Below are 288358 nucleotides of genomic sequence, written 5' to 3'. Positions count from 1 at the left end.
AGATCTCCATTCCCTACCTACTTTGGGGCCAGCCAGAGGTAGTATTTGCCATTTCTCTGAACTACTCAAAATTTATTTATTTATTTATTTATTTATTTATTTATTTATTTATTTATTTATTTATTTATTTATTTATTTATTTATTTATTTATTTGGTTATTTAGTTAGTTAGTTAGTTAGTTAGTTAGTTAGTTAGTTAGTTAGTTAGTTAGTTAGTCCAATATACAATGAGGGTTTTAGTGGGTATATATCTATATACACATAGTAAAATACATGATGAAGGTTATAGAGGAGATACTCATAGTAAAATATATCTAAGAAAGAATAGAAAAGAAGGTATAGTAATAGAACATATCAATGAAAGAATAGAAGAAGAGATATAGGAATAGAAGAGAGGTATAGGAGATATAGGAGAGCAATAGGACAGGGGACAGAAGGCACTCTAGTGCACTTGTACTCGCCCCTTACTGACCTCTTAGGAATCTGGATAGGTCAACCGTAGATAATCTAAGGGTAAAGTGTTGGGGGTTTGGGGATGACACTATGGAGTCCGGTAATGAGTTCCATGCTTCAACAACTCGGTTACTGTTTCTCCAGAACCTGTCAGAACCTGCTGGATTTACCCCGCCTTAAATAATATTTTTTTGTTTTAAAACGTGACAAGGTTTAGGTAGAGTTGCCCAAGGAAAACCATCAGAGGTGAAAATATAGGTCTCCTGCAACCAACCTGCAAGACTCAGCTAACGGCTTCAATTAAAAGCTGGTTGGTAAATCGGAGTCTTGAGGGCCCCTTTAAAACAGACAGCCAGAGCTGCGAATTCCTATCACAGTTGTGCCCACAGTCTCTCGGGAATTTCTGACGGTGTGAGTTTTCATAGATAACAGGGCTCTGAAATGCAATGTGCTGTAGATTTCCATGGTAGCGACGTGATGCAATCTGCTAAAACAGATCAAGGCATGAAATACATCAATCGACTTGAACCGAGGTAAAAAGTAAGACTGTCAGTTTGCAAAGCAGAGATAAACTAATATGTCAACTCTGATTTTGCTTCGATTCTCCTTTCCCAAGTCCTCAGTTGGGCTGATCTCCTTTCTAAGTTATGCTCAGAGCAATTCCTGAAACGTCCCCATGAAAAATGTGTGGGTTCGCGTCACGCACTGTTCTGTTGGGCTCTCTGGTAGCATCCTCCCAAAAATTCACAGGTACAAATTTCAGACACACACACGTTTGAAAATTCAAAACAATGTTCTTTATAATGAAAATTCACTTAACCTAAGCCCTCTTTTTGTATAGCAAAGAGCACTCGTCTCCAAACAAACTGGTAATTTGTACAAGTCCCTTATCAGTTCTGTGATACTTAGCTTGCAGCTGTGAGGCAATTCACAGTCCTTCTTCTTTCACAAAGTGACACACACTTTGCTCTGGTTTAGTTTCAAAGCGGGGGGAAATCAGCACACAAAAGTCAAAGTCAGTAAAGCAGTCACGAAACACAACGATCAGATAATCCTCCAAAATGGCCAAACCCACAGGCTGCTATTTACAGCAGCTTCACTAATGACCACAGCCCCATCCAACCACAGGTGGCCTCATTTTCTTTGATAATAATCTCTCAGTTGTTGCTGCCTATGCATCGCTCTCCGCATGCGTGGCTGTATCATTAACTCTTGTTCTGAATCCAAGGAGGAGCTAGATAATTGATCTCCTTCTGAGCTGTCTGCCACACTCTCCTCCTCCCTGTCACTCATGTCTTCTTGGTCAGAGGAGCCTTCATCAGCAGATTCCACCGGGCGCAAAACAGGCCTGCAGCATGTGGATGTCTCCCCCACACCCACAGTCCTTGGGGCAGGAGCTGGGCCAGAGCTAACCACAACACGCGCCTTCGCCCCACCCTTCTCATTTTTATGTAACAGCTTCTCTAATGTATGCGTTTGGCACAGAATTCATCCCACCTAATAGAGTTGACATTTTGTTTTCAGCATTACAATATATTTTTTTTCTTCCTTTCCCCAATGTGCCCATTAAGATGCACATTCCTGGTTTGCTAAATTCAAAAGCAGGCACATTTTCAAAGGACAAAGGTGTCATTGTCTGTGCATTGGTTCCAAAGTGCAATTCAAGTGCATTAAAATGTAAACTGAATCACATCCATCTCTATCGTGCAGAACGCAGCCGCAAGAGCCATCGTGGGGCTTCTAAGATTCGCCCACGTTTCTTCAACACTCCGTGGCTGCCGATCAGTTTCTGGTCACAATTCAAAGTGTTGGTCATGACCTTTAAAGCCCTACATGGCATCGGACCAGAGTACCTCCGGAACCGCCTGCTACCGCACGAATCCCAGCAACTGATAAGGTCCCACAGAGTTGGCCTTCTCCGGGTCCCGTCGACTAAACAATGTCGTTTGGCGGGCCCCAGGGGAAGAGCCTTCTCTGTGGCAGCCCCGGCCCTCTGGAACCAACTCCCCCCGGAGATTAGAACGGCCCCCACCCTCCCTGTCTTTCGTAAACTACTCAAGACTCATTTATACCGCCAGGCATGGGGGAGTTGAGATATTCCTTCCCCCTAGGCCATTACAAGTTATGCATGGTATGTCTGTGTGTATGTTTGGTTTTATAATAGGGGTTTTAGTTGTTTTTTATTATTGGATTGTACATGTTGTTTTTATTATTGTTCTTAGCCGCCCCGAGTCTCTGGAGAGGGGCGGCATACAAATCCAATAAATTATTATTATTATTATTATTATTATTATTATTATTATTATTATTAAATGCAACTTGTTCACTTTTGTCATTTTTAAAAAAAATCAGCTCATAACTACCAGAAGGGCAGCGTGGTGGCTCAGTGGTTAAGATACTGGGCTTGTTGGCTGGAAAGCCCAGGTTTGAGACCCAAATCCCACATAATGGGGTGAGCTCCTGTCCTCCCTCCAATTCCTGTGTGTTGTGCCCTCCAGTGGCCAGCGGAGATGATGGCAGACTCGGAGAGTGAAGAGGTTGGGGAGGAACATGGGCCAGTCCTGGAGTTTGGGGAAGGCTTTGATGAATGCTCTGCATTGGAGGCAGAGATGGGGCCAGGGCCATCTGACAGTTATCAGCTACCTTCGGAGTCGGAGATAAGTGTTGCACAAGAACAGCTGGAGCCTGTTCCCCATGTGCTCATGTGCAGAGCTGTCAGGAGAAGGAATGGAGGTTTATTTTATTTATTTATTATTTAGATTTGTATGCCGCATCTCTCCGCAGACTCGGGGCGGCTCACAACAAAGTGAAACAATTTTCAACAAATCTAAATTACAGTTTAAAAATATTTTAAAAACCCCATTTTCTAAACAAACATACATACAGACATACCATTCATAAATTGTATATGCCCGGGGGAGATGTCTCAATTCCCCCATGCCTGATGACAAAGGTGGGTTTTAAGGAGCTTACGAAAGGCAAGGAGAGTAGGGGCAGTTCTAATCTCCGGTGGGAGTTGGTTCCAGAGGGCCGGGGCTGCCACAGAGAAGGCTCTTCCCCTGGGGCCCGCCAACCGACATTGTTTAGTTGACGGGACCCGGAGAAGGCCCACTCTGTGGGACCTAATCAGTCGCTGGGATTCATGCGGCAGCAGGCGGTCTCGGAGATATTCTGGTCCAGTGCCATGAAGGGCTTTAAAGGTCATAACCAACACTTTGAATTGTGACCGGAAATTGATCGGCAACCAATGCAGACTGCGGAGTGTTGGTGAAACATGGGCATACCTAGGTAAGCCCATGACTGCTCTTGCAGCTGCATTCTGCACGATCTGGAGTTTCTGAACACTTTTCAAAGGTAGCCCCATGTAGAGAGGTTGACTCAGGTGTAAAGGCACAAGGCAATGCTGAATGGCCACTCCCACAGGGAATAAATAGGAGCAAAAGCGAAGTGGTGTTTGCAGGAGACCATTAGTTCATGTATTAGTGTGAAGATTTGCTTATCTCAATTGTGCCTCACAGAGACTCTTTGCCAAGTATTTCAGGGTTGTACCTGGAAGCTATTGGACTGGCAACTCTCGAAGGACTGACAAAGTCTATGGGTGCAACTCACCCTTGAAAGACTGTTTGCCGGGTCTTTGCTGGATATGAATGCTAGGAATTGACCTTAACCAAATAAAAAAGGGGCTTTGCTGGGACAAGGAGTCTGTTTTGTTATTTTGTGAAGCCTAGGTCAGAATACTGAGAACTTAGCAATTCATAAGCATGCAAATGCAAGTAGATAAATAGTTACCACTCCGGTGCTCCATGATGTCATGCTGGCTGCCTGACTGTGGAAATATCTTCAGACAGTGGGGGCTAAATGGTCTTGAAACAGTGATGAGACATACCCTTATAGTCGGCAACAACTAGCCAAGTAAAATCTGCAGGGACTCCTTTACTTACAAACTTAATTCATTCCGTGACCTGGTTCTTAAGAAGAAAAGTTTGTAATAAGAAGTAATTTTTCCCAAAGGAATCAATGTCAAAGCAAATAATGCATGAGATTGGTTAAACCGCAGGGAGGGTGGAGGCCATAGTTCCCTCTAAGCTGAGCAGTGAGCAATCGCTCACTTAAAAATCATCATCAACTCAGAGTTTTTCAAACCTGCCCAGAAGCCGAGAGGGAAAGAGTGAGAGGGAAGGAGAGAGAGAGGAAGAGAGAGAAACAGATAGAAAAAAGAGAGGAAGGAAAAGAGAAAGAAAAAGAATGGGAGTAAGGAAGAGAGAAATAAAATCAAAATCTAGTTTGAAACTAGCTCAACTATTTAAGTGGCATTTTGATATTGATAGAGTTGCCCTGTTATGAGCTCACTGTTATAGACACACAGTATTTATTTATTTATTTATTTATTATTTCTGTGCCGCCCAGTCCCAAAGGGACTGCCGTTCAGACACTATACTTTTCCACCCACCCCAAAAAAAATTTAGAGGGAACACTGGTGGAGGCCCTGTTTCCTCCCAGGAGATTCCTAGAGAGGTCCCATGGAGGCTTCTCCCTGCCTTTTCTGGTTACAGTTTTGGAGGCTCAGGTTTGTAAGTGGAAAATGGTTCTTGAGAAGAGGCAAACAAATCTTGAACACTCGGTTCTTATCTAGAAAAGCTCGTAAGTAGAGGCATTCTTAGGCAGAGGTACCACTGTACCAGGATTCTGGCAAGATGTACAAAGACATTCATTCATCATTTAACTATGCATTTGATTTAAACATATTAAATGGCGAACATTTAGAAAATCGCCATTTTAGATTTATTAGATTAGATTTATTGGATTTATATGCCGCCCCTCTCCGAAAACTCGGGGCGGCTTACAACAAGATAAAAACAATACATAATAACAAATCCAATACCCACCAATCCAATTACAATTTTAAGCTAAAAATTCATAAAAACAACCCCAGAATATAAAAACACGCATACAATCAATCGAACACCAAAACAACATGGGCAAGGGGGAGATGTTTCAGTTCCCCCATGCCTGACAGCAGAGGTGGGTTTTAAGGAGTTTGCGAAAGGCAAGGAGGGTGGGGGCAATCCTAATCTCAGGGGGGAGCTGGTTCCAGAGGGTCGGAGCCGCCACAGAGAAGACTCTTCCCCTGGGTCCCGCCAGACGACATTGTTTAGTCGACGGGACCCGAAGAAGGCCAACTCTGTGGGACCGAACCGGTCGCTGGGATTCGTGCGGCAGGAGGCGGTCCCGGAGATATTCTGGTTCGGTGCCATGAAGGGCTTTATAGGTCATAACCAACACTTTGGATTGTGACCGGAAACTGATCGGCAACCAATGCAGACTGCGGAGTGTTGGAGTGATATGGGCATACTTAGAGAAGCCCATGATTGCTCTCGCAGCTGCATTCTGCACGATCTGAAGTTTCCGAACACTTTTCAAAGGTAGCCCCATGTAGAGAGCGTTACAGTAGTCGAGCCTCGAGGTGACCTATGATAGTTTTCACATTCAAACCTGATATATGCCCATTATTGGCAAGGATCAGAATAATGATTAAGAGGGGTTGGAAATAGAGTGGGCTGGAGAAAGAGAGAGAGATAATATCCTTCTACATCTGAGATTATGTCCTTTTATATCATTCCTGGGCTTAACAATGCTTAAGCCTTCATAGTCCAAGCAAAACGTCATGTACCACATCCTCAGGATCTTCTTATCCTTGAATTTCTCTATAAGGGTAAAGCTCCCATTATCCAGGATATGGACAGTCTGCTGTTCGGAGCAGGAGATTAAAACAGAGATAGCTTGAAATGACCATTGGTCGGCAGGAAAGGAGTCTATGAATTATAATGGACACAAACGTTCTTATTTTCCTCTTTCTCCTTTCATTCTTTTCCTGAAATAAATTTATAGTCGGCACTGGAATTTTCCCCCCCTACTTGTTCTGTCTGGGTCCCCCCAGACGCCAACACCAACCAAAAAGAGTAGCCAGAGACACTGGTAAAAAGCAAAGGCAGTTTATATAATTCAAAGCAAACACAGGTAACAAAAACTGTTCTTACAGACAGGAACACTATGAAGCTTCACAGAGGTTTCACGAAGGCCAGGCAATAAAACAGGATTCTTGCTGGCAAAAACAACGCTGGAGATAATAAAACCCACGCCTCCCCCAAGTCTTCCAGACTTCTAGGCCACAAGCCAAGATCAGAGACGCCAAGAATCGAAGCAAGGTCACAGGACTCCCAGTTGATAACTCTCCACAAGACTGTAAGGGCGGGCCTGCCTTTTCAACCCTGCTGAGGAGAACCACACCCAAACCCAGCTGTTGCCAATTCAGGGATGGAAATACCTTTCTAATTGGCCCCTTCTTTGAGCTGCACGTTGCTCCCTCATGTCTATTATAGCCTGTGCGTCTTCATCCAATGAATCCAGGCTACTAGCTGGGGAGAGCCCCCCCCGGGGGTCTCAGGCTGCTCTCCCTCCTCCTCTTCCTGACGTTCCTCTCCCCCGTCTGCCTGGTCCTCCCCCTCCTGTTCACTGTCCTCCTCCTCTGGGCATGGATCCAGCAGAGCTCCAGCCGGTCCCTGAGGAGCCTCAGGCTGAACCACAACACTACTTATATTTTATTTTGTGATCAGTGTGAATTGGGTCACACCGTATAAAATGTCTTGGAGCTTATGTTTGGAAAAACTACTTCTAAAACAGGAATCCTCCATCCAGCAATAGATTTCAGTGCTGCGTTAAGAAGATTATTATCCCACCATTTGAAAAATAGAGAATGAGGTTTAAACTCATACATAGACCTACCACAGTCCATACGCTCGAGCCTACTCTTCCGCCCCAAATGTATTGGTGTAAATCAGTTACGATATGTCAGCAGTCTGGGAAAAAAATGTTTCTCCTCTTTTGTGTTACTGACTTTATTCCCTTCTGTTTTCTTTTGCGTTTCCTTGTGTGTTCACCTTGAGGTTAATCTGCGAATCTGATGCATTGCGGACTAGAGTCTGAAAGATTTGATATAAGCAGGGGAAAACAGGTATTCCCGGTACTAAAATTTCCAAAAGGGCACGTTGGACAAGGAAGCATAGGTAGAGGACAAGAAGCAGTGGATGGAAGTGAATTAAGGAGAGACCCAACCTAGAGCTATGGAGAAATTTCCCTACAGTGAGAGCAATTAAGCAGCTTTGCCTCTTGAAGTCCTGGATGCTTCTCCATCACTGCAGGTTTTAAAGAAAAGCTTCAACAACCATTTGCCTGAAATTATATAACGTTTGCTGCTTGAGCAGAGGGTTGGACTAGAAGACCTCCAGGTCCCTTTCAGTCCTCCTCCTCTTCTTCTTCCTCTCCTCTTTCTTCTTCTTCTTCTTCTTCTTCTTCTTCTTCTTCTTCTTCTTCTTCTTCTTCTTCTTCTTCCTCTTCTTCTTTTTCTTCTTCTCCTCCTCCTCCACCTCCTCCTCCTTCTTCTCCTCCTCCTCTCCTCCTCCTTCCTTCCTTCTTCTTCTTCATCATCATCATCTTCTTCTTCTTCTCCTTCTTCTTCCTCTTCTTTTTCTTCTCCTCCACCTCCTCCTCTCCTCCTCCTCCTTCTTCTCCTCCAACTCCTCCTCCTCCTTCCTTCCTTCTTCTTCTTCTTCTTCTTCTTCTTCTCCTTCTTCTTCCTCTTCTTTTTCTTCTCCTCCACCTCCTCCTCTCCTCCTCCTTCTTCTCCTCCAACTCCTCCTTCTCCTCCTTCCTTCCTTCCTTGCTTCCTTTCTTCTTCTTCTTCTTCTTCTTCTTCTTCTTCTTCTTCTTCTTCTCCTTCTTCTTTTTCTTCTCCTCCTCCTCTTTCCCCTTCTTCTTCCCCTTCTTTCTCCTCCTCCTCCTCCTTATTCCCAAAACAGCGGGAAGTGCTGGCTGATGATTTTATCCTTTGACCATTGAACAGATGGACACAGAAATTGGAGAATCTCTACCTGGGCAGTTTGTAAGCAGTGATGGTTGGCTGTTAAACCAGAGCTGCTCTTGGGGTCAAATTCTTGAAATTAAATGTGCAGGACATCTGAAAACCTTTCTAATTCTCTGGTCGCATGAGTCTCCCTGGCTATCTTCAGTCCCGCTTTAACTTGATCCACTGATTGGCATCCAGCTAAGTGTTAAAAGTGCAGGGCAAATGTTTTCAGAAAGTTAAGCTGGATCTGCGACAACTTCTTACAATTCTTGGCAGAAAATGAATAAGATTGAAGCTTGGGGAGATGAATCACCTCTTTGTGTGCACTTCTGCTATGCAGAGCCAAACCAAGGTTGAAAGGGCAACTAACCTGTGAATGTAATGCCATTTTCAAACTACTATGTGCCCTCCATCATTGTAACTGTGCTCAGAACGTGTCTTGGAGACTTCCAGATCTTGAAAGCTTCTCTTTCTGCAGTTTACCCTTCTCTGTTGTGCCCCTCATATTATGGGATGCTTTGTCTCCAGAGGTGTGTCTGTAGTCCTCTGGAAGCTGATGAAGACCGATGTGCCTAAGCAGACACATTTAGATGTTGGTGTCCTTGGAGGCCTGTTGTTTTACATTTATCTGTAAACTCTCAATGGTCAATTTGAAGGAGGGAGGGAGGAAAAGAAAGAAAGAAGGGAAGGAGGAAGGAAAGAAGGAAGGGAGAGAGAGTAGAAGGGATGAAAGGAAGAGAAAGCAAGCAAGTGAGTGAATGAGTGAGTGAGTGAGTGAGTGAAGGGAGGGAGGGAGAAAATGAAGGAAAGGGAGGACGGAGGGAAGGAAGGAAGGAAGGAAGGAATGAAGGAAGAAAGGAAGGGAGGAAGGAAGGAAGGAAGGGAGGAAGGAAGGAAGGAAGGAAGGAAGGAAGAAAGAAAGGAAGGAAGGAAGGAAGGAAGAAATGAAGAAAGGAAGGAAGGAAGGAAGAAAGAAAGGAAGGAAGGGCGTTATTATGCCATTACTACTGATCTGACTTCATTGCTACTGTTTTTGAAGCTCTCAGAACAAGCAAATTCTTCTGTCAAACACATTTTCATTTGTATTAGTGTGAAATATATTGGCAGTGCAGAACCTTGATCCAAAGTGCTATTGTGCCACTCAAGTTTGTTTTGACAAACCAAAGCCTGTCGGAGATATTGCACTGGGTTAAGATTCAAGCTTAACCCTAATTTATCCTCACTGCAATAATGAAGATAAAATTGTTTTCAGACTGTCCCAATTGATTAATGGAAAGCCAGTCAATGAACAATGTATTTCCCCATGGTGGGTAGAAAAATCGTGTACTGACAAAAGTTTTTAAAACAGGCTGATTATACTATAAAGATTTTTCGGCTGCAATCCGGAAAGATTTTTTTTTAAAAAAAGTCCACCCAACAGGTCTGACAACCCGCTAGAAAAACAGCTAATTTAATGCCTGCCATAAAAACTGCATTAAAAGTGCATTAAAATTCCATAAAAATTAATAAGAGCATCAAAATATGACAAAGTAATAAACACAAAAGGAGCAAAAATTAGCGCGTGATAACAAAGCACTGTCCAAAACCAAGGAAAAAAACAACTTTGGGACATCTCCTAGGAGAAAGAGTCACATAGAGGGAGTTAGTCTTCTTCTCTAAACTTCAGTGGGCAGGGAGGTTTAGCATATTTAATCACCTGCAATCTGTAATGTTACAATCCAGTTCCCTTCCCCCCGCCCTTTTCTTGATTGACAGGCCTCTATTGGAAGGCATTTTTCATTCAGTTTAGTCTACTTTAAACTTCAAGGAGAGTCATTAAAAAAAGATTAAGCAGGTATTTCTGTCCCTTTGCAATGCTAATTTGCATAGTTTCTAGTCCCTGAATTAGATAAGTCATATATATGCGTGTGTGTGCGTGTGTGTTTATATTTGTCTTGCTGTATTTGGGTCTTTTCCCATGTAAGATTGATAGAATCTTGGTGACATTTCAACGAGGTCCCACTCATCATCTTCAGGCTGGTGTTTTCGGCTTCATGCTTGGGTGAACAAACCATGGTTTGAGCTGCCATCTCTCTATAAATACTGGTGGGGGTATGTAGAGTGCTGTCTCAGCTCCTGGAAGTCGGTTGGTTGGCTGCATTGTAACATCCTGATTAGTTGGTGGGGTGAGCAGTGTGGTCGGGCAGTAGGAAAAGCAAGTAGGATGCTTGGCTGCATAGCTAGAGGTATAACAAGCAGGAAGAGGGAGATTGTGATCCCCTTATATAGAGCTCTGGTGAGACCACATTTGGAATACTGTGTTCAGTTCTGGAGACCTCACCTACAAAAAGATATTGACAAAATTGAACGGGTCCAAAGATGGGCTACAAGAATGGTGGAAGGTCTTAAGCATAAAACGTATCAGGAAAGACTTAATGAACTCCATCTGTATAGTCTGGAGGACAGAAGGAAAAGGGGGGACATGATCGAAACATTTAAATATGTTAAAGGGTTAAATAAGGTTCAAGAGGGAAGTGTTTTTAATAGGAAAGTGAACACAAGAACAAGGGGACACAATCTGAAGTTAGTTGGGGGAAAGATCAAAAGCAACGTGAGAAAATATTATTTCACTGAAAGAGTAGTAGATCCTTGGAACAAACGTCCAGCAAACGTGGTTGGTAAATCCACAGTAACTGAATTTAAACATGCCTGGGATAAACATATATCCATCCTAAGATAAACTACAGGAAATAGTATAAGGGCAGACTAGATGGACCATGAGGTCTTTTTCTGCCGTCAGTTTTCTATGTTTCTATGTTTCTAAAACCTTGAGTAGTTGATGCAGTTGATGTATGCAGATTAGTTGATGTTTGCAGATTAGGTGTGACATCCTGAGTAGTTGTTGCAGTTGATGCCTGCAGACTAGTCAGATGTTTTGTAATGTATATCTGTGGTGTAACTTCCCAGGTTTTAGTTTGGCTCTGAGTTTATGGTCTGGCTATGTGTTTATGGCATGTGTCAGTTTGCTTTATGTGTGTGTCGGAGGGAGGTGCAGCAGTTGGATGTGCTGCCGTAGTTTGGCTTCTGGATGGTGTTTGTATTTTGTCTGTGGGATGGGTATGTGTTTGGATCTGGTGAGGGTGATAGATGGTGGCATCTTGTGTTGTTCTGGGCCTTGTGTCAGTTTTCGTGGCTGGGATTCAATTATTGATTAGGACTAGTTTCCAGATGTCTGGTAGGCAGGAGGGACTGTCACATTTATTCATGTTGTGAGGGTGTTTCTCTATTTCAATGGCTTCCATGATGGAAAGCCATGGTGGGACCTCATCGAAACATCACCAACATTCTATCAATATTACATGGGAAAAGACCTGAATATGCCAAATCCTACACACACACATTCATACACACACACAGTTACATAAATAGATAGATAGATTATTATCTTCCTCCTGAAGAAGTATGGAACACTCATCCATCCAGTTTTTCTGCCCACAAACCTGGTGAAGAATGTCCAAAGACTACAAATCCCTATGTTTTCATTACAAAATTCATTCATTTGACTCATTATTGATGATAGTTACACACCTAGACTCAAGGACAGCCTCTGATATACACATCTATTGGAAGAGTTTTAACGAGTTGACTTTTATCCCCCGATGTGTTCATACTCAGAAAATCTAATTTTCTCCTGTAGTTAATAACTGATATTTTCTTCTGGGAAGTCCTTTATCGACTGCTGCTTGAATTCATCACTCAATATTTTGCTTCTTTTTCAAAACTTTGTATATGTATGTGAAAACTGGAGGGAGAGAAAGAGAGGGGGAGATGGGGAGGGAGGGAGAGAAGGAGAGGGAGAGATGGGGGACAGAGGGAGGGAGAGAAATATATACAAATAAAATAATAAACTTGATTGTGAATACATGAAATATATAAACATGATTATGAATTCATGAGATGGTTACAAATAAAAGGAAATATTAGGACAGGAATGATAGGCACATTGGTGGGCTTATGCACACCCCTCAAAGACTTCTTAGGAATGGGGTGAGTTCAATAGTAGATAGTCTAAGGTTAAAGTTAAGGTTGTATTTTCTGCAATCAAGTTTGGAGTGGTTTACCTTACATTTGTATCTATTGTGTACTTGTGTATTGTTGTGGTTGAAGCTGAAGTAGTCATTAACAGGTAGGACATTGCAGCAGATAATTTTATGTACTACATTGAGGTCAGACGGAAGGCGGCGTAGTTCTAAGTTTTCCAAGCCCAAAATTCCAAGCCTGGTGCCCCAGGTATTCTGTTGCAAAGAGAGGAATGGAGGATTCTTCTCGTGAAATATCTCTGGACACGTTCAGTTGTATTAATGTCCGATATGCAGTGCGGCTTCCAGACAGATGAGCTGTACTGTATTCCTTTATTTGTTTATATCCATTGTTTCTTGTCCTGCCTTCAGGTGCTTCTTTGTGGTAGCCCCTCAAATATTGGAACGCCGCTGTTTGCACGAGAATGCAGAGAGTGTAAATTGTGGGGACAAACTTTTCTTTCCTCATATTCTTCAGGGTTTTGTTGTTTTTTTAAAAGACTGATTATTACAATTATGGGTTTGACTTTAGAAATGGAGGTAACACCATTTTTAAACACCATGCCCATGTTACACCAACACTCCGCAGTCTGCATTGGTTGCCGATCAATTTCCGGTCACAATTCAAAGTGTTGGTTATGACCTATAAAGCCCTCCATGGCATCGGACCAGAATATCTCCGAGACCGCCTCCTGCCGCACGAATCCCAGCGACCGATTAGGTCCCACAGAGTCAGCCTTCTCCGGGTCCCGTCAACTAAACAATGTCATTTGGCAGGCCCCAGGGGAAGAGCCTTCTCTGTGGTGGCCCAGACTCTCTGGAACCAGCTCCCCCCAGAGATTAGAACTGCCCCTACCCTCCTTGCCTTTCGGAAACTCCTCAAAACCCACCTTTGTCGTCAGGCATGGGGGAATTGAGATATCTCCCCCGGGCCTATATAATTTATGTATAGTATGGTTGTAGGTATGTCTGTTTAAAAATGGGGTTTTCTTAACTATTTTAAATTGTAAATTATTAGATTTGTCATGAATTGTTTTATTGTGTTGTGAGCCGCCCCGAGTCTACGGAAAGGGGCGGCTTACAAATCTAATTAAAAAAATAAATAAATAAAGTAAAAAGCTTGCTACGGATTTATTTTGTATCAAAACGTGTATGCTTTCCTCAAAATGGGTTCCAATAAGTCACGGATAAATTTACTGCAGTCTTTTGTCTTCCAGTGGAAAGCATTCATAAAAAAAGCCAGCATGCCTTTAGGAAGGTTATGTAAAATTCAACATATATTTTGGAAAGCCGCTTATAAAAATAGGGGAAAAAGACCAAGAAAAAGCATATTAAGGCGGAATTGTGTTTAAACACAGCAAGAATTAAGAAAGTCATTAGAGAAAAGCCTATATTGGAGGTAACTGCAGAGCCAAAATATGTGCTGTATTGGGACTGTCACATAAATTGTAAAGAAAAGTATGTAAATTGGGGAATAAATGCATAGAAAATGCGCACAAAAGCAGCTGCAGATTTACATAGTTGTTAGGAGAATAAACAATTGGTAGCAGAAACCTGGAAGCAAAGAAATAAAACTAAAAATGTAGACCACCCTAACTGGGACATTTGCATGGTAGAAAAACAAAGCTAATGATGAGGGACCCATCCTGTCTCTGATAACTTGAACCAAAGGCAGAAATCCATAATCTGCTGCAATGTTACAACTTCTCCATAAATTGCTCCTGAATTGTAATTTTAATTCTGCAGCAAGGTGCAGTGATTATCATTTTTTTTGTCCTGGTTCTACCCATTTTATTTTTAGAAACATAGAAGACTGACGGCAGAAAAAGACCTCATGGTCCATCTAGTCTGCCCTTATATTTTATCTTACAATGGATATATGTTTATCCCAAGCATGTTTAAATTCAGTTACTGTGGATTTACCAACCACGTCTGCTGGAAGTTTGTTCCAAGGATCTACTACTCTTTCAGTGAAATAATGTTTTCTCATTTTGCTTTTGATCTTTCCCCCAACTAACTTCAGATTGTGTCCCCTTGTTCTTGTGTTCACTTTCCTATTAAAAACACTTCCCTCCTGAACCTTATTTAACCCTTTAACCTATTTAAATGTTTCGATCATGTCCCCCCTTTTCCTTCTGTCCTCCAGACTATACAGATGGAGTTCATTAAGTCTTTCCTGATACGTTTTATGCTTAAGACCTTCCACCATTCTTGTAGCCCGTCTTTGGACCCGTTCAATTGTGTCAATATCTTTTTGTAGGTGAGGTCTCCGGAACTGAACACAGGATTCCAAATTTTCTTCACATTTTGTCACCTGGGGGAAAAGTTAAGGCCCAGAGTTCCATTCCAAGCACAGATGCAACCTCTGCACCAAAATATCTTACCTCCTCACTTCTAATCTCAAGCATCTGGATGATGTAAAGAACAGCCCAAAATAAACCACGTGTGAAATCTTGGGAACACTCTCAAAATATGGATGGATCATAATTTCCTAGCTTGATGTTCCTAAGAGAGCTTCGACCTTCTAAATCCTCAGCAAAAAAAATCCCCGATGCAGAAAATTATTTGATGGCACTGGTCCTCCAGGTGTTTACAGCCAACGGGTGATGGCCCTGAGCTGGGAGGTTGTAAGTTGTGAAGTCCACATATTTTATGTAGAGAGCCTCCAGGTGAGAGAAAGCTTTGTCAGGCCTTGATGTATTTGATTGAAAAGTCTGCATTTTGGAAAGCCAGTCGTAAAAGGAATGCACTATTAAAAGAGGATGTTGGTAGGTTGGGGTTGGACTGTGTGGTTCTCGGTGCTCCCTGATCTTGGTTATTGGCTTGCAGACATTTCATTATCCAACTGGAAAACATCATCAGGCCTAGAAAGGAATGGCGTTTGTGGAATGATGGAGGAGGAGGAGAAGGAGGACGAGGAGGAAGAGGAAGAGGACAATGACTGTGAGGTCTTTGGTGCTCTCTGATTTTTCCTGTTGACTTACAGATGTTTCATTACCCAATTAGATAACATCATCAGTGGGGTTGGAAGGAAGGAGGAAGGGAGGGAGGGAGAGAGGGAGGGAGGAGAAAGACTATGGGGTCCTTGGTGCTCTCTGATCTTTGCTTTGAAGATGTTTCAATACCTAACTAGATAATATCATCAATCCTATAAGGGAGAAGCATTTGAAGAAAGAAAGAAGGAAGGAGGGAGGGAGAAAGAAAGAAAGAAAAAGAAAGAAAGACAGGGAGAAAGAAAGAAAGACAGGGAGAAAGAAAGAAAGAAAGACAGAAAGAAAGAAAAAGAAAGAAGTAAGAAAGGAAGGAGGGAGGGAGGGAGAAAGAAAAAGAAAGAAAGACAGGGAGAAAGAAAGAAAGAAAGAAAGAAAGAAAGAGGAGGACTATGGGGTCCTTGGTACTCTCTGATCTTGGCTGTTGACGTGCTAACATTTCATTACCCAACTAGATAACATCATCAGTGCTAGGATAGCTTCATTGAGTAAAAAAAAAACATCTGCAAGAAAACAACCAAACTCTGAGGACAAGAAAAACACCATGGATAGGAATGTGTAGACTTGCAGAGAGGTGAACTGCCAATATTGGACCACATCTGGACCCTCGTTTGCTATTACACAATCCGTTGTTCTAGATTTCGGGGCACTCCAGCCTGGGAAACCCTGCTTCCGATCCCTACTTCTGTAACGTTTTTACTTTTGGATGGAATCCCGCGAGCCTGAAACTTTTCTAACACCAAATGCTTTTATCTGTTGCTCGGCAGACTCTTCGCTTTAGAAGCCCAGCACGTAGCCGGGGGACTCCATCTTGCCAAGACTTTGCAATCTTATCAAAACAGAGGGAAGTGGGGGCTCTTCGACTTTCTTCTTTACCTCTCACGTCGGCACCATGCCTTGCCTACCCGAGCCAAAACCTGGCATACAAAATATCTCTAGCTCAGGGAGGTCCAAATTATGACAAATGCGCTTGTCTGCCTAGTCCACCACCCGGGAGAGAGGAGAGTTTGGAAGATGGTCATTAAAATAGCATCGGAAGGGCCGAGCCGATGAGATGCAGACGATGTATTAAGATAAGGTGCCTGATCGCTAAGATCATTTGGCATTTCAGGGGGAGGGAAAATAAAATAAATGCACGGATAAAGCTCGCCAGCCACTTTCTCTGAGATAAAGTTCATAATCAGCAAATGCAGGCCCTGGCATTTTTTAAGCATCCCTAAGAAGCAAAGCCATCAGGAAGGATGATGGAAACACATTCTGGAGTGTCGTGAGGTTTCCTATCCCGGTTTTAGGTTTCATTCTCACGTTCTAAACGTAGATCTGGACTCAATCTAGGATTTGCATTATATCATTATAGTGGTGGGGAGGTCTCCCCCCCACCAGGGAAAATACAAAGCATGGAACTAGGAAGATATCAACAACTGCAAAAAATCCAATTAATATGACTATGGGACCGCCTTCTGCTGCACGAATCCCAGCGGCCGATTAGGTCCCATAGAGTTGGCCTTCTCCAGGTCCCATTGATTAAACAATGCCGTCTGGTGGGACCCAGGGGAAGAGCCTTCTCTGTGGTGGCCCCACCCCTCTGGAATCAACTCCCCCTGGAGATTCGAATTGCCCACACCCTGCTCGCCTTCCGCAAGACCTTGAAGACTTATCTATGTCGCCGGGCATGGGACATAGATTCTATTGTATTCTATTCTATTCTATTCTATTCTATTCTATTCTATTCTATTTCTCATTTTCCTTCATTTTTTTCTTTTTTCTTTCTCCCTCCTTTCCCTTCTCTTTTTCTTTCTCATCTTTCTTCCTTCGTTCCTCTTTCTCATCTTGCTTCCTTCTTTCCCTTCCTTTTTCTCTTTCTCACCTCCCTCCCTCCTTTCCTTCCTTCCACCGCAAACACACAGAGATAATCAAAGTGCTCTTACAGTATTTGATTAGCATTTTGAGGTGTGGGGTTTGCACAGTTAAGGGGCTACAGGTTGACCACTCCTGGTATAACAGGCCCAACATCATCCAATATCAGGTAAATTCTGACACCCTTCCACCTGGAAAAGTGAAAAAAGAAGCTATTTTGGCTTGTTTTCATGGCAACTTTGTTGTTAAAACAAAAATAGAGAGCTTAGCGTAATTAAAGACTGAACAAAGGTGTTTGCTAAGGAACTGCTGAGCTGCTGAATCCACATGGGGCACAATTAACTGATAAGCGTAAACTAATTGTTATTCATATTAAATTAGAACACAGGTGATTTGGAAAAATCTATAGACCCTCCCATATGTTGGGAGTTTTTTTGTTCTTGTTTTTGCTTTGCTTTGTTTAACTTTTATCTTTTTTCTTTTTCCCATGGCAGATTACACCTTTCCAAGACTGTTCCAGAATTCAGATTATAAAACCGGGCACGTATGGGAAGACGCTCTTTTCCTTGAATAATGGTGTTAAAAAAAACAATCATTAAGTAAAAGTAAGAGGATTTAATCTCTCATTATTACATATAAGTTGTCTGATTATTAATTGCTGGGAACAGTTGGAGTGTATTTATTTATTTTATTTATTTATTTATTAGGTTTGTATGCCGCCCCTCTCCATAGACTCGGGGCGCTCACAACAAAATAAAACAGTTCATGACAAATATAATAATTATAATTTAAAATATTTTTAAAAACCCATTTACTAAGCAAACATACATACAAACATACCATGCATAAATTGTATATGCCCAGGGGAGATGTCTCAGTTCCCCCATGCCTGACGACAAAGGTGGGTTTTAAGGAGCTTACGAAAGGCAAGGAGAGTAGGGGCAGTTCTAATCTCTGGGGGGAGCTGGTTCCAGAGAGTCAGGGCCACCACAGAGAAGGCTCTTCCCCTGGGGCCCACCAACCGACATTGTTTAGTTGACAGGACCCGGAGTTATGGGGAAAGTTGCTTACATTAACATCAGTTAGAGCAACGGTTTTCAAACTTGGCAACTTTAAAACTTGTGGACTTCAACTCCCAGAATTCTTAAAGCTTGTGGACTTCAACTCCCAGAATTCTTAAAGCTTGTGGACTTCAACTCCCAGAATCTTGTGGACTCAACTCCCCAGAATTGTGGACATCAACTCCCAGAACATGTGGGCTTCAACTGGTGGACTTCAACTCCCAGAATTCTCTTGTTGACTTCAACTCCCAGAAACCTTTGGACTCACAAAACACCCAGAATTGTGGACTTCAACTCCCAGAATTCTTAAAACTTGTAGACTTTAACTCCCACAATTCTCTTGTTGACTCCAACTCCCAGGAACTTGTGAATTTAACTCCCCAGAATTGTGGGTTTCAACTCCCAGAATTCTCTTGTCGACTTCAACTCCCAGAAACTTGTGGACTTCAACTTGTGGACTTCAACTCCCAGAATTTTCTTGTTGACTCCAACTCCCAGAACTTGTGGACTTTGACTTGTGGATTTCAACTCCCAGAATTTTCTAGTTGACTCCAACTCCCAGAACTTGTGGACTTTGACTTGTGGACTTCAACTCCCAGAATTTTCTTGTTGACTCCAACTCCCAGAACTTGTGGACTTTGACTTGTGGACTTCAACTCCCAGAATTTTCTTGTTGACTCCAACTCCCAGAACTTGTGGACTTTGACTTGTGGACTTCAACTCCCAGAATTTTCTAGTTGACTCCAACTCCCAGAACTTGTGGACTTTGACTTGTGGACTTCAACTCCCAGAATTTTCTAGTTGACTCCAACTCCCAGAACTTGTGGACTTTGACTTGTGGACTTCAACTCCCAGAATTTTCTTGTTGACTCCAACTCCCAGAACTTGTGGACTTTGACTTGTGGACTTCAACTCCCAGAATTTTCTTGTTGACTCCAACTCCCAGAACTTGTGGACTTTGACTTGTGGATTTCAACTCCCAGAATTCTGGGGGTTGAAGTCCACGAGTCTTAAAATTACCAGGTTTGGGGATCCTTGCGTTAGAGAGATGCAGTTAAAGGGGGAGTATTTTATGTGCAAAAGTACCAGGTTCACTTTCAAGGAAATGCAGGAAACCTTCTGAGGATGTGGAGATACTAAAGGAAGAACTGGGACACTTCCTTTTCTATCAGGCAGGGAAGGGCTAGAGATCAGCATTTGAGTAGTTCTGCTCCTATTCCAACTCTCTAACCCTCCCTAACATTAAACCATACTCTACTCTCTGCAGCTAATTGACTCTTCCTGGACTTCTGAATGTCAAAGAATGTCAGCACGTTCTAAGGATTTTGTCTGTGATGAGAAGCAACAGTAAACAAATAGTCCAATGTGGAACTGGCAAAAGAAAATATGAAGAGCTTTGGTGAGTTGTTCTATTTAATCCTCTGTAGTTCTTCATCGAATCTTGTTTATCCCAGGCATGTTTAAATTCAGTTACTGTGGATTTATCTACCATGTCTTCTGGAAGTTTGTTCCAAGGATCTACTACTCTTTCAGTAAAATAATATTTTCTCATGTTGCTTTTGATCTTTCCCCCAACTAACTTCAGATTGTGTCCCATAAATAAATAAATATATATATATATATATATATATATATATATATATATATATATGTATATGTATATGTATATGTATATGTATATGTATATGTATATGTATATGTATATGTATATGTATATGTATATGTATATGTATATGTCACATGTTTTTTTGCTGAATTTGTAAATTAAGGGAGGCTAGGATAGATCTATTTCGGCCTTATTTTGGCCTCATCAGCTAGCCATACCCACTGGGACTTGAACCTGCAACCTTTGCCTTGTTAAGGCAGAGAATTATCCTCTAGGCTATAGTATCCAATCCCTTCAGCTCTGCACCAGGGAAGGGTTACATATTTTTGTGTCGAATCACCCTGGTGTATTGAAGGAACATCACAGCTCCTTATTTGCCTCTCGGCCCAACCCAGGGCCATTTCCAAGGCAGTTAATTTTATTGATAGCCGACAATTCTATCTGTATGTGTCACATATTTTTTTGCTGAATTTGAAAATTAAGGGAGACTAGGATAGATCTATTTCGGCCTTATTTTGGCCTCATCAGCTAGCCATACCCACTGGGACTATATGTATATGTTTGTTTGTTTGTTTTCATAGACTTTCACGGGTACAGGTATGATGGTCTTGGTATATTCGGGTTTCTTCCCGTGTAGGATTTGGAAATTTCTGGCGACGTTTCGACGAGGTCCCACTCGTCATCTTCAGGCTGGTGTTTCTGTCCTTGTTCTAGGGCAAACACAGCGAGATCTGAGCTGCCTTCCTTCTATAAATACTTTTTCTATCTCGATGGAAGCCATCGAGATAGAAAAACATCCCCAAAATATGAACAAGCGGGATGATACCTCCCGCCTACCAGACATCTGGAAACCAGCCCTCAAACGTATCCCAGCCATAGAAACTGAAACCAGACTCAGAACACACATTGCAAAACAATCAAGTAGTCTGCAAGCTCCAACTACTCAGGATATCATGCCTAATCTACAACCATTAACTAATCAGCATACCTCAGTTTCATCAATGGCCCCAGGTGTTACCCCACTGACTCACCAGGAAGTTTCTACACAGCAGGCAATTGCTTAGCCATCAAACCATACCCAGCCACCAGTATTTATAGAAGGAAGGCAGCTCAGGTCTTGCTGTGTTCACCCTAGAACAAGGACAGAAACACCAGCCTGAAGATGACGAGTGGGACCTCGTCGAAACGTCGCCAGAAATTTCCAAATCCTAAACGGGAAGAAACCCAAATATACCAAGACCGTCATACCTGTACCCGTGAAAATCTACAAATATATATATAAATCCCAGTTAGGAAGGGTGTGGCTAGCTGATGAGGCCAGAACAAGGCCGAAATGGGACCATCCTAGTCTCCCTTAATTTTAAAATTCCAGCTAAAAAAACATTTGACATATATATATATGTATGTATGTATGTATGTATGTATGTATGTATGTATGTATGTATGTATATGTATATGTATATGCACACATACATACACACACACACACACACACATACATACATACTCAAGGCCACTTTAAAGCAGTGTTGAAAAGCCATAGCAACAATCGATGCGGCAATCAATAATTTCTACAATCGATGGGAGAGCTCTGCTCACAATTCTTCATGCCCTTAACACCTCTTGTATGGGCTATACTAGTGTGCTCTACATGGGGCTGCCCTTGAAGAGTATCCAGAAGCAGCAACTGGTGCAAAATAGCAATAGCAGTAGCATTTAGACATATACCACTTCATAGTACATTTACAGCCCTCTCTAAGCGGTTATAGAATCGTGCATATCACCCCCAACAATCCTCATTTTACCCACCTCAGAAGGATGGAAGGCTGAGTCAACCTTGAGCCGGTGGTGAGATTTGAACTGCTGAACGGCAGCTAGCAGTTAGCTGAAGAAGCCTGCAGTGCTGCGCTCTAACCACTGTTCCTGAGTAGGGCAGTGAGATTCGGCTACTGCACATGCGTAGAAGCCGAATCTCATGTTCACGCCTTTTCACACCCGGGCACCGCCGCCTTTCCACTGGTGGAACAGCGTTCCACGCCGTCCCCCTTGCTGCCCAACCCTGGCGTAGACCCAAGCCACGTGGCACCTTTTTTCCTGGACAGCTGGAAATGTTGTCAGTGCACAGATTTTCTAAGTGCCATTGAAGATAACTTTTTTAAGATAATCCAGTGCGCAGATAACATTATGATTATTATTGTTGTTGTTCTTGCTTTGAGAGTTGGGCTGTTTCTACTTGTGGTTCCCCTCTTGTGATATTCCTGCTGATAGGTGGGAGACCTTCAGTAGGATGTCTTCCTTTTGCAAATCAAGCCCATTACTTTTCCTAGCCGCCCATCCTGAATTCCTGCCGTTTTTTGTACATGCTGATTGAATCACAGGTGGAGTTCTGCGCAGAGAAAAACAACCCCACATCCCATAAGCCTGTAAGAAGAATCCATCTGAGTTAAGCCACTAATCTAGGCAAACTGTTATATGTTCATGTATTTTTATTTCTATTTTTTTTGTTGAGTATGTATCGGTGGTATACAAAGATATAGCAATGTTTATATACATGATACTAGTAAGAGAGAAACATAAGGACAGGGGGCGGAAGGCACGCTGGTGCACTTATGCACGCCCCTTACTGACCTCTTAGGAATCGGGAGAGGTCAACAGCGGATAAAGTTAAAGGGTAAAGTTTTGGGGGTTAGGTGATTATACTACAGAGTGTTCTGTCGGGCTCTCTGGTAGACTCCTCCCAAAAATTCACAGGTACAAATTTCAGACACACACATGTTTGAAAATACAAAACAATGTTCTTTATAATGAAAATTCACTTAACCTAAGCACTCTTTTTGTATAGCAAAGAGCACTGGTCTCCAAACAAACTGGTAATTTGTACAAGTCCCTTATCAGTTCTGTGATTCTTAGCTTGCAGCTGTGAGGCAATTCACAGTCCTTCTTCTTTCACAAAGTGAAACACACTTTGCTCTGGTTTAGTTTCAAAGCAGGGAAAAATCAGCACACAAAAGGTCAAAGTCAGTAAAGCAGTCACGAAACACAACAATCAGATAATCCTCCACAATGGCCAAACCCACAGGCTGCTATTTATAGTAGCCTCACTAATTACCACAGCCCCACCCAACTACAGGTGGCCTCATTTTCTTTGATAATAATCTCTCAGTTGTTGTTGCCTATGCATCACTCTCCGCATGCGTGGCTGTATCATTAACTCTTGTTCTTAATCCAAGGAGGAGCTAGATAATTGATCTCCTTCTGAGCTGTCTGCCACACTCTCCTCCTCCCTGTCACTCATGTTTTCTTGGTCAGAGGAGCCTTCATCATCAGATTCCACCAGGGGCAAAACAGGCCTGCAGCATGTGGATGTCTCCCCCACATCCACAGTCCTTGGGGCAGGAGCTGGGCCATAGCTAACCACAACACAGAGTAAGGTAGTAAGTTCCATGCATCAACTATTTGGTTGCTAAAGTTGTATTTCCTGCAGTAGGGGTTTGGATCGGTTTACTTTAAGTTTGTATCTGTGGTGTGCTCGTGTGTTGTTGTGGTTGAAGCTGAAGTAGTCATTGACAGGAAGGACATTGTAGCGGATGATTTTATGGGCTATGCTTAGGTCGTGTTTAAGGCGATGTAGCTCTAAGCTTTCTAAACCTAAGATTGTAAGTCGCAAATGTGTGGCTTCATCATAGCGAGATATGTACATCTTTGGTATATTTACAATGGGTCAATTTTGGTTGGTCAGCCAAAAGTCACGAATTTTGTAAGTCATTTGTCTCCAGATGTCCAAGAACCTCAACACCTAGCATGTCTTTGTTGACTTGGGTGATAACCAACTTTGGATGGTCAACAAACTGCTGTAAGTCAAAAAGTATATTTATATGCTACTAGGATCAAAGAGATACTAAAATGTCTAGATTCTAAGAATCTGAAAAGGTTCTTGAATGTTCTGTTTTCTGGGTTTTTAAAAAATTATTATTATTATTATTATTATTATTATTATTATTATTATTATTATATTGATGATCTTTGACTGTAATTAAGGTTTATTTATCTTTATCTAAGATAAGTCTAGTTGCATAGGGTATTCTATAGCAAGTAGAGGAGTGGAGGGCTCTTCTAGTAAAGTAACTCTGGATGCTTGGTGTTGTGGTTCAACCTGAGGGTGCTCAGGGACCGGCTGTGTCTCTGCTGGCTCCATGCCCGGAGGAGGATGACAGCGAAGAGGAGGGGGCTGAACAGTCGGACGGGGGAGAGGAAAGTCAGGAATGGGATGAAGGAGAACAGCATGAGAGCCCCGGGGAGGGGGGGGCAGGCTCTCCCCAGCCAGTAGCTTGGAGTCATTAGGTGATGAAGCACAAACCGTCATTGACATGGGACAGAGATCAGAGAAAGGAGCAATTAAAGAAGTATTATCAGCACTGAATTAGGAACAGCTGGGCTTGGGTGTGGTCCTCCTTAGCAGGGTTTAAAAGGCAGGCAAGCCCTTGAAGCCATGTGGAGTGTTATCAGTTTGGAGTTACGGTGTCCTGCTTTGTTCTCGGCGTCTCTGTTCCTGGCTTGTGGCCCAGCAGTTTGGAAGACCTGTGGGAGGTGTAGGTCTGCTATCTACAGCCTCGTCTTGGCAGCAAGAATCCTGTATTGCTGCATGGACTTTTGCCTTCGTGGATATATCTGAAGATACAGCGTTTTCCTGTTTGTAAGGACATTTTCTGTTACCTGTGTTTTTTCTTGACTTTTATAAACTGCCTTTGCCTTTTATTGGTGTGTCTGGCTTCTCTTTTTGGGTTGGTATTGGCTTCCGGAGTGACCCAGACAGAACACTTTCTAAAGTGTTTATGTCCGAAATGCGGTGCGGGTTCCTGACAGATGTGCTGTATTCAAGGATTGGTCTGGCAATCTCTCTGCCAAGATTTATTTATTTATTTATTTATTAGATTTGTATGCCGCCCCTCTCCGTAGACTCGGGGCGGCTCACAACACAATAAAACAGTTCATGACAAATCTAATAATTTACCATTTAAAATATTTAAAAAACCCCATTATTAAGCAGACATACAATACAAACATACCATACATAAATTGTTTAGGCTGGGGGGGGGAGATATCTCAGTTCCCCCATGCCTGACGACAAAGGTGGGTTTTGAGGAGTTTAGGAAAGGCAAGGAGGGTAGGGGCAGTTTTAATCTCTGGGGGGAGCTGGTTCCAGAGAGTCAGGGCTGCCACAGAGAAGGCTCTTCCCCAGTCTTGTTTCACAGAAGAAGGAAACTACGGACAAACCACATCGCAAATTTGATACTCAGCCTTGCTATCTATCCATTACAACCCAGATAATCCTTCTTCTTCTTCTCCACTTTTTTTTTCTTTCTAAAATAAGATCGGTTGCCTTGGTCCATCAACAAGATTGTGGCTCAAAAATCTTTGAATGTGGCCTCGGGAAAAAAAGCATCGATTCGGGCTAAACTACTTAATGCATTTATTATGCATGGAAGGATACCGGCTCAGAGTTACCTTTTATCCATTAGGGGCTCATGATCTATGGCTACCTGAGCCAATTCTGGCAAACGTTTGCAAACAAGGAGTTTACTAAGCCACAGAAAGCCAGCGGGAGTGATTCAGTAACCGTCAGACGCGTCACCCACCGCCATCGCTTCTCTCCGATCACTACCTTGGCTAAAGGCCAGGACGGAGATTGTTTGGGGACTAATGTCTTCTGGTGAGCAGTAAATCACACGCCTTTATAAAGTGTCCTCAGTAAGATTTTAATTCAGTGCCAAGCCAGAATCCCCAAATAAACCCACAAGCAAAAAAGAGAGAGAGAGAGAAAGAAAAAAGAAAACAATACTCTATCTTGCTCCTTGGTGTGCTCTAGCAAAAAAAATAAAAATTAAATGTGTAACCTACGGGTATGTCATTTCTTGGACTGAAGGGCTGCAGGCATGTTATACTAATCAAGTGTCAAGCAGAGAGAGAATAACGAGGCTGTTGACGCTGAAAATTGGAATGTCAGAAGGAAATAACAAAATAACAAAATAATACGAGCTTCCTATCAAACTAGGACACCTGTTTTGTGCAGAGTAGTGGCTTCCACAGAGCTATTCCCAGGACCTCTGGCGTCCTCCTCGATCCACAGCTGAGCTTAGATTGCCACCTCTCAGCTGTGGCAAGGGGGACATTTGCCCAGGTTTGCCTGGTCCATCACTTTCAATCAGTGATGGGCTGCCAAAGTTTTTACTGCCACACTGTGGATGTGGCTTACTTTGTGGGTGTGGCTCGGTGGTCATGTGCCTGGGTAGGAGTGGCTCGACAGTCATGTGACCAGGTGGGAGTGGCTTAACAATCATGTGACTGGGTGGCGTAAAGGTCATGTGACTGGGTGGGAGTGGCTTACCGAACAAGATAAATTTTCAAATAGGTGCTTGGACTCTTTTTTCTGTTGATTAAGTCGCATTATTTGAATAGCCACAAGAAGGACAAATGATAGACAGCATTATTGGTTGAGGAGCACAGTGACATTTGAATGTTTTGTACTGAACCCACAAGGTTCAGTATGATAACAGATTAGGCAAGTAGCTCAATTTTTTTGAATTGCTATAAAAATCAGTTCTAGATAAGGATTAAAATGATTAAAGTGTTTATGGGTAAAAACATACTATTTCATTACTTCCTATTTTAAAAGTAATTAAGGATCATACTAAGGTACTAGAGAAGGAAGGACAATTTTTAAAAGTAGATAGATAGATAGATAGATAGATAGATAGATAGATAGATAGATAGATAGATAGATAGATTTTATTGGCCAAGTGTGATTGGACACACAAGGAATTTGTCTTGGTGCATATGCTCTCAGTGTACATAAAATAAAATATACATTTGTCAAGAATCATGTGGTACGACACTTAATGATTGTCATAAGGGTCAAATAAGCAATGAAGAAGCAATATTAATAAAAATCTTAGGATCTAAGCAACAAGTTACAGTCATACAGTCAACATGGGAGGAAATGGGTGATAGGAATGATGAGAAAAACTAGTAGAATAGAAGTGCAGATTTAGTAGAAAGTCTGACAGTGTGGAGGGAATTATTTGTTTAGTAGAGTGATGGCGTTCGGGAAAAAACTGTTCTTGTGTCTAGTTGTCTTGGTGTGCAGTGCTCTGTAGCGACGTTTTGAGGGTAGGAGTTGAAACAATTTGTGTCCTGGATGTGAGGGGTCAGTAAATATTTTCCCCGCCCTCTTTTTAACTCGTGCAGTATACAGGTCCTCAATGGAAGGCAGGTTGGCAGCAATTGTTTTTTCTGCAGTTCTGATTATTTATTATTATTATTATTATTATTATTATTATTATTATTATTATTATTATTATGTATTAAGTATTCAAGTATGGTCTAATGCCATGTAGAGCTTTATAGGTAATAACCAACATCTTTTATACCAGTAGAATCATAGAGCTGGAAGGGGCCTCAAGGGTCATCGGGTCCAGCCCCCTGCTCAAGGCAGGATACATTAAACCATCCCAGAAAGACTGTCCAGTCTCTGTTTGAAGACCTCCAGTGAAGGCGAACCCACCACCTCCTGTGGCAAACAGTTCCACTGGTTTATCACCCTTACTGCTAGAAAGTTTTTTTTCTGATATCTAATCTAAATCTCCTCCCTTGCGGTTTCATGCCATGGTTTCTCGTTCTTCCCTGTGCTAATGAGAACAATGCTGACCCCTCTGCTCTGTGACAGCCCTTCAGATATTTGTAGACAGCTATCAAGTCTCCTCTCGGTCTTCTCCTTTGCAGACTAAACATCCCTAGATCCTTTAACCGTTCCTCATAGCCCATTCACCATCCACTTCTTGCCAAAAACGACAAAAAATGAAGCACTGACTTGCTTCGGAGCTTCTAAAAAAAAGTCTGAAGCATTAACCGTGCCAGCCTGGAGACCATGTGCCAGCCCTGAACTTGGCTAGCCACGGGGTGGGAGGGGGAGTTTTCCAAGCTGGCCTCTAACCTCATGCTCCCCCCCTGCTCCCAAGCCCAGGGTTTCCCTCCCTCCCTCCCCCTTCCTCTCTTTTGCTCCTAGTTGCCACTGCTGTCCTTATTCCTGGGGATTCGGTGTTAGCATCTCCTCCCGACTCCGAGCAGCAATAAGGTCAGCGGGAGACGCTATGACAAATCGTCCAGCAGAAACCAATTTGGCGAGGGGATCTCGGGGAGGCTGGCGGTGGCTTTGCCTCCTTCCCATCCCTAGGAGCGATGCCCCCCCTGCTGAAGTGCAATAAATTGGTACAGGCCATTATCAGCATCAGGAGCCCTCTTATTCTCCCAAGGGGTGGGGGCCGGGGCTTAAGAAGAGCGAAAGCCCATCAGACACAAATGGGGAGCCAGGCTCTGCCTCTTTGGCTCTCCCCCACCTCCCTGCTCCCTCCCACCGCCCTTCCCCTCCCCTTCCTCGCTCTCTCTCTCTTCCTCTCCTCCTCAAGGCGCTCTTCCTCGTTCCTTCCTTTCCTTTCTCTTCGAAAGCGGCTCTTATTATTTATTTGATTTTTCTCCCCTCTCCATCCCTCCCTCCCTCCCTTCCGAGGCAAGCCAGCACCAAGCCAGGGGTCTCCACAAGAAGACAGCAAAGCATGCAGAAGAGAGAAAGTCTTCTGCTCTGATATATAGATACCGTCGTTTTAATCCTCCTCCTGATTACTGCTCGGAGGTGGAGAAGGGAAACGGAAGGCAGATTGCTTGGGAATTTTTTATTTATTTTTTAAAAAAGAACCAACCCCAACCAAGCCACCCCAAAAGGCAAGCAAGCAAGCAATGGGAAGGAGCTGTTTGGAAGAACCTCGTGCGAGGCGATGTTTTGAATTGTGCCTCTGTTTTCCCGGATTAAAGGATGAATAGGCACGGCTGCGATGAAGAGAGAAGGCGATTCAGGCTCCCCGGATAAGGTACCTCTCTCTTTCCCTCCTCTCTCCCACTCCCCCCCAACCTCCCCCCTCCTCTATTTCTTTTGCAGAAGTAGACACAGATCCTTTATGCTCTGGGAATACATCTCTGGGGTTGGGGGGGGGGTTGAGGGTGGCGAAGAGAGGCAGGAGGGGAGCATAGGTTGGTCTTAGATTTCAAAGATGGGATGGGTACCCATTGACCCAGGTTTTTAGGGAAGGGGGCAGGAGATTTGCTGCTGTTGAGCCCTCGGAGCTATTGAGGAGTTGCTAGGGAAGGTGGCGATGAAGCCAACGGTCTCCTCATTGTTGAGTTAAGACCCCCTTCCCCTGCTGTGCCCGCCACCCTCCCACCCTTCACCCCTTTGGAACCAGACCAAATGCTCACCCACCCCCCTTCTCTCCATCCTTTTCTGCCTGCCTTTTGATCAGACCACGTTGCTAGTCTTTCCTTCTCTCCCCACCCTACCCCAAATGGTCTCATGGTGGGCGACCGTTACAGACGTGTCATGGACAAAGCACTGCAGCCTTCTGACACGCTGCCCCCCCCACCCCGCCAAGCACCCGTGCGTTACACACAAACACACAGGTCAATACTGGCATGGCATTCTGGATGGCGAGGGACAAAAGAAGATAGGGTTTGCCCACCTCCACCCTCTTTGGTTTGTTCCTTGGGGTAGCTGGGTGGTCTTGCATTTCTTCTTGGTCTTCTTGCCACCTTCCTTCCTTCCTTCCTTCCTTCCATCCTTCCATCCTTCCTTCCTTCCTTCCTTCCTTCCTTCCTTCCTTCCTTCCTTCCTTCCTGGTTTCTCCCCCCCAACTCCTGGACTAATTGAAAGGGGAGAATGGGAGGCAGAAAGTCTTAATTTTGGGGAATGGAAAGAGACATCTTTCTCACGCTGCAAATCATAGTTTTTTGTGGTTGGGTCTCTGTTAGGGATGGGTTTTCTCCTGGAATCGGGGTCTCAGAAAGAACGGATAACGGAGAGATTAATGGGGAGCATTGGATTCCGAGCCAAATTTGGAGGAATGAATGAATCCAGTCTTGTTTATCCATGGCGCTTTGACCATCCAGGTCCTGTAGTCGGCCAATGTTGTCTGTGGTCTCTCAAATCAGTGGAATAGCCAAGTTACACTGTTGTGTGTTCATGTGTTGGGATGCAAAACTCAACCCTTTGGACTTTTGGAAGAATAAAAAAGGTTTAATTTCTCAGTCCAAGCGAAGCAGCAACTGCAATTATCACCTTGGGGGACAAATCCCCAAGTGGCAGAATCCACCCTGGTAATGAACAGAGAAGGTCTTTTTTGCCTCTGGATCCTATTTACTTGTGCTTTCCTAAGCTGTCAATCATGGGAAGATATTCAAACAATTAAATCCAAGGCACTCACTGTGTTTTGGGAGGAACTTCCATATCATTTGGTTAGTCTGGTCAGGGAAAATGCAGCGAAACTCTACATGGACATCTAGGCTGTGATGGAATTTGGCAGGATTATTAATGTTAACACATGTTTGGAGCTATTCATGCCAAAGGATGCTAGTTCAATGTTCAGCATTTTCAGAGGGAGCCCTTAAAAAAAAAGGTAAATTGATTGGAACACAAGTAGAGAAGAACATCTTGAGTTAGAGAACCTACGTTCTGATTTAATCCTTAATATAGAATAGAATAGAATTTTTATTGGCCAAGTGTGATTGGACACACAAGGAATTTGTCTTGGTGCATATGCTCTCAGCGTACATAAAATAAAATATACATTTGTCAAGAATCATGTGGTACAACACTTAATGATTGTCATAGGGGTCAAATAAGCAATGAAGAAGCAATATTAATAAAAATCTTAGGATATACGCAACAAGTTACAGTCATACAGTCAACATGGGAGGAAATGGGTGATAGGAATGATGAGAAACACTAATAGAATAGAAGTGCAGATTTAGTAGAAAGTCTGACAGTGTTGAGGGAATTATTTGTTTAGTAGAGTGATGGCGTTCGGGAAAAAACTGTTCTTGTGTCTAGTTGTCTTGGTGTGCAGTGCTCTGTAGCGACGTTTTGAGGGTAGGAGTTGAAACAATTTGTGTCCAGGATGTGAGGGGTCAGTAAATATTTTCCCCGCCCTCTTTTTGACCCGTGCAGTATACAGGTCCTCAATGGAAGGCAGGTTGGCAGCCATTGTTTTTTCTGCAGTTCTGATTCTCCTCTGAAGTCTGTGTCGGTCCTGTTGGGTTGCAGCACCAAACCAGACAGTTATATTGTTTCTTTGCTTTCAAAGAATGAGTGGCTTGGTTGTTGGTGTTTTTTTTTCTCAGAATCAAATCCATCCAATAAGTAACATCTTAATCGCATTGCTCTCTAAAGACAGATAGATATAAAATCAATCAATGTTACTGACTTTTATAGAACCGGCTTGTACAAGGAATGGAGAAGAGAAGTTTGTTCATTGCCCAAGGTATTCATTAGATGGAATCTTGGTCGCTTGCAGTGAAGACAATGAAAAATGTGGATTTCTGGAAACCAGAGATGATGTAGATAAATGAGCCAATGATGGAGGTACAAAGGGCATATAGGGATCTGGAAATCTAAGCAACCAATCTTGCAAAATATCTATTGTTCTTCCAAGGCCCGGCACCTAGATAATAGCACCAACATCCCCCACTATGTTTGGGGTATTTTCAAACCTTAAATCTAGGTTCTTAAAAATGACACATAGAGATTTTGGACTTCGTTATCACTGCCCAAGTTCAAAATCCCTGGAACGAACCAATTCAGTGTGACTTTGATTGGCAAGATTTCGCAATGCAAGCAAAGACAACAGCTACACAATCGTTCTGATGGGATTGCATGGCTTGCTTGCTTTTTTTTTGGGTGGGTAGGACAGGATTTCTGAATTGAAAGTGGAGGAAAATGCTTGAAAATGAGAGGAAGGATGGAGATAGGTGTGCTAGTGAAATCTCTCGCCATGGCTGCAAGCTTTGGATCACGGCCAAATTACAGCATCTCCTAAAAATAGGAATTCTTCTAATTAAATGCCTCCATCCTGTCCAGCATAATAACCAAGAAGTTTTTCAAAGATCGCAGATTTCTGATCCGGAAATTTCTGGAGGACAATTGGGATGGGTCAATCAGTCTGTGATCTCTAGGTACCCTGTCTCAACCATTAACTTTTGGGTTGGGACCTACCACCTTTTGTAGATAAAACCATTTGTGAAGCAATTTTATTTATTTATTTATTTATTTATTTATTATTTGGATTTGTATGCCGCCCCTCTCCGAAGACTCGGGGCGGCTCACAACAAATAGTACAAATCATAAATTACAAAACACCAGCCTTCAACCGTTTACTGGCTTAGTGTGACTGGGTTTTGCTGATGGAACGTGAGAGGCAACAGTTTTCTCCTATTGTCCTTCAAATGGGTTGGGTTGTAGATGTTCAACCTTCATGGCCTTTGGCTACCTTGGGTTAGAATCTGAGGGCTTTGGGATAGGGAGCCCGCTAGAACTCAACGTTAATATATGAGATTGCGTAACATAGCAAGATATCCCTATTTCGTTCTTTGCCATCGTTCAGTGTCCCAGCTGGACATCTTTGATCTGAAATGTATCCTGCTTTATATAAATTCTGCCACTTGACCCACATACACCCCTCCTCCTCATCTGTCACAACTCTGAAGGTTCCTTGTGGACTGTTTTGGGAGGGAATCAATGTTGTAAAATTCAACTTCCCTCTGTAAGACTTAAAGATTTGTCTTGAGATTTGGTAAAAAATCAAGCTGAACAGGACAGTTCCCATCTAGGGTGAAACTTCAGATCCTGCAGAATGCAGCTGCGAGAGCAGTCATGGGCTTACCTAGGTATGCCCATGTTTCACCATCACTCCGCAGTCTGCATTGGCTGCCGATCAGTTTCCGGTCACAATTCAAAGTGTTGGTTATGACCTTTAAAGCCCTTCATGGCATTGGACCAGAATATCTCCGAGACCGCCTCCTGCCGCACGAATCCCAGCGACCGATTAGGTCCCACAGAGTGGGCCTTCTCCGGGTTCCGTCAACTAAACAATGTTAGTTGGCGGGCCCCAGGGGAAGAGCCTTCTCTGTGGCGGCACCGGCCCTCTGGAACCAACTCCCCCCGGAGATTAGAACTGCCCCTACTCTTCCTGCCTTCCGTAAACTCCTTAAAACCCACCTTTGCCGTCAGGCATGGGGGAACTGAAACATCTTCCCCTGGGCATGTTTAATTTATATATGGTATGCCTGTGTGTATGTCTGTTAGTATATGGGGTCTTTTTAAATCTTTAAAATTTTAAATTTAGATTATTTATGATTTGTTTCCGCGTGTTGTGAGCCGCCCCGAGTCTTCGGAGAGGGGCGGCATACAAATCTAAGTAATAAAAAAATAATAATAATAATAATAATAATGTGGAGATATTGAGGGGAAGCAAAGCTTTCATTAAAAAGAAAAGGTGGAATTAACTTATCATAGAGTGGCTCTGGATATTGCGTAAGTCGCAAAAACATTACCACACAATGGTTTATTATTATTATTTATTTATTAATCAGATTTGTATGCCGCCCCTCTCCGCAGACTCGGGGTGGCTCACAGCAATAATAATACAATGTAAACAAATCTAATATTTAAGTTAATTTTTAAAAAACCCAATTTAGAAACCAATCATACATACTAGCATACCATGCATAAATTCTATAAGCCTAGGGGGAGGGAAAATGTCAATTCCCCCATGCCTGACGATAGAGGTGGGTTTTAAGGAGTTTACGAAAGGCTAGGAGGGTGGGGGCAACTCTGATATCTGGGGGGAGTTGGTTCCAAAGGGTCGGGGCCGCCACAGAGAGGGCTCTTCCCCTGGGTCCCGCCAAATGACATTGTTTAGTAGACGGGACCCTGAGAAGGCCAACTCTGTGGGACCACGCTGGGATTCGTGCGGCAGAAGGCGGTCCCGGAGATATTCTGGTCCGGTGCCATGAAGGACTTTATAGGTCATAACCAACACTTTGAATTGTGACTGGAAACTGATCGGCAACCAATGCAGACTGTGGAGTGTTGGTGTGACATGGGCATATGCATGGGTTGCAAAATCTTACTCAGGAAATACTGTAGAATTCCTAGGGAAGATAATAGCTTTTTGCATGGGATTTAAAAACACTTTTTTTCACATCATAGTGAATTTGAAGGGAATGGAAGGGAATGGGGGAATGGAAAAATGGGGGAATGGAAGAAAACCTGTTGATTTTTTAAAATGAAAATAGACTTTAAACAAGGGAGGGACTTTGATGGTTTTCCTATTAATCTTCAGCAGCTAACATATAAAGTTCAGTTCTTCCCTTGGGTGGCGGTCCAAAATACATTTCTGGAAGGTCTGAACCCGAAAGTGATCTGTTGGTTCCCAAATCTTGAACATTTCCCACAACCCTGTAAAGAAAGATGTTGACTTGTCGTTGTTTAATGGTGCCTGCCAACCGAACATCTCAGGTAACCATCTCTGTTTAGCGGAGAGCAAGCTCATCCTTGTGGAAGAGTTGAGTGATTGGTCAAGAGCTCAAGAAAATATGCTTCCTTTTGAGGAGCAAGGATTCTGGTCCTCTAAAGCAGTGTTTCCCAACCTTGGCAAATTGAAGATATTTGGACTTCAACTCCCAGAATTCCCCAGCCAGCATCCGCTGGCTGGGGAATTCTGGGAGTTGAAGTCCAAATATCTTCAAGTTGCCAAGGTTGGGAAACACTGCTCTAAAGAGCCCATAAGCAGTTAAACCTACAGAATCAATTTACCATTTCAATTCACACGGGGGGGGGGGCTATTATTTTAACTAGCGGGTGGTAATCCTAGTGAAGCCATCCAAGCAAAATGCAAGGTTATTGGGAAAGGGGGCTGACCAGAACTGTCACTTTTGTTGTGGTTTTATATTTATTTATTTTTATTTATTTATTTTGTCAAGGTATGTAAAGATATAATAATATTCACATACATACTAGTAAAAGGAAAAAAATAAGAAGAAACATTAGATATAATAATATTCAGTACATAATACTAGTAAAAAAACAAAAAGAAACATTAGGACAGGGGTTAAGTCGTGTCCGATTCTTTGCAACCCTATGGACCACAGCTCATCAGCCCTCATCCCCCACTGCCTCTCAGAGTTTGCCCAAATTCATGTTAATTGCATCAATGACACTATTTGGCCATCTATTTCTCTGCTACCCCCTTCTCCTTTTACCTTCCGTCTTTCCCCAACATCAGATGATGGACAGACAGACATAGACAGACACAAACACAGACAGATGATAAAGAGAGAGGGAGGTAGAGAGAGAGAGAGAGAGAGACATAGACAGACAGACAGACAGACAGAGACAAATGATAAAAATAGCAGGAAGGTGGGAGAGAGAAAGAGAGAGGGAGAGTAAATAGAAAAATAGAGAGACAGAAAGACAGACAGACATTAAAATTGATGGGGGAGAAAGAGAGAAGTAATGAAGTAGATAGATAGATAGATAGATAGATAGATAGATAGATAGATAGATAGATAGATAGATAGATAGATAGATAGATTGATTCACCAGTAGATAGATAGATAGATAGATAGATAGATAGATAGATAGATAGATACACAGACAGACAGACAGAAGACAATCATACACACACAAACAAATATTCCCCAGTTTCTTTCAAGTTCATGTTCACTAGATCTAAGCTCCAACAGTTTTCCGAAGAGATTCCCAACCAGATTAAGGGCGAGATAGTCTTCTTCCCTGCTATTCTATGGTAGACTGCCTCTGCAATTAGTCTGGTTAACCAATCGATCTTCCCTAATGTATTTCATCTCCTTTAAAAAATCTTTTAAACCAATCGGTACTCCTACCCAATTTAATATTGTTCAGGCCCAGCGGCATCTTGCCGACTTAAAGAAAACCAACTCTTAGGAGAGGCCAGTCTTTTAGGAACTCCGCAACCACGTGTCCTGATTACGGACATTTTCCTCCAGAAAGTAGAAGAAAGAGAAACAGGATTTTGGAGCAGAGGGAAGAGTCGAGACTTCTGTTCCAAGGCCCTGGTTTGCCTTTAATTCTGCCCTCGGTGATTTGTGACTTTCTACCCAGAAGCCCAGAATGGCTTCATCTCTGCCTTCAATTGAGTTTCAAGGAAATGAACCATAACCTGTTGTAGAGCAGGAAAGAGCAATTAATCCTAAATGGATAAGAATCACATATTTCTCCTTAAGCCAATAGTAAGGGGGTGAACAGTCTACTCCGAGAGTCGGTTAAATGTTCATTTCTTGATACTGTAAACCAGGGGACACACCCGCTGGCTGGGGAATTCTGGGAGCTGATGTCCACAAGTCTTAAAGTTGCCAAGGTTGGACATTCCAGTTGATTGATTGATTTGATTTGATTTGATTTGATTTGACTCGACTCGACTCGAGTTGATTTGATTTCTATGCTGCCCTCTTCCTCAGATTCAGGGCGGCTCACAACAAGAATAAATACAAAACTATTTGGCAATCTAAATCTAAAATACACTCTAAAATCCCAACTTCTTAAAACCCAATCACTCACATTCCACCCTATCATGCATATAAATTCATTCATCAGCCGGGGGCTTGATGTTAAACTTAATGGCCCCAAGCCTGTTGGCAAAGATGGGTCTTTAAGGCCTTACGGAAAATGGAGAGGGTGAGAGCTGTATGAATCTCTGGAGGGAATTGATTCCATAGGGCTGGGGCCACCACTGAGAAGGCTCTTCCCCTAGGCCAGGGGTAGGCAAAGTTGCCTCTTCTATGACTTGTGGACTTCAACTCCCAGAATTCCTGAGCCAGTTATGCCAGCCCAGGAATTCTGGGACTTGAAGTCCACATGTCAAACAAGAGCCAACTTTGCCTACCCCTGCCCTAGGCCCTGCCAGGTGGCATTGTCTGGCTGATGGGATCTGGAGAAGGCAGAAGATGTTTACCAGCTAAAGTCTTCATGGTCATGGAGAATGCTGCTTGCTGATGGAAAGTCTAGCTCTGTGATGGTGAATCTATGGCACGTGTACCACAGCTGGCACATGGGGTTCTCTCAGCGGGCACATGACCGGTCATCCAGCTCAGCTCCACTGCCCCTCCACAGGGGCAGAGCAGAAATGGGAGATTTGTGTGCATGCGCAAGGGTTTGCACATGCATATGAGGGGCAAGGGTCATGTTCAAGGAATGGAAAAGGCAGGGAGAAGCTTCCGTGGGGCCTCTCTAGGAATCTCCTGGGAGGAAACAGGTCTGGAAAAGGCAGGGAGAAGCCTCCGTGGGGCCTCTCTAGGAATCTCCTGGGAGGAAACAGGTCCGGAAAAGGCAGGGAGAAGCCTCCGTGGGGCCTCTCTAGGAATCTCCTGGGAGGAAACAGGTCCGGAAAAGGCAGGGAGAAGCCTCCGTGGGGCCTCTCTAAGAATCAGGGAGGAAACAGGGCCTCCACCCTCCTTACTTGCTTTTACATTGATTCCTATGGGAAAAATTGCTTCTTCTTACAAACTTTTCTACTTAAGGACCTGATCATGGAACAAATTAGGTTCGTAAGTAGAGGTACCACTGTAGTTAATATCCTACATACACCTACATTGGAACGAAGCCCGCAACAAGCTGTGTTGGCAATAGCCTGCATCCCTTTCTCTCTCAGTGATCAATAATCCGTGCAAATTTCCCACTTTTGCACACCGAAGGAAAGGAGTCAAATGCCTGTCAAATCTCCTCTCTGATTGTCGGAGGCAAACACAGGTGACTGAAATGAAGGTAGCCCAGGGAACTTTAAAGCAAACCCAGCATTTGTCACGGAATGGAAAGGATTAAACCAAAACAAAAAAATGAAAACCGCAAGCCGCAGCAGATGTTCGTGGAAATCTGGCAACGCTCCCGAGTCTTCCTGAACGATAGATTCTGATAATGCAATTTGCATGGGCCGTTGATATCTAATGACTGGGCACCTGGAAATAGCTGGCATGGATTTCCCTGGATGCTTGGAACGAGGAGGGAAAAGGCGTCGGGTCATTTCAGGTTACCGAGAGAAAGGGATCTTGGAAGGGGGAAAAAAAAAGAACCAGAAGCAGCAGGCGACTGAAAATAGAATCTCACAACTTTGGACTCCGGTGCCAGCTGGGGTTGCATCATCAATCTTCCGGGAGATGCATGCAAAACTCGTGGAATCTAACAACCGAACTCCTGCAAAGCGAGGATGAAAACACACAGTCCTCCTCCAGTTTTTGATGCGGTCCTCAGGTCTCTCCTTGAAAGCTACGGCCAAACAGCGTGTTTTCAAAAGAGAGAAAGGCTACATTATGAAGGACACGGGGGAATTCATTTAATCCTGTGTCCTTTGGTTTGGTTGAATCAAGAAGGGGGTTAAGTCGGCCTTCTCCGGGTCCCGTCAACTAAACAATGTTGGTTGGCGGGCCCCAGGGGAAGAGCCTTCTCTGTGGCGGCCCCGGCTCTCTGGAACCAGCTCCCCCCAGAGATTAGAACTGCCCCTACCCTCCTTGCCTTTGGTAAACTCCTCAAAACCCACCTTTGTCGTCAGGCATGGGGGAACTGAGATATCTCCCCCGGGCCTATATAATTTATGTATGGTATGTTTGTAGGTATGTCTGCTTAAAAATGGGGGTTTCTTAACTATTTTAAATTTTAAATTGTAAATGATTAGATTTGTCATGAATTGTTTTATTGTGTTGTGAGCCGCCCCGAGTCTACGGAAAGGGGCGGCTTACAAATCTAATTAAAAAAATAAATAAACCCCATTCGGTTTCATCCTCATCCCACCTGGTTTTTGAGGATGGAGACCTACGGCAAAGTCAAGTCTTTACCTGGAAAAGAATCCAAAGATCTTCAATACAGGGAGAAAGTACAATATTATTATTATTATTATTATTATTATTATTATTATTATTATTATTATTATTGTTGTTGTTGTTGTTGTTGTTGTTGTTTAGATTTGTATGCCGCCCCTCTCCGAAGACCCGGAGCGGCTCGCAACAAGAATACAAAATACAAATCCAATGATTAAAACAGCAAAGCAGTTAAAAACCCTTGGTTAAGAAACACTCATACAACCCAAACAGACCATACATAAAACGGAGCGGCCAAGGGGAATCAATTTCCCCATGCCTGGTGGCAAAGGTGGGATTTTAGGAGTTTGGGGGGGGGGAAGGAGTTTGTGAAAGGCAAGGAGGGTGGGGGCAGTCCTAATCTCCAGGGGGGAATTGATTCCAGAGGGCCGGGGCCGCCACAGAGAAGGCTCTTCCCCTGGGTCCGAACATCGTCATCTTCATAATAACAATAACAATAACACAGAATTGGAAGGGACCTTGGTCCTTCTTTTCCTTAAACTAGCCATGCCCTTCTATCTCCAGCCGATTAAAATTGAGGTTCTAAAGGAGGGGTCATCAAACTTTTTAAACAGGGGGCCAATTCACTGTCCCTCAGACTGTTGGGGGGGCCACACTGGGTGGTCGGGTGTGGCTAGGTGGACATATGACTGGGTGGGTGTGGCCAATTTAGCAGTCCGTTAAACAATATACACAAATTACACTTTAATTTTCTTGGGGATGGAAAGCAGGTTGTGGTAGCCTTGGGGCGTGTGTAAGTCAATCGTGGATAGTCTAAGGGAGAAATGTTGGGGGTTACGGGTTGACACTACTGAGTCAGGTAACGAGTTCCACGCTTCGACAACTCGGTTGCTGAAGTCATATTTTTTACAGTCAAGTTTGGAGCGGTTAATATTAAGTTTGAATCTGTTGCGTGCTCTTGTGTTGTTGCGGTTGAAGCTGAAGTAGTCATTGACAGGTAGAACGTTGCAGGAGAAATCCTATCCTTGAATGGGCTTCAGTAAGACTGGATAAGGCCAGAATGTGGTTCTAAGTGCCTTGTGTAATATTTTAGGGCCCATTCATCAGCCAAACTGGTACATTGATAAAGAGGGTTGCATGAACTCTGAAATCAAAATGGCCTGGCTTTTGTTTATATCTCTCTGATTGCTTCCTCCAAAGCATTGTATGCACAATCAAGAAAGTCAAATGATGCACTCAGGTGGCATTGTTCAAATCTCATTTTGGTCTGCAATTTGGTATTAATTCTAGTTGTTTTTTTTCAGTCATAACAATCTAATACGGTATATGTAGAAACTGGGCTGGGATTGGTTAGCTTCATGCCAGAAAGGAGATGGTTAAATTAATAATAATAATAATAATAATAATAATAATAATAATAATAATAATAATTATTGGATTTGTATGCCGCCCCTCTCGGTAGAGTCGGGGAGGCTAACAACAATAATAAACACAACATGTACAATCCAATAATAACTAAATAAAAACAACAACAACTAAAAACCCCTATTATAAAACCAAACATACACACAAACATACCATGCATAACTTGTAATGGCCTAGGGGGAAGAGCTATCTCAACTCCCCCATGCCTGGCGGTATAAATGAGTCTTGAGTTGTTTACAAAAGGCAGGGAGGGTGGGGGCAGTTCTAATCTCCGGGGGGAGTTGGTTCCAGAGGGCCGGGGCCGCCACAGAGAAGGCTCTTCCCCTGGGGCCCGCCAAACGACATTGTTTAGTCGACGGGACCCGGAAAAGGCCAAGTCTGTGGGACCTTATCGGTCGCTGGGATTCGTGTGGTAGCTGATTACCACCCGAAGTTGGAATTGTGATAGCCCCACCCCCAAAAGCTATGCGCATGATTTTCTTGTTCCACTGTACAATGCAGCTCACATTCGTGGTGTTTTACAGCTATTGGATTAGAGCAGTGCTTCTCAAAGAGTGAGGCGGGCTCCCCTGGAGGAGGCGCAAAGCAATGCCGGGTGTGTGTGTGTGACCCCAGGGAATGTGCTTTTTCTTGCCGCAGGGAGTAAGGGATTTTTGCACCGAACAATAGCACACAGCACAGAGCAGGAGCTATGAAGTGCAAATAACAAACCCTTAAGAGACACCATGGAAAAAATATTTAACAAGAATGAAAAGAAAGGAGGAGAGAGATGGAGATAATGAGACAAATGTAAGCTAAAATGAGGAAATATGATGGATATCCATCCTAAGATAAAATACAGAAAATAGTATAAGGGCAGACTAGATGGACCAGGAGGTCTTTTTCTGCCGTCAGACTTCTATGTTTCTATGTTTCTATGTGTGTATGTAGCGCTTGGCTTCACTGTGACTATGGTGGGAGGCAAGGAAAAATCGGTATGTTTACTTTGTCTAAAAATGTTGGCAGCGGACAGCATGAAGCCAAATAAATTAAGGCATCACTTAAACACATGACACTCCAATCACGCTGATAAGCTGCTTTAGTTTTTCAGCAAAAACGTGCAAAATATTGCAAATAATTGTCTTGGCGGAGAGTTGGGGGGAGGCACGAAATGTTTACTACTTCCTCGGGTGGGGGGCATAACAGAAAATAATTGAGAAGCACTGGTTTAGAGGCACCTTTGCTCTATTAGTGTCAGATTAGATCATTCAGAACTTAGCAACAAGATGAAGTTTTTGTGCCTAAGGTGGGACTAGAACTCATCATCTCCTGGTGATTGGCCCAAAGGCATCCAGCCATCTTTCATGTTTAAGGCAGGACTAGAATTCACCATCTGCTCAGGATTGGCCCAAAATCATCCAGCCATCTTTTGTGCTTAAAATTGGACTAGAATTCATCAATCTTCTATGTTTCTATTAGATTTAGATTTATTGGATTTATATGCCGCCCCTCTCCGCAAACTCTATGTTTCTATGTTTCTATGTTTCTATGTTTCTATGTTTCTATGTTTCTATGTTTCTATGTTTCTATGTTTCTATGTTTCTGTTTCTATGTTTCCATGTTTCCATGTTTCCATGTTTCTATGTTTCTGTTTCTATGTTTCTATGTTTCTGTTTCTATGTTTCTATGTTTCTATGTTTCTATGTTTCTATGTTTCTATGTTTCCATGTTTCTATGTTTCTATGTTTCTTGCGGGACTAGAATTCACCATCTCCTTATGATTGGCCCAAAATCATCCAGCCATCCTTTAAGTTTAAGGCGGGACTAGAATTCATCATATCCTGGTGGTTGGCGCAAAGTCATCCAACCATCTTTCATGCTTACGGTGAGACTGGAATTCACCATCTCTTCATGATTGGCCCAAAATCATCCGGCCATCTTTTATGCTTAAGGCGGGACTACAATTTATCATATCCTGGTGATTGGCGCAGTCACCCAGCCATCTTTCATGCTTAGGGCAGGACTAGAACTCACTGTCTCCTGGGGATCGGCCCAAAGTTAACCAGCTGATTTTCATATCTGAGGCCGGACTAATACTCACAGTCCCCTGCTTTTTAGACTGATGCCTTAACCCAGCGGTCCCCAAACTACGGCCCACGGGCCGCATGCGGCCCACTGAGGCCATTTATCCGGCCCACAGGTGAGTGACAGGAGCACAGGTACATACTTTTCTTTTAATTAAATTCGCTCCTTAATGTTCCTTCAAAAAGTACAACACCAATTATATTTCTAACTTATTAATCATTATGCCAAAGTGCTTCCTTCTTTCTTTATACATTTTTCTATAAACCAAGAAAACCTTGTATAGCCAATCAGATGTTAACAAAAGAAAATTAAAAACAAAACATAAACATATATGAATTTCAGATTTCTTTCTCCCCCCTCTAAATAGTATGTTCCCATTTTGTTTTTTTACTTTAAAATAAGGTATGTGCAGTGTGCATAGGGATTTGTTCAGTTTTTTTTTATAGTCCGGCCCTACAACAGTCCGAGGGACAATGAACTGGCCCCCTGTGTAAAAAGTTTGGGGACCCCTGCCTTAACCCCTGAACCAACCTGGTTGCTCCCCTCTCATCCATAGGTGTAGGAATTGAAGACAGAGATAGCATAACTTCTACAAAGTGTGACCTGTTCTCATCTACATTCCCTTCATTGAAGGGCTACCAAAATTTTGACTACCACACTGTGGGCGTGGCTTATTTATTTATTTATTTATTTATTGGATTTGTATGCCGCCCCTCTTCAGAGACTCGGGGCGGCTAACAGCGACAATAAAACAGTGTACAATAGTAATTTGGTATTGATGATTAAAAATCAATTAATATAAAAACCAAACATACATTCAGACATACCATGCATAGAATTGTAAAGGCCTAGGGGGAAAGAGGATCTCAATTCCCCCATGCCTGGCGGCAGAGGTGGGTTTTAAGTTGTTTACGAAAGGCAAGGAGGGTGGGGGCAGTTCTAATCTCTGGGGGGAGTTGGTTCCAGAGGGCTGGGGCCTTATGCAGATGTTCTTTCAACATCTTTCAGTGCAAATTGGGTGCTCTGGGGTGGAGCTCTCTTTTCGCTACCCCACTGCGTTCTCCCCCCATTCGGACAGTAACCCACCCTCGATTCCCTTCCTAAAAGTGACCGCCAGTTTTGACAAGCTGGTGTGGCCTTCCCTCATTCTGGAAACTTCTCTCCTGTCCTTATAATCCATCAGCAGTGCAGGCAGGTATTTCCAGACGTGATTAATAAAAGTCTCTTACCAGCGCCTGATTAATTCAATAATTCATTTGATATATCTGTGAGAGGATTAGCAATTCCGACGGGCTGTTGTTCGCCATCCAGGCTGATAATCTCAGAAAGTGAAGTCTTTTATCCTCCTCCGCTTGTCAGGTAAAACAACTGGAATTTCGCTCGACGTGCCTGCCTGCAGTTGTCCATTTAATGATCCATGAAAACGTACAGAAAAACCCGAGAGCCTACGCTTGTAATTGAACGCAAGGGCAACGGAAAAACATCTTGCAAAACCCGTTGCGGTGCCACACATTTGTAATTCAAGGCCCGTTTGCGCAATTGGCACAACGGCAGGGGCGACGTTTTCTTTTTGATTGCAAAAGAAAAGGTGACAGCTCCGAGCTGGAAAGTTCAAATATTGCTTCTCCTTCTACCAATGCAATAAAATGTACCCAAACACAATATTAATTCCAAGATATTTTTTTTCCCTCTCCTCCTGATGGACACGAGTTGTTTCTTATTTGGAAAAACACCGAGAGGGTAATAGAGTTACAATGCAGGAGAAGAGCTGGAGAGGAGCTGAGGGGGCAGAGTTAAGTGACTCATCAGACCAGAATTGTTATGTTCCCACAAACGATCTCTGAGCTCAACTGCTCTTGAATTCTGGCACCAATTTAGTACTGAACTTGATCCGGTTAGATTCTTGTATATAGGCTCTAGCAGTTAGTCTTCTTAACTGCCATTTCCCGCATCGTCCTCCTCCTCATCTCTTAAAGATCATAATCCCTTGCGGGGTGGAGTTTTGGGCAACTGAATGGAGACATTGATTGATTGATTGATTGATTGATTGATTGATTGGACTTATATGCCACCTTCTCTGAAGACTCAAGGCGCCATACAGCATATAAAAGGAAATACAAAACAGTTCAAAACTCCAATATTAAAATTAATCTAAAAAACTTGCATTATAAAACCATGCAACCACATTCTTTCTTTTTTAAAAAATGGTTTATATACACTGCTCAAAAAAAATTAAGGGATCACTTAAACAACAGAATATAACTCCAAGTAAATCAAACTTCTGTGAAATCAAACTGTCCACTTAGGAAGCGACGCTGGTAGACAATCACCTGCTGTTGTGCACGTTCAACTTTGTACAGAGCAAAGTAATCGATGAGAATATTTCATTCATTCAGATCTAGGAGGTGTTCTTTGAGTGTTCCCTTTATTTTTTTGAGCGGTACACATTTTAAAAAAGACATTTTTTCAATCATCACATCATTACATTTGATCATTATTCTGTCTATATTTAAGGACAGAGGCAAGAAAGAAAGGAAAAAGAGGGGGGGGGGAGACCAAAAAGGAAGCAAAAAAGGAAAACATAGACACAAGAAAAACAAACTATACGTAACCCCCTGTCCCCCTGCGGAACCACATTCATTCATACCACAATCATACTAACGGCAAGGATTTAGAGCTCAACAGCCCGAAACCTGCCGGAAAAGATAGGTTTTCTGGAAGGCCAGGAGAGTCGGGGCAGTGCGAATCTCCAGGGGGAGTTGGTTCCAGAGAGCAGGGGCTGCCACAGAGAAGGCCCTTCCCCTAGGGTCTGCCAGCCAGAATTGCTTGGCTGACGGGACCTGGAGAAGGTCGACTCTATGGGGCCAAAGCAGGATAGAAACATAGAAACATAGAAGACTGACCGCAGAAAAAGACCTCATGATCCATCTAGTCTGCCCTTATACTATTTCCTGTATTTTATCTTACAATGGATATATCTTTATCCCAGGCATGTTTAAATTCAGTTACTGTGGATTTACCAACCACGTCTGCTGGAAGTTTGTTCCAAGGATCTACTACTCTTTCAGTAAAATAATATCTTCTCACGTTGCCTTTGATCTTTCCCCCCACTAACTTCAGATTGTGTCCCCTTGTTCTTGTGTTCACTTTCCTATTAAAAACACTTCCCTCCTGAACCTTATTTAACCCTTTAATATATTTAAATGTTTCGACCATATCCCCCCTTTTCCTTCTGTCCTCCAGACTCTACAGATTGAGTTCATGAAGTCTTTCCTGATATGTTTTATGCTTAAGACCTTCCACCATTCTTGTAGCCCGTCTTTGGACCCGTTCAATTTTGTCAATATCTTTTTGTAGGTGGGGTCTCCAGAACTGAACACAGTATTGCAAATGTGGTCTCACCAGCGCTCTATATAAGGGGATCACAATCTCCCTCTTCCTGCTTGTTATACCTCTAGCTATGCAGCCAAGCATCCTACTTGCTTTTCCTACTGCCTGATCACACTGCTCACCCATTTTGAGACTGTCAGAAATCACTACCCCTAAATCCTTCTCTTCTGAAGGTTTTGCTAACACAGAACTGCCAATGAAATACTCAGATTTAGGATTCCTTTTCCCCAAGTGCATTATTTTACATTTGGAAACATTAAACTGCAGTTTCCATTGCTTTGACCATTTATCTAGTAAAGCAAAAACAAACTATATGTAACCCCATTCCCCTGCTGAACCACATTCATTCATACCACAATCATACTAACGGCAAGGATTTAGAGCTCAACAGCCCAAAACCTGCCGGAAAAGATAAGTTTCCTGGAAGGCCAGGAGAGTCGGGGCAGTGCGAATCTCCAGGGGGAGTTGGTTCCAGAGAGCCGGGGCTGTCACAGAGAAGGCCCTTCCCCTAGGGTCTGCCAGCCAGAATTGCTTGGCTGACGGGACCTGGAGAAGGGGGCCAAAATAGGATGTGAAGCCTTCGTTGTAATGGATGGTCTCCATAAATGTTTAACAGCCTTGGCCTCTGGCAGTGTTAAAATAGAATTCACAGCTTCAGATATATATATATATATTTAATTGGGGAACTTTCTCCATTATAGGTCAAGCATCCTTGCAGAGAGAGGTGGCTTTGCAAAGGCTAAGCTCTCTGTTCAAATAAGCACGTTTGAGACTTTTTAGCTTTTCTCTGGAAAACCGGATGTTGTAGCTGCTCGGGCCCCAGGTGGTTTCGCCCAGGGCTGGGCTAAAAATATCAGGCCGACGCTCGAGCACCAGAGCTGAAATCTTTGACGAGTTCCTCGTTGCCCTCCCTTTCCGGCTTAAGCTTTTCTCCCTCAAACCCTGAAGGAGAAGGAAAGTCCACCGAAGGCGTAAGTGACGCCAGTTGAGAAAGTCAAGCTGGCAGTCGAATCTCCTTCACAGATTTTGCTCTTGGGGGGGAGAGGGAAATGGAATTTTAGGAGTCGTCTGTGGTTTTTGTACCATCTTTGGCTCAAACCAGCAACCTTTATACAATGAAGAAGAGGACCATTTCCCTCTATTCGGGTTAAAAAGAAACCCCAACAATGCATGAAGGCTAAAATTATGGCTTACAGAGGCGAGTAGAAGAAACACACAATATGTATTTTGAGTATGTGACGTTGAACTTACTGTCATTTTCCAATGAGGAGAAAATATAGCAAAATGCTAGTTTCCTGATAAGCACAACAACTACTACTTCTCCTTCTCTTTTTCCCTTTATCCTTCCTCTTCCTCTCCTCCTCTTCTTCTTCTTCCTCTTCCTCTTCTTCTTCTCTTCCTCTTCTTCCTCCTCCTCCTCTACTTCTTCTCCTTCCTCCTCCTCCTTCTCCTTCATCTTCTTCCTCCCCTTCCTCTTCCTTCTTTATCTTGCCATGTGAGGCTGGAGGGGAGTCAGGCAGGAGAGAGCGAAGCTCATCGAGGGACAAGAAGGAGGAAAGAGGAAAAAAGCAAGGAGCAGGGGGGGAAAAGGAGAGCCAAGCCGAGACCAGGAAGTGACAGCTGCCAATCAGCTGGAGGTGCACACACATCTTCATTTCCGCCGGTGGAACTGTGTTCCACCCTGTCTTGCCTGCTGCCCACCCCTGGGTGTGGGAACTCGCACATACGTAAAAGAATGCACCCATGTTCTTTCGGCACCCAAGGAAAGTGACAGCCGCCAATCAGCTGGAGGTGCACACACATCTTCATTTCCGCCGGTGGAACTGTGTTCCACCCTGTCCTGCCTGCTGCCCACCCCTGGGTGTGGGCACTCGCACATGCGTAAAAGAATGCACCCATGCTCTTTCGGCACCCAAGGAAAGAAAAGCTTCACCATAACTAGTGAAGGGTCTCGTGCTTGGGTGATGGTTGGACTAGAAAGGCCCCTTCCAACTCTTCATCTGTATGCTAATCTGTACGCCTGGCCTTTTCTGCCTACTCACATCTGTATGACAGTTGTTCTCCCGTGACCTTTCATCTTTCATTTCTCAAAGTGAGAAAACATGAATAGCTAGAACTAAGTGAAAACCAAATGAGGATGCACGATTTTGGGAGGGGAGCGGGGGGCTTGTGAGTAACCAGCGGAAGCTTCAATGCAAACTATGATTCAAGCACATTAACGAGATGATAAGGTTGAGATTTGCAGGGGTTATTAATTCACATCCATCATCATAACGGAGCTTTAAAATGAGCCATTAATATTGGAACCTCAGTGAAGGGAATGCCACCAAGTGATCAGCAAAAAGACGAGCAGGATTTGGGGATCTACCTGAAGGAAAAGAAGCAACTGAGGGTTTCAGTGGTTTGCATGTGTGTGTGTGTTTACAATAACACCATTTGCCAAGTTAAAGATTTACTGTAGAGATGCTACGTGCTAAATCTGGCTAAGAATAGCTTGATCCAAGCTATCAATTAGTCTGCGCTTCGGTGCGTTATGCAAACTCTGAAAACAGACAAATCAATGATCCATCAAATAAATTGAGGGAAGACAGCCATGATATATGGAGAAGGCTCCAGGAGTTGGGTTTGGCAAGTCTAGAGAAGAGAAAGATCAGCGGGGACATGATAGCAGCATTCCCCTATTTGAGGGGCAGCTACAAGGAAGAGTGGTGTCAACCTCTTCTCCAAAGCATGGAAGTGATGTGCCGGTGCCTGGAGGCTGTTGGGGCCTGGATGGGTGTCAACAGACTCAAACTCAACCCTGATAAGACGGAGTGGCTGTGGGTTCTGCCTCCCAAGGACAATTCCATCTGTCCGTCCATCACCCTGGGGGGGGGGGAATTATTGACCCCCTCAGAGAGGGTCCGCAACTTGGGCGTCCTCCTCGATCCACAGCTCACATTAGAGAAACACCTTTCAGCTGTAGCGAGGGGGGCGTTTGCCCAGGTTCGCCTGGTGCACCAGTTGCGGCCCTATTTGGACCGGGACTCACTGCTCACAGTCACTCATGCTCTCATCACCTCGAGGTTCGACTACTGTAACGCTCTCTACATGGGGCTACCTTTGAAAAGTGTTCGGAAACTTCAGATCGTGCAGAATGCAGCTGCGAGAGCAATCATGGGCTTCCCCAAATATGCCCATGTTACACCAACACTCCGCAGTCTGCATTGGTTGCCAATCAATTTCCGGTCACAATTCAAAGTGTTGGTTATGACCTTTAAAGCCCTTCATGGCATCGGACCAGATTATCTCCGAGACCGCCTTCTGCCGCACGAATCCCAGCGACCGATTAGGTCCCACAGAGTCGGCCTTCTCCGGGTCCCGTCAACTAAACAATGTCGGTTGGCGGGCCGCAGGGGAAGAGCCTTCTCTGTGGCAGCCCCGACTCTCTGGAACCAGCTCCCCCCAGAGATTAGAACTGCCCCTGCCCTCCTCGCCTTTCGCAAACTCCTTAAAACCCACCTTTGTCGTCAGGCATGGGGGAACTGAGATATCTCCTCCGGGCCTATACAATTTATGTATGGTATGCTTGTGTGTATGTTTGCTTTTAATAATGGGGTTATTTAATATTTTATATTGTAAATTATTAGATTTGTTATAAACTGTTTTTATTGTGTTGTGAGCCACCCCGAGTCTAAGGAAAGGGGCGGCATACAAATCTAATAAATAAATTAAAAAATATATAAAAGCACCTGAAGGCAAGACAAGAAATAATGGACGGAAATTAATCAAGGAGAGAAGCAAGAAGGAACTAAGGAGAAATTTCCCAAGTTAGAACAACTAACCAGTGGAACTGCTTGCCTTCAGAAGTTGTGGGTGGAAAATCACTGGAAGTTTTAAAGACCAGCCATTTATTCAGAATGTATAGGTTCCTCCATTTGCGCAGGGGGTTGGACTAGAAGACCTCTAAGGTCCCTTTCATATTCTATTCTATTCTATTCTATTCTATTCTATTCTATTCTATTCTACTCTACTCTACTCTACTCTACTTGTGCAGCACCAAAAGTTATTTGGAAACTCTTCTCGCTTCCCAGTACCAGAATTTTATGTACCTCTTTATATGGATAAATCCATATTTTTTTCAGTTCCTTCAGTTCTTTCTATTACAGCTTTGCGTTGTTCCATTTCTGCATCTATGGCTAAAGTTCCTTTTGAAAATCCAAATGCAAACTCACAGGCATTTTACACATTTTTTTATACAAGCAAGTTTTTGCAACACAAAGCCCCTTTTAATGCAATTCTCCCTGAGTTATGTTTTTTTATGTAACATTTCCCTAATGGATATATTTTTCTATGCCCAATTTATTGGAAGAACTGCACTACAAAATTAGGAGAGCTGTGAACCTCAGAATGCTTAGTTTATTTGTAAATTGTATTATCCCTTTTTTAAAAAAACTTTGAACTTGGGGATTGCAAATAGATTAGCATTCATTAAAATGCAAAATGGATCCATTTTAATTCAGGAAGTGCTTGCTTTGTCGTGAAATTTCAAAACATTTGGGCATTCACAATGGCTTGAACTAAGCATCTGATAAACCTACCCCTTTCAGGAGACTAATGATAATCGTTTATTCAAACTCGCCTCAAAATCCCTCAAGTCTAGTCTTTTATGATTCTTACATTCTGGGAGCAAAGCTGAGAAAAATCTGTAGTGGAGGTTCCTGGAAAGCCATTTTCAGCCACAGAAAATAAATCTGTCAGGCATGAAAGATTAGGTTCACACGTGAAGGCCCAATTAAACTTCTTTATTGCTAAAGATTTAGGAATGGAATGGAGTGGAGTTTTATTATTATTATTATTATTATTATTATTATTATTATTATTATTATTATCAGTACAACACAGCAAACGAGATCACTATGCTGGATTTCGTATTTCATCACCAGTCGGGCGCTTCCCAAGCACCTAGGACTGCGTGATGTAGCGGCGAATTATGTTTGCCGATCCCAGTAAAGTGGCCTTTTGCAATTGACAGATGGAGATTTTGTCAATTCCGATGGTTTTCAAATGTCCGCTGAGATCCTTTGGCACTGCGGCCAGTGTGCCAAGTACCACTGGGACCACTTTCACGGGCTTATGCCAGAGTCGTTGCAGCTCGATTTTTAGATCTTCGCATTTCACTAATTTCTCTAGCTGCTTCTCCTCAATTCTGCTGTCTCCTGGGATTGCGATGTCGATGATCCATACTTTCTTTTTCTCCATGATCACAATGTCTGGTGTGTTGTTGTTGTTGTTGTTGTTGTTGTTGTTATTATTATTATTATTATTATTATTATTATTAATTAGATTTGTCTTCCGCCCCTCTCTGCAGATTCGGGGCCGAGTGGAGTGGATTAGAATAGAATAGAATAGAATAGAATAGTTGTAAGGGACCTTGGAGGTCTTCTATATAACTTCAGACAAACAGTCTCTTCTTTAAAATTTCCAGTGTTGGAGCATTCACTTCTGGAGGCAAGCTGTTCCACGGGTTAATTATTCTCACTGTCAGGAAATTTCTCCTTAGTTCTAAGTTGCTTCTCTCCTTGATTAGTTTCCACCCATTGCTTCTTGTCCTGCCCTTGGGTGCTTTGGAGAATCTACTCAACTAATAGTTAGAGTTTGCTTGGAGTTGGAGACAAGTTGGAGACAAATTCAAAGGATAATTCAAAGGAGGTTGGATTTAGTTTGCTTGTGGCTACATGTGAATTCTAGGCTAATCCCTCTTTTAACCCCACCTCCAGGTTCTGTCACTGCAGTACTTTCCCTACAAAATCTGAATTCAGACAAACATGGTTAACTAGGTCAGTTGCAAAACCGGAAGCTTCATTCACTCAACATGATTGGCCAACAATAAAACTTGTTTAATTGTGTGTCCCTTTGTGCATAAACCTAACATGTTAGTTTCTGATGTCATGTACTTTGCAAATTCAAATTTTAGTGTTGATTGATTGATTGATTGATTGATTGGATTTGTATGCCGCCCCTCTCCACAGACTCGGGGCGGCTAACAACAGCAGTAAAACAGTACAACAAAATCCAATACTAAGAAACAGTTAAAAATCCATTATATAAAAACCAGTCATACATATAAATATACCATGCATAAAATTGTAAAGGCCTAGGGGAAAAGTGTATCTTAGTTCCCCCATGCCTGGCGGCAGAAGTGGGTTTTAAGCAGCTTACGAAAGGCAAGGAGGGTGGGGGCAATCCTAATCTCTGGGGGGAGTTGGTTCCAGAGGGTCGAGGCCGCCACAGAGAAGGCTCTACCCCTGGGCCCCGCCAACCGACATTGTTTGGTTGACGGGACCCAGAGAAGACCCACTCTGTGAGACCTAACTGGTCGCTGGGATTCGTGCAGCAGAAGGTGATCCCTGAGATATTCTGGTCCGATGCCATGAAGAGCTTTATAGGTCATAACCAACACTTTGAATTGTGACCGGAAACTGATCGGCAACCAATGCAGACTGCGGAGTGTTGGAGTAACATGGGCATATTTGGGAAAGCCCATGACTGCTCTCGCAGCTGCATTCTGCACGATCTGAAGTTTCCGAACACTCTTCAAAGGTAGCCCCATGTAGAGAGCGTTACAGTATTCGAGCCTCGAGGTGATGAGGGCATGAGTGACTGTGAGCAGTGACTACTGGTCCAAATAGGGTCGCAACTGGTGCACCAGGCGAACCTGGGCAAATGCCCCCCTCGCCACAGCTGAAAGGTGTTTCTCTAATGTGAGCTGTGGATCGAGGAGGACGCCCAAGTTGCGGACCCTCTCCGAGGGGGTCAATGATTCTCCCCCCAGGGTAATGGATGGACAGTGTGCTTATAAACTCAGCCAACATATATTTGCTTAAGGAAAATCTGGATATTATTCATCTGTGATGGAAAGGTCTTTGATTTCTCACCAAAGTCATAGGTTTTGTTTCTTGCCCTGTTGTTACATCCTTCCTCTGACTTGAACTGCCAACTACAGAGCCTTGGCTGAGCCTGGATCTGTTACAACATTCCCAAGCCTTCAACCCATTTAACCTCAACAATTTATCTTTTTTAATAACCCTGCCAACATTATTTCTCATCTCTGCTTCCTGCAGCGGTCTCAGCTCACACTTCTCTCATCAATCCCTTTCTTTGTCTCACCACCTTATTCTCATGACAACACCATAATAGAAGGAGACACCCTACGTGGCAATTATTGAGCTGATGGTGGAGGATGGAAGGATCCTTGATTTATGTAAAGGTACAAAACATTTGGCAAACTCAGTTCCATCCCAAGAGCCTGAATTAAAGAGGTGCTCGGTCTCCCCAGTGAACCCTAAAAGGTAGAATAGAATAGAATTACAATATAGAATAGAATTACAAAATAGAATAGAATAGAGTAGAATAGAATAGAATAGAATAGAATGGAATGGAATGGAATGGAATGGAATAGCAGAGTTGGGGGGAACCTCGGAGGTCTTCCTGCCTAATCCCCCAAGAAACCCTATACTTTTCAAATAAATAGATCCAATCTCTTCTTAAAAACTTCAGTGTTGGAGCATTCACAACTTCTGGAGGCAAGTTGTTCCAATAATTAATTGTTCTGCCAGGAAATCTCTCCTTAGTCCTAAATTGCTTCTCTCCTTGATTAGTTTCCACCCATTAATTCTTTTTTTATGCTCAGCTGCTTTGTAGAATGGCTTCTTTGGGGCAGCCCCTGAGATACCGGAACATTGCTATGTCTCCTCTAGTCCTTCTTTTCACTAAACTAGACCTACCCAATTCCTGCAACCATACTTCATATGTTTTACCCTCCAGTCCCCTCATCATCTTTGTTTATTTATTTATTTATTTATTTATTGGATTTGTATGCCGTCCCTCTCCGCAGACTCGGGGCGGCTAACAACAATGATAAAAACAGCATGTAGAAATCCAATTAATAAAACAACTAAAAACCCTTATAATAAAACCAAACATACACACAAACATACCATGCATAACTTGTAATGGCCTAGGGGGAAGGAATATCTCAACTACCCCATGCCTGGCGGCATAAATGAGTCTTGAGTAGTTTACGAAAGACAGGGAGGTTGGGGGCAGTTCTAATCTCCGGGGGGAGTTGGTTCCAGAGGCCCGGGGCCGCCACAGAGAAGGCTCTTCCCCTGGGGCCCGCCAAATGACATTGTTTAGTCGACGGGACCCGGAGAAGGCCAACTCTGTGGGACCTTATCGGTCGCTGGGATTCGTGTGGTAGCTTTTGTATGCGCTCTCTAGAATCTCCACATCTTTTTTACATTGTGGCAACCAAAATTGGATGCAATATTCCAGGTGTGGCCCCACCAAGGCCTTACGAAGTGGTATTAACACTTCACATGACCTTGATTCTAATTCCTATGTGCATGAAAGCTAGAACTGTGTTGGCTTTTTTTGGCAGCTGCAGCCCACTACTGGCTCATATTGAAGTGACTATTCATTAAGATCCAAGGTCCCTCTCACAGTTACTACTGTTGAGGAAGGTACCACATACACTGTCCATTTTGTTTTTCTTGCCTAAACGTAGACCCTTACTTCCCCCCCCCCCCACCATTGAATTTCATGTTGTTAGATATTTGTTAGGTAGCGGAGGGGGTTTTCCAGAACCTCTTTTGGTTCTAACAACATCATGAAGTTACTCTTTTAAAGTTCAACCAATGTCAACCTTCAATCTGGGGAAGACTTGAACACTTTTGCAGACGACCGACCGCTTGCCAACTTTGAGATTTTGCAGTATCCTTTCGCTGGAGTAGGGTAGGGAATGGGAATTTTGCAGTATCCTTCCCACGGAGTGTTGTGATTCAGCCTGAGGCTCCTCAGGGACCGGCTGGATCTCTGCTGGATCCATGCCCAGAGGAGGAGGACAGTGAATAGGAGGGGGAGGACCAGGCAGACGGGGGAGAGGAACGTCAGGAAGAGGAGGAGGGAGAGCAGCCTGAGACCCCCGGGGGGGGGGGCTCTCCCCAGCTAGTAGCCTGGAGTCATTGGATGAAGACGCACAGGCTATAATAGACATGAGGCAACGACGTGCAGCTCAAAGACGGGGCCAATTAGAAAGGTATTTCCATTCCTGAATTGGCAACAGCTGGGTTTGGGTGTGGTTCTCCTCAGCAGGGTTGAAAAGGCAGGCCCGCCCTTGTGGAGAGTTATCAACTGGGAGTCCTGTGACCTTGCTTCGAGTCTCGGCATCTCTGATCTTGGCTTGTGGCCTAGAAGTCTGGAAGACTTGGGGGAGGCGTGGGTTTTATTATCTCCAGCGTTGTTTTTGCCAGCAAGAATCCTGTTTTATTGCCTGGCCTTCGTGAAACCTCTGTGAAGCTTCATCGCGTTCCTGTCTGTAAGAACAGTTTTTGTTACCTGTGTTTGCTTTGAATTATATAAACTGCCTTTGCTTTTTACCAGTGTGTCTGGATACTCTTTTTGGTTGGTGTTGGCGTCTAGGGGGACCCAGACAGAACACGGAGTGGGGAGGGAATGGGGATTTTGCAATATCCTTTCCCCTGTAGTGGGGAGGAAATGGGAATTTTGCAGTATCTTTCCCCTGTAGTGGGGAGGGAATAGGAATTTTGCAGTATCCTTCTCCTGGAGTGGGGAGGGAATGGGGATTTTGCAATATCTTTCCCATGCAATGGCCGCCATGCCACGCCCACCAAGCCACGCCCACAGAACTGGTAATGAAAAAAATGGATTTCACCACTCATTTGAGATGATGAACGGGCTGGAGACCCAGGCAAGTGGACTCAAGTAGGCTGAAGAGCAGAGGGAGGGACAGGTGAAAGATTGAATTTCCACTGAAAGCATTTGGCCTGCCCAGCTTTAGAAGAACCTGATACATGTTCATTGGACTGTGAAATTAGTTAACTTTCTTCGGGTGATGGATTCAGTTGACAATTGGAAGGATCGTACTACAGTTTAAAGATAATGTGTGGCTAGGTAATTGAAGATCTGGAGCACTGGTGGGACAATAAGAGACACGGGATCTAATCTTTGGAAAAGCACATCAGGACTTTGCTCAACATCCCAAAACCAGGCCTGTGAGATGCGGATCGCTGAGGATAGCTACAGAATAGAATAGAATAGAATTAGAAGATAGAATAGAATAGAATAGAATATTGGAAGGGACCTTGGAGGTCTTCTAGTCCAACCCCCCTGCTTAGGCAGGAAATACTACACCACTTCAGACAAATGGTTATCCAACCTCTTCTTAAAAGCATCCAGTGTTGGGGCATTCACAACTTCTAGAGAGGAAAGCTGTTCCACTGATTATTTGTTTTCACTGTCAGGAAATTTCTCCTTAGTTCTACGTTGCTTCTCTCCTTGATTAGTTTCCACCCATTGCTTCTCGTTCTACCCTCAGGTGCTTTGGAGAATAATAATAATTAATAATAATAATGATTTATTAGATTTGTATGCCGCCCCTCTCCGAAGACTCGGGGTGGCTCACAACAATACTAAAACAATGTTATAGTGGAAAAAAAATCTAATATTAAAAGAGAAAAAGACATATAAAACCCTATCATTTAAAACCAAACTACACATACATACCAAACATAAAGTATAAAAGCCTGGGGAAGGTGTCTCAGTTCCCCCATGCCTGGCAGTATAGGTGGGTCTTGAGTAGCTTACGAAAGACAAGGAGGGTGGGGGCAGTTCTAATCTCCGGGGGGGAGTCAATTCCAGAGGGCCGGGGCCGCCACAGAGAAGGCTCTTCCCCTGGGGCCCACCAAACGACATTGTTTAGTCGATGGGACCTGGAGAAGACCAACTCTGTGGGACCTTATCGGTCACTGGGATTCGTGCGGTAGCAGGCGGTTCCGGAGGTACTCTGGTCCAGTGCCATGTAGGGCTTTAAAGGTCATAACCAACACTTTGAATTGTGAACGGAAACTGGTCGGCAACCAGTGAAACACAGAGTGTTGTAGACCCCCTCCTCTCTGTGGCAGTCCCTCAGATATTGGAACACTGCTATCATGTCTCCCCTGGTCCTTCTCTTCACTAGACCAGCCATGGCCAGTTCCTGCAACCGTTCATCGTATGTTTTAGACTCCAGTCCCCTAATCATCTTTTTTGCTCTTCTCTGCACTCTTTCCAGAGTCTCAACATCCTTAGACACAGCTTGACTCAGGAATCTCTAGTGTGTTTTGAATGGCTACATGGTTGGGATGCCCAAAACTGCCCTGGGCAAAAAATGCCCTGATGGCTGATCTAGCTGTTCCAAGCTACCTTCCTTCGACCCTCATAGAAAACCACAGTCTGTTTCCTCCAAAGCATGTTTCTTAGAATTGATCTTTGGGGTTATGACATCATTCTTGCTTCACAACCAGAGAGTCTGTGAGTTCGATCCTTGGGAGGCAGATATTTTTATCTCCCTGGGCACAATGATACTACATCTGCTGAACAAAACTCCACATTGGCGACAGGCAGGGCACCCACCGTTAAATACTCTGCTAGCTCCATTTAGTTGCTCAGATTCCACCCTACAAGAGCTTATGGAGTCATTAAACAAAGATGTAGTGTCAACCCCTAACCCCAAACATTTTCCCCTTAGACTATAGAAACATAGAAGACTGACGGCAGAAAAAGACCTCATGGTCCATCTAGTCTGCCCTTATACTATTTCCTGTATTTTATCTTAGGATGGATATATGTTTATCCCAGGCATGTTTAAATTCAGTTACTGTGGATTTACCAACCATGTCTGCTGGAAGTTTGTTCCAAGGATCTACTACTCTTTCAGTGAAATAATATTTTCTCACGTTGCTTTTGATCTTTCCCCCAACTAACTTCAGATTGTGTCCCCTTGTTCTTGTGTTCACTTTCCTATTAAAAACACTTCCCTCCTGAACCTTATTTAACCCTTTAACATATTGAAATGTTTCGATCATGTCCCCCCTTTTCCTTCTGTCCTGCAGACTATACAGATTGAGTTCATTAAGTCTTTCCTGATACGTTTTATGCTTAAGACCTTCCACCATCTATCCACGATTGACCTCTCCAGGTTCCTTAGAGGTCAGTAAGGGGCGTGCATAAGTGCACCAGTGTGCCTTCCGTCCCCTGTCCAATTGTCTCTCCTTATCTCATTTATCTTTTCTTCCTTTCTAATATGTTCACCTATACTTTTATATCTTTTCTTCTATTATTTTCTTTACTTATATTATTACATATCTATTCTCTTCAATGTGTATTATGTATTGGACTAAATAAATAAATAAATAAATAAGTAAATAAGTAAATAAGTAAGTAAGTAAGTAAATAAATAAATAAATAAATAAATAAGACGGGCTACAAGAATGGTGGAAGGTCTGAAGTATAAAACGTATCAGGAAAGACTTAATGAACTCAATCTGTATAGTCTGGAAGACAGAAGGAAAAGGGGGGACATGATCGAAACATTTAAATATGTTAAAGGGTTAAATAGGGTTCAGGAGGGAAGTGTTTTTAACAGGAAAGTGAACACAAGAACAAGGGGACACAATCTGAAGTTAGTTGGGGGAAAGATCAAAGGCAACATGAGAAAGTATTATTTTACTGAAAGAGTAGTAGATCCTTGGAACAAACTTCCAGCAGACGTGGTTGGTAAATCCACAGTAACCGAATTTAAACATGCCTGGGATAAACATATATCCATTGTAAGATAAAATACAGGAAATAGTAAAAGGGCAGACTAGATGGACCATGAGGTCTTTTTCTGCCGTCAGTCTTCTATGTTTCTATAAATAAATAAATAAATAAATAAATAAATTTATTATTATTTGTTTATTATTTAGATTTGTATGCCGCCCCTCTCCGCGGACTCGGGGCGGCTCACAGCAAAATATAACAAATCGTAACAAATCCAAATAAATTTAAAATATTTTAAAAAGTTTAAAAAGAACCCCATTTACTAACAAGCACACACACAAACATACCATGCATAAATTGTACATACCCGGGGGGAGGTGTTTCAGTTCCCCCATGCCTGACGGCAAAGGTGGGTTTTAAGGAGTTTACGGAAGGCAGGGAGAGTAGGGGCAGTTCTAATCTCTGGGGGGAGTTGGTTCCAGAGAGTCGGGGCCGCCACAGAGAAGGCTCTTCCCCTGGGGCCTGCCAACCGACATTGTTTAGTTGATGGGACCCAGAGAAGATCCATTCTGTGGGACCTAATCGGTCGCTGGGATTCGTGCGGCAGAAGGCGGTCTCGGAGACATTCTGGTCCAGTGCCATGAAGGGCTTTAAAGGTCATAACCAACACTAATAAATAAATAAATAAATAAATAAATAAGTAAACAAACAAACAAACAAACAAACAAACAAACATCATTTGTATTCCCACAAACCCACCCATAAGGATCTGGAGACCCCAAGAGGGGAGGAGGAATCCAGGAAAGATTTCTGATTTTCATTTCAGAGCAGTAAACTGGGCATGTGTGCAACTAAGAATAAATATCCTTTGGGGATGCGATGTTTCGGAGGCACACCACTTTTGGAGAAAAAAAATTAAAGCACTTAATGCTCGCTGTGCAATTACTGGAAAGACGCAGGGGGTGGCAAGAATGGTGTTTATGTACCTGTCTGAAATAATGATGACTTGCTATTCCTTCAAAGACTTGGTTAAGTGCCTTTACCAAGCAGGAAAAAACCCCACAATATTTCATTTCTCTCTCCGGAGAGTGAGATAATGGAATGAGGGTTGGGCAGGGCTGCTGAAGGTCGAGGAATCCAAGTGTATAGGAATCCTAACACAGACATCTGTGACAGAAAGCTCCCCTGCGTGGGTTGGAAAACTTTGAAGGAAAAGCTGCTCACCATTGGTTCCGCTGTGAAGTCATTGGTTGGGTCATTGGTTCCGATGTGAAGCACTCAGGAGGATGGAAGGCTGGATCAACCTAGTCAGGATTGAACTTCTGGATGTGGGCAGAGTTAGCCTATAATACTTGCATTCTGACTACAGAGAAGGAAGGAAGGAAGGAAGGAAGGAAGGAAGGAAGGAAGGAAGGAATAAGGGAGAGAGGGAGAGAGGAAGGAAGGATGGAAAGAAGGATGAAATAAGGGAGGGAGGGAGAGAGAGGAAGGAAAGGAAGGAAGCAAGGAAGGAAGATAACAATGGCACTTAGAAATTATAATGATAGTAAAAAAGTAAAGTAAATAAGTAAATAAACATAAAGTAATAGTGGACACATGTATCGTAAAATAACCTTAAAGGTATTAATAGATGTATAAATGTTTTGCTTGTGTTTTTGCTTTGTTTTTCTAGAATGTCTATTTTGTTGGTGTTTTCCTTTTTTTGTATGTTTTTAAAGTTTATATACTAATACTAGGGGGTCACCATCAGTGAACTGCTGGACAATACTACTTGGTCTGTTGCGTGGATGTTGGATGGTTCAGGTGGGAAATTTTGGTGGGTTGCGCATGTTCTTTAGGATTGTTATGTATGTTGAGATTGGCCTTTGGCATCATATGGATTTCGTTGCATGGGTAAACTGAGTACAGTGGTCCCTCTACTTACGAACTTAATTCGTTCCATGACTTGTAAGAAGAACCGATTTTTCCCATAGAAACCACAGGGAGGGGCGTCTTGTTTCCTCCCAGGAGATTCCTAGAAAGGCCCCACGGAGGATTCTTCCTGCCTTTTCCAGCCCTGTTTCCTCCCAGGAGATTCTTAGAGAGGCCCCACAGAGGCTTCTCCCCACCTTTTCCGGTCCTGTTTCCTCCCAGGAGATTCCTAGAGAGGCCCCACGGAGGCTTCTCCCCACCTTTTCCGGCCCTGTTTCCTCCCAGGAGATTCCTAGAAAGGCCCCACGGAGGCTTCTCCTCACCTTTTCCGGCCCTGTTTCCTCCCAGGAGATTCCTAGAGAGGCCCCATGGAGACTTCTCCCCACCTTTTCCGGCCCTGTTTCCTCCCAGGAGATTCCTAGAGCGGCCCCACGGAGGCTTCTCCCCACCTTTTCCGGCCCTGTTTCCTCCCAGGAGATTCCTAGAGAGGCCCCACGGAGGATTCTCCCCGCCTTTTCCGGCCCTGTTTCCTCCCAGGAGATTCCTAGAGAGGCCCCACGGAGGATTCTCCCTGCCTTTTCCAGCCCTGTTTCCTCCCAGGAGATTCCTAGAGAGGCCCCACGGAGGAGTCTCCCTGCCTTTTCCAGCCCTGTTTCCTCCCAGGAGATTCCTAGAGAGGCCCCACGGAGGAGTCTCCCTGCCTTTTCCAGCCCTGTTTCCTCCCAGGAGATTCCTAGAGAGGCCCCACGGAGGAGTCTCCCTGCCTTTTCTTGAACACCTGGTTCTTATCTAGAAAAGTTTGTAAGTAGAGGCGTTCTTAGGTAGAGGTGCCACTGTATATACAAACAATGACAATAAAGTATGTATTATTTATTTAATAAAAATATTTTTAAAAGAGAGAGAGAGGGGAGAGAGAGAGAGAGAAAGAGAAAGAGGGAGAGAGAAAAGAGATAAATAGAGAGAGAGAAATAAAGAGGGAGAGAGGGAGAGAGAAAAGAGAGAGAGAAAGAGTTCTTTTCTCAACTGAGATACTTGCTCTCCAATAGAGATGGATCCAAGCAAACCAAATTGGGGGAAGTTTAAAATGTTTTGAGACCCTCCTCTCCCCTTGATAATAAATGCATCTAACACGGAAGATGTCGCCCCTCGCATTGGGAGTAGATGCCGAACCCTTTCTGCAGATTGTCTGTCTTGATGCTTATGTAATGACCCGTCTCCTTTTGGTGCCAGAACGGTAGTGACAGCTGTAATAATAGCAATAAAATTTGCCGGGTTGATTTGAGATGCGCTGTAATTACTGCATGATTACCGTATTCTTACCGCAAGCCCCTACCAAAAAAAGCAACGACGACAATTCCTCCGCCGTCATTGGCAGCTCGCTTGCAAGGGTTCGTCTCGTGCGTGCTCTGTGCCCTCTTCAGGACCTCGCCTGCATCGGCACTGGCTCGCTCTCAGCTGCCGAGGAAGCCCATCAAGACACAGAGTCAGAACTGCTTCTGGGTGCCACAGAATGTGACTCGTGGCTTCGGCGCATGCACAGCAGATTGTTTTTTTAAAAAAAGACCTTGAGACTCTAGAAAAAATGGAGAGAAGGGCAGGAGAAATTTTCTGACGGTGAGAGCAATCAACCAGTGCAGGGGTAGGCAAAGTTGGCTCTTCTACGACATGTGGACTTCAACTCCCAGAATTCCCGAGCCAATAATGCTACCTTAGGAATTCTGGGAGTTGAAGTCCACAAGTCATAGAAGAGCCAACTTTGCCTACCCCTGAACCAGTGGAACAGAAGCTGCTTTTGGAAGTTGTGGGAGCTTCATCCCTGGAGGCTTTCAAGAAGAGACTGGGCTGTCATCAGTCAGAGATGATGTAGGGCAGTGATGGCGAATCTATGGCATGCGTGGCACAAGTGGCATGTGGAGCCATATAAGTGGATATGTGAGCTCAAGTCCAGTGTACACCAGCTGATTTTGTTGCGAGTTGGGAAACAACCTGTTTTTAGCCTCCAGAGTGGGTGGGGAAGGCCTATTTTTTCTCTCCCCAAGCTCCAGAGCCTTTCTGGGAGTCTGCGGAGGGCAAAAAAGACCTTTCCCCACTGCCCCCAGAAGCCCTCCTGAAGCCAGAATTGACCCATTTTCAAACTTCTTCAAGTTGAAAACGGGCCACTTCTTGCCTTCGGAGGGTCTCCGGAGGATGGGGGTGGGGGAGGCCCATTTTTCTCTCCCCGAGCTCCAGAGTCTTTCTTTCTAGGAGAAACGGCCTTCCCCACCAGCCCCAGAGGGCCTCTGGAGGCCAGAATTGGCCCATTTGCCAATTTCTTCAAGTTGAAAATGGGTCATTTCTGGCTTCCAGAGGACCTCCAGGGACTGTGGGCGGGAAAGGCCATTTTTGCCCTTCCCAGGCTCCTAGAAAGCCTAGTGGGAGCGAAAAATGGGCATGCCATCATGTGCGATGTGCATGCATGTGGAGGCATGTGGAATTATAGGTGTGGGCACACGCAAGTGACCTACACACACTCCCTCCCTTCTTTTGACATGCGAACCACAAAAGGTGGACCATCACTAGTGTAGGGTCTCCTGCTTGGGCGAGGGTCAGGGGTCAGGCTAGAGGCCCCATCCAACTCTGTGACTCTGTTAAAGAATCTTGGTCCAGGTATTATTATTATTATTATTATTATTATTATTATTATTATTATTATGATTATTAATTATATTTGTATGCCGCCCCTCTCCGTAGACTCGGGATGGCTCACAACACAATAAAACAGTTCATAACAAATCTAATAATTTACAATTTAAAGTATTTAAAAACCCCCATTATTAAGCAGACATACATACATTTTTTTAAAAAAAAATTGACGCTACTTCCGTTTAACAAATCAAATATAGAAATGAAGATATCTACTGCCTGTAGCGTGCCACGCACACAGCGTTCCCAGTTGGAAAGTATTTGCTTTATGAATAAGCAATTTACCTTCATCGTTCATTATGTCAGAGTACAATTAACAACGAGAGCTCTGCCATGTTCTCAAATACTTGACAACCGATATTAATTTTTGGTGGTTTCCAAAGATACTCGGTGAAATCTGCAAAATTCCAATTACAGGCCAGTTGTTCAACACCAGCTGAGAGCTTATTAAACAGAGGAAATGTACATTTACAGTGATAATATAAAGCCATTTGGATCTGCTTAGTTGATTTCACAAAGCCAACATATTCCTTTGTTCAAATGATTTGAAAGTGTCGCTCGCTTACAAGGGAACAGTTCAATCCAATACGTGTTAGAGAAAGCCGAAGGAATTTGGTGGTCATTAAGCTCAGGTGGTTTCTAACTTACCTTGCTGTCGGTTCGCTTCCTGCTGAGCCCCATGGCCACACCTTATTGGCGCATGCATGCATAACAGTGATGGGTTGCCAAAATGTTTACTGCCACACTATGGGTGTGGCTTATTTTGTGGGTGTGGCTTGATGGCCATGTGACCAGGTAGGAGTGGCTTGCCAGTCATGTGACCAGGCGGGAGTGGCTTGACAATCATGTGACCAGGGGGTGGCTTAAAGGTCATGTGACTGGGTGGGAGTGGCTTACTGACCAAGATAAGTTTTCAAATAGGTGCTTGGACTCTTTTAAAGTGGATTAAGTCGCATTATATGAATAGCCCCCAAAAGGACAAAGGATAGACAGCAGTTATTTGTTGAAGAGCACAGTAACCTTTTAAGATTTTGTACTGAACCCACAAGGCTGGGTATTATAACAGATTAGGCAAGTAGCTCAATTTTCTTGAATTGCTATGTAAGTTCAGTTCTAGATAATGATTAAAATGATTAAAGTATTTATGGGTAAAAACATACTATTTAATTATTTCCTATTTTCAAAGTAATTAAGGATCATGCTAAGGTATTAGAGAAGGAAGGACAATAAAAAAAACTATTAAGTATTCAACAAATAGGGCATAAACTTACTACTTACTACACCCACTGCATAACTCACTCACCTAGTCACATAAAAATATACATTATCTACCATCTAAACCAGTGTTTCCCAACCTTGGCGACTTGAAGATATCTGGACTTCAACTCCCAGAATTCCTCAGCCAGCAAATGCTGGCTGGGGAATTCTGGGAGTTGAAGTCCAGATATCTTCAAGTGGCCAAGGTTGGGAAACACTGATCTAAACTATATATGTATGTACAAACACATGCACACACGCACAGCTCTTCTAAAATTATACACATTCAACCTCATTTACTGCAATGGGAAAAACATACCCAGAACCCAGAAGGAGAAAAAAGAAAGAAAATAATTCAAATTTTTTCTACCGGTTCTGCATACCTGATCGTACCCGTAGGAGCCCATCACTGGGCTAAACAAAGGTTAATCACAAACCCCCATTTGTGCCGCCGTCCGCTGAGCACATTGAGCAGAGAGAATGAGGCACGTCCAAAATATCTCTGCCTTTCCCTCCCCCTCTCTCGGAGATATTAAAGGAAATGTCAAAATCGCGGAATTAAAAAAGAACTTCGGGCTATTATTCCTGGCAGTTCTCTTTTTAGACTTTCCACGCGCCGTCAGCTCTCTCTCGGCAGTATTCTGGGAACATCGCCCTACATTATGTTGTTTTTTATTGACTTATTTATTTATTTTAATTTCGGGACTGGAATTTTGCAGGCTCTTCTTAAAAGGCTTTAAGTCTCTCCCCCTGCAACTCCAATTTCTCTTTTTTGCAATTTCTCCGGCTCCTGGTCTGCCTCGAGGAATCCGCCTGATGTATTAAATCGCAGTAGCCACCCTATTAGAAATGCTGATTGCCATTTAACGGGGAATGGAGTTCTGCCAGTTACTGGAATTGGCTGAAGGGTTTTTTAAGAATATATTCAGCTGCGGTGTTTTTTTCTCTTAAAAGAAAACAAAAACTCTTTTTTCCTTCCCTCCCGCCCCAGCCCCTCTCAAAGAGCCTGAGAGAGGCATAAGACTGAAACCCACCAGGAACATATGGTCGTAAACTACATTTCACCAAGCCAAAATGCAAGTCGCTCGCTCTTGGCTTCATGTGTTGTGTGAAGCTAATTATTTCAGTATATAAAGTATGGTTTGAGGCTTAGCGCGAAGCACGAATCGGGACACTGTAATTAGCTCAACAAATCATGGCTGAAACCCATCCATGGCTGAGCACAAAATAGGCTAGTTTGGTCTAGCGCATTGATGGCGAACCTTTTTAACCTCAGGTGCCGAAAAACCGTGCGGGTGTGCTATCACACATGCACGAGCACCCACAGTCATAATTCAATGCCTGGGGAGGGCAAAAATAGCTTCCCACACCCCCGAGAGGTCCCCTGGAGGTCGGAAACAACTTGTTTCCCAATTTCTGATGGGCCCAGTAGGCTCATGTTTTGCCCTCCCCAAGCTACAAAGGCTTCCCTGGAGCCAGGGAGAGTAAAAACACCTTCCCCATCTGTTCTGTCTGGGTCCCCCCAGACGCCAACACCAACTAAAAAGAGTATCCAGACACACTGGTAAAAAGCAAAGGCAGTTTATATAATTCAAAGCAAACACAGGTAACAAAAACTGTTCTTACAGACAGGAACACTATGAAGCTTCACAGAGGTTTCACGAAGGCCAGGCAATAAAACAGGATTCTTGCTGGCAAAAACAACGCTGGAGATAATAAACCCCACGCCTCCCCCAAGTCTTCCAGACTTCTAGGCCACAAGCCAAGATCAGAGACGCCGAGAATCGAAGCAAGGTCACAGGACTCCCAATTGATAATTCTCCACAAGACTGTAAGGGCGGGCCTGCCTTTTCAACCCTGCTGAGGAGAACCACACCCAAACCCAGCTGTTGCCAATTCAGGGATGGAAATACCTTTCTAATTGGCCCCGTCTTTGAGCTGCTCGTCGCTGCCTCATGTCTATTATAACCTGTGCTTCTTCATCCAATGAATCCAGGCTACTAGCTGGGGAGAGCCCCCCCCCCCGGGGGTCTCAGGCTGCTCTCCCTCCTCCTCTTCCTGACGTTCCTCTCCCCCGTCTGCCTGGTCCTCCCCCTCCTGTTCACTGTCCTCCTCCTCTGGGCATGGATCCGGCAGAGATCCAGCCGGTCCCTGAGGAGCCTCAGGCTGAATCACAACACCGTCCCCCTGGAGGCTTTCTGGAAGCCAAAAACACCTTCCCAGAGCCTCTGTGCGAGCCCAAAATCAGATGGCCAGTGCACACATGCACGTTGGAGTTGAGCTAGGGCAACAGCTCATGTGCCAGTAGATATGGCTCCATGTGCCAGCTGTGGCACCCATGCCATAGATTCACCATCACTGGTTTAGAGCGTAAGGCACGGGGTTATAAACCTGGAGATGGTGAATTCTAGTCCTACCTTAGGCATGGAAGCCAGGTCATCGACTTTGGGCCAGTCACCAAGCGATGGTGAGTTCAAGTCCCACCTTAAGAACGAAAGCCCTCTTAGATGACTTTGTGCCAAATGCCAGGCAGCTGTGAATTCTAGTTCCATCTTAGACATGGAAGCCAGATCGGTTATCAGTTATCAGTTACCACTCACACTTTGGTTCAAAAGCACCCATAAGCAAAGTCTCTTGATAAAACAAAATTCTGCAATACAGGGGTTAACGCAAGGAAAGTGATGTTGGCGGCGTTTCTCTCATTAGCAGAAGATAACGAGTGACCAGGATGCCAGCCAGAACAGAGTCATAAATCTCTGCTAGAGATGTGTCTTCTTTAATTAATTACTCACACAGTCGGGAGGAATATTACAGCTCAAGCCAAAAGCAGGAATCAAAATCCATAGAAACAGAAAAGTCTCTTTCTCATCAGTCTCATCAGTCTGTCTTTATATACTGTCAAGGTGTGGCCAAATGTCCCATAGATCTAATCAACACCAAGAACCCCTTCTAGAGAGATATTCATGCCTGGATCTCATCCTCCTTACTCTTGCATCTAACAGGGGGTCCTGATCCTCAAAGTCCCCATCGTCCTCTGACTCAGACAATACCCTAACTGGGTACAGTCTCTGGTGGTTCCTCAGTCCCTAACTCTTCCTCACTCTCAGACTCAGATGGCAAGAACACTGCCCTGCGACGTCAGTACTCCCCTATCTCCTGGTCCTCAAAATCCATGATCAGCTGACCACTCACAACAGAAGCTAGCTGGGGATGACTTTGAGATGGTCACTCTCTCTCTCTCGGCCCAACCAAACCAAACTCAAATGGCTGTTGTGGGGAAAAATAGGAGGAGGAAACAGGTACGATTGCCTTCTTCAATTATTTATTATTAATAAGCAGAATGTAAATTATCATCTTTTAATGACCCCATAATCCCTTGCGAGGTGGAGTCAGAGCAATTGAATGGCCAGATGCCTTTCCTGTCACCAACACAGAGTTTTGTTCAGCAGATATATTCTCAAATGTGCCCAGAGAGAAAAAAATATCTCCCTCTACCTAAGATCAAACTCCTGATTGTGAGGCAAGAGCTTCACCACTGTACCATCCTAAAAGCAAAATAGAAATAAAATCAACAGAATATGGGTCAATCTAGATAGAATCAGTCCCATTGAGATCAACAAGATATCCATTCAGATTGGCATTTTGGCTTAGACCAATGCACAAAGTCACCCAAAGCCAGTTCATTCAATAAGATTTAAAAAAATAGTTCCTTCAAGATAAAAAAATAGTAAATAAGCATAAAACGGCAGTCGATCTATGCACCGCAGAATAACCTTAATGGTATAAATGTAGGCACAAATGTTTTGTTTTGGGGTCATTTGGTATAATGTCTTATTTGTTTTGTTTTTTTATTTTCTTTTATGTATTTTTTAAAGTTTATAAATGAATAAAAATTATTTAAAAAAAAAAAAAGTCATTCCTTTAGTAAAGCTAAGGTAGCCTAATAATGATTTAAGGTTACAGTGTTCCCTCGATTTTCGCGGGTTCGAACTTTGCAGAAAGTCTATACCACGGTTTTTCAAAAATATTAATTAAAAAATATTTTGCGGGGTTTTTCCCCTATACCACGTTTTTTCCCATCCGATGACATCATATGTCATCACTAAACTTTCATCTGCCTTTAATAAATATTTTTTTTTTAATAAACTTTAATAAATAAACATGGTGAGTAATAATCTGAATGGTTGCTAAAGGAATGGAAAATTGCAATTTAGGGGTTTAAAGTCTTAAGGGAAGGCTTGTGATTCATAGCCAAAAATAGTGTATTTACTTCCGCATCTCTACTTCGCGGAAATTCAACTTTCGCGGGCGGTCTCGGAACGCATCCCCTGCGAAAAGTGAGAGAACTCTGTACACGCAGAAGACGTCACCGACTCAGGCAGCCCAATCGTTGCTTCCAACCATTCTTAGCTGCTTTCTCTGAGTTACAGGTAGCAAAATACAGGCAAGCAAACGCAATCCCAGCTTGACACTCGCTCCTTGTTTTCGCATTAAGTAAACCTACGTTTGTTATTACCTGGAGTTATTAATAAACATTTAAAAGGCACCAAGATAGATGGTGCAGGTTCCTTCTCCCCCCCCCCCCCTCCCGGCGGATTTGTGAAGTTTCCATAATTAAAAATAAATCCTGATGGCTAGGAATAGCACGCTGCATGCAGGGGGATGTGAAAATGTTTGGATAAGGCAAAGAAGCCTCTTTTGCGGAGGGGAGGCCGTAGGAAGGATTTTCCAGTGGAGAAAAATTCAGAGGCTGCGAGTTCTAATCCTGCCTGTTGTGTGAGTTTGGACCGATCACCAAGAGATGGCAAGTTCCAGTTCTGTGTTAGTCATGAATGCTGGGTGGGGAACATTGAACCAATAACCAGGAGACGGACTGTCTCCTGCCATAGATCTCCCAGAGACCAATTAGATCACAAGGCCTCTTCCAGGTCTCGTCGACTAAATAATGCAGGTTGATGGGCCCGCAGGGAAGGGCCTTCTCTGTGGCTGCCCGACCATATGGAACTGACTTCCCCCCGATGTCTGTACTGCTCCCACCCTACCGTCTTTCCAAAAGGCTGTGAAGAGCTGGCTTTGCCGGGAATCCTGGGGGCCATGAATCTAACATCTTATTGCGTCTGATTTGTAACTGATTCTGTACGTATGTGGATTCGATAGGATAATTCATTAGGGTTTATTATGGATTTTACTGTTCTTATTACTAATTATTTGACTTTGTTTATTGTATGTACTATTTACTGTTATAAGCTGCCCTGAGTCCCATTGGGAGGGGGCGGCATAGAAATCAATTTAACTTAACTTAACTTAACTTAACTTAATTTTTGCATCTCTTAAGATTTTCCCCCCATTTCTCCTTTACAGGAAATATTCTATCCAGCCTTTTAAAAAAAGTGTTCGGAAACTTCAGATCGTGCAGAATGCAGCTGCGAGAGCAATTATGGGCTTCTCTAAGTATACCCATATTACTCCAACACTCCGCAGTCTGCATTGGTTGCCGATCAGTTTCCGGTCACAATTCAAAGTGTTGGTTATGACCTATAAAGCCCTTCATGGCACCGGACCAGAATATCTTCGGGACCGCCTTCTGCCGCACGAATCCCAGCGACCGGTTAGGTCCCACACAGTCGGCCTTCTTCGGGTCCCGTCGACTAAACAATGTCGCCTGCTGGGACCCAGGGGAAGAGCCTTCTCTGTGGTGGCTCCGACCCTCTGGAACCAGCTCTCCCCTGAGATTAGGATTGCCCCCACCCTCCTTGCCTTTCGTAAACTCCTTAAAACCCACCTCTGCCGTCAGGCATGGGGGAACTGAAACATCTCCCCCTTGCCCATGTTGTTTTGGTGTTTGATTGATTGCGTGCTTGTTTTTTTAATATATATTGGGATTGTTTTATGAATTTCTTAACTTAAAATTGTAATTGGATTGGTGGGTATTGGATTTGTCACTATGTACTGTTTTTGCCATTGTTGTGAGCCGCCCCCAGTCTGCGGAGAGGGGCGGCATATAAATCCAATAAATCTATAATCTATAATCTATTTCCCAAAATATTTCATTCTTCTGAGGTGGAGGCTTCCCACAGGTCATTGGGAGAGGATTTTAAAAATAACTCACATAGATAGTGGTCAGGATTGCAGAATGGACGCCTTAAAAAAGAGAGAAGTGTCAGAAATAAGTTTAATTATTGAGATAATATTATAATGCGAGAAAATGATCTGTAACCATAGAAAAGGCTGATGTAAGCCACAATAAATATGTAATCATGGGTTTGCTAAATGTGCTGCAACCTGATTGGCTGTAACCTATATATAAAGAGTAACACCCTTGCATGGGTGTGGTTTGTTATAGTGTTTTGTGCTAGTGGTTTGTTATAGAGTGGTTTGTGATTTGGTGACTTAGTGCTTAGTGGTTTGTGGGTGGTTGCAGTGGTGGGTGTAATAGTGGTATATATATATTTATTTATTGGTTTATTTATTTATTTATTGATTGATTGATTGGATTTGTATGCCTCCCCTCTCCGAAGACTTGGGGCGGCTAACAGCAATAACAAGACAGCATACAATAATAATCCAATACTGAAAACAATTAAAAACCCATTATTATAAAAACCAAACATACACACAGACATACCATGCATAAAATTGTAAGGGCCTAGGGGGAAAGAGTATCTCAATTCCCCCATTCCTGGTGGCAGAGGTGAGTTTTAAGTAGCTTACAAAAGGCAAGGAGGGTGGGGGCAATTCTAATCTCTGGGAGAAGTTGGTTCCAGAGGGCCGGGGCCACCACAGAGAAGGCTCTTCCCTTGGGTCCCGCCAAGCGGCATTGTTTGGTTGACGGGACCCGGAGAAGACCCACTCTGTGGGACCTAACCGGTCGCTGGGATAGTATTGTGATAGTTTATTTAGAGAAACGTTTTGCTAAGAAGAAAAAGTAAAATATATTTTTACAAGGGCAGTGTGTTTCACTGGAGACTTCAATTGGGTATAGTTGTGAACTGTGGCTGGTTGGTGGGGTTACCTTCCACGTGTGCAAAACTCTCCCCCAACAAGAAAGATTTGGGGTTTCATAGAAACATAGAAACATAGAAGTCTGACGGCAGAAAAAGACCTCATGTGGTCCATCTAGTCTGCCCTTATACTATTTTCTGTATTTTATCTTAGGATGGATATATGTTTATCCCAGGCATGTTTAAATTCAGCGACTGTGGATTTATCTACCACGTCTGCTGGAAGTTTGTTCCAAGGATCTACTGCTCTTTCAGTAAAATAATATTTTCTCACGTTGCTTTTGATCATTCCCCCAACTAACTTCAGATTGTGTCCCCTTGTTCTTGTGTTCACTTTCCTAAAAACACTTCCCTCCTGGACCTTATTTAACCCTTTAATATATTTAAATGTTTCGATCATGTCCCCCCTTTTCCTTCTGTCCTCCAGACTATACAGATTGAGTTCATGAAGTCTTTCCTGATACGTTTTATGCTTAAGACCTTCCACCCTTCTTGTAGCCCGTCTTTGGACCCGTTCAATTTTGTCAATATATTTTTGTAGGTGAGGTCTCCAGAACTGAACACAGTATTCCAAATATGGTCTCACCAGTGCTCTATACAGCGGGATCACAATCTCCCTCTTCCTGCTTGTTATACCTCTAGCTATGCAGCCAAGCATCCTACTTGCTTTCCCTACTGCCATCTTAACTTTTTTTCACCCCAACCTCTCCTGATGCTCTCCTTACCTCTGACAGCCCTCGGATGCTGAGTTAAGTAGAAATGATGCGGGCTGGAGTGGAATTGTATGATTTTCTGCACTTTTAGCTCTTCTTAGCATTTATAGCCAAGCTGGAGGCGAAAACTATGGATAGACTCCATCCTAACCCACTAAGTGATTTGTTTGGGCTTTGCCAGTCGTCGTGCATTTTAAATCATGGTTCTCGGTTAGCAGAGTTTTATGAATCCAGCCCGTTATAGTTTATTCAATAACTCATGCTTATGGGAGCCATTTAGCAGAGGCTGTGAAGGAAATCCATACTTTTGAACGGAATGGAGTCGAAATGGAGGGCGATGCATTGAAGGCAGGAAATGGGCTTTTTGAAAAGGGCTCCAGCCAAGAAATAAAATAGAAACCCAGGGTTGAAATGTTCCAAATTAGTTCTTTGCTTGTACTGCTAGTTATCTATTAGCAGGGAATTGCGTGTACAAGACTGTGAGTTCTAATTTTGGCTTAGTCAAAAAAGTGGGTAACGGTGGGCCAATCAGCAGGAGACAGTGAGTTCTGGTCCCGCCTTAGGCATGAAAGCTGGTTGGGTAACTGTGGGCCAATCATCAGGAGACGGTGACTTTCATGCCTTAATCATGAAAGCTGACTGGGTGACTTTGGGCCACTCCTTGTCCCTCAGCCCCGCCTACCTCACAGGACTGTTGTTGTGGGGAATATAGGAAAGGATATTATGTATGCTTGCTACCTTGAGTTGCTTTTTTAAAAAGTGGGATATTAACTAATTAACTAGCTAACAAAGTAACTAACTATCACAGTTCTGCAACATTTTCAAATGCTTTAGTCCTCTAACACTTGATTTTGGTGGAAGGCAGACCAACCACTATGAAGGAGGGGAGGGGGAGATGTGAGAATACCATCTAAAGTTGGATTTGGAGGGAGGGGCCTTCACTGGACGGAACAGCAGCGACGGAGGAGTCCCAGGAGACCTGAAGGAAAGCTCTGTGGTTGAGCGAGAGCAGAATTCAGCCAGACAGAAAATAATTACTGGAGGCGGGCGGGAGGAGAGATATTGGGTGCCCCCACCCACCCACTTTCTTCTCTATAATAACTGCACAGCAATTAGTTTCACAATTTTGCTGCTATACTTTATAATAGCCTCCATTAAAGTTATGGGTTTTTTTTTAAGGCAGTAATGGTTTACAGAGTAATTAATGAGGATGAACTTTATTGCTGATTTTATTGGGGGGGATTTGCCTATTCTTCTCTCTTCATCTCTATCTATCATTTATCTATCGTATCTATCTATCTATCTATCTATCTATCTATCTATCTATCTATCTATCTATCTATCTATCATTTATCTATCATTTATCTATCATCTATCTATCTATCTATCTATCTATCTATCTATCATTTATCTATCATTTATCTATCATCTATCTATCTATCTATCTATCTATCTATCTATCTATCTATCTATCATTTATCTATCATCTATCTATCATCTATCTATCTATCTATCTATCTATCTATCTATCTATCTATCTATCAAATAAATTAGGAGAGGTCAACAGTGGATAATCTGAGAGTATTATTTATCTGTTTGTTTGTTTGTTTGTTTGATTGATTGATTGATTGATTGATTGATTGGTTTGGTTTGGTTTGGTTTGGTTTGGTTTGGTTTGGTTTGGTTTGGGTTGGGTTGGGTTGATTTGATATGATTTGATTTGATTTGATTTGTATGCCGCCCCTCTCCGGAGACTCGGAGCGGCTCACAACAAAAACAACAATGTGACCAATCCAATATAATAAAAGACATCTAGGAATCCATTATTAAAACCATGCAACACAATCATACCGTACATAAACAATATAAGCCCAGGGGTATTTTAATTTCCCCATGCCTGATAACATAGGTGGGTCTTCAATAGCTTCCGAGAATGGACACTGGACACGTTCATCGTTTGGTGCTCTACCCCTGTTTTTTTTTTTGCTTTGCTTTGCAGGCGTCCTTCCAGAAGGGATCCTGAAGTCCTGGCCCGTGACATCACCCAAGAAGCATCTTCCCTGCTGCGGACAACCTGGCCTCTCCTTGGCGGCAACTCCTGCCTCTGCGAACCTGCTTGTGCAATGGGTGGGTTGTGAGTGCTGGTAAGACTTGTGAGCCTCCTGGCCTTTGAACTGCCTCCTGATCCCTTCTTGCTTTGATCTCCATGTGGTCTCCTATTCTGTCTCTGGGGTTTCTGCTGTCAGGTAATGAGGAGCTGTGGGTCCCGTCAGCCTTGGAGATGCCGAAGCGACGAGACATCTTGGCGATTGTGCTGATTGTGCTTCCCTGGACGCTGCTGATCACCGTCTGGCATCAGAGCGCCATTGGTCCCCTGCTTGCAGTGCATAAGGGTGAGGAGAAAGCCCCAGGCCAGCTCTGACCATCCCTGGCCCCATCGTCCACCACCCACCACCGCCATCACCACAACTCATCGTCAACCTTTCCACTGTTGTATTCATTTCACCACTCGGTCTCCCATATGCTCCTTCCTAGAGTCTCAACCCAAAACACCTTGAGCCTTGTTTCTTCTTTAGTTTACACCCTAGGAAAATCCATTCTCAAGTTTCCTTATTGGCCATGAACAAAAATCCACCTTGCCCACCAGTCTGTAACTGATGAAGATAGTTCAGTACAAGCTCAGTAAGAATTCTCAGATTCTCAACCCAAAACACCTTGAGCCTTGTTTCTTCTTTAGTTTACACCCTAGGAAAATCCACAGGGAATTAATTAATTAATTAATTAATTAATTAATTAATGGATTTGTATGCTGCCCCTCTCCGGAGACTAATAACAATAATAATAATAATGAAAATGAGCAAGCAAAACTACTGTGGGACTTCCGACTTCAGACTGACCGAATTCTGAAGCATAACACACCAGACATTGTGATCGTGGAGAAAAAGAAAGCACAGATCATCGACATCGCAATCCCAGGAGACAGCAGAATTGAGGAGAAGCAGCTAGAGAAATTAGTGAAATACGAAGATCTGAAAATCGAGCTGCAACGACTCTGGCTTAAGCCAGTGAAAGTGGTCCCAGTGGTACTTGTCACGCTGGGCGCAGTGCCAAAGGATCTCAGCGGACATTTGAAAACCATCGGAATTGACAAAATCTCCACCTGTCAACTGCAAAAGGCCGCTTTACTGGGATCGGCAAACATAATTCGCCGCTACGTCACGCAGTCCTAGGTGCTTGGGAAGCGCCTGACTGGTGATGAAATACGAAATCCAGCATAGTGATCTCATTTGCTGTGTTGTACTGACATAATAATAATAATAATAATAATAATAATAATAATAATAATAATAATAATTTCCCATAAAGAACAACAGGGTTGACTTTGTTCTCCCAATTCCTGAGCCAACACCATACCAAGCCCAACACACTAGAAAGGAAGAAGGTATATCAGTTATCTCTCAAAAAACCTTTAAATCCGTTCCTTGCAGTATGGAAAAATTTGCACAGGAGTAGGTGAAGCTTGGCCGATAAACCCCAAGGAAGCAATACTGTTTAAGTGTAAAATTGTTTTTCTGGAACCCCGAGGAGTCATACCTTGGTCCTTCTTGACTTTGTTGAATGGGTAGGTTGACTGACATTCACATCTAAAGTGTCTCATGAATCATTTCATCCTGTTCTGTTACGTACATGAGTAGGAATAAACGGATTGTCTGCGTGTGCTTTTTAAAACTCCTTTTGACCTTTAAAAATGGACGGTTTTATTTATACATGGGTCTTTATTTTGAGGTACGTGTGTGACACGTTAGCTAATTCTTTGCAACTGCAGGTCTGTTCCAATTTGATCCATCTTTCATTTCTTCCTTAGAGAATTATAAATGATGATGACAATATCAATACTGTATTTATTAAATAAGTAAAGGCAAATTTCCACACATAGGACATTGCTGTCCATGGTTCTGAAGTTAAAATCTCTTGGCAATAGAACATTTTTTAAAAAAATTCATTTCTCCTAGGCCTGTTTCAAGTAGCTCTTCTTTTTAATCTTCTTTTTAATCTGGTTCTTTTAAATCATTTTATATAGAGAGAAGCACCTTCTTCCCCCTCCTATTAAAAATGGTTTTATTTATGGGTTTTTTTCTTTAACATATGACGACTTATGCCTTGGTCAATTTAGTTTATGCAGAATACTAATAAGAATAATAATACTATTTAGATATACGCAATATTTTTCCAATCCATATCAGATGGCTATCAATGCCATCAGATGACTCCTCTACTCACAGCTGTTTCTTCAGCCTTCATTATTTTCCATTCTTTCAGTTCACTAGGCAGCCAGTTTGCAAATTGTTGGTTTCCTGTTGCAGTAGATCGGTAGATTTTTATGCAATTAAAGGATAGGAGAATCAGTTGGCTGGGAGAAATGAGATGATCACAGTAAGAAAAAAAAGCCAATGTTTCTTTTGCAGACACAGGTCAGGTTTTTGAGTCCATATAATACTTAGGGAGTACCTCTCTGGGCTGTGTTTCTGATAGCTCTGGATTATTCTCACCTCCCTAAAGAATTGTGAAAAGTATAATAATAATGGAGACGCTCTTCAACTGACTCTACCTAGATCCTTGTCAAACGGCAGTCACCGAGATTTCCCTGGTAGGAAAGACAGCTCTGTTTCTTGAGTTTTATTGTCTTGGTCCGCCCCTTGGCAGATTTTTAAGAGCAGGCCGCAAGACAGAAGAAGGAGCAGAGTGAGATTTCCATTCAATTCATTAGCTTTAATTAGAATTGTGTTTGATTGCTAAAATACACTTAATATGATTATTCCCTTGCTGTGCATGACTTGCTTATGGAATTAACAAGTTTTCGACAATACTCTGACTCATAAACTAATCAGGCTACATATACAACAATAGGCTGAACCACCCCAAAATTAAATCTAATCAGCTTTAGCAATATTAGATGAATGAAGTCACTAAACCTTGATCTAATTGGGTGATGTTTGCTATGCGAATGCAATTCCCACGGATGCCGTCACCACCTCATTCCATCATACAGACAGTCCTTGACTTAGGACCACGAAGGTGGCAAAAGGGGATCACGTGATTCTGAGATAGCGCAACTGTCATAGAGATGAGTCAGTTGCCAAGCATCCAAATTTTGATCACATGACCACGGCGGAAGCTGGAACAGTCATTAAGTGGAAAAAACCGACAGTGTCCCCTTTTATAGTGCTGTGTTGTTGTTGTTGTTGTTATTATTGTTATTATTATTATTAATTAGATTTGGAGCGGCTCACAGGATACAATGTAAAATAGTGAATACAAAGACAAATCTAATTAATTAAAAAACTATGTAAGCTAAAAAAAAACCACCTATATATTAAAATCAATCAAACTAATTCAATCGTAGCCATACATCCCATTTATTGGCCAGGGGGTCCTAGATCTAATCACCCCAAGCCTGGTGACATAAGTGAGTCTTGAGACTCTTGAGGAAGGCGAGGAGGGTGGGGGCAGTGTGAATCTCCAGGGGGAGCTGATTCCAGAGGGCCGGGGCCCCCACAGAGAAGGCTCTTCCCCTAGGCCCCACCACATGATATTGTCTGGTTGACAGAACCCGGAGAAGGCCGACTCTGTGGGATCTAACCGGTCGCTGGGGTTCATATGGCAAGAGGCGGTCCCACAAGTAATCTGGCCTGATGCCATGTAGGTAACTTTGAATGGCCACTAAATCAACTGTTGTAAGTTGAAAACCACCTCTATTAAATATTGTTAGAAACTCCCAGGGCCATATTGTAATCTTGGAAGTTCCACTTCTCATTCAGCAGACCATCAAAAGCAATGGGAATCTAATGCCACTGTTCATCTAATGCCACGGTTCAGGAGGGAAGTGTTTTTAATAGGAAAGTGAACACAAGAACAAGGGGACACAATCTGAAGTTAGTTGGGGGAAAGATCAAAAGCAACATGAGAAAATATTATTTTACTGAAAGAGTAGTAGATCCTTGGAACAAACTTCCAGCAGACGTGGTAGATAAATCCACAGTAACTGAATTTAAACATGCCTGGGATAAACATATATCCATCCTAAGATAAAATACAGAAAATAGTATAAGGGCAGACTAGATGGACCATGAGGTCTTTTTCTGCCGTCAGACTTCTATGTTTCTATGTTTCTATCTTTATTTCTTTTTACGACCCTGTAAATCCCTTGATTCGGGGGTGGAGTCAAGTGACTGAATAAACCCAAGACTTTACTGGCTGGATGCCCTTCCTGACGCCTACACAGAGTTCACAGCAGATATTTTCTCTTTGCACTTTAATAGAGAAACATCTGCCACTGCCTAGGATTGAACTATTAACTTTCCGAGTGGGAGGTGAGAGTTTTCACCTCTAGGCCACCACGTCGCTCTAATGCCACTGTTCATTAAGCCCCTTTAGATACTGAATTCTATTCTAGTACATTTGTATTTTCCCTGTTCTTCATTCACCTAGGATGAATATGCCAATATCCCAAATATGCCCATGTCACACCAACACTCCGCAGTCTGCATTGGTTGCCGATCAGTTTCCGATCACAATTCAAAGTGTTGGTTATGACCTATAAAGCCCTTCATGGCACCGGGCCAGATTATCTCAGGGACCGCCTTCTGCTGCACGAATCCCAGCGACCAGTTAGGTCCCACAGAGTGGATCTTCTCCGGGTCCCGTCAACTAAAGAATGTCGCTTGGCGGGACCCAGAGGAAGAGCCTTCTCTGTGGTGGCCCCGGCTCTCCGGAACCAACTCCCCCCAGATTTTAGAATTACCCCCACCCTCCTTGCCTTTTGTAAGCTGCTTAAAACCCACCTCTGTTGTCAGGCATGGGGGAACTGAGATACTCTTCCCCCTAGGCCTTTACAATTCTATGCATGGTATGTATGTATGTATGTATGTTTGGGTTTTTTTAATATTAATGGGCTTTTAATTATTTCTAACATCAGACTACTATTGTACACTGCTTTATTGTTGCTGTTAGCCACCCCGAGTCTCCGGAGAGGGGCGGAATACAAATCCAATAAATAAATAAATAAATGAATGAATGAACCTATGGCACAGACGCCACAGGTGGCACATGGAGCCATATCTACTGGCATGTGAGCTGTTGCCCTAGTTCGGCTCCTATGTGCATGTGTGAGCCGACCAGCTGGTTTTTGGCTCACACAGAGGCTCTGGTAGGGTATTTTTGGCTTCCAGAGAATCTCTTGGGGATTGGGGAGGGCATTTTTACGCTCCCCCAGCTCCAAGGAAACCTTTTGAACCTCGGGATGGTGAAACACAAGCCTACTGGGTCCACCAGAAGTTGAGAAACAGGCCGTTTCTGGCCTCCATTGGGCCTCCAGGAGGTAGGAGAAGCTGTTTTCACCCTCGCCAGGCATAGAATTATGGGTGTGGGCACTCACACATGCGTGATAGTATATTCGCATGCTCTTTCGGCACCAGAGGGGAAAAGGTTTCTCCATCACTGACTTAGGTGCTACTGTCAAATTGCTACCCTTCGTTCAAGACGAACTGTGCTTTCTTTATAAAAACACAAGTAGGACAAAAGGGGGTGTTAGCTGAAACAAATTATGTTGGTGGAGTTGTGTTGCTTCTTTCCAAACGCAGCATTCCAATCTGATGAAGTATCGGGTGAAATAATTATATTTTGCACCCCCACACTCAAAGCTTGATTATTTTCAAATAGACTCAAAAAGTAACTTACGGTGTATTTTTTCAGGCATTTGTGAAGGAGGGGAGGGGGAGAGAGATGTGAGTCGGAGAAGAACACCGACTTGAAGTATAAAATGTACGCTTATATAACCTGATGTAATCCCAGTCACGTTCGGGATTTCAAGTAAACAAGCTGGAGAATCAATAAAACGAATCAATGAAACAAAATAAGGGTAGAGCGATTTCACAAACTGCTTTCTCCTGAAATTACTTTGTCAGTTTTACAGAACTGGGGTTGAATTACTCACAATGGCAATCCATGCGCTGGCTGCACCCCCATTTTGGGCTGTGCCTAGCTGGGACTTCTAGTACCTTTTGATCTTTCAAAGCTATCTTTACTGACCCAAAGCACCTCCCTTCAAATACAGTGGTACCTCTACTTAACAACGCCTCTACTTAAGAACTTTTCTAGATAAGAACCGGGTGTTCAAGATTTTTTTTGCCTCTTCTTAAGAACCATTTTCTACTTAAGAACCCGAGCCTGGGAAAAAATTTCCCATTGAATTTGAGAGCAGTACGAAGGCCCAGCAGTTTCTTGCCATGCCCCCGGCCATCTCGGGCTTTTTCTGGGCTGCCAGAGGATCCTTTCAGTGGTGCTTAAGGAGGCTTTGGCAGTCCAGAGTGAACAAAGCATTTTCCATTCTATGGAAGCTTGGAGAGGGAATAAACCTCTGCCAGTGCCCAGAGAAAAGAAACGCTCCCTTCGCTCTAGGCAGCCCAGAGCAAACAGAGTGTAGTAAATAATAAGTAAAAGACTAGACTAGACTAGCATAGGATGGAATGGAATAAACAGATTTAAACTTAATATTAACCGCTCCAAACTTGACTGTAAAAAATATGACTTCATTAACCGAGTTGTTGAAGCGTGGAACTCATTACCGGACTCCATAGTGTCATCCCCAAACCCCCAACACTTTACCCTTAGATTATCTACGGTTGACCTATCCAGATTCCTAAGAGGTCAGTAAGGGGCGAGTACAAGTGCACTAGAGTGCCTTCCGTCCCCTGTCCTATTGCTCTTCTATATCTCCTATACCTTTCTTCTATTCCTATATCTCTTCTTCTATTCTTTCATTGATATGTTCTATTACTATATTTTCCTTTCTATTATTTCTTAGATATATTTTACTATGAGTATCTCCTCTATAACCTTCATCAGGTATTTTACTATGTGTATATAGATATATACCCACTAAAACTCACTTTGTGTATTGGACAAAATAAATAAATAAATGAATAAATAAATAAAATAAATAAAATTGATCAAAGTCATCCACTGAGCTTCTGTGGCTGAGGAGGACTTGTGAACCTTCTCATCCAGAACTTGTGAACCTTCTCAAGTCATAATCTGGAGGAAAGATTCAAATTAGATGAAGATGTTGGAGCCTAATTTAGAACCCAACGCGTGTCCATTGTGTATTGGACAAAATAAATAAATAAAATAGAATAGAATAAAATAGAATACTTTATTGGCCAAATGTGGACACACAAGGAATTTGTCATTGGTGCATATACTCTCAGTGTGCATAAAAGAAAATATACATTTGTCAATAATCATGATGTGTACAACACTTAATGATTGTCATACAATCATTACATAAAACATGGTTGTTATCGTATTTATTACCCTATGCAGAAACAACCAACCAGTATCTTTCTAATTCAATTTGGTGTCCCTTCAAATGTTTTCAACTTCAACTCTCACCAGCTTCAGTTTTCGAGGCCAACCATTCCATATTCAAAGCATTCAGAATGGCACCAAAAGGTTCTTCATCCTTGGCAGTGACCATTTCACCCCTATTCATTTGATTCCATTCAACCTCACCATTCTTTCATCAACCAGTTGACTTGAATGTTATAGTTTTCTCCCACAATGTAACATTTTGGTTGTTGCTCCAAATACAAATTATGGATGATGATGACAACGACGACGATGATTTATAGAGATGCATCAGCATCTATAGCTTTTGCGGGAAAGTCAGGAGGCAGATTGATCTTATCCCAAATAACTAATAGTTGATACAAGGAAACCAAGGAGAACCAAGGAGCCTCGGGATTAAAAGATGCTTTGAGTCCTATTATCAAATGCAGAATTGAGAGTGATTTAGGACTTAGGACAGTGAGGGCGAACCTATGGCACGGGTGCTAAAGATGGCATGCGGAGCCATATCTGCTGGCACGCAAGCCATTGCCCTAGCTCAGCTCCAACGTGCATGTGTGTACCAGTTATCTGATTTTTGGCTCGCACAGAGGCTCTGGGAGGACATTTTTGGCTTCCAGAGAGCCTCCAAGGAGATGGGGGAGGGTGTTTTTACTCTCTCCCAGCTCCAGGGAAGCCCTTGGGGCCTGGAGAGGATGAAACATGAGCCTACTAGGCCTACAGAAGTCGGGAAACAAGCCATTTTCAGCCTCCAGGGGCTGAAGGAAGCTGTTTTCACCCTCCCCAGGCATTGAATTATGGGTGTGGGCACTCACGCATACACGATAGAACACGCACACAGTCTTTTGGCACCCAGGGGAAAAAAAGTTTGCCATCATGTTTTTAATAGGAAAGTGAACACAAGAACAAGGGGACACAATCTGAAGTTAGTTGGGGGAAACATCAAAAGCAACATGAGAAAATATTATTTTACTGAAATAGTAGTAGATCCTTGGAACAAACTTCCAGCAGACGTGGTTGGTAAATCCACAGTGACTGAATGTAAACATGCCTGGGATAAACATAGGTCCATCCTAAGATAAAATACAGGAAATAGTATAAGGGCAGACTAGATGGACCAAGAGGTCTTTTTCTGCCGTCAGACTTCTATGTTTCTATGTTTCTATCACTGACATAGGGGAAGACTGTGTGCAATCAACTATGATCTGTCTGCTTTCCATCCGGTGTGCCAAATGGCTTCTGCTCTTCGGCTTGCTTGCTTTCCCTCCTTGCCAAGAGGGAGATGTTTATCTGTCTTATTGCTTCATCTATTCTTCTCTTGTTCCTTCTCTACTACAGAGGATGGTGGGGACCCCCGTCGCGACTTCTCTCAAGGCTCGGACTCTAAGGAGTATTGCTTATCTGACCGAGACATTGTGGAGGTGGTTAGGACAGAATATGTCTACACCCGCCCACCTCCTTGGTCGGACGCCTTGCCCACCATCCACGTGGTCACTCCTACTTACAGCCGGCCGGTCCAAAAGGCGGAGCTGACGCGGTTGTCCAATACTTTTTTGCACGTCCCAAACTTGCACTGGATCTTGGTGGAAGATTCTCAACGTCGGACTGCTCTGGTCACTCGGCTTTTGCGAGACACCGGGCTGAACTACACCCACCTCAACGTGGAGACCCCACGCAACTACAAGCTGAGAGGGGACATGCGGGACCCCCGGATTCCTCGGGGGACCATGCAAAGGAACCTGGCCCTACGGTGGCTGCGGGAGACCTTTAATAGAAACAACAGCCAACCAGGGATTGTTTACTTTGCGGATGATGATAACACCTATAGCCTGGAACTTTTTGAGGAGGTAAGATGCTCATGGGCCACTCAGCCAACTAGGTTACGTTGCTAATGCTGGCCTGCGACGGATCATGTCCCTCTGTTAGGAAGCCTTGGTGGACCTTCTCCGCCAATATGAGATGGTGCAGAAGAGATTGAAGGTAAGTGAAAACACCACACTCAGTTCCGGGTCTTTAGTTTTACATACTGTATTTTTTGGCGTATAACATGCACCTTTTTCCTCCCTAAAAAAGGCTGAAGGTGTGTCTTATACTTTGAAGGTGTGTCTTATACTTTGAATGTAGCTTTTTTTTGAAGCTTTTTCCCCCCAGCCCTAACTAAGTGCTAACGATCTCCCCAGCTCTTATCTTGCAGGTTCTTTCATTGTTACTCTTTGCAAAGAATGTTTTCCAAGCCCTAAGTTTTTGCAGGGTTTTTTTTCCCATTGCTCTAACTTGCTCTAAATGTTTCTTTCCAGTCCTACCAGGTGCTAATGATTTTCCCAGCTCTTACTGGCTTGCAAGCTCTTTCATTGTTATTCCATTCCATTCTATTCTATTCTATTCTATTCCCATATTCTGTTCTGTTCTGTTCAATTCCATTCTATTCTTCCCTTAAACCAAGACGGTTTGGAAATAGATGTTGATAATGCAGGGAATCAAAGACAGGCGGAAATAATAATAATAATAATAATAATAATAATAATAATAATAATAATAATAATTTATTAGATTTATATGCCGCCCCTCTCCAAAGACTCGGGCAGCTCACAACAACGATAAAAACAATATTATACTGGCACAAATCTAATATTAAAAAAACCTAAAAACCCTATCATAATTAAAAACCAAACAGCACATACATACCAAACATAAATTATAATAAGCCTGGGGGAAAGGTGTCTCAAATCCCCCATGCCTGGCGGTATAGGTGGGTCTTAAGTAGTTTACGGAAGACGAGGGTGGGAGCAGTTCTAATCTCCGGGGGGAGTTGATTCCAGAGCCTTGGGCCGCCACAGAGAAGGCTCTTCCCCTGGGGCCCGCCAGATGACATTGTTTAATCGACGGGACCCGGAGAAGGCCAACTCTGTGGGACCTTATCGGCCGCTGGGATTTGTGCGGTAGCAGGCAGTTCCGGAGGTACTCTGCTCCAATGCCATGTAGGGCATTTTTTAAAAGGAAGAACTCACAGCTGTCACTGAGAAAACAGTCCAAGCATCAGAGGCAGTAAAGGAGAGGGGAAAATGTGAGTTATGGGATTGGGGTATTCCACATGTAAGATTTGAAAGAACCTTTAACAGGTTTCAATCTCTGGTAAGGATGTGTCCACTGTTTTTTTTTAAAAAACCCTCCATTTTGCTGTCTGCAACAGTTGGATGGAATTCATTTCTGGTGTTTTTTTCCCCTATAGATAATAATTTCCTAAGTGTCTTTATTTACAATGCCTCATTACATATCGTGCTTTCTCTGTTATCATTTCCTAATTGACAAACTGTTCCTATATAAATTGTCCACAGATATTTTTTTTTAAAAATTGCAAATCACCCGACTTTCCTTCATTTAAAGGATTGAATTGTGAATTCCCGTGATGTAGACTGTTTTTAAAAAAAATACAACTGTCATTACTAATGCAGATTTTCTAGGACGGTGATGGCGAACCTATGGCACGGGTGCCACAGGTGGCACATGGAGCCATATTTACTGGCATGCAAGTGATGTGCCGGTGCCTGGAGGCTGTTGGGGTCTGGATGGGTGTCAACAAGCTCAAACTCAATCCAGACAAGACGGAGTGGCTGTGGGTTTTGACTCCCAAGGACAATTCCATCTGTCAGTCCATTACCCGGGGAATTATTGACCCCCTCAGAGAGGGTTCGCAACTTGGGTGTCCTCCTCGATCCACAGCTAACATTGGAACACCATCTTTCGGCTGTGGCGAGGAGGGCGTTTGCCCAGGTTCGCCTGGTGTACCAGTTGTGGCCCTATTTGGACAGGGAGTCATTGCTCACAGTCGCTCATGCCTTTATCACCTCGAGGTCCGATTACTGCAATGCTCTCTACATGGGGCTACCTTTGAAAAGTGTTCGGAAACTTCAGATCGTGCAGAATGCAGCCGCGAGAGCTATCGTGGGGCCCACGTTTCTACAACACTCCATGGCCTGCACTGGCTGCCGATCGGTTTCCGGTCACAATTCAAAGTGTTGGTAATGACCTTTAAAGCATGGCATTGGACCAGAATACCTCCGGAACCACCTTCTACCGCACGAATCCCAGCGGCCGATAAGGTTCCACAGAGTTGGCCTTTTCCGGGTCCCGTCGACCAAACAATGTCATTTGGCGGGCCCCAGGGGAAGAGCCTTCTCTGTGGCAGCACCAGCTCTCTGGAATCAACTCCCCCCGGAGATTAGAACGGCCCCCACCCTCCTTATCTTTCGCAAGTTACTCAAGACCCACCTATATCACCAGGCATGGGGGAATTAAGACATCTCCCCCAGGCTTCCTTATATTTTATGTTTGGTATGTATGTGTTGTATGGTTTTTAAATTGTTGGGGTTTTTTAAATGTAATTTTATTATTAGATTTGTTCCATTGTTATACTGTTTTTATTGTTGTTGTGAGCCGCCCTGAGTCTTCGGAGAGGGGCGGCATACAAATCTAATAAATTGAATTGAATTGTTGCACTAGCTCAGCTCCAATGTGCATGTGTGTGCATGCTTTCTTCAAGAGGGCTTCTTAGGGAAAAGATTTGAGATAAGAGTGGGGAGACGGGAATAGAACTAAAGGAATCTTTTATCGATACTCGGAATTCAAGTACTGCACCGTGCGGCCTCAAAAATTGCCTGAATGTGATTTTGTGTTACTTCTTTGAGCTTTTTTTTAAAAAGTCTTCTGGGAGGCCCACAAAACGGCAACCCCCCTCCCTTCCAATAAGAGCTCATTTGCATATTACTGCTATTAAAGAACACTAACTCTGATTCACGGCCAGCAGCGTGCAGGGGTTTTTATAGACCAGAGCGCATGACGCATTCCTTTCCCTCGGGATTTTTATAAATTAAGTCATTTTCATCCACGCTGTAAAGTTAATTAATTTAAATGCAGGCAAATGAAATGTTGCCTGTTGTCAAAAGTGTGGAGGTCCAGGGCTGAATCGTTTCCCTTTTATATTATTATTATTTTTTTCCAAAAAAGATTTGCCCCAAAACAGCAGTCTGAAAAATGAGGGGGGTTGGGGGAAGAGCCGAGAGGAAGAGAGCAATTTGAAATTGGCAAAGAAACAAGGCCAGGTTTAACGGCTCAAAATAAGACTACAGTGATCCCCCGGGTATTGCGACCCCGATCATTGCGAAATGGCTACATGGCGATTTTTAAACCCGGAAGTAAAAACACCATCTGCGCATGCGCGCCCTGTTTTCTATGGGCACGCATGCGTAGATGGCGCCGGGCAGATCAGCTGCTGGGCGGCTTCCCTGGGTCTTCCCCCTCTTGCTGGCGGGAGGGCGAGCGGCGGGCATCAGCGAGGAGTTTCCCCACCGCCCACGCAAACTCCTCGCTGCCGCTCGCCCGCCCTTCGCCCGCCCACGCCGTTCGCTTCAGGACTCAGCTGGGAAGCGGTGCGAGCGAACGGCGTGGGCGGGCGAAGGGCCGGCGCGCGGGCAGGCAGGCGGCGGACAAGCGGCGGGCGCGGCAGCAGCGAGGAGTGGGCAGCCGGTAAGACCCCCAGCGCCGCTTCCCAGCTGGGAAGCGGCGCGAGCGAACGGCGGGCGGCGGGGAAACCCCAATCTTCGGCTCCTCGCTGCTGCGGCGATAGTAAAAACACCATCTGCACATGCGCAGATGGTGTTTTTACTTCCGCAGCGCTACTTCGCGAAAAACCGGTCATTGCGTGGGGTCCTGGAATGGAACCCTCGCAATGATCGGGGGATCACTGTATTTTTTTTAATGGTATGGGCACGTTCACGCCAAAAATGAAAGAGATAAAAATACAAAATATAAATTTAAAAATCTAAAATATCATGGGTATGGTTATGATTTATCTTTAATGTAATCAGGGGTTTTAGACCAGTTTACATAATTTTAATTAATTGGGTTTAGCTTTTATTTATTTATTTATTTATTAATCAGATTTGTATGCCGCCCCTCTCTGCAGACTCAGGGCAGCTAACAACAGTAATAAAACAATATAAACAAATCTAATATTTAAGTTAATTTTAAAAAGAAACCCCAATTTAAGAGACCAATCATACATACAGACATACCATGCATACATTTTTTATAAGCCATGGGGAAGGGAATATCTCAATTCCCCCATGCCTGACGACAGAGGTGGGTTTTAAGGAGCTTATGAAAGGCAAGGAGGGTGGGGGCAACTCTGATATCTGGGGGGAGTTGGTTCTAGAGGGCCGGGGCCGCCACAGAGAAGGCTCTTCCCCTGGGTCCCGCCAAACGACATTGTTTAGTTGACAGGACCCGAAGAAGGCCGACTCTGTGGGACCTAACCGGTCGCTGGGATTCGTGCGGCAGAAGGCGGTCCCGGAGATATTCTGGTCCGGTGCCATGAAGGGCTTTATAGGTCATAATCAACACTTTGAATTGTGACCGGAAACTGATCGGCAACCAATGCAGACTGCGGAGTGTTGGAGTAATAGGGGTATACTTAGAGAAGCCCATAATTGTTCTCGCAGCTGCATTCTGCACGATCTGAAGTTTCCGAACACTTTTCAAAGGTGGCCCCATGTAGAGAGCATTACAGTAATCGAACTTCGAGGTGATGAGGGCATGAGTGACTGTGAGCAGTGACTCCCGGTCCAAATAGGGCCGCAACTGGCGCACCAGGCGATTTTTAATATAATCAGAGGTTTTAGACCAGTTTACGTAATTTTAATTAATTGGGTTTAGTTTGTATACTATTCTTTCTTTTATATGTTTTATATTCTTTTATACATGTTGTAAGCCTACCTGAGCCACGCAGAAAGGTGGCATCTAAACCAATCAATCAGCATATGTCTCTGGTTTTTATGTATCTTGAGTTTTTTCAGCAAAAATGTGCCAAATATTGCAAACAATCGTCCCGCCGGAGAGTTGAGGGACGTGAAATGTTTCCTTCTGCCTGGGGTGGGGGGGCGTAACAGGAAATAATTGAAAAGCACTGAATTGGGGATTCTGAATGAGAGATTCTGTTGAAGGGGTTTAGAGTAGCTGGGTGCTGTCCCTGATACAAACGCCTGGAGCCTTTCTTTCTTTGTAGATGTTTAGGATTCAGTTCTGAGTAGCTTTCTCTCTCCTTCCTTCCTTCCTTCCTTTTCTTCCTTCCTTCCTTTTCTTCCTTCCTTCTCTTCCTTTCTTCCTTCCTTTTCTTCCTTCCTTCCTTTTCTTCCTTCCTTCCTTCTTTCCTTTTCTTCCTTCCTTTTCTTCCTTCCTTCCTTTTCTTCCTTCCTTCCTTTCCTTCCTTCCTTTCCTTCCTTCCTTTTCTTCCTTCCTTCTCTTCCTTTCTTCCTTCCTTTTCTTCCTTCCTTCTTTCCTTTTCTTCCTTCCTTCTTTCCTTTTCTTCCTTCCTTTTCTTCCTTCCTTCCTTCCTTTTCTTCCTTCCTTCCTTTTCTTCCTTCTTTCCTTTTCTTCCTTCCTTCCTTTTCTTCCTTCCTTTCTTTTATTCCTTCCTTCCTTTCCTTCGTTCCTTCCTTTTCTTCCTTCCTTTTCCTCCTTTGTTCCTTCCTTTTCTTCCTTCCTTCCTTTTCTTCCTTCCTTCTCTTCCTTTCTTCCTTCCTTTTCTTCCTTCCTTCCTTTTCTTCCTTCCTTTTCTTCCTTCCTTCCTTTTCTTCCTTCCTTTTCTTCCTTCCTTTTCTTCCTTCCTTCCTTCTCTTCCTTTCTTCCTTCCTTTTCTTCCTTCCTTCCTTCTTTCCTTTTCTTCCTTCCTTCCTTCCTTTTTTTCCTTCCTTCCTTCCTTTTCTTCCTTCCTTCCTTCCCTTCCTTCCTTCCCTCCCTCCCTTCTGTTGGAAGAAATATCCACCCTGTTCAGTTCGAAGCTTGGAGGAAGACACTACTAGAAACATGGCAGCTGATTGGAAAAATGGTTTAATGATGAAGCCAAGCCACCAAACACATGATTCTCTGGTGCAGCTGACCACATGGGATTGAGAGTGAGGGGTATTTATGCCTTCTCTTGGGCTTTCCACTTGAACAGCTTCCTGTTCCTGTGCAAGAACATGTATCCTATTCACTGTTGTCAGACTCCCATGGGGTCGTGTAGGGATCATGTTTGACTGAGTCAAGTTTGGTTGAAGTTTGTCGGGTGGTGCAATGTCCTTAGGGGTTTGTGTAATGCAGTGAGCTCTGCTGCTAGATAATCCCATTATGTCTTGGAGGGTCAAGCCTTAATCCCATTGCTCTGCAGTCGAAGGTCTTTTGTCTTGTAGATAGGCTGACCCAGTCCTGCTGAGGCAATTAAGAAAGACTTGAGGGCTGCTTTCTGTCTTTAAACATGTTTCTCCTTTAGGGAAATACAATATTATGGCTTTTTAAAATATTTCTCAAAATATTTCATTTTTCTAGGATGTAGGTTTCCTTTCCTTTCCTTCTCTCCTTTCCTTCTCTCCTTTCCTTATTTCCTTTCCTTCTCTCCTTTCCTTCTTTCCTTTCCTTCCTTCCTTCCTGTTTCAGCAAGGGATCTAATTCAAGGAGTTATTGGGCTGACACCCTTGCCTTTCATTTAAATGTAATTAAATAAATGTGAAAGTGGCTTTCATTATGCCAGGTTATTCAGCTCTTGGGCATTACCACCACATTATCATGAGATAGCCGGACTGCAAGAAATTGATGGGCCAAAAAGGAGATTTTGTGGCTGAAGGTCGATTAGAGCGTGGGTTCTCCCACGCTGACTCAGAAATGACACTTTTGTATAGAACAGAGAGAAAAAAGACTTTCTCTACAGATAAACAAATATCCTCCCCTTGAGATCTGCAAGAAGGTTGATCGGTCACCCATCAGAGATACTTGAATAGATCTTGCCTTGGGCAGAGGTTGCCCTTAGATCAGCAATTCTCAAACATTTTATAATCTTGGGACCCTTTTATGTTCTTAAAAAGTGATTGAAGATTTGGGTTCTTGTGAGTTAAAATTAACCTTATTTGCTGTATTAAAAATTAAAGCCAAGATTTTTTAAGCTAAAGATTTGACATCGCAGATTCCCCCAAGAGAGTCTCAGGGATCCTCAGACACACCTTTTGAACCACTACACAACTCTACTTCCAACTCTAGGTTTCTGGGGCAGGAAACTCAAGGGATGTGACTGTTCTTCTTACTCAAGGCATGTGCAAGCATCTCAGGTGGCTTCCGCTAAGTTTCCCCCACCCTGGTGCCCAGCAACCCCAACTATGAGGGTCGCCCAGAAAGTAATGCAGCACACTTTTTTTCTCAGCCTCTACTAATGGTAGAAATGCGAAACTTTAGATATACACTATTTGAATTGTCAGGAGTGCATGTGCAAAGTTTGCATTTTTTCAGACAGATAGTGTAGCTGCAGCAGTGTTTTGAAATGGCGTCTGTAAGTGATGTACGTTACAAGCATCGTGTCGTCATTGAATTCCTCACTGCGGAGAAAGAAACTGTTGGGAACATTCACAAACGTTTGTCTACAGTTGATGGAGAATCTGCAGTTGACAGAAATACGGTCAGTCGCTGGGCACTGAGGGGGAGGCCATTAGAGGTGATTGGTGATTGGCAGAGTGCAGAAATGGTTTAGTGACCAGAACACGGAGTGGTACCAACAGGGCATACACGCCCTTGTGTCTCGTTGGAGGAAGGCCATAGAACGGGATGGAGATTACGTGGGGGAAAAGAGGGAGTGTAGAAGAAGCATCATTCTTTCTTGTGTGTAAGTTTCATTGTGTTCAATAAATTGAGGGGGGGGAGAAATGTGGTGCATTACTTTCTGGGCGATCCTCGTATTGTGTTGTCTGGGGATGATGAGACTTAGAACCCTCTTGAGAAATATTTATTTATTTATTTATTTATTTATTTATTTATTTATTAATCAGACTTGTATGCCGCCCCTCTCCGCAGACTCGGGGCGGCTCACAGCAATAATAATACAATGTAAACAAATGTAATATTTAAGTCAATTTAGAAACCAATCATACATACTAGCATACCATGCATAAATTTTATAATCCTAGGGGTAGGGAAAATGTCAATTCCCCCATGCCTGACGACAGAGGTGGGTTTTAAGGAGCTTACGAAAGGCTAGGAGGGTGGGGGCAACTCTGATATCTGGGGGGAGTTGGTTCCAAAGGGTCGGGGCCGCCACAGAGAAGGCTCTTCCCCTGGGTCCCGCCAAACGACATATCCCCTTGGAGAAGAGCTTGTGCTCAGGGGTCGGGGCCGCCACAGAGAAGGCTCTTCCCCTGGGTCCCGCCAAACGAAATATCCCCTTGGAGAAGAGCTTGTGCTCAGCGGTCAGAAAGACCGGAGAGATAGAGATGCTCTTTAGTTGCCCAACCATGTGTTCTGTCCGACCCAATTAATAAGCAGTCCAAATTAAAACTCAGAAACAAGGTTATGATGTAGAATCTTCTATTTACAAAATAAACTTGCTTGAAGCAGCAATTAAGGCCAAGGAATGTCCGTTGACTGCCAAAGTCCAGTGTTATCTGCAGAGCTGATAAGAAAGGGGCAAAAACCAAGTTGTAAATTACAGTCAGTAATTCAACTATAGCAGATACTCACAAATGCCTTCTCAGAGACTAGGTCTACAAGGCTGCATAAAGGTTTTTAAGAGAGAGAGAAGTCTTGAGCTACTTTTTCCCTTGTGTATGCAAACACATTGTTCTTCTGCAAGGAACTTCCCCTTTTAATAGTAATAATAATAACAACAGAGTTGGAAGGGACCTTGGGGGTCTTCTAGTCCAACCCTCTGCTTAGGCAGGAAACCCTACACTATTTCAGACAGATAGTTATCCAACATCTGCTTAAAAACATCCAGTGCAAGGCTTTCACAACTTCTGGAGGCAAGCTGTTCCACTGATTAACTCTTCTGACTGTCAGGGAATTTCTCCTTAGTTCTAAGTTACTTCTCTCCTTGTTTAGTTTCCACCTATTCTTGTTTTATCCTCTACCCTTTTCCTCCCCTTTTATACTCTCTGTGATTACACACTACACGTAACAGTATTCGAGGCGCTCAATCTGCGTTGTCGTAACTGCTCTTGTCTCCCACGCATTCTTCTCACCCTTGCATCCAATATGGGATCCACAATCTGCCCTTCCTCATCGGACCCAGACAAGGCCCCAGCTGGGTGCTCTTTAGTCTCAGAAGGTTCCCCAATTTCTACCTCCCCCTCACTTTCACTGTCAGACTCCTGGGTGATATTTCATTGTATTACCATATAAGGTAAAAAGTAGAATGTAAGCATGTTGATGCTGAGTCATAGGATGTGAGCTGCAATTTGATTGGGCCAGAGGATTATAAGATGCAAATCAACTTTACCATCCTTTCTGTCCGCTGTTGTTGCTGTTGATGATGGTGGTTTTTAGTTGGCTGGCTGGAGCAGTTTGAGCGTGAGTTAAATATTGAGTAGAGTAGTAGCAGTGATAGGAAGAAACCTGGATTGGTTTAGTATCTACTAGAAACCTGGATTGTTTGAATATCTACTTGTAAATAAGCTGAATATAGCTGATGTAAAGTTCCTGTATATAGAAGACTGAAATATATTTTGCACTGAAGAGTAAAACTATTGTTTTCTACAATATGTCTTCAACATTTATCTGGTTTATTAATTGCCACATTATATTCTGGTATCTTATCTAGTCCTCCTGCGTTACTCTGCATATATATCCAGACACACTGTCATCCTCGCTGTGTTTCATCCTTCAACTGCGCTTCAGCTGTCATAAGAAATGGGGGGGGGAGGTATTTGGGTTTTGCTTGGGGTGGAAGTTTGCTGGAGAGGCCCAAGTAAGTTTTGTTTCCTCTGGTGAAGGCCAGGGGAGTTTTGTTTTTTCTGAGAAGAGGTGTTAAGGGGGTCCATTGGTGGCGTGCATTCCAAAAGCATGACGCAACAGTAAATATGCATCTATCTGACGAAGATGGACAATGGGGATTGGTTGTCTTGCCAAGGGGGGCAAGTGGGGTCATTTTGGAAACTGCAGTTTAATGTTTCTAAATGTAAAATAATGCACTTGGGGAAAAGGAATCCTCAATCTGAGTATTGCATTGGCAGTTCTGTGTTAGCAAAAACTTCAGAAGAGAAGGATTTAGGGGTAGTGATTTCTGACAGTCTCAAAATGGGTGAGCAGTGTGGTCGGGCGGTAGGAAAAGCAAGTAGGATGCTTGGCTGCATAGCTAGAGATATAACAAGCAGGAAGAGGGAGATTGTGATCCCCTTATATAGAGCGCTGGTGAGACCACATTTGGAGTACTGTGTTCAGTTCTGGAGACCTCACCTACAAAAAGATATTGACAAAATTGAACGGGTCCAAAGACGGGCTACAAGAATGGTGGAAGGTCTTAAGTATAAAACGTATCAGGAAAGACTTAATGAACTCAATCTGTATAGTCTGGAGGACAGAAGGAAAAGGGGGGACATGATCGAAACATTTAAATATGTTAAAGGGTTAAATAGGGTTCAGGAGGGAAGTGTTTTTAATAGGAAAGTGAACACAAGAACAAGGGGACACAATCTGAAGTTAGTTGGGGGAAAGATCAAAGGCAACATGAGAAAATATTATTTTACTGAAAGAGTAGTAGATCCTTGGAACAAACTTCCAGCAGACGTAGATAAATCCACAGTAACCGAATTTAAACATGCCTGGGATAAACATAGATCCATTGTAAGATAAAATACAGGAAATAGTATAAGGGCAGACTAGATGGACCATGAGGTCTTTTTCTGCCGTCAGTCTTCTATGTTTCTAGGTTTTTACTTTTCTTAAATACTGAGTAGGGGGGCATATGACACGCTATCATATGCCCTCCCAGATGGGACCCTGTTCATCCTCCCCAGAATCCATGACCACAGAGGCTGGACGTGAGCCAATCACAACACCACGGTCATAATGGCACCCTCTTCCGTCGAGCCGATCCAAGGGACGTTCGGTCACTGTGTGGTTCTTCTCCTCTTTGTTTTCCAGATGCGGACCACTCGCAGAGTATCCGTGTGGCCGGTGGCCTTCGTGGGAGGCTTGCGGTACGAGTCCCCCAAAGTCAACGCTGCTGGGAAGGTGTACGGATGGAAAACCGTCTTCGACCCCCACCGGCCCTTTGCAATCGACATGGCAGGGTTTGCCGTCAACCTCAGGCTAATCCTTCAACGACCTCAAGCTTACTTCAAACTGCGAGGGGTCAAGGGGGGCTATCAGGAGAGCAGCCTGCTCCGGGAGCTGGTGACCTTGAACGACCTCGAGCCCAAAGCTGCCAATTGCACTAAGGTACGGCTGACTTTGACATTCCTAAGCAGATGGGTGGTTTATATTGATGCTGGTTTGTCTGGAGAATACCCATGTGAGAACCTGTTGAGGGTAAATATGCTGAGTCTTTAAACATCTTAGAAAGGGATGTCAAGCATTGTGAAGGGATATATAATCCTAAATGCTATTGTTATCTTCCTTCCTTCCTTCCCTTTCTCCCTCCCTCCCTCCCTCCCTCCATAGTTAGAATACAATACAGGTTAACTCTGCCCACAGCCAGAAGTTCGATCCTGACCATCTCAAGGTTGACTCAGCCTCCCATCCTTCCGAGGTCACTAAAATAAAGACCCAGATGGTTGGGTGCAAATATGCTGACTCTATAAACTGCTTAGAAAGGGCTATGAAGCATTGTGAAGGGGTATATAATCCTACATGCATTTGTTCTCTTCCTTCCTTCCTTCCTTCCTCCTTCCTTCCTTCCTTCCTCCTTCCTTCCTTCCTCCCTTCCTTCGATCCATCCATCCATTTGATAATTAAAATTCAATATTACAGGCTAGCCCTGCCTACAGCCAGAAGTTCGATCCTGACTAGCTCAAAGTTGATTCAGCCTCCCATCCTTCCGAGGTCGCTAAAATGAGGACCCCCAGATGGTTGGGGGGCAAATACGCTGACTCTGTAAACCGCTTAGGGAGAGCTGTAGCATCACTGCGAATAAGTTCAAGCGCCATTGCTCGTGCTATTCTTATTTTCAAGGGCCAAAGATATTCTAAGACTCCCGCGAACAGGGAGGGCAACTCCCAAAGATTTCTCCCTAGCTGGTATCTCGCTTCTCCATAAAGCGAGACGCCTGCCTGCCCTTCTACGGCTGCCTGGGCGCCTCTAATCCTCTTATAGATTAATTCCTTGGGTTGCCACTTGGAACCGGAGGAGATGATGGGGGGTGGTGGGGGGAAGGAACCAAAGCTCAAATGCTGAAAATTGAGGAACAGCGGGACTCTTGCTTGAGAGGCTAATGAGAAGAAGCCTCCGCGCTGCTTTTGATGCTTTGTAAGCAGAAAAGATTTCTTCCAACCGGGCGAAAACCCCAACCCATAAAACAAGGGTCTCGACAGCATGCTGTTCGTTGCTGTGGCAACCAGACCCATGGCAGGGTAAGGGGATGCACAAGGAAGGACTAAAAAAAGGTGTCCTAGATGTTTGGTGGAAGGACCCCGCCGTCCATCCGCCTGTCCAGCAACAGCGGCCAAGAGTCCTGGGGAAAAGCCCTTTAATCTAAGGGTACAGGCAGTCCTTGATTTACAACCAGCCATTTGTTTAAGGACCGAAGTTACAACAGGACTGGGGAAAAAAGAAAGACTTTATGACCGTTGCAGCATCCATAGTCACGTCTTCAAAATTTGGTTGCTTAAAAACCGCCGTAACGGAACCCAAACTCTATGTTGCTAAAGTGAGAAATGTGTTAACAGCAATATTTATTTATTTATTTTGTCCAATACACAATGAGGGTTTTAGTGGGTATATATCTATATACACATAGTAAAATACATGATGAAGGTTATAGAGGAGATACTCATAGTAAAATATGTCTATGAAAGAATAGAAAAGAAGATAAAGTAATAGAACGTATCAATGAAAGAATAGAAGAAGAGATATAGGAATAGAGCCGGGGTGGCGCAGCAGGTAGAATCCCAGCGACCGATTAGGTCCCACAGAGTGGGCCTTCTCCGGGTCCCGTCAACTAAACAATGTCGGTTGGCGGGCCCCAGGGGAACAGCCTTCTCTGTGGCGGCACCGGCCCTCTGGAACCAACTCCCCCCGGAGATTAGAACTGCCCCTACTCTTCCTGCCTTCCGTAAACTCCTTAAAACCCACCTTTGCCGTCAGGCATGGGGGAACTGAAACATCTCCCCCTGGGCATGTTTAATTTATATATGGTATGCCTGTGTGTATGTCTGTTAGTATATGGGGTCTTTTTTAAATCTTTAAATATTTTAAATTTGTCAGATTATTTATGATTTGTTCCACGTGTTGTGAGCCGCCCCGAGTCTTCGGAGAGGGGCGGCATACAAATCTAAGTAATAAATAAATAAAATAAATAGAGTGCTGTACTGCAGGCCACTGAAGCTGACTTGTAGATCTAAAGGTCAGCGGTTCAAATCTCATCACCGACTCAAGGTTGACTCAGCCTTCCATCCTTCCGAGGTGGGTAAAATGAGGACCCGGATTGTGGGGGCAATAGCCTAGCTCTGTTACAAAAGTGCTATTGCTAACATGTTGTAAGCCGCCCTGAGTCTAAGGAGAAGGGCAGCATAAAAATTGAATAAATAAATAAATAAAATAAATAGAAGAAAGGAATAGGAGATATAGGAGAGCAATAGGACAGGGGACAAAGGTCACTCTAGTGCAGTGTTTTTCAACCAGTGTGCCGCGGCACACTAGTGTGTCGTGAGACATGGTCAGGTGTGCCGCGAAGCTCAGAGAGAGAAAGAAAATGGGAGAGAGAGAGAGAAAGAAAGAAAGCAAGAGAGAGAGAAAGAAAACAAGAGAGAGAGAAAGAAAGCAAGAGAGAGAGAGAAAGAAAGCAAGAGAGAAAGCAAGAGAGAGAGAAAGAGAACAAGAGAGAGAAAGAAAGCAAGGGAGAGCAAGAGAGAGAGAAAGAAAGAGAAAGAAAGAAAGAGAGAAAGAGGGAGGGAGGGAAGGTGGGAGAGAGAAAGACATAGAGGGAGGAAGGGAGAAAGAGCAAAAAGGAGAGGAAGGGAGAAAGAAAGAGGGATGGAGAAAGAAAAAAGAAGGGAGAGAAAGGAGGGAGAGAAATAGAGCGAAAGGGAGGAAGAGAGAAATTATTTTTGTCCAAACTTTTTTTAGCCCCCCCTCCCCCCACTCAATGTGCCCCAGGGTTTTGTAAATGTAAAAAATGTGCCGTGGCTCAAAAAAGGTTGAAAATCACTGCTCTAGTGCACTTGTACTCGCCCCTTACTGACCTCATAGGAATCTGGAGAGGTCAACCGTGGATAGTCTAAGGGTAAAGTGTTGGGGGTTTGGGGATGATACTATGGAGTCCGGTAATGAGTTCCACGCTTCGACAACTCGGTTACTGAAGTCATATTTTTTACAGTCATATTTGGAGCGGTTAAAATTAAGTTTAAATCTGTTGTGTGCTCTTGTGTTGTTTTGGTTGAAGCTGAAGTAGTCGCCGACTGGCAGGACGTTGCAGCATATGATCTTGTGGGCAATACTTAGATCTTGTTTAAAGCGTCTTAGTTCTAGGCTTTCTAGGCCCAGGATTGAAAGTCTAGTCTCATAGGGTCTTCTGTTTCGAGTGGAGGAGTGAAGGGCTCTTAGACTTACCAGTATATTACCGCTTCACAGGGCTTTATAGCCCTCTCTAAGCAATTCACAGTCAACCGATTGTCTTCTCCTTCCTTCTTCCTTCTCCCTTTCCTTATCTTTCCCTCCTTGTGCTCTTCCCTTCTTTTTCTTTCCTCTTTCTCCTTCCCTGTCCCTTCTTCCATGCCCAAATGCAAAAGGGGAAAACATTTCTCCTTTTTTCTGTTTTGGTTTTAGCTGCCGCACAAAAATCCCAGCGACCGATTAGGTTCCACCGAGTGGGCCTTCTCCGGGTCCCGTCGACAAAACAATGTTGTCTGGCAGGACCCAGGGGAAGAGCCTTTTCTGTGGCGGCCCCGGCCCTCTGGAATCAACCACCCCCCAGAGATTAGGATTGCCCTCACCCGCCTTGCCTTTTGCAAACTCTTGAAAAACCATCTATATCACCAGAAATTAGTGTACCCTTAGCTGTTTCGTTTTATGTATGGTTTGCATGGGTTCTATAGTTGTTTTTTAATAGGGGTTTTAAAAACTGTTTTAATACTGGATCTGCATATGTTTTGCTTGTTGTGATCGGCACCGAGTCCTCGGAGAGGGGCGGCATACAAATCTAATAAATTATTTATTTATTTATTTATTTATTTATTTATTATTAGATTTGTATGCCGCCCCTCTCCGTAGACTTGGGGCGGCTCACAATATTATTATTATTATTATTATTATTATTATTATTATTATTATTTATTTTTTAAAAAATATTTTGCCGTGGCCGACAGGTGAAGCTCTTGCCTCCCAATCAGGAGGTTGCAAGTTTGATCCTAGGTAGAGGCAGATGTAGGGTCTCCTGCTTAGGCAGGGGGTTGGACTAGATGACCTGCAAGGTCCCTTCCAACTCTGTTGATCTGATAGTCCCCTGCCAGTGAAAAGGGAGCCCTCCCGCTCCGGCCCTCTTTTTCGCTGGCAGAGGCACCATGGCTGGTCCCATATTCCAGATCTAAGCACCCAGTGGGCTTTGTGTGTATGTGTGTGTTTTTTTAAAATAAATTATTTTTATTAATTTTTAACAAGTTTAATATACACACAACATAAAACAGTGCATAGTGAAATGTGCCCACCACGCAGACACACACACATTCCCCACCACCAAATCGGGGATGTTTCTTGTATAGTCCACTTGACTCAAGAGCAATATATCTATTTACATATTATAGAGTGATTCCAATTTATTTCTTGTAGCTTGGTCTCGGATTCTGCTCGTCATATATCGTCTTACCTTGTCCCACTGTCCCATCAGTTGTCCCAATTCAGTTTCATTATCCGAATTTATCCTTTTATCCATCATTTCAAATTGAATATGGTCCACCATGTACCTATACCAATTTTGCATTGTCCATTTTGTCGCATCCTTCCAACCCAAGACTATTACCGCCTGAGCGCTTTCTATTGCTGCTTTTTTTATTTCTCTAAATTCTCCCATCGCATTGCTTTTAACTAGTACTGCCATTTCCTTAGTGATTGTCCATTGTATATTGAGCATTCTATTGATATCCTCTTTCACTTTTTGCCAAAATTCCTGCACTATCAGGCATTCCCAAAACATATGCATAAACACTCCTTTTATCTTGACACCCATGCCAACAATTCCCCCTGACATTCTGCTGAACGTGTGCGAGTTGAACTGGAGTAAAATACCACTTATGTAACATTTTCCTTCTCATTTCCCTGATTCTTGTATTTTTAATTTTCCTTATATTTTCTACTATATTTTCCATCTCTTCTACCTCTACTTGTATCTCATTTTGCCACCATTTAGTCAATCCTTCAGTCGTGTCCCCGTCTTACTGCACTAGCAATTTATATATATTGGTTGCTTGCGTCTTTATACATTTCATGTTGAAACTTCCATGTTGGAATAGATGTGTTTCCTGCGAGTTTTTTAAGCAAATGTACAAGAAACGCAGAATAGCTTGGTCTGTTGTGACCACTAGTACTGCCATTTCCTTAGTGATTGTCCATTGTACAGTAGTCCCTCACCTATCGCTGGTGTTACGTTCCAGACCCGGCCGCGATAGGTGAAATCCGCGATGGGGAATTTATCGACTGATAGTACTTATTTAAGTATTTATATTGTAATTGTTTGGTAAGTTTTCATTGTTTTAAGTGTTTATAAACCCTTCCCACACAGTATTTATTTTAGATACAGTATTTAAATACAGTATTTACAATTTTAGATATTTTTTTTTGAAAAACCTGCCGATCGAGTTCGGCGGGCTGTTTAAATCTGCCGATCGGCTTCCTCAGAAACCCGCGAACCAGCGAAGATCCGCGAATGATTTTTCTCATTAATATTTCTTGAAAACCCACGATGAAGTGAAGCCGCAGTAGGTGAAGCGCGGTATAGCGAGGGACTACTGTATATTTAGCATTCTATTGATATCCTCTTTCACTTTTTGCCAAAATTCCTGCACTATCGGGCATTCCCAAAACATATGGTCCTTGTGTTTGACACCCCTACCCTCCATCATTTCTGATAAAGGGCGATCCAGTCTCTTGAAATCCTCCAGCTATTTTGATTCACCTCTCCCTTTCTTTGGAAAAAAAAAATCAAGCTCAATTTGGGTCCTGGGCCCCCCGATTTCGGCAGCCCGAAACAAATATAGACGTGACAGCCCGCTGGAGAGCTGACAATTATCCCCCTTCTGTTTTAATAACTAAGGTAATGATTCTGACGGTTCCCGTAATTGGAGAGGCAGCGTGTGCGATGCCGGAGACTCGTAGGTGTGAGCGTAATTAAAATAGCAGCGGGGATTAATCAGCTTGGTGTGATCTGCCAAACTGCAAGTGCTTCAGGTGCAAGAGACGTTGGCTTGACTTGGCGTGGTCCTTTTTCTCCCCCCTGGCCTTTTCGTAGCTGGGGTTGCATTGGCAGCTGGGGCATTCTGGGAGTTGAAGTTCCGCTTGTAAGCAGCCAGGAATGGGAGAGAATTCCGCGTAGGAGATGCATCGGCTTTGTTGGTTCAGAAGTTACAAATCATTTTCTATCCAATTCTGAGCTGCGCACATATTCACTTCTACGAGGGTCGCCCAGAAAGTAATGCACCGCATTTTCCCCCCCAGCCTACCGTTATGGTACGAATGTGAAACTTTAGATATACATTATTTCAATTGTCAGGAGTGCGTGTGTAAATTTTGCGTTTCTCCAGACAGATAGCGTAGCTGCAGCAGTGTTTCAAAATGACATCTGTAAGTGATGTACGTTATAATTCGTGTCATCACTGAAATTTCTCACTGCGGAGAAAGAAACTGTTGGGAACATTCACAAACGTTTGTGTGCAGTTTATGGAGAATCGGCAGTCGACAGAAGTACGGTTAGTCGCTGGGCACAGAGGGTGAAGCCATTAGAGGTGATTCACACAGTGCAGAATTGGCTTCGGAAGCAGAACAAGGAGTGGTACCGACAGGGCACACACAACCTTGTGTCTCGTTGGAGAAAGGCCATAGAACGGGATGGAGATTATGTGGAAAAATAGGGAGTGTGAAAGAAACATCATTCTTTCTTGTAAGTTTCATTGTGTTCAATAAATAATTGTTGAAGAAAACAATGTGGTGCATTACTTTCTGGGCGACACTCTTATCAGGATGAAAGCTAACCAGGAATAGAATAACAGAGTTGGAAGGGACCTTGGAGGTCTTCTAGTCCAACCCCCTGCTTAGACAGGAAACCCTACACCAGTGGTTCTCAACCTTGGGGTCGGGACCGCTTTGGGGATCGAATGGACGTTTCACTGGGGTTGCCTAAGACCCTAGGAAAAGGCAAATTTTCCATGGTGTTAGGAACTGAAGCTTCTATTCTGGTACCTTGGAACATATTTTTACCATCCGACCAATCAGGTGTTTACAGAGGGGCTGTCCCTCTGACCTTCCTGCCAATCGGCTTAAAGCTCTGTTGGGAGAATTGGCACTAGATTTATGGTTGGGGGTCATTACAACACGAGGAACTGTATTAAGGGGTCGCGGTGTTAGAAAGGTTGAGACCACTAGGGCCTACACCATTTCAGACAAAGGGTTATCCGACATCCAGTGTTGGGGCATTCACAACTTCTGGTGGTAAGCTATTCCACTGATTAATTGTTCTGTCAGGAAATTTCTCCTTATTGTTGTGTTTGGGCCTGGGCCAGCCGTTGCTCCCACAGATGGGAGAGACGCGGCACAAAGTGAATGTGAAAGCCTGGCTGACAGCCAGGAAGATGTGGCAAACAGCCAGGACGACGTGGCAGACAGCCAGGACGACGAGGCCACTGGGACGCAGGATTCAGCAGACAGCCCAGGGGATTTGGCCTGCAGTCCCTCAGACAGTCTTTCGTCCCTGGGTTCTTCTGCAGATCAATATATCGATCTGCGTAGCCGAAGAGCTATGCAAAGAAGGGATCGCTTTAATGAGTATTACAAGTCATTATAGGAGCACCTGGGCTGGGTGTGGTTCTTATACTGAGGGCTGGGTGTGGTTCCCTTAATGAGGGCTAAAGGGATAAAAGGGAACAAAGGCCAAGGCAAACTGTGGCTGTTTATCTGTGTTATTTTGTGGTTCCTGCTCTGAAGTTTCTGTGCCGTTGGAGTTTTCAACCCAGCTTTTTCAGACAAGTGGGTTGTGAAAACTCTGGGACTTGCTGTTTGCTCCAAAGATTCAAAAGGACTCCTGAAACATCTTTGCTCATTCCAGGTTGTCTTTGTTTGTTTTTTCCTGTGTTTTTGTATGCGGCTGAAGTAAGCCTTGCATTGTTTTTGGACACTAAGAACTGTTTTTTGAGTAAACCTTTTTTGTTTATCTAGTACAAGTTTGCTGATTAGCAGAGCACGTGTGTGTTTGATTTCTTTTCCTTGGACTGTTATGCATTGCCTGAGCCAGTCAGGCAGAACACTTATGAATGAAGAAAGGAAGCTCCCGCATCACTGTTTACAGAAATGTATAGTCACAATTAGTAAATATAAACTCAGGAGATACGTTGAAGGAAACAAGGGTAGTGAAGTCCTTTTCTTGAGATGCGTTTGGGACGTGGTTTGGAAACGACGTTTGAAGGACGGCAGAATGGGGCTGAAGAAGCCAATGAGAAAATTTGCTAGTCTCCTGGCGATGGGAGTATATATTTGTATGGGATAATGGGAGCTTAGATTCAATTTCCCCAGAAGAATAAAATGTGATTGGTACCGTTCTTTAGGCAATGCATCGTTTAATTGGGTCCTTGTGAACAAGACTGCTGTTGAGTCATGGCTTTCAAAGAGCCATCTTCTGGTTTCCACCACACCCTATGCTGAATGGCCACACTGTTGGCTTATTAGGATGCGTGTAACAATGAACCCTCCAGATAATTATGGATTGCTTGGCCTCATATAGATACCTTCCTTTAGAACTGAAAACAAAGGGCTTGTTTTATTCAGTTACGAGAGTATTAGAAAGTCCGGGCAGGATGAAATGCAACTTTATAGAGTCCTTGGTGCTATCGGAGCTTGGTGGCTTTCTTGCAGATATTTCATTACCAAACTAGGTATCATCAACAGCGCTAAACTACTTCTGGAGGTCCACACCGCCCCCACCTTCCTGGCCTTCCAGTTTTTAAAAAACTGGCTCTGCCGGCAGACTTGGGGGCCGTGAACAATAACATCTAGCTCCAGCCCAGAAGTACAAATGTTTTTATTAAGGGGATTTTATACTGTTTTTATATTATTTTTATTGATTGTACGCCACCCAGAGTCCTAAAGGAATTGGGCGGCTCACAAATCTAATAAATTAAATTAAAAGGGAGTGAGATTCAATCTCTCTCTTTTTTTTTTTACCAACCCTGAGCTACAATTTTTTTCTCTTGTCAGGATGAAAGCAAACCAGGGAATTACGGAGCTCAGGTTAAAAAGCATTATTAAACCCTTAGTTTAATAATGTAACGTAGAAGTCTTCAAACTTGGCGACTTTAAGACTTGTGGACTTCAACTCCCAGTATTCTGGGAGTTGAGGTCCACAAGTCTTAAAGTTACCAAGTTTGAAGACCTCTGATGTATTGTACAGATGAACTTTGAAAAAATTAAGAATATCATGCAAACATTCATTTATTTCAGTAATGCAACTTAAAAGGTGAAATGTAATATATGAGACTCATTACATGCAAGGCAAGATGGTTCAAGCCGTGATTTGTCATAATGCTGATGATTATGGGGTACAGCTCATGAAAACCCCAAATCCACCATATCAGAAAATTAGAATATGATATGCAATCAATAAAACAAGGATTGTACAGAGAACAATATCGGACCTCTGAAAAATATAAGCATGAATCTTGGCTTGCATGCTATGAGTCACTCTCATATATTACGTTTCACCTTTTAAGTTGCATTACTGAAATAAATGAACGTTTGCACAATATTCTAATTTTTTGAGGTTCACCTATATGTTGCATGTCAGAAGACCGAGGAATTGACAACTTAATCCTTTTTTATTGATCCAGATTCTCGTCTGGCACACAAGGACGGAGAAACCCGTGCTGGTGAACGAGGGCAAAAAAGGCTTCACAGACCCCAACGTGGAAATCTGACGTCATGCCGCAAAGCCAGGAACGATGCGCGCAGGTACAGCAGTCTCCATGCATGAGTGAATTACAGTGCTTTGGTCATGTTGGCATTTGATACTACGGAGGTCCCACTTCAAGTGGGACGGAAGGAGAATGTGAATCCGAGCCAAATTTGTGGCATCAGTCCTCAAAAGAGTAATTTTATTTTAACAGTCTTTCATTCTGAAGGCTTGATTGAGCATGGTGCCAACATGTAAGAGATGCTATTTGGGACTAAGAGGAATGCTGTCTTTGGCTATTTGCTAAGGCACGCGAAGGCCCGAGAAGGAATAATGGATGGAAACTGAACAAGGAGAGATTCAACCTACAAACTCAACCCAGACAAGACGGAGTGGCTGTGGGTCTTGCCTCCCAAGGACAATTCCATCTGTCTGTCCATTACCCTGGGGGGGAGGGGAACTACTGACCCCCTCAGAGAGGGTCCGCAACTTGGGAGTCCTCCTCGATCCACAGCTGACATTGGAACATCATCTTTCGGCTGTGACGAGGAGGGCGTTTGCCCAGGTTCGCCTGGTGCACCAGTTGTGGCCCTATTTGGACAGGGAGTCATTGCTCACAGTCGCTCATGCCCTCATCACCTCAAGGTTCGATTACTGCAACGCTCTCTACGTGGGGCTACCTTTGAAAAGTGTTCGGAAACTTCAGATCGTGCAGAATGCGGCCGCGAGAGCCACCGTGGGGCTTCCTAGATTCGCCCACGTTTCTGCAACACTCCGTGGCCTGCACTGGCTGCCGATCGATTTCCGGTCACAATTCAAAGTGTTGGTCATGACCTTTAAAGCCCTACATGGCATTGGGCCAGAATACATCCGGAACCGCCTTTTACCGCACGAATCCCAGCGGCCGATAAGGTCCCACAGAGTTGGCCTTCTCCGGGTCCCGTCAACTAAACAATGTCGTTTGGCGGGCCCCAGGGGAAGAGCCTTCTCTGTGGCAGCCCTGGCCCTCTGGAACCAACTCCCCCCAAAGATTAGAACGGCCCCCACCCTCCTTGTCTTTCGCAAACTACTCAAGACCCACCTTTGTCGCCAGGCATGGGGGAGTTAAGATATTCCTTCCCCTAGGCCATTACAAGTTATGCATGGTATGTTTGTGTGTATGTTTGGTTTTTATAATAAGGGTTTTTAGTTGTTTTATTAAATTGGATTGTTACATGTTGTTTTTAATCATTGTTATTAGCCGCCCCGAGTCTGCGGACAGGGGCAGCATACAAATCCAATAAATAAATAAAATAAATAAATAAGGAGGAACTTTCTGACAGTGAGAACAATCAATGCATGGAACAAAAGTTGCCTTTGGAAGCCGTGGGTGCTTCATCACTGGAGGCTTTCAAGAAGAGACTGGACTCCCAGCTTGGGTGGTGCGGGTTGGGGTAGATCAGGGTTAGGCAACGTTGGCTCTTCTATGACATGTGGACTTCAACTCCCAGAATTCCTGAGCTAGCATGATTGACTCAGGAATTCTGGGAATTGAAGTACACAAATGATGGAAGATCCAACTTTTCCTACCCCTGGGCTAGATGACCTGCAAGGTCATGAGCCGGGGTGGCGCAGCAGGTAGAGTGCTGTACTGCAGACCACTGAAGCTGACTGTAGATCTGAAGGTCAGCAGTTCAAATCTCATCACCGGCTCAAGGTTGACTCAGCCTTCCCCTCCTTCCGAGGTGGGTCAAATGAGGACCCAGATTGTGGGGGCAATAGGCTGGCTCTGTTAAAAAGTGCTATTGCTAACATGTTGTAAGCCGCCCTGATTCTAAGGAGAAGGGAGGCATAAAAATAGAATAAATAAATAAATAAAATAAAGGTCCCTTCCGACTCTTATTAATCAAATCGAATAGAATCGAATCTAATGTCACGTTAAAACTATCTTGTACTAAACATAACAGCAGGACAGGAGAGAGTAAGGCAGCTGGGAACGATTTGCAGGAGCTGTCACATCTTTCATTTAACAAATAACACTGGCTGGAGACATAGACAGGTAAGAGAATAACAGTGTTGGGAAAGACCCTGAAGATATTCTAGTCTAACCCCCTGCTTACGAAGGAAATACTACAGCCCTTCAGACACATGGTTATCCAATCTCTTGTTTAAAACTCCCAGTGTTGGAGAATTCACAACTTCTGGAGGCAAGCTGTTCCATGGATTAATTGTTTTAATTATCGGGAAATTTCTCCTTAGTTCTAAGTTGCTTCTCTCCTTGTTTAGTTTTCACCCACTGCTTCTTGTCCTATCCTTAGATGCTTTGGAGAATAGGTTGACTCCTTCTTTATGGCAACCCCTGAGATATTGGAACATCGCTATCATTTCTCCCCTGGCCCTTCTTTTCATTAAACTGGACATACACAGTTCCTGCAGCTGTTCTTCATGTTTTAGCCACCAGCAGGGTCTGACTTAGATTATTGGGTTTTGCAAGGCAGCTTCGGTCTGCTTTGCAAAGATAATCTACGGCAAAGGAGGCCTCATGTCTTCTACTACAAGGCCAAAGGTTCATTTTGTAATTTTCAAACTATTTGCTTTGGAAGAGCAGGGAGATCTCTCTGCTTTTGAAAGAAAGCTCAGGGATCTCTTTCTCAAGGGATCCGTGTTTGAGAATGGGACGAAACCGGTGAGTCTCACCCCTATTCTATGGATGAATCCCAATTAAAACAGCCCTGATGGATGGCTGTCCAACCTTCGCATGTCTTAAAAAGAAAAAGAGTTGGAAGGGACCTTGGAGGTCTTCTAGTCCAACCCCCTGCTTAGGAAACCCTTACACCACTTCAAAGAAATGGTTATCCAACATCTTCTTTAAAACTTCCAGTGTTGGAGCATTCACAACTTCTGTAGGCAAGCTGTTCCATGGATTAATTGTTCTAATTATCAGGAAATTTCTCCTTAGTTCTAAGTTGCTTCTCTCCAGGATTAATTTCCATCCTGTTTTTTGTTCTGTCTTGGGGTGCTTTGGTGAGTAGCATGACCCCCTTCTCTTTGTGGTGGGCAACAAATTAAATGTAAAATCAGGGTTTGCTTTGGGGGGGAAAAACTAAGCATTCTACTGCTTAACGGCAACTAAAGCGAGACACTAAAACCCATTTTTCACCCCCTATTTGCAGTTTGTTCCTACTCCAGACACCAATCACCCCGATTCCAGACCCAAATTGGGCCCTCGGTCAACCAGAAGAAAACCACCAAGTCGAGTTGCTCCATAAACCACAGACCAGCTTGGGTTCTTGAGCAGAGGAAGAAGAAAAAAAAACCATCAATAAATTAATAAATCAGTATTTTAAAAAACCAACAACAGCTCACTTATGCCTGACCTCCTGGAAACGATCCAATACAATAAAAATGAAAAACAACAGATTAAAAAAGCAGAGTGATGGAGATGCGGGATTCCCCCAGGGCCATTGGTGAAACGTGAGCAACAAGAGGGCAAAAGTCACTTTTATTGATTAGTCCAGTGTTTTTCAACCAGTGTGCCGTGGCACACTAGTGTGCCGCGAGACATGGTCAGGTGTGCCGCGAAGCTCAGAGAGAAAGAAAGAGAGAGAGAAAGCAAGAGAGAAAGAAAGCAAGAGAGAAAGAGAACAAGAGAAAGAGAGAGAACAAGAGAAAGAGAGAGAGAGCAAGAGAGAGAAAGAGAGGGAGGGAAGGAGAGAGAGAGAAAGACATAGAGGGACGTAGGGAGGGAGAGAAAGAGAGCAAAAAAGAGAGGAAGGAAGGAAGGAAGAGAAAGGGAGAGAGAGAGAAAGAGGAAGGAAGGGAGAGAAAGAGGGAGGGAGAAAGAAATAGAGTGAAGGGGAGGAAGAGAGAGAGAGAGAATTTTTTTGTCCAAACTTTTTTTAGCTCCCCCCCCCCCCCCCAAATGATTCAGGGTTTCGTAAATGTAAAAAATGTGCTGCGGCTCAAAAAAGGTTGAAAATCACTGGATTAGTCGGATTCCTCAATTATCGGCCCTAGGTATTAGAACAGGAAAATTGGAAGGGAAATTGATACAGGCTATAAATAGGTCTAATCTTTCTGAAGCATGCTGGCTGGGAAATTCTGGGAATTGAAGTTCCTAAAAGTATCTAGCATAATGTTTCTCAACTTTACGTTATGTGGACTTCAACTCCCAGAATTCCCCAGGGAGCTGGGAAATTATTGGAGTTGTCGTCCATGCAGCTCAAAATTGCCAAAGTTGAGAAGCAATGCCCTAGACTGAATGAGGTGTTTGGAATACTGTGTATTTGGAAGACTGTGTTCAGTTCTGGAGACCTCACCTACAAAAAGATATTGACAAAATTGAACGGGTCCAAAGACGGGCTACAAGAATGGTGGAAGGTCTCAAGCATAAAACGTATCAGGAAAGACTTCATGAACTCAATCTGTATAGTCTGGAGGACAGAAGGGAAAGGGGGGACATGATCGAAACATTTAAATATGTTAAAGGGTTAAATAAGGTCCAGGAGGGAAGTGTTTTTAATAGGAAAGTGAACACAAGAACAAGGGGACACAATCTGAAGTTAGTTGGGGGAAAGATCAAAAGCAACGTGAGAAAATATTATTTCACTGAAAGAGTAGTAGATCCTTGGAACAAACTTCCAGCAGACGTGGTTGGTAAATCCACAGTAACTGAATGGGATAAACATATATCCATTGTAAGATAAAATACAGGAAATAGTATAAGGGCAGACTAGATGGACCATGAGGTCTTTTTCTGCCGTCAGTCTTCTATGTTTCTAGGTGTCAAATCTGGATCATTTAAAATGTATTTAAAACTACTAAAAATTACTAAGCTTTAGTCGGTCCCTACTGGCTTCATCAGAGTATAAAATCCCATTGAAGAGATGTGTGCTTTTAAGTAATGCCGCGCAATTTAGTCATTGCACGTGTAATAAGTCCACATCCTTTCTTCCCTCCTGTAATTAGCTTTGTGGTTTCTGCCTTAGTGATGCTGAGAGATGGCAATGGAATTTCTGTTGCCTCTTCTCCCCCGTTGTGTATTCCCTCTTTCTTTCCCTATCAGGGCTATCAGGCATTGCTTTGAAGGTACTTCTTGCAAGCATCTCTTCGATGGGATTTTATATTCTGACGAAGTCAGTAAGGTCTGACGAAAGCTTAATAATGTTTAGTAGTTTTAAATAAATTTTAAACACGCCGGAGATTGTGATGGCTATTGCCTCTTCATTTATATACAGTGTTCCCTCGATTTTCGCGGGTTCAAACTTCGCGGAACATCTATACCACGGTTTTTCAAAAATATTAATTAAAAAATACTTCACTGTTTTTTTCCCTATACCACGTTTTGTCCCGCCCGATGACATCATATGTCATTGCCAAACTTTCGTCTGCCTTTAAAAAACATTTTTTAAATAAACTTTAATAAATAAACATGGTGAGTAATAATCTAAATGGTTACTAAGGGAATGGGAAATTGTAAATTTAGGGGTTTAAAGTGTTAAGGGAAGGCTTGTGATACTTTCCATAGACAAAAATAGTGTATTTACTTCCGCATCTCTACTTTGTGGAAATTCGACTTTCGCGGGCGGTCTCGGAACGCATCCCCCTCGAAAATTGAGGGAACACTGTATACACATACACACTCAATCAATCTCCTACAGGTAAAGATAGTCTGTAACCAGAGCTTCTTTCTGGGCTTAAAATGCCCTGTACCCCAGGAAGATGCATTTAAAAGTATATCAGCTTATATTTGAAAAGTGGGCTTGAAATTTAAGAGAATTCCTGCTCCACCCACACTGATTCTGAGCAAAAGGCAAAGTGAAAAGCATGGAAAAGGGGATACAGAAGAGGGGGAATAGCACAACAGGATGCCCTGCTACAAACTCTGGGCTATAAACAAGGTTTATTTTTCCTGGTCCATGCTGAAAATATGTGGATATAAAAATCTGGTGGGTGGGTGGGTGGGGTTGCATAATGAGGGACGTGCGTAAGCTTGCTGGTAAGAATGGCGGTAACCACCTTTGGATTTTATCCTGTTGCAGAAGAATGGTCAAAACTTCAGCAGCACAAAAATTGAATCAAATTACCGTATTTTTTGGACTATAATCCACACTGGTGTATAAGATGCACCGAGATTTCAAAGAGGTAAGTAAGGGGGGGGGGAGGGTTTGCCTTCCTCTAGCCCCCAGCAGCAGTCTACAAGCCTCCCAAATCATCTGTGCACTCCATTTTTTGCAAAAACGGATCTGTTTTTCATCCAGTTTTGCAAAAAAACGGGGAACATGGAGGGTTTGGGAAGCTTGAAGCATGCTCCTGGGGACTGCAGGAAGGCAAAAACACCCTTGTTTTTGCAAAAAAATTACCCCCCCCCTTTTTTTTTGGCAAAATAGGAGAAATTTTGACTTCCTCCAACTCCCAAGATCAGGCAAGCAGAAGTCTACTGGTTCAAATCCCGGTAAGGTTATGTCTAACTGAAGAGAGGAAAAGAGCTCGAAATAGTTCCATACTAGTCTCCCTTCCTTTTCAATTATCAGCAAAAATATGTTACATATACACACACACATACACACACACACACATATTAAAAAAATGCAAAGCACAATTGTATCTTCATGCTGAAAGGAAAGTCAGGTACAGCAAAAAAGAAAGAAAAAATAGGCTTATTTTTTTTTAAAAAAAACTTTTAACCTGAGTGAATAAAATGCTTAAGGCGGCGTGGACTCAAATTCGTGCTTGGGACCAATGGGAACGTTCTTGTGATATGAGAAAACGACCACGGTACCAATAAATAATAAGACAAATTTCCTTTCCCCCCCTTCATTTATTACAAATATCTAGCAAACCAGTCACAGGGAAGGGGAAAAAAAACCGAACCAACAATCCAAACTAGGCCTTTCATACGACTTTATGGGGAAAAAAATTCAAAACCTCGGTCACTTGTAGGTAGGGAAAAAACAGCATTTGAGTCAAATACACATCCAACGATACGGAATTTAATCCACAGGCTTTCAAAACAAACCAGCTCAAACCTTTGATCAAAAGGGGGAAACTGGAGGCAACTCTTTCTTTTTAGAAAGGGAAATACGTTTTTTTTTCTTAGCGAAGCACATTTTTCCAATCACCGTTCTTTCTGCTGGTGCGTACGTGTGTGTTTGTGTTTTTCCTTCAGCCTTCCACTCCATTTTATGAGTATAACTCTGCCAGGCTGTAGCAAAATCGCAGACTCAAAAAGAAAATCGCAATGATTCATCCCAATTTTCCTCCTGTCTTTTTTTTTTCCCAAGAAGCACATGGTGGATGAAGGGTGGAAATATGCTCTGGAAAACCTCCAAAGATTCAAATCTTTGTTATCAGTGTGAGTTGCGGAAAGAGGTGCTGCTGCTATTCTACCCAACTTCTGTTTTTTTTTTTTACAGGGGTGCCTTTTTAAAGTTTTCAACTTAACTGTAGTTAAATTTCATAAATACAAGGAAAAATATGGATTTTGAACAGTCAGGAAAGGCCTCAACGTAACTTGGGGCCTGCAAATCGCTAGAGAACAGGTGCCCCAATTTGATAACCTGTGGACTTCAACTCCCAGAATTCCCCAGCCAGCATGGCTGGCTGGGGAATTTTGGGAGTTGAAGTCCACGAGTCTTGAATTTGCCAAGGTTGGACACTTCCTGTCTCCAACCCCTTAACTTGTAAAGGCCAGAATCACAATTCAACCGCCTGGTGACAATCAACTTGAACAATCGATGGGAAAAAAACCAAGTGCCGAATTTATTCGGGGTGGGGTATGTGTCTAGGCAGGTGCCTGCAACACACAGCCAAAGGCAGGCCAGCAAGAGGGCGACAACACACACTAATGGTGCCCACGGTTATTGCAATGCTTGGCTCCCCCGGGGAAACTGAGGTCTTGGTTAATGATGGAAGGAGGGAGAGACAGACGGATATAGAGACTGGGCGCTTATGGCTTAAAGCGGCTTTTACCAACCAATGTTTGGTAAATACAAGATCCATCATCCACTGGTCTTCTGGGCTGAAAGGTTGTGCCTCAAAGCACTTGGACGGCATCGTAGTAGGGGAAGCGTACTAGGGGAATGTAGTAGCCATGTTGACTTTCCTTTTTTTAATTTAAAAAAAAGCACAAAAAAAGATAATTTTTTAAAAAAACTGATCCAATTCCGCCTCTGACTAATTATTCAAAAATGCCCTCAAAAGCATCTTTTCGGGGCCAACTCGCCAATTTTTCAAACCTTCCCTCGGAAGCAGGAGGACAGCTTCCAAGGGAAGCCTTCACAATCCGAGGATCGTCTCCAAAGCGGAGCTGCGTTCGAATTTTGAGACTTCGGATGCCCCTTTAAAGGAGATCCAGTACAGAACGCTAAAATGGCAGTGGGTATATATATCATCGAGAGTTGCAAGTCCCGTTTTCTTGAGGGAGGGACACCTGTTGTAAATGGCGGGCTGCACAGAATTGCAACCTAGTTACTGGAGGGGGGAAGACATTGTGTGACATATTGCCAGACGGAAATGCCAAGGTTTTGGGCTAATCTTTGGAGGCTGGAGGGCCTCTCTCTAGGTTGGAGCTTCCTCCTGGCTCAAGGGAGCGCTCCGAGAGTTTAGCACAGGTTGAATACATGTGTTGTCTTGATGCCAAGGTACGTCCCAATCCCACCCATCCATCCCTGGCCCATCTCCCACCCTGTGTGATCTCCAAAACCTGTGGCCGAGCTGTGGAAGAGTCAGATGTTACAGGCGTTCTGTGTAGCTTGGATGAAGCCCGATTCCTATCTGCCCCCCCCCCCAAAAAAAATGCCGTTAACATGTCAACTGAAATCCAATTCCTATTGACTTGGCGTGGAAGTCCCTATCGACGTCTGGCCTTTTATATGCTGGAACACGGCGTCCCTTCCTTTTAAGACCTGGCTTGGAACAACCGAACGAACGCAAACTGTTAAAAATGTTAACGTTCCTTCACGGCCCGCCTAAGGACCAACTTGGGTGCCCGAGACTGGCGGCTTCAACTGTCTGAAAAAGGCTCAACGTGGTCTACTGAGAGATGCAAAGAAAATATTCCTTTTTCCAGACGTAACCTTAAAGGTCGATCAAAGTCAAACTGGTGCCAGATACGGCTGTATCAATTCGTCGGATCTCTCGTGCGAACGCTCTTCCTTTCGTCAGGTCCTTAGCATCTAGCGTAGAGAACTTGTAGCAAAGTTTGAGTTCCTTTTAGGAGAACGTTCCTAACTATCCGGGCACCTTTCTTTCTTCAAGGACTCTTAAATCAACCTCCTAAATTAACTCCCTGGGCGGGTTTTTCCTTTGGCCAAACTCCACCCATAACTAGAAAATATAAGGATACGGGATGTGGTTTTCACAATGGGAGGGAGGAAGGTCCTGCGTGCAGGCTCTCTTACCTCCCACCATCAGTGAAGAAGCGGAACCTGAACCATTACTACCAGTAGAGGGTGGAGCAGTCAAGGAAGAGCTCAGGTCACGTACTGAACCCTTCCCAAGAACGCCAGGTCTGTGGAATGGATGATGCGGCCTCCGAGACGCTCCTCAAATATAACGATCTGGAGGAGGAACAAGAAGAAGAGGGAGGGGACAACCTAGCTCAGATAAAAGAGTGCTTTTCTTTTGAGTAATTCTGCACATATGCCTTCTTCCCATTTTCCCCATAACATCAGCCCTAAGAGTTGAGAAAGAGGGACTGGCCGAAAATCACCCAACAATGCCTAGGGCTGGACTATAATTCTCAGTCTCCTGGTGATTGGGCTCAAACTCACCCAGTTGGCTTTCATGTCTAAGGTGGGGCTAGAACTCTCACTCTCCTGGTTATTAGCTCAGACTCACCCAGTTGGCTTTCATGTCTAAGGTGGGGCTAGAACTCTCAGTCTCCTGGTTATTGGCTCAAACTCACCCAGTTGGCTTTCATGTCTAAGGTGGGACTAGAACTCTCAGTCTCCTGGTTATTAGCTCAAACTCACCCAGTTGGCTTTCATGTCTAAGGTGGGACTAGAACTCTCAGTCTCCTGGTTATTAGCTCAAACTCACCCAGTTGGCTTTCATGTCTAAGGTGGGACTAGAACTCTCAGCCTCCTGGTTATTAGCTCAGACTCACCCAATTGGCTTTCATGTCTAAGGTGGGACTAGAACTTCCAGTCTCCTGGCAATTGGCTCAAACTCACCCAGTTGGCTTTCATGTCTAAAGTGGGACTAGAACTCACAATCTCCTGGTGATTGGCCCAAAATCACCCAACTAGCTTTCATGCCTAAAGTTGGACTAGAATTCCCAATCTCCTGGGGATTGGCTCAAACTCATCCAGTCAGCTTTCGTGCCTAAGGTCAAACTAGAACTCCCAATCTCCTGGTGACTGGTTGAAAATCATCCAGCCAGCATTCATGCCTAACGGCAGGACTAGAATGTCCAGTCTCCAGAATTCTAACCCGGTTCCATTACCACTAGTCAGAAATGGTCCTGAGTCTATTGACAGAGATGAAAAGAAAGGGAACAAGATTCAAATCACGCAACTCACTTCGTTGTACCCTTGTTGGAGCCAGGTTCCCGGGAGGTAGAGTGTTTCCTGAGGACCAATGTTCCAGTAGCGACCAAGGTTCTGGCCATTGACAAACACAACGCCCTTTTCCCAGCCCTGCAAATACAAAAGAGGATCCCACTGTAAATGGATCGAGATGCCACAATGCTCTGATGGACCTGGTGCCACTACAGGCGACAAGGGTCACCCTCAATAATGAAACGCTCTAAGCATCACACCCGATAGGCCACGTTGGGCCTATCCCCATGGGGGACATGATCGAAACATTTAAATAAGTGAAAGGGTTAAATAAGGTTCAGGAGGGAAGTGAGTCGAATGCTTGGCTGCATAGCTAGAGGTATAACAAGCAGGAAGAGGGAGATTGTGATCCTGCTGTATAGAGCGCTGGTGTGACCAAATTTGAAATAATACTGTGTCCAGTTCTGGAGACCTCACCTACAAAAGGATATTGATAAAATTGAACGGGGCCAAAGACGGGCTACAAAAATGGTGGAAGGTCTTAAGCATCAAACTTATCAGGAAAGACTTAATGAACTCCATCTGTACAGTCTGGAGGACAGAAGGGAAAGTGGGGGACATGATCACAACGTTTAAATATGTGAAAGGTTAAATAAGGTTCAGGAGGGAAGTGTTTTTAATAGGAAAGTGAACACAGGAACAAGGGGCACAATCTGAGGTTAGTTGGGGGAAAGATCAGAAGCAATGTGAGATATTATTTGGCTGAAAGAGTAGCAGATGCTTGGACCAAACGTCCAGCAGACGTGGTTGGTAAATCCATAGTCACTGAATTTAAACATGCCTGGGATAAACATATATCCATCCTAAGAGAAAATACAGGAAATAGTATAAGGGCAGACTAGATGGACCATGAGGTCTTTTTCTGCCGTCAATCTTGTGTTTCTATTGTTTAAGAAACTACTGCTGTGGTACTAGAAGCCCTACACCTATTTTTCTAGTTCCTGCTGCAAAAACGAAGATTTTTTTTTTAAAAGAAGGCAAATGCATATTCATCATTACAAATCAAGTATTCTGAGCCACGTCCATGTTTTAAACCATCATCAACCATTGCATCTAACAAAATAACAGGTCAATCCCTACTGCGTGGAAAGAATACTAACTGAAAATATACAGGTGAAACTCAAAAAATTAAAATATTGTACCAACGTTCATTTATTTCAGTAGTGTAACTTAAAAGGTAAAACTTAATATACGAGCGATACTCATTACAGTACATGCAAGGCAAGACAGTTCAAGCCGTGATTTGTCATAATTGTCTTCGGAGAGGGGCAGCATACAAATCAAATCGATCAATCAATAAACAAACAAACAAACAATCAAATAAATAAATAAATAAATAATTGTGATGATTATCAGGTACAGCTCATGAAAACCCCAAATCCCCCATCTCAGAAAATTCGAATATTACATGTAATTAATAAAAAAAGGATTGTACATAAAAACAATATCAGACTTCTTGCGGCTCTGATAAATATATCAACAACTTACCTCCAACTTTAGGAAAGTATCCTGGGGCATATATTGGACTTGGAGGGTTCCTCGGAAGAAGGCGGGTCCCACCGCACTGTCAGGGATGGCACTCCAAGGAGTTGCTCCTCGTAGGCTAGGGAAGAAGGGCAGCCCATAAATTCAAAAAATAAATAAATTAAATAAATGAAGGAGAAAGAAAATGAGGAGGAGGGGGGAGGAATCTCCAGGAGAAAAACTCCATTAGTATCCACAGTCACTTTTGATGTAGCTAGGTCTTGCTTGAATGATTCTGGGTGCTCTCTAAGTTTGGTGGTTGTCCTGCAGATGCTTCGTTACCTGTCATCTGCACCACTATCACTGTCTGGTTTGGCTCTGCAACCCAACAAGACCGACGCAGACTTCAGAGGAGAATCAGAACTGCAGAAAAAACAATGGCTGCCAACCTGCCTTCTATTGAGGAACGGTATACTGCACAAGTCAAAAAGAGGGCGGTGAAAATATTGACTGACCCCTCGCATCCTGGACATAAACTGTTTCAACTCCTACCCTCAAAATGTCGCTACAGAACACTGCACACCAAGACAACTAGACACAAGAACAGTGTTTTCCGGAACACCATCACTCTGCTAAACAAATAATTCCCTCAACACTGTCAAACTTTTTACTAAGTCTGCACTTCTATTTCTACTAGTTTTTTCTCATCAGTCCTATGACCCATTTCCTCCCACTTAGGACTGTATGACTGTAACTTGTTGCTTGTATCCTAAGATTTTTATTAATATTGATTGTTTCTTCATTGCTTATTTGACCCTTATGAAAATCATTAAGTGTTGTATCTGATGATTCTTGACAAACCTATATTTTCTTTTATGTACCCTGAGAGCATCTGCACCAAAGACAAATTCTTTGTGTCCAGTCACACTTGGCCAATAAGGAATTCTATTCTATTCTATTCTATTCTATTCTATTCTAATCCATTCCAATCCATTCCAATCCATTCCCTTCCCTTCCATTCTATTCTATTCTTCACTTTAGTATCTATTCTATTCTATTCCATTCCATTCCATTCCATGGTAAGATCATCAGTGTTAGTCCAAGGACCAAGGACCCCTCAATTCAACCCTGAGCTACAAATATTTTCTTTTTGTAAGTCTTGCTTATTGGCTAACGCATGCATTCCCCCCACCTTCTAACAACTTTCTCTTGAGTGTAATTTCACAGAATATCTTGCCCATAGTTCATCATCCCTCGGGTCACACTCTACTTCAAAAATTGAGATTCCTTCACCTGGGCGTTGGAAAACCTGGCTAGATATGCTATAAACCAGTGACCCGCAGAGAATAGCGGGCTCCTCTTGAGAGAGACCTTCAAGGTGAGTTTAGGCAGCCATCTGGAAGGTGCGTTTTGGGTCTCTGGGCTAAGCAGGCGGGCTGTGTTTAATTGCCGCACGGCTCCTTTCTAACTTTGGCCGTGTTTTGCAATCCTTGCGAACCTCGTCGGCATCTGTCCCGATCTGCGAATTGGCGCTCAAACCGTCATCCCTGCTGACAACACATTTCAACGGTTCGAAAACCGTGGAGGAGGCAGGGGAGGGCCTGGCAACAAAGCATGCCCAATTGGTCTGTTACCTTCCCGAGGATTGTAACAAGATTAAAACACCGTCTCCCACCTCCCTGCACAGGGATATCGTTGAGAGGAAGGAGAGAAAACAGAAGAGCCATTTGTCAAAAGCTGGCATTTATTGGGGGTTCTGCAGACGGCAGGAGTTGGAACTGATGGCCTCTAGGGGGCCTCCCGGATGTTACAGCTTTGAAGGGCTTCCCTCTAGGTTGCTGTTATCCAGGCAGAGGATTTTAGGGCAGGGGTCTCCGACTATGGCAACTTTAAGCCTGGCGCATTTCAGGATCCCCCAGCCAGCTTTGGAGGAACTAGAACTCACTGTCTCCTGGTGACCGACCCAAAGTCATCAACCTAAGGAGGAACTAGAATGCTTTCCAGCCTGACTATTCTAGTTCTTTTCTTTCTTTCTTTCTTTCTTTCTTTCTTTCTTTCTTTCTTTCTTTCTTTCTTTCTTTCTTTCTTTCTTTCTTTCCTTCCTTCCTTGCCTTCCTATCTATCTATCTATCTATCTATCTATCTATCTATCTATCTATCTATCTATCTATCATCTACCTACCTACCTGCCCCACTCTTTACCAGATGCCAGCTTGCTGGAAGGTGGAGATGCTAACTAGGATTTGGAGCTGGGCCAAGCACAATTCCAGTAAACAAAGGGAAAGACGGGGGGGAAACAAATCACCAGAATCGAAAAAGCAGCGGAGGGGAGTGGGGAAGGGGCTGCGGTTGCCGAGATTCACTGAGCAAACCTTTCCATGAAGCTGGGTTTCATTTCAAGGCTGTAAATCTTGAAGCTTCTCAAGGAGGTTTTGTTGAAAACAATGTCGCCAATTAAGCCTGCAAGAGAGAAAAAAACCCCAAGAGCAAACGATGAGCGCAAGGCTGATGAATCACCTTTCACACGGGAGGCCTGGGCGCCTGCCAAGAGCAACAGCCGCTGATGCCGCCCCCCTCTGGGTTTGGCCCTGGGGTCCACACAATTCTGAGTCGGAACAGAGCTGGAAAAGGGACCTTGGAGGTCTTCTAGTCCAACTCTCTGCTGAAGCAGGAGACCCCATTCCAGCGATGGTGAACCTATGGTGAGCCATATCTGCTGGCAGGTGAGCCGTCGCCCTAACTCGGCGACAGTGCACATACATGTATCAACCAGCTGATTTTCAGCGCGCGTAGGCTCTGGGAGGACGTTTTTGGCCTCTGGAGGGCCTCTGACGGGACGGGAGAGGCCGCTGGAGCCTGGTGACGGTGAAAAATGGGCTTGCTTCATTCATTCATTATTTTATTTTATTTTATTTTATTTTATTTTATTATTTTATTTATTTATTTATTTATTTATTTATTTTATTATTTTAGTTTATATTTTATTTTATTTTATTATTTTATTTTATTGATTGATTGATTGGATTTGTATGCCGTCCCTCTCCGGACACTCGGGGGGGGGGGGGGGCTAACAGCAACAATAAAGTAGTGTACAATAGTAGTCTGATGTTAGAAATAATTAAAAGCCCATTAATATAAAAAAAACCAAACATACATACAGACATACCATGCATAGAATTGTAAAGGCCTAGGGGGAAGAGGGTCTCAATTCCCCCATGCCTGACGGCAGAGTTGGGTTTTAAGCAGCTTACGAAAGGCAAGGAGGGTGGGGGCAATTCTAATCTTTGGGGGGAGTTGGTTCCAGAGGGCTGGGGCCGCCACAGGGAAGGCTCTTCCCCTGGGTCCCGCCAAGCGACATTCTTTAGTTGACAGGACCCAGAGAAGACCCACTCTGTGGGACCTAACTGGTCGCTGGGATTCGTGCAGCAGAAGGCGGTCCCTGAGATAATCTGGTTTATTATTATTATAAAAAATATTATTTTATTTTATTTTATTTATTCGATTTTTATGCCGCCCTTCTCCTTAGACTCAGGGCGGTTTACAACATGTTAGCAATAGCACTTTTTAACATAGCCAGCAATCCGGGTCCTCATTTGACCCACCTCGGAAGGATGGAAGGCTGAGTCAACCTCGAGCCGGTGATGAGATCTGAACCGCCGACCTTCAGATCTACAGTCAGCTTCAGTGGCCTGCAGTACAGCACTCTACCTGCTGCGCCACCCCGACTCATATCAGCTGGCATGCAAGTTGGTGCTCTAAATCAGTTCCAGCACTCATGTGTGTGCTGGCCAGCTGATTTTCAGCTTGCATAGAGGCTCTGAGGAGGCACTTTCAGCTTCCAGAGGGCCTCTGGGGGATGTGGGAGTGTGTTTTTGCCCTCACCAGTGTTGTGATTCCGTCTGAGGCCCCTCAGGGAACGGCTGATCCTCTGCCGGCTTCCGGCTCAGAGGGGGAGGATGAGGAACAGGAGGTTCAGGCAGACGGGGAGGAGGAATCTCAGGCTGAGGGAGAGGGAGGACAGCCAGAGTCCCCCGAGGGGGAGCTCTCCCCAGCAAGCAGCCTGGATTCCTTAGATGAAAATGCACAAGCAATCATCGATCTCCGGCAGAGAAGAGCAACACAACGAAGGGGACAATTAGCCAGGTACTTTCAGCACTAAAGAGGCAACAGCTGGGTTTGGGTGTGGTGCTCTCTGGAAAGGCTGAAAAGGCAGACCCACCCTTCCTGGCTTGTGGAGTATTATCTTTGGGAGTCCTGGGACCTGGCTGTGATCTTTGGCGTCTTGGAATTCTGGTTTGTGACTTTGAATACTGAAACCTTGGGGGGGAAAGGTGTGGGTCTTATTCTCTACAGTGGTGGGTGTGCCAGCAAGAAGTCTGCTGTATTGTCTGGCCGTCAGGACTCTGCTGTGAAGTCTCATAGCCTGCCTGTTGGGAAGAACAGGTTTTTCTCTGTGTTTATTTTTCAAACTATAAAGTGCCTTTGTTTTTACCAGCGTGTCTGGCTGTTTTTTCCCAGTTGGTGTTGAAGTCTGGGGGCACCCAGACAGAACAACCAGGCTCCAGGGAAGCCTCTCCAGGGAAGCCTCTCCAGGGAAGCCTCTCCAGGGAAGCCTCAGGAGCCTGGGGAGGGCAAAAACAGGCCTATTGGGCCCACTGGAAGTTGGGAAACGGGCCATTTCCAGCCTCCTGAGGGCCTCTGAGGCAGTGGGAGGCCGTTTTTGCCCTCCCCAGGCACTAAATTATGGGTATGGGCAATTGTGCATGCGCGGCAACGCGCCTGCTTTTGGCACCTGAGAGGGAAAAAGGTTCGCCATCACTGCCCTATACTGTTTAAGATAGGAGGCCCTCCAGTCTCTACTTAAAATCCCCCAGTGATGAAGCACCCACAGCTTCTAGTGACAAGCTGTACCACTGGTTAATTCTCCTCACTGTTAGAAAGTTCCTCCTTAATTCCACATGGGTTCTCTCCTTGATTAGTTTCCATCCATTGCTTCTTGCCCTGCCCTCAGGTGCTTTGGAAAATAAGTTGACCGCCTCTCAAATAGAAACAGTGGGATATATACTTATATACCGCTGCACAGTGCTTGACAGCCCTCTCTAAGGAGTTTACAGAGTCAGCCTCTTGCCCCCAACAATCTGGGTCCTCATTTGACCCACCTCGGAAGGATGGAAGGCTGAGTCAACCTGGAGCCTGGTGAGATTTGAACTCACCAGAAAGTCCAGTTGCCTCTTGAAAAAAACCACCTTTGGGGCATCTTTCTGGATACAGAACTTCAATGTTCTGGTTTTAAAGCGGGAAGGCAAAACTTTATTTTAATTTACAATTAAAGTCACGAGAACAGAAAAGAAGGCGACCTACCTTTCCGCTGGTTGTTCAGATGAAGCCCATAGTTGACTCTCCCAGAGTTCTCCACTAAGATTTGCAGCTGTCTATATCCCTGCAAGGAATAAGAAACATAGAAAATTGACGGCAGAAAAAGACCTCATGGTCCATCTGGTCTGCCCTTTCCTGTATTTTATCTTAGGATGGATATATGTTTATCCCAGGCATGTTTAAATACAGTTACTGTGGATTTACCAACCACGTCTGCTGGAAGTTTGGTCCAAGCATCTACTACTCTTTCAGTAAAATAATATCTATCTACCTACCTGCCTACCTACCTATCATCTATCTATCTATCTATCTATCTATCTATCTATCTATCTATCTATCTATCTATCTATCTATCTAACCTACCTACCTACCTACCTATCTATCCAGCCTACCTACCTACCTACCTACCTATCAGATTTGTATGCTGCCCCTTTCCGAGGATTCAGGGCGGCTGACAACATATCAGAAGAACATAGCAAAAACATCTAAAAATCCAATTAATATGACTAAAAAACTCAAGTTGCTTCTGATCTTTTCCCCAACTAACCTCAGATTGTGTCCCCTTGTTCTTGTGCTCACTTTCCTATTAAAAACACTTCCCTCCTGAACCTTATTTAACCCTTTAACACATTTAAATGTTTTGATCATGTCCCCCCTTTCCCTTCTGTCCTCCAGAATATACAGATTGAGTTCATTAAGTCTTTCCTGATGAGTTTTATGATTAAGACCTTCCACCATTTTTGCAGCCCGTCTTTGGACTTGTTCAATTTGACCCATATCTTTTTATAGGTGAGGTCTCCAAACCTGAACAATGTATTCCAAATGTGGTCTCACCAGCGCTCTATACAGCAGGATCACAATCTCCGTCTTCCTGCTTGTTACACCTCTAGCTATGCAGCCAAGCATTCTACTCGCTTTCCCTACCACCTGACCACACTGTTCACCCATTTCGAGACTGTCAGAAATCACGACCCTTAAATCCTTCTCTTCTGGAATTTTTGCTAACACAGAACTGCCGAAACAATATTCAGATTGGGGATTCCTTTTCCCCAAGTGCACTATTTTCCATTTGGAAACATTAAACCGCAGTTTCCAAGAAAGGAAAAGTAGGTAGTCCTTGACTTATGACCACAACTCAGCCCGAAACCTATGTTGTTCAGTGAGAAATTTTTTGCTAAGCGAGTCTTGTCCATTTTCTTGGCCACCTTTGTGAAGCGAATCCCTGCATCTGTTAAATTAGTAGGACCGTTGTTAAGTGAATTATGGCATCCCCATGGACTTGTGCTTGTTAGATGGTCATAGAAGGGGGATCACGGGACCCCGGGACATTGCAATTGTCATAAATGTGAATCAGCTGTCAAGCATTCCAAATATAAATTACACGACAATGCTGCATTAAGGATGGAAAATGGTCGTAAGTCGCTCTTTTCAGTGCCACTGGAACTTCGAACGCTCACTAAGCAAACTGTTGTAAGTCAAGGACCACTTGTACCTGATATCTTTGAAAGCAGAGGAAGGAGGGATGAAGGCAGAAACCTGGGTACATAAAGATTTGTAATCCCAGCTGCTTTTTTTGACTGCTCACCTGTCGGTTAGGAATGGACAGTTCCTGCACATTGTAATCAAGGTGACCAATGTATCGAGTATTAATAAACACCTGCACAGGAGGAAAAAAAAACCACAGTCAAGGCATCTTTTAATTTTCACAAAGGTCAGGAGATTAGAGGAGGATTTAGAGACTGTAACACGAGGAGACTGCATCCAGTTTTGGTCGCCACGATAGAAACATAGAAACATAGAAGACTGATGGCAGAAAAAGACCTCATGGTCCATCTAGTCTGCCCTTATACTATTTCCTGTGTTTTATCTTAGGATGGATATATGTTTATCCCAGGCATGTTTAAATTCAGTTACTTTGGATTTACCAACCACGTCTGCTGGAAGTTTGTTCCAAGGATCTACTACTCTTTCAGTGAAATAATATTTTCTCACGTTGCTTTTGATCTTTCCCCCAACTAACTTCAGATTGTGTCCCCTTGTTCTTGTGTTCACTTTCCTATTAAAAACACTTCCCTCCTGAACCTTATTTAACCCTTTGACATATTTAAATGTTTCGATCATGTCCCCCCTTTTCCTTCTGTCCTCCAGACTCTACAGATTGAGTTCATTAAGTCTTTCCTGATACATTTTATGCTTAAGACCTTCCACCATTCTTGTAGCCCGTCTTTGGACCCGTTCAATTTTGTCAATATCTTTTTGTAGGTGAGGTCTCCAGAACTGAACATAGTATTCCAAATGGGGTCTCACCAGTGCTCTATATAGCGGGATCACAATCTCCCTCTTCCTGCTTGTTATACCTCTAGCTATGCAGCCAAGCATCCTACTTGCTTTTCCTACCGCCCGACCACACTGCTCACCCATTTTGAGACTGTCAGAAATCACTACCCCTAAATCCTTCTCTTCTGAAGTTTTTGCTAACAGAGAACTGCCAATACAATACTCAGATTGAGGATTCCTTTTCCCCAAGTGCATTATTTTATATTTGGAAACATTAAACTGCGGTTTCTATTGCTTTGACCATTTATCTAGTAAAGCTAAATCATTTACCATATTACAGACGCCTCCAGGAATATCAACCCTATTGCACATGTTATCAACCCTATTGCACACTTTAGAGTCACGATGTAAAAAAGATGTGGAGACTCTAGAAAGAGTGCAGAGAAGAGCAACCAGGATGATTAGGGGACCGGAGGCTAAAACATATGATGAACAGTTGCAGGAACTGGGTATGTCTTGTTTCATGAAAAGAAGGACCAGAGGAGACAAGATAGCAGTGTTCCAATATCTCAGGGGCTGCCACAAAGAAGGAGTCAACCTATTCTCCAAAGCACCTGAGTGGAGGGCAAGAAGCAATGGGTGGAAACTAATCAAGGAGAGAAGCAACTTTAGAACTAAGGATAAATTTCCTGACAGTCAGAACAATTAATCAGTGGAACAACTTGCCTCCAGAAGTTGTGAATGCTCCAACACTGGAAGTTTTAAAAAAGATGTTGGAAAAACATTTTTTTGAAGTGGTGTAGGGGATTCTTGCCTAAGCAGGGGGTTGGACTAGAAGACCTCCAAGGTCCCATTCAACTCTGTTATTCTGAGACCAGAAGAACCTGGTGAGAATCTGATCCAAGCACAGGATGTAGCCGTCTTATAATTACAATCATTTAAACAGATTATACAAAAGAACGGGAACGAGGGGAAATTAATTAAAGAAACCTAGATTATTCAGCCTCGGTAAATTACAATTAGCAGGTTATGGCCATTCAGTTGTTCCAACAATAGGAAAAAAGAAAACATGTTCTGCTTTTAATGGCATTCTGTAAATTGAGACACAAAGCTTTCTCTGTGTTTTTAAAGCAGATAGCTGTTGTGAGTGGTCGTTGTTGCTTTATCTAATCCATATATCAATTGTTTACATTTTATTGTGTTATTTATAGTTATCAATTATATCCATGTATTATTTACTTGTTTATTAGTTATTTCTTCTGGTTTCAAGCCATTCATATGTCTCCCCTGGTCCTTCTTTTCATTAAACCAGCCATGCCCAGTTCCTGCAACTGTTCTTCATATGTTTTAGCACCCAGTCCCCTAATCATCTTGGTTGCTCTTCTTTGCACTCTTTCTACTCAATATCGGGTTTTTTGACTTAATTTTGATGTAGCTAAGTCTTGCTTGAATGATTCTGGGTGCTCTCTAAGTTTGGTGGTTGTCCTGCAGATGCTCCATTAGCTGTCATCTGCACCTCTATAACTGTCTGGTTTGGCTCTGCAATCCAACAAGACCGACACAGACCTCAGAGAAGAATCAGAACTGCAGAAAAAACAATAGCTGCCAACCTGCCTTCCATCAAGGACCTGTATACTGCACGAGTCAAAAAGAGGGCGGTGAAAATATTGACTGACCCCTCACATCCTGGACATAAACTGTTTCAACTCCTATCCTCAAAACATCGCAACAGAACACTGCACACCAAGACAACTAGACACAAGAACAGTGTTTTCCGGAACACCATCACTCTGCTAAACAAATAATTCCCTCAACACTGTCAAACTTTTTACTAAGTCTGCACTTCTATTTCTATTAGTTTTTTCTCATCATTCCTATCACCCTTTTCCTCCCACTTAGGACTGTATGGCTGTAATTTGTTGCTTGTATCCTAAGATTTTTATTAATATTGATTGTTTCTTCATTGCTTATTTGACCCCTATGACAATCATTAAGTGTTGTATCTGATGATTCTTGACAAACCTATATTTTCTTTTATGTACCCTGAGAGCATCTGCACCAAAGACAAATTCTTTGTGTCCAATCGCACTTGGCCAATAAGGAATTCTATTCTATTCTATTCCAATCCAATTGTGTCAACCCCTAACCCCCAACATTTCTCCCTTAGACTCTCCACGATTGACCTCTCCAGGTTCCTAAGAGGCCAGTAAGGGGCGTACATAAGTGCACTAGTGTGTCTTTCGTCCCCTGTCCAATTGTCTTTCCTTTCTCTCACTTATCATATACAGTGATCCCCCGCTCGTTGCGAGGGTTCCGTTCCAGGACCCCCCGCAACGAGCGGGTTTTCGCGAAGTAGCGCTGCGGAAGTAAAAACACCATCTGCGCATGTGCAGATGGTGTTTTTACTCCAACAGCGCTAGCGAGGAGCCGAAGATTGGGGGCGGCGCGGCTGTTTGCCGCCGGCATGGAGGGCTTCCTAGCAGCCCCCCAAACCCGGGTTGGGGGTCCGGGGGGCGCTGGCTCTCGCCGCTTTCGAGCTGAATCCGGGAGCGAATTCGCTCCCGGATTCAGCTCGAAAGCGGCGAGAACGAACGGCAAGGAACGGCTTTTCCACGCCGTTCATTCTCGCCGCTTTCGAGCTGAATCCGGGAGCGAATTCGCTCCCGGATTCAGCTCGAAAGCGGCGAGAATGAACGGCGTGGGCGGGCGAAGGGCGGGCGGCAGCGAGGAGTTTGCGTGGGCGGTGGGGAAACTCCTCGCTGACGCCAGCAAGAGGGGGAAGACTCAGGGAAGCCGCCCAGCAGCTGATCTCCCGGTTGCCATCTACGCATGCGTGCCCACGGGCACGCATGCGTAGATGGTATTTTGACTTCCGGGTTGAAAAATAGCGAAGTACCCTGTTCGCAATGGTTGGGGACGCAATAAACGGGGGATCACTGTATATTTTCTTTCTTTCATATATCCTCTCCTCTAAGTTCACTTTACCCTTATATATATTACTACATGTCTATTTTTCTTCCTATGTATTTGTGTATTGGACAGATGAATAAATAAATAAAATAAATAAAAATAGTATGGTGACCAAAACTATATGCCATACTCTAGGTATAGTTTTACTAAGGATTTATAGAGTGATATCAGACTTAACCAAAATCCAGCAAGCTTTTTCCCTCCTAGAAGAAAGTAATAATCTTGCACATCCATCCTCACCTGTGCTCGGTCCCGGATGTAATCGTGTGAATACAGGGTCCCTCCGCCAAGGATGACCGTCTCATAGAGGGTATAGCCAAACGCCTGTCCGTTGCCATTGTTGATTGGCAGGTTCTCCATGTTAATGGGATATTCTGACTTGATAAACTGCAGAAACCAGAACAGAATCCTGTGAATGCTAAGATATAATGTGGTGGTTTGTTTTTTTAACTCTCAATGGTTTCATGAAACAGATGCAGCTCCATAATAAGCGAATACCTTCTTGATTAAAAGAAGTATCAGAATTTTATAAAATTTGGCAGACGGTCTATATCTGGTTGAATTTTTTTTTAAAAAGCTTAATGATGTTAAAATAATAGTTAAATTTATTAGATTGAAATGTTCATAGATAGAGTTTTGTAATAGATGTGTTTATTTCTCTGAACTGATTTAACCTATAATAGTTTTCCCTTTTTGTATTAAGACTTCTTTCATGTTTGTTCGTAATGTTTTGTTTTTTCATTTGAAAATAAATAAAAAATATTTTTTTTAAAAAAAGATATTTTCCTCCCCCCCAAATGCCATCCAAAAAAAAAATCTCTCAAGGATGCAGAGAGCCTTGGTGGCGCAGTGGTTAGAGAGCAGTACTGCAAGCTACTTCTGCTGATCGCCGGCTGCCAGCAGTTTGGTAGATCAAATCTCAGCAGGCTCAAGGTTGACTCAGCCGTCCATCCTTCCAAGGTGGGTAAAATGAGGACCTAGATTGCTGGAGTCAATATGTTGACTCTCTGTAAACCCCTTAAAGAGGGCTGCCAAGCACTGCGAAGCAGTATGTAAGTCTAAATGCTAATGCTAAATGTGATTACTTCTGGAACCGCCTGCTACCGCACGAATCCCAGCGACCGATAAGGTCCCACAGAGTTGGCCTTCTCCGGGTCCCATCGACTAAACAATGTCGTTTGGCGGGCCCCAGGGGAAGAGCCTTCTCTGTGGCGGCCCCGGCTCTCTGGAACCAACTCCCCCCGGAGATTAGAACTGCCCCCACCCTCCTTGTCTTTCGTAAATTACTCAAAACTCATTTATGCCGCCAGGCATGGGGGAGTTAAGATATTCCTTCCCCCTAGGCCATTACAAGTTATGCATGGTATGTTTGTGTGTATGTTTGGTTTTATTATAAGGGTTTTTAGTTGTTTTAATAATTGGATTTCTACATGCTGTTTTTATCACTGTTGTTAGCCGCCCCAAGTCTGCGGAGAGGGGCGGCATACAAATCCAATAAATAAATAAATAATAAAATAAATATTGTTATTGTCCTTCTGCTTGCTCAAAAAAAAGTAGAGGGTTAAATAACAGACCTGAACGAGAGGTTTGTGGACTCATTCAGACATGCGTATTTAGCCTTGCAAATGACTTTTCAAGCAACTTAAGATCCACAGAGTCACCCATTATATTTGCGTGTAAATGCAATGATTCCATTTTAAGTGTGCATCTCATCCATCCATCTCATAACAACGCTAATCCAAACACTTAAGGCTTATCCTGAGTTTCTTTCATGTGTGGCTTGTTCCATTCCCATCGTCTGGCCCGTCGGAGCCCCTTCCTCCTTGGAGAGTGACTTACCTCCATCCCCGACAACAATTCCCACAGGGAGATGTATTGCTGCATCAGGATGGCTCCGTAGGATGCTTTATGTGAAATTATCGGCGGCGGAGGGAGAGGGGTCTCTTTGGAGAAGGGAGAGAAAGAACTTGATTGAATTCAAGGACTGGATTGATGGGGGAAATTACTCAATTTCATTATTATTATTATTATTATTATTATTATTATTATTATTATTATTATGATGTCAGTACAACACAGCAAACGAGATCACTATGCTGGATTTAGTATTTCATCACCAATCGGGCGCTTCCCAAGCACCTAGGACTGCGTGATGTAGCTGCGAATTATGTGTGCCAATCCCAGTAAAGCGGCCTTTTGCAATTGACAGGTGGAGATTTTGTCAATTCCAATGGTTTTCAAATGTCCGCTGAGATCCTTTGGTACTGTGCCCAGCATGCCAAGTACCACTGGGACCACTTTCACGGGCTTATGCCAGAGTCGTTGCAGCTCGATTTTTAGATCTTCGTATTTCACTAATTTTTCTAGCTGCTTCTCCTCAATTCTGATGTCTCCTGGGATTGCAATGTCGATGATCCATATTTTCTTTTTCTCCACGATCACAATGTCTGGTGTGTTATGCTTCAGAATTCGGTCAGTCTGAAGTCGGAAGTCCCACAGTAGTTTTGCTTGCTCATTTTCGAGCACTTTTTCGGGCTTATGATCCCACCAGTTCTTTGCCACTGGTAAACGGTAGTTCCGGCACAAGTTCCAGTGGATCATCTGTGCCACAAAATCATGTCTATGCTTGTAGTCAGTCTGTGCGATCTTTTTGCAGCAGCTGAGTATGTGATCGATTGTTTCATCTGTTTCTTTACAGAGTCTGCACTTTGGATCGTCTATTGATTTTTCAATTCTGGCTTTGACAGCATTTGTTCTAATGGCCTGTTCTTGTGCCGCCAGTATTAGTCCTTCTGTCTCCTTTTTGAGTGTTCCACTTGTAAGCCATGACCAGGTCGTTTCTTTATCCACTTTGCCTTCAATCTTCTCCAAGAACTGTCCATGCAATGCTGTGTTCCGCCAACTATCCATACGACATTGAGTTACATTTTTTCTGTACTGGTTCTTAGTTTGCTTCGCCTTGAGAAGCTTCCTATTGTTGACCTCCATCAACGCTGATTATTATTATTATTATTATTATTATTATTATTATTATTATTATTATTGGCTTGAGAAAAACTTTGTTAGTCCTTGACTTACAAACCCAACTGAGCCCAACATTTATCTTCTTAAGCAAGGCAGTTGTTAGGTGAATTTGGGATGATGGAGGGAAGGGAATGAAGCTATTCCAGAAGCAGATGGGGGTCTCCCCCCCCCCCCCCAGGTAAGCCAGTTTCCAAGGTGGGCTCCTCTGGCCCCACCACCCTCCAGAGAAGGCAGAGGGAAAATTCCTCCTTTTGTGCGTTTACCTGTCATGCTGGAAAAAAGCTTGCGCAATTTGAAGTACTTGGCGGTGTAATCTCCAGCCTCGGTCAACACTGCGTCGTAATCTGGAAACAACGAACGTAGGAGGGGAAAAACCCTATTTTACCTAACTTTATAGGTGCATGTCATGGAAATCACTACAAGAAAGACACACACACACACACACATACACACACATAAAAACAAACACACACTTGTGCAATATCCGCCATTGGATACAAAATTAAATGCCCTCTTCAGTATACATTATACATAAGAAAACTATCAAGATAAATCTAAAACAGACATCCTTCACATTCTATGCAATTGAATTGAACCTGAAATTAATAATAATAATAATAATAACAACAACAGCAACAGAGTTGGAAGGGACCTTGGAGGTCTTCTAGTCCAGCCCCTTGCTTAGGCAGGAATGTGATATTACATTGATGTTGCACTGTACAGTAGAATTCTATATAGTCGATATAGTTCTGGCTTGGATCTTGAGTGAGGGCTAATCCTACCCTTCTACCTTCGTTCGAAATATCCTGTTTTGAATGGATTACCAAATCTTCCTTTCTAAAAGCTGGTCTCTGCTTAGTATTTTGAGCCGGGGTGGCACAGCTGTACTGCAGGCCACTGAAGCTGACTGTAGATCTGTAGGTCAGCGGTTCAAATCTTATCACCGGCTCAAGGTTGACTCAGCCTTCCATCCTTCCGAGGTGGGTAAAATGAGGACCCTGATTGTGAGGGCAATAGGCTGGCTCTGTTAGAAAAAGTGCTATAGCTAACATGTTGTAAACCGCCCTGAGTCTAAGGAGAAGGGCGGCATAAAAATTGAATAAATAAATAAATAAATTTGCTTGGAGGCAGAAAGCTGGGGCTCTGAGTTTCTCTCTCCCTTTATTTTTTTTCCTATTTCGGGGGGGAGGGGGAGGATATAATCATCTGCCTTCTTAATATTTCTCAAAATATTTCATTTTTCTAGGAAAGTGCTGGCTTTGCTAACTTTCTACAATTCCCTCCTTCTGATTTATTGATTGTTTTCCGATTGTACCCCATGATGACAATCATTAAGTGTTGTACCTCATGATTCACAATCTGAAGTTAGTTGGGGGAAAGACCAAAAGCAACATGAGAAAATATTATTTTACTGAAAGAGTAGTAGATCCTTGGAACAAACTTCCAGCAGACGTGGTAGATAAATCCACAGTAACTGAATTTAAACATGCCTGGAATAAACATAGATCCATCCTAAGATGAAATACGTACAGAAAATAGTATAAGGGCAGACTAGATGGACCATGAGGTCTTTTTCTGCCGTCAGACTTCTATGTTTCTATGTTTCTATTCTTGACAAATGTATATTTTCTTTTATGTACACTGAGAGCATATGCACCGAAGACAAATTCCTTGTGTGTCCAATCACACTTGGCCAATAAAGAATTCTATTCTATTCTATTCTATTCCCCAGAGATTAGAACGGCCCCCACCCTCCTTGTCTTTCGCAAATTACTCAAGACCCACCTTTGTCACCAGGCATGGGGGAGTTAGGATATTCCTTCCCCTAGGCCATTACAAGTTATGCATGGTATGTTTGTGTGTATGTTTGGCTTTTATAATTAGGGTTTTTAGTTGTTTTATTAAATTGGATTGTTACATGTTGTTTTTTATCATTGTTGTTAGCCGCCCTGAGTCTGCGGAGAGGGGCGGCATACAAATCCAATAAATAAAATAAATAAATAAAATAAATTCTATTCCATTCCACTCAGTTCTATTCTATTTCCCATTCCAATAATCTATTCTATCCCATTCAATTCTCCATTCCATTCTCAATAAAGATTCTATCCTATTCCATTCCATTCCATTTTACTTCAGTGCTATTCCGTTCCATTCCATATTCTATTCTATTCTATTCTATTCTATTCTATTCACTCTACTCTATTAGTGGCAAAAGATTAAACATTGATCTGGACAGGGAGATTCAAGGGGTGCTTTCAATCTTCTGCATGGACCTCCCAAGCATCCTTGGCAAGCCAGGCCCGACCGTCCAAGGGGACCTTACCGTAGCTGGTGATGGCTGCCTTGTATTCGTTAAAATGCAGAGCGCCGTTCATGAATCCAAAATTGGTCCCTCCGTGGAACATGTACAGGTTGATGGAGGCTCCTGCCCGGAGGACATCCTCCACTCTTTCCAGCATCTCTGCAGAGAGAAAACAACGCTTGTAAGTGTAGCCCGGCACCGGAGCGTTATTCTTGTCGCTCCAGGTAGCCCTCGACTTGCGACAGTCTGTTTAGTGACCGTCCGAAGTGGCAACGGCGTTGAAAAAAAGGGACTTAACGATCGTTTTTCAGACTTTAACAACCATCGCAACGTCCCAGGATATGTGTGTGTCATGGGATCAAAATCCAGATGCTTGGCAACTAACTCACATTTACGATGGTGGCGGTTTTTCCATGGAATCATGTGATCCCCTTTTGGAAGAAGGTCAATGGGGGGAGCCAGATTCACTTAACGACCGCGTTACTCATTTAAGGGCTGCAGGGATTTCCTTAGCAGAGATGGTGAGAAAAGTTGCCCCCCCAAAAAAAAGTGGTGTAGGGTTTCCTGCCTAAGCAGAGGGTTAGACTAGAACAGGGGTAGGCAAAGTTGGCTCTTCTATGACTTGTGGACCTCAACTCCCAGAATTCCTGAGCCAATCATCCCTCCTGAACCTTATTTAATGCTTTAACATATTCAAATCTTTCAATCATGTGCCCCCTTTTCCTTCCGCCCTTCAGACTATACAGATGGAGTTCATGAAGTCTTTCCTGATAGGTTTTATGCTTAAGACCTTCCACCATTTTTGTAGCCTGTCTTTGGACCCGTTCAATTTTATCAATATCTTTTTGTAGGTGAGGTCTCCAGAACTGGACACAGTATTCCAAATGGGGTCTATACAGCAGGATCACAATCTTCCTCTTCCTACTTGTTATACCTCTAGCTATGCAGCCAAGCATTCTACTTGCTCCCCCCCCCCCAAAAAAAAAAGAGGGTAGAAATGTTGGTGTGCCTTATACACCGAATACAGCCTCCCGAAGCCCTGCCCTCACATCCCATTTTTGCAAACATTTAAATATGTTAAAGGATTAAATAAGGTTCAGGACGGAAATGTTTTTAATAGGAAAGTGAACACAAGAACAAGGGGGCACAATCTGAGGTTATCTGGGGGAAAGATCAGAAGCAATGTGGGAAAATATTATTTTACTGAAAGAATAGTAGATACTTGGAGCAAACTTCCAGCAGACGTGGTTGGTAAATCCACAGTAACTGAATTTAAACAGGCCTGGGATAAACATATAGAAACATAGAAACATAGAAGATTGATAGCAGAAAAAGACCTCATGGTCCATCTAGTCTGCCCTTATACTATTTCCTGTATTTTATCTTAAGATGGATATAGGTTTATCCCAGGCAAGTTTAAATTCAGTATAAATATATCCACCCTAAGATAAAATACAGGAAATAGTATAAGGGCAGATTAGATGGACCATGAGGTCTTTTTCTGCCATCAATGTCTATGTTTCTATGCTCCTAAACTGCATCTTGTACTCCGAAAATTAGGGTAGGTCAATGATAGTAAAAAAAAATTGTTTGACAATCATGTGACCCTTGGATACGGCAATTATCACAAATAAATGCAGGCTGATGAGTGGCTGGCGATTGATCAGGTGATTGTGGGGAATGCTGCCAGCGTGAGGACCGGGTGCGAGTCTCTTTTTTTCACTGCCATTGTAAGGTAAGAGGGGAGCTGAATGAATGGTTGTAAGTCGAGGACTGCTTGTATAAAGTCACCACTCTGAGCCGCTCCGAGTTCTTGGAGAGGGGCTGCATACAAATCTAATAAATTATTATTATTATTATGTCAGTACAACACAGCAAACAAGATCACTATGCTGGATTTCGTATTTCATCACCAGTCGGGCGCTTCCCAAGCACCTAGGACTGCGTGATGTAGCGGCGAATTATGTTTGCCGATCCCAGTAAAGCAGCCTTTTGCAATTGACAGATGGAGATTTTGTCAATTCCGATGGTTTTCAAACGTCCGCTGAGATCCTTTGGAACTGCGCCCAGCATGCCAAGTACCACTGGGACCAGAGTCGTTGCAGCTCAATTTTTAGATCTTTGTATTTCACTAATTTCTCTAGCTGCTTCTCCTCAATTCTGCTGTCCCCTGGGATTGCGATGTCGATGATCCATACTTTCTTTTTCTCCACGATCACAATGTCTGGTGTGTTATGCTTCAGAATTCGGTCAGTCTGAAGTCGGAAGTCCCACAGTAGTTTTGCTTGCTCATTTTCGACCACTTTTTCGGGCTTATGATCCCACCAGTTCTTTGCCACTGGGAAATAGTAGTTCTGGTACAAGTTCCAGTGGATCATCTGTGCCACAGCATCATGTCTATGCTTGTAGTCAGTCTGTGCGATCTTTTTGCAGCAGCTGAGTATGTGATTGATTATTATTATTATTATTATTATTATTATTATTATTATTATTATTATTATTATTATTATGACTTTTGGTAACATAAAGCCATGCCAGGAGACCTGGTATTGTTTGCAAAGCTATTAGAAAAGGGAGGAAGGGTTGGGAACACAGGTGGTAAAGGAACTGCTCCAGCAAACGACTTACCATCTGCATCGAAGACGTTGTGCTGTCCCCCCCAGTGATCGAACCAACCAGTCCAGTACTCCATCACCATCGTTGGCATGTCATGCTGAAAAAAGGGCAAACACACCAGGTGAAAACGGGGCCTCGTTTGAACTCGATGAAAACATGCAATATTTAACCCTGTACTCAGAGGTTTTTGACACTAGAATTCACTGTCTCCTGGTGATTGGCCCAAAGTCACCCAATTGGCATTAATGCTTAAGTCAGAACTAGAACTCAACATCTCCTGGTGTTTGGCCCAAAGTCACCCAACTGGCATTAATGCATAAGACACAACTAGAAGTCAACATCTCCTGGTGATTGGCCCAAAGTCACCCAGATAGTTTCATGCCTAAGGCAGGACTAGAATCCAGTCTCCACGACTGTAATACCATTGTGATACATTAACTCATCCTTGATTTTTCTATTTTTTCCTCCCTCTCTCTTCTTTCCTGTCTCTTTTCCCTTGAATGCTGTACCTTTCAGAATTCGAGCCTACAGGCCAAGCACTATCTGGCGTTACTGAGATGGAAGCCACTTTGAAAGACCTCCTGGGTGAAGATCAGAGAAGGAATGCCTCTTTTTTAAAATAGAAAATCAACACAGAACTGCGAGCGGAGGATTCGATGGAAACGGAAATGACTTTTGTTCCCTTCTTCACGTCCAGATCCTGAACAGAGCGAGGAATCAATGAGCTTCTCAGTGGGTTATTTACTGATTGTTGACAAGAAGGATAAAGACAATCTTCCTCCAGCACATCAAATAAATATATTTCCTGAAAGCAGCTCTGTCTGGGTATACATTTTGGGGGCTTGATTGAACGGTGACCAATTATAGAAACATAGAAGACTGACGGGAAAAAAAGACCTCATGGTCCATCTAGTCTGCCCTTATACTATTTTCTGTATTTTATCTTAGGATGGATATATGTTTATCCCAGGCATGGTTAAATTCAGTTACTGTGGATTTACCAACCACATCTGCTGGAAGTTTGTTCCAAGGATCTACTACTCTTTCAGTAAAATAATATTTTCTCATGTTGCTTTTGATCTTTCCCCCAACTAACCTCAGATTGTGTCCCCTTGTTCTTGTGTTCACTTTCCTATTAAAAACACTTCCCTCCTGGACCTTATTTAACCCTTTAATATATTTAAATGTTTCGATCATGTCCCCCCTTTTCCTTCTGTCCTCCAGACTATACAGATTGAGTTCATTAAGTCTTTCCTGATACGTTTTATACTTAAGACCTTCCACCATTCTTGTAGCCCGTCTTTGGACCCGTTCAATTTTGTCAATATCTTTTTGTAGGTGAGGTCTCCAGAACTGAACACAGTATTCCAAATGTGGTCTCACCAGCATTCTATATAGCGGGATCATAATCTCCCTCTTCCTGCTTGTTATACCTCTAGCTATGCAGCCAAGCATCCTACTTGCTTTTCCTACCGCCCCACCACACTGCTCACCCATTTTGAGACTGTCAGAAATCACTACCCCTAAATCCTTCTCTTCTGAAGTTTTTGCTAACACAGAACTGCTGATACAATACTCAGATTGAGGATTCCTTTTCCCCAAGTGCATTATTTTACACCAGTTAGGGGCTGTAGCAATGACAAATCTGAGTTCTTTAAGAACTTTGGGGTGGATGCCATCTGGACCCATTGCCTTATTTATCTTTAATCGTTCAAGTTCTTCTAAGACATCGGCTTCTAAGATTATGGCTCTCTAATGACCGTTTTGGGTTGCAGAAAATGAACCCCAAGGAAACTGATGAAGAATTTATGCTTGGAAAGCATAGGATAAATAAATACAGTTCCATTTTTTTTTTTGCACATAGCATCCTCCTATTTCTCAGATCATAAAACACACAAAAAGAGCATTCGAAGGGGAGGTCTCACCTCGGGGTCTTCCTTACCTGAAATTGCTTGAGGGAGGACAGGAGTCCTGGCTCCATCACCTGAAAATTTATCGTGGCCAAAGCTATTGAGAAAGTGGAAATTAGTATTAACTATATGGAGAATCCAGATGGCAAAACAGAGAGACAGACAGAGAGAGAGAGAGTCACAAACACAGAGAGAGAGAGAGACAGAGAGAAACAGAGAGTCACAGAGATACAGAGAGCGACATAGACAGAGAGACAGAATCACAGTTACACAGATACACAGAGAGAAAGAAAAAGTGAGTCACAGATACACACACACAGAGAGAGAGAGAGAGAGAGAGAGAGAGATGGTGTATCGTATCCTTACGACGTAAAGTTCATCTTTATCGTTGGAGTGTCGTTCCCTTTTTTTTAAAAAGAGTACAGTAATTGTAAATTTCTATTAGTTAGAAATTAGGTAGTCCCGTGTTATATATATATATAACTATATTTGTTTTCGTAGATTTTCACGGGTATATATATGTAGATTGTTCTGAGTTCGGGGTTTGCCCCGTGTAATATTTTGCATGTCTATGCGACGTTTCGGTGAAATCACATTCACCATCATCAGGCTGAAGTTGTAAGCTTCGTGCTGCTGTAGATATAGTTCTGTAGATATACTATACTATATCTACAGCAGCATGAAGCTTACAACTTCAGCCTGATGATGGTGAATGTGATTTCACCGAAACGTCGCATAGACATGCAAAATATTACACGGGGCAAAACCTGAACTCAGAACAATCTACATATATATATATATTTATATATATGTGTGTATATGCATTAAAGTATCTTGCAGGAATTTGTATACACAATTAGGTTATTTTGTTGGATTACTATCGTTTTGTATTAAATGAAGGATTTATTACTACTACTATCCTATAAATAAATAAATAAGAGAGAGAGACAAAAAGAAACAGAGAGAGAGAGAGAGACACACACACACAGAGAAAAAGACAGAACTGCAGCTAAACCACCCAGGATGGCATAATCTTTTGTGGACAACCCTTCCTTTCTTCTCCTGTTTTTCCCCAGCCTGCTTTTTAACCGCACACTTTGTGTATTCCCAAAGCCACTTCTTCTTCCGAGGTTGTCATCGCGGCATCACTCAGGGCCCTCGTTAGTCCGCATTCCTGATTAACTTGACATGTTGACTCTAATGAGCAGATTGTTGTGACATCTGAAGCAGGGTCTGGGATTCAGGCGCATACACAAGAGCCTGCCGGGACACACAACTCCCAGCCAGAGGAGGAATGAGCGAGCGAAGAGGAACAACGCTCGCAGGCAGGCAACGCATTTGTGCAAAAAACACAGAGCGATGAGGAGGCTCGACTCTGCCTCCCCACCACCATCTCCATTGTCCCTGGCACCGGAATGGAGAGAGCGACTCCATGTGGACAAAGGAGGGAATGGCTGCCACTTTTTTTAATATACAGTGTTCCCTCGATTTTCGCGGCGGATGCGTTCCGAGGCCACCCGCCAAAGTCGAATTTCCGCGAAGTAGAGATGCGGAAGTAAATACACTATTTTTGGCTCTGAATTCCCTTAACACTTTAAACCCCTAAAGTGCAATTTCCCATAGCAACCATTTAGATCATTACTCACCATGTTTGTTTATTAAAGTTTATTAAAAAAAATATTTATTAAAGGCAGATGAAAGTTTCGCGATGACATATGACGTCATCGGGCAGGAAAAACTGTGGGTATAGGGAAAAAACCGCAAAGTATTTTTTAATTAATATTTTTGAAAAACAGTGGTATAGACTTTTCACGAAGTTCGAACCCGCGACAATCGAGGGAACACTGTATAGTTAAAATTCACTTAACAACTGTCTTCCTTAGCAATAGAAATTCGGGCTTAATTATGGTTATAAGTCAAGGACAATCCATGAATCTGTCTAATCCTGCCTTGAAGCTATCCAGGCTGACAGCTGTCACAACCTCTTCTGGAAGGGAATTCCATAAACCAAGGAACCTCTGGGTGAAGAAATATTTCCCTTTATTTATCCTCACTTTCTTACCTATGAGCTTTATGGAGGGCCCCCTTGTCCTAGTATTGTGTGACAGAGAAAAGAATTTTTCTCTATCCGCCTTTTCTATCCCATGCAGGATTTTACACTCTTCGATCAAGTCACCCCTTAAACGCCATCTTTCAAGGCTGAAGAGACCGAGGCGTTGCAACCTGGTATCATAAGGGAGGGGCTCCATTTCCTTGATCATTCTTGTAAACCCAGGCAGGGTTTATTTACAGAATTGCAGAGTTGGGAGGGAGCTTGGAGATTTATTTATTTATTTATTAGATTTGTATGCCGCCCCTTTCCGTGGACTCGGGGCGGCTCACAACACAATAAAACAATTCATAACAAATCTAATAATATACAATTTAAAATTTAAAATAGTTTTTAAAAAACCATTTTTAAGCAGACATACCTACAAACATACCATACATAAATTATATAGGCCCGGGGGAGATGTTTCAATTCCCCCACGCCTGACGACAAAGATGGGTTTTGAGAAGTTTACGAAAGGCAAGGAGGGTAGGGGCAGTTCTAATCTCTGGGGGGAGCTGGTTCCAGAGAGTCGGGGCCGCCACAGAGAAGGCTCTTCCCCTGGGGCCCGCCAACTGACATTGTTTAGTCGACGGGACCCGGAGAAGGCCGACTCTGTGGGACCTAATCGGTCGCTGGGATTCGTGCAGCAGAAGGCGGTCTCGGAGATATTCTGGTCCGATGCCATGAAGGGCTTTATAGGTCATAACCAACACTTTGAATAGATAGATAGATAGATAGATAGATAGATAGATAGATAGATAGATAGATAGATAGATAGATAGATAGATCTCCTTTCACAAGCAGAGGATTCTATACCAGTCTGGACAAATGGCTGCCCAATCATTTATTGAAAACCTCCAGGGGTGGACAAGCCACAACTTTGGGAAGCAACCCATTCCTCATGCTGATTATTTCTCCACATCGTTCTAGGTTGGCTCTCTCTTTGATGAGTCTCAAACTCTTAATTTTGAACCAGAGCGTTGTAAACTGTCATCGCGAAGTTCATCTTATCATTTTGATTAGGTTTAGTAAAGTTCTTTCTACATGTCTGATTGGGTGACTTGCCTGGGGCATACTAATGGGATGAAAATAAGTTGTAATAAATTAGCAGGCAAAGATGCTCAGACACATGCCCTCCTGCACACACACATTCTGGAATCCGGCTGTATAAATTACACACTCATCCTTCATGTGCAGGCTGCATAAAGCAAAGGAAATTGGACGTAACAATGTGGGGTCAGAAGCCACGGCCAGCAGCAGGCAAGTCTAGCAATTTTAAGATAAATAGGTAGGTAGGTAGGTAGATAGATAGGTAAATAGTGATAGATAGATAGATAGATAGATAGATAGATAGATAGATAGGTAAATAGTGATAGATAGATAGATAGATAGATAGATAGATAGATAGGTAGGTAGGTAGATAGATAGATAGGTAAATAGTGATAGATAGATAGATAGGTAGGTAGGTAGGTAGGTAGGTAGGTAGGTAGATAGATAGGTAGGTAGGGAGATAGAGAGATAGAGAGATAGGTAAATAGTGATAGATAGATAGATAGATAGATAGATAGATAGATAGATAGATAAATATATAGAGAGATAGAGAGAGAAATATATAGATAGATAGAGAGAGAGAGAGAGAGAAATATATAGATAGATAGATAGAGAGAGAGAGATAGTGATAGAGAGAGAGAGAGAGATAAAGAGAGAGAGAGAGAGATGGAGATAGATATAGATTGATAGAGATAGATAGACAGACAGACAGACAGACAGAGATAGATAGAGAGAGAGGAGAGAGATGGAGATAGATAGAGATAGATAGATAGATAGATAGATAGATAGATAGATAGATAGATAAATATATAGAGAGATAGAGAGAGAAATATATAGATAGATAGATAGATAGATAGAGAGAGAGAAATATATAGATAGATAGATAGATAGATAGAGAGAGATAGTGATAGAGAGAGAGAGAGAGAGATAAAGAGAGAGAGAGAGAGATGGAGATAGATATAGATTGATAGAGATAGATAGACAGACAGACAGACAGACAGAGATAGATAGAGAGAGAGGAGAGAGATGGAGATAGATAGAGATAGATAGATAGATAGATAGATAGATAAAGATAGACAGACAGATAGAGAGAGAGAGGAGAGAGATGGAGATAGATATAGATTGATAGAGACAGACAGACAGACAGAGATAGATAGAGAGAGAGGAGAGAGATGGAGATAGATAGAGATAGATAGATAGATAGATAGATAGATAGATAGATAGATAGATAGATAAAGATAGACAGACAGATAGAGAGAGGGGGGGAGAGAGATGGAGATAGGTAGAGATAGATCGATAGATATAGATGGATAGAAATGGATAGAAATAGACAGACAGACAGACAGGATAGACAGAGATAGATAGAGAGGGGGGAGGAGAGAGAGATGGAGATAGGTAGAGATAGGTCGATAGATATAGACAGACAGACAGACATTCAAATTCTTTCTCATTAGCCTCACAAATTTGTACTACTACCAGAAGGATCAAAGGCTTTATCGGCAAAGCAAAATGAGGGTTGGGAGGAATGAAGTTATTTAAATTCTAAGCAATCAACCATATTTTTAATCAATTGGTGCTCTTTTTCCCCCTCCCAATACTGTTGAAACTTTGAATGTTTGGCACATGAATGGATACAAGTCCAGCATTCCCTGAACACCCTGAGCTTTAAATAGAGGAATGATTTCAAAAGCTTTCTGTGGCATTTAAAAATACTTTTTAGCATTGCTGGTATACTCACATGCATTTAAACAAACAAACCACCCACCAGAAAAACCCAAAAACCCCACATTGCCCTTTGGTAAAATTACAGCAAATAGTGGCTTTTAAAAAAAAATAAAAATCTGTCACAACTTTTCTCCAGAATCACACAACTTACCTCCTTCTACAGTGCCGGCACTCAAGCCCTCTTTATTATCCGAGGTCATCAATAACTCCACCACGTTCCTGCTCAACAGGGCCTGCAAGAAGGGAAAATCACTATGCTGAAGTTCAGATCTGATAGCCCATAAGAAGCCAGGATCAGGAATAAACCACGGTTTGAAGGGAGTTACTCTTTCCAGGACCAATGTTATTTTGATCAAGATGTCCCAAAGATACATCTCCAAAAGACAAAGTGAACTTTCTTGTGTTTGTTTGTTTTTTCTTTTCTGTGAAAACGTTGTTTCTCATCCCGGAAGCCTTTGCAGTTCTAATTGATGTTAACCCCGTGTTTCTCAATTATTTTCTGTTACGGCCACCCTAGGAAGAAGTAAGCCTTCACCCCAACTCTTGCCCGGGACGCTTGTTTGCAATATTCAGCACGTTTTGGCTGAAAAACTCAAGCATCTTATCAGTGTAATGTGTTTAAGTGACGTCTTAATTAATTTATTTGGCTTCATGCTGTCCGCTGCTAACATTTTTAGACACAGTAAACATACCGGTCTTCCCTCTTCTCCCACCATGGTCATACGCTTCGTCCTAGTTCCTGGTCTTAGCTTTTGGGAGACTTACGTTTGTCTCATGATCTCCGTCTCTCTCCTCCTTTCTTTTCGTCCCTGTTAAATATTCTTCCATGGTGTCTCTTAAAGGTTTGTTATCTGCACTTCGTATCTCCTGCCCTGTGTTGTGTGCTATTGTTTAGTGCAAAACCCCTCTACTCCCTGCGGCAAAAAATGCACAGTCCCCAGGTCATATGACCACCACCCCCCGGCATCGCTCATGGAGATGAGCACCGCCCCCTAGAGTTGGGAACGTCTAGCACATACCTTTACCTAAGGGATGGGGGTGTAGTTTCAGGAGGATATGCCACACGAATCCCAGCGACTGGTGAGGTCCCACAGAGTTGGTCTCCTTAGGGTCCCGTTGACCAAACAGTGTTGGCTAGCGGGACCTAGGGGAAGAGCCTTCTCTGTGGGGGCCCCGGCCCTCTGGAACCAACTCCCCCTGATATTCGCACTGCCCCCTCCTTGTCTTCCGAAAGAGTTTAAAAACTCATCTCTGTCGCTAGGCCTGGGGTTATTAGAGCTTTCCCCTGGCCAATGAATGTTTCCTAGTATGACTGTTGTATGAATTGTTAATTGAAGTTTTAAAATTAATTTTTAACAATTGTTTATGTTATTAGAGGGGAGCGGGGAGGGGCGGCATACAAATCTAATAAATTATTATTATTATTATTATTATTATTATTATTATTAATTGGATTGTTTTTCTACTGTTTTATTATGTGCTGTGAGCCGCCCCGAGTCCTCGGAGTGGGGAGGCATACAAATCCAATTAAAATAAAATAAAATAAAATTAATAAACTGATCATCTCCCACCAGGACAGAAGTGGGAACTTGTGGATTTCTCTTTCCTGGATGAGATGACAGCAGGAGGCCTTAATCAAATTAACTGCCCTTTGGCCTTAGCCTCGGATTACTGGGTTTTGCAAGGCAGCTTCGGTCTGCTTTGCAAAGATAATCTGCGGCAAAGGAGGCCTCACATCTTCTACTACAAGGCCAAAGGTTCATTTCGTAATTTTCAAACTATTTGCTTTGGAAGAGCAGGGAGATCTCTCTGCTTTTGCAAGAAAGCTCAGGGATCTCTTTCTCAAGAGATCCCTGTGTTCGAGAATGGGAAGGAACCAGCTTTTGAGAGCATGGCAATAAGGCCAAGCGCTTATTTCAGGGTTCAAATATATATATATTACAAGGCAAAGGTTGCAGGTTCAAGTCCCAGTGAGGATATGGCTAGCTGATGAGGCCAAATTAAGGCCGAAATAGATCTATCCTAGTCTCCCTTAATTTTCAAATTCAGCAAAAACCAAAACAACACATATCGATAGAATTGTCGGCTATCAATAAAAATTAACTGCCTTGGAAATGGCCCTGGGTTGGGCCGAGAGGCAAAAAAGGAGCTGTGATGTTCCTTCAATACACCAGGGTGATTCGACACAAAAATATGTAACCCTTCCCTGGTGCAGAGCTGAAGGGATTGGATACTGTAGCCTAGAGGTTAATTCTCTGCCTTACAAGGCAAAGGTTGCAGGTTCAAGTCCTAGTGAGGGTATAGCTAGCTGATGAGGCCAAAATAAGGCCGAAATAGATCTATCCTAGTCTCCCTTAATTTTCAAGTTCAGCAAAAAAACAAAAACAACATATATATATTCTCTGCCTTACAAGGCAGAGTCCACCGGATCGAATCCCAGTAAGGAAGGGTGTGGCTAGCTGATGAGGCCAGAACAAGGCTGAAATGGGACCATCCTAGTCTCCCTTAATTTTAAAATTCCAGCTAAAAAAAACATTTGACACACACATATACACACACACACACACACACACACACACACACCAAGGTCTTATTTTTAGGGAAACATGGTATGTAACCGTCAGCATTTCTTTTTCAGTTCCAAAAAGGTGGCGGAGGAATAATTTTACCTGTTTTATGTAGGCCATGTAATTTTGGTCTTGGGCATAGGAGCCGTATTCGTTCTCCACCTGCATGGCTATAATCGGCCCTCCGTTCTTGTACTAGGAAGAGAAGCAGGAGAACATAAGCAAATGGGGTGCAGTTGGCAGATCTGATTACTGTATTTGGGGTGATTAATGGAGGAGGGCTCTGCACTGTTTTGCCTTGCCTCTCCACGGCTGGGTCCGAAGTTTCCATTTGAAAAGCGACTTGGAAAAAATCTCTGAACCTCACCAGGACACGGAAATGGGAAACCAAAGGTCCCTTCTGTGTCAAGAACAATTTCAGGAAGTAGAGATGTAGTAAATCACAAAGTGCCGGTTGTACTCTTTTCTTACCACCAATCAAAGAAAGAAAAGAATCAGAGAGAGAGAGAGAGAGAAAGAATCAGAGGAAGGGAGGAAGGGAGGAAGAGAAAGAAAGAAAGAAAGAAAGAAAGAAGAAAGAAAAGAATCAGAAGGAAGGAGGGAGGAAGAGAAAGGAAGGGAGGGAGGGAGGAAGGAAGGAATAAGAGGGAGGGATGGAGGGAGGGAGAGAATCAGAATCAGAGGGAGGGAGGGAGAGAGAGGGAGAGAAAGAAAGAAAGAAAGAAAGAAAGAAAGAAAAGAATTAGAGGGAGGGAGAGAGAGAGAGGGAGAAAGACAGAAAGAAAGAAAAGTAAGATGCTCAGGATACATTTGAACATTTAATAAGCATCCCAAGAAGGCCTATAAAATTAAGCTGCGGCCTTTGGACAAGGTATCATCTACCTGATTTTCAACTCTGATGCAATAATCCTGGGCGAGGGAGGCGTGATTAGACCTATTGACCCCTTGTGATCTCTCTCCACTGCAAAATGTGCTTTTTTTCTTGAGGGGAGGCTGCCTGTCAAGCCGGTGCAGAAGTTGGTGATAAATTAACAGCTTGCCACATTATCTAAAAAAAGACCTGATATTTATGGGAACTTGGGAGGGGGGATTTCAGGGGGGAACAGATGCAGCCACAAAGCATTCTTTCGAGTGATTCAAGGACACCTTATGCCCACCCACCTGGATGGAAGCGGAGGGAGGACTGGCCACGCTGGCACAATTTGAATGGGCAACGTGACAAGTTTGTGAGTGGGGGGCAAGGGATGTAAACTTTCAATTGAGTGGGGAACTCAGATCCAGGTTCCCCTGTGCAGGTGTTAGGATGGCTCTGGAAATAAACTGGCACTTTGAGGAGAACTTTGACTCGGATTCTGATTTAATTTGGAGATTACCTGGAACCTTGACAAAAAGATTGTGTGATTTTAAAAAAAGGAAAGGAAAAGAAATCCCAGGAATAAGTAAATAAAGGGTGCAATTTTATTTACCTGGAGATGGACCACCTGGGGCATTAGGTTGTCGAAGTAAGAATCTACAGCCTCGGTGAAACCCTTGTAGGTTGTCCTGAGTTGCATTTCGGGGTCCTGAAGCAACCAGCTAGGAAGGAGAATGATCAAGTCATCAATTAAAATAGTAGAAAATGAAATTAAACAGTAAACCAACTCTCCCGACCACTGACAGTTACCACTTCCCCATTCTTAAGAAGCCTTGAAACAAATGGGCTGGACCAGCCTGGGCATTCAGGTTGCTTTTAAATGATTTTTAAAATGCATTAAGAAGTTCTACAAAGGAAGGAAGGAAGGGGCAAGCAAAGGGAGGAGAGAGAGAAAGAGAGGGGGAGAGAGAGAGAAAAGAAAGAGAAAGAAAGAAAGAAAGAAAGAGAAAAAAGAAGGAAGGAAGGAAGGAAGGGGCAAGCAAAGGGAGGAGAGAGAGAAAGAGGGGGGAGAGAGAGAGAAAAGAAAGAGAAAGAAAGAAAGAGAAAAAAGAAGGAAGGAAGGAAGGAAGGAAAGAAAGAAGGAAGGAAGGAAGGAAGGAAGGAAGGAAAGGGGCAAGCAAAGGGAGGAGAGAGAGAAAGAGAGGGGGAGAGAGAAAAGAAAGAGAAAGAAAGAAAAAGAAAAAAGAAAGAAAGAAAAAAGAAGGAAGGAAGGAAGGGGCAAGCAAAGGGAGGAGAGAGAGAGAAAGAAAAAAGAAAGAAAGAAAAAGAAAAAAGAAAGAAAGAAGGAAGGAAGGAAGGGGCAAGCAAAGGGAGGAGAGAGAGAAAGAGAGGGGGGGAGAAAAAAGAAAGAGAAAGAAAGAAAAAGAAAAAACAAAGAAAGAAAAAAGAAGGAAGGAAGGGGCAAGCAAAGGGAGGAGAGAGAGAGAAAGAAAAAAGAAAGAAAGAAAAAGAAAAAAGAAAGAAAGAAGGAAGGAAGGAAGGAAGGAAGGGGCAAGCAAAGGGAGGAGAGAGAGAGAGAAAGAGAGTGGGAGAGAGAAACAAAGAAAAAAGAAAGAAAAAAGAAAAAGAAAGAGAAAAGAAAGAAAAAAGAGAAAGTAAAAGAAAGAAAAAAGAAAAGAAAAAGAAAGGAAGAAAGAAAGAAAGAAAGAAAGAAAGAAAGAAAGAAAGCCATGGAATTCCAGGAATCTTGAACATTACTAACAGACAAAATACATTTTTTCTATGCATTTTTTCTATTTCTTCTATGCACTTTAACTATGCATTTTGTAAATCTTTTTAAATGCAACACACTTTTGTGTGGCACTTCTCTTTGAGAAATGACCACACTTTTTTTCTTAATATCTATATACAATTCATGATTTTTGAACCTTAAAAAACAAAAACAAAAGGGGGGGGGAAGATATTTTGCACAAGACTGCATTGCCCTTGAATACAAGTTCAAATTAGGTAAGTTTGCCCAAGAAAGCAAAGCACATTGTTTTGGGGGGTTTGTTTTCCATTGATGATTTTTGTTTTTTGTCCTTTCCAAACTCGCCTCCAATTGCAGGTTTAAATATCTGAAAACGTTTAAAAGATGCAACGGGGATGGAATTGGAGAAAACCAACTCAACGTCAGCTCCCTGAAAAGAAGGTGGGGAAGGTTAAGAGAGAGAAGCAGAAATTGTCTTTGAGCTAAGAGTCTCTAGAGATCTCCGGCGGATCTCCGGCGGGAAAGACAAGTGGGGAAAAAAATAAAATAAAATAAGCAGGACTGATGAGTGTCAGGAGCCCCCTTGGGATCCGGTAACTAGGAAGGATTTTCAGAGATGACGTGGGAGGCCTCAGGAGCATTGCTTTAGGCCCAGACATCAACAAATTCTCCCCAGAGGGAAAAATAAAACCAGTGAAGGAAAATAAAAAAGGAACCCAGGAAAACAGCCATTTCTTCCAGTTACTAGGAAGAAAGATAGAATAAAATAGAATAGAATAGAAACTTGACAAACTTGAGTGTAAAAAATATGACTTCAGTAACCGAGTTGTCGAAGTGTGGAACTCATTACCGGACTCCATAGTGTCATCCCCAAACCCCCAACACTTTACCCTTAGATTATCCACGGTTGACCTATCCAGATTCCTAAGAGGTCAGTAAGGGGCGAGTACAAGTGCACTAGAGTGCCTTCCGTCCCCTGTCCTATTGCTCTCCTATATCTCCTATACCTTTCTTCTATTCCTATATCTCTTCTTCTATTCTTTCATTGATATGTTCTATTACTATACCTTCTTTTCTATTATTTCTTAGATATATTTTACTATGAGTATCTCCTCTATAACCTTCAGCATGCATTTTACCCACTAAATTTTCAATATATACCCCTTAATTTTCAAATTCAGCAAAAACATGTGACACACACACACGCACACACATATATATACCTACTAAAACCCTCATTGTGTATTGGACAAAATAACTAACTAACTAAATAAATAAATAAACAAACAAATAAAAATAGATAGATAGATAGATAGATAGATAGATAGATAGATAGATAGAATAGAATAGAATAGAATAGAATAGAATTATTTATTGGCCAAGTGTGATTGGACACACAAGGAATTTATCTTGGTACATATGCTCTCAGTGTACATAAAAGAAAAAGAGACATTTGTCAAGAATCATCAGATACAACACTTAATGATTGTCATAGGGGTTAAAGCAGTGTTTTTCAACCAGTGTGCCGCGGCACACTAGTGTGCCGCGAGACATGGTAAGGTGTGCCGCGAAGCTCAGCAAGAGAGAGAGAGAGAGAAAGAAAGAAAGAGAGAGAGAGAAAGAGAAAGCAAGCAAGAGAGAGAGAGAAAGAAAGAGAAAGAAAGCAAGAGAGAGAGAAAGAAAGCAAGAGAGAGAAAGAAAGAGAGGCAGGGAAGGGAAGGAGGGAGAGATAGAAAGAGAGCAAAAAAGAGAGGAAGGAAGGGAGAGAAAGAGGGAGAGAAATAGAGCGAAAGGGAGGAAGAGAGAGAGAGAAATAAATTTGTCCAAACTTTTTTTAGCCCCCCCCCACTCCCCCCGCCCGCTCAAGGTGCCCCATTATTTTGTATATGTAAAAAATGTGCCGCAGCTCAAAAAAGGTTGAAAATCACTGGGTTAAAGAAGCAATGAAGAAACAATCAATATTAATAAAAATCTTAGGACACAAGCAACAAGTTACGGTCACACAGTCCTAAGTGGGGAGGAAAAGGATGAGAGATAAAATCAAGATACTTGGCGTGGGGACTACTTTTCACTGCCTAAAACGAACCAAGGTGGCCTACGCATGCTATCCGCCATTACGAATCCCTAAATCATTCCCTTGAAAAAATGCTCTCCGCTGCTTTTCATGTGAAACAGGCGTGAAGGGAGAGGAAGCGAATGGGAGGAAGGCAAAAAATGCTTTTAGGCTGAATAATTGAATGCCGAAAGGAACAAATGGTGCTTTTATTCTGGGTGGCAAGAAAAGCACTTTGGCGTCGGGCGCACGGCCTGCATGAGCTGGACTATTGTTCGCTCCCTCCCCTCTTCCTTCTCCATCTCCATCTTCTTCATTCCTGACATACTTTGTCCTTCTCCATTCATCAGGCCGTTCCCCCCCTCAGCCCACACCCGAGCCCCCCCCCCCCCCCATTTTGCTTTCAAGACTCTGAACTCCAGGGTCAAAATAGCGCTTTGCACACGGCTCCAAATCAAGAAAAGGCTCCGGCCTTCGCTTAATGCACTTTCTGTCACAATCTTAAACTGAGAAACAGGGAAGTGGCCTTCAACAAGATGGCTGATTCCTCTTTTGAGGGAGAGGAGAAATGTTTCTGTGGGGAATTTTTTTTATTCTATTTATTTATTGATTTGGTCCAATACACAATGAGGGTTTTAGTGGGAATACACATAGTAAAATGCATAATGAAGGTTATAGGGGAGATACTCATAGTAAAATATATCTAAGAAAGAATAGAAGAGAAGATATCAATGAAAGAATAGAAAAAGAGATATAGGAATGGAAGAAAGGAATAGGAGATATAGGAGAGCAATAGGACAGGGGACGGAAGGCACTCTAGTGCACTTGTACTCGCCCCTTACTGACCTCTTAGGAATCTGGAGAGGTCAACCGTGGATAATCTAAGAGGGGTTTGGGGATGACACTATGGAGTCCGTCTACAACAGTGTTTTTCAACCAGGTGTGCTGCGAAGCTCAGAGAGAGAGAGAGAAAGAAAGAGAGAGAGAGAGAAAGAAAGAGAGAAAGAAAGCAAGAGAGAGAGAGAGAGGGAGGGAAGGAAGGAGAGAGAGAGAAAGACATAGAGGGAGGGAAGGAGGGAGGGAGGGAGAAAGAGAGCAAAAAAGAGAGGAAGGAAGGAAGAGAAAGAAAGAGGGATGGAGAGAGAGAGAAAGAAAGAGGAAGGGAGAGAAAGAGGGAGGGAGACGTGGTAGATAAATCCACAGTAACTGAATTTAAACATGCCCGGGATAAACATATATCCATCCTAAGATATAATACAGAAAATAGTATAAGGGCAGACTAGATGGACCAGGAGGTCTTTTTCTGCCGTCAGACTTCTACGTTTCTATGTAAAAAATGTGCCGCGGCTCAAAAAAGGTTGAAAATCACTGGTCTACAACACAGTCCTTTCAACAGTCTCCACACCCATTTGCCCAACGCAGGCGACCCTGAGGACAGAGATAAACCTCCAAGTGACCTCAACGACTGCCTAAGAAGAATGCAAATGACAATCTTTCGGCAAGGAGAATAAATCCTTCCATTTCCCCCCTCCACACCATTCAGTCAGAACTGAAGAAGCTTCTCGGATGAGAAGTGAAATGTCTTCAACCCCCCACCCCCACCCCAGGAAGTCCAGTTGCCTCTAGGGAGAAGGAAGAGACTGACACCACAATACAGACATTTAATCTGCAGGGAAATTTCCCCAACTTTTTAAACAGGCTCCTCCAGTTTAGGAGTTGCTACTTATACTTTGAAGCTGCAACATCTAGAATGTCAGGAAGGTAAAAAGGATGAGGAAATATTTATCTGAGTCAAAAGAAGTATCAGTTGGAAGGATAGTTCCAACTTAGCACACACCAAGCAGAAAGCTTGCTGCTAAGCAGGAAACCAAATCAATACTATGCAGACTGGATATGTTTCATTTTGTAAGGAACAGCCTATTATGTAGAATATTTAAAACCAAATAATATTTGATCAGCCAGGTCCACTGCAAAGGAATAACCGCCGAGTTTGTCTGGATTCTTACGTTCTACGAGGGTCGACCGGAAAGTAATGCACCACATTTTTTTTCTCAGGCTACAGTAAGGATACGAATGCAAAACTTTAGACATACATTATTTGAACTGTCAGGAGCGCGTGTGTAAATTTTGCGTTTCTTCAGACAGATAGTGTAGCTGCAGCAGTGTTTCGGAATGGCATCTGTAAGTGATGTATGTTACAAGCAGCGTGTCGTTATTGAATTTCTCACTGCGAAGAAAGAAACTGTTGGGAACATTCACAAATGTTTGTATACAGTTTATGGAAAATCTGCAGTCGACAGAAGTATGGTTAGTCGCAGGGCACAGAAGGTGAGGCCATTAAAAGTGATTGGCACAGTGCAGAAATGGTTTTGTGACCAGAACAAGGAGTGGTACCGACAGGGCATACACGCCCGTGTGTCTTGTTGGAGGAAGGCCATAGAACGGGACGGAGATTACGTGGGGAAAATAGGGAGCGTAGAAGAAACATCATTCTTTCTTGTGTGTAAGTTTCATTGTGTTCCAGAAATAATTGTTGAAGAAAAAAAATGTGGTGCATTACTATCTGGGCGACCCTCGTACTCGTCTGCCTCTGTCCCAGTATTTCCATTCCAGTTATGCTCTAATTATCAGACTTCTATCATTAAAAGTAGGCATGTGAAAGCTGCAGAAATAGTTAAGGAGTAGCATTTTACACAGAAGTCAAAAATCACTTACCTGGGCAGGCCACCAAGGTCCCACTCTGAGCATATATATGGTCCGGGACGCAGTATCACCCATAGTCCTACTTCTTCTGCAAGCCTAAGAAAAGCCCTAGAGAAACAAATGAGAAATGATAACAGCACTGCAAGGGTAGAGAGGCCTCAAATTTATCTCAAGGAAGCACAGAATAGCAATAGCAACAGCACTTAAAAGTTATGTACCGCTTCAAAGTGTGCTTACGGAGTCAGCATTCTGCCCCCCAATAATCTGGGTCCTCATTTTACTGAAATCAGAAGAATGGAAATCAGAGTCAAATTTGAGCTAGTCAGGATCGAACGCCTGGCAGTCGGCAGAGTTAGCCTGCAATACCACGTTCTAACTACTGCGCCGCCACGGCTCAAAAACTAACTTTATCTTAAGGCTTAGCCATAGAGTGTAGGGGTTATTAAAAGAAACCCAGGAAAACTACTCAAGATCCACCTATACCGCCAGGCATGGGGGAGTTGAGACACCTTTCCCCCAGGCTCTTTATATTTTATGTTTGGTATGTATGTGCTGTTTGGTTTTTAAATATGATAGGGTTTTATATGCTTCTTTTTTAATATTAGATTTGTTTCGCTATAATATTGTTTTTATTATTGTTGTGAGCCGCCCCGAGTCTTCGGAGAGGGGCGGCATACAAATCTAATAAATTATTATTATTATTAAATTTTCCTTCCTAATTTCTGTTGATAGTTTTATAGAATTTGTAGTCGTGATAGATATCAAGGCTCAATTGTAGTTCTCTCTCTCTTTTTTCCATCAGGGTCTTATGATGATAGTCACAAAGAGATCCTATTGAAAATTCTACTTTTATTTATAGGTCTCAAAGCTGAGTACATAATGTCCAATTGTTTTTATTATGATCAATAGCACAAGAACGTCCTGTATTTCTGATTTCCAACTCAAACGACCTCTCCACCTTTTTACTTCTAAAAACCATCCCTCTTTTTCCTAATACTGCATAAGAATGAGAAATTCAGCATACTATATTTTCGGAGTATAAGACACACCTTTTACCCACCCTAAACGGGGCGGAAAATTTCGGTATGTTTTATACTCTGAATGTAGGGGGTTTTTGAAGCTTTTTCCCCACCCTCAGCCCTAAGAAGGTGCTAACAGTCTTCCCAGGTCTTACCTGCAGGCTCTTTCATTGTTACTCTCTGCAAAGAATGTTTTTCCAGCCCTGGGTTTTGCAGGCTTTATTTTTCATTGCTACTCGCTACAAATAAGGTTTTTTTTTCAACCCTCACCAGGGGATAAAATAATGTGCTGAAGCAGACTAAGGACGGTAGATAGATGATACCTGGTAGGCAGACTTTGCCCCGTTTTCCTCCCCAAAAACTAAGGCGAGTCTTATACTCTGAAAAGTACGGTATATAAATTTGGTATCCGATGAAAACAGATTTTTAGATTTGTTTAGAAAAGAAAAGGCAAATCGCCTGATACGTACTGCAGATCCAAGTTTCCTCTGAAGTCAAACTTCCCTCTGACAGCCTCATGAAGATTCCACGGGACATACCTAGAATATACAGTTGAATAAAGATCTCCAAAATAGAGGTACGTGGCTGATTTGATTTTATGCAGCAGACGTTAAAGCAAATAGCAAAATGAGAAATAAGTGCTAGGATTTATTAGCTAGCGGGATGCTGCCAACAGAGATAAATACAACTTGGGTGCTAAGCGCCCCGTCATTGTGGGGTTCCCCCAGCCATCAAAATTACCGAATCTGGGTTGTAAGTACCCCTGCCTCCCAGCTGTGTGCATCAGAACTTTGAATAGCCACTAAGTTATGGGTCGTAAGTGAAGGACTACACATATCCCAGTAAAATCGGCAAATTACAGTGGTATCTCTACCTAAGAATGCCTCTACTTATGAACTTCTCTAAATAAAAACCGGTGTTCCAAGATTTTTTTGCCTCTTCTCAAGAACCATTTTCCACTTACAAACCCAAGGCTCTGTAACCAGAAAAGGCGGGGAGAAGCCTCCTTGGGGCCTCTCTAGGAATCTTCTGGGAGGAAAGAGGGCCGGAAAAGGTGGGGAGAAGTCTCCATGGGGCCTCTAAGAACCGGTGTTCCAAGATTTTTTTGCCTCTTCTCAAGAACCATTTTCCACTTACAAACCCAAGGCTCTGTAACCGGAAAAGTCGGGGAGAAGCCTCCGTGGGGCCTCTCTAGGAATCTCCTGGGAGGAAACAGGGCTGGAAAAGGCAGGGAGAAGCCTCCATGGTGTTTCTAAGAACCGGTGTTCAAGATTTTTTTGCCTCTTCTCAAGAACCATTTTCTACTTACAAACCCAAGCCTCCGAAACTGTAACCGGAAAAGGCAGGGAGAAGCCTCTGTGGGGCCTCTCTAGGAATCTCCTGGGAGGAAGCAGGTCCTCCACCTTCCCTGTGATTTCCCCAATCGCACACATTATTTGCTTTTACATTGATTCCTATGGGAAAAAATGCTTCTTCTTACAAACTTTTCTACTTAAGAACCTGGTCACGGAACAAATTAAGTTCGTAAGTAGAGGTACCACTGTACAAGGAGACAAAACTGGGCGAACCACGAAGGGCGGACAAGCCTTACGTCGTGAGGGTGTTTAGGCCGCAGGCCTTCATCTTGACCAAGCGGTCCCTCCAATATTCCGGGGGGATGCGGAAATAGTGCACTGAGCCGCCAAGGATGCGAAAGGGCTTCTCCTCAAGCAGGAACTGCGAGTGCTTTGCCTGCAAGCCGAGGACGCGGCCCCAGAACCGCATGGGGATTACGTTCATCAAGTTAAACCTGAACGAGGGAGAAATGAAAAGGACAGAAGTAGCAGAGCGAGGTAGAAAGAGTGCATTTAATCTAGGGGTTGAGGCACCAGGCTCTAGAAAGTGGGAGGCTGTGAATTCTAGTTCCCCGGAAGGCATGAAAGCCAGTTGGTTGACTTTTGGGTAATCGCCCAAAATCGGCTTTCATACCTAAAGTAGAACTCCCAGTCTCCTGGTGATTGGCCAAAGGACACCCAGCTGGCTTTCATGCCAAAGGTGTGGCTAGAACTCCCAATCTCCTGGTGATTGGTCAAAGGACACCCAGCCAGCTTTTATGCCCAAAGTGTGACTAGAATTCCCAGTCTCCTGGTGATTGGTCAAAGGACACCCAGCCAGCTTTTATGCCCAAGGTGTGACTAGAGCTCCCATTCTCCCGATGATTGGCCAAAGGACACCCAGGTGGGTTCCATGCCCAAGGTGTGACTAGAACTCCCAATCTCTTGGCAATTGGCCACAGGACACCCAGCCAGCTTTTATGCCCAAGGTGTGACTAGAGCTCCCATTCTCCTGGTGATTGGTCAAAGAACACCCAGCCAGCTTTCATGCCCAAGGTACAACTAGGACTTCCAATTTCCTAATAATTGGCTGAAGGACACCAAGTTGGATTCATGCCCAAGGTGCGACTAGGACTCACAGTCGCCTAGTGATTGGTCCAAACTAATCAAAATTTTCACCACTAGTTTGCCAAACTATTCAAACTTCCCGCTACCAGTTTGCCAAACTACTCAAAATTTCTGCTACCAGTTCGCCAAACTACTCAAAATTTCCACTACCAGTTCGCCAAACTACTCAAAATTTCTGCTAACATTTTGCCAAACTACTCAAAATTTCTGCCACCAGTTCACCAAACTACTCAAAATGTCTGCTACCAATTCGCCAAACTACTCAAAATTTCTGCTACCAGTTCGCCAAACTACTCAAAATTTCTGCTAACATTTTGCCAAACTACTCAAAATTTCTGCCACCAGTTCACCAAACTACTCAAAATGTCTGCTACCAATTCGCCAAACTACTCAAAATTTCTGCTACCAGTTCGCCAAACTACTCAAATTTTCCGCTACCAGTTCGCTAAACTATTCAAAATTTCCGCTACCAGTTTGCCAAACTATTCAAAATTTCCGCTACCAGTTCGCCAAACTACTCAAAATGTCTGCTACCAATTCGCCAAACTACTCAAAATTTCTGCTACCAGTTCGCCAAACTACTCAAATTTTCTGCTACCAGTTCGCCAAACTATTCAAAATTTCCGCTACCAGTTCACCAAACTACTCAAAATGTCTGCTACCAATTCGCCAAACTACTCAAAATTTCTGCTACCAGTTCGCCAAACTACTCAAAATTTCCGCTAACATTTTGCCAAACTACTCAAAATTTCCGCTACCAGTTCACCAAACTATTCTAAATTTCCACTACTGGTTCTCCAGAACCTGTCAGAACCTGCTGGGTTTCACTCCCGCCTGTAATCTTTTTTTTCAGAAGTCACTACTTCAAGGGCCAAACGTGACCTTAATTTTTTAATTCGGTGCTAGAGCAGCTTAACTCAATACACCTTCCAGTAAGAGGGCTTTTCAAACCCTTGGCTCTGCTGACCTGCAGCTTTACTTGTTATCCAGCTTTAACATAAGGAGGCAGCTAAGTAGGGCTATGACTTTAGAAGGGTATTTGTCCTAAGAAAAGAATATGCCAGCAAGCAGAAACGCAAGTAGGTCGGAAGGCAGTTGCAGGAATGTGGAAAGAATTTAAAAAGTGCTTTCTCACACATGCAGTGTTTAAAATCACCCTGATTCACCGTCCAGAGAGATCTGTGCTGGTATCACTAGAAGAGAAAGGAAGTGGGAGAAAAATGCACCAATTTGGGTCATAACAGGGCAGCAGATGTCCGACTGCATTCCTCTGATCTGTCGGGACTCCAACACCCATCAATCCAAGCCAGTGGGTCAACACAAGGGGATGAGTGTCATTGCGATCCAAAACTATTAAAGAACAGAAGCTGGTTTTCAGGGGTTTGAATCTATTCCTTGCAGTTATCTGTTCTTTGTGAATGTGAAGTTGCAAAGAATATAGTTTTGTTATAAAAAGTGGTTTTTATTTTTGAAGAAAAGGTGACTTTTGGGAGGAGGAGGAAGAAGATATTTCTCTTCCTATCCTGGAAGCTTCATCAGTTGTATTGGATGGTTTGGGAGATGGAAAGGACAATCATCCGAATGAGTCCGGGTTGCCTTTTCCAAAATAATTTAAAAAACGCTTTTGATACACCTACAATCTGGATGTCCCAAAGATGCTTTGACAAGACGCAGTTGGAGTTTCTGGTTTTTTCTTTTAGAAGAAACAACATTACTTCACCTTTAACAACAACAACACAAGAGCACGTAACAGATACAAACTGAATGTAAATCGCTCCAAACTTGACTGCAGAAAATACGATTTCAGAAATAGAGTGGTCACCGCCTGGAACTCATTACCTGACTCTGTTGTTGCTTCCCCCAACCCCAAAATCTTCAACCTTACATTATCTACAATTGACCTCTCCCCTTTCCTAAGAGGTCTGTAAGGGCAGTGCTTTTCAACCAGTGTGCCACGGCACACTAGTGTGCCGCGAGACATGGTCAAGTGTGCCGCGAAGCTCAGAGAGAAAGAAAGCAAGAGAGAGAGAAAGCAAGAGAGAGAGAAAGCAAGAGAGAAAGAAAGCAAGAGAGAGAAAGAGCGAGAGAGAAAGAGCGAGAGAGAACAAGAGAGAAAGAAAGCAAGAGAGAGAGAAAGAACAAGAGAAAGAGAGCAAGAGAGAGCAGGAGAGAGAAAGAAAGCAAGAGAGAGAGAGAGAAAGAGAGGGAGGGAAGGAGAGAGAGAGAAAGACATAGAGGGAGGTAGGGAGGGAGAGAGAAAGAGAGCAAAAAAGAGAAGAAGGAAGGAAGAGAAAGAAAGAGGGATGGAGAGAGAGAAAGGAAGAGGAAGGGAGGGAGGGAGAGAAAGAGGGAGGGAGAGAAAAATAGAGCGAAGGGGAGGAAGAGAGAGAGAATTTTTTTGTCCAAACTTTTTTTAGCCCCCCCCCCCCCGCCCCGCTCAATGTGCCCCAGGGTTTCGTAAATGTAAAAAATGTGCCGTGGCTCAAAAAAGGTTGAAAATCACTGTGTAAGAGGCATGCATAAGTGCACTTATGTGCCTAATGTCCCTGTCCTACTGTCTTATTATCCTTTCTATTATTACTATGCATTTCCCCCACTATTGATCTGATCAACTATTGCATATTTGCCTGTGTCCGTCATGAATTGAGGCTGGAAGACAGACATTCTTTTCATACTAATATTTTTTTTGTTTTTGGTCACAACAGACCAAGCGATTATTCTGCGTTTCTTGTACATTTGCTTAGAAAACTCACATCTATTCCAATATGGAAGTTTCAACATGAAAGAACTTAACTAGGGATGAAACTAATTTGACAACAAATAAAGACTGACTCTGCTAGGAAGTTGGCTCTTCATGATGGATGACCTGTTTCTTTCTCCCTCTATTTGACCAAAGATAAGAAAGTAATTAAAATACAATTTAAAATACACACATCCGCTGTTCGGCTACACACACACCAAATTTTTTTTATTACATCTTATACAGTTTGAAAAATCATCAGAGAGGCAGCCTTCAAAATTAATCTTTTGACAACTTGCAAGCAAAGGAATAGGTTGAATCACTTTTGCCTTCCTTTGTCAAAGCAAATCAATTTTTACGATAGCCGTAGATTGTAAGGGGGTAGGAATACAGCCCTTAAAAGGAAGCCCATATAAAGGATATAAAAATGTGAATTTAAATGAGTTATTTTTTAAAAAAGCTACAAGGTATAAAAAAGGCACAAATTGAATATATGGAACAAAAGATTTAACAAGTGAGGAAGGCGCATAAAAAGTTAGCAAGCGAGAAAACGTTGTGTATTAAATTTCAAAGCGCCCTAAAAACAATAAACCAGGTGCCCACGGAAATATAGTTTATACTGTTGAGCCCCAAATCTAAGCGAGGAGGCATACTCCAACGAATTTAGGAGTGCTACTGCAGAGAATCTAGCAATATCATATGGTGCAGGAGGAGTGGCATCTCAAATCAACGGGATGGTGTAAGATTACCTTGTGTATTTATGTAGTAGTGGTAAGATGAGACGGGCATGAATGTTGCTACAGTACAAATATCAGATAATAACATGTGTTCCGATTCACCATCCTTCCTTTGTCGGCAGAAAAGAGACTGAGGCTAACCTTCTTTTGCAATCAATGAGATTTTTTTAAAAAAATTCTCAAATTGCATGAAATTATTTAGAAAACAACACTAGATTTATCTAAGTAAGCAGCTGATGAGGCACGCAGTTTGATGATGGTGCAAGCTTAGAAACCAGGAAGCTATGAGTTCTAGTTCCACCTCAGGTATGAAAGCTGGCTGGGTGACTTAGGAAAAGCAAGTAGGATGCTTGGCTGCATAGCTAGAGGAATAACTTCAGATCGTGCAGAATGCAGCTGCGAGAGCAATCATGGGCTTTCCCAAATATGCCCATGTTACACCAACACTCTGCAGTCTGCATTGGTTGCCGATCAGTTTCTGATCACAATTCAAAGTGTTGGTTATGACCTATAAAGCCCTTCATGGCACCGGACCAGATTATCTCAGGGACCGCCTTCTGCTGCATGAATCCCAGCAACCGGTTAGGTCCCACAGAGTGGATCTTCTCCAGGTCCCGTCAACTAAACAATGTCACTTGGCGGGACCCAGGGGAAGAGCCTTCTCTGTGGCGGCCCCAGCCCTCTGGAACTAACTCCCCCCGAGAGATTAGTATTGCCCCCACCCTCCTTGCCTTTTGTAAGCTACTTAAAACCCACCTCTGCCGTCAGGCATGGGGGAATTGAGATCCTCTTTCCTCCTAGGCCTTTACAATTCTATGCATGGTATGTATGTATGTATGTATGTTTTGTTTTTATATTAATGGGTTTTTAATCGTTTTTAGTATTGAATTATTTTTGTACACTGTTTTATTGTTGCTGTTAGCCGCCCCGAGTCTCTGGAGAGGGGCGGCATACAAATCCAATCAATCAATCAATCAATAAATAAATAAATAAATAAATAACAAGCAGGAAGAGGGAGATTGTGATCCCGCTGTATAGAGCGCTGCTGAGACCACATTTGGAATACTGTGTCCAGTTCTGCAGACCTCACCTACAAAAAGATATGGATCAAATTGAACGGGTCCAAAGACGGGCTACAAAAATGGTGGAAGGTCTTAAGCATAAAACTTATCAGGAAAGACTTCATGAACTCAATCTGTATAGTCTGGAGGACAGAAGGAAAAGGGGGGACGATCGAAACATTTAAATATGTCAAAGGGTTAAATAAGCTTCAGGAGGGAAATGTTTTTAATAGGAAAGTGAACACAAGAACAAGGGGACACAATCTGAAGTTAGTTGGGGGAAAGATCAGAAGCAACATGAGAAAATATTATTTTACTGAAAGAGTAGTAGATCCTTGGAACAAACTTCCAGCAGACGTGGTTGGTACATCCACAGTCACTGAATTTAAACATGCCTGGGATAAACATTAGATTTATTGGATTTATATGCCGCCCCTCTCCGCAAACTCCATCCCAAGATAAAATACAAAAAATAGTATAAGGGCAGACTAGATGGATCATGAGGTCTTTTTCTGCCATCTGTCTTCTACGTTTCTATCATTCTCTCCCAGCCATAGGGTTGTTGTGTCAGAAAAAGAACATTTCCTGCCTTGAGCTACTTAAAAAGTCACATAGCAAGGATAAACAATGTAATAAACACATTTATAAAGGTTGTGAGAATTCCAACACCTTCAGGAAGAAATTGGACTGTCATTTGTCAGAAACGGTATAACAGTCTCCTGCTTGAGCGAGGGTTGGGCTGAATCCTGCGGGACTGGGCAGCATAGAAGTCCGATTAATAAATAAATAATAAATAAATAAACTCCAACTCTGTTAATCTGTTAAAGAAAATAGAACGGAATAGAATTCTTTATTGGCCAAGAGTGATTGGACACACAAGGAATTTGTCTTTGGCGAATATGCTTTCAGTGTTGTACATCAAAGAAAAGTACACATTAAAATAGACAGGATGCCAATCTATTATTATTACTGTGATTATTCATAATGATGATTATTATTTCTTAAAGAGGCAGGCTATGCACTGACTTGCCCAACCATTTATTTGTGTTGGGAAATGAATCTGTTTTGCAACCGAAGGAAACAACAGAAAACAAACAAGACGTTGACTGCCGTTAAAGGCACTAAGTCATTGATTATGTCACTGATTCAGTCCCTAAGCACTAAGAATGAATTAACTTTAGTGAAATGTTTTGTATGATGTGGGGGTTTTAGATTAGGTTTTATACTGTATTTAGGTTTTATATTGGGTTTCTCAGATTTTGTATTGTATTGATTTTATTGTGTAAGCCATCCTGAATCCGCAGGAGGGTGGCGTAGAAATCCAAATCAACCAACCAACCAACCAACCAATCAATCAATCAATCAATCACCTCACCCCATTCCTGAGAGGTCAGTAAGGGGTGTGCATAAATGCACCAGCATGCCTACCGTCCCCTTCCTAAATTTCTCTCTTATTAGTACCAATATCATGTATATAAACAGTGTTATTTCTTTTATATACTAATAAAACGTACTTGAAAAAAATAAATAAAATCAATAAATAAAGTCAGTCGTCACTCTCCTGGCAAAGGCAGCTTGTAGGCTTTCCCAACAGATCTGTGGGACTTTCTTTAAAACAGCAGGTGGAGAGGAAAGTGGTGTGTTTGTGTCTACCCAAAATAGCCCAATGACCCAGGATGGACAGGAGCCCTGTCCCCTCTTTTTGACCTGCTTCCCCTGGTATCTGAAGCAATGACCCCCTAGCTGACATCCCCAAATCCTTGCCAAGTTTGCAATGATGTGTATGTGTGTGTGCGTATTTGTGCCTTCAGATGCTGCAGATGGGATGGGGTGCAAAAGCAAAGTTTGAAAGATATAACATAACATAACATAACAATAGAATAGAATAGAATAGAATAGAATTCTTTATTGGCCAAGTGTGATTGGACACACAAGGAATTTGTCTTTGGTGCAGATGCTCTCAGTGTACATAAAATAAAATATACATTTGTCAAGAATGGAATGGAATAGAATTCTTTATTGGCCAAGTGTGATTGGACACACAAGGAATTTGTCTTGGTGCAGATGCTCTCTGCGTACATAAAAGAAAATATAAATTTGTCAAGAATGGAATGGAATGGAATAGAATTCTTTATTGGCCAAGTGTGATTGAACACACAAGGAATTTGTCTTTGGTGCAGATGCTCTCAGTGTACATAAAAGAAAATATAAATTTGTCAAGAATGGAATAGAATAGAATAGAATTCTTTATTGGCCAAGTGTGATTGGACACACAAGGAATTTGTCTTGGTGCAGATGCTCTCAGCGTACATAAAAGAAAAAATACATTTGTCAAGAATCATGAGGTGCAACATTTAATGATTGTCACAGCAGCCAAATAAACAATGAGGAAAGAATCAATATTAATAGAAATCTTAAGGATACAAGTTTACTGTCATACAGATGCTTGTAAATAAGGAGGAGGGGGAAATAAACTTTTTTGGGGTGGGGGCAGTCTTTAAAGCATACGCCTGTGCATGTGCGTGTGATTGTGTGCAATTTTAGATTCCTGCACAAATTCTGCGACAGCCAAAAGATGTTGAGGAGATGCGAGGGTCCCAGTTTTGCAAAATGGGGAGGGGGTCTCCTAAGGGGAATTTATTTATCTGATTTTTGTTTGTTTGTTTGAAATGGGGTGTGATGGAATAATAATGGGGAGTGGACAGGTCGCTTTTATTTTTTTATTTTTTTAATTTGTTTGTTTTGTCAAGTACATACTGGAGGTATGTAAAGATAGAATAATATTGATATATATATGATACTAGTAAAAAGAAAAAATAAGAAGAAACATTCGATAGAATAATATTCATATACATATTAGTAAAAGAGAAAAAGAAACATTAGGACAGGGGACGGAAGGCAGTCTTCCAGCCTCTGGGTCCAGCCGGAGCTGTGGATGATGGGCCTGGTGGTCGACACCTGGGCCAAGGGGTGGCAGGGGATGATGGGGGCGCCAGTGGCAGCAGCATCCATGGCCTTAGGAGACCAAGGACAAAAGGCAGCTGCAGGGAAGGTGACCCTCCGTCAGGGGATGATGGGTAAGGGAACCCCTGGGAAGATGGGCTCGGTAGTGGCCTGGGGGAGAGGAGGGGGGTCGACCCCCCAGGGGGCGTGTCCAAAGCGCGGCCTGGGGGCGGAGCATTGTATGCCACGCCCCCCTCTCCCCGTTCTGCCTCACCTGCGGATGGCGACGGCGGCCAGCAGCAGCACGAAGAGGCCCGCCAGTAGCCGGCGACGGCGGCGCCCCGCGCAGCTCCACATGGCCGACGACCTCCGGCGAGACCCGGCCCCTTCCAGCCCCGTCCCGCCGCTCCGGGCTCCCACGCACGGGCGCCCCGTTAACGGGCGGAGGCGTCTCCCATTGGAGGAGGGCGGGCCAGGCGCTGACACGCCATTGGGCGGCGGCGAGGGGGGAGAGGCGGGAGCTGCGGCTGGCCCAGGCGCACCCGGCCTCTCGCGCCCATTGGACGGCGCGCCCGTCGCTCTCGCGCCCCGCCCCCGCCGCTTCACCTGTGGCCCGGTGGAGCGCTCTGTACATGGTCAGGCCGCCTCTGACTCTCCCTGAGGTAGGCAAAGTCGGCTCTTCTATGACTTGTGATTTCAACTCCCAGAATTCCTTAGTCAATCATGCAAGCTCAGGAATTCTGGGAGTTGAAGTCCACATGTCATAGAAGAGCCAACTTTGCCTACCTCTGCCTCAGAGGGATTACCCCAGTCTGACTTGAAACACACGGAAAAAAACCCTTTCTGTCGTAATTCCCGATTTACCACACAATGACGGTCGACCCCACCAAAGAAAATAAACAAAGGGCAGCGAACCCGTGCGCAGCTTAAGGTGTGAACACAGCCAAAGAAGCGTGTCTCGCTTCAGACACCTTGGAGCCTCGGCCAATGCATCTGCTCTTGAAGATGTGACAGAAAATGGGAAAGGAGGGGAGAAATGACCAGATAAATGGCTTCCCGTTTGCATATTTTTTAATTATAAGGTTTTTTTTTAAAAAAAAAATGGCTCCAATTTAAAAACACACATACATAACAAGGCATCAATACCTAACAATATCTTTATAAAATCTCTTATATGAGAATAAAACATCCTAAATCAGATTTCAATTCGCTAATTATTCTGTCTGTCTAAACATATATATATATATATATATATATATATATATATATATATATATATATATATATATAAACCTAATATATAATTTCAATAACTAATTTTGAAATAAAAAGTGGCAGACTAAACAATTTTTATTCATTTTTAAAATTCTAATAATCATATTCTTAAATCTTAAATTTCATCTAAACCTATTTCAGTTTATGTTTAAGTATGTGTCACATATTTATGCTGTCTCCTTTTCTCTTTGTCAGCTGGGTTCCCTCAATCATATTTCTCATTCCTTTTATCTCTTACATTAATTTTGTTTTCCATTAGCGTTAAAGCTATGACAATTACTCCGAATTATATTGTATCTCCCTCATCCTCTCATAGGTCTAATCCCTATCAAATCATCAAATACATAAATCATTACTCTCTCTAATTTACTTTCCTGCACTTTCCTTTGGCTTGATTTTTCTCTTATTTTGTATTAGTTTTAATTTGTGACAGGGTTTATACTCCTTAAATGCCACTACATGTACAAAAAGCAATTGTACCTATGTACTCTACACGTATAGCAATAGCATTTGGACTTATATACCACTTCACAGGGCTATCAAGCCTCTCTAAGTGGTTTAGAGTCAGCATATTGCACAACAATCTAGATACACACACACACAAAGATTTTTATTCAATACAGGTACTCAACACACAACAGTTCATTTTGTGAATGTTCAAAATTATATAGGCACAAAGTGACCTTATCCATTTACAGTCACCACTTTTTAGCATCCCCATGATTGCGTAATCAAAATTCAGCCAAATTTTTGGCGCTATGCATGCACCACCATCTTGTTTTTAGCGCTTTATTTTTTTGCAATTTTTTGCTTGTTCTTATCGCTGTGCACGTTTTTGGCAATGTGCATGCACCACCATCTTGTTTATGTCTGTTTATGCTTTTGTGCATCTATAAAAACTGCGTTCTCGGTACCGCACAGGTGCATGCGAAGCACACCCTTGCTGCATAGCCATGCGGTGCAGAAGGAAGCAAACCAGGAGCAAGGTAAGTTAGAATCCAGCCCTGTGGCCAACCCTAGGGCGATTCACCTGATACCTGTAGGTCCCAGAAGAAGGGCCTTCTCCGTGGTGGCTCCCTCTCTCGGGGGAGATTTTATTATATTAATTGATTATATGGTTCTTTTATTAGTTTTATTGTTTTGTATGAGGTTTTTATATTCTTTTAAGCCGCCTTGAGTTGCCGTGTGTGAGTAGAAAGCAACAGAAATTTCCTAAATTTAATTTAATTAATTTATCGGCCGCCCAACTCCTCCCGGATTCTGATATAAAAGAAATAATGATGGATTCAAAAGCCAGCTCTCTTTGACAAGCCTCAAGAAGACGGGATGAAATCTTCTCCCCCAAACAAGCCGAAAACCAGAAAATGCGAAAGACAAAGAAATCACAAGGCATTTATTGATTCCAACATTCGGAAAGAAATAATCTGCAGTTTGCAGTTCACTCTGGGCAAGATTCGTTTTTAGCTTGTACAGATTTTAATCGTATGATTTTTACGTTTTAAATTGTGTGTGGTATAGAGTACGTCTTTATTTTAATAGCGATGCTTCTGAACGCAAATAAAGAAATGAGTTCATTGTTGGCTTTTCTGTTTTTGCCATCTTGACACAATGAAAAAAACCATTTCCTTGGAATTTTTTGTCTTTGAAGATGTTTCGCTTCTCCTCCAAGAAGCTTCTTCAACTCTGACCGTGAGCACGGCAAGAATTTATCTCCGTGTTAAAAGATGGAGGAATTTTTTTTAGATATTTTTGTCTCCTTTGGCAAACTTTTTTTTCTGGAGAGAAATACATTTAAGATACGTTTTTAAATATGCTTAAGAAAGAAAAGGAGTGGGTTTCCCAGTCTAAGCGAAATCCAAGAATGGATCCGATTCTTCCCAGGGAACGGTGCTGGGATGCGGGAACGCCCGATGGTGATGGGAGGGCTGATGTAGAACTCCCACACGGAGGAATTTCTAACCGGCTGTGGGAAGCAGATGTCCAGAGCCGGACAAAAGCCTCCATTGAGACCCAGCCCGCCTTTGTTGTCCCTTTCCAGCTGTACCAGCCTGCGCCTGTCGCAAAAAAAATCTGGAGTTTTAGGTCAAGGAGACGGCGGAGAAAAACGCATCGCCTTCTCTTCCCACCAGCCGGCTGGTCTCCCAAAAGGCAGCTTGTAACACGTCGAGACCCTGTGACCAGCTCCGGACGGTCACGCCTGTAACAGAGACCTGGCTATGACCATCTTCATGATTTCATTGGTCCCTGCAGTCCGCAAAGAAGAAAACAAAGGTGCATTGGTTAGCAAATTGCAGAACGGCCTGGGTGCAGAAGAGGTGCCAAAAGGCCAGGAATTCCCCATTTAGCATCCTTTTTCTTAAAAAAAATATTTAATATTTTTATTGATTTTAAAAAAAAATATGAACACATTTGGAATACTGTGTTCAGTTCTGGAGACCTCACGTACAAAAAGATATTGACAAAATTGAACGGGCTACAAGAATGGTGGAAGGTCTTAAGCATAAAAGGTATCAGGAAAGACTTCATGAACTCAATCTGTATAGTCTGGAGGACAGAAGGAAAAGGGGGGACTTGATCGAAACATTTAAATATGTTAAAGGGTTAAATAAGGTCCAGGAGGGAAGTGTTTTTAGGAAAGTGAACACAAGAACAAGGGGACACAATCTGAAGTTAGTTGGGGGAAAGATCAGAAGCAACATGAGAAAATATTATTTTACTGAAAGAGTAGTAGATCCTTGGAACAAACTTCCAGCAGACGTGGTAGATAAATCCACAGTAACTGAATTTAAACATGCCTGGGATAAACATATATCCATCCTAAGATAAAATGCAGAAAATACTATAAGGGCAGACTAGATGGACCATGAGGTCTTTTTGTGCCGTCAGACTTCTATGTTTCTATATTTCTAACACACACATACCATAAAACAGGTGCTCTGTGAGTAGTGCCCACCACCAGACAAGCATTCAAACCCCACCACAAAATCTCAAGATGCAGACCTTCGACTTACAACAGTCATTGAGCTTGGCAATTGCCGTATTTTTCGGTGTATAAGACGCACCGTTTTCCAGCCCAAAAGAGGCTGATAATTTGGGTGCGTCTTATACTCTGTAGATTCTTTTTTCAGCCCTAACTAGCTGCTAACAATCTTTCCAGCTCTTACCTTGCAGGCTCTTTCATTGTTACTCTCTGCGAAGAATGTTTTCCACGTCCTAAGTCTTTGCAGGGTTTTTTGCATTATTCTAAATTGTTCTGAGTAAGTTTCTTTCCAGCCCTAACCAGGTGCTAACCATGTTCCCAGCTCTTACCGGCTTGCAAGCTTTTTCACTGTTACTCTCTGCAAAGAAAAAAGTTTGCCTTTTTTTCACTGTCCTAGGACCTGTCCAACAACCTACCTTCCAAAATCTGGTGCACCCTGATGTCTCGCACAAACTGTTGCACAGCATAATCCTTCAGGTAGCCGTAGCCCCCGTGCATCTGCAGAGCTTGATTACAGATCTACGAGGAAGAGGAGAAACCCGGTGAAAACTCAGGTGCAAGGAAAAATCCTGGGCTTTCTAAGAAGAGCACGCCAGGTTCTAGCAGCGAAGGGCTGCAAATGTTTTTTACTACCACAATGTGGGCATGGCTTATTTTGTGGGTGTGCAAGTTGAGGCCTCTCTGTAATTTCTGTAACTAATTGGGATTCGATGGCTGTCCTGGTGTTCCAGAATCCTATTCTGGATGGATAATTTTCAGGAATTCTGGGAGTGGTAGTTTTAACAATGTCTGGGCGGCTGCAGCTTTTCAATCCTGTGCGCATTTCTCAATGGAAAGGCAAGACCTCCCTCTAGTGGACAAATGAAGAATTTCTGTAGGACAACAATTAGAATAGAACATAAAATAGAATAGAATAGAATAGAATAGAATGGCCAAGTGTGATTGGACACACAAGGAATTTGTCTTTGGTGCATATGCTCTCAGTGTACATAAAAGAAAATATACATTTGTCAAGAATCAAGAGGGTGGCAGCCAGTGGTCAGTAGTTTGCAATATTGAATTCTAACCACTGTACCACCGAGGCTCCTCATTATTTGACTTCAAATTTGACTTCTAACATATTTTATGTGCTTCTTTTTTAATATTAGATTTGTTTTGCTATAATATTGTTTTTTATTATTGTTGTGAGCCGCCCCGAGTCTTCGGAGAGGGGCGGCATAAAAATCTAATAAATAATAATAATAATAATAATAATAATGATGATGATGATGATGATGATGATTGTAATAATAATAATATATAATTTATATATTTATAAATTTATAATACCATAACAAGCACTAATATAATAATATAATTATAATTATATTATTATTATTACTATTATTACTATTATTACTATTATTATTATTATTAGATTCTATTGCTGTAAGCTGCCCTGAGTCCCTTGAGATGGTCAAATAAATTAAGTCAATTAAATTAAATTAAATTATCCTGCGCCCTACACGGAGAGTTTTCACTTACCGCAAAGCACTCATCGGTGGCAAAGAGCTTGGCCATGGAGCACAACGCAACAGCATCGTTCCGCTGTTCCTGCAGAGCTCGGGCGGCGTTGCGCACCATTAGGCGCGCTGCCACTAACCGGGTGGCCATCTGAGCCAGCTGGAATTGGAGATACTGAAAAGAAGAAAGAGGGAAGTAGTTAAACCCTCGTCCGTCCCATGGAATCCTGATTCAATGTTGAGCTGGCTGGGCTCACCCTTCCTCTTAAGCGCCGTGGTGACGCAGTGGTGAGAATGCAGTACTGCAGGCTACTTCTTTTTTTATATACCGGTGTTGGTATGTCTCGGTATAGCTTGGCTATGAGACCTTTGACATACACTGAGCAGAGAATTTTAACAGAATGTGGATGTGTGGTAAAGCCAAAGAAAAAGACATAGACTTAGTTATGCTTAATAAGTACTATACAAAATAGAAACAATCCATAACAAGCACTAAGCAAATACCATAACAAGCACTAAGCAAATACCATAACAAGCACTAAGCAAATACCATAACAAGCACTAAGCAAACACCATAACAAGCACTAAGAAAATACCATAACAAGCACTAAGCAAATACACTCCCCCCCCTCAAGGCAAAGCAAAAACGAATGAGCGATAAAGCATCATTGAGGGAAGGAGTAGTGGCGCCCTCTTATGGCGAGCCAGCCCAAAATATTTAAAGTGATAGTACAAGAGACTACAATAGGTAGTTTACAATGGCAAACCCTAACAACCATGTACCTTGTACTAACAACTGGTATATAAATTTTATTTATATATAACAAACAATACAAACATAAACATTTAAAAGTAACAAAAAATAAAAAGCAGGCAAGTGTGAGGCAAGTCTGTATAATGGTACTAACTTATTCTATTGCTCTTCTCTGCACTCTTTCTAGAGTCTCAACATCCTTTTTACAGCGTGGTGACCAAAATTGAATGCAGTGCGTTAATACTGTGTGTATAACTGGTTGGGCTGTACAGTATATAACTTAAGCCAGAAATGTGTGATTAAAGGAATTAGCAAGCTACTGCTTTAAGGACTAGAGTTGCAATTAGCTATAAGAGGGAACCAGATACCTCTCTTCCTCCCTGATCTCACTCTGCTAATTTTGTCTGTGTGACTATACTGTAGATTTGCTTTGTGATAAATTTATTTTATTTATTTATTAATTTATTGGATTTGTATGCCGCCCCTCTCTGCAGACTCGGGGCGGCTAACAACAATAACAAAAACAGCATATAACAATCCAATATTAAAACAAAAACCCTTATTATAAAACCAAACATACATCCAGACATACCATGCATAAAATTGTAAAGGCCTAGGGAGAAAGAGTATCTCAGTTCCCCCATGCCTAGCGGCAGAGGTGGGTTTTAAGAAGCTTACGAAAGGCAAGGAGGGTGGGGGCAATTCTAATCTCTGGGGGGGAGTTGGTTCCAGAGGGCCGGGGCTGCCACAGAGAAGGCTCTTCCCCTGGGTCCCGCCCAGCGACATTGTTTAGTTGACGGGACCCGGAGAAGACCCACTCTGTGGGACCTAACTGGTCGCTGGGATTCGTGCAGCCGAAGGCGGTCCCTGAGATAATCTGGTCCAGTGCCATGAAGGGCTTTATAAATGTTGTCTATGTATTGTTTATGTAAGTAATACTTATGGTATTATATATATCCGAGGAAGAATTATTGTAGAATTGTTGTGTGTATAGAACTGGGTGTTCTGCAGGGGAGAATTGTGAAATAATTGCTGTGTGTATAGAACTGTGTGTTCTGATCTCAGTTTGTATATGAATGATTGATGTATGTGTGTATGGCTTGGACTGTGTACTGACTACTCTACTGAATATATGTAAATAATGTTTATCCTCAAATTGTACTGGTCTGGGTTATTGACTAGATATCTGCCACTACATCTACTCTGTATAAGTTTGTTTTAGGAATACTGTAGTACAAATAATTGCTTAGCATGCTAACATAGTATTCCAAGTGTGGCCTTATAAAGTGGTATTAACACTTAATGTGATCTTGATTCCATCCCTCTGTTAATGTAGCCTAGAACTGTTTGGGCTTTTATTTATTATTATTTATTTATTTATTAGATTTGTATGCCGCTCCTCTCCGCAGACCCGGGGCAGCTAACAACAACAATAAAACAACATGAAACAAATCTAATATTAAAAATGACTAAAAACCCTTATTAAAACCAAATATACATACAAACAAACATACCATGCATAAATTGTATAGGCTTGAGAGGGGGAAGGAATATCTCAGTTCCCCCATGCCTGATGAGTTAAGGAGTTTACGAAAGGCAAGGAGGGTGGGGGCAATTCTAATCTCTGGGGGGAGCTGATTCCAGAGGGTCGGGGCCGCCACAGAGAAGGCTCTTCCCCTGGGTCCCGCCAACCGACATTGTTTGGTCGACGGGACCCGGAGAAGGCCAACTCTGTGGGACCTAATCGGTTGCTGGGATTCGTGCGGCAGAAGGGGGTCCCGGAGATATTCTGGCAGCTGCTGTTTAAGGATCCCACAGAAACGCACCTGGTTGGTGGCCAAGACCTCTCCGAATTGTTTGCGGACATTAAGATGATCTCGAGCCAGGAGAACCGAAGCATGGGCCGCCCCCAAGGAGCAGGACGCTGGAGAAAAATAAAAACCAAACACAGCCTCTGAACCACAAATTCCATCTGACTCTTATCGGCCAACCCCATATCACCTTCCTTACCGATATTAATTCTCCCTCCGTTGAGGCCCTGCATGGCGATGTTGAACCCGTGGCCTTCCTCTCCTAGACGGTTGGCCACCGGAACAGCACAATCTTCGAAGATAACCGCCCGGGTCGGTTGCGAATTCCAGCCCACCTGCAAAGAAAATAGGCCAGCCTTCTTTTAGAATAGAATAGAATAGAATGCTTGTGGGACCACCTTCTGCCGTATGAGTCCCAGCAACTGGTCAGGTCCCACAGAGTTGGCCTTCTCCAGGTCTCATCAAGCAATGTTGCTTAGCGGGGCCTAGGGAAGAGCCTTCTCTGTGGGGACCCCAGCCCTCTGGAATCAGCTCCCCCTGGAGATTCGCACTGCCCCCAACCTCCTTGCCTTCCGTAAGAGTCTTAAGACTCACCTATGTTGCCAGGCTTGGGGCAATTAGGTCTCAGCCCCCTGGCCAATGAAGTGAGATACATGTTGTATGATTGAAAAGGTATGATTATTTTTAAATATTGGATTTTTCTATTGTAATTTTAAATTTAATTAGATTTGCCGTTGTGCTGTATTGTTATTACAGTATATGCTGCTAGCTGCCCCGAATCCTCGGAGAAGGGCGGCATACAAATCTAATTAATTAACAAACAAACAAACAAACAAACAAACAAATAAATAAATAAAGTTAAATAATAAATAAATATAAATAAGTAAGTAAGTAAATAAAGTTAAATAAATAAAGTTAAATAATAAATAAATAAATAATAAATTAATAAATAATAAATTAATAATAAATTAATAAATAACGAATGAATAAATAAATAAATAAATAAATAATGGGAGGAAATGGGTGATAGGAATGATGGGCAAAAAATAGTATTAATAATAGTGCAGACTCAGTAAATAGTTTGACATTGTTGAGGGAATTATTTGTTTTGATGGCATTCGGGGAAAAAACTATTCTTGTGTCCAGGTGGCCACAGCCAACCCAGGACATAGGAGACCACCCAACGGTTCTTACTTTCTTCTCCTTTTTGCCAAAACTCAAGCCGGGAGTTCCTTTCTCCAACACCAGGCAGGAAATGCCCTTCGGACCTGACCCGCCTGTACGGCACATCACCACGTAGAGGTCAGCATCGCCACCACCGCTGATGAAAGCCTGGGAGAAGCGAAACAGAAGGTAAGAGATTAATAGAGTTGGAAGCAGGGGAGGTCTGTGTCAAGGTTTCAGCCAACATCCAAACTAAATCAGAGTCCGAGTCAAAGTGCTCCTCAAAGTTCTGTTGCGTATACAGCGTTCTGAGACTGCCTGCGAAAGTCGAATTTCCGCGAAGTAGAGATGCGGAAGTAAATACACCATTTTTTGGCTATGGACAGTATCACAAGCCATCCTTTAACACTTTAAATCCCTAAACTACCATTTCCCATTCCCTTAACAACCATTTACTCACCATTATTACTGGTACTCACCATTGAATAAGACACTTAGTGATCCTGATATTTATGAACATAATTATTTATTAACAATAATACCTTTTTTTTGTTATTTATTTGCAAAAATCATTAGTTTGGCGATGATGTATGATGTCATTGGGCGGGAAAAACCGTGGTATAGAAAAAAACCCACGAAGTATTTTTTAATTAATATTTTTTTAAAAACCGCGGTATAGGCTATTCGCGAAGGTCGAACCCGCGAAAATCGAGGGAACACTGTACTCCCTTTCAGCCTGAGGAATCTCAGATTCCAAAGGGGGGAACGATTTAGAATTGGCATATTTGCCTGATTTACAGACAGAAAGGAAGGTTAGTGATGGAGAGGAGGGGGCTAATGACTTAGACATGGATTCAGAATCAAGTGGGGAGGACTGGAGATGGGTTAACCCCTTTCAGATGTTCCCAGAAGTTACAGGGAGCAGATACTAGGAGGTGAGGAACTAGTTGATCAATTACCACACATCCGGGTGTGAACGGAAGAAGAAACTGATTCCGTTCAATCTTGTCATACCAAGATGGAGGCGTCCCCGACACGCTCCGGAAAGTAAGCAAAGAATTGTGTGATTTATAACCTGTTTTTATGGCTCCTTGCTAGCGCTGATTAGCCCATAAATTTTAGAATGACTTGTGGAATGTTTTGATGTTACTACTAAGATTATTTGATTAACTACTAAAGAGGGAGATGAGAAGGAAAAGCATTGCGTCAGAGCAGATGTATTTATTTATTTAATTATTCATTTATTATATTTGTATGCCGCCCCTCTCCGAAGACTCAGGGCGGCTAACAACAATAAAAAAGACAATGTAAACAAATCTAATATTAAAAATAATCTTAAAAAAACCAATTTAAAGAACCAATCATACATACAAGCATGCCATGTATAAATTCTATAAGCCTAGGGGGAAGGGAAGATTTCAATTCCCCCATGCCTGACGACAGAGGTGGGTTTTAAGGAGCTTGCGAAAGGCAAGGAGGGTGGGGGCAACTCTGATATCTGGGGGGAGCTGGTTTCAGAGGGTCGGGGCCACCACAGAGAAGGCTCTTCTCCTGGGTCCCGCCAAACGACATTGTTTAGTCGACAGGACCCGGAGAAGGCCAACTCTGTGGGACCTAACCGGTCGCTGGGATTACCAGAAGGTGAAGGAAAAAGAAAGAAGCTGCTGCTGTGTTTTTACAAAGATAAGCACCTGGCAATCATTTATTCCAATTATTATCTGAATTAGCCTGAAACCAGAACAAGTTCCAATTTATTTCCAGAGCCATCCTGGCACCCACACTGGGAAAACTGGATGTGAGTTTCCTACCCAGTTGAAAGTAACCCACCCACAAACTTGTCACGTTGCCCATTCAGATTGGGCCAACATGGCAAGTCCTTCTTCCGCTTCCACCAAGGTGGGTGGGCATAGGACAGTGATGGCGAACCTAGGGCACAGGTGCCACAGGTGGCACGCGGAGCCATATCTGCTGGCACGCGAGCCATTGCCCTCAGCTACAACACGCATGTGTGCCGGCCAGATGATTTCTGAGAGGGAGAAGGATACCTTGGACCCATTGAGAATATACACATCGCCGTGTTTCTTGGCTGAAGTTAGCAACGAAGCCGCATCGCTTCCGCTTCCTAAAGAGAAAGGGAGAATTCGGGATATTTTCATTAGGAAGCTCCTGATCCGGTTCCCATTTTCCCTCTCATCGCCCATCCATTCAAAGAAGCAATGGGTGGGAACTAAACAAGGGGAGAAGCAACTTAGAACTAAGGAGACATTTCCCGACAGCGAGAACAATTAATCCGTGGAACAGCTTGCCACTAGAAGTTGTGAATACCCCAACACTAGAAGCTTTTAAGATGTTGGATAACCATTTATCTGAAGCGGTGTAGGATTTCCTGCCTAAGCAGGGGGTTAGCCATAGCAAAAGTACTTAGACTTATATACCTCTTCATAGTGCTTGACAGCCCTCTCTAAGCTGTTTACAGAATCAGACTCTTGCCCCTAACAATCTGGGTCCTCATTTGACCCACCTCAGAAGGATGGAAGCCTGAGTCAACCTTGAGCCTGGTGAGATTTGAACTGGTGAACTACAGATAGCGGTCAGCAGAAGCAGCTTGCAGTGCTGCACTCTAACCACTGCGGCACCAAGGCTCATGGGTTGGACTAGAAGACCTCCAAGGCCCCTTCCAACTCTATTATTCTATTCTATTCTGTTCTATTCTATTCTATTTTTATCCTATTCTATTCTATTTTCTATTCTATTCTATTCTCTATTTTCTATTTCATTTTCTATTTCTTATTCTATTCTCCATATTCTACTCTACTCCACTCAAATCTACTCCATTCCATTTTCTATCCTATTCTCTGTATTTTCTATCCTATAATTATTATCTCCCCCTTGCCCGTGTTGTTTTGGTGTATGATTGATTGTGTGCTTGTTTTTTATATATATTGGGGTTGTTTTTATGAATTTTTTAACCTAAAACTGTAATTAGATTGGTAAATATTAGATTTGTCACTATGTACTGTTTTTGCCATTGTTGTGAGCCGCCCGGAGTCTGCGGAGAGGGGCGGCATATAAATCCAATAAATCTAATCTAATCTAATTTCTATTCCATTTTCCATTCTGCTTTCTATTTCTATTCCTATTCTATTCTATTTTCTATTCTATTCTCTATATTTTCTATTCTATTTCCTATTCCCTATTCCATTCCATATATTCTATAGTTATTGATGTACACACCTGATATTTTTTGCCATTACTATACAGCAATATTCACAAATATATACAATTTTAATATAACTCCTAAATACTCTTTATGGATGAACTTCATCTCTATTTTCTAGCCAACTGTACCAAAACCCGCGCTGGCTTTTCAAGAGTTGGGAAGGGACACGCTTGTCTCACCCGGCTCCGTCAGGCAGTAAGAGGCCAATTTTTCCATGCTGCAAAGGGAAGGGCAGAATCTCCGTCTCTGCTCCTCGTCCCCAAAGACGTCAATCATCCAAGCGCACATGCTGCAGCGGAGGGAGAGAAACCGAGCCGCGGATTATGAAGCCATCGATAACAGAGCCAGTTAGTGGTGACGGCATCAGGTTAGAAAGCTGGAGACGGTGAGTTCGAGTCTCGCTTTAGGCATAAAAGTGGGCTGGGTGACTTTGGGCCAAACACCAGGAGATGGTGAGTTCTAGTCCTGCTTAGGCATGAAAGCTAGCTGGGTGACTTTGGGCCAAATCACCAGGAGACTGTGAGTTCTAGTCCTGCTTGTTGTGGTTAGCTCTGGCCCAGCTCCTGCCCCAAGGGCTGTGGATGTGGGGGAGACATCCACATGCTGCAGGCCTGTTTTGCCCCCGGTGGAATCTGCTGATGAAGGCTCCTCTGACCAAGAAGACATGAGTGACAGGGAGGAGGAGAGTGTGGCAGACAACCCAGAAGGAGATCAATTCTCTAGCTCCTCCTTGGATTCAGAACAAGAGTTAATGATACAGCCACGCATGCGGAGAGTGATGCATAGGCAACAACAACTGAGAGATTATTATCAAAGAAAATGTGGCCACCTGTGGTTGGGTGGGGCTGTGGTCATTAGTGAGGCTGCTATAAAGAGCAGCCTGTGGGTTTGGCCATTGTGGAGGATTATCTGATCGTTGTGTTTCGTGACTGCTTTGCTGACTTTGACCTTTGTGTGCTGATTTTCCCCCGCTTTGAAACTAAACCAGAGCAAAGTGTGTTTCACTTTGTGAAAGAAGGACTGTGAATTGCCTCACAGCTGCAAGCTAAGTATCACAGAACTGATAAGAGACTTGTACAAATTACCAGTTTGTTTGGCGACGAGGGCTCTTGGCTATACCAAAAGAGGGCTTGGTTTAAGTGACTTTTCATTATAAAGAACAAATAATGTGACTTTGATGAATACCAGAAGTAATTAATAGGAAACTAATTAATTTTTTTTGGGGGGGGGGTATAATTGGCTTACTAACTTGATACTGTTTTTATTGTATTATGAAGGTATTTTGAAATGTATTGAAAAAGTTTGTATGGAGAAAAAAAAATTACCTGGAAAAAATAATGTAATATTTGAAAACCTATCTTAGTCAGTAAGCCACTCCCACCCGGTCACATGACTTTTAAGCCACCTTGGGTACATGATTGTCAAGCCACTCCCACCTGGTCACATGACCATCCATCCACGCCCACAAACTAAGCCACGCCCACAGTGTGGCGGTAAAAGCTTTCGCAAGCCCATCCCTGCCCAGAAGTTCCCAGCGTGGAGACCAAAGCCAATGCAAAAACTCACTTGTGGATGCTAATATAAGCCGTAGTGCTGACGCAGCCGGTCGAGAGCGCCTCGAAGATGATGGAGGTGTCAAGCCGAGAGAGTCCAGAGCCCCCCACATCCGGCTTCACGTAGATGCCCCCAAACCCCAGCTGAGCTGCCTTCCGGAGTGTTTCCACTGGAAATATTTCCTGTCCGTAACAAAGACGAGATTGCAAGAGATTTATCCATCCTCCCATCCTCCTATCTGGACCGGGACTCATTGCTCACAGTCACTCATGCCCTCATCACCTCAAGGTTCGACTACTGTAATGCTCTCTACATGGGGCTACCTCTGAAAAGTGTTCGGAAACTTCAGATCGTGCAGAATGCAGCTGCGAGAGCAGTCATGGGCTTACCTAGGTATGCCCATGTTTCACCATCACTCCGCAGTCTGCATTGGTTGCCGATCAGTTTCCGGTCACAATTCAAAGTGTTGGTTATGACCTTTAAAGCCCTTCATGGCATTGGACCAGAATATCTCCGAGACCGCCTCCTGCCGCACGAATCCCAGCGACCGATTAGGTCCCACAGAGTGGGCCTTCTCCGGGTCCCGTCAACTAAACAATGTCGGTTGGCGGGCCCCAGGGGAAGAGCCTTCTCTGTGGCGGCACCGGCCCTCTGGAACCAACTCCCCCCGGAGATTAGAACTGCCCCTACTCTTCCTGCCTTCCGTAAACTCCTTAAAACCCACCTTTGCCGTCAGGCATGGGGGAATTGAAACATCTCCCCCTGGGCATGTTTAATTTATATATGGTATGCTTGTGTCTATGTCTGTTAGTATATGGGGTCTTTTTAAAACTTTAAATTTTAAATTTATCAGATTATTTATGATTTGTTTCCACGTGTTGTGAGCCGCCCCGAGTCTTCGGAGAGGGGCGGCATACAAATCTAAGTAATAAATAAATAAATAAATAAATAAATCATTTTGGCAACCTTGCGTGTTATTTTCAAAAGCAGCCATGGAATATATTCTATCTGGCCAGATCAATTTTGATCAACTTATTATTATTATTATTATTATTATTATTAATTATTATTAATTGTATTTGTATGCCGCCCCTCTCCGCAGACTCGGGGCGGCTAACAACAGTGGTAAAACAACATGAACAATCCAATTAATAAAAACAACTAAAAAACCCTTATTATAAAAAAAATCAAAACCCAAACATACACACAAACATATCATGCATAACTTGTAATGGCCTAGGGGAAGGAATATCTTAACTCCCCCATGCCTGGCGACAAAGGTGGGTCTTAAGTAATTTGCGAAAGACAAGGAGGGTGGGGGCCATTCTAATCTCTGGGGGGAGTTGGTTCCAGAGGGCCGGGGCCGCCACAGAGAAGGCTCTTCCCCTGGGGCCCGCCAAACGACACTGTTTGGTTGACGGGCCCCGGAGAAGGCCAACTCTGTGGGACCTTATCGGCCACTGGGATTCGTGCGGTAGAAGGCGGTTCTGGATGTATTCTGTCCCAATGCCATGAAGGGTTTTAAAGGTCATTACCAACACTTTGAATTGTGACCGGAAACCGATCGGCAGCCAGTGCAGGCTGTGTTCTATCTGGCCACATCAAACCCACACATGCTTCAAGCATTGATCAAGGCAAAAGTATTATTATTTACACAAAGTCCAGCAAGAAATACTATATTTTTCACAATATAAGATGCACCAGAATATAAGACAACTCACTTATATGGGTCTGACATCAATACAATTTTTTGGTGTGTGTGTGTGTGTGTGTGTGTGTGTGTGTGTGTGTGTGTAATTTTTTTATTGTTTTTCACACCTTACAGAGATTCCAATTTACATACCTCAAATTGAAATATAATACAATACAATATCAAATGCCAATTCCTTAGTCAAATTAATCAAATTTTTCTAATTATTTATCCAATTATTTCTGGTACAGTGTTCCCTCGATTTTCGCGGGGGTTGTGTTCCGAGTCCACCCGCGAAAGTTGAATTTCCGCAAAGTAGAGATGCGGAAGTAAATACACTATTTTTGGCTATGAACAGTATCACAAGCCATCCCTTAACACTTTAAACCCCTAAACTGCAATTTCCCATTCCCTTAGCAACCATTTAGATTATTACTCACCATGTTTATTTATTAAAGTTTATTTTTAAAATAATTATTAAAGATGGACGAAAGTTTGGCGATGACATATAATGTCATCGGGCGGGAAAAATTGTGGTATAGGGAAAAAACTTGCAAAGTATTTTTTTAATTAATATTTTTGAAAAACCGTGGTATAGACTTTTCGCGAAGTTTGAACCCGCGAAAATCGAGGGAACACTGTATATATCATTCATCCTGTGCTACCTCCTTTCCAAATGCTATCGCCTGGATTTTGGATAATGTTCTTCACTTTCATTTATATTTAAAGTGCTATAGCTATCTAAATTTCTTTTGGATATTTGCTGTTTTTCCTAACTATGCCATCGTGTATCAGTCCCTTTCTAGCATTCTTAGAAAACACAGTCCTACTTTCATTTAAAAAGAAACCCCTCGTTTTATCATAACGGCCCTTAACAATGGAAAATATCCAAATTTATGTCTCTTTAAAAGCCCAGGAAGGAAAGAAAAAAAAATAAAAAAAATAAAAGAGAAAAGGAAAGGAAAAGCAGAAAAGAATAAGAAAAAGGAAAAACACTATTCATATCGTATCTTAATCTATACATACAATTGAGAGAGTCCAGAAATATTTCAAAAGAAGAGATATTTTTTTAATGTATTTAACAAGTATTTGGACTTTGAAAACCCACCCTTTGCATTAAACAGTCATTCTATAATGTTTCACAGCTGGAACTACATGTGATACCCTACCAGTTTCTTGAATAGAGTACAGTAGTACCGTAGAAGAATTTTATGAATTTTTAATGGATTTAAAATTTTCAATGGATTTAATAGATTTAAACCCCCTTTGAAAACCCGTGAAATAGCGAATCATAGAAACATAGAAACATATAAGTCTGACGGCAGAAAAAGACCTCCTGGTCCATCTAGTCTGCCCTTATACTATTTTCTGTATTTTATCTTAGGATGCATATACAGTATGTTTATCCCAGGCATGTTTAAATTCAGTTACTGTGGATTTACCAACCACATCTGCTGGAAGTTTGTTCCAAGGGTCTACTACTCTTTCAGTAAAATAATATTTTCTCATGTTGCTTTTGATCTTTCCCCCAACTAACTTCAGATTGTGTCCCCTTGTTCTTGTGTTCACTTTCCTATTAAAAACACTTCCCTCCTGGACCTTATTTAACCCTTTAATATATTTAAATGTTTCGATCATGTCCCCCCTTTTCCTTCTGTCCTCCAGACTATACAGATTGAGTCCATTAAGTCTTTCCTGATACGTTTTATGCTTAAGACCTTCCACCATTCTTGTAGCCCGTCTTTGGACCCGTTCAATTGTGTCAATATCTTTTTGTAGGTGAGGTCTCCAGAACTGAACACAGTATTCCAAATGTGGTCTCACCAGCACTCTATACAGCGGGACCATAATCTCCCTCTTCCTGCTTGTTATACCTCTAGCTATGCAGCCAAGCATCCTACTTGCTTTCCCTACCGCCTGACTGCACTGTTCACCCAAATCCGCAAAAGATGAACCGTGAAGTAGCGAGGGATTACTGTAAGTCTAAATGCTATTGTTATTGTCCTTCCTTCCTTCCTTCCCTCCTTCCTTCCCTCTGCCCACTGCTAGCAGTTGTATCCTGACTGGCTCAAGGTTGACTCAGCCTTCCATCCTTCTGAAGTGGGTCAAATGAGGACCCGGATTGTTGGGGGCGATATGCTGACTCTGTAAACCGCTTAGAGAGGGCTGGAAAGGACTGTGGAGCGGTATATAAGTCTAAACGCTATTGCTATTACTATAAGAAGATTCAGAGGTGGGGGACAAAAGAAGAGGCAGGCTCATAGACACATGGAGCCGGGATGGCGCAATGGTTAGAGTGCAGCACTGCAGGCTATTTCAGCTAACTGCTAGCTGTGGTTCAGCAGTTCAAATCTCACCACTCGTTCAAGGTTGACTCAGCCTTCCATCCTTCCCAGGTGGGTCAAATGAGGACCCGGATTGTTGGGGGGCAAGAGGCTGACTCTGTAAACTGCTTAGAGAGGGCTGCAAAAGCACTATGAAGTGGTATATAAGTCTAAGTACTTTTGCTATGGCTCACCCCCTGCTTAGGCAGGAAATCCTACACCGCTTCAGATGAATGGTTATCCAACATCTTAAAAACTTCTAGTGTTGGGGTATTCACAACTTCTAGAGGCAAGCTGTTCCACGGATTAATTGTTCTCGCTGTCGGGAAATGTCTCCTTAGTTCTAAGTTGCTTCTCTCCTTGTTTAGTTTCCACCCATTGCTTCTTTGAATGGATTGATTCTGTAAATATTGATTTTTTAAACCGCTTAAAGAGGGCTGTAAAAGCACTGTAAAGTGGTATATAAGTCTAAATGCTATTGCTATTGTCCTTCCTTCCTTCCTTCCTTCCCTCCCTCCCTGCCTCTGCCCACTGCTAGCAGTTGTATCCTGACTGGCTCAAGGTGGACTCATCCTTCCATCCTTCCGAGGTGGGTCAAATGAGGACCCAGATTGTTGGGGACAATATTGATTCTGCAAACGGCTTAGAGAGGGCTGTAAAAGCTCTATGAAGTGGTCTATAAGTCTAAACGCTATTGCTATTGTCCTTCCTTCCTTCCTTCCTTCCTTCCTTCCTTCCTTCCCTCCCTCCCTCCCTCCCTCCCTCCCTGCCTCTGCCCACTGCTAGCAGTTGTATCCTGACTGGCTCAAGGTGGACTCATCCTTCCATCCTTCCGAGGTGGGTCAAATGAGGACCCAGATTGTTGGGGACAATATTGATTCTGCAAACGGCTTAGAGAGGGCTGTAAAAGCTCTATGAAGTGGTCTATAAGTCTAAACGCTATTGCTATTGTCCTTCCTTCCTTCCTTCCTTCCTTCCTTCCTTCCTTCCTTCCTTCCTTCCCTCCCTCCCTCCCCTCCCCTCCCTCCCTCCCTGCCTCTGCCCACTGCTAGCAGTTGTATCCTGACTGGCTCAAGGTGGACTCATCCTTCCATCCTTCCGAGGTGGGTCAAATGAGGACCCAGATTGTTGGGGACAATATTGATTCTGCAAACGGCTTAGAGAGGGCTGCAAAAGCTCTATGAAGTGGTATATAAGTCTAAATGCTATTGCTAATGCTAATACCAGAGAGATAGCTGAGGATTATTTTCACACACAGCAAAGTGTGCTAATATTCAAACCAATCTCAAAGTGTTTCCTTTTTTAAAAAAAACCAAACTGGCTGAAGGAAAGAATTTCTGGTTGGTTAACGGTTAACCTTGGCAGAGACGGCAGGAGCCTCGAATTCTACAACCGTCAGCTAGACTTCCTAAGGACAAAAAGCCAAGCAGGTGCCTCACCTTTTCGTCCCACTCGGCCATGTGGGGGGCCATCTCCTTGGCAGCAAAGTCGAAAGCCACTTTCTGAAACTCCTGCTGCTCTTCGGTGAGACCCACGGCAGCTGGGGAGGCCAGAAGAGAATCAGCTTGCAAAAGTGGAAATCAGGAAGGAAAAAAGTTTGTGGGTGGGGAGAGGAGAAGAGAAACCCCAACTCTGAGGATTGAGGGATGAGGGATGAGAAGGAAAACGTTTTCAAAGGATACACCAAGAAAGTTCAGTTGGCTTTTGGAAGACGAAACACCTTTGGAACAACTATGACTTGGATGATTTGAGAATCTCCATAGAAAACCCCAAACTCTTTCTTTGTTCTTTCATCCCCACTCTTCCTTCCTTCCTTCCTTCCTTCCTTCCTTCCTTCCTTCCTTCCTTCCTTCCTTCCTTCCTTCCTTCCTGCCTGCCTGCCTGCCTGCCTGCCTGCCTGCCTGCCTGCCTTCATTCATTCATTCATTCATTCATTCATTCATTCATTCATTCATTCATTTATTAGATTTGTATGCCGCTCCTCTCCGTAGACTTGGGGCGGCTCACAACACAATAAAAACAGTTCCTGACAAATCTAATAATTTACAATTTAAAATTTAAAATAGTTAAAAAAAACCAATTTTTAAACAGACATACCTACAAACATACCATACATAAATTATATAGGCCCGGAGGAGATATCGCAGTTTCCCCATGCCTGACGACAAAGGTGGGTTTTAAGGAGTTTGCAAAAGGCAAGGAGAGTAGGGGCAGTTCTAATCTCTGGGGGGAGCTGGTTCCAGAGAGTCGGGGCCGCCACAGAGAAGGCTCTTCCCCTGGGGCCTGCCAACCGACATTGTTTAGTTGACGGGACCCGGAGAAGGCCCACTCTACCTAATTGGTTGCTGGGATTCGTGCAGCAGAATTCCTTCCTTCCTTCCTTCCTTCCTTCCTTCCCTTTCCTAATGCTCTATCCCTTTCCTTCTTTCATTCCCTCCCTCCCTCATGCTCTATTTTCCTTCCTTCCCTATTCCTTTCTTCTTCATGCTCTATTCCTTCCTTCCATCCTTTCTTCCTCTCGCTTTCCTCTTTTCTTCCTCATGCTCTATTCCTTTCCTTCTTTCCTTTCCTCCCACCTTCACGCTCTATTTTCCTTCCTTCCTATTCCTTCCTTCCTCATTCTCTATTCCATCCTTCCTCCCTTTCATCATGCTCTATTTCTTTCCTTATTTCCTTTCCTCCCTCCCCCATGCTCTATTTTTCTCCCTCCCTCCCTTCCTCAGGCTCTATTCCTTCCTTCCTTCCCTATACCTTCCCTCCTCTCTTCTTCCTCTTTCCCTCTTTCCTTCCTCATGTTCTATTCCCTCCCTCCCTCCCTTTCCCTTCCCTTTCTCTCCCCCATCCCGCTACAAAGGGGGAGTTACCTTGAGCTTCTTTCTCCCTTTTCTTTGAGCTTCTCCCTTTTTACAGAGCAGCCAAACTTTTAGTGCAAGTTCCCCCTTAAACATTTCATCCCCAACCTTCCCCAAATCCAGCTTTCTGTCCCTTCATAATTGTAAAAAAAACTGCTTTGGGGGGCCAGATCTGGAGGTTCCCCTGACTTCAACATGGACACCAGAGTTCAGCACTTTGTGCTGAAATTCAACCAAGCGAAGCAGACTTTCTGGACTGCTGCCTCCTGACTAACCTTTTCCATAGGTTTGAAGCCTGAAAGAATGACTACAGGGGTCTTTTCCTAATTTAAGGCTGCCTTCCAAGACTGCACACACAGACTTCAGAGGAGAATCAGAACCGCAGAAAAGAACAATGGCTGCCAACCTGCCTTCCATTGAGGACCTGTATACTGCACGAGTCAAAAAGAGGGCGGGGAAAATATTTACTGACCCCTCACATCCTGGACATAAACTGTTTCAACTCCTACCCTCAAAACGTCGCTACAGAGCACTGCACAACAAGACAACTAGACACAAGAACAGTTTTTTCCCAAACGCCATCACTCTACTAAACAAATAATTCACTCAACACTGTCAGACTTTTTACTAAATCTGCACTTTCGTTTCTACTAGTTTTTCTCATCATTCCTATCATCCTTTTCCTCCCACTTAGGACTGTATGACTGTCACTTGTTGCTTGTATCTTAAGATTTTTATTAATATTGATTGTTTCTTCATTGCTTATTTGACCCCTATGACAATCATTAAGTGTTGAACCTCATGATTCTTGACAAATGTCTCTTTTTCTTTTATGTACGCTGAGAGCATATGCACCAAAGACAAATTCCTTGTGTGTCCAATCACACTTGGCCAATAAAGAATTCTATTCTATTCTATTCTTCCATCCCTGGGCTAACAGCTGTTAAGCCTGAGTGCCTCTCAGATGGGCCCATTCATCCAAGAGCCCCTGTTTCCCAGCCCAACAATCTTTGCCCAAGCTGACCCCCTTCCAAAGTTGGGGGTTAACAAATGCCATCAGGGCAGTCTGGGGATGATGGGAGCTGTAGTACAACTCAACCAAAAGGTTGAGTTGGGTTGAAAAAAGGCTGCAGGGAGGCAGTCCGTCCCCAGCTGAAAGCACCACCTGTTGGATTTCCACCTGCAGTTCCAGGCAAGCCAGATTTAACAGATTAAACAGAGTTGGAAGCGACCTTAGAGGTCATCTAGTCCAGGGCTAGGCAAAGTTGGCCCTTCAATGACATATGGACTTCAACTCCCAGAATCCCTGCGCTAGCATAACTGGCTGAGGAATTCTGGGAGTTGAAGTCCACAAGTCCTAGAAGAGCCAACTTTGCCTACCCCAAGCAGGAGACTCTACAGTGTTCAACCCCCTCCCCCTTCCAATTCATCCCATCTGTCCCCTTGGAGTCTTACGGTCAATGCAGGAAGCAATTCCTCTGCGACTCCAGGCTGGCTTCGGGCCAGAGCCCCGCAGACGAAGCCCCAACCTCAAACAGCCCCTCCAAGCCATTGCAAGCAGCTTTCCCCAAGTCCTCTAAGGGCTGCGGCTAGGGCTGCCGCGCGGCCTTGTGGGTATTGAAGTCCGCACTCCTCCCGCCCGCTCTCCCATTCTTTAATGGGGAAGCACCTCCCGAGACTACCAATCCCGAAAACGCTCGCGGGCGAAGCGGCTTTGCTTTCTGGTCTGTGTGACTCTGGGCTTTCTGATTGGTGGAAGGTAGGGGCTGGTCTTAAAGGGACAGCGGCGCTTCTTTTGCGAGGAAGCGTCGCCTGTGCTGACACTCTAGTTAGCCGGGCTTGGAAGAGGGGGCGGCTACTGGGGACGGAGAGCGGAGCAGGTGGAGGTGCGTTTTCCCGGGAAGCCTCTTCTCAACCGAAGGCATGCGGCTTTGCCCTCCATCCTTCCCTTCTCCCATCCACCTACCTACCTACCTACTTACCTACCTACCATCTATCTTATCTATGTATGTATGTATGTATGTATGTATGTATGTATGTATGTATCTATCTATCTATCTATCTATCTATCTATCTATCTATCTATCTATCTATCTATCTATCTATCTATCTATCTATCTATCTATCTATCTTATCCTATCCTATCCTATCCTATCTCTCACCCTCCCTCCATCCATCCATCTATCCTGCTCAAAAAAATAAAGGGAACACAAACAACACAATATAACTCCAAGTAAATCAAACTTCTGTGAAACCAAACTGTCCACTTAGGAAGCAACACGGATTGACAATCAATTTCATTTTCTTGTCAGCACATTCAACTTTGTACATAACAAATGATTCAATGAGAATATTTCATTCATTCAGATCTAGGATGTGTTATTTGAGTGCTCCCTTTTGCGGAGAGGGGCGGCATGCAAATCTAATAATAATAATAATAATAATAATAATAATAATAATAATAATAATAATAATAATAATTTTTATTTGAGCAGTGTATCTATCTACCTATCATTATCTAACCTGTCTGTCTGTCTGTCTGTCTGTCTGTCTGTCTGTCTGTCTATCTATCTATCTATCTATCTATCTCCACATTTATCTATCTACCTACCTACCTATTATCTACGTAACTATCCTGTCTGTATGTCTGTCTGTCTGTCTGTCTACCTACCTACCTACCTACCTACCTACCTACCTACCTACCTACCTACCTACCTACTATCTATCTTTCACAAGTGAAATCTTTTTCCCCCTTTTTTTTAGGGGTCCAGTCTATTTCTTGGCATCAAAAGGATGCCTGCCCGTGGCAAGAAAAGAGGCCAGCCAGCTTTAACAGGTCAGTGGATATTTCCCCTTAATTCTCTGTTTCGTTTTTAAAGTATGTGCTTCTCCTTCAACCAGGTTTATTTTCCAATTTGCAGTAAGACATAACAGCTCAGCGCTGTATTTCCAGTCGTTTATTTATTTGTTTGCTTTTTTGTTTTGTCAAGTCGGTATTGGTGGTATACAAAAATATAACAATATTTATATATTTGATACTAGTAAAAGAGAAACATTAGAACGGGACGGAAGGCACGCTGGTGCACTTATGCACGCCCCTTACTGACCTCTTAGGAATTGGGAGAGGTCAACAGTGGATAGTCTAAGGGTAAAGTTTTGGGGGTTAGGTGATGATACTACAGAGTCAGGTAGTGAGTTTCATGCATTAACTACTCGGTTACTAACGTCGTATTTCCTTCAGTCGAGTTTGGAGCAGTTTATTTTAAGTTTGTATCTGTTGTGTGCTCGTGTGTTGTTGTGGTTGAAGCTGAAGTAGACAGGAAGGACGTTGCAGCAGGTGACTTTATGGACTAAGCTTAGGCAACATAATTCTAAGCTTTCTAAACATAGGATTGTAAGTCTAGTTGCGTAGGGTATTCTGTTGGGAGTGGAGGAGTGGAGGGCTCTTCTAGTAAAGTATCTCTGGACATTTCCTAGAGTGTTTATGTCCGAAATGCAGTGTGTGTTCCAGACAGATGAGCTGTATTCAAGGATTGGTCTGGCAAAAGTATTGTATGCTCTGGTTAGTAGTGTGAGATTACCGAAGCAGAAACTACGTAGGATTAGGTTAACAACTCTTGAAGCCTTTTTGGCGATCTTGTTGCAGTGGGCTTTGGCATTAACAACATTTTGTTTTCCCACGCAGAAGAGAGGTAGTTGATCCTCCGTAGCTTCCAATTATATTAATCTGTTTTTTAAAAAAAACAGAAAGTCCAGTTGCCTCCTAAAAAAACCACCTTTGGGCCAACCATGACCTGGATGGTTGAGAATCTTCAAAAAATCCAGTCAACGTTCCATGTTTCAGGGACCGCCTTCTGCTGCATGAATCCCAGCGACCAGTTAGGTCCCACAGAGTGGGCCTTCTCCGGGTCCCGTCAACTAAACAATGTCGGTTGGCGGGGCCCAGGGGAAGAGCCTTCTCTGTGGCGGCCTCGACCCTCTGGAACCAACTCCCCCCAGAGATTAGAATAGCCCCACCCTCCTTGCCTTTCGTAAGCTCCTCAAAACCCACCTCTGCCGTCAGGCATGGGGGAATTAAGATAATCTTTCCCCCTAGGCTTGTACAATTTATGCATGGTATGTTTGTATGTATGATTGGTTTTATAACAAGGGTTTTTAGCTGTTGTAGTATTGGATTTTTACATTCTGTTTTTTGTCACTGTTGTTAGCCGCCCCGTGTCCACGGAGAGGGGTGGCATACAAATCCAATAAATGAATGAATGAATGAATGAATGAATGTTTTGATTTTGTCATCTTAAAGCTCCCAAACAGCCCAAATTGCCTAAAACCGAGACCCAGAAGAAGCAGCGATCCGAACCACCCAGTTCTGGGTTGAGAAAGACTGGGACAAGCTTGAAGAAAGATGCTGGGATTGAGGAGAAAAACAAGTCAGTTTATACTCACTGGCTTATGAAGTCTGAACCGGAGAGTAGGTTTCAAAACGGAGTCGATATGAAGGTGAGTAGGTTATTTTACATTGTAATTCATGAGATGATAGTAGCAAAAACCTAAGGACAGACAGTCGTTGATTTACCAGCATGATTGTCTGTTGCTAAGCTTTAGCAAAGCATCCAAATCCCACCTTAAGAGAAACAAAAAATTTAGTTCTTTAAATAAGCAGAATACAATGCTGTCTGGCGGGACCCAGAGGAAGAGCCTTCTCTGTGGCGGCCCCGGCCCTCTGGAATCAACTTCCTCCAGGGATTAGGACTGCCCCCACCCTCCTTGCCTTTCGAAAGCTTCTGAAGACCCACCTTTGTCGCCAGGCATGGGGAAACTGATATACCCCTAGCTATTATGGTTTATGTGTGGTCTGTTAGGTTGTGTGATTGTTTTTCTTTTTATAATAAGGGTTTTAAATTGTTTTTAACATTAGATCTATACATGGTGTATTGTTGTTGTGAGCCGCTCCGAGTCTTCGGAGAGGGGCGGCATACAAATCTAATAAATTATTATTAATATTTATTATTACAACTGTTGATTTATGTTACATGGACCGATTGTCATCTGAGGCATTTCTACGGTAGCTTATTCATTTAAATTTTACTGTTTATTCTCCCTTGTCTTCTTTTTTAAAGTTTTATATTAAGTTTTATACTATATAGAAACATAGAAGACTGACGGCAGAAAAAGACCTCATGGTCCATCTAGTCTGCCCTTATACTATTTCCTGTATTTTATCTTAGGATGGATCTATGTTTATCCCAAGCATGTTTAAATTCAGTTACTGTGGATTTCCCAACCACGTCTGCTGGAAGTTTGTTCCAAGGATCTACTACTCTTTCAGTAAAATAATATTTTCTCATGTTGCCTTTGATCTTTCCCCCAACTAACTTCAGATTGTGTCCCCTTGTTCTTGTGTTCACTTTCCTGTTAAAAACACTTCCCTCCTGAACCTTATTTAACCCTTTAACATATTTAAATGTTTCGATCATGTCCCCCCTTTTCCTTCTGTCTTCCAGACTATACAGATTGAGTTCATGAAGTCTTTCCTGATACGTTTTATACTTAAGACCTTCCACTATTCTTGTAGCCCGTCTTTGGACCCGTTCAATTTTGTCAATATCTTTTTGTAGGTGAGGTCTCCAGAACTGAACACAGTACTCCAAATGTGGTCTCACCAGCGCTCTATATAAGGGGATCACAATCTCCCTCTTCCTGCTTGTTATACCTCTAGCTATGCAGCCAAGCATCCTACTTGCCTTTCCTACCGCCCGACCACACTGCTCACCCATTTTGAGACTGTCAGAAATCACTACCCCTAAATCCTTCTCTTCTGAAGTTTTTGCTAACACAGAACTGCCAATGCAATACAGTGAACCCTCGAGTTTCGCGTGTTCAAGTATCGCGAAAGGGCTATTTCGCGAGTTTTCAACCAGGAAGTAAACTCCACCATCTGCGCATGCGTGCCCTTCCACGCATGCATAGATGGTGGAGTTTCCCCGCCCGGCAGAGGCTTCCCTGGGTCTTCCCCCTCTTGCCCCCGTAAGACCCCAGCGGCGGCGCGAGCAACGGCGTGGGCGGGCGGGCGGCACGCGCTTGGGGACATCCCAGCTCCGCTCCCCAGCTGGGGAAAGCGCGCGCGTTTGGGGACTCCCTAGATCCGCTCCCCAGCTGGGGAGCGGATATAGGGAGTCCCCAAACGCGCGCGCTTTCCCCAGCAACGCGCGTGCGTTTGGGGACTCCCTAGATCCGCTGCCCAGCTGGGGAGCGGATCTAGGGAGTCCCCAAACGCGCGCGCTTTCCCCAGCAACGCGCGCGCGGTGGGGACTCCCTAGATCCGCTCCCCAGCTGGGGAGCGGATCTAGGGAGTCCCCAAACGCGCGCGCTTTCCCCAGCAACGCGCGCGCTTTCCCCAGCAATGCGCGCGCGGTGGGGACTCCCTAGATCCGCTCCCCAGCTGGGGAGCGGATCTAGGGAGTCCCCAAACGCGCGCGCACCCCAGGCACGAGCAACGGGGTGGGCGGGCGAAGGGCGGGCGGCAGTGGAAGCAAAAACACCATCTGCGCAAGCGCAGATGGTGTTTTTACTTCCGCACCGCTACTTCGCTAAAAATCGATCATCGCGTGGGGTCCTGGAACGGAACCCTCGCGATGATCGAGGGTTCACTGTACTCAGATTTAGGATTCCTTTTCCCCAAGTGCATTATTTTACATTTGGAAACATTAAACTGCAGTTTCCCTTGCATTACTCCCTGAGTCTTCGGAGAGGGGCGGCATACAAATCTAATAAATTATTATTATTATTATTATTATTATTATTATTATTATTATTATATATCATGAGTCTACAGAGAGGGGTGGCATACAAATCTAATAAATAAATAAAATGTTTGATTTAAAATATTTCAATATTTTACAGAAGAAAAGAGCAGGGCTTTGAGTAATGCGATGTTTGATGTTTCATTCACCAGTTTGGCATCGATGACTTGAAAACTCAGCCTAACCAAACGGCTTGTTGGGATGGAGTCAGGAATTATCAGGTAAAACGGTTTTTGAATTATACTGTATTTTTCGGAGTACAGTCATCCCTCGTTTTTCATGGAGGGTGCGTTCCAAGACCACCCATGAAAAACGAAGTAGAAGAAAGAGACTTTTTTAATGTATTCAATGAGTATTTGGACTTTTAACCATAGTTCCCTCTAAGCTGAGCAGTGAGCAATCGCTCACTTAAAAATCATCATCAACTCAGAGTTTTCCAAACCTGCCCAGAAGCCGAGAGGGAAAGAGTGAGAGGGAAGGAGAGAGAGAGGAAGAGAGGAAGAGAGAGAAACAGATAGAAAAAAGAGAGGAAGGAAAAGAGAAAGAAAAAGAATGGGAGTAAGGAAGAGAGAAAGAAAATCAAAATCTAGTTTGAAACTAGCTCAACTATTTAAGTGGCATTTTGATATTGATAGAGTTGCCCTATTATGAGCTCACTGTTATAGACACACAGTACAGTATTTTATTTTGAAATTCTCAGAGGCAAAACAGGGTGGGTTTTTTGTTTGTTTGTTTGTTTATTTATTTATTTATTATTTCTGTGCCGCCCAGTCCCGAAGGGACTGCCGCTCAGACACTATATTTTTCCGCCCACCCCCAAATAAAATTAGAGGGAACACTGCTTTTAACACCCACCCTTTGCATTAAACAGTCATTCTATAATGTTTCTTAGCTGGAACTACATGTTATATCCTACCGGTTTCTTTAATAGAATACAGTAGTACTGTAGAATAATTTTATGAATTTTTACTGGATTTGAAATTTTCAACCGGAGCGATATAGATGGCCATGGGGCTTATATAAAAGCATGTGAGCTGCGGCTTGTTTCCTGCCTACACAAAAGGTGGAAATTCTCTCTTCTCCTTTGGCAGGCCCGTAATTTCCTGCGGGATATGAAAGCTGGAGAAGAGGCGTTTTTCTACCACAGCAATTGCAAGGAACCTGGGATTGCAGGAATCGTCAAGGTGAGTGCAGAGTTTGAAACGAACCCCTAACTCTGGAAAAGCACAAGGTCCACAGGCTGAGTATTGGCTTCACGTGCGAAAGGCAAGATTGAATGTTGGTATTTATAATGCCACACGAATCCCAGCGACCGGTTAGGTCCCACAGAGTTGGCCTTCTCCGGGTCCCGTCGACTAAACAGTGTCGTTTGGCGGGACCCAGGAGAAGAGCCTTCTCTGTGGCGGCCCCGACCCTCTGGAACCAGCTCCCCCCAGAGATTAGAACCGCCCCCACCCTCCTTGCCTTTCGTAAAGTTCTTAAGACCCATCTCTGCCGCCAGGCCTGGGGGAACTGAGACATCTCCCCCGGGCCTATACAGTTTATACATGGAATGTTTGTGTGTTTGTTTGCTTTTAATAATGGGGGTTTTAGTGTTTTTTAAATTATTACATTTGTTCTTACATTGTTCTTGTTATTGTTGTGAGCCGCCCCGAGTCTGCGGAGAGGGGCGGCATACAAATCTGATAAATAAATAAATAAATAAATAAATAAATAAATAAATAAATTCCTTGTGTGTTCAATCACCCTTGGCCAGTAAAGAATTATGTTCTGTTATTTTCTTTTTGATTCTTATTCTTTTCTAATTCTTATTCTAAGTCCTCAGTGGGAGGGCCTTCTCTGTAGCTGCCCCAACTTTTTGGAACCAACTCCCCCCCAATATCCATACTGCTCCCACCCTACTGGCTTTCCAAAAGGCTACGAAGGCCCTGGCTTTGGCGGCAGACCTAGGGGCCCACGAATCGTACATCTTTCATGGCAAAATTTTATTGAATTATCTGTATGTATTGATTGGATTGCTGAGTTGTGGGTTTTATCTGGGGTTGTTGTTTTAATTTGTACTTGACTTCTTTTTATTGTTAACTGTACTTTTTTTATATTGTTGTAAAGCTGCCCTGAGTCCCTTGGGATTGGGCAGCATAGAAGTCAAATAAAGGGAGGGAGGAAGGAAGGAAGGAAAGAAAGGAGGGAAGGAAGGAACAGAAGGGGAAGGAAGGAAAGAAGGAAGGAGGGAAGGAAAGAAAGGAGGGAAGGAAGGAACGGAAGGGGAAGGAAGGAAAAAAGGAAGGAGGGAAGGAAAGAAAGGAGGGAAGGAAGGAACGGAAGGGGAAGGAAGGAGGGAAGGAAAGAAAGGAGGGAAGGAACGGAAGGGGAAGGAAGGAAAGAAGGAGGGAAGGAAAGAAAGGAGGGAAGGAAGGAAGGAACGGAAGGGGAAGGAAGGAAAGAAGGAAAGAGGAAGGGGAAGGAAGGAAAGAAGGAAGGAGGGAAGGAAAGGAAGGAAGGAAGGAACGGAAGGGGAAGGAAGGAAAGAAGGAAGGAGGGAAGGAAGGAAAGAAAGGAGGGAAGGAAGGAAGGAACGGAAGGGGAAGGAAGGAAAAAAGGAAGGAGGGAAGGAAGGAAGGAATGGAAGGGGAAGGAAGGAAAGAAGGAAGGAGGGAAGGAAAGAAAGGAGGGAAGGATGGAAGGGGAAGGAAGGAAAGAGAAAGAAAGAAAGAAAGAGAGAAAGAGAAAGAGTACAATCAATAGAATGAACATTAAGATTGGAATGTTTTATTCTCAGTCAATGCCTCTTCTGAAAGACGAAGGATGTTTTTGGCTCTTGTGGCTGTGTGGTAGTTAATAACTGAGATCCTCTCTCTCTCCTTCCCCTCCTAGATTGTTAAAGAGGCCTATCCTGATCACACCCAGTTTGAAAAAAGTAACCCCCACTACGATGCTTCCAGCAAAAAGGAAGACCCCAAATGGTCCATGGTAAGTGTTCTGTTTCACGGGCTTCTGATAAATTCCAATCTCCAAAAATCTCTTCTTTATTAATAAAACTCACTCTTTATTCAAACTCAAGCATACATAAATGAAAACGCAGGGTTAAAAATAGCATAGAAGCCGATTCTATCTCATTTAGGGCCAGCTTTGATCTGGGTCCGGGAAGCGTGCCAAACACAGTCTTTTTCTACATTCCTTAGATCAGTGTTTCCCAACCTTGGCAACTTTAAAATATCTGGACTTCAACTCCCAGAATTCCCCAGCCAGCGAATGCTGGCTGGGGAATTCTGGGAGTTGAAGTCCAAATATCTTAAAGTTGCCAAGATTGGGAAACACTGCCTTAGATAACACCCATTCATTTACTCAAAACAGATGCATTACTGCACCGAAAACTTATTAAAAGAGCATCTAGCACTGATGGTCATTTTGAGGCAGAAATCATAATTTTAAAACTTCTTTTCAAGCACAACCCCGATTCTTGCCTCTTCCAAAAAATGAACGCTGAGGTTCCACGCCCCATTTCACACAACCCCATTTCTTTTATAATGCCTGGAAGTGAGCTCAAAGAGCTAAGGCATTTTACTATAGCGAGAATTTATCCAATCCTTTTCCACTAACATGGTCTTCCTCACTGTCTGACTGGGACCATTCCCCCAATGTCACCTCAGCTCCCTCAGGCTCCCTCAGGGTAGTGATTTCTGACAGTCTCAAAATGGGTGAACAGTGCAGTCAGGCGGTAGGGAAAGCAAGTAGGATGCTTGGCTGCATAGCTAGAGGTATAACAAGCAGGAAGAGGGAGATTATGATCCCGCTATATAGAATGCTGGTGAGACCCCATTTGGAATACTGTGTCCAGTTCTGGAGACCTCACCTACAAAAAGATATTGACAAAATTGAACGGGTCCAAAGACGGGCTACAAGAATGGTGGAAGGTCTTAAGCATAAAACGTATCAGGAAAGACTTCATGAACTCACTCTGTATAGTCTGGAGGACAGAAGGAAAAGGGGGGACATGATCGAAACATTTAAATATATTAAAGGGTTAAATAAGCTCCAGGAGGGAACTGTTTTTAAAAGGAAAGTGAACACAAGAACAAGGGGACACAATCTGAAGTTAGTTGGGGGAAAGATCAAAAGCAACATGAGAAAATATTATTTTACTGAAAGAGTAGTAGATCCTTGGAACAAACTTCCAGCAGACGTGCTAGATATATCCACAGTAACTGAATTTAAACATGCCTGGGATAAACATATATCCATCCTAAGATAAAATACAGAAAATATTATAAGGGCAGACTAGATGGACCAGGAGGTCTTTTTCTGCCGTCAGTCTTCTATGTTTCACTCTTGCTCTCAGCTTCCTCTGGCAAGCCCCCCTGGCCCAGGGGCCTGGCTCATCCTCCTCCGAATCAGACATGATCTGAGGTGGACAAGGAGCACTCACAACAGAATCCACTATTGGTCTGTGCAGTCATTTCCTTTTCTGAGCGAGATGAAAAATAGTATGGATCCTTTTACAGGTAGTCCTCCACTTACGACATCAACGGAGTCCACAATTGAGAGACCTCCTCCGCCTCCCCGTTTATAAATGAAATGTGTGGTTGTAAATGAATTGGCTGATTGATTTCACTGTATTGGGTTTTTAGTGGCAATTTTAATTGATTAGTTTTGTTGCTGTATTGTTGACATTGTATCCTGTGAGCCGCCTTGAGCCTTCAGAGAAGGGAGGCATATAAATCTAATAAATAATAATAATAATAATAATAATAATAATAATAATAATAATAATAATAATTAAATAGACGCTTGGGAAGTGTTCGGCTTGTGATATTCAGCATATAAATCTTGTTGGCTGTGCATTACTGTTTTTTGTGAAAATAATAATGATAATATTCAGATCGTGCAGAATGCAACTGCGAGAGCAATCATGGGCTTTCCTAAATATGCCCATGTCACACCAACACTCCGCAGTCTGCATTGGTTGCCGATCAGTTTCTGGTCACAATTCAAAGTATTGGTTATGACCTATAAAGCCCTTCATGGCATCGGACCAGAATATCTCCGAGACCGCCTTCTGCCGCACGAATCCCAGCGGCCAGTTAGGTCCCACAGAGTGGGTCTTCTCCGGGTCCCGTCAACAAAACAATGCCACTTGGCGGGACCCAGGAGAAGAGCCTTCTCTGTGGCGGCCCCGGCCCTCTGGAACCAACTCCCCCCAGAGATTAGAACTGCCCCTACCCTCCTTGCCTTTCGTAAGCTACTCAAAACCCACCTCTGCCGCCAGGCATGGGGGAATTAAGACTTCTTCTCCCCCTAGGCTGATACAACTGTATGTATGGTATGTGTGTACGTATGCTGGTTTTATACATTAAGGGGTCTTAAGTTAGTTTTTAGTATTGGATTTTTTACTGTATATTATTCATGTATATTGTTCATGACTGTTGTTAGCCGCCCTGAGTTTTCGGAGAGGGGCGGCATATAAATCCAATAAATTGAATTGAAAATAATAACAATAATAATAATAACAACAATAATAACAACAACAACAACGTTTGTTAAGTAAATTTTGCCTCATTACAAGCGGGGGTTCCTCTTCGCCAGTGCTGCCTGAACACTCCCGGTGACTAGCGCCGGTGCGTCCGTTGGGTGTGCACATGTTGGCGAGTGGGCACAGGCACGTCAGCACAAGATTCAGCTTCTGCGCAGAAGCCAAGTCTCACGTGATAATATTTTTGCTTCTGCGCATGCCACCTCCAATGGTGTCACTTCCTTTTTGCTTTTGTAGGTCGATGTTCAGTTTGTGCGCAAGATGCGGCGGTTCATCCCTCTAGCTGAGCTCAAAGCCCATCATCAGACCCACCAGAAATCAGGAGGCCCTTTGAAAGAGATGGCTCTCTTCACAAGACCGAGGTTGTCCGTCCAACCCATCGCGGATGGTAAGGCCTTGAGAGAATCAGAGAGAATCGCCTCCCGATTAGTTCCTCGTTTGTACATATAGTCCTGAAGTTATGGCCATTTCTTCAGCGACTGTTCAAAGTTACAATGGCGCTGGGGGTGGGTGGGATGGAGTCAGGGTAGTAGGTTTATGCAGTATTTATTGCATACTTTTTTTTTTCACTGATTTTTAACCGACCTTATTTTTTTCCTTCTCAAGGGGAATTTGAATTCATTTTGAGCCTTGAAAAAGGGACCAGAGAGACTCAGGAGGACTGACTTTAAAACCACTTCTTTTCAAAGCCACACGGAGAGCAAAGCGCACAAGAGTTGACTTTTCAATTTGTTTTTAGTTCCTTTTTGATTGCGGTGCAACTTTTTCCTAAATAAATGTGAGATTATTTTTTTTAAAAAAAATTCCAGAAAGGAAAAACTGTGTTCTTCATGCCTCAAATTAGCTTGCACTTAAAAATAACTATTTAATAATTAGCTTGGTTGTATTTGCTAAAATCAAAAGGCCACAATTATGTCTTACCACTACTTCAGGCTTTCCAGTGAAATCCGTGTAAATATATATATATATACTGTATATAAACTGCTGAAAAAAATAAAGGTAACACTTAAACAACACACGATAACTCCCAAGTAAATCAAACTTCTGTGAAATCAAACTGTCCACTTAGGAAGCAACACTGATTGACAATCAATTTCACGTGCTGTTGTGCTCATTCAACTTTGTACAGAACAAAGGATTCAATGAGAATATTTCTTTCATTCAGATCTAGGATGTGTTCTTTGAGTGTTCCCTTTATTTTTTTGAGCAGTATATTTCCCAAATGCACATTAAAAATAGAAGTGCGAACACTGCACAACACCTGTATACAAATATACATATCTGCGTGAAAATACAAACCTATTCTAATGCGGTATAAAGCCATTATAAAATGATGCAGAAACAGGAATACAAGTCTGGGAAACCAATGAAGATAGATTTGTAGATCTTGTGTGATTCTATCTGCATATTGTCTTTTAAAGACAAAAGTTGTCTAATTCTTTAACAAGGCAAGACAGTTTGAAAAAAAATTCAACAAAAAGGGGGGGCATTTTATTAGCAAAATAAACCAATAAGCATTAGTTTTTTTCATTTCAATGTGTGCAGAAATGTTCAAACTTGTTTCCAAGTGAAAAAAGCTTTCAAAAAGACCAAATGTAAGTACCTAAAATGAACAATTTGCGGTCCGGGTCAAATAGACCCGGGGAGAGAACTTTAGGATGTGTTTTTGAGCAGAACACAATTTAAAAACATGTAAACAATGTACAGTGGTACCTCAACTTACAAACTTAATTTGTAAGCAATTTTTCCCACAGGAATCAATATAAAAGCAAATAATGCATGTGACTGGGGAAAACACAGGGAGGGTGGAGGCCGTTTCATCCCAGGAGATTCCTAGAGAGGCCCCTCGGAGGCTTCTCCGACTTTTCTGGCTGTTTCCTCCCAGGAGATTCCTAGAGAGGCCCCTCGGAGGCTTCTCCCTGACTTTTCTGGCTGTTTCCTCCCAGGAGATTCCTAGAGAGGCCCCTCGGAGGCTTCTCACTGACTTTTCTGGCCGTTTCCTCCCAGGAGATTCCTAGAGAGGCCCCTCGGAGGCTTCTCCCTGACTTTTCTGGCCGTTTCCTCCCAGGAGATTCCTAGAAAGGCCCCACAGAGGTTTCTCCCCGCCTTTTCCAGCCATATCCTTCCAGGGGATTCCTAGAGAGACCCCACGGAAGCTTCTCCCTGCCTTTTCCGGTTATAGTTTCGGAGGTTCGGGGTTTGTAAGTGGAAAATGGTTTTAGAGAAGAAGCAAAAAAAAATCTTGAACCCCCACTTCTTATCTAGAAAAGTTCCTAAGTAGAGGCTTTCTTAGGTAGAGGTACCACTGTACAGGCTTACTTGTCGTATAGCTTACTTACAAAATCCCATTCTAGATGCCACCTCCCCAACAGTAGCAGGTGGCTACCAGTAAAGGCCACACCACAGATCCGGGAGCAAAAATGGAGCTGCACACACAGCTACACATCTCTGGTGCGCGCGCATCCAAGCGAGGTTTTACTTCTGCGCAAAATCTTGCTCGGACGCACATATACGCAGGAGTTGCATTTCTCCCTCCGTCCTGGTTTCTTCCCCCTTTCACTTTCTGTAAAATAACTGAGTAAATCTACACCAGTGTTTCCCAACCTTGGCAACTTGAAGATATCTGGACTTCAACTCCCAGAATTCCCCAGCCAGCATTCGCTGGCTGGGGAATTCTGGGAATTGAAGTCCAGATATCTTCAAGTTGCCAAGGTTGGGAAACACTGGTCTACACCTCCATTTCCCGGTCCCAGACCAATCCAGTAGTTGAATTGCACAATCAAAAGCTTTCCTACAGCTGGAGAAGTCAAAGGAAGAGCAGCTTTATTCTTTTAGCAGCTTCAAAACAATATTTTATCTCAGAGCCAGACTGCCACAGAGAATACAAATACACAGTACGAATGGTTCTTGCAAAAGTCCGGTAGAGATTTATCGCGCCCTACTTCAAAAGTCGTCATCGGCTGTTTTGGAAAACGTTTAAAAAAAAAAAATTACATTTACAAGTAAACGTTTCTACAAGTCCTAGTAAATGTGCCGAGAGCAAACTGGATTATTACTTCATCCTTTTGGACAACAGGCAATTTTTCTCTTTTGAACCCACGAAGAACACGTGGACAGTCTCAGAGTGGTAAAGTGCTCTGAGAAAATGACGGGAGGGTTTTATCTTCATCCTGGCCTGGCAATGATGCTGCAATTGGAGAAGTGACTTAGAAAGAACAGGAGAAGTTTCAAACTGTCCATCAAGTTCCCCAGAAGTAGTGATACCACTCACAAAAACTTCCATCTTCATCCTTTTTGGAAGAAATATGAGGTGCTTGTGAAATATCCTCAGAGAAGGATTATATACAGGTAGCCCTCGAGTCACAAGTTTGTTTATTGACCGATGTTACAAGGAAAAAAGGGACTTACGACAATTTTTCATACCACCTTGTGCAATGGGAATCCGCCCCTGGGAAGCATCCTCATAGTCACATGACCAGAATCCAGACAACTGACCCGTACTTATGACCGTTGCCGTGTGATCATCTTTTGGTTCCCTTTTGGGAACTTGGGACAATGATTTAAACATGGTTTAGCCTCCTTTCTCTTGGTCAAACAAGCCACCTTTAAATCAAACTGGCTTATAATAATGCCAGGTTCACTTAACCATCTTGTTACTAACCAGGTTCACTTAACAATCTTGTTACTAACTTAACAACGGCAGTGATTCATTCTACGACGGTGCCAAGGAAAGGTCATTAAACAGGGCAAAACTTACTTAACTTTCTCGCTCGACCACAGAAATTTTTGGCTCAATTGTGGCCATTAAATGGAAGCCAGAATAAAGACTGGAGGAACCAGGATAAAAATATATACACGTATTTTTTTAAAAAATAGAATAAAATTAAGTTATGTACAGTTAGTAAATTCGTTACTCAAATAATTAAGCGTCTTCCCTCTTCTTCCCATCTCAACCAAGTGACAACTTTTGAACGCGTTCTGGACACCCAAAGTTTCATACGACTGGCTTCTAGTATGCACTACCACCCTAAACCATGATTTAAGTTTAATTAAAGTCCATCTGCTTTAACCATGCTTAGCATCATCTATTAGCCATGGTCAATATAATTAGGATATAACATGAATTAGGCTATAATTCACACCTAATGCTAATTCATAACTAAAATTTACAAGGCACCAGGACCAGTTTCGCACAGTGCTCTAAGTCATATTTTGATTGGCTCGATGTCGGCTTGTTGAAAGATGAACTTGGGACAATGATTTAAACATGGTTTAGCCTCCTTTCTCTTGGTCAAACAAGCCACCTTTAAATCAAACTGGCTTATAATAATGCCTACTAAATGAAGTTCAACCTTTTGGATAGTATCTTCTTTTTTGAATATAAAAATGAGTAGTTTCAATCATTTTCAAAATGTCCCAAGTCCATAATAGTGTCCTATACCCAGAAGGTGCCAGTTGAAGAAAGTTTTGAGGTACTTTCCCATATTGGTCTACAGGCAAAGGGATGCCATAGAGCAAGACTCTCCAACCTTGGCATCTTTAAAGCCTGGAGGACTTCAATTCCCAGAATTCCCCAGCCAGCTCTGTGAGTTGAAGTCCCCCAGGCTTAAAGTTCCCAAGGTTGGTGACCCCTGCCTTTAGATTGCTCATGTCAAACGGAGTTACTTTTCTGGCCAACAGGAAAGAACCCGACTTATATACCCATGGAAAATTCCCATGGTGAAATGGCTACTTCCAAAATCTGAAAAAGGGTGCGACCCACAAACTTTAGATGCCGACATCCATGAGGACTAGAAACCTGACTTTATTGCAAAACAAAAAGTGAAGACTGTTGGTATCTTTCCATGTTATCGCAAAGTGATCGGGAGTAAGGCCGGTCCAGAATTCTTAAAACCGTTAGCTACTTACCTTTCAGTTATTTATTCAATTTATATTCGGATCGTATACTACAAGTAGTTTATAAATAGTAGAGCGAGTAGAACCCTAATTTCCCTTCTCTGCTAGAGAGAGGTTCACAATTCTAGTTCTCATCCCTGTAGGGCAGAATCAGGCAACTATTTTAGTTATTTTAAAAACAAAACACAACCGAGATGCTAAGTCATTTTCTCAGCAGCCTTCACACAATTAATTTTCTTTCCCCCAAACTGGTGGGGGGAAAAAACTCACCTTTACAGCTAAACTCTGGTGTTGCAAACACCAGGAACTGAAACCTCACAAAATCCCCGGACAATCCACCCCAATTTAAGAGCACACGTAAAGTAAAATATATATATATATATAATTAAAATTAAAATACGAGGGCAATCCTAAAAGTGCTGAGGTCCAAAAAGGGACAGAGAAAGTACTGACCATGCTGTTAAATGAGTGGACATGGACACTCTTGTGCCCATGCTGTTAAATGAGGGGGCATTTCACACTCTTAAGAACATCTGCAAACAATAACCCGTGGTTTCAATCCACCTTTAGGCCAGAAAGTGCTTACACATCACACAACAGAGTCAGGGAATATGACTGGCCACAACTGTCCTTAAATTGTCTGAAATGGCACAGGACCGCGATGGTGAACCTATGGCAGTGATGGTGAACCTTTTTTTCCCCCTCGGGTGCCGGAAGAACGTGTGTGCCCACACCCATAATAATATTCGGACCAGAATATCTCCAGGACCGTCTTCTGCTGCACAAATTCCAGCGGCTGATTAGGTCCCACAGAGTTGGCCTTCTCCAGATCCCGTCGACTAAGCAATGCCGTCTGGTGAGATCCAGGGGAAGAGCCTTCTCTGTGGCGGCCCCGGCCCTCTGGAATCAACTCCCCCCGGAGATTAGAACTGCCCCCACCCTCCTTGCCTTTCGCAAGTTCCCCAGGCATGGGGAAATTGATATACCCCCTAGCTTTTACAATTTATGCATGGTGAGTTTGGGTTGTGTGACTATTTTAAGGATTTTTAAAGTATTGGATTTTTGACATTTTTCCTAAGCAATCTAACAGTCCCAGTGCGCACGCGTGCCAGAAACTGGAAGAGAAGACATCTGGCAACATGTATGCTCACCAGGCAGATGCTTTCCCGGTTTCCAGTCCATGCGCACACTCCCATTTCGGCACTCAGGGCCGAAAAGGTTTACCACCACTAACATAGAGTTCCCTGCTTAAACAAGGGGTTGGACTAGACCTCAAAGTTCCTTTCCAACTCTTGTTATTCTGAATTATTATTATTATTATTATTATTATTATTATTATTATTATTAATTAGATTTGTATGCCGCCCCTTTCCGCAGACTCGGGGCGGCTCACAACACAATAAAAACAGTTTAGGACAAATCTAATAATTTACAATTTAAAATATTTTTTTAAAACCCCCCATTATTAAACAGACATACATACAAGCATACCATACATACATTGTATAGGCCTGGGGGAGATATCTCAGTTCCCCCATGCCTGACGACAAAGGTGGGTTTTAAGGAGTTTATGAAAGGCAAGGAGGGTAGGGGCAGTTCTAATCTCTGGGGGAGCTGGTTCCAGAGAGCCGGGGCCGCCACAGAGAAGGCTCTTCCCCTGGGGCCCGCCAACCGACATTGTTTAGTCGACGGGACCCGGAGAAGGACCTAATCGGTCGCTGGGATTCGTGCGGCAGAAGGCGGTCTCAGAGATATTCTGGTCCGATGCCATGAAGGGCTTTAAAGGAATTCCTTTTGAAGGCGGGGTGGGGGGAGAAACCCAAGAAAATTCAGCTTGCACGATATTAAAATGCAGTCAGTTCATTCTGTACACCCTGGTACAGAGGTCTCCAAACTTGGCAACTTTACGACTTGTGAACTTCAACTCCCAGAATTCTCCAGCCAACTATGCAGGCTGGAGAATTCTGGGAGTTGAAGTCCACAAGTCTTAAAGTTGCCAAGTTTGGGGACCTCTGCCCTGGTATCTTCAGCTAAAAAGTCGAAGTCTTGCTTTCTCTGTGCGAAAAGCTGGAAGACCCCTTCCGCAGGCCACCGAATGTCCATCTTTCTAACCTAGGTGAGCTCAGGAAGCGAAGTGAAGATAGGAAGTAGAAGGCGAGCGATCACCAGTGTGGCAACACGGCTAGGTTTGGTGGCTCATTGGGTCCGTGATCTGCTCTTTCGGCTATTTTCCTCCAAAAGATGATTTTCTGCACAAGAACAAATCCAGAACGGTGCTCCTCTGAAAAGAGGGTAGGTGGTCCTTCCATTTTCCCACCACACACAAGTTCATACTTTACAGATCCCGAGAATGAGAAGCAATAAAATTCTTGGAAATCCAGAGAAAGGAAGTAAATTGGACCGGGCTTGGATGGAGAACAATGGCCCTTTTGTGACTCGTGGACTTGCTGAGGAATTCTGGGAGTTGAAGTCCACAAGTCACAGGAGGACCAGCGTTTTCCCTTCCTCTGGCTTAAAAGAATAATTTTTGACCGGAGCCAGGAAAGTGTTGTTTTTAAGTTCATCACCATTTAAGCAAAACTGTTTTGTGTTTCCTGGTTGGCTCCTTCTCTCGCCAAAACCCAACCTGGAAAAAGTTCTAGGAAGAACTATTTTTTAACCTAATATTTGCTCCCAAGCCTGAGCAAATATTTTCTTTTCTTGTTAAGACAAGAAAAACTGTCCCAAAGTGGTTCCTTGATACCTCCCTAAATAATTCAGGCGTTTCCATCTTTTTTCTTTTCGGACGTAGAGGACTGTCCATCGCGATGCTCCATCCTCGATCTTTTTTCGCCATTTAAGGAGGTGTTTTCAGGCAGAACCATAGCGCTAATCCTCTCTAAAAGAAAGTCCTGCTTTCCAAAAACTTCCAGTGGTAAAATAATTAGGAGCAAAGTGTTGCTTTATCCTCTTTCCAGAAACCACAATACAAAGAAACCGCTCTGTGCAAAAAGGCCAGGGAGTAAGAAAGCTGCTTGGTTTGGCCGACAACGTTAAGAACGGGTGCTGCTTTATAACCCACAGACACACAACCTGAGATTGCTTGTGCATCTCGGGAAAATTCCGACCCGTGTGTATATTATGATGGTTAAACTATGTGGTCAAACCTCTCTGGCAGCAGTCACGTTCCAACAGAGAGAGAGAAAAAAAGGGACACTCTTTAAAAATAATAATAATAATAATTCTTCCACAGTCCTCTTCCAACACAACATCCAAAACTTCTGTCTGTCCTGCTTATCCACAAATACTGAATGTAGAAAGAAACTGGCCGTTATTCCCTTTTTTTGTGTGCGCCAACTCCTTCCCCCGGTCCTGTTAAGCTGCTAGTCCTCAAGGTAAAAGACGAAACATACACACACACACGAAGAGACAGACAGACAACCTGACAAACAATTTTGAGCATTTGGAAGTTTCTGGCGGAAGAGCCTCTCTCGATGGGCCTTCTCCCCGTCCACCGTTCCTTGGAGGGCCTTCACTGCCGCCCGTTGTTCTCGGAGGACTGGCTGGGCGTCCTGCTTTCCGTCTGGGACGAGGTGCCTTCGAAGCGCTGGGAAGCGATGGCCGCCTGGTGCGACATGCTTTTCCTCACGATGTCGCCTTTGCGCCACAACACCACCTCCTGCACCCCAAAGGAGAAGAAGAAGACAGGACAACCTCAAAGGTAGTAGGCAAAGTTGACTCTTCTATGACATGTGGACTTCAACTCCCAGAATTCTTGAGCTAGCATGATTGGCTCAGGAATTCTGGGAGTTGAAGTACACAAGTCATAGAAGAGCCAACTTTGCCTACCCCTGCCCAAGACCAAGGGTAGGCTCTTCCTATGACATATGGACTTCAATTCCCAGAATTCCTCAGCTAGCATGATTGGCTCAGGAATTCTGGGAGTTGGAGTCCACAAGTCATAGAAGAGCCAACTTTGCCTACCCCTGCCCAAGACCAAGGATAGGCTCTTCCTATGACATATGGACTTCAATTCCCAGAATTCCTCAGCTAGCATGATTGGCTCAGGAATTCTGGGAGTTGAAGTACACAAGTCATAGAAGAGCCAACTTTGCCTACCCCTGCCCAAGACCAAGGATAGGCTCTTCCTATGACATATGGACTTCAATTCCCAGAATTCCTCAGCTAGCATGATTGGCTCAGGAATTCTGGGAGTTGGAGTCCACAAGTCATAGAAGAGCCAACTTTGCCTACCCCTGCCCAAGACCAAGGATAGGCTCTTCCTATGACATATGGACTTCAATTCCCAGAATTCCTCAGCTAGCATGATTGGCTCAGGAATTCTGGGAGTTGGAGTCCACAAGTCATAGAAGAGCCAACTTTGCCAACTCCTTGCCCCAGGCTAATCAAGAGGAGGAAATTTAGGGGTCCCACCAGATGTTCGGGACTACATCTCCCATCGTTCTGAACCCCGGCCGTTCTGAAAAAGTCTGGGCAGGGTAGTACAGTGATACCTTGTCTTACAAACTTAATTGGTTCCAGGACGAGGTTCTTAAGGTGAAAAGTTTGTAAGACGAAATAATGTTTCCCATAGGAATCAATGGAAAAGCGATTAATGCGTGCAAGCCAAAAATTCACCCCTTTTGCCAGCCGAACTGCCCGTTTTTGCGCTCCTGGGATTCCCCTGAAGCTCCCCTCCATGGGAAACCCCACCTCCGGACTTCTGTTGCCAGTAAAGTGCTCATTTTTGCGATGCTGGGATTCCCCTGCAGCATCACAAAAACATGGAAGTCCAGAGGTGGGGTTTCCCATGGAGGGGAGCCTCAGGGGATTCCCAGCAGCGCAAAAACGGGTGCTTCACTGGCAACAGAAGTACGGAGGTGGGGCATCCCAGGGGTGGTGGTGGGTTTGTAAGATGAAAATAGTTTGTAAGAAGAGGCAAAAAAATCTTAAACCCCGGGTTTGTATCTTGAAAAGTTTGTATGACGAGGCGTTTGTAAGACGAGGTATCACTGTATTTATTATGACTTTTTTTTATTTATTGGTTTCATTATAATTTTATTATTCAACGTTGCTATTTTATTTTTATAGGCTTGGTTTTGATTTTTTTCCCCTAACATGCAACTAAACCGTCATAACATAAAATGGGAATTATAGGTTCTATTCAGATTAGCTGGCTGCGAAATTCAAGGAGTTGAAGTCAACTCAGCGTCAAGTTGCTCAGGTAGGCAAACACTACGCTAGGGCCGGGGGGGGGGAGGGAGGGTTTGGGGAACTCCCTGCCTCAGGATTTGACTCGTGTCCCAAATCCCCTCCAGAGAATTCGGATTTCTAACCTGCTGTTTAAAATAACGCCGCTCCTCCTCGTCAATTAGCACCAGATTGAGGTAATAGCGCACCGAGAACTTCTTATTAATGTCCCTCATGGTGGGAGTTAGTTCGTAGCCAGCCAGGAAGAGCCGAATCGGGATGGACTCCCCTGTAAAAGAAGGGAGAAACAATTAGCTGATTGAGTTTTACAGTGTTCCCTCGATTTTCGCGGGTTCGAACTTCGCGAAAAGTCTATACCACGTTTTTTCAAAAATATTAATTAAAAATACTTCAGTTTTCCTACACCACGGTTTTTCCCACCCAATGACGTCATATGTCATTGCCAAACTAATATTTTTTGCAAATAAATAACAAAAAAATAATTATTGTTAATAAATAATTATGTTTATAAATATCAGGATCACTAAGTGTCTTATCCAATGGTGAATACCAGTAATAATGGTGAGTAAATGGTTATTAAGGGAATGGGAAATGGTAATTTAGGGGTTTAAAGTGTTAAGGGAAGGTTTGTGATACTGTTCATAGCCAAAAATAGTGTATTTACTTCTGCATCTCTACTTCGCGGAAATTCGACTTTCGCGGGCAGTCTTGGAACGCATCCCCCGCGAAAATCGAGGGAACACTGTATTAATATTATTTGGCCTTTATCCTTCTACGTACATACGTAAAAAAACCATAGTAGCTAAGGGGTATATCAGTTTGCCCATGCCTGGCGACATGAGTGGGTTTTCAGGAGCTTTCGAAAGGCCAGGAGGGTGGGGGCAGAGTTAATCTCTGGGGGGAGTTGGTTCCAGAGGGCCGGGGCCGCCACAGAGAAGGCTCTTCCACTGGGTCCCGCCAGACGGCATTGTTTCGTCGATGGGACCCAGAGAAGGCCAATTCTGTGGGACCTAATCGGTCGCTGGAATTCGTGCGGCAGAAGGCGGTCCTGAAGGTATTCTGGTCCGATACCCGTAGGGCTTTATAGGTCATAACCAACACTTTGAATTGTGACCGGAAATTGATCGGCAGCCAGTGCAAGTCGCGGAGTGTTGACGAGACATGGGCATATCTAGGAAAGCCCATGACTGCTCTCGCACCCGCCTTCTGCACGATCTGAAGTTTCCGAACACTTTTCAAAGGTAGCCCCATGTAGAGAGCGTTGCAGTAAATAAATGGAAATGTTTTTCCACCCCACCTCTCACAGGGGCTCCATCCATAATCTCATATTTGGCAATGGTGTCGTTTTCATGGTAGACGTTGGGCCCTGTGCCGGTGGTTTCCCTCTTGATGATGTCAATCTCCATGTGTTTGATCTTGATCCGGACGAGGAGGAAGTAGATCTTCCCTACGATCACGTCTTTTAAGTGGTACCTGGAAGAGACGGTATAGAAGAGATCAACGGGATAATGAGGCCCGTGGATCCAGAACAACCTGTTGTCGTCACGAATCGTATTTTAAATCTATAACTGTGGAGCTGCTTGGTCCTTTCCTGAAGGAACTCAAGGTTGTATGCTCTCGTCTAACATTTTCTCCCTCGCCCCAGCTGTAAAAGGGACACTAAAACAGGCTACATTAAAAAAAAAAATTTTTATAATTAAACAATGGATTTTTTAAAATAATAAATTGGATTTTAATTTTATCAAAATTAAATTTAAATTTTATCAAAATTTATTTATTTTATTTATTTATTTATTAGCAAAAACTTCAGAAGAGAAGGATTTTAGGATTTAGGGTTGTGATTTCTGACAGTCTCAAAATGGGTGAGCAGTGTGGTTGGGCAGTAGGAAAAGCAAGTAGGATGCTTGGCTGCATAGCTAGAGGTATAACAAGCAGGAAGAGGGAGATTGGGATCCCCTTATATAGAGTGCTGGCGAGACCACATTTGGAATACTGTGTTCAGTTCTGGAGACCTCACCTACAAAAAGATATTGACAAAATGGAACGGGTCCAAAGACGGGCTACAAGAATGGTGGAAGGTCTTAAGCATAAAACGTATCAGGAAAGACTTCATGAACTCAATCTGTATAGTCTGGAGGACAGAAGGAAAAGGGGGGACATGATCGAAACATTTAAATATGTTAAAGGGTTAAATAAGGTTCAGGAGGGAAGTGTTTTTAATAGGAAAGTGAACACAAGAACAAGGGGACACAATCTGAAGTTAGTTGGGGGAAAGATCAAAAGCAACGTGAGAAAATATTATTTCACTGAAAGAGTAGTAGATCCTTGAAACAAACTTCCAGCACACGTGGTTGGTAAATCCAGAGTAACTGAATTTAAACATGCCTGGGATAAACATATATCCATTGTAAGATAAAATACAGAAAATAGTATAAGGGCAGACTAGATGGACCATGAGGTCTTTTTCTGCCGTCAGTCAAAATCAACTGGCCAGCACACACATGCACATTGGAGCTGATCTAGGGCAACGGCTCATGTGCCAGTAGATATGGCTCCATGTGCCACCTGTGGCATCCAAGCCCTGGGTTCACAATCACTGTTCTATACTATTTCAGACATATGGCTGTTCAATCTAGTCTTAAAAACCTCCAGTGTTGAATTACCCACACGCCTTCTGGAGGCAAGTTGTTCCACCGATTAATTGTTTCTGCCAGGAAATTTATCCTTAGTTCTAAGTTGCTTCTCTCCTTGATTAGTTTCCACCCATTGCTACTTATCCTGTTCTGGAGGGTGCTTTGGAGAATAGCTTGACTTGCCCCTCTTTGTGGCAACCCCTGAGATGTTGGAAGATCTTATCATGTCACCCCTAGTCCCTCTTTTCATTAAACTAAGAAGACCCAATCCCTGGGACCATTCTTCACACATTCCTTGGCTGTATCACGCAACGCCGAGTCTACGGAGAGGGGCGGCATACAAATCCAATAAATAAATAAACAAACACAAGACTCACACATCAGTAGCCACAAGTGCATTGCAAACCAACTTACTTGGATTTATTGTACTCAAACTCAATGTGTAGGCAATCTTCAATCCCCACCTCCATCTTAATGGAGGAGTTGAGCTCTGGATAGGTGCTAAGGGTGTGTACTACAATGTCCATCTCTTTCACCACGTCATTCAATCTGCGGCTCACAGTGGCTCGAAGGAAGTACCTGCAAAGAGAGGGGAAAAGTCCAGATTAAGACGCTTCTATAACCAGGTTTATCTCGCTCAAGTGGTAATGATCCTAGGTTGGAAGGATGGCACAAAATGGACATTACAAAATTGGTATTGGTACATGGTGGATCACATTCAATTTGAGATTATGGGTAAGAGGATGAATTCGGCTAATGAAAGCAATCTGCAGGAACTGATGGGACAAGGTAAGATGATATGTGGTCAGTAGAATTCGACACCCAGCTGTAAGAGCCTTCTCTGCGGCGGCCCTGGCCCTCTGGAACCAACTCCCCCTAGAGATTAGAATAGCCCCCACCCTTCTTGCCTTTCGTAAGCTTTTTAAAACCCACCTCTGTCGTCAGGCATGGGGGAACTGAGATATTCTTTCCCCCTAGGCCTCTACAATTTATGTATGGTATGTTTGTATGTATGATTGGTTTTAAAATAAGGGTTTTTAGCTGTTTTAGTATTGGATTGTCACATGTTGTTTTTACTACTGTTGTTAGCCGCCCCGAGTCTACGGAGAGGGGTGGCATACAAATCCAATTAATAATAATAATAATAATAATAATAATAATAATAATAATAATAATATAAAGAATAAATTAGAATCACTTTATAATATGTAAATAGATACTGTATATTGCTCTTGAGTTAAAATGTATATACAAAATACGTACCCATTTTGGAGGAGGGATATGAATGTTGTCTGGTGGTGAGCACTTAAACACTGAGCACATGTTATATGTTGTGTATATGTTCTTTTGTTATTGATATTATAAAAATTAATAAAAGTATTCAATTAAAAATATATAACCAGGTTTATTTCCTGGGGAAATAGAACAGAAAGACTTTGGCTAGAGAAACCCACTCGTGGGAATGGGACTCACCTGAGCTTCACGTTTTGCCCAGTGTAGGATTCGTATGGTTTCTCCACGTGAGTGAATTCAAAGTCAAAAGTTTGTGATTGGGTGAATTCACCAGGACGGGCCAAATCTTTCACCAGAGACACAAATTCATGATGGTTGCCTCGGTCGTAGTATAATTCTAGGAGGGAGAGATATTTCCAAGTTAAACAAAATTAAAATAGCCACATTGATAGCATTCAGACCAGGGGTCAGCAACCTGCAGCTCTGTTGTCCTGACATTTTTTCCCAGGTTTAGTTTTAGGCAACAATACACAAAAGCAGTTACTAGTGCAAGAAATAACTACTGTACAGATTAGGTTGCACAAATGGATGCAGTTCTGAGCTATTATATAGAAATGGCCTATTGAGCCACGATGGATGGATGGATGGACAGGATAGATAGATAAATAGATAGATAGATAGATAGATAGAGTAGATAGACAGATGATAGCTAGAGATAGGTAGGTAGGTAGGTAGGTAGATGGATAGATAGATAGATAGATAGATAGATAGATGGATGGATGGATGGATGGATGGATGGATGGATGGATAGATAGAAGCAGGCATTATGAGTTAAGGCGTTGCCAACTGTTTTCTCTGGGAATCCAGAGTGCTGTGTGAATAATTGAACGAAAGTCAAATGCAACAGAGCGGTCATATCTTAAATTACACAGCATTTTAATAAAGCAAGCTTGCCCATTTTAATAAAGGTTGCTTGCCCATTGAAATCAAGCCTGGCGCAGGTCATTGATCTGAGCAGCTCAGAGTTGTTGGTTACCATTTAAAAAAAAAAAATTACTACTGTTCCATCTATCTTGGTCAACCTGAACTAGTAATCACTTTTTGAAGTATTTTTTCAGAATTCTTTCCTATCACTTTTCTTTTTGAATTAGAGTGAACTATTTTGGTTTGCCTGCCAAAAGTTCCAGAGTGCAAAAAACCCAGCACAATGGGCATTCAGAAAATACACTTCCGGTTTGCCCATTATGCTGTTTTTCGCACTCAGTTACTGTGGATTTATCTACCACGTCTGCTGGAAGTTTGTTCCAAGGATCTACTACTCTTTAGCTTAAAGGTTTTATCTCAAAAAAGTAATATCCATTGTGAGATGACATTAAGATAACCCCAAACCATAAAAACTCACCCAGCAGCTAAATCTTATAGAAAATTCAATTACAGCCTTCAAGGGAGGCCAGTATAGGCTGACCTTAAAAGAAATGACTTTTCTTTAAAACCAATCCTAACAAAAATTTAAGGACATCAGTTAAGAAAAACACTGAGATATGAAAACTCATCCACTCCTTAAAAAGTTCAATTTAGACCTTAAACAAGCCTGATCTAACGCGATAGATCTCTAACACAGTGGTTATCAACCTGGGGGTTGAAAGGCCATTTCATAGGGGTCACCTGTGGGAAAAGACAAATTTCCCATGTTAGCAACCTTGGAACATATTTTTACAATCCGACCAATCAGATGTTTACAGTGGGGGTGTCCCTCTGACCTCCCTGCCAATCATCTTAAAGCTCTGCTGGGAGAATTGGGGCTAGACTTATGGTTGGGGGTCACCACAACATGAGGAGCTGTATTAAGGAGTCATGGTAAGGAGAAAGCTTGGGATACACTGCTCTAACAGGATTACTGCCAGTAACCGTAAAAACTCACCTTAAACCAGTGGTGGGTTCATCCCAGTTCGGACCAGTTTGTCCAAACCGGTAGATGGCACCACCATATTTTTTAAAAACTCCCACCAATGTTGTGATTGGCTGAATCCAGTTGGATGAATGCGGATGATTGTGTTTTTAGGAAAAATTGAGTTTCAGATCTTTAGCTTTTTAATATTACATTTCTTACACGTTTTTGTAATCGTATTTATTCTGTTGCAAGCCGCCCTGAGTCGGTTGAGAAGGGCGGCATAGAAATCTAATCCATCTAATCTATTTTTTAAAAAAATAGAAATCTAATCAATCAATAAAAATAAAATAAATAAATAGGTCAACTAACCAGGATGGAGGCAAAAGGAACCCTAGGATGAATCTCCCTCCCACAGTCAGGTCAACTAGCCAGGGCTTAGCCCGCCTTACCAATTTGCCCAATGAATTCCACCTTGATGCCCTGATGTTCCAGGCGTTTGTTGGGGTGCTTGAGGGTTAAGATGACCCTCCCGGAGACCGTTTCGCCGTCGTAAAAAAGGAAATATTTCTCCTTCTTGCCTTCCTCCGTCTTGTGTTCTGCCCGGCGCCTGCTCTCGGCATCGCTCAGGACCAATTCCAATTCTGCGCTCTGTCCGAATCCGAAGAAGCTCATCTCGGGGAGGCGGGTGGGAGAGAGGGAGGGAGCGGACACCCACCCCTACTAATAAACTCCAACCGGGACCCTCGGCCCAAGCCAGGGAAAGCAAGCGGGCCCTGCTTACTAAATATGCCCAAGGCTGCAAAGATGCTGAACCACCCGCCCTTAAGAAGGAACTTGACCTTTTGCTGGACCACCAGTGCAGCTCAAGCCAGAGATGGGGATGCTGACCAGAAGGGATGCAGGTGAGCAAACCAGAGATGGGGATGCTGAGCCAAAGGGATGCAGGTGAGCAAAACTAGAGATGGGGATGCTGACCAGAAGGGATGCAAGTGACGAAAGCCAGAGATGGGGATGCTGAGCCAAAGGGGATGCAGGTGACGAAGCTTTTAGGGCCGGGCAAGCCTCAAGGCAAGCAAGGACCCCCACCGGCCGCAGAGCCGGACATAAGGGAGCCTAAAAGGGGGGAGAAGGGCACCCCGAGATGCAGCCGCAAGAGAGAGACAGGCAAGCGGGAGCCAAGGCAAGGCGGGTGGGCGTGCGAATGGGAGGGCGCAGGTTGCAAAACCCAGGAAGGTGGTGCAAACCCGGAGGAAAACGTGCACGGAGGAGAGGCATGCAAAAGGAAGCAAGCCAGGGAAAAAGCAGGAATTATTATTATTATTATTTTTTGCACGCCTGCTTTGCAAAGAGGCGGAAAAGGGGTTGCACGGGGGCGTTGCTCCTTGCGGCCGGATTTGCAAGGCAGGCCGCAAAAGCAGCGGGGTCCAAATGCAAGGGCGACGCCTCGTCCGAGCAGCCGGGGCCGGGCTTCCTTACAAGCGATGACACCGGCAGCCGCCCGCCGCCGCCGCCTCTTCCTCTTCTTCCTCTTTTTCCTCCTCCGCTTGGGCTGCGCCGGCTCGCAAACCTTGCAACAGCTCGCGCCGCGTCCCGGGCTAGGAATCGGAAACTGCGCATGCGTCAACCCCTGGGGGGGAATAAAAGGGGAAAGCAGGAGGTGGGTCTTAGGAGGAAGGAGGAGCGGCTCTTGGCACTGCGCATGCGGAATTCCTCTTCGGGCCTCCCTTGCCTGGGAACGCCCCTTTTTGCCCTCTTTCTTAATGCGCAGGCGCGCCGGGACGTCCCGACGACTCGGGGATTGGCTGACGGGCGGCGAGCGCGGCGATTGGTCGGTTCGAAGGCGGCTGTGGCGGCGGCTGGGTTTGAGCCGCGCGCGATGGCGGTCAGGCAGCGCTTGGAGGGCGCGGTGGCTCGTTGGGGATTCCGGGAGGTCGAGCGAGGTGAGCTGCGGTGGGAGGAGAGAAGTCGAGCTTCTGGGGTGGAGGGGGATTCTTAGCCCCGGGATGGGGGACCACCAGGAAATCACAGGGCGGGAAAGACCTTGTCACTGATGGGCTCAGATTCTTGGATGGGGGACCACCAGAAGATGACAGGGCAGGAAGGAGCCTGCAGGTTCTGGACCCCTCCAGTTATGACAGCACTGAAAAAAAATTGTAGCTGTTTTTCTCACTTAATGACAGTTGCAGCATCCCCAATGTTGTGGTTATTTCCGGCCCAGCTCCTGCCCCAAGGAATGTGCAGGTGGATGTTGGGGAGACATCCACATGCTGCAGGCCTGTTTTGCTCCCAATGGAATCTGCCGACGAAGGCTCCTCTGACCAAGGCAGCGTGAGTGACAGGGAAGAAGGGAGTTTGGCAGACAGCCCGGAAGGAGATCAATCATCTGTATCATCCTTGGATTCTGAACAAGAATTAATGACAGACCCACGCATGCGTAGAGTGATGCATAGGAGACAACAGCTGAAGGATTATTACAAGAGAAAATGAGGCCACCTGTGTTTGGGTGGGGCTCCAGTAATTAGGGCTGCTGCTATAAATAGCAGCGTGTGGGTTTGGCTGTTGTGAAAGAGTATCTGATTGCAGTTCGTTAAGAATCCTGGGATGCTGGTTTCTGGACTTTGTTGATTTTTCACGCCTTTGAAAACAAAGCAGAGCAACGTGTGTGTGGGTGTATGTCTCACTTTGTTGGAAGAAGAAGGGGTGTGAAGTTTCTTCACAGCTGCTAGCTAAGTACTTAATGACTGCTTAAGGGAAATTGTACAGACTACCGGGTTGTTTTGGGAAGAGTGCTCTTTGCAATACAAAAAGAGTGCTTTGTTTATTTTGAATTTTGTGATAAAGAACATTGTTTTGAATTTTCAAACGTGTGTGTGTGTCTGAAATTTGTACCCTTGAATTTTTGAGAGCCTGGCAGAACACAGGCTAGGAACCGAGACCGGGAATTCTACTCCCATGTAAGGCATGAAAGCTAGTTGAGTAACTTTGGACCAGTCACAAGGAGATTGTGGGCTCTAGTGTCACCTTAGCCACAAAAGCTGGCTAGGTGACTTTGGGTCAAACACCCAGCAGAACACCCAAGGTCTGAATTCAGTCTGAATCCCCAAAATTCAGACGCTTGGCAATGTCTCATATTTATGTCGGTTGCAGCATCCTGGGGTCATGTGATCCGCTTTTGTAGACTCCTGACCAGCAAAATCAACAGGGAAGCCTGGTTCACTTAACAATGTGGTCACTATTTATTTATTAATTCATTCATTCAACTTCTATGCCGCCCAATCCCAAAAGACTCACTAATTTAACGTCTGCACTGATATACTTAACAACTGCGGTGAGAAGAGTCATTAAACTCATTTAACTAATGCCTCACTTAACATAAATTTGGGGCTCAATTGTGGTCATAAGTCAAGGGCTGGGCTTGTTGTCAAGGGTTCAAATGTTTGCCGTTTTCGAGCGGATCCTAGAGATAATTTGTACATTATTAGACTCTACATTTTAGATTCTGCATTAGAAAGGAAGTATACTGCTCAAAAAAATAAATAAAGGGAGCACTCAAATAACACAGATCTGAATGAATGAAATATCCTCATTGAATACTTTGTTCTGTATAAAGTTGAATGTGCACAACAACATGTGAAATTGATTGTCAATCAGTGTTGCTTCCCAAGTGGACAGTTTGATTTCACAGAAGTTTGATTGACTTGGAGTTATATTGTGTTGTTTTAAGAGCTCCCTTTAGGACTCAATAAAAATGTTAATGGTGAAAAGAAAATATATAGCAGTTTTTAGATAGGGTGATGCATTATCTACAAATAACAGCAACTTTAAATAAAAGTTCAAGAGCAGGTAATGAAGTGTTGGCATGCTGTTTGTGCTGTTTTTCTAACTGTTCCTGTGTCCTATTCTGGAATATGTTTGTGTAGAGAAATTTCAATATTCATAGATCTTGTCCAGTCAACGAAGCAGTGGAAGTGATGTGTCGGTGCCTGGGGGCTGGTGGGGTTTGGATGGGTGTCAACAAGCTCAAACTCAACCCAGACAAGACGGAGTGGCTGTGGGTTCTGCCTCCCAAGGACAATTCCATCTGTCCGTCCATTACCCGGGGGGGGGGAAATCATTGACCCCCTCAGAGAGGGTCCGCAACTTGGGCGTCCTCCTCGATCCACAGCTAACATTAGAACACCATCTTTCGGCTGTGACGAGGGGGACGTTTGCCCAGATTCGCCTGGTGCACCAGTTGCGGCCCTATTTGGACAGGGAGTCATTGCTCACAGTCGTGCATGCCGTCATCACCTCGAGGTTCGATTACTGCAACGCTCTCTACACGGGGCTACCTTTGAAAAGTGTTCGGAAACTTCAGATCGTGCAGAATGCGGCCGCGAGAGCCATCGTGGGGCTTCCTAGATTTGCCCACGTTTCTACAACACTCCGTGGCCTGCACCGGCTGCCGATCAGTTTCCGATCACAATTAAAAGGGTTGGTTATGACCTTTAAAGCCCTACATGGCATTGGACCAGAATACCTCCGGAACCGCCTTCTACCGCACCAATCCCAGCGGCCGATAAGGTCCCACAGAGTTGGCCTTCTCCGGGTCATAATTCATTTATTATTATTATTATTATTATTATTATTATTATTATTATTATTATTATTATCATCATCATCATCATCATCATCATTATTATTATTATTATTATTATTATTTATTCTTCTTGAGCCATATTGATGATCCTATTTTAATCAACAAGTTTGTCCAAACCAGTCCCTTAGATATTGAAGCCATGTACACACATACACACAAGAGTTGTATGTCATACTGAACAAAGCATGAATTAGGAGGTTCTCTGCAATTATACCAATAGTTGTGTTTTTTAAATACAGTAATACAGCCGGCCTGGGGGGCTTCCCAGCACGCCCCCGAACCCAGGTTCGGGGTTCGGGGGGGTGCTGGCAAGTCCCCAGGCCGGCTGCGACCTTTTAAAACAGCCGCGCCGCTTCCCAGCTGCCTCCTGAAGCCGAACGCTAAAGCCGAACTTCCGCGTTCGGCTTCGGGAGACAGCTAGGAAGCGGCGCGGCTGTTTTAAAAGGTGACAGCCGGGCTGGGGGGCTTCCCAGCACCCTCCTGAACCGAACCCGGGGTTCAGAAAAATTTTGCCTCTTCTTATGAACTTTGTTCGAGTTACGAACCGGCGTTCGGGAGGCTTCTGGGAAGCCCCGCCGCCCGGCTGTCACCTTTTAAAACAGCCACGCGGCTTCCCAGCAGTCTCCGAACGCCGGTTCATAACTCGAAAAAAGTTCGTAAGAAGAGGCAAAATTTTTCTGAACCCCGGGTTCGTATCACAAGTTGTTCGTAAGACGAGGGGTTCGTATCTTGAGGTACCACTGTACCTGGAGAAAAAGCATAACAGATTTGGCATTCTTTTGAATCCTTGTGGCTTATATGATGGAGAAAGCTAAGTTACAATTGCCTCCTGTATCTATTTCATGAGCCTTGCAATATTCTGCTTGCTTGAATTGTATTTTAAAAGAGGAGGATTATTTTTCTGGGTGCTGGCAATTTATAACTAGAGACCTGTTTCAATATTTACCCTGGAATTGCAAAAGTGGCTGTACAGTACGCTCATTAGTTTTAATAAGACATTCTAATTTATGCTTCAGCCTTTTTCTTCGTCTTGCAATTCCATAGACGTTTAAAAAGATAATGACATAGAGAAGGGTGGTAATTCCCCTCCTCTCCGAAATTGCTAGTGAGTCACAAATTTAATCTCATTTAGAGGAGAGGGGATTGCTTTTTGGCTTTGTTTTGTTTCTAAAAACAAGAGTTACTGTATATTATTTTAAAATTTTAAGCACCCTTCTTCTAAATATCACAAAGATTATAACATAGCCACTAAAGCAAAATGCAAGCAGTAAAAGAAAAAATTAAATGTGTAAATAATTAAATCCTGCTATCCATCAGCCGCCCATCTCACTTACAATTAAAGCCATAAGCACTGTGCATATACAGTGAACCTTCGAGTTTCGCGTCCTCGAGCATCGCAAAAGGGCTATTTCGCGAGTTTTCAACCTGGAAGTAAACTCCACCATCGGCGCATGCGTGCCTTTTTTTCTATGGCCACGCATGCGTAGATGGTGGAGTTCCCCATCTGGGAAGCTGGGCGGCTTCCCTGGGTCTTCCCCCTCTTGCCCCGGTAAGACCCCAGCGGCAGCGCGAGCAACGGCGTGGGCGGGCGGGCGGCACGCGCGGGGACACCCCAGCTCTGCTCCCCAGCTGGGAAGCGGCCCCAGCAACAGCGTGGGCGGGCGGGCGGTGCGCACGCGCTTGGGGAAACCCCAGCTCCGCTCCCCAGCTGGGAAGCGGCCCCAGCAACGCGCGCGCGCTTGGGGAAACCCCAGCTCCGCTCCCCAGCTGGGAAGCGGCCCCAGCAACAGCGTGGGCGGGCGGTGCGCGCGCGCTTGGGGACACCCCAGCTCCGCTCCCCAGCTGGGAAGCGGCCCCAGCAACAGCGTGGGCGGGCGGGCGGTGCGCGCGCGCTTGGGGACACCCCAGCTCCGCTCCCCAGCTGGGAAGCGGCCCCAGCAACAGCGTGGGCGGGCGGGCGGCACGCGCGCGGGGAAACCCCAGGCGCGAGCAACGGGGTGGGCGGGCGAAGGGCGGGCAGCGGTGGAAGTAAAAACACCATCTGCGCATGCGCAGATGGTGTTTTTACTTCCGCACCGCTACTTCGCGAAAAATCGATCATCACTTGGGGTCCTGGAACGGAACCCTCGCGATGATCGAGGGACCACTGTATATATGTAACCCTTCCCTGGTGCAGAGCTGAAGGGATTGGATACTGTAGCCTAGAGGTTAATTCTCTGCCTTACAAAGCAAAGGTTACAGGTTCAAGTCCCAGTGAGGATATGGCTAGCTGATGAGGCCAAAATAAGGCTGAAATAGATCTATCCTAGTCTCCCTTAATTTTCAAATTCAGCAAAAAAACATGTGACATATATATATATATATATATATATATATATATATATATATATAATATCACATGCTTTTTTGCTGAATTTGAAAAATAAGAGAGACTAGGATAGATCTATTTCAGCCTTATTTTGGCCTCATCAGCTAGCCATACCCTCACTTCCGACTTGAACCTGTAACCTTTGCCTTGTAAGACAGAGAATTAACCTCTAGGCTACAGTATCCAATCCCTTCATCTCTGTGTGTGTATGTATGTATATTATAATAATAATAACAAAAGTAATAATAATAATAATAATAATAATAATTTATTAGATTGGTATTAGACTCAGGGCGGCTAACAACAATAAACAATGCAGTACAAATCTAATGATAAAAACTATAGCTAGAACCCACTATCATTAAGAAACAATACTACACAATTATAACCATACTCAAGTCTTACTAGTCAGAAGGGGGTACATTAGTTACCCCATGCCTGGCAACATAGATAGGTCTTCAAAGTCTTGCGGAAGGCAAGGAGGGTGGGGACAGTTCGAATCTGGGGGGAGTTGATTCCAGAGGGCTGTGGCCACCATAGAGAAGGCTCTTCCCCTAGGACCCGCCAGACGACATTGTTTAGTCGACGGGACCCAGAGAAGGCCAACTCTGTGGGACCTAATCGGCCGCTGGTATTCGTGCGGCAGAAGGCAGTCCCATGGGTATTGTGGTCCAATGCCATGTAGGGCTTTATAGGTCATTACCAACACTTTGAATTGTGTCCGGAAACTAATCGGCAACCAGTGCGGGCCGCGGAGTGTTGATGAAACATGGGCATATCTGGAGAAGCCCATGATTGCTGTCGCAGCTGCATTCTGCATGATCTGAAGTTTCTGAACACTTCATATGATAGTTTGGCTTATATGTGTATGGTTTGGATTGTATAACGACTACTCTATTGTGTATCTGTATATAATATACATACTCTGTTTGTACTAGTCTGGTTTATTTGAGTGAATAATCCATAGTTACATTGAGTTACACATACTCAACAGTTGCCACATTTATTCTGTTCTAAATTTTGTTTTAGGAGTATTATATTTTCCTAAGCATTCTAAGAAAATATTTACATATTACCTCTTTTCAGCCTGGGTTGACACTGCGTGGGACCTGGACTTCACCGAGTCGGAGCCTTTGGATTCCAGGATTGAGGGCTTGATAACCGATGATGGCGTGGAGGCCTTTGTTCAACTTTACCAGGCACTTCGTCCATTTAGCGCAGATGACCACGAGACCACGGAAGTAAGGAAGGGTCCTTTCCCCCTAGCATCAATTAGCCAGCTTTTATAGCGCCTGTGATTTTAAATCCTAATTACTTAGGCAATAGAAAGATGAGAAGATATTTAGCTAACACGTTTAGATTTTGTTTAAATTGCAGATTATTTTACTATTATTATTATTATTAATATTATTATTATTATTATCATCATCATCCCATCCTCCCCACAACAACCACCCTAGGAGTTGGGTTGGGCTGAGAGAGACGGTGATTGTCCAAAAGTCACCTACCCACTTTTTAAAATGCGAATGCTGGCTGGGGAATTCTAGGAGTTGAAGTCCAGATATCTTCAAGTTGCCAAGGTTGGGAAACATTGGACTAAACCATTGTTTTTCAACCAGTGTGCCATGGCACACTAGTGTGCCGTGAGACATGGTCAGGTGTGCCGCGAAGCTCAGAGAGAGAAAGAAAACAAGAGAAAGAAAGAGCAAGAGAGAGAGAAAGAAAACAAGAGAGAAAGCAAGCAAGAGAGAGAATTAAGCAAGAGAGAGAAAGGAAGAGAGAGAGAGAGAGAAAGACATAGAGGGAAGTAGGGAGGAAGAGAGAAAGAGCAAAAAAGAGGAAAGAAGGAAGAGAAAGAAAGAGGGATGGAGAGAGAAAAAAAGAGGGAGAGAAAGAGGGAGAGAGAAATAGAGCGAAAGGGAGGAAGAGAGAGAATGTTTTTGTCCAAACTTTTTTTAGCTGCCTCCCCTTCAATGTGCCCCATGGTTTTGTAAATGTAAAAAATGTGCCGCCGCTCAAAAAAGGTTGAAAATCACTGGACTAAACAATGTAGGTTGGCAGGGCCTTTTCTGTTGCTGCCCCGGCTCTATGGAACCAACTCCCCCCCGATGTTCGCACTGCCCCCACTCTATTGGCTTTTCGAAAAGCTGTTAAAACCTGCCTTTGTCGACAGACCTGGGGGCCATGAACTTAACACCAATCGTGCCCGATTTCATGTTGTTAGATTGATTTGGGGTTTTTTAAATAGGTGGTTATTCTTATGGGATTTTACTTATTATCGTTGTTCGACTTCTTTTTATTGCATTATCGTATTGTTTTTATTGTTGCAAGCCATCCCCGAGACCTAAGGGATTGGGCGGCATAGAAATCGAATGAATTAAATTTACATTAAATCAAATCAAATCCCCCCTGCCGACACCAAAAAATGACTTTACGTGAGCCTCCTATCAGCTTGTTCTCTTTTCATTTCAGAGCATCTGGCCTCTTTTGACGGAAAACAACCTCTCCCCGAATATCATGGTTGCCGTGTTGCATCATTTCGTCCAAGAAGCCCGGAACAAAAAGGCCAACACTCAACAACGCCTGTTTGCCCTCCACGCGGCTGGATTGTATTTTTTATTAGTTGAAATTCCCGGTAGGTCTGTGAATTCAGGGTGTCCAGCAAACCTGGAGAACAGGGAATTATCAGGGAAATCCGTTCGGGAAATTAGATTAGATTAGATTTATCGGATTTATATGCCGCCCCTCTCCGCAAACTCGGGGCGGCTCACAACAATAATAAAAAACCGTACATAATAACAAATCCAATGCCCACCAATCTAATTACAATTTAAAATTAATAAATTCATAAAAACAGTCCCAATAAATATAAAAAACAGGCACACAGTCAATCAGTCAAATGGCAAAAACAACATGGGCAATGTTTTTTAGTTCCCCCATGCCTAACGGCAGAGGTGGGTCTTAAGGAGTTTACGAAAGGCAGGGAGTGTGGGGGCAATCCTAATCTCAGGGGGGAGCTGGTTCCAGAGGGTCGGGGCCCCCACAGAGAAGGCTCTTCCCCTGGGTCCCGCCAACCGACATTGTTTAGTCGACAGGACCCGAAGAAGGCCGACTCTGTGGGACCTAACCGGTCGCTGGGATTCGTGCGGCAGGAGGCGGTCCCGAAGATATTCTGGTCCGGTGCCATGAAGGGCTTTATAGGTCATAACCAACACTTTGAATTGTGACCGGAAACTGATCGGCAACCAATGCAGACTGCGGAGTGTTGGTGTAACATGGGCATACTTAGAGAAGCTCATAACTGCTCTCGCAGCTGCATTCTGCACGATCTGAAGTTTCCGAACACTTTTCAAAGGTAGCCCCCTGTAGAGAGCGTTACAGTAGTCGAGCCTTGAGGTGGTGAGGGCCTGAGTGACTGTGAGCAGTGAGTCCCGGTCCAAATAGGGCCGCAACTGGCGCACCAGGCGAACCTGGGCAAACGCCCCCCCTCGCCACAGCTGAAAGATGTTTCTCTAATGTGAGCTGTGGATCGAGGAGGACGCCCAAGTTGCGGACCCTCTCTGAGGGGGTCAATAATTTCCCCCCCCCCCAGGGTAATGGATGGACAGATAGAATTGTCCTTGGGAGGCAAGACCCACAGCCACTCAGGGAATTCGTGAAAAAAAAACAATAAATCAGGGGGAAAACACCCTGTATTAAAATGTTTAAAAGTCAGGGAAAAATCATGTGAAAAGAAAAATACTGCATCGCCTAGCAGAGTCAAGCAAAAATGAGCATAACTGTGGCAAGAACTTGCTTCCTCGGCTACCGATATATCTCTATGGCTTTGCCGTTTGGTATGACATCATCCACGACCGCACCTTAACTTAGATCGCAAGTTACAGGGAAATGTCAGGGAATTTCAAACTGCTTTCCCCCTGGAATATGTAAGAAAGAAATTTGGGAGAGAAGATAGATAAGAAATTCAGTAGAGATACCTAGGTTGTTTCTAGAAGGAAAAGGGGGGACATGATCGAAACATTTAAATATGTTAAAGGGATAAATAAGGTTCAGGAGGGAAGTGTTTTTAATAGGAAAGTGAACACAAGAACAAGGGGACACAATCTGAAGTTAGTTGGGGGAAAGATCAGAAGCAACATGAGAAAATATTATTTTACTGAAAGAGTAGTAGATCCTTGGAACAAACTTCCAGCACATGCCTGGGATAAACATATATCCATCCTAAGATAAAATACAGGAAATAGTATAAGGGCAGACTAGATGGACCATGAGGTCTTTTTCTGCCGTCAACCTTCTATGTTTCTATGTTTTGTTTGGGGAGGTAGCTGCACGAAGGTTTTAATAATATTGTGTTATCACTTGCATTTTTTGTGATCCGTTAGCTGCAGGTTGGTAATTTAAAAGTAATTTACAGTTCATACGTTCGCCCAGGTTCGCCTTGTCCACCAGTTGCGACCCTACTTGGACCGGGTGTCACTGCTCACAGTCACTCATGCCCTCATCACCTCGAGGCTTGACTACTGTAACGCTCTCTACATGGGGCTACCTTTGAAAAATGTTCGGAAACTTCAGATCGTGCAGAATGCAGCTGCGAGAGCAATCATGGGCTTCCCCAAATATGCCCACGTTACACCAACACTTTGCAGTCTGCATTGGTTGCCGATCAGTTTCCGGTCACAATTCAAAGTGTGGGTTATGACCTATAAAGCCCTTCATGGCACCGAACCAGATTATCTCAGGGACCGCCTTCTGCTGCACGAATCCCAGCGACCAGTTAGGTCCCACAGAGTGGATCTTCTCCGGGTCCCATCAACTAAGCAATGTCGCCTGGCGGGACCCAGGGGAAGTGCCTTCTCTGTGGCGGCCCCGGCCCTCTGGAACCAATTCCCCCCAGAGATTAGAACTGCCCCCACCCGCCTTGCCTTTCGTAAGCTCCTTAAAACCCACCTCTGCCGCCAGGCATGGGGGAATTGAGATCCTCTTTCCCCCTAGGCCTTTACAATTCTATGCATGGTATGTATGTATGTATGTTTGGTTTTTATATTAATGGGTTTTTAATCATTTCTAATACCCAATTACTATTGTACACTGTTCTATTGTCGCTGTTAGCCGCCCCGAGTCTCCGGAGAGGGGCGGCATACAAATCCAATAAATAAATAAATGTGCAAATGGTCTTTTTGGCAGGCAGCATAGCCAACCAGATACTGCACCCTGTGATGTTCGAGAAATGTCTTCAAACCTTGTCTAAGTGTTGGCCTGAGGAGTTGGATTTGCACAGAAAAAGGAAGAAGAAACAGAGCAAACACTTGATGGGAGAGAGAAAGAAAGGGAAGCCAGCAAGAAAGGAAAACAGTCAAGTAAGCAATGATGGTGATGATGATGATGATGATGATGATATCAGGAAAGACTTCATGAACTCAATCTGTATAGTCTGGAGGACAGAAGGAAAAGGGGGGACATGATCGAAACATTTAAATATGTTAAAGGGTTAAATAAGGTTCAGGAGGGATGTGTTTTTAGTAGGAAAGTGAACACAAGAACAAGGGGACACAATCTGAAGTTAGTTGGGGGAAAGATCAAAGGCAACGTGAGAAAATATTATTTCACTGAAAGAGTAGTAGATCCTTGGAACAAACTTCCAGCAGACGTGGTTGGTAAATCCACAGTAACTGAATGGGATAAACATATATCCATTGTAAGATAAAATACAGGAAATAGTATAAGGGCAGACTAGATGGACCATGTGGTCTTTTTCTGCCGTCAGTCTTCTATGTTTCTATGATGATATGTCAGCAGTATTTGTGACACTTTTTAAAATGTTCAGTTGACCGAGCTTCATGTTTATCGGATAAATGAGATAATCCAATAAGTGTTCCCTCTATTTTTTTGAGCAGCGTATAAAAGAATAATGATGACTTTTTTAAATGTACTATTGCTATTTTAGATTTTAATTATTAGAATTGTCATTATGTATTGTTTTTATCACTGTTGTGAGCCACCCCGAGTCTACGGAGAGGGGCGGCATACAAATCTAATAAATAATAATGATGATGATGATGATAATAATAATAATAATAATAATAATAATAATAATAATAATGCTGTGGCACAGATGATCCACTGGAACATGTGCCGGAACTACCATTTACCAGTGGCAAAGAACTGGTGGGATCATAAGCCCGAAAAAGTGGTCGAAAATGAGCAAGCGAAACTACTGTGGGACTTCTGACTTCAGACTGACCGAATTCTGAAGCATAACACACCAGACATTGTGATTGTGGAGAAAAAGAAAGTATGGATCATCGACATCGCAATCCCAGGAGACAGCAGAATTGAGGAGAAGCAGCTAGAGAAATTAATGAAATACGAAGATCTAAAAATTGAGCTGCAACGACTCTGGTCCCAGTGGTACTTGGCATGCTGGGCGCAGTTCCAAAGGATCTCAGCGGACGTTTGAAAACCATCGGAATTGACAAAATCTCCACCTGTCAATTGCAAAAGGCCACTTTACTGGGATCGGCAAATATAATTTGCCGCTACATCACGCAGTCCTAGGTGCTTGGGAAGCCCCCGACTGGTGATGAAACACGAAATCCAGCATAGTGATCTCGTTTGCTGTATTCTACTGACATAATAATAATAATAATAATAATAATAATAATAATAATAATAATAATAATGAATAGTTCCACGGAAGCTGCCATTTCTGGATCTTGCTTAACCAACCCACGCTCCTTTCCCTTGCGATTCTAGATGGAAGACATCTTTGAAGAGGAAGACGCTTCACAAGAGCTTTACTTCTCCGCCAGGGAGCTGCTCGACATCCGCGAGGCCCTCTTCCTCCTGCTGCAAAACCTCCTGAGGCTTTTTTCCAAGTTTTCCCTGAAAGAGAAGCCCCAGTGTGTACAGATCTGTATTCAGGTGAATGCGATCCCTTCGCTAAAGTAGCAGGAGGCTAGTATGGAATACAGTGATACCTCGTCTTACAAACGCCTCGTCATACAAACTTTTCGAGATACAAACCCGGGGTTTAAGATTTTTTTGCCTCTTCTTACAAACTATTTTCAACTTACAAACCCACCACTGCCGCTGGGATGCCCTGCCTCCGGACTTCCGTTGCCAGCGAAGCACACGTTTTTGCGCTGCTGGGATTCCCTTGAGGCTCCCCTCCATGGGAAACCCCACCTCTGGACTTCCGTGTTTTTGTGATGCTGCAGGGGAATCCCAGCAGGGGAATCCAGCAGCGCAAAAATGGGCGCTTCACTGGCAAAGGAAGTCGCAGCATCGCAAAAACACAGAGGTCCGGAGGCGGGGTTTCGAAGACTTTGGTGTTTTTGCGATGCTGCGATTTCACTGATGCTGCCTTCACTGAAAACCCCACCTCCGGACTTCCGTTGCCAGCGAAGTGCTCGTTTTTGCGATGCTGGGATGCCCCTGCAGCATCGCAAAAACACAGAAGTCCAGAGGTAGGGTTTCCCATGGAGGGGAGCCTCACAGGAATCTCAGCAGTGCAAAACCAGGCGCTTTGGCTGGCAAAAGGGGTGAATTTTGGGCTTGCACGCATTAATCGCTTTTCCATTGATTCCTATGGGAAACATTGTTCCGTCTTACAAACTTTTCACCTTAAGAACCTCGTCCCGGAACCAATTAAGTTTGTAAAACAAGGTATCACTGTACTGTGTCCAGTTCTGGAGACCTCACCCACAAAGAGATATTGGTAAAATTGAACGGGTCCAAAGATTAATAGATAAATGGTCAAAGCAATGGAAACTGTAGTTTAATGTTTCCAAATGTAAAATAATGCACTTGGGGAAAAGGAATTCTCAATTGGAGTATTGTATCGGCAGTTCTGTGTTAGCAAAAACTTCAGAAGAGAAGGATTTAGGGGTTGTGATTTCTGAACAGTGCAGTCAGGCGGTAGGGAAAGCAAGTAGGATTCTTGGCTGCATAGCTAGAGGTATAACAAGCAGGAAGAGGGAGATTGTGATCCCCTTATATAGAGCGCTGGTGAGACCACATTTGGAATACTGTGTTCAGTTCTGGAGACCTCACCTACAAAAAGATACTGACAAAATTGAACGGGTCCAAAGACGGGCTACAAGAATGGTGGAAGGTCTTAAGCATAAAACGTATCAGGAAAGACTTCATGAACTCAATCTCTAGAGTCTGGAGGACAGAAGGAAAAGGGGGGACATGATTGAAACATTTAAATATATTAAACGGTTAAATAAGGTCCAGGAGGGAAGTGTTTTTAATAGGAAAGTGAACCCAAGGACACAATCTGAAGTTAGTTGGGGGAAAGATCAAAAGCAACGTGAGAAAATATTATTTTACTGAAAGAGTAGTAGATCCTTGGAACAAACTTCCAGCAGACGTGGTTGATAAATCCACCGTAACTGAATTGAAACATGCCTGGGGTAAACATATATGAATCCTAAGATAAAATACAGAAAATAGTATAAGGGCAGACTAGATGGACCATGAGGTCTTTTTCTGCCATCAGTCTTCTATGTTTCTATGGGCTACAAAATTGTGGAAGGTCTTAAGCATAAAACCTATCAGGAAAGACTGCATGAAGTCAATGTGTAAAGTCTGGAGGACAGAAGGGAAAGGGGGACACACGATCGAAACATTTAAATATGTTAATGGGTTAAATAAGGTTCAGGAGGGAAGTGTTTTTAATAGGAAAGTGAACCCCAGAACAATATTTTTTCTCCCATATTCCTTCCGGGGAGAATTCTCTCTCTATCTGCGTAATTCCTGACAGCCATCTATGTATGGTCTTCCATGGGACTTTAACTTTAGGACAGGACCACCCCATATGGTAGAAAGGAATGCAACTTTGTTCTGCTCTGTTCTCTTATTCTGTGATCAATGCCATGTATTTTGGCTTCTTCTCCTCGTAGATCTTTGTTAAGCTGACGAGCCTGGAGCCCTGTACGCAAGACTTCCAACCTTTAGACATGACGTGAGTTTTATGCTCTGGAATCTCAAGGGTTTGGGAAGCCCAGTGGGTGTTGATGGCCATGGAACCGAGCAACGCTAAACGTTGTTTCCCTGAAGGAGAATAGTCTCTGTCTGCAAAACGTTTACTCCAGGTCACGAAAATTAGATCCAACAGAGAACTTTTCTTTTGGTTGTAGGACTATTTCCAGAGCTAAGTACATCTCCGAGCTTGCGTACTTCGGCCTGCGACTGTTGTGTTCCCCCCTCCATAGCCTGGGAGACAAGGTAAAGGTTGTTTTCATGCATAATGTTGTTTGTTGGATTCTAAATGCATGGATCTATAAAATGTTCCTTTCTGTGGACCTGGCCAAGGACATCCAGCTGTCTCTTAATAGGAGATGGGTCATCTTCTCTTTCTCTTTCTCCTTCTTTTTTCCTTCTTTTTTTCCTTCTTCTTCTATTTCTCCCCTTCTCTTCTTCTCCTTTTCTCCTTCTAATGCTACTGCTACTAGTATACTACTTCTACTACTTCTTTTCTCCTGCTCCTCCACCCTCTCTCTCCTCCTCCTTTTTCTCCTTCTCTTCCACCTTCTCTTCTTCTTTTTCTTCTGCTCCTCCTCCTCTTCTCCTTCTACTACTTCTCCTTCTTTTTCTCATTTTCTCCTTTTTCTTTTCGTCCTTCTCTTCCCTTTTCTCCTTTTTCTCCTCCTCCTCCTTCTTCTTGCTCTTAATAATAATAATAATAATAATTTATTAGATTTGTATGCCGCCCCTCTCTGAGGACTCGGAGCAGCTCACAACAACAATATACCATGTATAGATCTAATGTTAAAAGACAATTTAAAACCCTTATTATAAAAAGAAAAACAATCACACAGACTATACATAAAACCATAGTAGCTAGGGGTAGTTGCTCTTCCTCCTCCTCCTCCTTTTCTTTTCCTCCTCCTCCTCCTCCTTTTTCTTCTTCCAGAACATACTTGAATTAGCAGAATGAAGCTACCTTCTTGGCTTTATTGTTGGCCAAAAATAAGTCATTAATGGTAGCAGCTGACATTCCAGCAGGTAGACCAGGCGTTGTATCTCTCCACATTATTGTTATCTGCTAAGAACCTCCATTTGAGTATATTGGACTTAGGCGTTCCCACTCTCAACCTGTTCAGGATCTTCCTAGTAGTATAAGAGAGGTTGGTTCCTTCTGCCATATCCTCCTCTAATGTTATTCCTTGGGTACACAGAAAGAGCTCCTGAAAAGATTTTGGATCAGTACATTTCAAATATTCCCTGGGCAATGGCAATCTTGTTTGCCGGCTAATCCTTCCCACACTAAATCAAACCTAGGAATCTGGGTGGTGATTTAAAAATAAGTTATCAATAATAAGTTATCCAATTCAATCAATCAATCAACCTGAAAGGTGACCCAGAGTAGAAATAATCCTATTAAAGCTGAAGAAAGTTTGTTTGATGTTGGGCCGCCTGCCCTACATCTATTTTCCCCCCAAAATTGATGCCTCGGATTATCAGGGAAGCAGGTATGTGGAAATTATTATTATTGTTGTTGTTATTACTTTGGACAATTTTTTCAATCTCTTTCCAAGCCAAAACTCCTACCAACAATTCTTTGGTTTTCCTGCTAGATGGAGCTTTAATACTGCCACACAATGCTTGGCTTGTGGATGTTACATAACCAGGGAAAGTTTGTTCCAGAAGAATTTTTATTTTTATTTTGGTGATCTTTTGACTTAAAACAAATCTTCCCAAAATTCTTTCCTTGACTTCCCGCACTAATTTCCCCATTTTCCACTTACAAACCCGAACCTCCGGAACTGTAACCAGAAAAGGCAGGGAGAAGCCTCTTTGGGGCCTCTCTAGGAATCTCCTGGGAGGAAACAGGGCTGAAAAAACTGGGGAGAAGCCTTTGTGGGGCCTCTATAGGAATCTCCTGGGAGGAAACAGGGCCGGAAAAGGCGTGGAGAAGCCTCTCTAGGAATCTCCTGGGAGGAAACAGGGCCTCCACCCTCCCTGTAGTTTCCCCAATCGCACGCATTATTTGCTTTTACGTTGATTCCTATGGGAAAAATTGCTTCTTCTTACAAACCTTTCTACTTAAGAACCTGGTCACGGAACGAATTAAGTTCGTAAGTAGAGGTACCACTGTATTTGGGTTTCCTCTTCAGGATCTGGCTTTCTAAAGAGCAGTCAGAGTTGATCTCCTCTGAGACCGACCAATTGGATCGCTTTGCAGTCCAAGGGACTCGCAGGAGTCTTCTCCAGTACCATAGGCCTCAATTTATTCATTCATTCATTCATTCATTCATTCATTCATTCGATTTTTATGCCGCCCTTCTCCTTAGACTCAGGGTGGCTTACAACATGTTAGCAATAGCACTTTTTTAACGGAGCTAGCCTATTGCCCCCACAATCCGGGTCCTCATTTGACCCACCTCGGAAGGATGGAAGGCTGAGTCAACCTTGAGCCGGGGATGAGATTTGAACCGCTGACCTTCAGATCTACAAGTCAGCTTCAGTGGCCTTCAGTACAGCACTCTACCTGCTGCGCCACTGAATTAGTGCTGAGCCTGGGACTTTTGTTATCTTTGTACAAAGAATTCCGGCTGTCCGTACTGTCTTTTTTTTTTTTTCCTTCCCTAGACTTTGCGCCAAGTGTTCTATCACCTTCTCAGAGTCGTCCTGATGCTGCCAGGGAAAGAAGGCGGCGCCTCTCTCCCCATCCCGTCTCAGAGCATTGACTCAAGGAAAATGACCCTCCGGTTCCTCAGGTAGAAACGCCACCTGCCTGTTTTATTCTGCATCTGTGCATAACACCTTTTTTTCGGAATGGTACAATAGAATCCAGAATAGAATGCGAAATAGAATATAATATGAAATAATGAATAAACTAGAATGCAAAATATTGAATAGAATGTAAAATGAAATAAAGAATAGAATAGAATATGAAATAATAGAATAGAATTCAGAAGACAGTATTGGAATAGGAATAAGAAGACTAATAAGAATTAGAATAGAATATGAAATAATAAATAGAATATGAAATAATAGAATAGAATTCAGAAGACAATATTGGAATAGGAATAAGAAGACTAACAAGAGTTAGAATAGAATATGAAATAATAAATAGAATATGAAATAATAGAATAGAATTCAGAAGACAATATTGGAATAGGAATAAGAAGACTAACAAGAGTTAGAATAGAATATGAAATAATAAATAGAATATGAAATAATAGAATAGAATTCAGAAGACAATATTGGAATAGGAATAAGAAGACTAACAAGAGTTAGAATAGAATATGAAATAATAGAATAGAATATGAAATAATAGAATAGAATTCAGAAGACAATATTGGAATAGGAATAAGAAGACTAACAAGAGTTAGAATAGAATATGAAATAATAGAATAGAATGCAGAACGCAATGCAGAATACGATATTGGAATAGGAATAAGAAAACTAACAAGAGTTAGAATATGAAATAATGAATAGAAGAATAAAATAATAGAATAGAATATGAAATAGTGAAGAGAGTAGAATAGAATAGGAATCCAGAATAGAATGCGAAATAGAATATAATATGAAATAATGAATAAACTAGAATGCAAAATATTGAATAGAATGTAAAATGAAATAAAGAATAGAATAGAATATGAAATAATAGAATAGAATTCAGAAGACAGTATTGGAATAGGAATAAGAAGACTAATAAGAATTAGAATAGAATATGAAATAATAAATAGAATATGAAATAATAGAATAGAATTCAGAAGACAATATTGGAATAGGAATAAGAAGACTAACAAGAGTTAGAATAGAATATGAAATAATAAATAGAATATGAAATAATAGAATAGAATTCAGAAGACAATATTGGAATAGGAATAAGAAGACTAACAAGAGTTAGAATAGAATATGAAATAATAAATAGAATATGAAATAATAGAATAGAATTCAGAAGACAATATTGGAATAGGAATAAGAAGACTAACAAGAGTTAGAATAGAATATGAAATAATAGAATAGAATATGAAATAATAGAATAGAATTCAGAAGACAATATTGGAATAGGAATAAGAAGACTAACAAGAGTTAGAATAGAATATGAAATAATAGAATAGAATGCAGAACGCAATGCAGAATACGATATTGGAATAGGAATAAGAAAACTAACAAGAGTTAGAATATGAAATAATGAATAGAAGAATAAAATAATAGAATAGAATATGAAATAGTGAAGAGAGTAGAATAGAATAGGAATACAGAATAGAATATGAAATAATGAATAAAATAGAATGTAAAATAATGAATAGAATGTAAAATGATATAAAGAATAGAATAGAATATGAAATAATAGAATAGAATACAGAATGCAATGCAGAAGACAATATTGGAATAGGAATAAGAAGACTAACAAGAGTTAGAATAGAATATGAAATAATGAATAGAGTAGAACAGAATAGGAAAGAATAGAATGCAGAATACAATGTAGGAATAGAATAGAATGTGAAATAATAAATAGAATATGAAATAATAGAATAGAATACAGAAATAGGATAGAATATGAAATAATGAATAGAGTAGAATGGGAAAGAATAAAATAGAATAGAATACAGAATTCCTATACAATGTAGGAATAAAAAGAATTAGAATAGAATAGAATATGAATAGAATAGAATTAGAATAGAATAGAATATGAAATAATGAATAAAATATGAAATAATAGAATAGAATACAGAATACAATATAGGAATAGGATAGAATATGAAATAATGAACATAATAGAATAGGAAAGAATAGAATAGAATACAGAATTTCTATACAATATAGGAATAAGAAGAATTAGAATAGAATAGAATATGAAATAATGAATAGACTGGAATGGAATATAGAACAGAGCTGTTAGCTCGAGCAGGAGAACCTATACCATTTCAGATAAGTGACTGCTTAGTCTCTTCTTAAAGTAAGTTTGGCTCCGTTTTACGAGTCTTCTTGCCACCGTTGTTAAGTGAATCATCTGAGTTTGTTAAAGTTAGTTAAGACGGTTGTTAAGGGAATCCAGTTTTCCCATTGTCTTGGCTTGTCAGAAGGTCGCAAAAGGGGACGGCTTAAATCCCGGGAGGCCACCACCGTCATAAATAGGAACCCATTGCCAGGTGCCTGAATTATGATCCTGTGACCCTGGAGATGCTAGAAGGGTCATCAGTGTGAAAAACGGCCGTACCTCTGAATGAAACTGTTGTAACCCGAGGACTCCCTCTCTTTGCGTATCTCCTACCTAGCTCTCTGGTGGAAGAATTGAAAGAAGTTGCCTTCCCCATATTAAGGATTTTGCTGCAACATATTTGTGTCAAGGTGAGTTGTGTTCTTTACCTGTCCGTTTGGGTGAGGGTGGACAGGGATGGAGGAGAGTTTTCCTGACAACGGCAGTCAATCGAGAATCGATGTCTTGGAGTAAAAGTATTGGAGAAGTTTGAAGATTTTTCTCGGGCAACTTTCAAGTTTCACTTCTGGCTATCTTCGCATCCTGAATTCAGGTCTTGATTTTAAAGTTGTACTTTAACATATTCTGCTGCACGAATCCCAGCGACCAGTTAGGTCCCACAGAGTAGATCTTCTCCGGGTCCCGTCAACCAAACAATGTCGCTTGGCGGGACCCAGGGGAAGAGCCTTCTCTGTGGCGGCCCCGGCCCTCTGGAACCAACTCCCCCCAGAGATTAGAATTGCCCCCACCCTCCTTGCCTTTCGTAAGCTACTTAAAACCCACCTCTGCCGTCAGGCATGGGGGAATTGAGATCCTCTTCCGCCCTAGGCCTTTACAATTCTATGCATGGTATGTATGTATGTATGCTTGGTTTTTATATTAATGGGTTTTTAATTCGTTTTTAGTATTAGATTACTATTGTACACTGTTTTATTGTTGCTGTTAGCCGCTCCGAGTCTCCGGAGAGGGGCGGCATACAAATCCAATAAATAAGTAAGTAAGTAAGTAAGTAAGTAAGTAAGTAAGTAAGTAAGTAAGTAAACAAACAAACAAACAAACAAACTCAAAACAGGTCTTTTTTATTCTATATTTTTTCATTAGTAGGTCTTTTGATTCCACAAACTCTGTCCCATCACCCCGTTTATCATTCTGACTGCTGTTTACGTGGTTCTCCTTTTCTTAGGGATTAGCGTTACCGTATTTTTCGGACTATAAGATGAGCCCCACCTGCCCACCCCCAAAAAACGGGTGGAAACGTCTTTGCGTCTTATAGATCGAACACTTTCCTGTTTTTGGCCTCCCAAACCAGAGATGGGATTCAGCAGGTTTTAATCAGTTTTGGAGAACTGGTAGCGGAAAGTTTGAGTAGTTTGGAAAACCACATCTGACTGGCCCCGCCCCATCTATTCTCTGCCTCCTGAGTCTCAACTGATTGGGAGGAAATGGGGATTTTATAGTATCCTTCCCTTCCATGCCCAGCAAAATAAAAATAAAAATTGGAATCCTACCACTGCTCCAGAACCCTCCGTGTGTTGCCTTTTTGGCTTCCCCAGCCTCCAGAAGCACATTGCAGGCCAAAAATGGCCCCTGCAGAGGGTTTGGGGGGCTAAAAAGGTCCTCTTTTTGTGGCCTGCAAAGCGGCGAAAACAGGACACACAGAGGTCAAAAATGTCTTCTGTTTTTCTTGTTTTCCTCCTCTAAATCTAGGTGTGTTTTCTATTCTGGTGCGTTTTATAGTCCGAAAAATACAGTAACACTGTTTTAATAATTAAATTAATTAAAATTACTATTTTGATTACATTAAAGTATTAATTAGTATTAAAACGGGGGTTCATTTGCGGTGGCCCTCTCACTGGGATCCTCTTCCGTGAATTAGTCGTAGCGGAAAGCCCGGTATCAACATAATAACAATAATAACAATAATAATAATAATAATAATAATAATAATAATAATAATAATACTTTATTGGATTTGTATGCCGCCCCTCTCCATAGACTCGGGGCGGCTAACAACAATCTAGTAACCAACCCCGTGTTGTTATTTTTTTATTTTAAAAATAAAGTTTTATTTATTTATATATAACATATATACATATAACATACAAAACAAAACAAAGACATTTAAAAACATTGGATGTTTGTGTAGCAAATCTGTATAGCAATTCTTACTGTGCTCAAACTATTACATACCTATTTTTAGATATTTATTATAAACCAGTTTCAAAACAATAATCATACTTTATATAAACTAACCAACCCTGCATTGAAGACACTGTGACGGAATGTCTAACTTCAGCTGAATTTTATCCCACCCTTTATTCCTTTTCATTCCAGGTTCCAGATAAATCTGAATACCGGACCTATGCGGCATTATCTTTGTCACAGCTGCTTTACAAACTCCCTTGCGCCGAGCATGCCAGATTCATTTCTTGGCTGTATGGATACTCACGCAATAACAAGGTAAAGAAACGAACCCAATGAACTAATTTCGGAATTTCCACCCTCATCCAAGACAACAAAGCGTTACCATAGTGGATTCTGAAAGCGGCAGAATCTATCTGTCCAGAGAACCTCCGGAACCGTCTGCTACCGCACAAATCCCAGCGACCGATAAAGTCCCACAGAGTTGGCCTTCTCCGTGTCCCGTCGACTAAACAATGTCGTTTGGTGGGCCCCAGGGGAAGAGCCTTCTCTGTGGCGGCACCGGCCCTCTGGAATCAACTCCCCCCCGGAGATTAGAATTGCCCCCACCCTCCTTGTCTTTCGTAAACTACTAAAGACCCATCTATACCTCCAGGCATGGGGGAGTTGAGACACCTTTCCTCCAGGCTCTTTATATTTTATGTTTCGTATGTATGTGTTGTTTGGTTTTTAAATATGAGATATTCTTTCCCCCTAGGCCTTTACAATTTATGTATGGTAGGGGCGGCATACAAATCCAAATAATTAATAAATAAATAAATAAATAAATAAATAAATAAATAAATAAATAAATAAATAAATAAATGTATGTTTGGTTTTTACAATAAGGGTTTTTAGTTGTTTTAGTATTGGATTTATATGATGTTTTTTTATTACTGTTGTTAGCCGCCCCGAGTCTACGGAGAGGGGCGGCATACAAATCCAATTAATAATAATAATAATAATAATAATAATAATAATAATAATAATAATAATAATAATAATAATAATATTGCTGTTGCTAACATGCCTCTTATTTTCCTTCCGTAACAGACTTCCTACCGGGTTTTTGCACTCGATGTGGCCTTGGCTTTGTTAGAACATCCAGAGAGGTTTCAGGATGTCGTTTTGACCGAGGAGGAGCAGGTGTTTCTGAAACACAAGTTCTTGGTTCAGGTCATGATCTTCGGCCGGTGTTCGGACAAAGTGCCCACCGTTCGCAGCAAAGCCCTCTCAAGCTTCGCTCAGTGCCTCGAAAACAAAGTTGCAGCAAACGTGCAGGACATTCAAGAGCTGTTGCATGGGAGTAAGTACGAGCTCTCAGAAGATGACCGCTAGGCATATAGAGTTTCATCTGGTGACACCTGATGAAGTGGACAAGGCCATTGGAGCTGTGAGTTCCGCCACCTGCTTACTGGATCCGTGTCCCTCCTGGCTGGTTTGGGGAGGGGGTCCTTTCCAGATCCCTACAAGGAGGCACTTGTGCGCCCCCTCCTCAAGAAGCCTTCCCTGGATCCAGCCATCGTTAACAACTACCGGCCAGTCTCCAACCTTCCCTTTATGGGGAAGGTTGTTGAGAAGGTGGTGGCGCTATACTGGTATAAAATAGAGATTTGGGACAGCAGTTTGTGCCAAGTGAGGCTATCAGGAAGCCTAGGTCAGAACAATGAATGCAACTTTGAACCGTCACTGAATGGTTGTAAATCAAAGATTACCTGTACAATTACCTTGTAAACTTTTTCTGCTCCGGTGTGAAATTCGCAAGTGAATAGGGTTAACTCATCCTTTCCGTTTGTCTTTCTCTACAGCAGCCTGTTCTTCGGCCATGGATACAAACACTCCCGCTCAAACATTCCTAACCAATGTTGAAGGTAAATATTCCAGCCTGCTAAAGAGACTAGCCACCATTCTGTCCCATTCTTTGCTCAAGGTTGAGGCCTGTTCAAAATATTTCCTGGTGGAAAGAGATCTCCAGATTATCTATCTATCTATCTATCTATCTATCTATCTATCTATCTATCTATCTATCTATCTATCTATCTATCTATCTTCAGTATCTATCTATCTATCTATCTATCTATCTATCTATCTTCAGTATCTATCTATCTATCTATCTATCTATCTATCTATCTATCTATCTACAGTATCTATCTATCTATCCATCTATCCGTCTATCTGTCTATCTACAGTATCTATCTATCTATCTATCTACCTACCTACCTACCTACCTATCTATCTTGCTCAAAAAAATAAAGGGAACACTTAAACAACACAATATAACTCCAAGTAAATCAAACTTCTGTGAAATCAAACTGTCTACTTAGGAAGCAATACTGATTGACAATCAATTTCACACATTGTCAGCACATTCAACTTTGTACAGAACAAAGTATTCAATGAGAATGTTTCATTCATTCAGATCTAGGATGTGTTCTTTGAGTGTTCCCTTTATTTTTTTGAGCAGTGTATCTACCTACCTACCTACCAACCTTTCGTTATCTATCCATCCATCCATCTATGTACCTACCTATCATTATCTATCCTATCTATCTATCTAGTAGGGAGACTACTATGGATCTATTTCGGGTTTATTTGCCTTCATCAGGTAGCCACACCCTTACTGGGATTTTAACCTGTGGCCTCTGCCTTTTAAGGCAGTGGCCTTAGCCTCTAGGCTACAGGCTCATCTCAGCTTGTACCAGCTTCGTTGAGCAATTGTTTTCTCCCTTGAAAATCTCCCCCTCAGTTTTACGATCTTCAAGAGAGAGAGAGAGGTGCTAGGATCGTTAAATATCTTTTGGGAAAAGTAGGAACTCAGATGAGTTTATAATTGTTCTGGGAGCCTCCGCTAAGAGTCTTCCGTTTCATTTAAACCGCCCATAGACTCTCCTTGAGTAAATATAGCATCGTTTGAAATAATGTGATAGGTGGGCTCTTCAGTTTCTTCGCCGTCTTCTCCAACTGTTTCCCACCTTTAATTCTTCCTCTTGAAGATGTGTCACAATTTGTCACTCTGGCAGCAGAATAACGCAACATGGGTCTTGTTTCTGGCACCGCGGTATCGTATCTGTGCCCACACCTTTTGAGAATTTTCCCCCGTTCGCCTAATCCCTGCCCACTCCTGTGAGTAATAAACCTTCTTGCTTTGATTCTTGGTTTTCTGAAATAACTCACTGAGGGGGCTTCTTTTAAAGGTCGTACTAGCCATCAGATGAAGACCTTCCCAACCTTCAAAACCATCGAAGTGACCAACGAACGGGACTCCACCGAGTTTGATGGTACGCCGGATTTAACATTGCATGTTTCTTTCCCTGTATTTTATTTTATTTTTTTATTATACAGTGTTCCCTCGATTTTCGCGGGTTCAAACTTTGCGGAAAGTCTATACCACGGTTTTTCAAAAATATTAATTAAAAAATACTTTGCGGGTTTTTTCCCTATACTACAGTTTTTCCCACCCGATGATGTCATATGTCATCGCCAAACTTTCGTCTGCCTTTAATAAATATTTTTTTAAATAAACTTTAATAAATAAACATGGTGAGTAATAATCTGAATGGTTGCTAAGGGTGGAAAATTGCAATTTAGGGGTTTAAAGTGTTAAGGGATGGCTTGTGATACTGTTCATAGCCAAAAATAGTTTATTTACTTCCGCATCTCTACTTCGCGGAAATTCAACTTTCGCAGGCGGTCTCAGAATGCATCCCCCGCGAAAATCGAGGGAACACTGTACTTCTATGCCGCCCTTCTCCTGAGACTCAGGGAAGCTTATAGCAAGACAAATACAAAATATGTGAGAAATCTAACATTTTAAACCCTAAGAAACATCGAATCTTAAATCATATCAAAATCTGACAAGAGTTATACAGTGATACCTCGTCTTACGAACCCCTCGTCATACGAACTTTTTGAGATACGAACCTGGGGTTTAAGATTTTTTTGCCTCGTCTTCCAAACTATTTTCACCTTACGAACCCAAGCCGCCGCCGCTGGGATGCCCCGCCTCCGGACTTCCGTTGCCAACGAAGCGCCCGTTTTTGTGCTGGTGGGATTTCCCTGAGGCTCCCCTCCACGGGAAACCCCACCTCCGGACTTCCGTGTTTTTGCGATGCTGCAGGGGAATCCCAGCAGGGGAATCCCAGCAGCGCAAAAACGGGTGCTTCGCTGGCAACGGAAGTCCGGAGGTAGGGTTTCCCAGCGAGGGGAGCCGCAGTGAAATCGCAGCATCGCAAAAACGCAGACATCTGGTGGGATTTCCCATGGAGGGGAGCCTCAAGGGAATCCCCCCAGCGCAAAAACGGGCGCTTCGGCTGGCAAAAGGGGTGGATTTTGGGCTTGCACGCATTAATCGCTTTTCCATTGACTCCTATGGGAAACATTATTTTGTCTTACGAACTTTTCACCTTAAGAACCTCGTCTTAAGTTTGTAAGACAAGGTATCACTGTATTTCCTGCCATCGAGTTTGGAGCGGATTACTTTTAAGTTAGAATCTGTTGTGTGCTCGTGTGTTGTTGTGGTTGAAGCTGAAATAGTCGTTGACAGGAAGGACGTTGTAGCAGATGATATTATGGGCTATGCTTAGCTCGTGTTTTAGTTCTAAGTTTTCTAAACCTAGGATTGTAAGTCTAGTTGCGTAGGGTGAGGGAATATTGAAAAGCAAGTCCAGGTCTGGAGACACAGCAGTTGTCTTAACACCCCAAATTTGGAAAATAAAATAAAATATTTTTTTTAAAGCTGTATTTTTCTTTCCTCCCAAAGATTTGAATTATTATTTATTTGAAAACAGCTTTGAAAATTGTGTCCCTTGGCTGGAAGTCCACCCTCCTGACTGAATAAATGTTAAATGCTTGTGATGCTCAATTGAGCACGTGGCAAGTTTTAAGATGTCTCAATTCTCCTTCTCCTCTCTTCAACAGGGAAAGAACTCATGGCCATCCTGAGACAGAGAGCTATGGACGAGAAGACCAACGTGAGGAAATCGGCCCTGCAGGTAGCTATCTCATCTCTTCTGCTCCTGTCCAGGACTAGAATTCACAATTGCAGGGTCTCTAGGCTAGCACCTCCACCCCTGCCCATTATAGCTACAATTTTTCATTGATTTGTGCCTAAGGGTGGGACTAGAATTCACAGTCTCCTGGTCTCTAGGCCAGCACCTCCCCGACTGTCCCATTATAGGTGACAATTTTCAATGATTAGTGCCTAAGAGTGGGACTAGAACTCCGAGTCTTCTGGTTTCTAGGCCAGCACCTTCACAACTGCCCCATTATAGCTACCATTTTTAAACGTGGGACTAGAATTCACAGTCTCCTGGTCTCTATGCCAGCACCTTCCCGACTGTCCCATTATAGGTGACAATTTTTAAGGGTGGGACTAGAATTCACAGTCTCCTGGTCTCTAGGCCAGCACCTTCCCGACTGTCCCATTATAAGTAAAATTTTTCAATGATTCATGCCTAGACTAGAATTGGGACTAGAATTCACAGACTCATAGAAACATAGAAGATTGATGGCAAAAAAAGACCTCATGGTCCATCTAGTCTGCCCTTATACTATTTCCTGTATTTTATCTTAGGATGGATCTATGTTTATCCCAGGCATGTTTAAATTCAGTGACTGTGGATTTACCAACCATGTCTCCTGGAAGTTTGTTCCAAGCATCTATTATTCTTTCAGTAAAATAATACTAGATGGACCATGAGGTCTTTTCCTGCCCTCAGTCTTCTATGTTTCTAAGTATTTCTTCCATCTCTACTATCTTTTGTCGCCAAACCTCCCGAGGATCTGTCCAACTCTCAATTTTTTTCTTTTCAAAGATTCCTTTCTGTTTATCTAGTATTACTTTTTGGTCTTTTAACTTGTATTAGCATTGGTTCGTAAGTTTTTTTAAAATTACCTCCTCCCTCTTATTGTTTCATTTGGTCTTTTGTATTGCTTGCTCTGAGTTGAATTCCAAGATCATCTTTTTTTCAACTCTTTGGATTTCTTTAATCGAAAACGGATGCTTCTGGGAAGAGCTCACCCCATTTATCTCTTTCCCACCTCCACCTCTTTCCCTCTGTTGTTCGATGTCCAGGTGTTGACCAGCATTTTGAAGCACACCGTGGTCCCGTGCACCCCAGAAGAACTGACCACCGTCCAGGAGCGTTGTCGTGATCCAGCCCTCTCCGTCAGGAAGTTAGCGCTGCAGTCTGTGACGGAGCTCTTACAGGTAAAGCGTGGGTGTGGGTTTCACCACATTCTGACCAGGTCTGCAGAACTGGCAGTGGAAGGCACATGAGTCTTTGCCATGTTTCAGCTCCGGTGCATATGCTGTAGAAACATAGAAACATAGAAGACTGACGGCAGAAAAAGACCTCATGGTCCGTCTAGTCTGCCCTTATACTATTTTCTGTATTTTATCTTAGGATGGATATATGTTTATCCCAGGCATGTTTAAATTCAGTTACTGTGGATTTATCTACCACGTCTGCTGGAAGTTTGTTCCAAGGATCTACTATTCTTTCAGTGAAATAAAATTTTCTCTTGTTGCTTTTGATCTTTCCCCCAACTAACTTCAGATTGTGTCCCCTTGTTCTTGTGTTCACTTTCCTATTAAAAACACTTCCCTCCTGAACCTTATTTAACCCTTTAACATATTTAAATGTTTCAATCATGTCCCCCCTTTTCCTTCTGTCCTCCAGACTATACAGATTGAGTTCATGAAGTCTTTCCTGATATGTTTTATGCTTAAGACCTTCCACCATTCTTGTAGCCCATCTTTGGACCCGTTCAATTTTGTCAATATCTTTTTGTAGGTGAGGTCTCCAGAACTGAACACAGTATTCCAAATGTGGTCTCACCAGCGCTCTATAAAAGGGGATCACAATCTCCCTCTTCCTGCTTGTTATACCTCTAGCTATGCAGCCAAGCATCCTACTTGCCTTTCCTACTGCCCGACCACACTGCTCACCCATTTTGAGACTGTCAGAAATCACTACCCTTGGCTGGGGAATTCTGGGAGTTGAAGTCCAGATATCTTCAAGTTGCCAAGGTTGGGAAACACTGGTCTAGTCCAGGGGTAGGCAAAGTTGGCTCTTCTACAACTTGTGGACTTCAACTCCCAGAATTCCTGAGCCAATCATGCTAGACCAGGAATTCTGGGAGTTGAAATCCACATGTCATAGAAGAGCCAGCTTTGCTTATCCCTGGACTCTAGATGACCTACAAGGTCCCTTCCAATTCATCTGTTCAATCTCAGCATGAGTCGCCGTGCGGTGCAAATACGCGGACCATATAAATTTCCTAAAATAAAACAAACCCAACTAGCCAAAACCCGAGCTTTCCAACCGACGTCTTTTCCCTCTTCCAGTCCCAACCAAAGAACCTTCTGATGCAGAAGACCTGGCTCGTGGGAGTCATCCCCGTCGTTATGGACTGTGAGACCTCCGTGCAGGAGAAAGTCCTGGAGTGCATTGACCACCTCTTGCTGCAGCCCTTGAAGCCCTGCCATAAATTCACCCACCAAGACAAGGACCAAGTGCTGGCCTGGGATCTCCTTACGTTGATCACGAAAGAGAATCAGGAGCTCAGGTAGGGGTTCTTAGCGTCTGCCTAGATACTAGATAAACTAAAGCACATTTATTTCAGCAGGCCTGGGGTTGTCGAGCGGTGGTTCTCCGCTCCGGCCATTTGTATGTATGAGCAATGACTGCATGCTGTTTTATTGGATTATTTTTAAAAAAATTAATAATTTTTTAAAAAAAAATAATTAATGAATCTAGAATTTATATAGTTATGTATTTTTATCATGTTTTTACTGAGTCCACAAGGAGAAGGGTGGCCTATAAATTTAATAAATGGAAGGAAGGATGGAAGGAAGGAAGGAAGGAAGGAAGAAAAAAATTAATGAATCTAGAATTTATATAGTTATGTATTTTTATCATGTTTTTACTGAGTCCACATGGAGAAGGGTGGCGTATAAATTTAATAAATTTAGGAAGGAAGGAAGAAAAAATAATAATTAATGAATCTAGAATTTATATAGTTATGTATTTTTATCATGTTTTTACTGAGTCCACATGGAGAAGGGTGGCGTATAAATTTAATAAATTTAGGAAGGAAGGAAGGAAGGAAAAATTAATTAATTAATCTAGAATTTATATAGTTACGTATTTTTATCATGTTTTTACTGAGTCCATAAGGAGAAGGGTGGCCTATAAATTTAATAAAAGGAAGGAAGGAAGGAAGAAGTGTTGACTTCCGACTCTCTGTTATAGTAACACAATGTATTAACATCAAATCACAGCTTTTTGATTTTCCATAATGATATGAAAAAGTCATTTCTGTAAAGAACTATCAACCTAATGGATAAAACCAGCGGTGAAATCTACTTACCTTCCCTACCCGTTCGGAAGTGTGTGTGTGCCACACATGTTTTTTCACCCTCTGCGCATGCGCAGAGGCTTAAAAAAGAGAAAATGGCGACCTCCGGGTGGGTGGGCAGAGCCTAGCGCTGTTGCCGCTACCGGTTCTCCAAACCTCCGGTGGCCACCGCTACCTATACGCCCGAACCGAGCCAAATCAGTAGCATTTCACCCCCTGGGTAAAACTCAAAGTCGGAGTTTCATTCTTTTCTACCTCAAGCATGAAGTTCAGGAGTGGTTTCCATGTGGACACAGAAGTACTTCGGTTCTTTTTTTTTAATCGAAGTGGTCAGTTTTGCCATTTCCACCAACTTCTGCAACCATTCTTCTACATTTGGAATCGAAGTGTCTTTCCATTTTTCCGTAGACCCTTGTTTTTTAGTTTTTTAAAACTTTTTTTATTATTTTATTTAACATACAAACGTTTAAACATCATACAAAACGACATTAAACATTTACGATTTATATATATACAAGATTTATCTTTTACCATTCTTTTTGCTATACTGTACCTTTTTCTTAATTTCCACCCTGTGGTATATTTTCTCCCACACTCTATAATAGTCCTTATTTTGTTGGTTTTGTATCTCGTATGTTAATTTGCTAAATTTGGCGCAGTCTAATATTTTTTTAATCACCATTTCTTCGTTTGGAGTCTTTTCTTGTTTCCATACTTGTGCATATGCTAATCTTGCAGCTGTGAGTAAGTGATTTATTAAGTAGTAGTTTTCTTTACTATGTTTGCCTCTGATTATGCCTAATAAATCGGTAGAGAAAGCAAGTAGGATGCTTGGCTGCATAGCTAGAGGTATAACAAGCAGGAAGAAGGAGATTATGATCCCGCTATATAGAATGCTGGTGAGACCACATTTGGAATACTGTGTTCAGTTCTGGAGACCTCACCTACAAAAAGATATTGACAAAATTGAATGGGTCCAGAGATGGGCTACAAGAATGGTGGAAGGTCTTAAGCATAAAGCCTATCAGGAAAGACTTCATGAACTCAATCTGTAGAGTCTGGAGGACAGAAGGAAAAGGGGGGACATGATCGAAACATTTAAATATATTAAAGGGTTAAATAAGGTCCAGGAGGGAAGTGTTTTTAATAGGAAAGTGAGCACAAGAACAAGGGGACACAATCTGAAGTTAGTTGGGGGAAAGATCAAAAGCAACATGAGAAAATATTATTTCACTGAAAGAGTAGTAGATCCTTGGAACAAACTTCCAGCAGACGTGGTAGATAAATCCACAGTCACTGAATTTAAACATGCCTGGGATAAACACATATCCATCCTAAGATAAAATACAGAAAATAGTATAAGGGCAGACTAGATGGACCAGGAGGTCTTTTTCTGCCGTCAGACTTATATGTTTCTAAATACATTTCCGGTTTTATCTCAAGTTTATAATCCAATATTTCTTCCATCCATGTCTGAATTTGGGTCCAATTTTTTTTTTGCTTCCTTACATTGCCACCAAATGTGGTGGTATGTTCCTACCTCTTTTTTTGCACTTCCAACATTTGTTTCTTACATTTACGTTTATTCTGGCTAAGCCCGCTGGCGCATAGTGCCATCGGAAGAACATTTTATCGAGATTGTCTTTGTATGGTGCTGATAGTGCCATCTTATAGTTTACTGACCATAGTTTTTCCCAGTCTTCTAGTTGAATCGCATAGCCAGCGTTGGTCATCCAAGCTATCATATTAGGTTTAACGATCTCTTCAATATTTTCGTAATTTAGACCCTTGTTTTTTAAATCAACCCTCCCTCCTTCGGAAAATATTCATTATTACTGAATCGGATCAAGGTGGTGCCGTGGATATTGCCTATCTGGACTTCAGCAAAGCCTTTGATACGGTTCCACATAAAGAGCTGATAGATAAATTAGTGAAGATTGGACTTAATCCCTGGATAGTTCAGTGGATTTCAAGCTGGCTGAAGCATAGACATCAGAGAGTTATTGTTAATGGCGAGTATTCTGAGCAGAGACAGGTTACAAGCGGTGTGCCCCAAGGGTCTGTTCTGGGTCCTGTTCTTTTTAATATGTTTGTGAGTGACATAGGGGAAGGTCTGGTAGGGAAGGTTTGCCTATTTGCCGATGACTCTAAAGTGTGCAATAGGGTTGATATTCCTGGAGGGGTCTGTAATATGGTAAATGATTTAGCGTTACTAGATAAATGGTCAAAGCAATGGAAACTGCAGTTTAATGTTTCCAAATGTAAAATAATGCACTTGGGGAAAAGGAATCCTCAATCTGAGTATTGCATTGGCAGTTCTGTGTTAGCAAAAACTTCAGAAGAGAAGGATTTAGGGGTAGTGATTTCTGACAGTCTCAAAATGGGTGAGCAGTGTAGTCGGGCGGTAGGAAAGGCAAGTAGGATGCTTGGCTGCATAGCTAGAGGTATAACAAGCAGGAAGAGGGAGATTGTGATCCCCTTATATAGAGCGCTGGTGAGACCACATTTGGAGTACTGTGTTCAGTTCTGGAGACCTCACCTACAAAAAGATATTGACAAAATTGAACGGGTCCAAAGACGGGCTACAAGAATGGTGGAAGGTCTGAAGTATAAAACGTACCAGGAAAGACTTCATGAACTCAATCTGTATAGTCTGGAGGACAGAAGGAAAAGGGGGGACATGATCGAAACATTTAAATATGTTAAAGGGTTAAATAGGGTTCAGGAGGGAAGTGTTTTTAACAGGAAAGTGAACACAAGAACAAGGGGACACAATCTGAAGTTAGTTGGGGGAAAGATCAAAGGCAACATGAGAAAATATTATTTTACTGAAAGAGTCGTAGATCCTTGGAACAAACTTCCAGCAGACGTGGTTGGTAAATCCACAATAACTGAATTTAAACATGCCTGGGATAAACATATATCCATTGTAAGATAAAATACAGGAAATAGTATAAGGGCAGACTAGATGGACTATGTGGTCTTTTTCTGCCGTCAGTCTTCTATGTTTCTATGTTTCTTCTACTGAGCTCAACTTGTTTCCCTGCCTGCAATTCTTCAGCATTTTTTCCATAGTCTCTCTCTCTCTCTCCCTCCCTCCGTCTCTTTCTCTCTCTCTCTCTCTCTTATTATTCTTTTTTCTTCTTCAGATTTTACAGTAAGCAACATAAGGGGTGAGGTGCCGCTTCTGGAATGACAGGAACATATGCTGAATTAAAAACAGCATCTGTTTATTAGTCAATAGCGTGTAACAACTTCTGAAATAGAACATGTTGTGTTAGGATGGATGATGCCACCACAAATCCTAATTTTGGCCCGGGGATGAGACACTTGGAATTTTTACACTGCCTGGGAGTTTTGCTGAATCATTTCATATTTTTTCGTCCCTATTTTGAGAGCCGTGGAAATGTGTACGGGAGGAAGACAAGTTTTGGCACGGAGGAATAACAATTTTGAAGTTTAAAGGGTCAATGGGTGACACACGAGAAAGATGAAGGCACTAAATCGAGATGTTGCTTAGTCATTAAAAAAAAAAAGCGTAGAAAACTTCTGACATGCCAAAATTAATTTCAGAGCCTCGTGTTTCAAAATCTGCTTTTGTGAATCTTTCAGTTAATCTGATAAACAGATTGTATAAAGGCACCGCCTTCTGCCGCACGAATCCCAGCGACCAGTTAGGTCCCAGAGAGTGGGTCTTCTCCAGGTCCCGTCAACCAAACAATGTCGCTTGGCAGGACCCAGAGGAAGAGCCTTCTCTGTGGCGGCCCCGGCCCTCTGGAACCAACTCCCCCCAGAGATTAGAATTGCCCCCACCCTCCTTGCCTTTCGTAAGCTGGTTAAAACCCACCTCTGCCGCCAGTCATGGGGGAACTGAGATACACTTTCCCCCTACGCCTTTGCAATTTTATGCATGGTATGTTTGTCTGTATGATTGGTCTTTATATAATGGGTTTTTAAACTGCTTTTTAGTATTGGATTTTGTTGTACTGTTTTACTGCTGTTGTTAGCCGCCCCGAGTCTGCGGAGAGGGGCGGCATACAAATCCAATAAATAATAATAATAATAATAAAGGTTGCATATCCCTTTGAAGAAGGTGTGCATGGATTTCACCCTTCTGTGGCTCTTTGCAGTTGGTCCTGAGAAATTAAAAATAAACTCCTGCCTTTGCTATAAGTCAGGAGTTCCCAAGCTTTGCAACTTTAAGACTTGTGGACTTCAACTCCCAGGATTCCCCTGACAAATCGCCTGAGGAATTCTGGGAGCTGAAGTCCACAAGTCTTAAAGTTGCCAACTTTGAAGACCTCTGTTGTAAGTTAAGATAGTCTACTGTGGATTGTGAACCCTAAACTTGGGGTAGCACACATTAGCAATAGCACGTAGGCTTGTATATCACTTCACAGCCCCTCTAAGCAGTTTACAGAGCCAGCCTCTTGCTCCCATCAATCTGGGTGCTCATTTTAGCGACCTTGGAAGGATGGAAGGATGAGTCCACTTTGGACTCGGGGGGAGGATGAGGAGAGGGAAGAAAGCTTGCTATATTTATTTATTTATTTATTTATTATTTAGATTTGTATGCCGCCCCTCTCCGCGAACTCCTTTTCTTTTCTCCAAAGCCCACTGACGTAGCGTGTTTGCGTATCTTAAAATGGTATTTATTTATTGGTTGGTTGGTTGGTTTAGTTTGTCCAATACATTGTCCAATACACATTGAAGAGAATAGATATGTAGTAATATAAATAAAGAAAATAATAGAAGAAAATATATAAAAGTATATGTGAACATATTTGAAAGGAAGAAAAGATAAATGTTGTTGTGCACGTTCAACTTTGCACAGAACGAAGCGATTAATGCGTGCAAGCCCAAAACTCACCCCTTTTGCCAGCCGAAGCAGCCGTTTTTGCACTGCTGGGGTTCTCCTGAGGCTCCCCTCCATGGGAAACCCCACCTCTGGACTTCTGTGTTTTTGCGATGCTGCAGGGGAATCCCAGCAGGGGAATCCCAGTGTTGCAAAAACGAGCGCTTCGCTGGCAACGGAAGTCCAGAGGTGGGGTTTCCCAGCGAAAGGAGCATGAGTGAAATTGCAGCATCGCAAAAACACCGAAGTCTTCGAAACCCCACCTCCGGACCTCTGTGTTTTTGCGATGTTGCGATTTCACTGAAGCACCCGTTTCTGCGCTGCTGGGATTCCCCTGCAGCATCACAAAAACACAGAAATCTGGAGGTGGTGTTTCCCATGGAGGGGAGCCTCAGGGGAATCCCAGCAGTGCAAAAACGGGTGCTTCGCTGGCAATGGAAGTCTGGAGCCGGGGCCTCCAAGAGGTGGCGGTGGGTTTGTAAGGTGAAAATAGTTTGTAAGAAGAGGCAAAAAAATCTTAAACCCTGGGTTTGTATCTCGAAAAGTTTGTATGACGAGGCGTTTGTAAGACGAGGTATCACTGTATTTCATTCATTCAGATCTAGGGTGTGTTATTTGAGTGTTCCCTTGATTTTTTTGAGCAGTATACTTTTTATCCTCTTCTTTGCTAAACCATTTAAACCTAACTACACATGAGACTTATTTCATCTATAGATGGCAATATTATAAATTCTATTCCATTTCTCTATCTATAATAAAACGTAAACATCTTAACTCGATATCTTATTTAATCCTTTCATCTCTGTGTTAACTCCTTATCCATTGCTGCCACCAATCCTTATTTCGTCATCCGAGTTTTTAGTAAATTAAAATTAAATCATCGTGTATTCCTTCAAAAATAATTTAAAAAAAATATTTCTCAAATTATTTTTAGTCTCCAACCATTCATAAAGCTTTCCCCAGACCTTATAGTAATCACACTTATAGAATAGAATAGAATAGAATAGAATTTTTATTGGCCAAGAGTGATTGGACACCCAAGGAATTTGTCTTGGTGCATATGCTCTCAGCGTACATAAAATAAAATATACATTTGTCAAGAATCATGTGGTACAACACTTAATGATTGTCATAAGGGTCAAATAAGCAATGAAGAAGCAATATTAATAAAAATCTTAGGATATAAGCCACAAGTTACATTCATACAGTCAATATGGGAGGAAATGGGTGATAGGAATGATGAGAAAAACTAGTAGAATAGAAGTGCAGATTTAGTAGAAAGTCTGACAGTGTTGAGGGAATTATTTGTTTAGCAGAGTGATGGCGTTCGGAAAAAAACTGTTCTTGTGTCTAGTTGTCTTGGTGTGCAGTGCTCTGTAGCGACATTTTGAGGGCAGGAGTTGAAACAATTTGTGTCCAGGATATGAGGGGTCAGTAAATATTTTCCCCGCCCTCTTTTTGACTCGTGCCGTATACAGGTTTATGATTGATTGTTCTCTCGCACTCTCTCCCAGCCGCTATTTAAGCAAAACTTTCCACATTTTGGCTCAGAAGAACAGATTCTCCTCCTCGTTCATTAACGGCGTCATCTCCCATACCGAAACCGACCGTGCCCCGGCAGCTTGGATGTTGTTGGCCAAAGTGGCTGGTTCCTCACCCAAGTTGGACTATTCCAAAATCATTGACGCCTGGGACAGCATCAGCAGGTGAGCGAAAATCTCCTACGAGATTTGATTGATCGGTTGGTTGGTTGGTTAGATTTGTATGCCGCCCCTCTCCAAAGACTCGGGGCGGCTCACAACATAGCAACATAGCAAACAATGTACAAATCTAAAAATCCAATTAATATTATTAGAAAAAACTTTAAAACTCTACTAACATTTAAAATCATTCATTCCCATTCACATCGCAAAACATACTATATTATTTCAATGTCGTTTGGTTGGGCCCAGGGGAAGAGCCTTCTCTGTGGGGGCCCCGGCCCTCTAGAATCAGTTCCCCCCAGAGATTCACAGCGACCCCATCCCCCTCACCTTCCTCAAGAATGTTAAGACTCATCTATGCCGCCAGGGTTGGGGTAGATTCCAGTCTCCTAGCAGATGAATGTATTGTGAGTTAGCTGTTTGAATGGGAATGAGTGTTTTTTGTGGTTTTGCCTTTTTTAGACTATTAAATTAAATTAATTGGATTTAGGATGTTATATTGTTCCTATATATGTTGTAAGCCGCCCCGAGTCCTCGGAGAGGGGCGGCATAAAAGTCCAATCAATCATTATACTGTATATATATATATTAAGAAGCAACACTGATTGACAATCCATTTCACAGGCTGTTGTGCACATTCAACTTCGTACAGAACAAAGAATTCAATGATAATATTTCATTCATTCAGATCTAGGATGTGTTCTTTGAGTCTTCCCTTTATTTTTTTTGAGCTGTGCGTGTGTGTTTGTGTATGTACCTCGTTGGAGTTCTGTTTGCTGTGGGTGTATTACTTGGAACCCTCACCACGACTTTTAAGACTTGTGAACTTCAACTCCCAGAATTTACTTACTTACTTACTTACTTACTTACTTACTTACTTACTTACTTACTTACTTGCATGCTTGCTTGCTTACTTACTTACTTACATACATACTTACTTACTTACTTACTTACTTACTTACTTACTTACTTACTTACTTACTTACATACATACATGCTTACTTACTTACTTACTTACTTACTTACTTACTTACATACTTACTTACTTACTTACTTACTTACTTACTTACTTACTTACTTACTTACTTACTTACTTACTTACTTACTTACTTATTGGATTTGTATGCCGCCCCTCTCCGTAGACTCGGGGCGGCTAACAACAGTGATAAAAAACAGCATGTAACAATCCAATACTAAAACAACTAAAAAACCCTTATTATAAAACCAAACATACATACAAACATACCATGTGTAAATTGTAAAGGCCTAGGGGGAAAGAATATCTCAGTTCCCACATGCCAGGCGGCAGAGGTGGGTTTTAAGTAGCTAACGAAAGGGTGGGGGCAATTCTAATCTCTGGGGGGAGTGGGTTCCAGAGGGCCGGGGCCAGCACAGAGAAGGCTCTTCCCCTGGGTCCCGCGAAACGAGATTGTTTAATTGACGGGACCCTGAGAAGACCCACTCTGTGGGACCTAACTGGTCGCTGGGATTCCTCATCCTCCAAAGTTGCCATGTTCGGTGGGACCCCCGACCCAGCATGTTGACCTCAGCCATTGGTTTACAGCCCAGGGTTAAATGAACCACGTCACGACATGGGAATCTAGTTCTGCTTTCGTTCATGGGTGAGAGGTTGGGGTCCTTTATCCCTTCATTCTTCTCCGTTTTCCAGACAGCCCGAGGCCAACCTGGACACCATGGTGCACATCCTCAGCGTGATTGGAAGTGTGGCCAGACACCTGCCCGGAAGCACCCAGAACAGGCTAATGAGTAAGAAGGGATCACTGATTGGGGAGGGAACAGTCTCTCTTGTAGATTCTTCTTGGGGTGAGAGGGAAAGACTGTCTATGCCAGTGATGGCGAACCTTTTTTTATTCAGGTGCCATAAGAGCTTGGACATGCTCTATCATACATGTGCGAGTGCCCATACCCATAATTCAATGCCTGGGGAGGGCAAAAACAACTTCCCCCTGCCCCCTGGAGACTTGAAACAGCCTGTTTCCCAACTTCTGGTGGGCCCAGTAGGCTCGTGTTTCGCCCTCCTCGGGATCCAAAGGCTTCCCTGGAGCTGGGAGAGGGTAAAAACATCCTCCTCCATGTTGTGGTTAGCTCTGGCCCAGCTCCTGCCCCAAGGACTGTGGATGTGGGGGAGACATCCACATGCTGCAGGCCTTTTTTGCCCCTGGTGGAATCTGCTCATGAAGGCTCCTCTGACCAAGAAGACATGAGTGACAGGGAGGAGGAGAGTGTAGCAGACAGCTCAGAAGGAGATCAATTATTTAGCTCCTCCTTGGATTCAGAACAAGAGTTAATGATACAGCCACGCATGCGGAGAGCGATGCATAGGCAGCAACAAGTGAGAGATTATTATCAGAGAAAATGAGGCCACCTGTGGTTGGGTGGGGCTGTGGTCATTAGTGAGGCTGCTATAAAGAGCAGCCTGTGGGTTTGGCCATTGTGGAGGATTATCTGATCGTTGTGTTTCGTGACTGCTTTACTGGCTTTGACTTTTTGTGTGCTGATTTTTTCCCGCTTGGAAACTAAACCAGAGCAAAGTGTGTTTCACTTTGCGAAAGAAGGACTGTGAATTGCCTCACAGCTGCAAGCTAAGTATCACAGAACTGATAAGGGACTTGTGCCAATTACCAGTTTGTTTGGAGATGAGTGCTCTTGGCTATCCCAAAAGAGGGCTTGGTTTAAGTGAATTTTCATTAGAAAGAACATTGTTTTGAATTTTCTAACGTGTGTGTGTCTGAAATTTGTACCTGTGAAATTTTGGGAGGAGTCTACTAGAGAGCCCGTCAGAACACTCCATCCCCCCGGAGGCTCTCTGGAAGCCAAAAACGCCCTCCCAGAGCCTTTGTGCGAGCCAAAAATCAGCTAGCCGGCACAGATGTTGGAGCTGAGCTCAGGCAATGGCTCGTGTATCAGCAGAAATGGCTCCGTGTGCCACCCGTGCCATAGGTTCGCCATCACTGGTTTATGCTTTCCAAGATCCATTTATTCTGGGGTGTTTGGCCTTCTTTTTCAGATGATCTCAGATGTTGGCTGCAGGATTTCCAGTGTCCTTTGGAGGCCATCAGCTCCGCTATCGAAACTCTGCAGAAGCTTAGCCAGGCTGTCACAGGTGACCCAAATGAGATGCAGGTGAGACATAGACATATCAACTTTGGGTTTCACCATATGTTTCAGAGTATAAGACGCACCGGGGGTATAAGACGCACCTTAGTTTTGGGGAAGGAAAATAGGGAAAAGAATCTGCTTACCAGACATTCATCTGGCTAGCGTCCTTAGTCTGGTCAGTTTCAGCACATTTTATCCCCTGGTTAGGGCTTGAAAAAAAAACCCCGTATTCAGACTGCCCGCGAAAGTTGAATTTCCGCGAAGTAGAGATGCGGAAGTAAAAACACAATTTTTGGCTATGGACAGCCAAAAACTACCCCCGCGCACCCTTTTCCAAGGCCGCGCAAGGAGCCGGGCTTGAAGTTGGGGGCAGGGAGCGACGAAAGTGCGGAGGCCGGCAAAGATTGTTTTGAATGTAGGCCGCCCCCCCCCAGCGCCTCCGGCCCCCTCGCCGCTACTCCCCGCCCGCCCGATCCGCCCCTCTCACCGGCTTTCTTGGGGCATGGGTCCTCCTGCAGCAGCGCTGGCGGCTACAGCTTCTCGTTCTCCTCATTCGGCCGCTAGCCGCTCTGAGCGCTTTGAGAATGCCCGCCCCGCCCCTCTCGCAGTCCCTTAGCTGAGAGCGCTTTCGTCCCAGCTGTCAGCGAGGGTGCTGCAGGAGAGGCGGGGCAGGCGTTTTCACAGAGAGAGAGCAACAGACAGAGCGAGATAGAAAGGAGAGAGGGAGAGAGAGAGGGAGAAAGAGAGAGAGAGCAAGAGGGGGGGAGAGTGGAAGGCAGAGAGAGAAAAAAAAATGATAGAAAAAAGGGGAGAAAAAAAAGAGTAATGAGAAAATGATTGAAGCAGAGAATGACAGGAAAGAGAGAGAAAGAGAGAGAGAAGTGACTCTTGGTGATGACGTATGATGTCATCGGGTGGGAAAAACCGTGGTATAGAAAAAAACCCGCGGAGTATTTCTTAATTAATATTTTTTTTGAAAAACCGTGGTATAGCCGTTTCGCGAAGTTTGAACCCGCGAAAATCGAGGGATCACTGTATTACCAAACCAAACCAGTTATGTACATAGTACTAACACAGTTGCCTCTTGAAAAAAAGCATTTTGGGGACACCCATGACCTGGAGGACTGAGAATCTCCATAGACAACTAACTTACCTGTATGCTGATCAGGTAAAGGTAGATCACCCCAGACTCGGGCTTGATAACTCAATCTGCCATAGACACAGCCATCCTCCCAGGCAGAAAGAAGTGGGATCCTAGGGGAAGGTTGCTGCGTTAACTCGGCCAACGTTTACTCAAACTTCACCCGTGTCATATTTGGGCAGGAGCTGCTGAACAACCTGTGCGGAGACCTTTTAGCGACCTGCGAACAACATATCTCAGAAATAGTCTTCAAGGAATTTGGCACGGAAGAACTGCAAGAGGATGTCTTGGTAAATAAAACCAGAGAGGTTGTGAGTGGTTAAAACTCTGAATATCACATTTTGGGGGATCAGCCAACCCACCGGAGGAGGACTTAATAGATAGATAGATAGATAGATAGATAGATAGATAGATAGATAGATAGATAGATAGATAGATAGATGATAGATAGATAGATAGATAGATAGATAGAGTAGATAGATAGATAGATAGATAGATAGATAGATAGATAGATAGATAGATGATAGATAGATAGATAGATAGATGATAGATAGACAGACAGACAGATGATAGATAGATAGATAGATAGATAGGATAGATAGATAGATAGATAGATAGATAGATAGATAGATAGATAGATAGGATAGATAGATAGATAGAGTAGATAGATAGATGATAGATAGATAGATAGATAGATAGATAAATAGATAGATAGATAGATGATAGATAGATAGATAGATAGAGTAGATAGATAGATAGATAGAGTAGATAGATAGATGATAGATAGATAGATAGATAGATAGATGATAGATAGATAGATAGATAGATGATAGATAGACAGACAGACAGACAGACAGACAGATAGATAGATAGATAGATGATAGATAGATAGAGTAGATAGAGTAGATAGATAGATAGATAGATAGATAGATTAGATAGATAGATTAATGAGTTAGATAGAGTAGATAGATAGATGATAGATAGATAGATAGATAGATAAATAGATAGATAGATAGATGATAGATAGATAGATAGATAGATAGATAGAGTAGATAGATAGATAGAGTAGATAGATAGATGATAGATAGATAGATAGATAGATAGATAGATGATAGATAGATAGATAGATGATAGATAGACAGACAGACAGACAGATAGATAGATAGATAGATGATAGATAGATAGATAGAGTAGATAGATAGATAGATAGATAGATAGATAGATAGATAGATAGATGATAGACAGACAGACAGACAGACAGACAGACAGACAGACAGACAGACAGACAGATAGATAGATAGATAGATTTTATTGGCCAAGTGTGATTGGACACACAAGGAATTTGTCTTGGTGCATATGCTCTCAGCGTACATAAAATAAAATATACATTTGTCGAGAATCATGTGGTACAACACTTAATGATTGTCATAGGGGTCAAATAAGCAATGAAGAAGCAATATTAATAAAAATCTTAGGATACAAGGAACAAGTTACAGTCATAATAAAAGATTTGTCAAGGCAACCCCTTCTCTCCATTAGCTAGACTTTCACCAAACCATCATCATTTTTTACAATCCCATAATCCCTTGCGGGGTGGAGCCTAGGCAATTGAATGGAGCTAGCCGAGTGTTTGAATGGCTGGATGCCATCCCCTGTCGCCACTGTGGAGTTTTGTTCAGCAGATATATTGTCCTCGTGCCCAGAGAGAAAGAGAAATATCTGCTGCTATCTAGGATCGAACTCACAACCTCTTGATTGCGAGGCGAGAGCTCCACCCTCTAGGCCCCTGGACTGCTCTTTAGACTTTCACTGAATAGAATAAGAATGAATAGAATAATTTTATTGGCCAAGTGTGATTGGACACACAAGGAATTTGTCTTTGCTGCATATGCTTTCAGTTTACATAAAAGAAAAGATACATTTGTCAAGAATCATGTGGTACAACACTTAATGATTGTCATAGGGGTCAATAAGCAATGAGGAAGCCATCAATGTTAATAAAAATCTTAAGAATACAAGCAACAAGTTACAGTCATACAGTCAAAAGTGGGAGGAAGGTGGTGATAGGAATGATGAGAAAAATTAATAGAAATGCAGACTTAGTAAATAGTTTGACAGTATTGAGGGAATTATTTGTTTAGCAGAGTGATGGCATTCAGGAAAATACTGTTCTTGTTTCTCGTTGTCTTGGTGTGCAGTTTTGAGGGTAGGAGTTGAAACAATTTGTGTCCAGGATGCGAGGGGTCAGTAAATATTTTCACCGCCCTCTTTTTGACCCGTGCAGTCTACAGGTCCTCAATGGAAGGCAGGTTAGCAGCCATTGTATTTTTCTGCAGTTCTGATTTTCCTCTGAAGTCTGTGTCGGTCTTGTTGGGTTGCAGCACCAAACCAGACAGTGATAGAGGTGCAGATGACAGACTCGTTGATTCCTCTGTAGAACTGTAGTGTTTTAATACCAATTGAGGATTCTCTTTCCTGTTTATGTCATCGTTTCATTTTGCAGGTGAAGCACCTCTTCACCTTGGGTGAGATCGCCCAGCTGTGCCCAGCCAAAGTGGACAAGCGCATCTTCTTGCTAGTCCAATCCCTCTTGGCTAGTCCTGACAACATGGAACAATGTAAGGCCCTCCTCCAACTCCTTTGGATGTCCACCTTGCAGTGGGGACCGTCTCCTACTTGAAAGCCCTTTTTGATTTGTGTGTGTATGTGTTGTTTTTTTTAGTGTCCAACCCTTCGGAGAATGAGGAGCTCCCAGCATCTCAACCGTTGTCACAATTCCGAGGGTCCATGATGCCTTCTACTGTCAGAGCACATGCGTTCATCACTCTGGGTAGGACACTTGGGCATTAGGATGGGAGGATAGGGGAGAAGGTTTGCTATATGCCCCCCTTTTATTTTCTCTAAAACCCACCGACGTATCTTAACCACTTCTCGACTAAGTTTGTTTATTTGTTTATTGATTCATTCATTTATTCATTCATTGATTCATTCATTGATTCATTCATTCATTTATTTATTGGATTTGTATGCCGCCCCTCTCCGCAGACTTGGGGCAGCTAACAACAGTGACAAAAAACAGCATGTAACAATCCAATACTAAACAACTAAAAAAAACCCTTATTATAAAACCAAACATACCATGCATAAATTGTAGAGGCCTAGGGGGAAAGAATATCTCAGTTCCCCCATGCCTGACGGCAGAGGTGGGTTTTAAGAAGCTTACGAAAGGCAAGGAGGGTGGGGGCAATTCTAATCTCTGGGGGGAGTTGGTTCCAAAGGGCCGGGGCCGCCACAGAGAAGACTCTTGTTTAGTTGACAAGAACCGGAGAAGGCCCACTCCGTGGGACCTAACTGGTCGCTGGGATTCGTGCGGCAGAAGGCGGTCCCTGAGATAATCTGGTCCGGTGCCATGAAGGGCTTTATAGGTCATAACCAACACTTTGAATTGTTCCAACAGTATTTGACTTTAGGGCAGGTCCACCATTGGTGATAATACGTGTCTATCTCCTTTTTTGCACTTCCAGCAATTTGGCTGAAGATTCGGATACATTTTGGCCAGTCTGTTGGGTGGCCAGTGCCATCTACGGAACATTTTCATCTGGGTTTCTTTAAATGCAGTGGGCTTTGTCATCTGCCAATCGTATGTCCATGAATTTTCCACATTTGATGGACAGAGTCCTAACACTCTCGTTACGACAGGGAAGCTGTGCCTGCAGCACGAGGACCTGGCCAAGAAGTGCATCTCCGCCTTGGCTCGCGAGCTGGAGGTGTCCAAGGACATGGCCGTCCGCAACAATGTGGTGATTGTGATGTGCGACCTCTGCATCCGCTACACCACCATGGGGGACAGGTATATCCCCGACATCGCCATATGCCTGAAGGATCCGGAACCCTTCATACGGAAGCAGACCCTCATCCTCCTTACGCATCTCTTGCAGGTGAGGGAAAGCAGAGGGCTGGAAATGTAACCTTCTTCACGGTCTAGGCGTGCTCAGCTTTCCGGGAAATGTAGCACGGGGTTGAATTTATATTGTTGTTGTTGTTGCTAGCTGCGAAGTCGTGTCCGTCCCACTGCCACCTTTGAAAATAAAAATAAAAAGAACTGCAGAAAATGGAAAGATGCAGGGGTTTGGGGAAGTGTTGCCGGCTTTGAGCAAATGTATGTACAGTGTTCCCTCGATTTCCGCGGGGGATGCGTTCCGAGGCCGCCCGCGAAAGTCGGATTTCCGCGAAGTAGAGATGCGGAAGTAAATACACCATTTTTGGCTATGGACAGTATCACGAGCCTTCCCTTAACACTTTAAACCCCTAAATTACCATTTCCCACTCACTTAACAACCATTATTACTGGTACTCACCATTGAATAAGATACTTAGTGATCCTGATATTTATTAACCTAATTATTTATTAACAATAATTTTTTTTTTGGTTATTTATTTGCAAAAATTATTAGTTTGTTGATGACATATGACATCATCGGGTGGGAAAAATCATGGTATAGGGAAAAAACCGCGAAGTATTTTTTAATTAATATTTTTTGAAAAACCGTGGTACTGTATAGGCTATTCGCGAAGTTCGAACCCGCGAAAATCGAGGGAACACTGTATATATTAGGGAAGAGAGTATCCACATTTTCTATCCAAGTGGCTAATTGTTGTGCTGTTTTGGTTTGATTAGGAAGAATTTGTGAAATGGAGAGGCTCTCTCTTCTTCAGGTTTGTCAGCGTTCTGGTGGATCCCAATCCAGAAATTGCCAGGTAAGGAAGATTTTTTTGGAAGTTGGTAGGGTTGAAAACTTGGTTGTCTCTCGATTCCTTCTGAATATCTAGCAGAAAGTTCCAGCTAAGCCTTTTATCCTTTAGGCCAGTGATTTTCAACCTTTTTTGAGCCACGGCACATTTTTTACATTTACAAAATCCTGGGGCACACCACCAACCAAAATGACACAAAATGACACTCTTAAGACACTCTCCTCTCTTTTTCTATCCTTGTGTGTGTGTGTATACACACTCTTGAACCATTTCCAAAAACAGGTGAGGGCTGGGTTTTTTCTCTCTCTTATTCTTTGGGTGCTTTTTATCATATGCTTTAAATCAAAAGTCAATTCTCTCTCTTTTTTGTTTCTCTCTCTTTCCTCTCATTCTCTGTCTCAATCATTTTCTCATTTCTCTTTTTTCCTCCCCTTTTTGCTCATTTCTCTCTCTCCCTTCCTCTCCTTTTCTCTCTCTCTCTCTTGCTTTCGTTCTCTCTCTTGTTTCTCTCTTTTCTTTCTCTCTCTTGCTTTCTCTCTCTCTCTCTTGCTTTCTTTCTCTCTCTCTTTCTTTCTCACTCTCTTTCTCAGCAAAAAGTTGTGAGACCAGAACCTGAGCTTCCTTCTTCGCGGCACACCTGACCATGTCTCACGGCACACTGGTTGAAAAACACTGCTTTAGGCAGATCTTCCTTCCTTCCTTCCTTCCTTCCTTCCTTCCTTCCTTCCTTCCTCCCCCCCTCCCTCCCTCTCTCCCTCCCTCCCTACTTCTTCCAAATCTTGCATGCATTAAGGTGGTAGAAAAAGCAAACATTCTCTACTCTTTATTCTTCATTCCAATATTTCTTCTCCTCTCTTCCTCTACTCTTTATTCTTCATTCCAATATTTCTTCTCTTCTCCTCTCTTCCTCTACTCTTCATTCTTCATTCCAATATTTCTTCTCTCCTCTCTATTAGATGAGCAAATGAAATTGAAAACTAGGCCAGAATTATAGGAAGTTGGAGTAACAATAGATTAGTGGCAATATGCCCAGATTCAGTCTAGATATCAAAAAGATGCAAGAATGTATATATTCGGAAAAGAGAACAATGTTTTAGGGAAATTACTAATCAAAAATCAAGGAAAATTGATTGGGAAAGCATATAAATATCTGAACAGTTCAAAAATTGTCGGTTTGATTTTAAAAGAGAACGTGATAAGCTGGTGTAGGAATTTTGAAAAAGAAGAATCAAACTTTTTAAGGACAATGGCGATATAGGGAGCCAACTAACTTGGTTTCTTCACACTGCCTCAATTTAGGATAATCCTGTCCCAGATCTTCCCAGCAGGGGGCAGCACAGCATTACACCCTTTGCCGTCACTTGGCTCAAATCTAGTTTAGATTTGTGGTGTTGGCTTAAAAAGCAGGAGGCGTTGATACCCGCTGCTTTATTTACACTCGGGATTGTTCTTTAAACAAACACTCGGCAACTTACTTGTAGGGCTTTTCAGTCCATTGTGTAAAACTTGCATCCAAGTACAGTCAAGAACAATAGCTCCGGAGTCTATGCGGGATTCCGTGTATAGAAAAAGGAGAATACATGCTTTTTCCACAGCGGCACGTGCCACTATTTTTAAAGGAATGTTGGACTGCGTGGCATTGGGCCAGAATACCTGCGAGACCGCCTTCTGCCGCATGAATCCCAGTGACCGGTCAGGTCCCGCAGAGTCGGCCTTCTCCAGGTCCCGTCAACTAGACAAGGGACCAAGGGGGAGAGCCTTCTCTGTGGGGGCCCGAGCCCTTTGGAATCAGCTCCCCCAACCCGGAAATTCATACTCCCCCCACCATCCTCACCTTTTGTAAGAGTCTTAAGACTCATTTAGAATGAATTGGGCTTTGGCACAGTTCAGCATGGCTCTTCTTATGTTTTTATGTTCTCTCTGTCTTTCTCCTTCCTTCCTTCCTTCCTTCCTTCCTTCCTTCCTTCCTTCCTTCCTTCCTTCCTTCCTTTAATTTTATTTATTTATTTATTTATTGGATTTGTATGCCGCCCCTCTCCGTAGACTCGGGGCGGCTAACAACAGTGACTTCCTTCCTTCCTTCCTTCCTTCCTTCCTTCCTTCCTTCCTTCCTTCCTTCCTTTTATTTTATTTATTTATTGGATTTGTATGCCGCCCCTCGCCGTAGACTCGGGGCGGCTAACAACAGTGACTTCCTTCCTTCCTTCCTTCCCTCCTTCCCTCCTTCCTTCCTTCTTCATCTTGTCTTTTTCCCTTCCTTCCTTCCTTCCTTCCTTCCTTCCTTCTTTCCTTCCTCTCTCTCTCTCTCTTTGAATTGAGGCAGGCAGGGTTCCCTTGGATACCATTTGTTCAGCGTCTCTTCTGCTCAAGATCCCCATGGACAATTGGTGGGCCACTGTGTGACACAGAATGCTGACTCCATGGGCTTTGGCCCGATTCAGCATGGCTTTTCTTCCTTCCTTCTTCATTTTGTCTTTTTCCTTCCTTCCTTCCTTCTTCATCTTGTCTTTTTCCCTTCCTTCCTTCCTTCCTTCCTTCCTTCCTTCCTTCCTTCCTTCCTTCCTTCCTCTTGTCTTTTTCCTTCCTCTCTCTCTCTCTCTTTGAGTTGAGGCAGGCAGGATCCCCTTGGGTCCCATTTGTTGGGGGTCAAGGGAAAGGGAGGGTCTTGCCTTCTCTTTCTGCTCAAGATCCCCATGGACAATTGGTGGGCCACTGTGTGACACAGAATGCTGACTCCATGGGCTTTGGCCCGATTCAGCATGGCTTTTCTTGTTCTCTCTGTCTTCCTTCCTTCCTCCCTCCCTCCCTCCCTTCCTTCCTCTGTCTTTTTCCTTCCTTCCTCTCTCTCTCTCTCTTTGAGTTGAGGCAGGTAGGGTTCCCTTGGGTCCCATTTGTTGGGGTTCTAGGGCAAGGGAGGGTCTTGTCTTCTCTTTCTGCTCAAGATCCCCATGGACAATTGGTGGGCCACTGTGTGACACAGAATGCTGACTCCATGGGCTTTGGCCCGATTCAGCATGGCTTTTCTTGTTCTCTCTGTCTTCCTTCCTTCCTTCCTCCCTCCCTCCCTCCCTTCCTTCCTCTGTCTTTTTCCTTCCTTCCTCTCTCTCTCTCTCTTTGAGTTGAGGCAGGTAGGGTTCCCTTGGGTCCCATTTGTTGGGGTTCTAGGGCAAGGGAGGGTCTTGTCTTCTCTTTCTGCTCAAGATCCTCATGGACAATTGGTGGGCCACTGTGTGACACAGAATGCTGGACTCGATGGGCTTTGGCCCGATTCAGCATGGCTTTTCTTACGTTCTTATGTTCTTAAGTTGAGGACTGCCTGCCCGAACCTTTACTCCAATGGGATTTAATTTCCCAACTTCCCTACTTCGTTCTTGTGTTCCCTCTTGCAGATTCACCCTCCTCATTTCAGAAGTTCTGTTTATATAATTAGGTTAAATTAACGTCTCTGAGCAACTATCTGTGCTTTATGTAAAAACTACCCTGCTGGGAATGGCAATATTTTTTTTTCAATAAAAAGTCCACATATTAAGCTGGGAACAGGGGGGAAATATTCATTTTCCTCCTTTAAAAAAAGAGGGGGGGGAGAAAAACCCCTAAACATCGAGGTTGCGAGTTTAGACTCAAGGCGAATAGACCCGTTCTTAATAAGATTTAGTTATCGTGAGTGACTAGTTAATTACCCTCAAACATTGTAATTACTGACGGTGTTTACTGTTCTATGGAGTTATTTCTCCCTTTAATTATGCTGGATTATAATTAGAAGGAAAATGGTAGGATGAGCCCTGGAAGCTTTTGTTAAAGGGAAGGGCATCAAAACAAGCTGAGTGGTTTTTAAGAACATTTTAAACATCTTGAAGGAGATTTCTGAACTTGGACAGGAGAATTTATTTATGTATGTATGTATTTATTTATTTATTTACTTACTTACTTACTTACTTACTTACTTACTTACTTACTTACTTACTTACTTACTTACTTACTTACTTACTTACTTACTTATTGGATTTGTATGCCGCCCCTCTCCAGAGACTCGGGGCGGCTAACAGCGACAATAAAACAGTGTACAATAGTAATTTGGTATTGATGATTAAAAATCAATTAATATAAAAACCAATTAAAAAACAAGCTGAGTGGTTTTTAAGAACATTTTAAACATCTTGAAGGAGATTTCTGAACTTGGACAGGAGAATTTATTTATTTATTTATTTATTTATTTATTTACTTACTTACTTACTTACTTACTTACTTACTTACTTACTTACTTACTTACTTACTTACTTACTTACTGGATTTGTATGCCGCCCCTCTCCAGAGACTCGGGGCGGCTAACAGCGACAATAAAACAGTGTACAATAGTAATTTGGTATTGATGATTAAAAATCAATTAATATAAAAACCAAACATACATACATACATACATACATACCATGCATAGAATTGTAAAGGCCTAGGGGGGAAAAGTATCTCAATTCCCCCATGCCTGCCAGCAGAGGTGGGTTTTAAGTTGTTTACGAAAGGCAAGGAGGGTGGGGGCAGTTCTAATCTCTGGGGGGAGTTGGTTGCAGAGGGCCGGGGCCGCCAGAGAGAAGGCTCTTCCCCTGAGTCCCGCCAGGCGATATTGCTTCGTTGACGGGACCCGGAGAAGACCCACTCTGTGGGACCTAACTGGTCGCTGGGATTCGTGCAGCAGAAGGCGGTCCCAGAGATATTCTGGTCCGGTGCCATGAAGGGCTTTATAGGTCATAACCAACACTTTGAATCCTCATGTTTCAACACCACTCTAGTTTATTTATTTATTTATTACATTTGTATGCCGCCCCTCTCCAAAGACTCGGAGCGGCTCACCACAACCAAACAGTACAAATCCAATGATTAAAAAACAATTTAAAACCCTTAATATTAAAAAAAACAGTCATACATCTCAGACAAACCATACATAAAACGGAAACGGCCCCCGGGGGAATCAATTTCCCCATGCCTGACCGCAGAGGTGGGTTTTAACGAGTTTGCGAAAGATAAGGAAGGTAGGGGCAATCCTAATCTCCAGGGGGAGTTGATTCCAGAGGGTCGGGGCCGCCACAGAGAAGGCTCTTCTCCTGGGTCCCGCCAGATGACATTGTTTCGTCGTCGGGACCCGGAGAAGGCCAACTCTGTGGGACCTAACCGGTCGCTGGGATTTGTGCGGCAGAAGGCGGTCCCGGAGGTATTCTGGTCCGGTGCCATGAAGGGCTTTATAGGTCATAACCAACACTTTGACCGGAAACTGATCGGCAACCAATGCAGACTGCGGAGTGTTGATGAAACATGGGCATACCTAGGGAAACCCATGATTGCTCTCGCAGCTGCATTCTGCATGATCTGAAGTTTCCGATGTAGTTTCCACGTAGAGAGCATTGCAGTAGTAGTAGTAGTAATAATAATAATAATAATAACAACAAGAACAACTACTGGGGCCACCAGGAGTTGGGAAACAGGCTGTTTCCGACCACTAGAAGGCCTCCATGGCGGCAGACGAAGCTGTTTTTGCCCTCCCCAGGCATTGAATCTAGTGTGGGCACTCGCTCATGCACGATGGTGCGCGCCCATGTTCTTTCAGCACTCAAGGAAAAAAAGGTTCACCATCACTGCCCTATATCCTATGATGGAGAACCTATGGCACGTATGCCACAGGCGGCACGCAGTGACCTCTCTGCAGCCATGCCAGCCATCGCCCCGGCCCAGCTCCACTACGCTGGCCAGCTGGTCTTTGGGTCTCTGCCACATATGCGCGGGGCATTTCCACATGCTGCACTCAGGAAAGAAATTGGGACAGACGGGAGAAGGCACAGGAGGAAGGAATCCAGGGGGAGACTAGCGCATGTTAGAGAAACATCTTTCAGCTGTGGCGAGGGGAGCTTTCGTCCAGGTTCGCCTTGTGCACCAGTTGCGACCCTACTTGGACCAGGAGTCACTGCTCACAGTCACTCATGCCCTCATCACCTCGAGGTTCGACTACTGTAATGCTCTCTACATGGGGCTACCTTTGAAAAGTGTTCGGAAACTTCAGATCGTGCAGAATGCAGCTGCGAGAGCAGTCATGGGCTTCCCTAAATATGCCCATGTCACACCAACACTCCGCAGTCTGCATTGGTTGCCGATCAGTTTCCGATCACAATTCAAAGTGTTGGTTATGACCTATAAAACCCTTCATGGCACCGGACCAGATTATCTCAGGGACCGCCTTCTGCTGCACGAATCCCAGCGACCAGTTAGGTCCCACAGAGTGGATCTTCTCCGGGTCCCGTCAATTAAACAATGTCGCTTGGCGGGACCCAGGGGAAGAGCCTTCTCTGTGGCAGCCCCGGCCCTCTGGAACCAACTCCCCCCAGAGATTAGAGTTGCCCCCACCCTCCTTGCCTTTCGTAAGTTACTTAAAACCCACCTCTGCCGTCAGGCATGGGGGAATTGAGATCCTCTTTCCCCTTAGGCCTTTACAATTCTATGCATGGTATGTATGTATGTCTGGTTTTAATATTAATGGGATTTTAATTGTTTTTAGTATTAGATTACTATTGTACACTGTTTTATTATTGCTGTTAGCCGCTCCGAGTCTCCGGAGAGGGGCGGCATACAAATCCAATAAATAAATAAATGTTGGGAAAAGAAATTGGGGAGATCAGAGATCACGTGCGCGCGCACACATAGACAAATACACACACACACACAAAGACGTTTTGGTGCTAGCAGGCTTCCCTGAAGCCTCCTGAGACTAAAAACGGCCTGCCTCCGGTCCAACTGGGGTGTTGGCGGCCCTCTTCATTTTGTAACTTGGGCGGCATTGTCGTTGCTAAAACTTCTCCGGTTTTTGGGGTGAAGATGTTGATCCCCAGACAGTCATTTTCTTCATTGCTGTTGTGTTTCTTGGCCCTCTCTTCTCAGCTTCGCCAAATTCTGCTTGGTGCACCTGCTACTCAAGAGGAACCCGGTCATGTTTTCTCAGCACTTCATCGAATGCCTCTTCCACTTCAACGGCTACGAGGACCATGCGAAGTACAACAAGTTCCCCCAGAGCGAAAGGTCCGTGAATACTGTGGGTTTTGCATCCTGCCTTTTGCAAATAACGCGAAGTGGCGAACATACTCTCCTCTTCCTATTTTCCCCCGCGACAACAATCCTCTGAGTTGCCTTTCATAGCTAAATCAGGACTAGAACTCACCATCTCCTGGTGATTGGCCCAAAAATCACCCAGTTGGCTTTCAAAAGTAAGACAGGACTAGAACTCACAATCTCCTGGTGATTGGCTCAAAGTCACCCAGTTGGCTTTCATAGCTAAGGCAGGACTAGAACTCACAATATCCTGGTGATTGGCCCAAAGTCACCCAGTTGCCTTTCATAGCTAAATCAGGACTAGAATTCACAGTCTCCTGGTGATTGGCCCAAAATCACGCAGTTGGCTTTCATAGCTAAGGCAGGACTAGAACTCACAATATCCTGGTGATTGGCCCAAAATCACCCAATTGGCTTTCATAGTTAAATAAGGACTAGAACTCACAATCTCCTGGTGATTGGCCCAAAGTCACCCAGTTGCCTTTCATAGCTAAATCAGGACTAGAATTCACAGTCTCCTGGTGATTGGCCCAAAATCACGCAGTTGGCTTTCATAGCTAAGGCAGGACTAGAACTCACAATATCCTGGTGATTGGTCCAAAATCACCCAATTGGCTTTCATAGTTAAATCAGGACTAGAACTCACAATCTCCTGGTGATTGGCCCAAAGTCACCCAGTTGCCTTTCATAGCTAAGGCAGGACTAGAACTCACAATCTCTTAACAATAAAATTATTCATAATAAAATGTAAATAAAAGTTATATTATAAATACCATTTATTGGGATCAATGAGAAGGATGAAATTGTTTGTGCTGAGATGACAGACCGTCATAATTTGGTTCCCTGGGTCTTAATTTTAATCCGAGATGCGGCTCCACATCCAATAATCTGTTGCTTTTTTTTGACTTAATGTCCACAAACGCTGAAAAAGCAGCTTCACATAAATATGAAGTTGGAAAAGGCAAGATGTATTTCAGGACTTTTTCTGAACGCGTACCCCCACCAAACTTGTCCCCCTATCCATGGGGGTACTCACATTTGGGAATCACTGACTTAGACCAACCTGGCTTGAATCCTACCTAATTTATTTATTTATTGGATTTGTATGCCGCCCCTCTCCGCAGACTCGGGGCGGCTAACAACAATGATAAAAACAGCATGTAGAAATCCAATTAATAAAACAACTAAAAACCCTTATAATAAAACCAAACATACACACAAACATACCATGCATGACTTGTAATGGCCTAGGGGGGAAGGAATATCTTAACTCCCCCATGCCTGGTGGCATAAATGAGTCTTGAGTAATTTACGAAAGACAAGGAGGGTGGGGGCAGTTCTAATCTCCGAGGGGAGTTGGTTCCAGAGGGCCGGGGCCGCCACAGAGAAGGCTCTTCCCCTGGGGCCCGCCAAACGACATTGTTTAGTCGACGGGACCCGGAGAAGGCCATCTCTGTGGGACCTTATCAGTTGCTGGGATTCGTGCGGTAGCAGGCGGTTCCACAGGTAATCTGGTCCCATGCCATGTAGGGCTTTAAAGGTCATGACCAACACGAATTGTGACCGGAAACTGATCGGCAGCCAATGCAAGCCACGGAGTGTTGAAGAAACGTGGGCGAATCTTGGAAGCCCCACGACGGCTCTCGCGGCTGCGTTCTGCACGATCTGGAGTTTCCGAACACTTTTCAAAGGTAGCCCCATGTAGTTGCTAGGAAGAGAAGAGGTAAATCCGTTTGGACCACACATGAGAAGGAGAGGGCTTGAAGCTGGAGACCGATGAGAAGACCAGGAAGCAGACATATCCTACTATTACAGAAGAGGGCTTTTGAGGTAGCTGAGAATCAGGGTTGGGTCTTCGAATGGGGATTCCCCAGGCCACACTCTTAAAGAACCTTCAGCTGAATTGAAATGGAATTTAAAATACTGAATACATTCCCTCCCCTTGCATTTAATTATTCTCTCCTGCTGTCCCGTGTACAATTACAAGGGCTGGTTGTTTCGGGGGGGGGAAAAATTGCACCGGGGAGAGCCTCAGGTGCCATTGTCGAGTTGTCAGGTGAGTTTTCCCCACAATTCTGCCTTCACAATCCTCGGGGGCCTCTCTCCGACCGTGAGTGAATGCGGGGAGTGGCTCTTTGTGTGTCTTGGTCAATTCCTGGACTTTGTTCTCTTGCAACAGGGAGAAGAGCCTTTTTTCCCTGAAGGGCAAAGCCAACCAAGCGCTTCGGATGCAGATTTACAAGTTCCTCCTGGAGCACTTTACGGACGAACAGCGATTCAACATCACCTCCAAAATTAGCCTGAACGTCCTAGGTACGGCTGAAGTTTTAGAGCAACCCCTGAGTTGTGGCTTACTGTATATTTCAGAGTATAAGATGCACCTTAGTTTTTGGGAAGAAAAATAGGGAAAAGAGTCTGCTTACCAGGTATCCATCTGGCTAGCGTCCTTAGTTCTGGTCAGCTTCAGCACATTATTTTATCCCCTGGTTAGGGCTTTAACAAAACTTTATTTAGAGAGAGTAACAATGAAAGAGCTGGGAACATCATTAGCACCTAGAAAGAAATGTTCAGAGCACGTAGAGCAATGGAAAAAACCCATGCAAAGACTTAGGGCTTGGAAAACATTTTTTGCAGAGAGTAACAATGAAAGAGCTTGCCATCTTGTAAGAGCTGGGAGCATCGTTAGCACCTGGTTAGGGCTGGAAAGAAACTTATTCAGAGCAAAGTTAGAGCAATGAAAAAAACCCTGCAAAGACTTTGGGCTTAGAAAACATTCTTTGCAGAGAGAAATGATGAAAGAGCCTGCAAGGTAAGAGCTGGGAACATCGTTAGCACCTGGTTAGGGCTGGAAAGGAAACCCCACCTCTAGACTTCCGCATTTTTGCGATGCCGCAGGGGAATCCCAGCATCGCAAAAATGGGTGCTTCGCCTGGCAACGGAAGTCCGGAGGCGGGGCATCCCGGCGGCGGCGGCGGGTTTGTAAGGTGAAAATAGTTCGGAAGAAGAGGCCAAAAAATCTGAAACCCCGGGTTCGTATCTCGAAAAGTTCGTGTGACGAGGGGTTCGTAAGACGAGGTATCACTGTATTTGGGTTTCATCTTCAGGATCTGGCCTTCTAAAGAGCAGTCAGGGTTGATCTCTAGGACTGACCAGTTGGATCGCCTTGCAGTCCAAGGGACTCACAGGAGTCTTCTCCAGCACCAGAGTTGAAAGGCCTTAATTCTTTGGTTCTCAGCCTTCCTTATGGTCCGACTTTCACAGCCAAACATTGCAACTGGGAAAACCACAGCCTTGATTATACACACTTTGGTTGGCAGGGTGATGTCTCTACTTTTTAGCATGCTGTCTAGATTTACCGTAGCTTTCCTCCCCAGGAGCAAGCGTCTTTTAATTCCTTGTCTGTAGTCCCCATCTGCAGCGATCTCGGAGCCGAGGGAAATAAAATATGTCACTACCTCCATTTCTTCCCCATCCATTTGCCAGGAATTGAGAGGCCCGGATGCCATGATCTTAGTTTTCTTAACGTTGAGTTTCAAGCCAACTTTTGCACTCTCCTTCTTCACTCGCGTCAAGAGGCTTTTTAATTCCTCTTCATTTTCTGCCGCTAGAGTGGTATCATCTGCATACCTGAGGCTGTTGATATTCCTCTTAATTCCAACTTGTGATTCATCTAGCCCTGCCTTTCTCTTGAATGTGCTCTGCATATAAGTTAAACACCATTGTAATCTGCCCTACGTCTGCTAGAAGAAAGGCGTATTTCTTCTAAACATGTTTGAATTCTGAAATTCCTCTAAAAACTCATTGCAGCCTGCTTTGTGGATGGCATCCTCCCTCTCAATAAAGAAGCCAGCGATCTACTCTCGGATACCTTCGAGATCTTGAGCTGCAAGGAGATCAAACTCTCGGCCATGAGATCCAGACCAGAAGAAGACATCCAACCGGAAGAAGATGACTTGGCCATGGCCAATGCTGTCATGCAGGTGGCCCAGAAGAAGCTGATTTCACAAGTGAGTCTTGCTAACAGTGCCACCTGGAGTAGGTTGTTCCTTTTTACTTGCCCCTTAGCAAAATAATTGACTGTTGCTTTCGGCGGGGAGAGGCGCCTCACTTCTCATCTCGCTCGCAAAGCTACAAGTCCCCATTCCTGGAAACATTCTCATTTTAATTTTTTTTTCCAATTAGTTTATAATATAGTAAACAACCCAAGAGGCAAAAGTACCGTATTTTTGGAGTATAAGATGCACCTTAGTTTTTTGGGAGGAAAATACAGTAGTACCTCTAGATACGAGTTTCATTCGTTCCAGAACGGAGCTCGTATGTTGAACAACTCGTATCTGGAACAAATGGCTTTAGACTTTGTTTTTCCCCTCCGAGATAACCAGAAGCAAGGATTCTTGCGCCACCTAGTGGACGCTCGGCTCGTATCCCGAATTTGAGCTCGGGTCTCGAAAAGAAATTTCTCTCCCCTCGTGGCTCGTAATTTGGAATACTCGCATGTGAGCGGCTCGTAACTAGAGGTACTACTGTAGGGAAAAGAATGTGGTTACCAGATATTCTGCCGCCTTCTGCCGCACGAATCCCAGCGACCGATTAGGTCCCACAGAGTGGGCCTTCTCCGGGTCCCATCAACTAAACAATGTCGGTTGGCGGGCCCCAGGGGAAGAGCCTTCTCTGTGGCGGCCCCGACTCTCTGGAACCAGCTCCCCCCAGAGATTAGAACTGCCCCTACTCTCCCTGCCTTCTGTAAACTCCTTAAAACCCACCTTTGCCATCAGGCATGGGGGAACTGAAACACCTCCCCCGGGCATGTACAATTTATGCATGGTATGTTTGTGTGTGTGCTTGTTAGTAAATGGGGTTCTTTTAAAACTTTTTAAAATATTTTAAATTTATTTGGATTTGTTACGATTTGTTATATTTTGCTGTGAGCCGCCCCGAGTCCGTGGAGAGGGGCAGCATACAAATCTAAATAATAAATAAATAAATAAATAAAATATTCATCTGGCTTAATCTGGTCATCTTCAGTAGATTACTTTATCCCCTGGTTAGGGCTTTCTTCATTGTGTGTCCTCTCCATTGTTTGGGGTACACAGTGCTGTCCACCTAAACCTATCTCTCTGTGTTCCATCCGAATCCCAGGTCCAAAAGAAGAATTTCGTCGAAAACGTTATCCCCATCATCAGTTCGCTGAAGACATTGTTGGCGCAAAGCCAACTCCCAGCATTGAAGGACCTGATGAACTACCTCCAGGTAATTTTTTTCTCAACGGGGGAATGTTTATTTATTTATTTATTCTATATTTATGCCGCCCATATCCTTAGACTCAGGGCGGCTTACAACATGTTAGCAATAGCACTTTTTAACAGAGCCAGCACATTGCCCCCACAATCTTGGTCCTCATTTTACCCACCTCGGAAGGATGGAAGGCTGAGTCAACCTGGAGCCGGTGATGAGATTTGAACCGCTGACCTACAGATCTTGCAGTCAGCTTCAGTGGCCTGCAGTACAGCACTCTACCTGCTGCGCCACCCCGGCTCATATGCCATTAAAGTTTCAATTATATTGGTGCCGTGGTTAGAATGCAGGGTATTTCTGCCAACTGCCAGTAGTTCAATTCTTACTGGCTCAAGGTTGTCTCGGCCTTCCATCCTTCTGAGGTCGGTAACACGAGGACCCAGATTGTTGGGGGGCAAGAGGCGGATTCTGTGAACTGCTTAGAAGGCTGGAAAGCCTATTGTTCAATGGCTCAAGGTTGACTCAGCCTTCCATCCTTCTGAGGTCGGTAACACGAGGACCCAGATTGTTGGGGGGCAAGAGGCGGATTCTGTGAACTGCTTAGAAGGCTGGAAAGCCCTATGAAGTGGTATATAAGTGCTATTGTTCAATGGCTCAAGGTTGACTCAGCCTTCCATCCTTCCAATGTGGATAAAATGAGGACCCAGATTGTTGGGGGCAAGATGATAACTCTCCAAACTGCTTAGAGAGGGCTGTCAAGCAACCCAGCGACCAGTTAGGTCCCACAGAGTTGGCCTTCTCCGGGTCCTGTCGACTAAACAATGTTGTCTGGCGGGACCCAGGGGAAGAGCCTTCTCTGTGGCAGTCCTGACCCTCTGGAACCAACTCCCCCACCCCCCGGATATCAGAGTTGCCCCCACCCTCCTTGCCTTTCGTAAGCTCCTCAAAACCCACCTCTGTCGTCAGGCATGGGGGAATTGAAATTTTCCCTTCCCCCTAGGCTTATAGAATTTATACATGGTATGTTTGTATGTATGATTGCTTCTTTAAATTGGGGTTTTTTAGATTATTTTTAATATTAGATTTGTTTACATTGTCTTTTTATTGTTGTTAGCCGCCCCGAGTCTGCAGAGAGGGGCGGCATACAAATCTGGTAGATAGATAGATAGATAGATAGATAGATAGATAGATAGATAGATAGATAGATAGATAGATAGATAGATATATGATAGATAGATATATGATAGATAGATAGATAGATAGATAGATAGATAGAAACATTGATAGATAGATAGATGATAGATAGATAGATGATAGATAGATAGATAGATAGATAGATAGATAGATAGATAGATAGATGATAGATAGAAACATTGATAGATAGATAGATGATAGATAGAAACATTGATAGATGATAGATAGATACATTGATAGATAGATATATGATAGATAGATAGATAGATAGATAGATAGATAGATAGACACATTGATAGATAGATGATAGATAGATAGATAGACACATTGATAGATAGATGATAGATAGATAGATAGATAGATAGATAGATAGATAGATAGATAGATAGATAGAAAGATAAATATAGAAGTCTTAAGTGCTACTGCTATTGCTCACTGGCTCAAAGATGACTCAGCCTTCCATCCTTCCAAGATGGGTAAAAAGAGGAGCCAGTTTGTTGGAGCAAGGGGCTGACTCCATAAACTGCTTAGAGAGGGCTGGAAAGTCCTGTGAAGCGATGTCTAAGGGCTACTGCTATAGCTATAAAAGTGTTTTCAACCTTAGCAACTTGGAGATGCGTGGACTTCAACTCCCAGAATTCCTTAGTCACCTCAGAGGGTTGCTCTTGTGGGGGAAGATAGGAGGAAGAAGGAGCCTTAGATATGTTGATTGATTGATTGATCAGATTTCTCTGCCGCCCTTTTCCTGGGACTCCATAAACATTACAAAGCATGAAGACTATTAAAATAGTCTAAAAATCTCAATACAAAAAACCCTATAGAAATCCAAGTTAAGTTATCTTCTAAAACCCCCATACATTTAAAAATCAATCCAGGTTTGCCGCCTTGAATTGTTTCATAAAAATAAAGAAAGGGTATATAAAATAACAAGGCACTGATTAGGCTCCACAGAGTCGGCCTTCTCTGGGTCCCGTCAACTAAACAATGTCGTCTGGCGGGACCTAGGGAAGGAGCCTCCTCTGTGGCAGCCCCGGCCCTCTGGAATCAACTCCCCCCTGAGATTCGAATTGCCCCCACCCTCCTTGCCTTGCATAAGATGTTGAAGACCCATCTATACCACCAAGCATGGGGGGATTGATTTCTCCCCTTACCTTTCCTGACTCAACATATGAGATTGGTAGGATTGTTTTAGAATTGTTAGTTTTTTATAATAATGGGGTTTTTAATATAGTTTATATTGGATTTGTATTTTGTTGTATCTGATGTTGTTGTGAGCCTCTCCGAGTCCTCGGAGAGGGTGGGCATACAAATCTAATTAACAACAACAATAATAGTAATAATAATAATAATAATAATAATAAATCAGCTCAAATCTGTTGTGGTTAGCTCTGGCCCAGCTCCTGCCCCAAGGACTGTGGATGTGGGGGAGACATCCACATGCTGCAGGCCTGTTTTGCCCCCAGTGGAATCTGCTGATGAAGGCTCCTCTGACCAAGAAGACATGAGTGACAGGGAGGAGGAGAGTGTGGCAGACAGTTCAGATGGAGATCAATTCTCTAGCTCCTCCTTGGAGTCAGAACAAGAGTTAATTTATACAGCCATGCATGCGGAGAGTGATGCATAGGCAACAACAACTGAGAGATTATTATCAAAGAAAATGAGGCCACCTGTGGTTGGGTGGGGCTGTGGTCATTAGTGAGGCTGCTATAAATAGCAGCCTGTGGGTTTGGCCATTGTGGAGGATTATCTGATCCTTGTGTTTGGTGACTGCTTTACTGACTTTGACCTTTTGTGTGCTGCTTTTTCCCCGCTTTGAAACTAAACCAGAGCAAAGTGTGTTTCACTTTGTGAAAGAAGGACTGTGAATTGCCTCACAGCTGCAAGCTAAGTATCACAGGACTGATAAGGGACTTGTACCAATTACCAGTTTGTTTGGAGACGAGTGCTCTTGGCTATACCAAAAGAGGGCTTAGTTTAAGTGAATTTTCATTATAAAGAACACTGTTTTGAATTTTCAAACGTGTGTGTGTCTGAAATTTGTACCTGTGGATTTTTGGGAGGATTCTTCCAGAAAGCCCGACAGAACAAAATCCATCCAGGAACCCCTTCCTGCCCTCTCTAACCTTTTTTTGCTTTGATTTTTGCTTTCCTCCAGGAGATGATGCAAGACTATCGCCAGGAAATCAAGGAATTCTTTGCCCTGGACAAGCAGCTGCTGACTGAGCTGGAGTACGACATGAAGAAGTACGAGCAGCAGTTGGAGAAGGAGTCCGAGCAAGGCGGGGAGCTAAGCATGGATCCCGAAGGCCACCACTCCCGGATGGCCAGGCCGGTACGGATCTCCGGTTTGGTTGTGGTTCAAGTGCCATTGACCTCACTCCAAAGCCATTCGGACAATTGCACCCATCATCATCATCATCATCATCATCATCATCATCATCATTATTATTATTATTATTATTATGTCAGCACAACACAGCAAACGAGATCACTATGCTGGATTTCGTATTTCATCACCAGTCGGGCGCTTCCCAAGCACCTAGGACTACGTGATGTAGCAGCGAATTATGTTTGCCCATCCCAGTAAAGCGGCCTTTTGCAATTGACAGATGGAGATTTTGTCAATTCCGATGGTTTTCAAATGTCCGCTGAGATCCTTTGGCACTGCGCCCAGCGTTCCAAGTACCACTGGGACCACTTTCACTGGCTTATGCCAGAGTCGTTGCAGCTCGATTTTTAGATCTTCGTATTTCACTAATTTCTCTAGCTGCTTCTCCTCAATTCTGCTGTCTCCTGGGATTGCGATGTCGATGATCCATACTTTCTTTTTCTCCACGATCACAATGTCTGGTGCAGTGATTTTCAACCTTTTTTGAACCGTGGCACATTTTTTACATTTACAAAACCATGGGGGCACATTGAGTGGGGGGCAGGGGGGAGGCTAAAAAAAGTTTGGACAAAAAAATTCTCTCTCTCTCTTCATCCCTTTCGCTCTATTTCTCTCTCCCTCTTTCTCTCCCTTCCTCTTTTTTTCTCTCTCCATCCCTCTTTCTTTCTCTCTTCCTTCTTTCCTCTTTTTTGCTCTTTCTCCCTCCATACTTCCCTCTATGTCTTTCTCTCTCCCACCTTCCCTCCCTCTCTTTCTTTCTCTTGCCTTCTTTCTCTCTTGTTTTCTTTCTCTCTCTCTTGCTCTTTCTTTCTTTCTCTTTCTTTCTCTTGTTTTCTTTCTCTCTCTGAGCTTCGCGGCACACCTGACCATGTCTCGCGGCACACTATGTGCCACGGCACACTGGTTGAAAAACACTGGTCTGGTGTGTTATGCTTCAGAATTCGGTCAGTCGGAAGTCTACTTTCTTTAACTTTCTCTCCCCCTTCCTTCCCCAACCTCTCCACCCTTTATCTCCTCCCACCTTTCTACTTCCCCTTTTCTTTCTTTACCTTTCCTGAGTGGACTGTCTATAATTCTAAAAAAACATTTATTGGAACATGACTGGCAGTTTCTTTCTATCATCTTGTCAGCTTGCCAAAGCTTTTATTATTACAGTGGTACCTCTATGTAAGAACGCCTCTACTTAAAAACTTTTCTAGATGAGAACCGGGTGTTCAAAAAATTTTTGCCTCTTCTTTAGAACCATTTTCTATTTAAGAACCCGAGCCCGGAAAAATTTCCCAAGAAATTTGAGAGCAGCACGAAGGCCCGGCCAGTTTCCTGCCATTCCCCCTTTAATCCCAGCCATCTCGGGCTTTTCTGGGCTGCCAGAGGAGACTTTTGTTGGTGCTTAAGGAGGCTTTGGCAGCCCAGAGCGAACGGAGCATTTTCCTTTCTCTGGGCATTTGGAGAGGGAATAAACCTCTGGCAGCGCCCAGAGAAAAGAAACGCTCCCTTTGCTCTAGGAAGTGACTGTCCTCCTCCTCTTCTTCCTCTTCCTCCCACCCAAATTCCGAGCTTTTATTTCTTTCCTAATGGGATTGCATGCATTATTTGCTTTCACATTGATTCCTATGGGAAAAATTGCTTCTTCTTACAAACTTTTCTACTTAGGAACCTGGTCACGGAACGAATTAAGTTCGTAAGTGGAGGTACCACTGTAAATCATTATCTTTGACAAAATTGAACGGGTCCAAAGACGGGCTACAAGAATGGTGGAAGGCCTTAAGCATAAAACGTATCAGGAAAGACTTCATGAACTCAATCTGTATAGTCTGGAGGACAGAAGGAAAAGGGGGGACATGATCGAAACATTTAAATATGTTAAAGGGTTAAACAAGGTTCAGGAGGGAAGTGTTTTTAATAGGAAAGTGAACACAAGAACAAGGGGGCACAATCTGAAGTTAGTTGGGGGGAAGATCAAAAGCAACGTGAGAAAATATTATTTCACTGAAAGAGTAGTAGATCCTTGGAACAAACTTCCAGCAGACGTGGTTGGTAAATCCACAGTAACTGAATTTAAACATGCCTGGGATAAACATATATCCATTGTAAGATAAAATACAGGAAATAGTGTAAGGGCAGACTAGATGGACCATGAGGTCTTTTTCTGCCGTCAGTCTTCTATGTTTCAATGTTTCTTTAATTTAAGCTAAAATTGTCTTGGATGTATAACTTTTATCAGTGCCACCTCCCTGCTATTCTCATCACCTTTAACCCCTTTCTGTTTTCTTCTTTAAGCAACAGCCTTCACCTCTGAATCAGGTGGGCGAGACCTCCCTGCGTGCCCAAAGCAATTCTCCACCTCTGCGATCTCCTCGCTCGACCTTTGCAAATTTTGCCGTTCCCGAGCCAAGAACCACAAAAACCAGACCCAGGTACACTTCTCGACCTCTCCCCTTCCTTGTCAGCACATGTCGCACGAAAATGCGCTTAATCTGTTTCCAACGGAACCTTTTGATACCATCTCCTGCCCTCATCACCTCAAGGTTCGATTATTGCAACGCTCTCTACATGGGGCTACCTTTGAAAAGTGTTCGGAAACTTCAGATCATGCAGAACGCGGCCGCGAGAGCCATCGTGAGGCTTCCAAGATTCGCCCACGTTTCTACAACACTCCGTGGCCTGCATTGGCTGCTGATCAGTTTCCGGTCACAATTCAAAGTGTTGGTAATGACCTTTAAAGCCCTACATGGCATTGGACCAGAGTACCTCCGGAACCGCCTGCTACCGCACGAATCCCAGTGACTGATAAGGTCCCACAGAGTTGGCCTTCTCCGTGTCCCATCGACTAAACAATGTCGTTTGGCGGGCCCCAGGGGAAGAGCCTTCTCTGTGGCGGCCCCGGCCCTCTGGAATCAACTCCCCCGGCAGATTAGAATTGCCCCCACCCTCCCTGTCTTTCGTAACCTACTCAAGACTCACTTATACCGCCAGGCATGGGGGAGTTGAGACACCTTTCCCCCAGGCTCTTTTATACTTTGTTTTATGTTTGGTATGAATGTGTTGTTTGGTTTTTTTAAATAATGATAGGGTTTTATATGTTTTTTAATATTAGATTTGTTCTACTATAATATTGTTTTTATTATTGTTGTGAGCCGCCCCGAGTCTTCGGAGAGGGGCGGCATATAAATCTAATAATAATAATAATAATAATAATAATAATTATTATTATTATTACTATTATTTATCTCCGCCACTCAGCAAGGGATGCTTGAAGCTCCCAGGGTTGGGATGAAAGGGCCAATCATTTGCCGTTTGCTCCCCTTGTAGGAATATGTCCCTGAGTACCATTGCCATCATCAATTCCGCTAAGCAAGCCGTTGAGTCCGTAAAAATGAAGCGTTGCAGGAGCCTGGGCATCAGGCTGGAATCTCTGGGGAGCAGACAAAGCGATAAAGGTAGGCTGCTGTAGTATTTCTTGTGTGGGTCAAAGGCCATATGGTTGGGCATGCCCAGATATGACCAACACTGCACATGGGTGCTTAGTTCACATTATGCTGTTAGGCTAACATGAGCTTTGCTCAGGCTTTGCAGTTAGGCCTGGATTTGTAGACCTGGAAAGTTCAGAGAAAGTTCATGTTCTCAGGAGCGGAATGATATCATCAAAAGGAAATGAGCGTGCTGGCTGGTGCCATCAAACTTATTCCTTTGCTAACTGTCAAAGCTTTCTCGAGACTTATACCTGCAGCTTTATCTATGCTATATTGGCATGTTTATAAATTAAAACATCATGTAAAACTGAGCATGTGTATTAGCTGAATTAGGTCATAGAAAGCAGTAATTTATAAAAAAGAGGGCCGTGTGAAATAAAGTTGGCTTTTTTACTCCTGCAATACTCTTTGTCTGTCTTTGAATCCTTTGCAACTCTGCAGGCTGTTCCCCAAACCAGTTTGGTCTAGTGGCTGAGGCACCAGGCTAGAAAGTGGGAGACGAGAGTTCTAGTCCCACCTTAGGCAAGAAAGGCAATTGGGTGACTTTGAGCTAATCAACAGGTGCCAGGGAATTCTAGTCCCGCCTTAGGCAAGAAAGCCAATTGGGTGACTTTGAGCTAATCACCAGGTGCCAGGGAATTCTAGTCCCGCCTTAGGCAAGAAAGGCAATTGGGCGACTTAGAGCTAATCACCAGGTGCCAGGGAATTCTAGTCCCGCCTTAGGCAAGAAAGCCAATTGGGTGACTTTGCGCTAATCACAAGGTGCCAGGGAATTCTAGTCCCGCCTTAGGCAAGAAAGGCAATTGGGTGACTTTGAGCTAATCACTAGGTGCCAGGGAATTCTAGTCCCGCCTTAGGCAAGAAAGGCAATTGGGTGACTTTGAGCTAATCATTAGAAGGTAATGAATTCTAGTCCTGCCTTAGGCAAGAAAGCCAATTGGGTGACTTTGAGCTAATCATTAGAGAGAAAGGAAAGAAAGAAGGAAGGAGAGAGAGAGGAAAGAAAGAAGGAAGGAAGGAAGGAAGGAGCGAGAGAAAGGAAAGAAAGAAAGAAGGAAGGAAGGAGAGAGAGAGAAAGGAAAGAAAGAAGGAAGGAGAGAGAGAGGAAAGAAAGAAGGAAGGAAGGAGCGAGAGAAAGGAAAGAAAGAAAGAAGGAAGGAAGGAGAGAGAGAGAAAGGAAAGAAGGAAGGAAGGAGAGAGAAAGGAAAGAAGGAAGGAAGGAGAGAGAGAGAAAAGAAAGAAAGAAAGAAAGAAAGAAAGAAAGAAAGAAAGAAAGAAAGAAAGCTAAGGGTGTGGACTAACATCCTGCAGATATTTTCTGTGGCTAACATTGTTCCTTTCTTTCCACCCCCCGCCCCCCCTCTCCTTCTTAGCTTCCTTTTGCAGTCTGAACCGACCATCCTCCGTAACCAACATTCCCTTGGAAGGCCGTGCAATCAGTACTCCTGAAAGTAAGTGTCTTTAAGTGTCTTTTAAAAAACATCTACTGTATTTTTCAGACTATAAGACGCACCTTAGTTTTGGGGCAGGAAAATAAGGGGGGGAAATTTACCTATCAGGTATTCATCGGACTAGCGTCTATAGTCAGGACAGCTCCGGCATATTATTTTATCCCCTGGTTAGGGCTGAAAAAAATTTTTTTGGGGAGGGAGTAGCAATGAAAACAAGCCCAGAAAGATTTAGGGCTGGAAAAAAACTTCTTTGGAGTAGCAATGAAAACAAGCCCGGAAAGATTTAGGGCTGGAAAAAAACTTATTTGGAGTAGCAATGAAAACAAGCTCGGAAAGATTTAGGGCTGGAAAAAAACTTCTTTGGAGTAGCAATGAAAACAAGCTCGGAAAGATTTAGGGCTGGAAAAAAACTTCTTTGGAGTAGCAATGAAAACAAGCCCGGGAAGATTTAGGGCTGGAAAAAAACTTCTTTGGAGTAGCAATGAAAACAAGCTCGGAAAGATTTAGGGCTGGAAAAAAACTTCTTTGGAGTAGCAATGAAAACAAGCCCGGGAAGATTTAGGGCTGGAAAAAAACTTCTTTGGAGTAGCAATGAAAACAAGCCCGGGAAGATTTAGGGCTGGAAAAAAACTTCTTTGGAGTAGCAATGAAAACAAGCCCGGGAAGATTTAGGGCTGGAAAAAAACTTCTTTGGAGTAGCAATGAAAACAAGCTCGGAAAGATTTAGGGCTGGAAAAAAAACATTGACTTTCCCATGTTAGCGTGCACTCCAGGTTGTGTTATTTTTTGTTCTTCCAGAGTCCATTAACAACGTGACCTTCGGAGCCGGAGTCAGTCAAATTAGCTTGAACATCACATCGTCTTCTTCTTCTAAAGGCAGGTGCAGTTCCAATTTCCTTGTTGGTTTCTTTTTTTTTTTTAACGAGGCAACCTCGCTACAATTCCTCTTCTCTTACTCCTGCAGTCAAAGAGGAAGCAGAAACTCCAGAGCCGCAGGTCATTTGCTTGACCTCCCCAGATAAGTTGTGAGTATAAATGAAACTCTAGTCTTTTTCTTCCCCACGATTGGTACGTCTGAGTGTATGCTTGCATGTGTATGTATGTATGTATGTATGTATGTATGTATGTATGTATGTATGTATGTATTTATTTATTTATTTATTTATGTATTTAGTTAGTTAGTTAGTCAGTCCAATACACAATGAGGGTTTTAGTGGGTATGTATCTATATACACATAGTAAAATACATGATGAAGGTTATAGAGGAGATACTCATAGTAAAATATATCTATGAAATAATAGAAGAGAAGTTATAGGAATAGAACATACCAATGAAAGAATAGAAGAAGAGATATAAGAATAGAAGAAAGGTATAGGAGATATAAGAGAGCAATAGGACAGGGGACGGAAGGCACTCTAGTGCACTTGTACTCGCCCCTTACTGACCTCTTAGGAATCTGGATAGGTCAACGGTGGATAGTCTAAGGGTAAAGTGTTGGGGGTTTGGGGATGACACTATGGAGTCCGGTAATGAGTTCCACGCTTCGACAACTCGGTTGCTGAAGTCGTATTTTTTACAGTCAAGTTTGGAGCGGTTAATATTAAGTTTAAATCTGTTGTGTGCTCTTGTGTTGTTGTGGTTGAAGCTGAAGTAGTCGCCGACAGGCAGCGAGGGATTACTGTATACCACTGCACAGTGCTTCACAACCCTCTCTAAGGAGTTTACAGAGTCAGCCTATTTGCTCCCGACAATCTGGGTCCTCATTTTACCCACCTCGGAAGGCTGGCTGACTGAGTCAACCTTGAGCCTGGTGAGATCTGAACTGCTAAATTGCAGGCAGGCAGCAGAAGTAGCCTGCAGTACTGCACTCTAACCACCGCGCCACTGCGGCTCACGAATGGCTCTCTGTTGGTTCCGCTGAATCCCATGGGCGTTCTTCTTTTCACTTCTTTTTTGCGTTCTCTTGCAGGCCGCCCCAGCCTGTCCCATGGAAGGTGGATTCTCCGAGAAGAAACAGAGCACCCACTTTAAACGTGCGGAGATCCGCCCGTCAGAGGTCCCGACAACCCAAGAAATGACCGTTTCTCACCCCCGGCAAGAATGCGTCTTGCCTAGGAGTAGAATCATGTTTTCTAGAGCACTCTCCGCCCCTTTGGGGAACATCATCGATCGATGCCTCCTAAACTTATCTCTTTTTTATTCTCCCCACGTCAAGTGCGCTTGCTGGCTTTGCTTTTATAATGGGGGTGCTATAAATAATCTGTTTAGCATTGCTGCAGCTGGCAATGCTCAATTGTTGCGTGGCTGGACAAGGCGCCTCCTAGTTTTTTGTTCGATATGTGGACGTCAATGGTGGCACGGCTAATTGCACGGCTTGGCTTTGAGCGCATTTTTTTCCCCTGCACCTGTGCAGGTAGCAAAATGTCGCACAGGGATACACGTGGGCGTGTGTTTCGGCGCGGGTTTTTTTGCTACCGTGCATGCTTCCTCATAAAAAAAACCCTTGCCAAAACACATGTGTCGCCGTGCGAGATTTTGCTACCTGCACAAGTGCAAACGCCAAAATTGCTCTGGAGCTCTGGCGGGCAATTAGCCGTACCAGCAGGAACCCACTACTGGGGGATGATCTGTGCAGTAATTGTGTGGATTGGGGTCCGTGAAGTATTTACTGGGACCAGCTTTCGACGATTGACATGTAGCCCTGTGTTCTAAAGTCTTTCCTACAGCCATCATCTCTACCGCTAAGCTTCATTTAATACTCTTGTTTTGCATCTGCGGAGAGGATGGTGAATGTAAGGCTGCATGGGATTAAAAGGCATCGTTCCATACAGCCATGTGTCTGGTCTAGGCCAGACTTCAAACATGGGGAGAAGAAGCTTGGAGAGGGTGGGGGGGTGAGTCTCCTGGAAGAATTGCGTGTTAAAAATTTCATGCTGTAATTCCTCCCCCGTGAATGAAAACGGTTGCACAACCCAGCGAGTGAGAAAAATCATAAATCGCCCTGGAAATGAATCCATAGTTTCCTCCTGCAGAGAAAGAAGGAATGGCTGGGTCTCCCTAGAAAAGAAGTCCCCAAACTTGGCAACTTTAAGACTCGTGGACCTCAACTCTGGCTGGAGAACTCTGGGAGTTGAAGTCCACAAGTCTTAAAGTTGCCAAGTTTGGGGTTTCCTACCCTATGGACACACTGTCCCCTGAGAAAGCTTTGAGGAGTAAAACAAAACAGATTCCCAGGGGAAGAAAGCACCAGTTAGCCTAAACCAGGAATCTCCAGACTTGGCAATTTTAAGAGTTGTGGACTTCCAGCTCCGAGAAATCCTGAGGAATCCTGAAAGTGCTACAGATCTTTAAAAAGTTGCCCAGTTTAGAGACCCCTGGCTAAAACCACCATCCTTTTCAGGGACTACGTGATTAGCTGACCCTGGTGTGAGGATTATTTATTACGTTCGTGCCATATTCTCAGTCTTGCTATATACATAATAAATACTTTTTACGAATCCCAAATGCCGCCGCTTGCTTTGTAGTCAAAGCTTCATGTCTCCTTCCATCCTTTTGTGAATCTCGTTGGGAAAGAGTTTAAGGTCCGTTTAGTTTAGTTTAGTTTCATTGGATTTATATGCCGCCCCTCTCCGAAAACTCGGGGCGGCTAACAGCAATCATAAACAGTATACAATAATAATCCAATACTAAAAGCGAATTAAAAACCCCTTAATATAAAAAACCAAACATACATACTAACATACTATACATACAATTGTAAAGGCCTAGGGGGAGAAGGAAGCAATTGTAATCTCTGGGGGGAGTTGGTTCCAGAGGGCTGGGGCCGCCACAGAGAAGGCTCTTCCCCTGGGTCCCGCCAAGCGGCATTGTTTAGTTGACGGGACCCGGAGAAGGCCAACTCTGTGGGACATAACTGGTCGCTGGGATTCGTGCGGCAGAAGGCGGTCCCTGAGATAATCTGGCCCGGTGCCATGAAGGGCTTTATAGGTCATAACCAACACTTTGAATTGTGACCGGAAACTGATTGGCAACCAATGCAGACTGCGGAGTGTTGGTGTGACATGGGCATATTTAGGGAAGCCCATGATTGCTCTCGCAGCTGCATTCTGCACGATCTGAAGTTCCTGAACACTTTTCAAAGGTCCGACAGGAAATGCTTCTCAAAGGGGCCCGAGGAATTTGTGAGAATTTGAAAAAAAAAAAAATCTTATTTATGATTTGATTTGATGTCTATGCCGCCCTTTTCCTCAGAGTCAGGGCGGCTCACAACAAAAAATATACTGCTCAAAAAAATAAAGGGAGCACTCAAATAAAACATCCTAGATCTGAATGAATGAAATATTCTCATTGAATATTTCATTTGCACAACTATTCCGTTTGTACGACAGCATGTGAAATTGTCAATCAGTGTTGCTTCCTAAGTGGACAGTTTGATTTCACAGAAGTTTGATTTACTGGGAGTTATCTTGTGTTGTTTAAGTGATCCCTTTATTCTTTTGAGCAGTGTAGATTTTGGGGGTAAAAAAAAGAATTGCTTTTCCAAGGACTGTTTTATCGCAATTAAGCAATGCATTGGCTCGGTTCATGAACATGTGGATGAGAAAACATCTTTTTTAAAGAATAATATTTATTTTTATTAACATACAGGTTGAAAACCATTCTGCTGATTGCCTTCCATCTTCCTTTTACTTTACATGACAAAAGAAGAGAATATTATTTTACTGAAAGAGTAGTAGATCCTTGGAACAAAGGTCCAGCAGACGTGGTTGGTAAATCCACAGGAACTGAATTTAAACATGCCTGGGATAAACATCCATCCATCCTAAGATAAAAATACAGGAAATAGTATAAGGGCAGACTAGATGGATCATGTGGTCTTTTTCTGCCGTCAGTCTTCTATGTTTCTAAGAGACAATTGAAGATTCCTCACCCCACCCCCACATCCATCTTGTAAGAACTGCAGAAGATTTGGTGGAGATCTCTTGAATTTGAGATTTACTCTTTGTTGCGCCTTCCCTAAAGGTTGTAGAAATGCAATCATGAATCCATTGGCTGGGATTTATTGCTTAAAGAAAAGGAGCAAACAGCTGCCACTACCTACCCGTGCTTTTAAACTGAGCCGATGTCTCAATTTTTCAGTTTATAGAGTTTTTTCGTGAAGATTTAGCGGTCGGGAGACGGTCCTTAAATCTTTGCTTTCCCCCTTATAAAAACAATTCAGCCAGACACACAAAAAATAGACTCTTGTCCACCATAGTTCTAAGTGAACATAATGCTCTTCGAAGAGCAGTTTACACATTTCACCCCAAAGCCTTAACAATGTCCCCCTTGCTGCTGTAGCTTGACCAGTTGGTAACTTACAAATGAGAGTTCTTCCATCTGTCCATCCACCCACATCAACCCATAACTGTATTTTGTCCATATGTTGTTCATTGTATCATTAGAGGGCAGGACAAGGCATGTGAAGATACATGAGTCCAGGGGTAGGCAAAGTTGGCTCTTCCATGACATATGGACTTCAACCCAGAATTCCTCAGCTAGCATGATTGGCTCAGGAATTTTTATTTATTTATTTTGTCCAATACACAATGAGGGTTTTAGTGGGTATATATCTATATACACATAGTAAAATACATGATGAAGATTATAGAGGAGATACTCATAGTAAAATATATCAATGAAAGAATAGAAGAAGAGATATAGGAATAGACGAAAGGTATAGGAGATATAGGAGAGCAATAGGACAGAGGACAGAAGGCACTCTAGTGCACTTGTACTCGCCCCTTACTGACCTCTTAGGAATCTGGATAGGTCAACCGTAGATAATCTAAGGGTAAAGTGTTGGGGGTTTGGGGATGACACTATGGAGTCCGGTAATGAGTTCCACGCCTCGACAACTCGGTTACTGAAGTCATATTTTTTACAGTCAAGTTTGGAGCGGTTAATATTAAGTTTAAATCTGTTGTGTGCTCTTGTGTTGTTGTGGTTGAAGCTGAAGTAGTCGCCGACAGGCAGGACATTGCAGCATATGATCTTGTGGGCAATACTTAGATCTTGTTTAAGGCGTCTTAGTTCTAAACTTTCTAGGCCCAGGATTGAAAGTCTAGTCTAGTAGGGTATTCTATTTCGAGTGGAGGAGTGAAGGGCTCTTCTGGTGAAGTATCTTTGGACATTTTCAAGGGTGTTAATGTCTGAGATGCGACATGGGTTCCAAACAGATGAGCTGTATTCGAGGATGGGTCTGGCAAATGTTTTGTAAGCTCTGGTAAGTAGTGTGAGATTGCCAGAGCAGAAGCTTTTACAACTCTTGAAGCCTTCTTGGCTATGTTGTTGCAGTGGGCTTTGGCACTTAAATCTTTTGTTATTAGTATACCAAGGTCTTTAACCGAGTGGGGATTATCTGTGATAATTTGATTATTCAGTTCGTATTTGGAGTTTAGATTCTTTTCCCCAATATGTAGGACAGAGCATTTGCTAGTTGAGATTTGGAGTCAAATTCTGGGAGTTGAAGTCCACAAGTCATAGAAGAGCCAACTTTGCCTATCTGTGCACCAGGCCAACACCCACCTAGATCTCATTTGCTGATGGAAACATTCTTAAATTTTTTAACAAGCCTGAAAATCCCTTGCGTTGGACTGGAGTCAGGGCAATTGAATGGAGCTGAGTGTTTGCTAACCGGATGCCATTCCTGACACCTATGTGAGGTTCACAGCAGATATTTTCACTTTCCGCTAAGAGAGAGAAATATCTGCCGCTTCCTAGGATCGAACACGAAGCCTCCTGATTGTGGGGTAAGGGCTCCACCTCTAAGCCACATCGTCGTCCCAGCTGACGGACGAAATGACCAAGGTAAAGCAGATCCAGGTTTCTGATGTGATGTTCACTTGGAGGCACACCTTTCCTATCAGAGGTTGGTGGCCTTTAGCTTTAGTATCCTCCTATAGCACACAAAAACGATGTACCAGGACAGAGATGAAAATAAACTGAACCTGTGTGTATGTGTACCAATATGGCTTCAAAGAGGGTGAAATTCGGCAGATTCTGCAGAAACGGTAGTGGAAACTTCGAGTAGTTAGAAGAACCAATAGTGGAAGTTTTGAGTAGTTTGGAGAACTGGTAGTGGGAATTTTGAGTAGTTCGGAGAACTGGTAGTGGAAATTTTAAGTAGTTTGGAAAACTGGTAGTGGAAATTTTGAGTAGTTAGAATTGGTAGTGGAAATTTTGAGTAGTTGGAAGAACCAATACTGGAAGTTTTGAGTAGTTCGGAGAACTGGTAGTGGGAATTTTGAGTAGTTAGGAGAACTGGTAGTGGGAATTTTGAGTAGTTAGGAGAATTGGTAGTGGAAATTTTGAGTAGTTAGGAGAATTGGTAGTGGAAATTTTGAGCAGTTCGGAGAACCAAAAGTGGAAGTTTTGAGTAGTTCAGAGAACTGGCAGTGGAAATTTTGAGTAGTTAGAAGAACCAATAGTGGAAGTTTTGAGTAGTTCGGAGAACCAAAAGTGGAAGTTTTGAGTAGTTCGGAGAACTGGTAGTGGAAATTTCGAGTACTTAGGAGAACCGGTAGTGGAAATTTTAAGCAGTTCGGAGAACTGGTAGTGGAAATTTTGAGTAGGAGAACCAGTAGTGGAAATTTTAAGCAGTTCGGAGAACCCATAGTAGAAATTTTGAGTAGTTAGGAGAATTGGTAGTGGAAATTTTGAGTAGTTTGGAGAACTGGTAGTGGAAATTTTGAGAAGTTTGGAGAACTGGTAGTGGAAATTTTGAGTAGTTAGAAGAACCAATAGTGGAAGTTTTGAGTAGTTCGGAGAACTGGTAGTGGGAATTTTGAGTAGTTAGAAGAACCAATAGTGGAAGTTTTGAGTAGTTCGGAGAACTGATAGTGGGAATTTTGAGTAGTTAGCAGAACCAATAGTGGAAATTTTGAGCAGTTAGGAGAATTGGTAGTGGAAATTTTGAGAAGTTCGGAGAACCGGTAGCAGAAATTTGAGTAGTTCAGAGAACCAGCAAATACCACTTCTGGCTGGCTCCAGAATGGGATGGAAATAGAGATTTTGCAGTATCTTTCTCCTTCCACACCCACAAAACCAGTAGTAAAAAAGAATAGATTTCACCACTGCTTCAAAGTCCTAGTGAGAATGCTCACCCCCTGAGAATTGGGAATAAATGATCGTTCAGGAGCCTGTGCTAAAGATAAGGAGAAGAATGTAACCACACAGGTACTCCTCATCTTAAAACTGTTCACTTAGTGACCGTTGGATGCTACAGCAGGACGGAAAAAGTGGTGTATGATCAGTCCTTGCACATATAACTCCCACCGTGCTCCCCAAAGTCATATGACCAAAATTCAGGTGTTTGGCCATTGGCACGTAGTCCTTAACTTACAACCTTGATTTAAGACCAAAATTTAAAGAGATTTGTTGAGCGAGTTTTGGCCCTCTTTTACAACTCTTCTTGCCATGTTTGGTTCAGTGAATCGCTGTCGTTCTTCAATTGCCAGCAGTTCAATCCTGACCGGCTCAAGGTTGACTCACCCCTCCATCCTTCCTCGGTCGCTAAAATAGGGACCCAGATTGTTGGGGGCAAGATGCTGACTCTGTAAACCGCTCAGAGAGGGCTGGAAAGCCCTGTGAAGCGGTATACAGTGGTACCTCTACCTAAGAACACCTCTACTTACGAACATTTCTAGATAAGAATTTTTTTGGGCTCTTCTCAAGAACCATTTTCCACTTACAAACCCGAACCTCCGAAACTAACCGGAAATGGCAAGGATAAGCCTC

At 43.2% G+C, this 288358-nt stretch overlaps 6 protein-coding genes across 10 annotated transcripts; 3 read left to right on the top strand and 3 right to left on the bottom strand.

The window, feature by feature from the left end:
* The first annotated feature begins 73945 nt into the window (after nucleotides 1-73945).
* On the top strand, nucleotides 73946-107443 carry B3GAT1 (beta-1,3-glucuronyltransferase 1). The gene is made up of 5 exons (XM_070765139.1): nucleotides 73946-74072; nucleotides 82423-82931; nucleotides 94018-94314; nucleotides 104115-104235; nucleotides 107329-107443. Exons 1-4 carry the CDS (start codon nucleotides 73961-73963, stop codon nucleotides 104199-104201), a joined length of 1005 nt encoding a protein of 334 aa, XP_070621240.1. The 5' UTR covers nucleotides 73946-73960; the 3' UTR covers nucleotides 104202-104235; nucleotides 107329-107443.
* GLB1L2 (galactosidase beta 1 like 2) lies at nucleotides 91451-162838 on the bottom strand. Of its 3 annotated transcripts, XR_011560407.1 has the most exons (20): nucleotides 162665-162838; nucleotides 154060-154257; nucleotides 152939-153007; nucleotides 151462-151557; nucleotides 145557-145665; nucleotides 144193-144285; nucleotides 141675-141756; nucleotides 136689-136753; nucleotides 134759-134843; nucleotides 132152-132289; nucleotides 130092-130172; nucleotides 128644-128747; nucleotides 127045-127191; nucleotides 123143-123214; nucleotides 121543-121621; nucleotides 118554-118641; nucleotides 116206-116320; nucleotides 114679-114795; nucleotides 113557-113715; nucleotides 91451-91549 (listed from the first exon to the last, which is right to left on the bottom strand). XR_011560407.1 is itself a non-coding variant. In XM_070765136.1 (19 exons), the coding sequence occupies exons 1-19, from the start codon at nucleotides 162745-162747 to the stop codon at nucleotides 113629-113631; spliced, it is 1908 nt and encodes a 635-aa protein (XP_070621237.1). In that variant the 5' UTR covers nucleotides 162748-162838; the 3' UTR covers nucleotides 110956-113628. The 3 variants fall into 3 exon arrangements, 2 of the variants coding, with proteins under 2 accessions (XP_070621237.1, XP_070621239.1); XM_070765136.1 differs by lacking the exon at nucleotides 91451-91549 and having other exon boundaries at nucleotides 110956-113715; XM_070765138.1 differs by lacking the exons at nucleotides 91451-91549; nucleotides 154060-154257 and having other exon boundaries at nucleotides 110956-113715.
* Nucleotides 162839-165037: 2199 nt separating this feature from the next.
* On the bottom strand, nucleotides 165038-185139 carry ACAD8 (acyl-CoA dehydrogenase family member 8). Its single transcript, XM_070765143.1, has 11 exons — nucleotides 184972-185139; nucleotides 182104-182204; nucleotides 176663-176832; nucleotides 175276-175385; nucleotides 173922-173998; nucleotides 171907-172044; nucleotides 170912-171047; nucleotides 170728-170825; nucleotides 168170-168322; nucleotides 167062-167164; nucleotides 165038-165909 (listed from the first exon to the last, which is right to left on the bottom strand). Exons 1-11 carry the CDS (start codon nucleotides 185066-185068, stop codon nucleotides 165857-165859), a joined length of 1236 nt encoding a protein of 411 aa, XP_070621244.1. The 5' UTR covers nucleotides 185069-185139; the 3' UTR covers nucleotides 165038-165856.
* Nucleotides 185140-185316: 177 nt separating this feature from the next.
* THYN1 (thymocyte nuclear protein 1) lies at nucleotides 185317-196665 on the top strand. 2 transcript variants are annotated; one of them, XM_070765919.1, is made up of 8 exons: nucleotides 185317-185402; nucleotides 186280-186352; nucleotides 187817-188013; nucleotides 190469-190537; nucleotides 191408-191500; nucleotides 193191-193286; nucleotides 196084-196234; nucleotides 196453-196665. In XM_070765919.1, exons 2-8 carry the CDS (start codon nucleotides 186310-186312, stop codon nucleotides 196509-196511), a joined length of 708 nt encoding a protein of 235 aa, XP_070622020.1. In that variant the 5' UTR covers nucleotides 185317-185402; nucleotides 186280-186309; the 3' UTR covers nucleotides 196512-196665. The 2 variants fall into 2 exon arrangements, with proteins under 2 accessions (XP_070622020.1, XP_070622019.1); XM_070765918.1 differs by having other exon boundaries at nucleotides 185322-185437.
* A 7275-nt stretch (nucleotides 196666-203940) lies between these two features.
* VPS26B (VPS26 retromer complex component B) lies at nucleotides 203941-213317 on the bottom strand. The gene is made up of 6 exons (XM_070765917.1): nucleotides 212139-213317; nucleotides 210039-210195; nucleotides 208980-209144; nucleotides 207230-207405; nucleotides 206058-206200; nucleotides 203941-204400 (listed from the first exon to the last, which is right to left on the bottom strand). The coding sequence occupies exons 1-6, from the start codon at nucleotides 212359-212361 to the stop codon at nucleotides 204254-204256; spliced, it is 1011 nt and encodes a 336-aa protein (XP_070622018.1). The 5' UTR covers nucleotides 212362-213317; the 3' UTR covers nucleotides 203941-204253.
* A 155-nt stretch (nucleotides 213318-213472) lies between these two features.
* On the top strand, nucleotides 213473-283084 carry NCAPD3 (non-SMC condensin II complex subunit D3). 2 transcript variants are annotated; one of them, XM_070765208.1, is made up of 35 exons: nucleotides 213473-213629; nucleotides 219783-219937; nucleotides 221169-221331; nucleotides 223881-224053; nucleotides 225450-225617; nucleotides 227603-227664; nucleotides 227840-227927; nucleotides 230295-230422; nucleotides 232937-233009; nucleotides 234973-235098; nucleotides 235873-236125; nucleotides 236628-236690; nucleotides 238014-238097; nucleotides 239737-239810; nucleotides 240893-241027; nucleotides 242168-242388; nucleotides 249550-249741; nucleotides 251408-251505; nucleotides 252767-252882; nucleotides 254182-254289; nucleotides 256503-256617; nucleotides 256722-256829; nucleotides 257699-257937; nucleotides 258678-258757; nucleotides 265670-265807; nucleotides 268017-268150; nucleotides 269645-269844; nucleotides 270977-271087; nucleotides 274422-274598; nucleotides 276936-277072; nucleotides 277968-278095; nucleotides 279502-279579; nucleotides 280378-280455; nucleotides 280544-280604; nucleotides 281550-283084. In XM_070765208.1, the coding sequence occupies exons 1-35, from the start codon at nucleotides 213566-213568 to the stop codon at nucleotides 281656-281658; spliced, it is 4437 nt and encodes a 1478-aa protein (XP_070621309.1). In that variant the 5' UTR covers nucleotides 213473-213565; the 3' UTR covers nucleotides 281659-283084. The 2 variants fall into 2 exon arrangements, with proteins under 2 accessions (XP_070621309.1, XP_070621308.1); XM_070765207.1 differs by having other exon boundaries at nucleotides 213478-213629; nucleotides 276942-277072.
* Nucleotides 283085-288358: the final 5274 nt, after the last annotated feature.

Source organism: Erythrolamprus reginae, chromosome 12, assembly GCF_031021105.1.
Source record: "Erythrolamprus reginae isolate rEryReg1 chromosome 12, rEryReg1.hap1, whole genome shotgun sequence".
NCBI classification, from domain to species: Eukaryota; Metazoa; Chordata; class Lepidosauria; order Squamata; family Dipsadidae; genus Erythrolamprus; species Erythrolamprus reginae.
This window is presented reverse-complemented; position numbering and strand designations above follow the sequence as displayed.

Bases quoted from the DNA above. Each gene is read 5' to 3' on its own strand.
- B3GAT1 (XM_070765139.1), top strand. From the start codon at position 73,961: ATGCCGAAGCGACGAGACATCTTGGCGATTGTGCTGATTGTGCTTCCC. The intron at 74,073-82,422 runs GTGAGGAGAAAG...TCTCTACTACAG, and splicing joins CCTGCTTGCAGTGCATAAGG to AGGATGGTGGGGACCCCCGT. The intron at 82,932-94,017 runs GTAAGATGCTCA...TTTGTTTTCCAG, and splicing joins GCCTGGAACTTTTTGAGGAG to ATGCGGACCACTCGCAGAGT.
- GLB1L2 (XM_070765136.1), bottom strand. From the start codon at position 162,747: ATGTGGAGCTGCGCGGGGCGCCGCCGTCGCCGGCTACTGGCGGGCCTC. The intron at 154,258-162,664 runs GTGAGGCAGAAC...TCCCTCGTTCAG, and splicing joins GCCGCCGTCGCCATCCGCAG to GTTTAACTTGATGAACGTAA. The intron at 136,754-141,674 runs GTAAGTTGTGTG...CTTTCTCAATAG, and splicing joins TGCCGGCACTGTAGAAGGAG to CTTTGGCCACGATAAATTTT.
- ACAD8 (XM_070765143.1), bottom strand. From the start codon at position 185,068: ATGGCTTGGAGGGGCTGTTTGAGGTTGGGGCTTCGTCTGCGGGGCTCT. The intron at 170,826-170,911 runs GTAAGGAAGGTG...ATTTTTCTCCAG, and splicing joins CGGAGGGAGAATTAATATCG to CGTCCTGCTCCTTGGGGGCG. The intron at 168,323-170,727 runs GTGCGTTTCTGT...TCTTCTTTTCAG, and splicing joins AGGTCTTGGCCACCAACCAG to TATCTCCAATTCCAGCTGGC.
- THYN1 (XM_070765919.1), top strand. From the start codon at position 186,310: ATGCCTGCCCGTGGCAAGAAAAGAGGCCAGCCAGCTTTAACAG. The intron at 188,014-190,468 runs GTGAGTAGGTTA...TTCATTCACCAG, and splicing joins AAAACGGAGTCGATATGAAG to TTTGGCATCGATGACTTGAA. The intron at 190,538-191,407 runs GTAAAACGGTTT...CTCCTTTGGCAG, and splicing joins ATGGAGTCAGGAATTATCAG to GCCCGTAATTTCCTGCGGGA.
- VPS26B (XM_070765917.1), bottom strand. From the start codon at position 212,361: ATGAGCTTCTTCGGATTCGGACAGAGCGCAGAATTGGAATTGGTCCTG. The intron at 209,145-210,038 runs GTGAGTCCCATT...CTCTCTTTGCAG, and splicing joins GGGCAAAACGTGAAGCTCAG to GTACTTCCTTCGAGCCACTG. The intron at 204,401-206,057 runs GTTAGAAATCCG...TTTGGGGTGCAG, and splicing joins GGCGTTATTTTAAACAGCAG to GAGGTGGTGTTGTGGCGCAA.
- NCAPD3 (XM_070765208.1), top strand. From the start codon at position 213,566: ATGGCGGTCAGGCAGCGCTTGGAGGGCGCGGTGGCTCGTTGGGGATTC. The intron at 230,423-232,936 runs GTAGAAACGCCA...TCTCCTACCTAG, and splicing joins ATGACCCTCCGGTTCCTCAG to CTCTCTGGTGGAAGAATTGA. The intron at 256,618-256,721 runs GTAAGGCCCTCC...TGTTTTTTTTAG, and splicing joins TCCTGACAACATGGAACAAT to TGTCCAACCCTTCGGAGAAT.